Source organism: Chelonoidis abingdonii, chromosome 6 (assembly GCF_003597395.2).
Source record: "Chelonoidis abingdonii isolate Lonesome George chromosome 6, CheloAbing_2.0, whole genome shotgun sequence".
Classification (NCBI taxonomy): Eukaryota; Metazoa; Chordata; order Testudines; family Testudinidae; genus Chelonoidis; species Chelonoidis abingdonii.
Genome location: NC_133774.1, coordinates 125,254,139 through 125,462,864, shown reverse-complemented (window position 1 = coordinate 125,462,864; position 208,726 = coordinate 125,254,139). Strand labels below are relative to the sequence as shown.

Genomic DNA, 208,726 nt, shown 5'->3' with positions numbered 1-208,726 from the left:
CTCCCAGGGACGGCTTTGGGAGACCAGAGGTGATCCACGGCACTGGAATCCTGGCTGGTGGCAGCGCTATTCAAGATCTATCATGGTCAAGGTCAATTAAGCTTGGAGGTTTCTGCGTGCATTCTCACTTTTTTGAACTCTTAGGTTCAGATCTGGTAGGAAGAGCTATGACACCAAACAGTGGAAGCGATTTATACCTTCTTGATGCATGGAAAATGAGAAGAGCTGGATGGAGAATGGAGTTCAGAACTTATTCTAAAGGCACTGGATTTTTTGCAAGTAGCAATAATGTCAAAAAGAAGAGGGATTATGTATGCTATCCCACAAGCAATAGTCTTCTCAGAAGTCTGACTTTGGTCTGGAATAGTGTATGAAAGCAAAGTGTAGCAGGCTACATTCTCTTGTTTGGAAATTCATCCAAACAACTGAATGATGTTCAGAAGGAATAAAAAATGTGAAGGGAAACAAATGCTCTAATACATAAAATACCGAATAAAATATGAAACCCATCACCATCCTACATCTAATACAAACTTTTCATCGTAGATCTCAAACCAGTTCAGTATCATCTCCATTTTACAAATGGGGAAAAGCAGTGAAATGACTTGCTCAAGGTCACCCAACAGAATCAAGTGGCAGGCTAGGAATTAGGTTGCTGTCATTAATTGCCAGTTAACTCACACGATTATCAAAATAATTAATATGATTAAAAAAATTAATCACAACTTTAACAGTTTTAATAGCATTGTTACTTATAAATACCAATTGAAATGTATGTACAAATTTTGGATGTTTTTCATACACTTTTCAAATTTTCGATTTCAGTTACACACAGCCAGAATACAAAATCTCTCTTCTGGGGGACCCCAAGACTCAGATGCCCTGAGTCTCACAACAAAGGGAAACAATCCCCTCCCCTTGTCTCCTCGTACTTCCTCCCTGGATGACCCTGGAAGATCACCCTGTTTCAATTCCTCCCACCAATTCCCTGGTGAGCTGCAGACTCAATCTCCTTGAGCCCCAACTAGGAAAAAATCCAACAAGTTTTAAAAAGAAAGCTTTATATAAAAAGAAAGAAAAAGACATAAAAATGGTCTCTGTATCAAGTTGACAATATACAGGGTTATTGGCTTAAAAGGAAAAAAATGAATAAACAGCCTTATCCAAAAAGAAATACAATTTTAAACATTCCAGCAACTACACACATGTAAATACAAAAAAAAAACAATATAAGCCTATTGTCTTTCTACCTTTGTATTTACAACTTGGAAACAGAAGATTAGAAAGCCTGGAGCTAGAGTGATCCCCTCAGAGACTAGAGAGCAACAGAGAGGAGACAAAGAACATACACCCAAAAAACTTCCCTCCCTTAAGATTTGAAAAATCCAGTTTCCTGATTGGTCCTCTGGTCAGGTGTCAGTTCTCTGCTTGTAAGCTCTTTGCAGGTGAAAGAACATTAACTCTTAACTATCTGTTTATGACAATTTGTCTTTTTTAAAAAAACACATAACCATAAAAAGAGCAAAACTAAGGATGAGAGGGAAAAAATAAGATTTCCAACCATCCAGTCCAACGGAGAAACACATTAACAACAAAACTTCAGCCTATCCGCTTAGCACAAGTGTGAGCTTAGGCTTCTAAAGTACTCCTTGTAAAATGTACTCCTATTCAGATCACAATCCAGGCTTTAGTGTTTCACCTGGAACAAAGCTAGAAAAATATATTTCACTTGTTCATTTGCTAAGAATCCCTGTCTTTTTAAGAATGAACCCAGTTTTGACTCCAAATCATATGAATGGAATACAGAGGTGAAAGCTTGTTTAAATTCCTGTGTATCCCATTTGGTCCTGCAACACCAAGACCACCTACAGTCGACCTTATTTACCCTGTTCAACACCACAAGAATCAGGGGACACTAAAAATTTTAAAACAAAGAACAGATACCTAAACTGGGACTCAGAACACATGGGTTCATTTCCTCACTCTACCACTGGCCTGCTGAGTAACCTTGGACACCTCACATCCCCTCCTCCTGTACTCAGTTTCCCCATTTGTGAAATGTTAATAATAACATTGACCTCCTTTGTAAAGCGCATTGAGATCTGCAGATCAAAATAATATGTAAGAGCTAGATGGTATTATGATGATGATGATGATGATGATGATGATGATGATGATGAAAACAGTTAAAAATAAATGCATTCCAATATAATTTATAGCCAAACTGTGGAACTTGGTGCTGGCACAATATTGCTGAGGCAAACAGCTTAGTAAGTTTCAGAAATTATTAGGCATTTTCAGTGTCCATGTGTGGATAGCATGGACAATTACACTAGCTAGGATACAGTGATAAAAATGGTCAATCCTCAAACTGTGGTAATTACTAGTGTGCTAGAAAAATTTGCTCAGGCCAAAACTTTGGTCAGGTTAATTGTATGGGTGGCTGGAGGGCAGAAAAGAAAGGGAGGGAGGGGTTATTTGGAGATAGGGCATTGGAAAAATACAAAGCGGAACTATTTTAAATCTCCAGGCTTATGAAATATAACTGCCTGCTGCTGGTGTTAGGAAAACTTGTAACCGCAAAGGGCAAACTGTGAATAACTGGCTGGTGCTGTTTTCCTTTTATGGAAGGTGTATTCCAATTATGGCAAAATTGTTAACAAGGAAGTATGTGTTGCTAATTGTGGTTTTTCACTATATAAGCTGTAGTAAATCTGTATTTGAGGGGGGACTGCCAGTTCGCTGGTACCCACCCTTACATGCGCATAATAAAGGGGCCTCAAGCTGTTCTGATCCAAACACAACACGTGATCATTTTTTCCATGACACCAGCTAGAATCAGGAAGAAAAAACTTTGCCATTGTGTAACAAGGGCTTGATCTGCCTTTGTGGTAGTCAATGCCATGACTCCCATTTGCTACAGTGGTGCAGGATCAAGCCCTAAGTGCATTCTAGGAGATTTATGCCTTCCTCTGAACCACCTATCAGCCACTGTCAGACACAGAGGGTCAGATGCTCATGCCTTTATTCCCACTTTAAAGGTTCCTTTACACTGGCCAGAGAGGTGGTTCAGTGATATGTTCCAATGATCTGTTCCAGTGTCGATATTGCTATATCCCCACGTTGACAAAAATAGTCAAGTGCAACTCAGGACCTCACAAGAAAACATCAACTGGGAGAAAGAAAATTCTCCATACTTCTAGCTGTGCTTGATTTCAGCCATTGTAATACAACAGTCTGCCAGTAAACAGGTGCAGTTGACACATGGAAGTATTATCATTCTGATTCTTCATGGCTGACATTGTTTTTATCTGATGACACTCCAGTGCATATTTAAGAAATAAGAACATAGCATTGACTCCCTGATTCTGTCATCTGGGGCAAAAAAAAAAAAAAGATTTCTTTGCAACCTGGAGTGCACTACGTCATGTTTGCTCACACATGCTTTATTAAGATTATGCTTATGATGATCTAGGCTAGGACTAAACAACTAAGTCATCTACCTGAAAGAAAACTGGCAGTAGATATGTCTAAAGTAAGTTTCCTAATAGCCAACAAATTGCTTTAAATTCATCCAGTGTGCTGAAAATGTCAGATAAATGGCAGACACGGTCCACAATGCAGATAGGTTAACAAGTTCTGTGCTTTCTGCCTTCTCTTCATCTGTGACCCCATTAAACATTTCACCAGCCATTAAGGTCATACTGCGTGAGTAAAATATGCAGATAGATATTCTTAGAGAATTTTAAAATCTCATTTAATGATTGTACAAGCCATTCAAATGCTGTTGGCTCAGTTCCTTATAAAAAACGCAGGCATGATCACGTAATCAAGAATTGTAGGCTACAAGTCTTTCTAAAAGCTTTTCAAAACATCTGCTGAATAGGCTTGCTGGTTCACATTACAGCAACTATTCAGGTCGAGGTATAACCTGAAGGTGAAATTAGGGGTCAGAATGAGAAAAAATGTAAATGGTGGGATTATCTTGACCTCTGCTCACATCCAAAGCTCCATCCACTCTGGAGGAAGAAATGAGGTCAAACTCGGAGCACATTGTGCAGCTCTTCATAATACAATTGCCCCTCTTCTTTTCTGCATGCTTCAATCAACAGCTAACAATGCAGATATTTACGTTATCATTATGCTTCAGAATCACTCAGCTGAGCATGGTTTGGGCTGTCTGCAGATTCAGGCAGACATCACTGTATCCATTATTGTTGTTGTGTTACAGTAGTGCCTGGGGGCCCCAGTCATGGACCAAGACCCCTTTGTGCTAGGCACTGTACAAAAACAGAACAAAAAGTTGGCCCCTCCCCCAACAAGATTTCAATCTAAGTATCAGACAAAAGACAACGGAAAGATAGAGGAGTAAAAGGAAAAAATGAGACAATACTGGTCAACATGATAGGCAGTGGTCTCAGCATACCAGCTGCCTAACATTTTGAAGGTTATCTTCACAACCACAAGAATTAGAGACTTTTTTTTTTTATAAAAACAAAACCTTACATTTTTAGACTCAAGAAAGCTAGAAGGCATGGAAGCTTTCTTATGCATGCTGAGACAACCCAGTTTGCCCCCTACTTCAAATTAATTTGGAAAAATCACATACGATGAAGTCAACACAATGAAGATCAATAAACACAAGTGCAAAGTTCTACATTTAGGAAGGAAAAATCAAATGAAATGGGAAATAACTGGCTAGGTAGTAGTGCTATAGAAAAAGATTTGGGGATTGTAGAGTATCAACAAATTGAACCTAAGCTAACAATGCGGTTGTGCTGCTGTGAACAAAGACAAATGTCATTTTAAGATGTATTCACCGATGTGTCACAGGAGGTAAAGCACAGGAGGTAATTGAGCTTCTCTAACTGGCATCAGTGAGGCTTCCAGATGCACTGAAGTGTCCAGTTTGGGGCACTTTAAGAAAGATGTGGACAAATTGGAGATAGTCCAGAGAGAACCAGCAAAAATGCTAAGCAGTTTAGAAAACATTTTCTCTGAGGAAAAGTTGAAAGAATTGGGCCTGGTTAGTCTAGAGAAGAGAAGAATGAGGTGGGGCATGATAACAGTCTTACACTATGTTAAGTGATCCTTGGCTATTTTTATTATTATTAATTATTATAATAATACTATTGTGGTGTTTTCCATCCAAAGATCTGAAGGTATTTTAAAATTGTCAATTAATGAAACATCCCAACATCCCAGTCTGGGGCAACTGTATGGTGTTTGCTGCCCCAAGCACGGTAATCAGGCAGCTTTCAGCGGCCCGCCTGAGGGCAGTCCGCGGGTTATGCAGATTTGGCGGACCACCTGCAGGAGGTCCCTGGGCCACGCAGATTCGGCAGCACGCCTGCAGGCGGTCCGTGGGCCACACAGATTCGGCGGCACGCCTGCAGGCGGTCCGTGGGCCACGCAGATTCAGCGGCACGCCTGCGGGCAGTCTGCGGGTCACGCAGATTTTGTGGCCTGCCTGCGGGCAATCTGCGGGTCACGCAGATTCGGTGGCATGCCTGTGGGCAGTCTGCGGGTCACGCAGACTCGGCGGCATGCCTGCGGGAGGTCCGCTGGTGCCGCGCAAGTGTCCCTGCCACCGAATTGCCTCAGAAACTGCGGGACCGATGGACCTCTGGCCTGAAAGTGACCTGCAGGCCACCCCCCGCTGCTTGCCACCGCAGGGGCACACTTGCTGCACTGGTGCCTGGAGCCACCCCGGATCCCAGTAGCTCGGTAGGTAACTAATGTTAGACCCAATTTGCAGATCTACAAACTGCAGCACAAAGAAATGAAGGAACTTGCCTTTATTATTTCAACAGGTGTAAGTATTTACTGGATTGAAATCAGAAATAAGAAAGGAATAATTGTCCCAGGACAATTTTTTTTGCTCAGATATGAATGGTACATATACAGTAAAACCTCAGAGTGACCAACACCAGAGTTCCGCACTGAGCAGTCAACCACACGCCTCATTTGGAGCCGGATGTACGCAATCAGGCAGCAGAGATTTTAAAAAAGGAAATACTGTATAGCACAATTCTTATTAAACATAAACTACCAACAAAATAAAGGGAAAGTTTAAAAACAGATTTGACGAGGTAAAGAAACGGTTTCTGTACTTGTTTAATTTAAATTAAGATGGTAAAAAGCAGCATTTTTCTTCTTCACAGTAAAATTTTAAAGCTGCATTAAGACAATATTTAGTTTTAAATTTTTGAAACAACAACCATAACATTTTGTTCAGAATTACAAACATTTCACAGCTACAAACAAGTTCCATTCCTGAGCTGTTCGTAGTTCTGAGGGTCTTTTGTACTTTTTTTTTTGTTTTTAACCTCTGTCATAGCATTAGGAGAATATGTAGTGCTGGGTTTAGCCAGTGCCACTGGTTACTGCAGGTGTTTGTTTCACACCAGTTTTCCTTAAGCCAGTTGATTTTTACCATGTATATTCCTTAATAAAAAAAAATCAGTTGACATTATAAAATGTCAGTGCACATCCATGCATCACTGCTCACTTCTTCAGGCCAGCTCTGCTCTTCATGTATCAGCCATGTGAAAGTATTTATTTCCATTCCCAGAGTATCTTTAGAAATACAGCTTTGTTTGTCTCCTCTTGTTAACAATGTCATAATCCATGCAAAAGGCCAAATTGATTACTGAAGAAGCTCCATGAAGATCAGGGGAGTTACAACGAGGAGGAATGTGTCTCAACGGGCTACATTCTGCTCAGTGTTAAATCCTGAGTAAGTCTACTGAAGAAAACAGACTTACTCTTGATTTATGCCACTGTAAATGAGAAAAGAGAAAAGAGTATGTCCCAATTTGCCTCTACTACCATAGGAATAAGGGAAACCATATGGGATAAAGTAACTACTGACCCAAAATTTCACACAACACACAAGCCAATCCAAAACTAACAAAGCTCCGTTAAAAGGTTTTGATTCTTGTGTCTACTCTACACTGCCTGGTTTTGGCCAGAACCCAAAGGACAAGGGCTGAACTATTGCATGAAAGTCAGTTTTTAACTGGTATTTAAGAAGAAACAATCAGTTGCACACATACAAAACGGGAAATGACTGCTTAGGAAGGAGTACTGCGGAAGGGATCTGGGGGGTCATAGTAGACCACAAGCTAAGTATGATTCAATAGTGTAACACTGTTGCAAAAAACACAAACATCATTCTAGGATGTATTAGCAGGAGTATTGTAAGCAAGACACAAGAGGTAATTCTTCCGCTTTACTCCGTGCTGATTAGGCCTCAACTGGAGTATTGTGTCCGGTTCTGGGCGCCACATTTCAGGAAAGATGTGGACAAAACTGGAAAAAGTCAAGAGAAGAACAATAAAAAAGATTAAAGGTCTAGAAAACATAACCTAGGAGGGAAGATTGAAAAAACTGGGTTTGTCTAGTCTGGAAAAGAGAAGACTGAGAGGGCACATGATAACAGTTTTCAAGTACATAAAAGGTTGTTACAAGGAGAAGGGAGAAGAATTGTTGCCCTTAACCTGTGAGGGTAGGACAAGAAGCAATGGGCTTAAATTGCAGCAAGGGCGGTTTAGGTTGGACATTAGGAAAAATTTCCTAACTGTCGGGTGATTAAGCACTGGAATAAATTGCTGAGGGAGGTTGTGGAATCGCCATCATTGGAGATTTTTAAGAGCAAGTTAGACGAACACCTGTCAGGGATAGTCTAAATCAGTGTTCCCAGACTTGGGATGTTTGCTTGTGTAGGGAAAGCCCCTGGCGGGCCAGGCTGGTTTGTTTACCTGCTGCATCTGCAGGCCATCTGATCGCAGCTCTCACTGGCCGCAGTTCGCTGCCCAGGCCAATGGGAGCTGCTGGAAGCAGTGGCCAGTATGTCTCATAGACTTTAAGGTCAGAAAGGACCATTATGACATCTAGTCTGAACCTCTGCACAATGCAGGCCACAGAATCTCACCCACCCACTCCTGTAACACCCCCAACCTATGTCTGAGTTGTTGAAGTCCTCAAATTGTGTTTGAAGACCTCAAGCTGCAGAGAATCCTCAGCAAGTGAACCGTGCCCCATGCTGGAGGAAGGCAAAAACCTCCAGCCCTCTGCCAATCTGCCCTGGAGGGAAATTCCTTCCTGACCCCAAATTGGCGATCAGCTAAACCCTGGAGCATATGGGCAAGACTCACAGCCCACCAGGAAAGAATTCTCTGTATACCTCAGCCCACCCAATCTAACATCCCATCACAGACCACTGGGCATACTTACCTGCTAATAATCAAAGATCAGTTGCCAAATTAATTGCCAAAATTAGGCTATCCCATCATACCATCCCCTCCATAAACTTATCAAGCTTAGTCTTAAAGCCAGATATGCCCCCACTACTCCCCTTGGAAGGCTGTTCCAGAATTTCACTTCTCTAATGGTTAGAAATCTTCATCTAATTTCAAGTCTAAACTTGCTAGTGTATGTCCCTTGGCCCGCACTGTTTCCAGCAGCCCCCATTGGCCTGGAGCGGTGAACTGTGGCCACTGGGAGCCGCAGTCGGATAGACCTGCAGATGTGGCAGGTAAACAAACCGGCCCAGCCTGCCAGGGGCTTTCCCTACACAAGAGGCATCCCAAGTTTGGGAAACACTGGTCTAGATAATACTTATTCCTGCCATGAGTGCAGGGGACTGGTACCTTCCAGTTCTATGATTCTATGAAGTACTGTAATCTTTCATGATAGTCTGTTCTGTGATTCTCAGCCCAGCTTTGCAAACTCAAAAGCTTTCAATAGATCAGATAAGCAAAACTTTGAGGTTCTTCTATCACTAGCATTAGCTTTGCCATAGCTAATCTCTAATGCATACTAGCATTGATGCCTAGGAGTTAATGAATTTAATCCAACCATTTGGCCTCAATCATCTCCCATGGGCTTTCCTGAAAAGAATCCACTTTTTTCTCATAGTAGCTGTTACCTTCACTTATTTATGCTATAACTGTTCATGTTTTTGTCTCAACACACCAGCATCAGATTCTCTCCTTGGTGTTATCAGGGTGACCCCATTGACTTCTCCATTCACGTGACACCTTCACCCTACGCCATGCACATAATACAAATGGCACAACTCCTTCATTTGTCAGGAATGAAACAAAAGCTTTCAGCAAACTCCAAGACAAATGGACACAGTCAAGAGTAACGATAGTCTTGCGTGGTTAAGGCATTTTGGTATTGGGATTCAGTTTGTGGCCATGACAAACTCACAGTGTACATACATCTGATGAAGTGGGTATTCTCCCACAAAAGCTCATGCTCCAATACATCTGTTAGTCTATAAGGTGCCACAGGGCTCTTTGATACTTTCACAGTGTAAACTTAGGCAAATCACTTACTTTTTCCTGTGTCCCATTTCTCCATCTGTAAACAGGGATAATAAGAATAATGCTTCAGTGTTGTGTCAAGCAGATTTTATCATCAGAAATTGCTGATTCATCCTAACCAAAACTGCTCATGGGGACATACCAGGTTCAATGAAACTCTAAATCCGCAAAGATTTCTCAGGTCCAGAATGGAATTTCTGGTTAAAACCAGAGACAGAGAAAGGGAGACGTTCCTACCCCAGAACGGTCAATAGTGTGGCAGTAAGGATGTGGGATACCTAGGCTAAGCCCCTACACTGCCTGATTTGGAGCAGAGATTTGCACTCCAGTCTTTCACATCCCAGGCGAGTGCTCTAACCACTGTACTATTTGCCATTCTGGAGCTCTCACCTTCTGTTTTCCATCCAAGTTTTAAAAGGGTTCCATTTTGTTTCAGTGAAAAACAGGAAAAAACTTTCAAACTCTCAAAAATATTGACAGGCTGGGAAAAACGTTTCCCTCCCAGCTCTAGTTGGAAGACTAAATCCATTAACATCTGGGAGATGCTCACTCACTGGGCACAGATAAATACATGGGAAAGTACTTTATGCCTCAACTTAGGTTTTACAAAACCTAATGGACAGAACTTTACTCCATTAGGAGAGCAGAGCTACACCAAGTTTAAATTGGCCCAATATGAAAAGAAATATGTATGTTTTAAAAAAAAATTTAAGAGTTCATTTATCTCAATACTCCCCTCCAGTGTTGAAAACCCAAACACAATAGAGTTGAACTGTTACATACGAATTCATAAATCTGAGCCACAGAGAAAGTGAAACTGGCCAGTTTCATTTTACTATCCAAGCAGAATAACATACAAACACTAAACAAATGGCACCAATGCCAAAAAAAAGACGAGACATCCAACATACAATATCAAAATCAAAAGTGAGAGCTCATTAATAACTGAAGTTATTCACATTATTTGCTCTGACTAATATTCACCGTGCATTAATGATTGCTCATGAATCACTTTTTCTACTATTCAGCTGCCTCTTTTAGTAACCCAGGTAAAGAATTCTTTTAATATTGGATCTTTGTCATGACTGGTCATTTTAACAATATTGCTGACTGAAGCCTCCAAAATGGGCACCATCTGGATAGCAGAGAGCCTAGCACTCAATTCCGTTAAGCACGACGTCCTTGTCGAACTTCAACAATTACCAATTTCACAGAAGAATTTTCTCCTTCTCCACTCCTTTGTGCCTCTGGTCTATCTCTATACTCAGCAGGTTGTGAGGCCATGATGCTGACCAAGACTAGCATTTGTGCCTGGTTTTATCTTTTCACCTCAGAATCCCTTTCTCCTTCACTCTGTAGCTCAGCACACTGCGAGTGGACAAAAGTATCCGTAGACTGGACTCTTTCATCCACTTTTTCCTTTGTAAGGTGCCAGCTGCTTGATATAAGGGGACTGACCGGACACAAAGTCTCTCCTTGGAACTCAACCACTTGAGGGCCGTGATGAGGTTTGTTTGTTTCTCACCTTCCTCTGTTGCCGGAGAACCCATCCTCTTGTAGAGTTCCACACCAGATTTAGAGGCTCACTCTGCAGCTTTTCCAAGACTAGACTCTTGTTCCTCCTGGCTGCTGACAGAGTACATCTACACTGCAAATGACAGCCCAGAGCAGTGAGTCTCAGAGCCCAGGTTTACAGACTAAGGCTCACACTACAGTGCTAAAAAGAGCCGTGTAGACATGGGAGCTATGAAACTTCTGGAGGGCGGGTGGGCTTCACAGTCTGTAAGCGATGCAGGATCAGACAAATAAAATTTCGTGGGCCACATTCATTGGCACACTTCAGCTGCTTCATCCCACTCCAGTGGCACAAATGAACCATAAATCCACTATAATCCGCCACTTACGCTCGTTCTATGGCTGATTTGTGTTGCCTGCGTGATGCAAAGCTGCTGGAGCCTTTCAGTGTGCCTGGCCCACTTATTATGTGTGTGGAAATAACAGCATTCTGAATCTCTCAGTATTGAACCAATTATTCCTTTTTAGAAACAGAATTCATTAGACTAACTTACCATATCTCTTTGTGCCTAATAAAAATGTAAGTAGCTTTTATTTCCATTGCACAAGAGGCACACTTACCATAAAGTCACAGGTGAATAATATAGTCTTGTCCATGATAGCATGGAAATGGAAAATATTGCCTCTGAAGAGGATAATGACTGTGCAGATGCAGGGGAGGGTCACCTCTGGTACACAATGCTTCTGATTCCCTCACACTGCAGAAGCCTCTCCACTGTCAGCTGGACTGGGCTAAAAGGTGTAGGAAGGAGATGGGCTAGGAATAACACAACACCCTTCAACCTTGTGGGACTTTAGCAGATGAGTCAGTGCTAACTCTGGGAGTGGTAACCACCTGTTTTCCTTCCCAACATTGTGGAATGCCTCCTGCCAGAGAAGCCTGAGAAAGGAAGCAGCAGTCAAGAAAGCTGATAACAGGCTAGATGGGGCTGGTGGTGCAGGGAACCAAAGCCCTGCTAGTGCTGAGGAGGCTAGAAAGCATCAATCCCTGCCCCTCCCAAGGGAAGAATTCAAAGAAACTCCACAGGCACAAAGTCTGAGGAGCAGATTTCCCATCACCCTGCATCTTGCACATTTACATCAGAGCAAAATGAATGCAAAACACTTCTATCCTGATTTCATACCATTTGACACCTTCTTTACAGTCATGTTAACAGCCACACAAGGAGCAGGGCAACAGAGAACTGGCCCTGAGAGGTCACCATCCTCTATGTAGTAGGAGCCTGGCAGAAGTTTGGTGTAGGGGACAGTGCAATCCTTGGTGAACAAGTTTGCTACCAGTTACATGAGTACCACTCTTCCTCCTTCCCTCTTTCACTCCTTTTACCATCCATACTCCTACTCTGGTAGCAGGGGACCCTCTAGATAACCCTTTATATGCTCAAGACTCTTCAGGGCATGCATATTCTTGCACTAAGTTAAAGAAGTGTGGACTGGATGAATGGACTATAAAGTGGATAGAAATCTGGCTAGATTGTTGGGCTTCATGGGTAGTGATCAACAGCTCAATGTCTAGCTGACAGCCAGTAACAAGCGGAATGCCCCAGAGGTCAGTCCTGGAGCAAGTTTTGTTCAACATCTTCATTAATGGTCTGGATGATGAGATGGATTGCACCCTCAGCAAGTTCGCAGATAACACTAAGCTATGGGGAGAGGTAGATATGCTGGAGGGTAGGGATAGAATACAGAGAGACCTAGACAAATTAGAAGATTGGGCCAAAAGAAATCTGATGAGGTTCAACAAGAACAAGTGCAGAGTCCTGCACTTAGGATGGAAGAACCCCATGCACTTCTACAGGCTGGGAACTGACTGGCTAAGTAGCAGTTCTGCAGAAAAGGACCTGGGGATTACAGTGGACAAGGAGTTGGATATGAGTCAGCAGTGTGCCCTTGTTGCCAAGGTGGCTAACAGCACATTGCCAGCAGATCAAGGGAAATGATTATTTCCTTCTATTCAGCACTGGTGAGGCTACATCTGGAGTATTGTGTCCAGTTTTGGGCCCCCCACTACAGAAAGGATGTGGACAAATTGGAGAGAGTCCAGTGGAGGGCAATGAAAATTATCAGGAGGCTGGGGCACATGACTTATGAGAAGAGGCTAAGGGAACTGAGATTGTTTAGTCTGCAGAAGAGAAGAGTGAGGGGGGAATTTGATAACAGGGATTCTAAAGAGAATGGAGCTTGGCTGTTCTCAGTGGTAGCAGATGACAGAACAAGGAGCAATGGTCTCAAGCTGCAGTGGGGGTGTCTAGGTTGGAAACACTATTTCACTAGGAGGGTGGTGAAGCACTGGAATGGGTTACCTAGAGAGGTGGTGGAATCTCTATCCTTAGAGGTTTTTAAGGCCTGGTTTGACAAAGCCCTAGCTGGGATGATTTAGTTGATGTTGGTCCTGCTTTGAGCAGGGCGTTGGACTAGATGACCTCCTGAGGTCTCTTCCAACCCTAATCTTCCATGATTCTACGAAGACCTATCATTGGTCTGCTGAGCCAGCCTGTTCCTATGGGGGACTTGAGCTTGTTTTGAAAGGTGAAGTTCCCCTTTTAGGATGTTTATACTCCAAGAAATAATGCAGCATATTTACTTAAATCCCAGACAGATGCAAAACTAGGATGGTAATGTTTTGCTCTCACTTGGCACTGGAGAAATCGACTGCTGAGACATCTCTGTAATGCTATCATCTACTAGGATTTGGTGGCATTGCCATGCAGTGGCTGAGGGTTCAGTGATGCTTCCATTGAAGTCAATGGAATTATTCTAGATTCCAGGTGAATCTATCCTCTAGTCTGGTTTAACTGCTAGCGAAAGACTAGCGCTGGAAATAACTACCCCAGCCATGGCAACATGTAATACAACTTACAAGCTTTCAGCACTTCACTCGGGTCATTATTTTTCTTGCCTGGGAGCTGCTCGCAGGGTGTTCCCAGTGAGGGACTGCAAGCTATGGAATTTGCTCCACAGAGACCATGTTTGCTGGCCTTCAGGGTCCAGTGTAAGGCCAGTAGCTTTTCTCAGGTGACCCCAAGAGGGTTGGTGGGGGGACAGAGGATGGGTTACTTCAGGAAATCTCCTTCTATCTATTGTTATGGATAGATCCAAAATTTGTACAGGATGGCCCAATTTTTCCACAGTGACTAGTGATTTGGGGTGCCTCATTTTCAGGGTTCCCAACATGAACCACCTTAAGGGGACCTGGCTCTCAAGCAGTGCTCAGTACCTGCCCTCTGACCATCAGCCCCCTTCTAGGTATCTGAAGTTGGGTACCCACAAATGGAAGCACTAGTGAATCATTTGAAAAATTGAGTCTTAAGTTTTCTTTATTAAATTGTGTCCAATTCCCTTCATTCAGAAAGATGGGGCCCTATTTTATGAATCAAAAATAAATATGAAAGCAAACAAAGCAATAATGACCTCTGAGCCAGGCACTTCCTAGACTAACTTGAAATGACTGGCTGAAATTAAGGACTCTTACACTTCCAATCCATCATAAGCTCAGAAGAAAAACAACCTCTACTTCTATTTCAAAGCAAGGTAGATTACTGTGCACTGGGGAACCATTAGTGAGCATCAGCAGGGTCCATATGAACAGTTGTAGTATAGCACAGCGAATAGTTACACTCCAGCTTTCTGTGCTCTAAATATGTGTGTAGACAAGCCCATAATCATTGCCTATGAACATTATTTAAATAGGCTTTCAAACTAAAATACAAGGTTAAAAAATGAGAAACAAACGGGTGAGTCATGAGCATTTAAAGAAACAGATGTGGCTGTGTACATTCAAGGTAATCTTGAATATTCTTCATCAGTTTAATGAAAGGGGCTGGATTGTAAATGAGAGTGGTCACTGAGAAATCCAGTGCATTTCTATTCAGCTTAGGATAAATAGGAATTTTTGAAAAGGGTCTATTGTACACGCATCCCATAAATGAAATGAGTGTAGACTTGTCTCTTACAAAAGTATCCCCAGAGCATTTTATATCTGAGCATTTCCATTCTGGGCCCTGATGCTTCAATCCTGACCCAAGTGAACACAAAAAGAGTTTTGCTTGAGTCAGAACTTGAAGGGAGAGCCTATCAGGAAGGATGGAAAACTTTGATTTTTTAGTTGCATATATTCCCTCAAAAATTAACAATAAGAAAGGTAGGCTCCCAAGAAGCATATGTTTGCAATTTAAAAGCAGATAGGCCAAGATTAATTTTACATGACAAAATCCATTATTAACATACGTCAGTCTCTTCAGAGGAACCTATTGCTCATAATTGGCAGCAAAATTTTTTGTATTTTATTTTTATCTCCTCATTGAGGATTTAATAATAATAATTTTATTTTGAAGGGACCCCTCCATCAAGATGCTTGAGGTATGGTAGAATTAAAATACTGCAAGTGAAAAAATGCATACTATGTACAGCAGAACCTAAATGAGAAGGCCTTGGTGGGGAACACTTGAAAGCAGGCACTTGAAATTCAAGTAATCACTGCAAACCACCCTGAGCTACTCCCCTGATTATCATTCACTTTTAAAACGAATTCAGTTACCCTATAAGAACAAGCTGACTCAGCAGACCAAAGAGAAGCCTTCGTGCACCAAAGAGACTCAAGTATATAAAGGCTTACTTAGGAGGAGGTTTTTATTTACTGAAGTAAATTCTGTTCAAAATAATTTATGCTGTGATGTCTCCTAAAGACTTCTTGGTTTCCATACGAAGTTTCAGATAAACCAGCTAGCAACCTATACTGTTTTCCATGTTCTTTGTCAGAATGAAACACCATAAAACAAGACCCTCTTCTCTGCTGAAGGAGGTGAAATAAGAGTCTAAATCTCACTTATCTGAAACCCTCAGGAGAGCACAACCTTGTGGCCACATAAGGTAAGCGAGGTCTGCCTAATCAAAGTTCTGCTGCAATTAAAACACAGTGCTACCCTCACCTTCATTACTGGTATTAGTTAAAAAAGGAGATTAGAGCAATCCTAACATGATAACACAAGGGAAATAAAAATCAGTATCAACATGAGTCCAAGAGCAGACATTCAGAACAGCATCCTAGGAAAAGAAAAGTCTTACAAGTATAATTGTAACACAAGTGAGTAGATGGAGAATGAGTTCAACATTTTATGACCCCAGCATAGCACAGGCATACAGTCAACTAAGACATAATTATGAGAATCATGAAAGATGGGAAGCACAAACACTTCTCACATAGGTTGTGAATATAGACCTGAAACAGCTATAGATTCTAGAGTCACTGAATGGAACGTATGTATTTTCCAAAGTGCTCAGGGTTGGCCTCATTCTGCTCCCATTTAAGTCAATGGAAGTTTTGCTGTCACAGGGAGCAGTTAGGCCTCCCCCCCTAGGAAGGGCATAACAGGTTCACTATTGTTCATGTGAGTTAGTCAATGTGCATTCTGAACAAGCTATGGGGGATGGAGAAGTGTTTCTGGGTGCTCTGCTGAAAGGAAATTGTAACTATCAAGTCTCACAGTCATGCTAATACCAGGAATGATCAGTAAACCAATAACAGACAGACAGAGCAAAGAGACAAAATTCTGCTTTCTGTTACAATGGGGTTCACCATCCCATGAAATCAACAGCTATCTAACTTTACCTACATGTGAATCATTTTTGTCCCCCTGGGAATTTTCTTACTATGGGTCTAAAATGCTGCTAGGCCCAGTAGACTCCTCTAAGCTCTGGTCCTTCATGGATGATCAGAAAGATACTGTGTTTTGTTCCCGAGATCCAAGCACCACTCATTTGCACCCGGATCCCAGCACTATTACCAACCAGCCTGTGTGCAGGACTAGTGTTTGCCTCCCTTGTGCTAGGGGTGCTGATGGAAAGAGGGAGGATGTATGCCTGAGCTAGCTAGGAGGTACATCTGCTGTGGCCTTTTTCTAGCAGAACATCCTGGGCACTGACCCAATTAGTCTGCCCCCAACGTTCATGCAAAAATTACACCAGCTCATGCTCCCATTCACTGATTTACCAAGCTGTAATTTGTCATCTCCAAATCTGGCTCTGAGCCAATGAAAAATCCTGGATGCTTCAGGAAATCTCTGCTGTAAGAGACACAAATTATTGCTGCTGCTGAAGAATTTCTGCTCAGACCTGATTCAGTCAGAGCCACCTCTGTCTCACTTCAGCCTCACACCACTGACTAATTTGTACATGGTTGTGGACATTAGATGTCATCCCTACAAGCTTGACAGCCATTACGTAACAACCATACTATACTTGGGACTTACAGGATGAAATATTGAAGGGAGGTTCACCTGTACATGCAAAATTGCACACCTACGTTTGGGCAGGCTCTTACTGTGATTTTACTCAGAGTCCGTGCTGGTTTCCCATGCAATACCTTACCCATGCACCTGCAGTAACTGCACACTCATATGCTGTCACACAATTACATTTCTTGAAGAACTTTATAAACATTAATTTTCACCACTCCCCCGTGAGGTCGGTATTACCTCCACTTCACTAATGGGGACAATTAAGGCACTTGGAGGTAAAGTGTCTTTTCTGAGGTTACACAATGACAGAACTTGGATTAGAAACCCAGATTGCATAATTCTCAAGCCCATGTGCTCAGGCCACTGGGTCATTCCTCTCTCAGGCTCCAGTTCAACCAGGTACTGAAATACATGCATAACTTTAAGCATATGAGCAATTGTATTGAAGTCAGTGGAACTACCCATGTGTATGGTTTAAGGAGCTTGCAGAATCAGTGTTTCAGGGGATAGCCAGATAAATGGTTTCTCATGGGACTTTTGCTGTTCTTGCAGTGACGCCTAGAAGCCAGGGCCACATTGTTTTAGGCTCTATACAAATGTTTAAACAAAAAGCATACTCTATATAAATAACAGATAACATCCCATCACACAAATAAAGGCAAACTTATCTAACTTTCCAGTCTGGGAACATTGCTTAAGTCTCTCTAGTTCCAATATAAAGCAAGCCTAGCAGAGGCGGAAGTTGTCAAAGAAGCACTTCCCCAGTAATAGTAATCCTTTGACAGGCCCTTGATAAAAGCATCTTCTTCACGGATTACTAATAATATCTGCCACTTTCATTTGAGAAAGCCTTGATCTGTAGTTTGACAGCTGCAGCAATAAAAGTGACAGTACTGCTCACACCGTATAGATGTGGGGTTGAGTTTATCTTTTTGCACTCAGAAATGGGCCTGGGGTATGCAGTTCTGGATCCAGATCCAAAGTTTCTCATTTAGGCTATTTCGAACCAGCTCTATTTGAGGTTAGAAATGAGTCGAGCACTCAGACCATTTGCATCCATAGAGTTAGGGATAAAATCAAGACATCGTCTGTCAAACACAAGTCTCAGAAAGATGTTCTTGTCATAAGCAGATGTTAAGGGTTAATGTCTCTTTTACCTGTAAGGGGTTAACAAACAGTGAACCTGGAACACCTGACCAGAGGACCAATCAGGAGACAAGATACTTTAAAAATTTCGGTGGAGGGAAGCCTTTGTTTGTGTGTGTGTTTTCTTTGTGTGTTGTCTCTGGGTTCTGAGAGGGACCAGACATGTAAGCAGATTCCTCCAATCTTTCTGAAAAAATCTCTTCTGTTCTAATTTTAGTAAGTACCAGGAGAAAGGCGATTTTAGTCTTTTGATTGTTTTCTTTATTTGTAAATGTGTATTTGTCTGGAAGGTTTTTAATGTGTATTTGGCTGGAAAGATTTTTAAGTTGTATGTATGCTGAGGGGGAGGATTCTCTCTAGTGTCTATAAGCTGAAAGACCCTGTAATATTCCATCTCGATTTACAAAGATCATTTTTACTTTTTATTTCTTTTATTAAAAGCTTGTCTTTTTTAAAGACCTGAGTGATTTTTTCCCCTTGTTAAGGCTCAAAGGAACTGAGTCTGTACTCACCAGGGAATTTGTGGGAGAAGGGAGGGGGAGGGAAGAGTGAATTTCCCCTTTGTTTTAGATTCACGGAGCTTGAATCCGTATTGCCTCTGGGTGAGGGGAAAAGAGGAGGGGGGGAGATAACATTCCTCTCTGTTTTAAGATTCAAGGAGTTTGAATCACAGTGATCTCCTAGTGTACCCAGGGAGGGGAAGATCTAGGAGGAAGAAAGGGGAGGGAGGGGAATGGCTTATTTTCCTTTGTTGTGAGACTCAAGGGGTTTGGGTCCTGAGGGTCCCCAGGGAAGGTTTTGGGGGGACCAGAGTATACCAGGCACTCCAAGTCCTGGTTGGTGGCAGCACTACAAGATCTAAGCTGGTAATTAAGTTTAGGGGGATTCATGCTGGTACCCCATCTTTTGGGCTCTAAGGTTCAGAGTGGGGTTTTATACCGTGACAGTTCTACAGAAGGAAAATTAGAATCATTGTCCCACACTTTCAGAAGTATCACAGCTCTGCTCAGCTAAATTAACTCTGTTTTAAAGCAGATCTCAAATGGACGGCATGGGGGGATGGAGGGGAAAGATGATGATTCTGTGTTGCCTCATGATATGTGCCAACTTTTTCCTCATTCTTGTCCCCACTCCTTTTCTCTCAGCAATAAGTTATTACATAGAATCATAGAATGTCAGGGTTGATCAGCTTTTTCTGTCACCACCTCATCTTGAGCATTGCGATAAAATACTATGTGGAATATCACTGGTAGCTTAGCTACTTGGAGCAATCAACCACCATTGCTACAGCTGAAAGACTTCAGTAAAAAGACTTGCAGGTTACCTTGAAAAGACAAAAGTTGAAGGCTTGTAACATATAAAGTTGCATAAGTAAAACAATGCTTCTAATAGAACCATTAACAATCCTTCCATGAATGGAAGCTCCTCTTATAAAGTGGAGGAAATAAAACTGGAAAGTAGACAGTGTGAACTGGAAAATATTGCACCATTCTTGCATCAACACATCTTAGAAGCATGTGATGTTTGAGAATTTGAGGCCATTATGAAACAGCAGAATTGTGGGCCAAAGTATTCAAAACCTCTGAAGTTGGGTTCTTAAGCCCCTGTTTAGACTCCTAAATAAAAAAGAAATCATTTTTACAGATGTTCCATTAATTTCAGTGGAGGTTTTGAGTGCTCAGCAGATGTAAGAATCAATACTTTCATATAGGTGCCTGAAGATGGATTTAAGTACCTTCTCTTCAGTTATCCAGGATTAGTAATGTTGATTGCAATCTCTAAATTCGAACTTCATAGCCTTTATGACAAATCCCTGGCGATGTGGAATAACTGCTGTATGTTGATCGATGCAATTTTTAGTGATTTTATTGTCACTAAAACATTGTGCACATAAACCAAACTTCCTACAAGAGGTACCACGGGTCTGATCAGAGTGATAAATGTGCTTGCCGAAACTAACAATCTGCATACATCTCTCCCTCATGGTATGGGTATCCTTGCACTGATGCATTAAAGCATTTGTAAAAAATAGGAAGCTAGGAAAGAACCATGCTGGAGATGGCATCAGAACTGTTATGCAGAGACTCAATTCAGTTCCTTATGTCTGATCTGACATGGGCTGAAATTCACTATGTAAGGACTACCCTCAACCCCTTTCAAAAAGGAGCACCTCAGAGTATTCTAATGGGCCCTCTGGTGAATCCATGGAGTAGCATTCATGTGCTCCATGGGGAGCCAAAGACAGCTCTCTTCTGTTGGAGGAAAGCTTGCAATGATTTGGGGTCTATTAAACAAGGGAAGGGCAGCAGAGAGTTAGGTGGGGGAAAGGAAGAATGGGAAGATTTTTAAGGAAGATTCAGACACCGGGTGAAATGCTTAGGCAAGCATATAAGTGCTTTGGAATATTAAGGCTCATAAATAAATGATAAACCAGATCCTGTGCAATATTGAAAGTTGACAGGCTTGGGAATTATCTCATTTTTAAACATCACTTATTAATACAAAACAACTTTATTTCATATGGTATCCTTCATTAAAAAAAATACCCAGAAACATAGGTTAGGTCATATGCTGTAGTTGCAAAGCTAGGCTGCTGCTAAAGCTCAGGCATTTGCTTAACTTTACTCAGACAAGCCACTCCGTTGGATTCAATAGGACTACTCACATGCTTAAAGGTAAGCACGTGTTTTCAGGACAAAGACCTTAAATAATAAGTAGCAGTAGAAGGAAAGGGAAGTCAAAGATTGCAGGGAAAAGAGAAAACCTGTATTTCCAGCTGAATTGTAACTATGGATGGGGATTTGAAGAGGCAGCGGGATACAGGAAGGCTGTTCTAAATAGCAGAAGCTACGGGAGAGCTTCACACAAACAGTGAAAATATACACGCTGAAGAAGCCAGCACAAGAAGAGCAAGGAACGGAGTCAGTGGGGAAAGGGGGCTCATGTGCTTAACTGAAGCAAGTCGGTGAAGCGTTTGGAAAACTATGTAAATAGAGATGGGGAATGGCTGAGTCATTACACTACTTGAATTTATTTCCTTATGATAACTATCCTGACACCTTTTGTCAACTGTCTGTAATTGACCATCTTGATTATCACTACAAAAGTTTATTTCCTGCTGATAACAGGTCATCTTCATTAATTAGCCTCTTAGAGCTGGTATGGCATCTTCACTGTCTGTATATATGTATTCTTCTTATATGTTCCATTCTATGCATCCGATGAAGTGGGCTGTAGCCCACGAAAGCTTATGCTCAAATAAAATTGTTAGTCTCTAAGGTGCCACAAGTACTCCTGTTCTTTTTACGGATACAGACTAACACGGCTGCTATTCTGAAATGTAAAGACTAATATTTCAAAGATAAAAGTATTTGAGTGCCAAAGAAATTTGTTCTTATCCAACAAGATGCTCCTGAACTTGTTAGAATCTCAAATGGACCTAGATTGATATGTTCTCCGACCCTATAAACTTACTGAACTTTTCAAACTTTTCATTTTAACACTGACCTTACTTTCGTCATTGAAGTCCAAAGCCTACACATCTGGATCAAAGAAAAAATCATGTGAATCTAAAAGCAGATCTCAGCAGTATAGGATAAAATGATCATCTGCTGCTTCTGTCTGAAGCACGTGTAAATGTATGTGTCAGTGTGACTAATCATATTTTCTCACTGGTATCTTCCCATATGGAAAAGTGACACTGAATTTAATAAGGATAAATCCAAAAGGGTTAGAAATGTAACAACGTTCTATAAAAATTACTCTAAGAAGTTACAGAAATGTAACAGATTCTTCTTTAGGTTGTATGAGCATTAGGAATTGTCAGACCAATGATCCATCTAGTCCAGTTTCTCATCTCTGACAGTGGCCTGCATCAGCTGCTTCAAAGGAAGGAATAAGGAAGCAGTAAGCAGTTACGAAATAACCTGTCAGCAAGGAAAGTTTCCTTCTAACCCCCATAGTTAGAGATTGTCTTAGCCCTCCAGTAGAAAGACTTATAACCCTTCCACAACTCTTGGTATTCATAGAATCATAGAATATTAGGGTTGGAAGGGACCTCAGGAGGGACCTCAGGAGGTCACCTAGTCCAATCCCCTGCTCAAAGCAGGACTAATTCCCAATTAAATCATCCCAGCCAGGGCTTTGTTGAGCCTGACCTTAAAAACCTCTTGTTACCCTTGTTCCACAAACACGAGCCAGTCAGCAATTACTGGTTTGTGTAGATCAGCATTCAGAGATCTCAACATCAGTTGTATTTGCCAAGAATTTTTTTCTCGATTGCCTGCAAAACTCCCAGACAGTGGCATCTGTGCATGCCTATGATCCTGCATGTTCCGACAGTCTGGTTCAAACCCTGCCTCATTCCATCCACCTGGCAGCTCGGGGGATGAAGGGATTGTCCTAACATCCTGTGTGTGAAACTGCGTGGAGGGGAATGTGGGAGCTTTGCGGCATTGGTTGGGAGTGTGGATGGATGCTTCATGTCACATCTGTATGAAGCAGAGTTGGAGATTTCTGGTTTGTGGGAAATTCTGATATTTTGAAGTTTGATTTCATTCTGACTTGGAAACCTGTCTGTGATTAGACAAAAAAAAAATCTTTTAACCCAAGATCTTTTCATGAGACATTTCAGGTTCATCGCAGAGTTTCATCAGAAAATGCTTTAACTGGAAAATTTCTCATGAGCTCTAGTGAACTATAGTCTGGGAACGCTGTACTTTACAATGATCATTAGACTCTGCTCTGGTGGCTAGGAAAAACAATGAACTATCTCTTTCACAACCCGCCCATTACATGTTCCTTTTATTTAAGTAATGCCCCCTTTCCTCACCCCTTACACCACCCTAATTAACGGGCAGCAGGTTTAAAACAAATAAAAGGAAGTTCTTCTTCACATAGCGCACAGTCAACCTGTGGAACTCCTTGCCTGAGGAGGTTGTGAAGGCTAGGACTATAACAGGGTTTAAAAAGAGAACTGGATAAATTCATGGAGGTTAAGTCCATTAATGGCTATTAGCCAGGATGGGTAAGGAATGGCGTCCCTAGCCTCTGTTTGTCAGAGGGTGGAGATGGATGTCAGGAGAGAGATCACTTGATCATTACCTGTTAGGTTCACTCTCTCTGGGACATCTGGCATTGGTCACTGTCAGTAGACAGGATTTTTAACTCTACTGTTATAACTCAGGCTATTCATGATGGCCCCAGATAAAGTCATTGGAAGTTTTGCCATTGACTTCAGTCAGGCCAGAATTTCATCCACTATCCATGTAACTACCCAGTTCTTGTGTTAAGATCGTGTTCTCAGTGAAATATTTGCTGCCTTTCAATTCACTGAATGGTCCCTTGTTCATGTCTCATGAGAAGGTGAACAGAAATGTCCAATCTACTCCAAGAATATCGTTCATTATTTTGTATCATTTTACTGTGTCCACTCTTATGAAACCTATAGTAAGGATACAATTCGCTACTGAACTCTAACGGGATGGTTCGAACCCCTCCAGAAACGATCTCATTTTCTGTGTAAGTCTAGGAATTCCTGAGACTGACTGTGAGATAACATGAACACCCAGTTCACGTACAAGCAATGATTAATTATATCGCTACCCTTCACCACACTCAAAAAAATGGTATTTAAAGCACCACTAACTCATTCAGACTCCTGTTTGCTCACTAATTGTACACATTTTTCACCTGTATGTTTTATTATTCACAGTGGCTCTGTTTCTACATGAGTGTATTTGTCAACTTTTTGTTACAAATGGTATTTCATTTTCTATCATTACTCTACAGGATTCTTAGCTGTATTTTGCTTCCATGTCAATGGTGCCAACAGATCTCCCTGTCTACACATCTAATTATGTAACTCACAGCATGACACTCAGTTTAGTGCTTCTCAGATTTCAATTACATGGGGCAGATCCTCAGCTGCCATCGATTGTCACAGTACCTTTGAAGTCAGCAGAGCTATGACAACTGACAGCAATTGAGGATCTGCGCGACTGCTCCCCTGTGTTTACTGTCACTGTCTGGGCCTATTGAAAGCCCCCTGCTTCCACTGAGCTTAGAAACTGGGACTTATCCCTCATACAAAGGAGTGAGTTATGGCAGAGATGATGTGCAACTCTTGATAGTGGGGAGGGGCACAATTTAAAGGTTTGGGGGTGGGGGGCATGTGACCACCTAACATATTGCTTCTGGGCTGAACAGCAGCAGCACAGCCAGGAGTACCAGGGTAGCAGCGAGCGAGCAGCTCGGGGATCATCTCACAGCAGCCAGACTCCACAGGCAGGGGCCAGCTCCAGGAGGACCGCAGTCCTTCAGGGGAGAGGCAAGAGCATGTCAGGGCGCAGCTCGGTGCGGTACTAGCCACCCTGCCTGGGGAGCTCCTGGCCATGCAGAGATGGCTTAGTTAGGGGAGCTGAACAGGAAGGGCTCCCAGGCAGCCGAACAGGAAGGGCTCCCAGGCAGCCAACCAATGCCCCAGTTCCCACAGCGTGAAGAGCCAGGGGCTTGAGTGGCTCCCACCAGCTTCCACTCTGGCAGCTCCTGGCAGGAAGTGACAGTTCTAAGGGGTTCACCCCACAGCTTGAAAACCTCTGTGCTAAATGGAAGGTAGAAATCAGGGTGGGAATGTGACCCCCACACACACGTCACCTCTGACTTATGGGTGGATATTGAAAAGACCCAACTCCCAGTGAAAACCAACAGGATTTGAAAACCTAATGCCCAAGGCCCCTTTGATGATCCCAACTCATAGTATCAATATCTGTGCAAGCCGTGTTACATGTTTTTTTGGTTCCTGAATACACAGGGCCTGAGTGTGCAGCCCTGTCTCACACTGGTGAGCACCTAGGCTGGTCCACTCAAGAAAGCTGCTCCAGTGTAATTAAAGGTGTGATTTCACAGCTGTTTAGTTAACCTGATGCACACAGCCTCCTGCATGCTCATAATTCAGATTTATTTCAGTTTGGTAAGGCAGTTAGGTATTGGTTTACACAAAACCAAATAAGCCACTGTCGAAAAAGGTTGTTCCCACAGGGGGTTGCATTGAGTTAACTACATTAGTTTTAAAAACTGATTTACTGATTTCTACTGATTTAAGAGGTAAAACTTCCATCTGGACAAGGTCTAATTCATATGACTAGTCCCACTGACTCACATGAATAAGTGCTTGCCCAGATGAGTAGGGTTTCACAATCTAATACTGGGGAGGGGGGTATTAGAACTCAGTGATAATCTAGCAAAATAGATATGCAGAAATTTAGTTTCTTTTTCTGTTCTGCAATCAGTTTACATCAGAAAAAAATGTATTGGATGGCCTCAGAATTATGAGTCAGATAAATTCTGTAAATAACTCTTGGTCTGCAGATCGCTCAGAGGCAGTTTGTCGTGAGTACACAGCATCCAAAAGTCAAACATAGAGCCATGTTGAATAGCTTTCAGTGGACGCCTATGTCAGCTGGCATTGTTCCTGTTCCCATAGGGACATGTTGGGAAAGTCACTTTTCATTAATATACTCTATTTGCATACTCTTAGTAATATATATGCACCTTCCTCCCAGAAAAACCTGCGTTAGAATATTCACAAAAACAAATAGGGCTTAAAGAGAGCCCAAAAGATTTCAGTTTTTGCTTGAGTGAATAATTATGAGGAAAATACTGAATAATTCCCCTGGCTCTATGAACTAGACACTCTGTTTGGCCCCACCCCTTCAAATACACAGGAGTGGGGTCACTGCCCTAAGCACGAGTCACGTTTTAAAAAAATAAATAAATTAGTGGTACTCTTCCAAACTGCACCTCCAAAAGAAGCTCCAACCAGTCCAGATTGCAAAGATGTTCACAGTTTGATCCTGTGTGCTCTGCTAGACTCCACTGAATGTGACTTCTGCTAGATGGGCTTCAGATAGAATCCTTGACACCGTGGGTTTGGTTCCCCCTCAGTGGACGTCACATACTCTGCTGTGCTTATTGAATGTGTTTCTTCTTCGGGAGGTCGGGGGGAGGGGGAGGAGAAATAAGTAGCAATCCTGTCTTAACCACCATCCCCGTCCTAACTCTGAAGTAAGAGGTCACTGGCTTGCCAACTACAGAACCAGTTTCTCCTCCCTTGGTTTTCACACCTCAACTGCTAGAACAGGGCCTCATCCTCCCTGATTGAACTAACCTCGTTATCTCTAGCTTGCTTGCTAGCATATATATACCTGCCCCTGGAAATTTCCACTACATTCATCTGACGAAGTGGGTATTCACCCACGAAAGCTCATGATCCAAAACGTCTGTTAGTCTATAAGGTGCCACAGGATTCTCTGCTGCTTTTACAGATTCAGACTAACACGGCTACCCCTCTGATACTTCACAGTAGATTGAGATCAATGGAGCCAGATTATGGCAGTTAATGAGTTAGACTGATCTGATTTTCACTAATAGTTTCCCTGAAATTCTGTCCTCCTTGTCTGGTTTCAGCTCAGCCTTTTAATTGTGGAAAACAATACATTTCAAACAGTCTAGTCTAAAGGTTCATTACTGAGGGCCTGTCTAAGCTACAAAATTAAGTTGGCCTCATTTACATTGACATACAGTTACAGTACTTGTGCACATCTACAGTTTGCTCTTTGTGCTGATGTGCATGTCCTCCCCAGGAACGTTTGTGCCGATTGAATTGTCAGTGCAGGACATTGTGGGACAGCTTCTGAAGGCCATCAACAGGCAACGTAAGCAACGCAGGGTCTACACCGATGCTGTATTGGCGTAAATACATGGCAATGTAGCTGGGTCAAAATAACTTTTAGGGGCAGACCTGGCCATAGAGCAGTACCCAGAGATATACAAAGTATGCACAGACTATGCTCTAGATCTTGGAAGGACCCAAAGCATGTGACTAACTTAACTAAGGTGAGTGGGCCCACCGCAGGACTGACCCTTCCTCTGTATACATGTGCCCTAGAGTCCAAAGCAGTCTCCTAGTAAAGAATGCGACTAGGAATCTCTGGCGGTGTTGAATTGAGGTTCAGTCTCTGAGTACTTATACGGCCCCCTTACCATAGCATCTCCACTCCTAACACTCATTAGAGTATCTCTACTCACAGGGGTGTTGCAGGCAAGTGCTGCATCCCCATTTTACGGAGGGGGAACTGAGAGACACAGAGAGTGAAGTGACAAAGGGAATCTGTGGCAGAGCTGGGAACTGAAGCCAGGACTCCCACCTCCCAAGCTAGCATCATATCCACTCTTCCTCATCCCGCTTTGAGTATTCGCTTAACACAAGTAATTTAATGCTTGGGGATTCCTTAAAGAGGTTTCAGAGTAGCAGCCATGTTAGTCTGTATCCGCAAAAAGAACAGGAGTACTTGTGGCACCTTAGCGACTAACAAATTTATTTGAGCATAACAAATTTGCTTAAAGAGTTTGTTTTAGGCAGCTGGTCTTTAAAACAGGCTTCATGCCCCTGGAGTTGTTTTCCCTGAACAGATGCTTAAATTCTTCAATGTACTCCTGAACCAGCCTAAAAAGTGAAGTCCATTTATCACGCACCTGTCAAGTTCAAGCATTGTTTCCTATAGTCCACACTCTCACCAGTGCCTCCAGCACAGTGTTATTTAAACGTTTCCATAAATAAATGTCACATTCTGTTCATCCATTGCCTACATATATATATATATATATATATATATATATATACACACACACACATAATCTTGTGTTAGCACCATTCTCTGCCATACTTCCTCCCATGGGTCAGCGTTTTAGTCTGCTGCCCCGCAGGAACAGCAAGGTGTGTCCCAGCTTTTTCTTGGTTATGACTACAAGGAAACTTGCCAGACAACACTTTTTAAAAGGGTCTGACCCTGAACTCACACTCGTGGAAGTGTAAAAGCAGGATTGAGCCCAATTGTTTCACTAACTGTTGCATACACCCAATAATTAGACTTTGGGGGAGGGAAACACAAGGCTGGGATTTTCAGAGACTTAATGAATTTAGACATGCAACTGCAAAACTGGGAACCTAACTTCCTTAGCCCCATTTCATTTGCAATAGATGCAGCAAGGAGGCTCAGTCTAGGAAAGGTTTTTATTAAGCATGCCCAGAAGGCTGTGTTTGGTAGACATATGGCCTAGCTTGCACGCCTGAGCCCTCTGGTGTCACACCAAAGTAGGCCCCTCCTGAAACCTGATCCCCTTCCCTGTCATAGAATCATAGGAGATTAGGGCTGGAAAGGACCTCAGAAGGTCATCTACTCCAATGCCCTGCTCAAAGCAGGATCAATCCCCAGACAGATTTTTACCCCAGTTCCCTAAATGGCCCCCTCAAGGAAAGAACCCACAACCCTAGGTTTAGCAGGCCACTGCTCAAACCACTGAGCTAGCCCTCCTCCCCAAAACTGAAAGGGACCTTGAAAGGTCATCAAGTCCAGCCCCCTACCTTCACTAACAGGACCAAGTACTGATTTTGCCCCAGATCCCTAAGTGGCCCCTGGAGGGGGGGAACGCACAACCCTGGGTGTAGCAGGCCAATGCTCAAACCACTGAGCTATCCCTTCCCCTTTGAAAAGTGCCTCCCAGCCCTGCTATTCTTCTCACCAGTCCTGCAGTGTAAAATTAAACAAAAACCACCACCACAAGTTACACTGTTTGAAAATCATGAAGTTTTTTCCCCCCAGTGAGGTTAGGTTTTTTTCAAAAAGCACCCCACCCCTCTTTTTAGGGAGCAGATTGTATTTGGAGGCAAAACCAACAGAGAAGGGCTAAGCCTAAACCCCACTGAAAGTCAGTGGAACTTGAGTTCCTACCTGACTGGGGTGTTTTGAAAATTTTGCCCAGTATCTTTTAAAAAAGGAATGGATTTGACTTGGGCTACACACCCACACAGAGCCTCCCTTACACCCCTTCTTGGGCAACCTGGTCTTGGGTTCAGATGTTTAGGAATAAACTGATGCCCCCTCCCTGGAGCAGGTGAGCAGGGAGGGGCAGTACAAAGGGGGTCACTCACCAGCTGGTGCGCTCCCTCATTGCCAGGCACAGTGCAGCAGCCTCTGACTTTGGCCCCGCCCCAAATGACTGCCCTGAGCCTGCAGTGGTTTTCCCCTTCTCATGACTCAGCCTTCCAGCCAGATTGCTGATAATCCCAGCCCTTCCAAGAAACAGAGTCCAATAAAACAGAAGTCAAATGATCTTATCCATGGCCTTCAGTCCCACTCCTGGCTCAATAGTCCTTGTCCCCCTTGCAATGGGGGGGTTACATCCCCTTCCTCAGTGACTGGTAGGGGAACCCAGGCCCTCCTCCTTCACTGTGTTCCAGCTCAGAGACCCTCTTAAGCCACTAAGGTCTGCTTCCTCAAACTCACTAAGGTTTCCTTGAGCCACTTCCCACTTTCACCAGCCTCAAGGCACCTTTGGTGCAGCAACTCCTTCAGTATTTTCTCCCTGGAGGGTCTAGTCCTTGTACCACTTTCCACCAGTTTGTGGCTGATGCACAGTCCCCATCAGCTACCTGACAGCATGCAGTGCCTCACAAACTGGGCAGCCTGCAGTCATTTGGAAGGTCCTTCCCTCAAGTCCTTTCCCTGAAAGCTCTGCTCCTTGGGAGCACCTTCTCTCCTGGGGCACCAGAGGTCAGGTGGAGGAAAGTAGCCTTTTGTCAAACCCAGGCAGTAATGAGCCAATTAGCTGCCAACTAAGCAATTAATTACTTTGAGATGGGCTGAGATGGACTCATTCTCCTTAAAGCCTATCATGGGTACACTTCACCCTGAGTCCCCTTAAAGAAGCCAGCCACCAGGAAGGAGTGGGTGGAATCCTGCCATCTTCCTCACTCACCCACCCACTGAGCAGGGCATTTGAGTCAGCATGGCAGGTGGCTAGTATAGCCAGTACCCAGTGCCTACTCCCGTACTGCAAGGAGGAAGCAGCCATGGAATGATGACTCCAAAACGTGTCCTAGGCCAAGGGGTCTCGCTACACAATTTGTGGTGGCCTCAGAGCGCAGCCACCAACTCTTGCTGGTGGTGCACTTACACTTTTCCCTAAAATTATTTATTTTTCCTAAAGTTAATAAAGAAATATGCACCTATATTCATCAAATCATTGTAATTTATTTATGTAAGGTTCGGGGAGGGGGGCGTTGTTGTTGCCTTTTTTTTTTCAGACACAATAATTAAAATCATGCACAGCTATCTCTTCTTTACTGGACCTAACAGAATAGAAACACAAGATGCTTTGCACATTCTTGTCTTTATTATTACTGTTTCTTTTGGTTTTTTGGTAAAAGTGGGGGTGTCTGTATAACAATTCTGAAGTAAATTTAAAAATGCTTTTACATAATAGAAGTCCAGTAATAATTAAAAACATATCTGGGTGGCTTGGGTCTGGGGAGGGGAGGGGACAGGAAGGGGGGCATGGCTGCGGCTGGCCCCAAGGCTCCTCCAGGCAGGTGAGGGGGGCACTCAGGTCTCCTCTGGGCTGAGGGCTTGCAGCTCCAGGTGCAAGGGCTCTCGGGCAGTGATGGCTCCAGGCACCAGTGCTCCAAGCGTGTGTGTGGGGCGGCAAGCCACGGGGGGCGCCCTGCCAGTTCCTGCGAGGGCGGCAATCAGGCAGCCTTCAGCAGCACACCTGTGGGAGGTCTACCGGTCCACAGCTTCAGCGTACCTGCCACCAAATTCCCGCCGAATCTGCAGGACCAGTGTACCTTCCGCAGGCGCGCCACCGAAGGCAGCCTGCCTGCCGTGCTTGCGGCAGCAAAAAAGCTAGAGCCACCCCTGGTCTTAGGGCACCAGCTGCCAGGGGCAGAAACGCAGGCAGAAAGGGTGTAGTCAAGGGCTAGCCTCCGCAAAAGGGGGGGCTCCACCCACTGCCCATGAGCCCGCCACTCGCCTCCTCACCATCTGCCCACCGCTTGCCTCCAGTGTCCCTCCTCATTCCCCCACTTGCAGCCAGACCCTCCTGCCTGCCTCATCACCCTACTGCTGGCTTGCCGCTCGCCTCCTTACTCCTCCACCAGGGCCTCCCCCACCTCCTTGCTCTGCAGAGCTCTTCCTTGCCCTGTTACAGAGGGCTGCTCTGTTACAGAGGGCTGAGGGTTTTCTCCATGGATGCCGAGCTTCTCCTAAGACAATGACTCTCAGGTCGTCATCCCTATAGCTTCTCTTTTCCAGGCCTACTTTAGGATTCTGCTTCTCCCCAGCTACCCTCTCCCTTCAGGAACAGTACCAGGTATAATTTCCTTCCCACAAGTCCCTCTTTCATTCTTTTATGTCTTAAGTATCCTCTCCCACGTGCCCTGCAGGCTTTCCTTTACAGAAACTTCCCAGCTGGATTTAATCCTCTATTACCTGTCTTCCCACCAGGTGCCAAAGAATGGGCTACTTGGTCTCACCGGTTCCCCTTAACCCTGTCACTTCCAGTGTGGGGTATACACTCTACCACAGCACTCTAGAGCCAAATTCTGGAGAAATGCACTCCATGATTGTATGGGAAGGGTTTGTTTGGGTGGGTCGAGGAAAAGGTAGGAGCATGGCCTGCGAGTCTATGGACTGCATAGATCCATAGAGCACTGCCTATGTTAGAACAGACAGGAGCAGACCTGGTGTAGCATTGCCCCCATCTTCCTTTGAACCCACAGATTTTGCATTGTACAACTACTGCTCAGTTGGTGCCTTGTGGGGTTTCAGAATTTAGGAGAAGCTAAAAGAAGAACTGGAAAAAAGTCATTCTGCCTACTATTGCCACCTCGTAATCCCATAGGATTTTTTCTTCAGAGTGAGGGGACTAGAGAACATAGTCATGAATGGGAAGACAATGGCAACATGATGTCTCTCCACCTGCACAATGGGGCAAGCCTTCCACATTGATGCCCTAAAAGATGCTGATCTAGGGACAGGAACAACTGCCTGCCTCTGCATTTCTAGGAATCCTTCTCCTTCAAGGAAATGATGGTTAGAACAATCTGGGTAAGGAATCTCATTATCTTTCCTTAGTAAATATTCCTCTCCCATAGGCTTTTCCCACTCAAGAGGATAATCTGGCCCAGATCTTTAAAGGGATTTAGGCACCTAATCCCATTAATCAATCACTGGGAATTAGATGCCTTAATCCCTTTGAGGTTTCAGGCTTAAACCCATTATCAATGTTGAATACTTACTCCATTCATCATTCCTTAATACCCTTCAATTGCAGCAGCAGAACTGTACACATAGCTATTTAATGTGATCATTCGTTTGTTTGTTTTTTCTCCATTTGCAGTGTTCTGCAAGGTCTTAGTCTAACGCATGATTACGGATATGATGCCTTAAAAATGCAACAGCAAGAGTGGCGTTTTTCACAGTGCCAGTGTCATGTGTGTGCTCAGAGAATGAACTCCCTGGCTAGATTCCAATGTGTGGGGGAACACAGCCAGTCAGTAAGCTAAAAGTTGAAAAGGTCGAGTATTTGTCAAGACTGGTAACTTATTCTACTGTCAACCTTTGGAATGAGAATGTGGCATTGTAAGAAAACTAGCTCATTGTTGGCACACTTTTAAAGACAGAATTTCCCTTAGCTACCAGAACAAACTGTATCTTTTTCTACATGAGTATTTATAGCTGGGCAAATACAAAAAAAAAATATCCATGACCATTCAAATTGTTTAAACAAATTCGCTTAGCTTCCATGTCCATTTTAGGATCACTTTCCACAGATATTCTGCCCTTGATCCAGGAAAAGCATATGCTTAATTTTAAGCACAGCAGTAGTCCCATTGAAGTCTATGGGATTATTCGTGCACTTAAAATTAAGCACATGTTTAAGTGCTTTCTCAATCCGGACCATTACAAAGAACTTTGCTGGCAAGAATATTTGCAGAAAAAGCAAATTATAAACATATATTGCAGAATATTTGCAGACAGCAAATCTAGATTTCATCATTAGGAATATTCAGATTGGAATGATGGCTTGAAAAGTAGCACTCCTCCAGTCAGAGCACAGAAACATATTATCTGAACTATGTGTGCAATCAAAATAGCTCAAATCTCTCATATTGACTATTTGCATCCATGAATGAGCTCCTGACCAAGAATTATTTGCAGAAATTATTTTGTGAACTGTTTTGGATAAGGAACAAAAATGAAGATTGTGATTTGTTCATCAACAATTCACAAGCACAAAAAATATTGAATAAATTGTTTACTGTAATTTTTTCACCCAGTTCTTATATTATGCTACTTACTGTAACTCTTACAGTAATAATCTTCCTTAATTTTCCTGAAAACTTCCATTTTTTACTATAATGAAATCTGCACACAAGGAACAGACGGAGGTCCATTGCTTCCAAGAAGTTCTATTAAATGTGGAGCAAGTTGGGACACCTTGCATGATAATTTGCAGTTGACTCTTAAACCAGAAGTTTGCATAACTAGAGTAGTTTCTTATACAAGTTTCACTGCACCTGGGATCCCAACTAATAATGAACAAACTTCAAACAGCTTGGTTTATAAGCCTGGATGCCTGTGTAAATGTTTATAACAAGTCTTAGTCTGGAAACTGGACCGGAAAGCATACGAATGTTAGTTTTCTTATGAGATTTCTAGTATGTCCTAGTTTCAAGTGGGTGAGAAATAACACATAAAATCCTTCTCACAACAGAGCAAGATTTCTCCTTGCAGTCCCACCTGAAAACCAGAAATTGCTGGGGCACACACAAGGAATAAGAGAATTAGCCCAAGCTTTCCCAAACCTCAGGAAAGGATGTGGGTCAAGTTAATTGTCATTGTGAGCCAAGGTTTGAATTGGTTCTTATTTTATCATAGATGTGTTACCCACCTCTAATTTTTATGTGTGTGTGTTTCTGGAAAGGCCCACTTTTCTATACGCTGGATTGGTTCTTTTCCATGTTCAAAACATCTCTCCCAACCAAAGAAGCTGGGAACCTTCAAAGATGCACCTTGTGATCTAAAGGGATGCCTTCCTCAAAGGAAAAAAAATGGAGAAGGATCAAAAAGGCAAAGGATAAAGAGGATGGGAAAGAGGATAAGAGTGAGAAGTAAACGGAAATGATTTTTAAAAGTATGAGAAGAATGGAGGAGAAAGAAGAAATGGAGGAGTGAATTGAGTGCATTTGTAGGAATTCGATATCATACAACTAGGTGCTGGAACATTTTTTCCTTATATCTTTGCTAATTCAACATAGTCCTGACCTACAACACCCTCACCCCCAATGCTGGGGTACTCTTACTGCTTGTGAATTAGTAAGTAAGAGCTCAAATGATGATGTGCAATTGTGCATTAGGAATGCAGAAAACCACATTCACCCCTCCCCCCCCATTTCTTTCTTTCTCCCTTTGAATTTTATTTTCTCCGTACAAAACAGTTTTCTTCTACAAGTAATTCTAGCAAAGGGTGATGGCTTGGTGGTCAATGACTACACGTCCCACAAGTTGAAGACTTACGAAATTTGAAGCAGTAGCTGAATGGAAAGGACATTTAGAGCAATACTGGATTCCCAGAAGTGTGTAGTGCAGAGGTGCAAAATCTGGTATTGTACAAATTCAGTGTCTAGTCCTGCTGACTTTACTTACCCTCTGGGACCAGTGCCATTGACTTTAGTAAGACAAGGCTGCAGACCATACTATGGGCCAATGATAAAAGTTGGCATGTCTGGCAGCTAACTCATCCTGGAGAAGTTAGAAACAGTCTGAGAAGGGAAGGATCTGGAGCTCTATCGCTGCTATTTACCTCTCAGAAACATTAGCTCTATAGTCAACCCATGCAACCATGACCGAGAAACTCACAACTAGCACCCCAAAGACGAGGTGGCCTGAATATATGAAATTGCAACCGCAGAGGATGACGTGAGCCAATCCTGGTGCTTGTGTAGACGCTGCCTCTGGGGACTGTTGTAAGATCCATACAGGGAGCTGCTGTGCGTGTCAATAAAGGCTGTATCAAGCAGGCACACCGGAGCCTAGGACGGGGAACCCTGTCTGTCCACATGGCCCTATACAAAAGCGCCCGGGTTACAAAACGAGCGTGGGGCTAGAACAGTTTAGACAGGAGCTATAAATAGCCCTTGTCCGCAAATCGGACTCTTCACGCTAGTTTTGTGCCCCGTGTTCAGCCAGGGCGCTGGAGGGGAGCTACCCAGACGGGCTCTAGGCTCTGCCCGGGGGGCGCTGGGGCACAGGGACTGCGGGCGGAGCTCTCCGGATCCCAGTGCTGCAGGAGGGGACTTTCCCCGGCGCTGGGGCTTCCCGCTGGCGTTTGGACAGAGCCTTTCGGTGGGAGTTTAGCGCAGCCAAGCGACGGGCCGGAGCCATCCAGCAGCTCGGCAACTTTGTCGCCTCGGAGCAAGCCCCCCTAGCTCGGTGCGCCGGCGGGGGGAGGAAAGAAGGGAAGCGAGAGAAGCGAGGGCAGAAAAGCCGGAGGAAGAGCTCAGGCTGGGCGCCTCCCCGAGCGGAGATGTGGGGCTGAGCTCCCTGGGGAGCCCCCACTCGAGGGATCGCCTAGCCACCGCGGAGCTATGCTCAGGGCGCCTGGCGCGGCTGCTTTCGGTGTCTTTCCCTGCACTGGCTCTTTGCCGAGCGGACGGGGCTCCCTGGCCAGCCGCTTGCCCTGGAAGCCTCGGGGGAGGCGGGGGATGGGTGGGTATTTTGGGGTGGGGGTAAGTGATCAATGCTGCTCAGCGACGCGCTGGGGAAGGAGGGTCCCCCTGGCTGCCACCCGCTGGGGCTAATGGCTGGCGCTGGACCCCCAAGGAGCCTGGAGTGACGGGAGTTGCTGGCCACCACTCCCATGGCCGGGAAGCTGCTCCAGGCTTTGGCTGCTCGGCGGTGAGAGGCGCGCCAGGGATCGGGGGAGAAGGAGGCTGAGCTGGGAGGGGGAAGGGGGCCGGTCGCTTCTCCCGGCTCCCCGGCCGCTGGCTGTCAGTGATGTGGAGACTGGGTTTGTGGTGGCTCCTGAGCAGGGTCTGTTTGCTGCTGCTGCCGCCCTGCGCCCTGGTGCTAGCCCGGGTGCCCGGCTCCTCCTCCCACCCGCAGCCCTGCCAGATCCTCAAGCGGATCGGGCACACGGTGAGGATCGGGGCGGCTCACCTGCAGCCCTGGGCGGTCACCTCCCGGACCAACCGCGGCTGGAGCTGGGGGGCGCGCCATGCAGCCCAGCTTGGAGGCGGGCCGGAGCCCGCTCCGGGAGCGCAGGGGGAAGGGAGCCAAGGGGGACAAAGTGGGCACAAAACAGCCCAAACTCCCAGGTCGACCGGCTGGAAGGGCGCCGGGATTCAGAGGCAATGGATCGGGACCGGCCTCGGGAACAGGGCGCAGCTGGGCACCGGGAACCCGGCTGGCAACGAGAGCGGAGACCAGGAGCTGCTGCTGCTGCTGCCCAGGGACGCGCTGCTCTCGGGGGTGGAGAACCTGAACCGCGTGAGCGGACTGCTGCCTTACAATCTGTCCCTGGAGGTGGTGATGGCCATCGAGGCCGGGCTGGGGGACCTGCCTCTCTTGCCTTTCTCTTCTCCCAGCTCCTCCTGGAGCAGCGACCCGCTCTCCTTCCTGCAGAGCCTCTGCTACACCGTGGTGGTGCAGGGGATCTCCGCCGTCCTCGCCTTTCCGCAGAGCACGGGGGAGATGCTGGAGCTGGAGTTCATCTCCTCGGCTCTGCGCATCCCGGTGATCAGCATCGTGCTCCGGGAATTCCCGAGGGAGAGCCAGGTAAGGGCCCAGGGGCGGTGCGTTGGGGATGGGGCAAGGGGCAGTGAGGAGGGGGTCCACTTTGAATCGAGCAGGGGTATAGGGCAGCTCGCCCTGCCCCAGACAAACTATAACTATCTAGCGCCTCACTCCCGGGGTGTCCCGAAGAGCCGCGGGGCGTGGGCGGGTCCCAGGGGGGAGGTGCCCCAGTAGCGCGGATCAGGACAGGGGTCTGGAGTGAGCGGGCGCAATGGCTCCTCCATTCAGCACCACGGACAGCGACGCACCTAAACGCCTGTCTCAAGCTAGCGGGGAGGACGCTGGCCAAATTGCTGCTGCAACCTACTCTGTAAATATCCCGGTGCAGGGCAGCCCATGTGCACTCAGCGGCTTCACCAGACAGGGGAGGCCACTTTCTAAGATAACGGTTCCCAGCAGGGTGCTCGTCTGAGGCGCAGGGACTATACATAGTTGGCAATTTCAAAACATGCGTCAGTAGTGTCACACACTCACTGACTCTCACTCTCACACACACACCTGTGTATAGGTTATAGGCGAAACAGCAGCCACCCCTAGATTAAGGTTGCCTAACGTTTTTGTAGCACGCTAGACTTCCTTCAAGCAGGCAGGCACAGTGCTCTTTCTATTCAATTTGTTCCTGAAGAACATTTCCTACTGGTCTGTTCCATCACAAAAAAAAAAAGTTACCAATATAAAATATGCAGCAGAGGCTCTCAGATTTGTTAGGTATCTATCTCAGGCTGCCTGGCTTCGATATTTGGATTCCTAAAGTATTTTGGAGTGGGTTGGTAGCCATGAAATGTACTGACAAATGCAGAACACAAGTTCTAAAACACCTTATTTTCCACCTCAAGGCAGACCTTTGTATTGCTGTCGGATGCACATTTAACAGCCAAAGTGTAGGGAAGCAGACTTTAACTGAAAGGAAAGTGGACCGTGGTGTCCTTCAAGTAGATCTTATCCCATCAAGAGCCAATAGAGGAGAGTAAAGGGTTAAAAAGTCAACTATATCAGAGTGAAAAGGGAGAAGCTGCTCCAAAATTGAACTGGTTAATCACAAATATTGGCATTACAATGATAAAGGTAGAGATCAGGTATCCATGCCCAGAGCACTCTGTGATGCTGTGGAATTCACCCAACAGGAATTAGGCAACTCTGTGCTTTGAGAAATTTCATCATGTGCCTCTAGTTGCATATCTGAATGACTAAATACCTTTAAAAAATCTGACCTTTTGTCAAATTCTACATTCCTGGAGCTACTATCAAAACAACAGAACATGGTACCCTAATCATTGCATCAGAAGAAGTCATTTAGATTGAAAATTTAGAATTATCCCACACGACACACAATGCTATATAGAGTAAAACATGCCATTCTTGTCCAGCTTTCTATTATCTATTCAATATCTAATGACTAATGTATTCTGATAATAAATCTAAACATAATTATTACCAAGGAACACTGTTTACTTCATGAAGTTCTCCTTAAATAGTAATCATAATATTATCGGGAAACTGTAGCAATTTACAGATATAATTGGGCAAAACAGATCAGGATTTATTTCTTTTTAATATCAGTGCAAATCGCACTGAATTGTTGACAGACCATTAATTTGAAGGCAGAAGTTCTTGACCAAAGATACCAAGAAACTAAGTCTTGCTTAGCATTCTTCTATGCAATATTACATGGAATGTTTACATGCGCCGACAAAATAGTTTACCTTCCAATCCCAAGATTTCTGATTGCCATTCACCAACTTTTCCAGGGAGATGACTCATAAGCATATGGTCTAAAATGAAATCACTCTACAAAACTGAGTCAGTGGTATGGAGAGAGTATGGATATAGGTATTGTTGTTGGTAGTATGTGTGAGGAGGTTGAGTATTTTTGTAGCCATCTTCTCTGAATTTTCATACTGAAAAAGTTTGTTTAAGGGTGAACTACAAATGAAGCATCAGCTGTTCAGTTTTACCAAGATTTATTATTAAAAAGAAACCTCACAAAACCATGCAGTGCAGTAAAACAAACAGCTAAAGAGCTTCACAGTGAGTTCAGTGTGGAGATGACACTCTCAGAGATGGATATAGCAGGAGGGGACAAGAAGACGTTATGCCTTTCTGGTTATTCACGTATACATTGGTTCTGTGCTCCGACAGGTTTCTCTAGTATCTGATATCAAGGCAAGGAATATTTTGGAGCATCACTGGGCAGTGGGAACCAGCTGATTGTGGCTTTGGGGCATTAAATAGGAAAATAAAGATACATTTTTAGATTAAATGGTGAATCCCTGCTAAAATGGCAAATTTGGGCATACAGCAGATGCTGCTGCTGCTACAGCAAATGGAATTTTGACCTTTAATTTGCAATTCAGTTGTAAAATCAAGCTTACGATTAGAAAAGGCTTTGTAGTGTCAAAGCATTCTGAGTGCCAAATGGTATGACCTTATTGGGTAAGTGGTACCTTCAGAAGTGATATTGACCCACTAGTCCCAAGTAAGTCTGAGTGCTTGTGAGTAGGCAGGCATTTGGGGAAATGGGCATAGGGAGAAGGCAGTCTTCTGTCAAATATAATAATCAAGGAGATGTTTCCAAAACAGAAATCATTGTTGGCAAAGTAGTAATGCCGTTACAATATTTGATAGTTTTAAAACTACATCATCATCCTAAATTTGTCTGAATCCAAATACGTAAGTTTATAAAAGCTCTCCCAATACCATACAAAGCTTACACTATTTCATTTGCTTTAATGTTCATTTTCTTCCATCCCACACAGTTTAGTATTAAAATGTTATGAATCGTGCCTGTTGTAGACTGAGAGAGATATGAAGGAGCCTCTTTAAAGGGGGGCTTTTGATTAGCCTCCAGCTTCACGTGCAAAGAGGCATTCAGTTGATTTTTGCTTTCATCCAACTCCTGCTGAGTTATTCTGATTCAGGAATACTTCCTACATGTACACTACTAGGACTATGGGGCCTGATTATCATTTAAGCTAAGGTCTCTTTAAGCATCCAGAGTAGTGTTGAAGACTGAAGTAACCAAGAATCAGGCCCTGTCTGGACAGCAACCTGAGAATTTTTAATCCATCTGAATGTGAACTTTGAAGGCACAACAGGCATTTTGGTCATACAAATGTTGTTTTGTATCTTACCTGTGTTAGGTGGAAGTTCTTGGTTGTGCAATTGTCTACCATTAAAAGTAGGAATATGTGTATTTGCTCTCCTGTGTTTACTGCTTCAGAACCAAAGCCTCCTCATAAGCTCAGGGTTAGATCCCTATCATTTTCCTTCAACAGTACGTATGCGTTCACCAGAAACAGTATGATTCTTGTTTTTACAATGTGCACATTCTGCATAGGGATGTGTGCAGTACCAGCTATAGGACTGCTAGAATTTCCACAGTCCACTGTATTTACAATTACATTTCCGCTGTCTGTAACCTTTGAGTCCATAAAGGAAGGGACACCCAATGGAAAGGTGTCGTTGTTTGTATAGTGTTATTTTTCAGTAGGTGATTGAACAGCCCTTGTTTAGAGACTGGGAAACCAATACTGGCATCAGTTTGGGAAGTAATATTTGTTCCTTCTATAGTTTTAGCTCTTTCATTTCCTTGCTTAATGCATTGACTCCAAGTGTAATTTTATATATTATTACATACCTCATCTAACTGGAAATCCTCCTCCTCACAGTGTGAGCTACAGATTAGCAGATTCAAGAGCCTATTTAAATCATTTATTTGGCATTTCAGCCTTGTATGTGACATCAGGTGGTTTGATTCACTATATTCCCTGTGTCAATAGGCTTTGTACTAGTAGAAGAATTGCATGATGGATGGAAAATATGGCATTATTTCCTGTGTGTGGTCTATGACTTCAGTTCATCCAGACTGAAGAGAATCCTTTTTCGGAATCAACAAGCACTGTAGCTAAATTTCTAAATAAACATTTCAAAATGAAAAGTCAAAATGTTTCATTTCAAAAATGTCAAAACAAACTGACTTTTCTGAATTTTTTCCCTCTCATATTTTATTTCACGTAAATGATTCACTCAATTGGACCCAAATTCACAAACAGTTTCATTCAACCAAAAAAAAATCCATTCTTTTGTCAAACAAACTAGTCGTTGAAAAAAACTATGCCCATTTCTAAGTGTAAGGGACTTTTTTCATTGAATATATACAGATTAATTGTCCAGGAGGACCAACTCATGCTCATGTCTGCCTCTCTCTGTAGGTATATGTGGATAGCATATTACTAATTGCTGAATGGAAAAGATAGAATTATCAGTAATAATGCAAACATTCATTAAATATTTCTGTTTTGAATTTGGGGAATAAAAACAGATAATTTAGTCATATCATACGATGATGAGAACATGCTTTCCATTCCATTTGTATCGTGGAACAATGTTAAATGGCAGCTACTCAAGTCAGACATGTTAAACCAACAGGTCCAGATAATTTGCATCCAAGAGTTTTAAAAGAGCTGGCTGATGAGCTCGCTGGACTGTTAATTTTGATTTTCAATAAGTCTCGGAACTCTGGGAAGTTCCAGAAATCTAGAGGAAAGTTAATATTGTACCAATATTTTTAAAGGGTAAACAGGATGACTCGGGTAATTATAGGCCTGTCAATCTGACATCAATCCTGGGCAAAATAATTGGGGGAGGGGTGTCACCAGGAGACTGCCACTACACCCCACCTCTAAGCATGCACTGCTTTGCCCAGTACCAGTCAAGGTGGTTTATTCGTTTATAGCAAAGTTTAACAAGCAAATAGAATGCAGCCTTAAGTCAATACCTGACCCCCAGGCTTCAGGGCCACCCCTCCCAGGGATCTCTGGCTTTCCAGCTCCTGGCAGCTTTCTTGCCTCCTCCAGCTCTGCTCCTTTCTTGGAGTCACAGCACTTGGCCCGGGAACCCACCACAGTAGTTAGCCCTACTCCAGTGTGGCCTCTGCTGACCAAGGCTAAGCCGGTATCAGTCCTTCCTTCCAAGGCTCCACTTGCCTAGGTCTCTCCTCCCAGTTGCCTATGAGCAGCCCTTTATAGACCCAAGTATATCTGAGCCCTCTTTTAATTGGCTGGATTGGGCTCAGCTCATCCACAGAGACCAGCTCCCCTGTGACAGGTGAATATGGGACTTTATTAGTAAAGAATTAAAGGAGGATGATATAATTAATGTCCAACAACATGGGTCTATGGTAAATAGAGCCTGTCAATCTAACTTGAAATCCATTTTTTTTTTATGAGACTACAAGGTTAATTGACAAAGATAACAGTATTGATGTAATACCAGTAGATTTCTGTAAGGCATTTGACTTTACACTCAACATTGTGATTCAAGAACTAGAATGATGTAAAATTAACATGTTTTCTTGGACTAACTTCTGTTGGTGAGAGAGACAAGCTTTCAAGTTTACACAGAGCTTTCTGTGTAACCTCAAAAGTTTGCCTCTCACACCAATAGAAGTTGGTCCACTAAAAGATATTACCTCATCCACCTTGTCTCTCTAATATTCTGGGACCAACATGGCTACAAAAACATAAAATTAACATGGCACATATTAAGGGGATAAAAATTGATAAGTCTCAAAACGTAACTGTAAACAGAGAACAATCATCAAGCAAGTGTGTTTCTAGAGGGGTCCCACAGAGATTGGTTCTTGTCCTTATTCTATGTAACATTTTTATCAATGACCTGGAAAAATACCCACAAAATTATCACTGATAAAGTTTGTAGATGACACAAAAATTGAGGGAGTGGTAAATAATGAAGAGGACAGATTGCTGACACAGATTGATCTGGATCTCTTGGTAAACAAATATCAGAGGGGTAGCCGTGTTAGTCTGGATCTGTAAAAGCAGCAAAGAATCCTGTGGCACCTTATAGACTAACAGACGTTTTGGAGCATGAGCTTTTGTGGGTCGTGCATGCATCCAACGAAGTGAGTATTCACCCACGAAAGCTCCTGCTCCAAAACATCTGTTAGTCTATAAGGTGCCACAGGATTCTTTGCTGCTTTTGGTAAACAAACAATATGCTTTTTAACATGGCTACATGGGAACAAAGAACATTGGCCATGCTTACACAGTGAGGGACACTATTCTGAGGAACAGTGACTGAAAAAGATTTGGGGTTCATGGTGACAGTCAGCTGAACAAGAGCTCCCAGTGTGACACTTTAGCCAAAAATACTAATGTGATCCTTGTATGCATGAACAGGGGAATCTTGTTTTACCTCGTAATTTGGCACTGACTTGACTGCTGCTAGAATACCGTGTCCAGTTCCGGTGTATACAGTTCAAGAAGGATGATGATAAAACTTGAGTGCTTTCAAAGAAGAGCCACGAAGATGATTAACAGATTAGAAAATATGCCTTATAGTGACTTAGCTCCTTGGGTCTATCTATTTAGTTTAACAAAGAGAAGGTTAAGTGGTGAATGGATCACCATTTAAGTAGCTACATAGGGAACACATTTTTGATAATGAGTTCTTCAATCTAGCAGAGAGAGGTACAGCATGATCCAATGGCTGAAAGCTGAAACTAGACAAATTCAGACTGGAAATAAAACAAAATTGTAACAGTGAGGATAATTAACCATTGGAACAACTTACCAAGGTCATGGTGGATTCTCCATCACTAACAATTTTTAAATCAAGATTGGATGTTTTTTTCTAAAAGATCTGCTCTAGAATTATTTTGGTGAATTCCTATGGCCTGTATTATACAGAAGATCAAACTAAATGATCACATTGGCCTTGGAATCTATTAATCTAATTATATATGTGCACAGTATATTGGTAAATACACCCCTGTGCAAAATGTGAAAGTGCACGTTCCAAGAGATTGAAAGATGATGCTGAACTTTTTGATGTGTTCCCCTGTATTTGCTTCATTGACTCTCATTTGAAATGAATTACCAGCTTTGAAATGTTGAGGGGGATGGTAAGTGAAGAACAGTTCCAGCAGCCACCTGGAAGGTTTCCATTTGGCATTGCACTGGAAAGATTTGATCTGCAGCATGCTGGATAATTAACTTTTATCTAAAAGATTTCAGTCACCTGAATCTGAATGGCTGCAGTCAGCAGATGGGGGGGTTGGGGGAAACGGCACAGGTGCACCATCAGCCACTGCTAGCGAGTAGTAAACAGGGAAATTACTGTGAGCGGCTGATCATTATGATGTGGGATAAATCAAATGTCAGGACATTCAGAAGTGGGCATTACTTCCCCTTTCTCACCTATGTATTTTATAATCATTGCTGTTTCTTACCAGCTTTCATCTGTGATGACAGTTTCTGAAGCTGCTTGAAAAATATTTAAGATGCATTATATAGGGTATGAATATGCTGCGCAAGCATATTTCCCTAAAGGCCAACTCTTGACTCATTTAAGGAAGAGAGAGACATCATTGCCCATGGCTTTGTATCTTAATACGGACTCAAAAACAAGATAGATTTTCAAGAGTAAACAAGTGTTTTTATTTAAAAGTGGAATCTCATTTATAAGAAGATGATAACACTATAAGATGCAGCAATTAATAGCCAGAGGGTTCACCTATCTTTTGCATGCTGACTCTTTCAGTCATGCTGTTGAAAACAGTTGCATCCCCTCATTTTAATGGCGTATTTACTCAAACAGATCTTTCATCTGGTTTGCAAAAGTTGGTATTATTTTGGCTCAGTTCAAAGTTTGCTGATTTTCCAGTGGGGATTTTACATGAAAGCATAAACTATTTATCATTTCTTCTGAGCTTGTGAACTTTACTAATATTTATGAGTTGAAAAGCTCACCATAGGAAACCATTTGTTTATCAGGCTCTTTACTGTATGGAGTACATAAACTTAGTTACATAGGAAAGATAAATATAAACCTGGACGTGTTGCTGTCAGCTAAGTGTCATTCTCTTTAGAAATTATATTGCAGTTATCTTAGGTATAATTTATCTTTTCTTTTTCATTAATACTGGGAAGTTAATTTTTACTACAATATTGGAAGGGAAATAAAGTGAAACAAACCTTTTTGTTTCAATGTCCTCATTTTAAATGGCTTACAATGATGAGGATGACATTAAAACAAACATCTTACAAGTGAATTAATAGACACCATTAATTGTCTTAAGGGCAGTAGAAATAATTAATTAATATTAGACAAAACCACATGTATTTTTAATGCCAGAATCTTAAAACTGAGCGTGCCATTGCACAAAAGTATACCCAGCAATTTATTGTTATTCTCTGGAGTTTGGGGCACGGGGGTGAGAGAGAGGGGAGAGGAGAATTTACTCTGCTTGGAGATAGTTTTTAACCTATGCTCTATTTTCCTAGCCATTTGGCAGCTCACACATGAAATGCGTCATCCCTCAGTGACAATTAAGGATGCTATCTTGCCCTCAGTCCATGTGTGGAATTTCTGCTAATGTCAGTGGGACCCTGGTGCCATAAATGATGGTGAGACTATAGTCCCAAGATTTGTTTCTCTCTATTTTGTGAAACTAATTATGCAGTCTCCTGTGCAGATAAATGATCTGTTGTGGTTCTGGGTTATTTTCCAACCATATGGAGGAACAGATCATGTAGTCCTTGCTCATGCAAAACTCCGACTGACATAATGAAATTGCAGCTTTCTCGCACTTTCCTTCTTAAAAGATTCTAGTGCTAGTTGTCCTTGAGGGACACAGGATACTGAGCTAGGCAGGCCCGTGGTCTGGTATGGTATGTCAGTTCACATGTTTTATCTCAACAACGGATGCAAGGCCAAGGTCAAAATTGGCTGAGTAATCCATTCCACATAGCCACAGTTGGTTTTCAAATCCATTAGCAGAGAAAAGGTCAGTATTTAAATAAGATAATTTCAGCAGTCTCCTTAGTTCTTGAAACTTAAGCCATTTACATTTTTTCAAAGTGAAACTTAAAAATGAAAATACAGCATTTATGTTTGTTCCTCAAAGATTTACGGGAGAAAAAACTCCTCTTTTAAATAATCAATTCATTAAGTGCTCTGATGTAAACTGTAGCTATACACTAGTCCCACAAATAGCCTGTCACACTTTATAATGCTCTCTGGCATCCTCCAATTAAAGACCTTGCAGTGGCAGCAACCATAGAGAAGCCAAAGCTGTCATTTATTCAATCATCTCTGCTACCACTTTTTTATCAGTATGAATTATTTGCATGGTATTGGGTACTTACATGTTAAAGTAATTAGTGTTGTGATTTCATCCAATTATACCCATAAGATCTCTTTAGTGAATGTAATCCTTCACACAATATTTATTATATTCTCGCTATGCTGCATTTTATTCCATATTATCTTTCACCATGCAAATATTAAATCGTTCAGTTATGAACTGATAATGGGAAAGGATTCACTCCCTAAATACATATTTATATAGCATTAAAAAACAAGCCTGGGGATCATCAGGAGCCAAGAAGTTGTACAATCATGACCATTTGTAGCCATGTGATTTTATTTTGTTATTCTTCTCTTCCCTTCTGTTTGTTTGTTACACTCACTCATTCCATCTTGTCAAAGTTTAGACCAGGGGTTGGCAACCTTTCAGAAGTGCTGTGCCGAGTCTTCATTTATTCACTCTAATTTAAGGTTTTGCGCGCCAGTAATACATTAACTTTTTTAGAAGATTTCTTTCTATAAGTCTAAAATATATAACTAAATGATTGTTGTATGTAAAGTAAATAAGGTTTTTAAAATGTTTAACAAGCTTCATTTAAAAATTAAATTAAAATGCAGAGCTCCCCAGACCCGTGGCCAGGATCCGGGCTGTGTGAGTGCCACTGAAAATCAGCTTCTGTGCCACCTTCGGCACCCGTGCCATAGGTTGCCTACCCCTGGTTTAGACTGTAAAGTCTTCAGGGTAGGGATGGTCTTTATCTTTGTGTTTATACAGTGTCTGGTACAATGGATCGCAGTCCTCATAAAGGCCTCTAGGAACTACTGTAATACTTATATAATAATTATAATTATAATAATAATAAACAAGACCTGATTTTCAAAGTCCTCAGCACCCACAATTGAAGTCAGATTTTCAAAAAAGCACTTAGGCACTAAAATAAGCCAAATTTTAGTACCAGTGAGACAGAATGTCATGTCTTCCACCAACGTATCAACAATGCATACATAATAGATGTGTAGCTATTTGCAAGTGAGGTGTCATCTTTGAGTATTTAGAACTTGTGCAATATTCTTACCACAAGCGCAAACTGCAAATTGATATCCATGATGCAACCAATGCAAAGTGGGTGCTTATCATGAAATAGATATGTGGATTGTTCAAGAATTGGACAGAGTTGTCCAAATCATATTACTCTTGTGATCATTGCTTTGGTTGAAGGAAATCAATTACAAATGCACCCTTTGTTTAAGCCAATGCAAAAAAGTGCGGCAACAGGACTCCGGTCCGCGCTCCAGCTGCTACTGCAGCCACAGGGTGCGCAGTGTTGACTGTGCCCACATCTATTTCCATTCTGAGGGAATAGCGGCATAGTCAGGGATCTGCCACCCCTGTCCTATCTCCAGCTTGACTCATTCTCCACTCCATAGCAGCACTCTCCCACTGATTTACACCTGGTGTACATCAAGTTCATTTAAGCTAGAGTCCTCGCAGCACCAGGGGCAACCCTGGCATGAGCTTGCACCATTGTCTTCTCTAGCTGGTGACTAAATGCCCCAGTTTTGCTCACAGTTGGTGGCAGTAGATCAAACCATTCTGTTTATTAGTAGGAACAGTTTTAAGTGCATTAAGCAGAGCGTTTTATAGAATGCTTAAATTCTCCCACCAAGCTAGCTGGTAAAATACTATCTAGAATTTGTTGCTGCAAGGCAGTGCTGCATACTCATTCTTTTTTCAACATCCAGGATGAGGTGAGGGATTGGGGATGCTGCCAGATATAACTTCCTTTCCTGGAAGACTGGTGCAGAATGTCTTATTCAGTGGACAGAGGCATGAGTATGTGGAGGATCCAAACTGAAATTGGGAAAAGTGCCCAGGGAAATATATTTTTGTTTGTCTTCTGTCTTGCAGTTTCTCCAACTCCTGAAGCAGTAATTTATCCAATAGAGGCAAATGTAGCTTGGCTCATAGGTTCCTGTCAAATTCATGGATATTGTTGCTCTGTCGTCCCTTTCTTTCAGTTGTCAGGGAGCAGAAGGTGCTTCTACACTCCACTTACAGCCAGCCAGTGAGTTAAAAAACTGTAAGATACTTTTGTGCGTATAGGTTCTTAAGCTGGGTTCCCCGTGATCCATTGTGATCGGAGTCATTGTTATTATTTATCATTTGTGAGAACCTAAGCAGTCACAATTCTTAATGAAAATGTTTGAGAGCCCTGATGTTTTCACAGATTTTGTTACAGACCCACTAAAACAAATTCTGGGATGCATTTTTCATGATTTGTTATTCTCACCAAAAAAAAATAAAAAGTCATGAAGTCAGGGAGGAAAAAAAACCCTGATAGCATGTGACTTACATGACCAGTCACGCATGACACAGAGAACAATAAATACTGAGAAGGTAATAAAACCTGTTTGCAAACAATCCAGCAGCTGGCAATTATGTGTCAGAAATGCTTAGTGAATATTTATCAAAAATGAATACATTTGCATAAATCAGGAGAGTGTAAATCAGTGGGTGTAAATTAGCACTGCTCCACTGTCCTCAAGAATTGGGGCCCAGATTCTACACTGCTGTGCATCTCGTGGTCATTTACACCAGTGCAAAGTGGGAATAAATCGTTGCCTTCCATACTGGATCATCAAAAAGAACAGAAGTACTTGTGGCACCTTAGAGACTAACAAATTTATTTGAACATAAGCTTTCGTGGGCTGCAGCCCACTTCTTCGGATGCAGCCCATGAAAGCTTACGCTCAAATAAATTTGTTAGTCTCTGAGGTGCCACAAGTACTCCTGTTCTTTTTGTGGATACAGACTAACATGGCTGCTACTCTGAAACCTGTCATATTGGATCATGTTTCACACCCCGCTTGCATTTATATTAATGACTACACAAGATGCAGGGCTACCGTGATCTGTTTACCAAAAATAGGCTAAAATTGTCGCTACTACTATTATTTCGTCTACTAGAGTAGTGTTCAGAGACCCCAGTCAGGATCCTAGGTCAGTTGGGCAAGGTGCTGTAGAGTTAGAGACGGTGCCCCTGCTTGGAAGAGTTTGTAATCTGAGAAGAAAAGCAACATGCAAAGTGTCTCCCTCTCTCCTCCCAATCAAATTCTGTGTATACATTCGCTATTTTTATAATTTTCAAATTGATAATTACATAAATAATATTGACTTGCGCTCACTGTGCCTAAGCCTAGCCGTTAAGTATTGGCTGATTGCCTGTAGGTGGTGCTAAACTTGTAATGAATAGTTTTGGAAGCCAAGGGCCAGATCCTCAGTTGGTGTAAATCATCATTGATCCATTAAAGTCAATGCCAAGGAACTGGTCCAAAGAGATTCTAACTATATTGATGAGCATGATGTAAGTACCTATCTGTACTGGACTGAATGAGACTAGCTTAGATAGAAGGAAGGAAGGAAGTCAGTGGCCAAACTCATCCCTGGTGTACCTGCATTGATTCATTTGGCCCAGTGCTTTGAAAGTATTTTAATTCATTGTAGTCAGAGTTTAGCCGAATCAGACTTTGAAGCACCATTCGCTGAAAGGTTTTGTAACTAGACCAAATATCTCTTACAGCTTTCTTAACACAGCATAAATAGTAATGCAATGACATGTATTGCAGGCATAATAATTTTTAGCATTTATAGTGTTTCGCATGCACAAAGAGCTTTGCAATCATTAACTAATTATCACAGCATCCCTGTGAAGAAGGTACATATTGTTGTTTTACATATAGGTAAACCGAGGCACTGAGCCATTAAGGGACTTACCGAAGGTCACACATTGAGTCAAGGTCATCAGTGGAACTAGAACTGAAGAGTCCCTACTCCTCATTCCCACGCTCACTTCATTAAAGCATGCCACCTATCTTTAACATCGTACCCACAAAATTAAGATTAAATCCTTAAAGGCATTAACTACTGGCAAATAAAGACTTTCTCTTTTAACCTGCCATAGTAGTTCCTTTCCAGAGCACTCTAATGCAATGGTAAATGCAGATTTTTGCATGGAAGGACATGCAGCGCAAAGGCCCGTATTTCCAGATCAGCTTGGTTTTTCATCGTGAAGCCATCATTTATATGGTTACTGCTATGTGCTGGCTCAGGGGAAGATAGCCGTAAAATACTCTGAAAGGGCAAAAATAGTTAATGAGATTTTCATATTGTGCCCAACACCAAAGGTTTTTGCCAATGTGCACAACAGACAAAACTACTTTTACCCACAGGCAATTTTGTTTACCAGTATTGGCCTCCGAGACAGCTATATATTTGTTTGACTAAATATGAATGAGTCTCCTGCACTTTGTCCCTCTTCCCTCTCCTCACTTTACCTGGAAAGGGAAAGCTAAAAGACTCTTTAATCTGAGCAGGAGTCTATTTTTGAGGAGGAAAACCGTCACCTGGGAGTCCTCCCTTCCGACCTGTAGGAACGGCAGTAAGGGGGTGAATTTGAGGAGGGAGTAGGCCACAGCCATACCACAAAGCAGTCTTTGTGGGGAAGCCACTCTGTCCACCACTGGCAATTTTTCACTATAGAAATTTCAGTCTGGTTCTGTCATGTTGGGGAGACAGGTCCTGGTAGGAAAACGTTTGAGGCCGTTTCCACTTCCTCCAGGGGCAGCTGCAGGAATAGAGTGCTAACATCGTTGGGCCAGCGTCAGCATCCTCCTGCTGCTAGCACGAGCACCCTGCAAGTGGTCATGCCAGACAGCATCACCGATATAAGATGAGAGGATACCTGGCCCTATCCATGTGTGCTATTGCCTTCCCGGAGTGCATTAGGATGTGTTTACCTTTGGTCAAAAACAGGTGTCATGTAAAACATACCCTGGGCTAGATCCTCAGCAGGTGTCAATCAGCAAGGGTTGGGGCCCAGATTCTACATTGCCGTGCACCTCATGTGGTCATTTACACCAGTGCAAAGTGGGAATAAATCATTGCCATTCGTACTGGGTTGTGTTTCACACCTCACTCACACTCACGTTGCTTGATATTAATGACTACACAAGGTGCATGCGTGGCCCTTAAAGGAAGTAGAGATGCCCATTTACACCAGCTAGGACTTTTTGTAGGTGTGGATTGTTTGTCCTATAGCTTTCCTTTTTAAAGCATCCTTTAAGGTGGGGACAGAAATGGTCTGATCTCTGATTCACATTTTCCTCTTGCGTATTATAAACAGCATTAGAAGTAGCCATTTAGTTATGCATACCACAAGCCTTGGGCTAAACTTTGATTAATACCCCCAGATAATCCTGTTTAATCTCATTGCTGAATATTTTACAGTCAGGAAGACTGATTTCAGAAATCCCAGCATTCAAATGACTGAAAACGCTAGCATCTGCTGAAACAAATGTCAGTTGAAAGACTATTGCTGCTATGCTTTCCTATACAAACAGTTCCTTTACATTAGTCTGAAAATAATCCACAAAATACTCACTGTTTATTTCAGGTAATATTTTATGCAATGAGCCAGTGTGTCCAGTGGTTTGAACAGGAAACTGGGAATTAAGAGACCTGGGTTTGGTTTCTCATTCTGCCAGAGACTTGTTGTGTGATCTGGGACATGCTACTTGACCTTGCTTTGCCTCTGATTCTTCTAACTGCAAAATGAAGATAATATTTACCCCACTTTGTTAACTAAGGGTTGTGCACTCTTAGAATGAAAGGCATTATCTGAGGTGCTTATGTAACACCTCACACTCTGCAATGTGTTTATCCTGGGTGGTCAGGCAGTGCTATAATACCCATTTTACAGCCTGTGGCAGAGCAGGGATTCGGATCTAACACCCAAGTGTTAGGTTAATCCCTAAGCACTGGGCCATCCTTCCTCTCTCCTCTATACATGTACAGTCCTAGAACATCATCATTACAACACTGCTAATCACAGCCTCTTGGGTTTTGATATGTACTTATTGGAAACTGCTTTTGTAACATGCTCAGGGCTCCTGGCAGAGGCAAATCTCCCGTTGAGTACAGGGTCATGCCCGGGTTCCAGAATCCCAAAGCAAGTTTCGAACATTACTCAAAATGATCCAACTTACAAACATTCAAATGTGCTGATATTGTGTCCCCTCGTGTTTCTGGCAAAGTGAATTAATTTGGGCCTATACAAGAAAAACTTGTGAATGGTGATTAAAAATTAAAAGTGAATATGGTAATTCCTCACTTAACGTTGTAATTATGTTCCTGAAAAATGCAACTTTAAGCAAAATGATGTTAAGCGAATCCCATTTCCCCATAAGAATTAATGTAAATGGGGGGGGTTAGGTTCCAGGGAAATTTTTTTCACCAGACAAAAGACTATACATACACACATACAGGCACAGTATACATTTTAAACAAACAATTTAATACTGGTACACAGTAATGATGATTATGAAGCTTGTTTGAGGTGGAGGAGTCAGAGGGTGGGATATTTGATGAACTAGCAATTGGCTGAGCCCTCAAGGGTTAACTCTCACACTCTACAAGGCAGCACAAACAGGAGGGAGGGGATACAGCATCACAGATAGAGACAGAGACACACTCCGTGTGTGAGAGAGAGAGAGATGCACATTTCCACTTTAAGTACACTGACCTTACTCTGAAGTACACTGCCTTGTTAATTAGATCAGCTTGCTGGGACTACAGCTGCTGCCAGCAAACCCCCTCCATCCTGAGCCCTGTCATGTGTGCCCCTGCTCTATGGAAGATGGGGTAAGCAGGGTGCAGAAGCAGGGTGGAGGGGGACACCCTGACATTAGCCCCCCGCTTCCTCCTCTTCCCTCCGCATAGCAAGCAGGAGTCTCAGGGAGCAGCTCCAAAGCAAAGGGTAGGAGCAGCACATGGCAGTGGGGGGAGGGACAGCTGAACTGAGGGCAACTGATAGCCTGCTGGGCGGCTGCCGCACAGGGAAGTTAGAGGAGCAGGGAGCTGATGGGGGGCTGCTGATCCACTCTGGTTCCAAGCCCCCACAAGCTAGCTGCAATGGGCTGCTCTTCCTGCAAGTTGTGAAAAAAGTAGATGGCTGCCAAACAATGTTGGAAAGGAGCATTGCACAACTTTAAACGAGCATGTTCCCTAACTGATCAGTAACGTAACAATGAGACAACGTTAACCGGGACAACTTTAAGTGAGGAGTTACTGTTTAAGCTACCAGCCTGCACTGAAATATTTAAAGGCTTGATGATGTTGTTTATAGGTGTCATGGTATAAAACCCCACTCTGAACCTTAGAGTCCAAAAGATGGGGTACCAGCATGAATCACCCTAAGCTTAATTACCAGCTTAGATCTTGTAGTGCTGCCACCAACCAGGACTTTGGAGTGCCTGGTATACTCTGGTCCCCCCAAAACCTTCCCTGGGGACCCTCAGGACCCAAACCCCTTGAGTCTCACAACAAAGGGAAATAAACCATTCCCCTCCCTCCTTTCTTCCTCCTAGATCCTCCCCTCCCTGGGTACACTAGGAGATCACTGTGATTCAAACTCCTTGAATCTTAAAACAGAGAGAAATGTTATCTCCCCCACTCTTCTTTTCCCCTCACCCAGAGGCAATACAAATTCAAGCTCCGTGAATCTAAAACAAAGAGGAAATTCACCTTTCCCCCTCCTCCTCTCTCTCCCTTCTCCCACCAATTCCCTAGTGAGTACAGACTCAGTTCCTTTGAGTCTTAACAAGGGGAAAAAATCACTCAGGTCTTTAAAAAAGAAAAGCTTTTAATAAAAGAAATAAAAAGTAAAAATTATCTTTGTAAATCAGATGGAATATTACAAGGTCTTCGCTTATAGACACTAGAGAGGAATCCTCCCCCCAGCATACTACAAATAAAAATTCTTTCCAGCCAAATACACTTAAAAACCTTCCAGCCAAATACACAGTTGCAATTAAAGAAAAACAATCAAAAGACTAAACCGCCTTTCTACTTTTGTACTTACTAAATTTGAACAGAAGATTAGAGGCCTTAGGTACGTGTGGTCACTCTCAGAACCAGAGAGAACAAAAGCAAAACCAGAAACCACAAACAAAGGCTTCCCTCCACCGAGATTTTAAAATATCTTGTCTCCTGATTGGTCCTCTGGTCAGGTGTTCCAGGTTCACTGTTTGTTAACCCCTTACAGGTAAAAGAGACATTAACCCTTAACTATCTGTTTATAACAATAGGTTATAAGTCCCATGCCACATAGCTGATGAATACAGCATGTAGAACAAGGAGCAATGGTCTCAAATTGCAGTGGGGGAGGACTAGGTTGGATATTAGGAAACACTATTTCCCTAGAAGGGCGGTGAAGCACTGGAATGGGTTCCCTAGGGGGGTGGTGGAATCTCCATCTTTAGAGGTTTTTAAGGCCCAGCTTGACAAAGCCCTGGCTGGGATGATTTAGTTGGTGTTGGCCCTTCTGTGAGCAGGAAGTTGGACTAGATGACCTCCTGAGGTCTCTTCAAACCCTAATTCTTCTGTGTTTCTATGATCTATATAGCCAGATCGAGCTCTTTGAGGAATAAAGTGAGAGACTGAAGGCGATTATTTTCTATCTCGAAGTAATTAATTGTATTCAGAGGAACAGATCCTGCAACCTTTCCTCATATGAGCAATCTTCTACTCAAGAAAGGAACCTGGTTGAAGCTGATGGAATTTGTGATACAGCATGGCCAGAAGGCAGCAGGAGATTGTTAGCAGGGAGCCTTATTCCCTGCAAGGGGAGGAAGGTTTGCTATAGATTAACTAGAGCACCTGAAGCCAGTTAGAGCACCAGCAGTCAGTCATGTGATAAAACCCCCTGCTTCAGTCAGACAGTGTGGGAGTTGGAGCAGAGAACAGTTTTGAAGAGAGACCAAAAGGAAAGTTTGGAGGAGTGCTGCAGTGGGCTGAGAAATCCAAAAAACCGCAGGGAGGGGGCACCTGGCTTATGTAGAAGGAGGGCAAGAAGTCCCTTCACAAACTGAAGGGCAGGAGAGGGAAGCAGCCCATAGGAAGGAACCGCTAGTTCAAGTGGTTCACCACAAACCTCAGGGCCCCTGGCTTGGGACCTGGAGAAGAGGCTGGGCCCAGGTCCCTCCCTCTCCACTCCCCTCCTCAAGGACACTAGTGGGGTAATTAAAATACCAATTCAGAGGCAAGCAATGGTGCCCTAAACCTTCCCCAAAGAAGAGAAAGCACGAGACCCAGCATAACAGTACTGGCAATTTGCCACAGATTATTTATATCAACAACAAGTGCTCAGCTGAGTAAAAGTTGTAGGAGTGGGACTCTGAAGATGGAGTAAGAAATAGGATTTGGTTTTAATAAATCCTGTTACCAAAATAAGTTTGGGATTAACTGAAATAGAAGAATTTGAATACTGTAAAATAGAACATTAAAGAGACATGAAGGAATAGTGCATATGTGCATGGTGAGCTGTGCACTGGAAATTAGAAAAGAAGAGAGGCTGAACAGTTGATGTCATTCTAGTGGTTCTTTAAAGCAGGCACAGAGTACCATCTAATAGCCCATCAGAATGAAATGTCAGGCTTAGAGTCGCGCACATAGCTCACTGTCTGAATTGTTCGAATTTATTTAGTAATGTTCATGTCTCATTACTGCTCAATATTGTTGTGGGGGTTGCAGAACATGTATTTGTGAAAGAAAAAGGAAGGTTCATATTTGTCACGTCATTTCTGCCAAGATCTGTTTTGCTCTGGTTTTAAGGATGGAAGCTAACAACGTTCCAGTTCTTTGCTGAATGTCACAACAGTCCCTGAGGGTAACAGGCAAAGAAGGGGTGAAATTCTGCCCTTATAAGTGGGTGGCAGGGGCAGCCCTGGATCAGTCACTCTATTCCTTTGGGTAGATGTCACAGAGTCCCTGGGCAATGCTCTGGACCTGCTCCCCACAAAGACAGTCAGGACTTTGGGGAGCCTCCTCTCCCTTGGAGCAGACTGTCTTCAGGGCAAGAAGCTCACATGGCTTCACCTCCTGGGTGTCTCCTTGGAGCATTCAGCATGTGCCCCTCCGTGCACTTCCCACAGCGAGTCTACCCAGGCGGAGTCCTGGGAAAGCCAGAGGGTCCTGCACACACCCTCACTTCGCTTTGCAGTCAGACGTGACTCTTGGCCAGCCAGTAAAACAGAAGGTTTATTAGATGACAGGAACACAGTCTCAAGCAGGGCTTGCAGGTACAAAAAGGACCTCTCAGCCAGGTCCAGGGGGGCAAGGATCTTAGACCCTAGACTAGAATTCCCTACCTCTTCCCAGCCAGCCCCAAAACTGAAACAAACAAAAAAAACTCTCCAGCAGGCTTCCTCCCTTTGTCCAGATTCCCGGACAAAGGTGTCGACTCCCCACTCCCTTCCTGGCTCAGGTACCGTCCCTCACCTAAAGTCATCCCCTGCTCTCCCATCCCCCATGCAGACAGCCCCAGTAAAACTAAATGACAATCCCAGGTCAATCCACCCTGCTCTCTACTGTGTCACAGCAGATAATTCCTTTTTCCTCATTGCACAGCCCAGTTACTCAGTCCGGGCACAGGTAATGCCCCTGAGTTTTCAACATGGTGCTTATTTTGCCCTTGTGAAAGACTCAGAATGGGACACCCACTTTTTAGCTATACATGATGCAAAAGCAGTTTATGAAGGAGATGAAACAGGATTAACTACTGGAGTTTTCCTAACAACAGTCCTTGAGCCATTCATTTTTAAAAAACATGTCGCTTGGCTTTTAAAGATGATGTTTCAAGCATTTGGACTTTCCTCCCCCAGCCAACTGTAACTCTGATTTCTAATTTCCCAATCCTCTAGTTAAATCCTTAGTGTCTTAAATAAAAACTTCTAGCTGGGATTTTAATAGTTGTTCTGGATTTTATGTCAGCTATACAAACAGTGTTAACCTTTGTGGCAAATGGCTGATGCTACTGCAGTGGGTCCTGTACTATTTCTTGGTGTCGTGGGTCGGGGCGTCACTCTGTGTCACTGTTCTTGGGTGCCAAGGGCTCCACTCTAGTGTCCTGGGAAGGCGGGAGAGGAAGAAAGCAGGGAATGGGTCAGGGTCCGCTTCCTATCCTGAGTCCCAGTCTCTTCAGCTCCACGAGCTTCTTACCCTCTTCTCTTTTGGGTAGAGTTATCCTCAGCCCTCGATGCTAGGAGGAGTCTCCCTGCTCTGCTTGGGCAGGGTCCTCTGGTCTTCCAGTTCACAGCAATACCTCTCCAAACTCTAGTCATCTCTCCTTCTCCCCATCCCTGACTGGAGTAGGGATTTTTATTATGTCTCTGACAGGGCCTTATTTGGCTACGGGTGCTCCAATTGACCTGTAGTAACCTTTCCCTAGCCTACAGGGAACCAGGCCTTGATTAGCCTAGGGCTTATGTACCTCCTCTCGCCCACTCTTCAAAGAGCAGTGGGCGCAGTCCAGGATTCTCTGCTCAGTGTCCCCTTCTGGTTCCCAAGTTTTGATCCTTTGACCCCCACACCTGTTCCTGTTTTTTCCTTCATTGTCCCCCATAATCAGCTGAGTTCCCAGGCTCAGTGGGTCCTCCCTAAAGGCTGGAATTTCAATAGGACCACTCTCCCACTGCTCCCTGGCCCTGCTGTATCACACCTTATTGACATGATTTAAATGTGTATTCTCAAAAAGATGAACTACTACCTTCAGCTGCCCTGCACTCATTTGAGAGCTACCAGATCAGACTTTGCAATCTTAATATTTTTTTATTTAGTTTCTTTTTGTATGAGATATTTTTATACAATGAAATCCATCTGAAGGTAAAATTCAATCAGTACAGAATGCCCATATAATGCCGCTAGAACACTGGGCTTTGAAATGACGTAGTGTGGCCGGTCTAACACAAGCCATTTAGGGTAGGAATCATTTCTTCCATACAATGCACATCTAAGCCAGCACTGGAATGCAGCCACCACTGTGTTTCACTGTACACAGCAATATTGTGCATTGCTTTAAGACTAGAAGTGAAGTGTCATATCCATTTGATAACAAGTTGGATTTAGGTAGGCAGAATCCAAGTTGTAATTTGGCCAAGACATTGAGGTCAGAAGCACCTAAATTCTTGTAGGAACTGCTGTGGGATTTCAGATGAGCACAAGTAGTTAGGACCTTGTTTTTATATCTCAAGTGAAAGATGATACCTGTGGCAGGGTCTTCCTGTACTGTGACCCCAAACATCATTTTAAAACTTTGGGTCAGAACTGAATGAGCAACACAAGTGCCACCAGCCCCTGTAACACCTAAGTATCCCTGACTCCAATGACCTGGCTTGATTCTACTGAATTACAGCACAAGGCGGAACAGCTTCAAGGCAATGGTTAATACAGTGAGATAAAGCCATTTGGTAATGAAGCCAGATCTCAGGACAACAGCGCCCATTATAGGGTGGCATAGAAAGCTATCGAGTTCATTTTTCCACATATAACCAAAAATGGCTTGGGGTATGTCTACACTACCCACCAGATTGCGGGCAGCGATCGATCCAGCAGGGGTTGCGATAAATCGACCCCCGAGCGCTCTCCCATTGACTCCTGTTCTACACCTCCGCGAGAGGCGCAGGCAGATTCAACAGGGGAGCGGCAGCAGTCAACTCACCATGGTGAAGATACGGTGGTAAATCAATCTAAGTTCGTTGACTTCAGCTACATTAGTCATGCAGTTGAAGTTGCATAACTTAGATCTATTCCCCCTCCCGCAGTGTAGACCAGGCCTTAGAAATCAGCATAATTTCTGTTTCTTGTTTTCTGCTGTTTGTGTTTACCCAGAATACTTCTCTCCTAGGGTTAAACCGCTAACCCAAACTGCAGGGTTACCCAGGGCCAGCTGCACTTGTGAAACAGTAACACTCTGCAAGGAAATTCTCTCCCCTTTGCTTCCTCCCTACCCCATACACATTCAGGCAGAAGGCCCATGTGCACAGTGCAGTTCTGCTGTGCCAGAGGGTAGGGGTTGGACATCCCTTTTAATGAAATGGTTACAGCATTTCATGCTGAGAAACTCAGCGAGAGGGTATGTTGCCAAGTGGCTTACTATGGAGCATTTCTCCCCAGGAGCTTCCTGTGCTCTGGTAGAGAAATGTGGGGAAAGGGAGCAGGCAGCAGATCTGTAAGTAAGCAAACCTTGTGGTCATTCGTCATCATCCCAGCAAAAGAGATTTGGGGTAGAGGATCTGAGCAGCTGCAAAGACAGCAGTAGTGGCTGCTGAATAGCTTTTACTGACACTCCCCACCGCTGGGCAGTCGATTCTTTCCCCACCTCCTCCTGCAGGACTCAGCACAAAGGCTGCATCTTTGGCCCTTCTAAAGATCCGTGATAGTTTCTTTGCAACAACTTAAGTCGGTCCTGCCATTCCTGCACTCCCACCAGCTTCCATGGACATTCCACATGCTGGAAGGGCAGGATAGGACTTGCCCAGCAGTTTGTTAATAGATGTTGGAAATCATCTCGCCTTCATTCTTGCTGTCTCCTGCAGTCAGGCTCCGACAGCTCTCAGCCTGGCAGATGCAATTATTGCCTGTATCACAGGCTCCCCGAGTACCCCAGAAGCACTGCTGTGGTAGCAGCAGCACATTATGCACAGGAAGCAAAAGTCCTGCTGGCTTAGTGGTCAGGGGAAGGTCTTAGAGTAAGACCAAAATTGTTCCCTTCTGTCACACATCTGACCCCATAAAACCCTTGCTCCCCACAGGTGCTTGAACACCCTGGCTTGAAGTGGTTCCCATCCTATACAGGGTTTACAGTTTGGTTCAATGGCTGTCAGCACCTCCTACTATAAAAATTGTTCCAGCCCCCTTGCCATTACCCGAGTATCACATTTTGCTTCCTGGCGCTTGATTTACTTTCAAATAATTTGACAGTATTTTATATCCAGAATATGAAAATACAGCCAAATCAATGAGGCATTTCCTCCGAGCATAAGCATGTAACCCACACTAAATGTTCAACCTTAACGGCTGGCCCAGTGAAGATGGGCACTGCAAACAGCATTTCAACAGCCGCCAGTAAAACTGACCAGGTGAGGAGCACGCAACTCCCAGGAAGTTAGCGGTAGAGCTCTGAGTTAGCAGCAATCCATGTTTCCTTAAGAAAAGGATTACAGCATTGCAGGCCATGGCACGTATTCCCCCCACCCCAAATTTACAGCAAGGCAAAGCAGCAGTAACTTGGTTGATGTCAATGTAGTTGCACTGGTGTAAACCAGTATGTCATCAGACTTATTATCCCTATTACAGTAGTATCCAGAGTCCCAAAATGAGATCAAAGCCCCACAGAGTTAGCCACAGCACAAACTCCTGAGGTACAGGCCCAGCTCTGATGAACTATCTAAACAGATAAGACATGCAAAGAATGGGAGAAAGGAAGCATTATTACTCCCATTGCACATATGGGGGAGCAAGGCACAGAGCGATTAAGTGACTTGCCCAAGGTCACACAGGAAGTTTGTGGCTGAGCAAGGAATAGAACTTAGCTTTTTTTTAGTGCCAGTACAAAACTTTGGCCACAAATCAAGTGTGACTTTCTAGAATCAGGCTCCCTAAAGTTAACATAGTAACGCAGAGTGTTACATGCACTTTGGGATCATACTTGCGTTTGGTGCTGATATGGCATCTCTCATCTAAAGTGTTTTATAGACATTAATTGCCTCATAGCACTTCCATGAGGTGGATAACTATTCTTAGACCCATTTTGGAGATGAGAGAAAGTAAAGCACAGAGAGGTGATGTGACAGGCTCATGATTAGGGCCCTACCAAATTCACGGTCCAATTTGGTCAATTTCACAGTCATAGGATTTTAAGAATTGTAAATTTCACGATTTCAGCTATTTAAATCTGAAATTTCATGGTGATGTAATTGTAGAGATCCTGACACAAAAAGAAGTCGGAGGCTTCGCAATGTTATTGAACGGGGTTTGTGATACTGCTACCCTTACTGCTATCCTTACAGCTGCAGAGTGGCGGCCGCTGGCTGGGAGCCCTGCTCTGCAGGCAGAGCCGCTGCCAGTAGCAGTGCAGCAGTAAGAGTGGTACGGTATGGTATTTCCTCCCTTACTTCTGCGCTGCTGCCTGCAGAGCTGGGCCCCCAGTCAGTAGCTGCTGCTCTCTGGCCGCCCAGCTCTGAAGTAAGCATAGATGTGAGGAAGCAATACCGCGACCCCCCCCCCCAAAATAACCTTGTGACCCCCCCCTGCAATTTCCTTTTTGGTAGAACCCCCAATTTGGGAAAAGTTGATCTGTCCCATGAAATGTGTTTAGTATAATGTAAAAGCACACAAGACCAGATTTCATGTGGGAGACCAAATTTCACGATCCATGACACATTTTTCATGGCCATGAATTTGGTAGGGTCCTACTCACGATCAAATGCGGTATCACTGGTTCAGAACAGACTGGAAACTGACTGCAATAATTCTGACTCCCAGGTCCCTGTTTTAACCCCTCCACAATGTGTTCTCTCCAGATAAATAATTGATTGAAACAGAAATACAAACAGCCTAATTCTCCTCAGCCTTTCACTTGCTGTGCAAGATTGTAATATTCTAATATCGTAGTGCTTGGCACTCACTTTCCACACAAGAGTCACTATGTGCGTGGGAGATTTAAAATACACTTTAACAATAAATCTACTGTTGGTTAATTGTAATGGCATATATTGGGGAAGAATAGATATCATATCTCACGGTATCTTTATGAAATTTCCCTCTGTCATTGACCTTAAAAGTGTTTCCCGAACAAAGAACACCTTGAAGTTTTGGAAGTAACATTTATTTATCATAATCTATAAGTGGCAATGTGGATAAATAATGGATCTAACTTTCCCAAAATGGCTAATTGTTCATATTTTCGGCATGTTGTTTGACCTTGTGTGGAGCTTTACATATTCAGATTAGTTTGGTGCATTTGTGTGTAGTCTTTGGAACTGCTGAGCAGCCCTTAGGCGAGATAACAGTTTGGTGCAAGGAGAAATCATTTTTGAGACGCATTCAGACTAGCCCTAAATTAGTAGATATGAGGTGGTTGTGTTATCTTTTTTAAACAAGCAGTAGATACCCTGTGTACATGTGCTGCTCTGCCAATTGACAAAATCCTTTTGATGCAAGGATCACAGGAACTTTAGCTAATCTAAGTTACCGCCTCTCAGAAGCTTTAAAAATGCCTTTAACAAATATTTTAGCTATTATTTTTGAGCTCTTGATTGCTTAACACACTGGGCTAAATTATGCTCTTAGTCCCATAGGTATATATCACCAGTACAGACAGGGAGTGGCTGCTTTCCCCACTTCTTCGGTGGTGGGTACCACAGCACATAATCTTGCCTAAGCTACAGCCTGATCATGCAAAGAGCTTAACTTTAAGCATGTGAGTGGGCCCAGAGAGCCCTCTTCCAAGCAGTCTGCCCCAGAGAATTGAAAGAGAATAATATTTGCTATGCATCATTTACACCTAGTTAGCAAAAGAACATGACTATCTATACTTTTAATTACACTAAAGTAGCTTGAAGTTAAACATGACTTAAGTGCTCTGCTGGAGTAGGGCCTTAAGGCTATGTTAATAGGAGTCAGACAGGGCCCCAAAGTCAAAGGGAGTCTTTCCATGGCTATTCTGTAAATTGGATTGGGCCCTAAAGCGAGATTAGCTCAGACCCCAGCCCCACCTGCCCATCAGAGAGGAAAGTTTGTCCAAGTGCTTGACCACCTGCAGCACAGCTCCAGCAGAAGCCTTGCTGGAAGATGGAAGGTTGTACAAAGTGTAACAGTGAGGATCCTACCCAGCCTGCCATTCCAGGGCTCATGGGAGATGGTATGCTCCCTTCCTCTTTTGCACACCTGCCTCCAAATCCCTCCTTTCAGGGGAATGCTTGAAGGAAACTGGAGGCTGAACTTCGCAAAGATTCCAGATTCATAAAACTTTCCGCAGGAGGATTCAGTTTGGATGCAACCATTTTACACATATATTTGCTTTGACACCAAAATCTTACTGCTAGAGCTGGGCAGAGAAAGGTCATTCCATTTTGTGGAGGATTTTAATATTTAAAAAATTCTAATTCGGAGAGAAGGGGAATAGAGCCCTGACTCTGGGCCAGTTCACCTGGTGGGCTGCCCTTGGACCATCATCCTGGAAGCCCGGATAGCCCAGACTGCTGAGAAGCCACAAGGCTAGAAACCCAGGCTCCCCAGCAGCCCACCACGTGGCTCACTGTGTGGGTGAGCTGGCAGGAAACCAGGCAGGTTCCCAACAAAAACCCTGCCTGGGTTCCGTCTGAACTTTGCCAAAATCAAACCGTCTCTGTGAAATATTTTACTTCCAACAAACTGGTACCTTCCAGTGAACAAATGTTTCGCCAGAATTTGTCTGACCAGCTCTACTTCCTACATTAATTAAAGGGAAATTTCAAAACCCAACAGGTCCCGCTAATGAAAATAAAGACTCTTGGCTATGTAGCACTGTGTAATCATGTCATATGTGGGTCATTAACTTTCCGGCAACGTGGCTTCAACTTTGTAAATCCAACTACAGAATACAAAGCTTCTCAAGTTGTGAGTAAGGAAACACAGTTGTTTCCACAACAGCCATTTTGGAGTCACTCCTGAGGTGCGAGTCCCCGGGGTGCTTTGAACAGTGTGAGGTATATTTTTCCTCATGCATGGGATTCCCACTGATGTCAATTTATAAATATGTTCCCCTGAGCAAATGCATATTTGAGCACTGCTTCAGCCCCAGAGAATCACTGAAGAATAATAGTTGCTGTCCATCACTTACTTTTACACCTACTTAGCAAAAGAGTGTTAGCATATGTACTTTTAATTATACTAATGAAACTGTAATAATGTAACATAAAATGCCTCTGCAACAATGCGTAATCAGTGTTGCAGACTTTGTGGAACAGATAAAGGGCCGGATCCTCGGGTAACGCAAGTTAGCCTTGCTCCATGGAATTCATTGGAGCTGGAAAGATTTACATCAGGTGAGGATCTGGCCTTGAAGAAAACTGAAATGGAGACTCAGCAAATGTTACCAAGCCTGATTTTAATGAAATGCAAATAGGGTTTCATTTGTTAAATGAACCAGCAATTCTTATCTCAAGTAGCAGGGCAATGAATACAAGCCAATAAAACTGTACTTGTTGTGAGAAACTAAGTGATAAAAAGGGACTTCCCAAATATGTCCTCTGATCTAGGAAACTGAAAGACACCACAGATCACACAAAAGTTAATATTAATATTTCATCAGCCATTAAAGTCAGTGGAAAGACCCCCATGGACTCTAATGGCCTATGGACCAGGCCCCATTTAAAAAGAAATTTAAAATTCCAGGTCAGATCCTCAGTTAGCATACAATGAAATCATTGGATTTTTGCTGGTTTATACCTGCTGAGGATCTGACTTTCCATATTCAACAAAAACAAAGGCTAATGGAGTTTGATGAAAATCAAGTGTTAATAAAACTTTTTTTTAAATTGCTAATCATCAGGCTGTATGATAATGCAAGTACATTATTAAAAAAGAGAAAAAATAATTAGCATATTTATATGGTTTAATTCTTTTTGGTGCAATAAAATAAGTTGTGGTGTTAGTTATATGATCTTTAATTATGATTTCCAGCCAAACTGGGGCAGAGTAATTGAGTGGCCATCTGCATTTTAATATGTAGATCAGGCAGTTTAATTGGAACAATCACATTTTTTATAATTTCCAATTTGAGATAAATATGGAAGGGTTTTCCCTCAGAACTTTTATAATGATGGCTTGAACATAGTTCAATACACTCCAGTAATTTAATAATGCTGCTACTCACTGATACAATTTTATATTTGTGTGTCTGAAATATTATTTAATTTGGTAAAAGGCTTGGTCACGAAATTATCCAGACTCAATGGCAATCACTAAATAAGTAAGTCTTTCTCAACAGTTCTTCATTTCCAGGCAATAATTTGTTGATTAATCATTTCAAAGAGTGATGATTCTACAAAAGCACTGAATTTAAAAACGTGCTACATTAGCCAATATCCCAAATCCTGACCATGCCTCCTATATGGAACTAACCCTTCAGGACCCCTATGGCCCATCTGGGCCTCCAGTTGTGGAGGAAAAATTAAGTCTTGTGGGAAAACTTGGAAGCAGCCTTCAAACATCTGCAATGCAGTCACAAAGCCCCACCCCATTCCAGAAGACTCTGCTCCCCTTCTGGAGTAGCGACAATATGGAGGAGTGTCCTAGGGGAGGCAATGCCAGGAGGAGAGGCATGACTGACTTTTTGGATGAGTGACATCACCAAAACAGACCTGGCCATCAGTTATCTCAACTAGAAGAAAAGGTTCCCACCCTAGGACCATTGTGGATTGCTGGTAAGACAAAGTCCTATGTAACTGCCCGAACTCCATGGTATGGTATTCATGTGCAGATCTCAGAGTTAACCAAAAGAGGTGTAAAACCACATCGTGGCAGAGAGCTCTCCATTGCGGAATTTCATGTGCATCGTTTTGGTAAAATTCTGGAATAAGGGTTGCAAGAAGTACCCCTCAAAATTATTTTGGTTCCTTATTAAAGAGAGTAGTAAACAAATAACCAGTACTTACTGCTAAAGCCTCCCACTTAGGGTCAGCTCATTAAACATTGTCTGCAACTTCATGCACAGGCATGTTAGATTGCTATATCTATCCTAACGTGACTTCTGTCCCTGATTCAGCAAAGCACCTCAGCATGCTTTACTTTTAAATCCAGATGTCAATTCCATTGAAGTCAGTGCAATTTAAGCCTGCGATGAGGCTGCTAAGCAAGTGCTACAGTCCTCTACTGAATCGGGGCTGTTAAGAGGATCTGTCAGTGAAACAACACTTTCACAGTGAAATACTCAAATGCAAGTTCCAGTCCACATTTTGGAAATATAGATTTACCATTGTATGTGCCTGAGGTCGGACTCAAGTGCTTTCAAGTGAAGAGGAGATGAGAAACTTTACACTGCAAATAGTACAGTGAACTAAGGGTTGCTATCAGGACTGGGAACTTTTTTTTTAAAAAAAAGGGTTTTGATAGAAAACTCAGACAAGCTGATTTAGTTCCATATCAAAATAGCTTCTTTGATTTCTGATTCTCTCTTGCATATATCTGACACAAAAACCTGCTGCTGCATTTTAAAACCTCAGATTTGGAAGGGACTCCCTCTCCAACTTTCACTATTTAAAAACCATTTAATTATGACAAGAAATTCATACGTGAAAGTGGCTGCTGTCCATGTACTTTTTATACTGTTTTTTATAAAAATGTAATGGATGAAGGTTTCAGCACTGCTGAAGTCAGTGGAGAAAAACACACCTGACTTTATGTTAAAAAAAATGGTTTTCAAATTCAATCTGCGATCAGCTCTATCCCATTTCATTGGCAGGAACAGTGCCATCTAATCCCAGTGAAACTCAGTGGGACCAAACTAACACATCCAGCTGTCCCAGATGTTCATTAGGACTAGACCCTCAGAATGCAACCATACACCCGTAGGAGAAATTTAGGGTCCAATTTTGGGGCTTGAATGTACTCACTACCTAACAGGAAGTGCTCACTATTTTTTGGATTGGGCCCATTAACCATAATTTTTAACATTCATCAGCACTCATTTTTTCTGCATCGTCTGTGTGACCCTGCTGGCATTACAGTCAGTGGTAAATCCCTGACTGGTTTCAATGGAATTAGGTCACGTTCCATGGGACTGCTGAGTGTGAGACGAAGGGATTGTTTCCTTAATTTTTTATTTGTTGGTTTAATGCTATTTCTCTTTAATCCTTTACTGCGTTCAGTGTAGTGGAAGGGTGCCCAGTTGATACTCCTGAAAACTAAAGTCCCCTGTTTATTCAGAGATGGGCATTGGCAATGTACAACATGTACAACATGGGCAGATGTACAACATGGGCATTGGCAATCGAAGCTCCCCTCTGACCTGGAATGAGTTGTCTGTAGGGGTGAAAGGCAAGTTCAATCTCCAGGGCCTTTCAAAACTTCCTTAGGAGGCTTCCAACAAGGAGGCTACCTTGTGTGGATGTTCCATTTGTATTGCTGTGGCACCAAAATAGTCAAGATGTTGTAGTACAAACACACTGGAAGACGCAGACTCTGCCCCCTAAATCTTACATTATGCTGTTTTTTCTGAGGTGGACACCTGTCCACTAAGGACTGGACCGAGCCCATCAATCTCATTCCCCATAGGCTACCCAAAAGGCAACAGATGGTCATAATAAAGTGCTCAATCATTCTCCCTCTGAATTTAATGGCCAAAATCCCACTGATTTAGGAACATAGGACGAGAAGGCACCTCCTGGGTCATTGAATGCAGGTAATCCCATCATATAAACCCTTCAATGGGAGCAGGATCAAACTCCAAATTTGGTGGGTTTATATATATATTTAGCACTTAATTTCATTTTATATAAGCAACACTATTTTTCAGTCTGTCTATTATGCGGTAATAATTACAGCACTTGGGTTCAGCTTTGTGCTAGCAGTACAATGCATGCACTGTTGTGTTATTTATAAATGTAGAATTTTCATTTATTATTAAAAATAATATTGAAAAATTCACAATCTGCATATGGCTCGGATAACTATCCGTGCATTTCTAAAACGTATAGTCTGCAAAATCTAGCTGAAAAGCTCATGAGTACAGACTGTCTTGTGAAATTCCTAGCACCTCCGCTTCTGATCCTGGATAGAAATAATCCAAGAACAGCTGTTCTCATGGGATACTAGCCCTTCCATTTGCAAAGGCAGGCAGAAACTGAAGATGAAAAAACACTTATCCAGTCATTTCAGAGCCTCAGAAATGGTTTAGCTTGCATTCAGTTTGAGGACAGTACTTTACTGGAACCAGTTCACCTATCCCAAACTATTACACAGGATTTTTGTTTTCCAGGTTAATCAAAAGCCTATGATCAGTAGACAGTATCTCTGTGGTGTGGGATTCATTAATGTCACATGCTTGTTAATTTGGTAGTTTGTCCTTTACCAGAGTGTCAGTCACAAAATGTCTTACTGCTAGTACAAGATGAGTATTGATTGCGTGCCATGATCTATTTAATTAGTTTATTCATGTGTCTATGTACAAGAGGCCCTGAATACCAAAACCAAGAGATAACAGAGAGAGCTGAAAACCTTTTTAATTGTGGTATTCTTCTAACCTAACTCACGAGTTTGCATTAACTTCAGAGTAGCTTGACTGATTTATACCAGATCTTCAGCTGTGACTAGTGGAGATATACGAGTTTAGAGCAGCTGGGGATCTGACCTGCATCATGGGATAGAGATGGGGAGCAGTAACTTGGGGTCTTTCATTTATTCTTCAACATACAACATTTGGATTAAATTAAATGATGTGGCAGTGTTCCATAAACTCTCAGTAGTTCATTTTGTGTAATTTTGGATCAAAGATATACTCCAGATTCTACACTGATTTAGATCCAGTAGTTCCCCCAAGAAAGCTGTTCAAAACTGAATGGGAAGTCAGAATTTATTCCAGTGGACTTAATACACACACACACACTCTGTAGGCCAAATAATACTTGATAGAGGAAGAAACATAGTAAGTTTCTGGTCCACCTTTTCTAACCAATATCTTTCATGTCTTTAAATGCAGAATCCTCTTCACCTACAATTGAGTTTAGAAAATTCATTAAGCTCTGATGCGGATGTCACTTTCTCAATCCTGAAAATGAACAACTGGTACAATTTCAGCTTGATGTTATGCCAAGAGTGGAATATCACAGATTTTCTCTTCCTTACGCAACAGAGTTCCAAGTTCCACCTGGGCTCCATTATAAATATTACCACGAATCTCACTTCAACTAGTGACCTTCTGAACTACTTACAAGTTCATCTAGACAGCATTAAAGACACAGTATCAACCATGGTTATGTTTGGCTGTGACATGGAGAAGACAAGGAGGATTTTTGAAATAACCACCCAGTTTGGCGTGATGCTTCCTGAACTTCACTGGATTCTTGGGGATTCACAAAACGTGGAAGAACTGAGAACAGAGGGTTTACCTTTGGGTCTCATAGCTCATGGCAAAACGACACAGTCTGTTTTTGAGCATTACGTCCAGGATGCAATGGAGCTAGTAGCAAGAGCTGTGGCAACAGCTACATTGATCCAGCCGGAGCTAGCACTCATTCCAAGTACGACAAATTGCATGGACATAGAGGAAACTAATCTCACTTCAGGGCAATATTTATCAAAGTAAGTTTTTCCTTTTCATTTTTTCTCCTAAAGACTGTTTTGTGAGTATAAAATGAAATCTCCATTTTTTCCCCCCATCTTTGAACCATTTAGTTAACTCAACACTATTCACTGCTTTATCTTACTTTTATATTCAGCAGTTGGTATTTCATTGTGCTTAATCACTTGCTAGATTGCGATACCTTTGCTCAGGACGCGTAGCCGCGTGCCTCATGAGTAGTCCCATTGAAGTGGATGGGACCACAGTGGGAGTAAAGATATCAGAGTCTTATATATAAGCCAGTTTTCAGGCCAAATTGTAATAGGAATGCAAATTTACAATCATGTACGATGGAAAAAAAATCAGGGCCAACCTCATATTTTCAGGGGATCCAGGATGTCAGTGGGGGGCAAAAAAAATCAGGCCAAGAATATTCCCAAAGCCAGAATGGGTCTGAGGGTAGAAAACAAATCTTTCCTTTCAGTTCCGCTGCTGGGGGTGAGTGTGAGAGTGGGGAAAGGGGGTTAGACAGTCAGAAATGCATCTTGAATGCCACCCCTTTCTCTGGGGCAGGTTAGAGGAGGATTTGGCTGAGAGTTGATGAAACTGTGTAGAATTTCCAAAAATGCAGAGCCTTCACCCTCCTGCCAAGCAGTCTGTCATCTTGCTGGTTGTTAAGGTTAGCCTTGTTAAATGCTACACACTGTGCAATCACTGCAAAAATTCTACCGTGGAAATTCATTTCTAGTTGTTGGGTGGGTGAGTGGACAGTGGAAGGAAAAGAGGGGTCACCAAAAAAGGATGTGGTCTGTATCTGCCTGGGTAATATTTGCTGTAGATTTCTCTGCCCCTAGTACCCCATTATTGTGAAATAGAATCACATACATGTATGGATGGGTTTTTTTTCCCCCTCTCCCTTCTTGTGGTTGTTAATAGTTTTTTTTGAACCGCAATTCACCTGCCTTCCACACAACATACTTTTTTTTCAGGATTCAGGTGCGAATCCATTGTGGTTTTGGTGTGCATGTGTCATAGCTTCCTACTCAGATTTGAACCTTAGAGTTCAGAAACTAAGATGCTAGCATGAAACTTCCAAGCTTAATTACCAGTTTGGATCTGATAGCGCTGCCACCAGACAGGAATTACAATGCCTGCCTCACTCTGGTCTCCCCAAAACCTTCCCTGGGGGACCCCAAGACTCAGATGCCCTGAGTCTCACAATCATAATGGTGAAATAAACCCACTACCCTTCCTCCTAGTCTCTCTAGTCTCCTTCCCTTACTTGATATTTTCCCACTTCAATGTCACTTCCATTTGAAAAATCACAAACATCCCAGAAGCACACGCATATAAGTATAGTCTTGAAACTCCCCCTCACCCGAGAGGTGGCTATCCGCCATATGAATTTCATAGAACTAGTACAAGAGATCATTAACGAACAAGAAAGCTATTTTCCCCTGCTCTCGACGTCTGTTCCTTAGCCTTAGACCAGAAGATAAACTCAAACAGTGTGTTTTAAGAAAAAAAGAAAGGCTTATAGGTGAAAACCCAGCACTAGAATAGACAATTCACTAAAAGTGTGGGTCTACTGTAATCCACATGAATAGTCAGAATTGTTTGAAATTAATTGGTGAGGTTGACAAATATACCTTAGGTCAATTGCTTACAATAGAAACATGAAAAAAAATATAACAAAAATATAAAATAATAATATAAACATAAACAGGACGCTTAGTCCAAAAGAAATACAATTTAAAGTAACAATCACTATGCGGCAAACTACACACTATGTTTATAATATTACAAAAAAAAAAATAAACATATAAGGTCCTAATATAGTCTTTCTAATCCTTTGTTACTAACTTATCACTTGGAAACAGTAAAATGATAGAGAGAAGCCTGGAGATAGAGATCACTCTCATAGCTGAGAAAGCACAGACCAGAGACACAGACAAAAGACACACACCTCAAAAATTCCCTCCCTGAGCTTTGAAAAATCTGGTTTCCTGATTGGTCCTCTAGTCAGGTGTTTGGTTCCCTTTGTTAACCCTTTACAGGTAAAAGAAACATTAACCCTTAGCTATCTGTTTATGTCAGCATGTTCAGAGTTCCTTTTTGGAGGGTATCTATCCTCTCTTTTCACAATACTGATGAGATGAATCTCTCACCCAGTTAGGACAAAAATGTTTCCTTCATCAACCTCCTATCATTAATTTAAGGCTCACAAGATAATTATTTCAGCTAAGTAAAGTTAAGGGTATGTCTACACAGCAGTAAAAGCACGTGGACCAATCACCCAAACTAGTTAGAATCCAGCTAGCATGGGTAACAGAACAGTGTGGGCAGTCTTCACTGCTATTGTCTTCCCTATTCTGGTTACCCATACTAGATGGATTCAAACTAGTTTGAGTAGGTGACTCATGCACAGCTTTTGCTGTGTAGGCATACCTTAGTCATGAGAACAGATCTTGATTTGGGCTTCAGAACAGCCCTGTGGTGATCCATTGGGTTGTGAGATTAATTTCATTCCATTCATAAAGCACCCATGGAAATAGTTTCAAAATAACTCACTCAATCTTCTAACTCTTTGAGAAATACCACCACAGCAGGAGAACATTTCAAGATGCCAAATGACTGATTAATTTAACCGTTGAAGGAGACGTGCAGAGGATCAAGTTGATGACTGAATGAAGAAAGCAAGTCCTGTAACAAACACACAAGCCTTATGCTACATTACTGCACGTTTATTAATTTCCTTTCTTGTCACTCTTTGAAAATCTAGATAGTCTCATGACAAGAGTTGCAGTTATGCCCTTAACTGTTTGCGCGTCTTGGGAGTGCTAACCCAGTTTCACAGCACATGAAAGGGAGAGCAGATACATTCCAAACAGATATTTGATGACAGTCATTTGCGCATACAGCTGCTGTCATAAGAATGCATTCATCAATGGTGCGAGATATTCTTAGGTCATCGTGAGCTGCGTTGACAAACTGCTGTTTGCATGAAGCCTCAATAAAGTTAATGGGGTTCCACATGAGTGAAGCAGACTTCCTGTATGGATCACATTACAGGACCAGAGCATCTGCTTAGGGATTTCAACATACAGCAACTACTGGCAACTTTCTACTTTTCCTTGTCTGTCTCCATATATGACCTCAAACCTGCAATGAGCTCTATGAGGCTGGAACTCTACACCCATACAGATGCTCACTGCAGGATAAGGGTCTATATCTCTAATCATTAGGTATAGTTCTACAGAGCTCAGCAAAGCCAGGCCCATGAAGCCTGGGCTCTCCGATCATTATTTAACATAGTCAGTGGATAGTTGGACATTTAAATGCCCAATTGTAGCACCAAATGCAGAATTTGGGCCTCCAGGCTAGGCATCCACGTTTTAAAATGTGGCCTACAATATTTTCAGTTTTTAATGAAATCAGGATCTGTGCAGAACTTCCCCCTACACTTTGGGGCTAGGTTTTTGCAATTTCTTATTCTCATTAAATACCCCTTACGATGAGGGTGAATTCCTGCTGAGTGAATTTTTCTTCTTGTGAACACCCTTGTTACAGGAATAAGGCATTAGGATTTCGAAGTCTTATCTAGTCTGTGAATTAAAGCTTTAATTGTGCTTCCTGGGCAATTTCAACAGCCAGTGTTTTGACTTGCTCCCTGCGCTGGTTCTTTGCCCTTACTAAACTCTGCAAGAATGTAATGAATCTAAAAAAAAATAGGAGACTATTTTAATTAAATCGTTATCAAAATACTACAAATATAGTTCTTCTAGGGGAGGTTGTAAGAGCTGTAGCGCCTCTACTGAAGGAACATTAAAAATAGAATACAACAGGAAAGAGCAAGCATCACACTTTGAACTCCATTGTTAAATTTAGAATGACAATGGAATGACCACGTCTAGCTGTCCTGCAGTGGCTCTGGAGCACAAGTACCAGCTTCAGTGCAGACTGTTTAAGAAGCAGGGCACAAACTCCAAACTAGCTGTGAGTTCTATACTTTGATTTCACCAATCACATATAAACTCCTCAGGCACTATAACAGCTTTGACATGGAGTCATAGACAGACGCCCTGGGCAGTCTGATCTATCTTGATACCCAGGTAAGCCTGCCTTGGAGACAGATGGGCCCTTATGCCAAAAAAGCACAACATTTAGGTTACTTCCAGTCCCAAAAGACCAATCACTTACCCAGGTCAATTGCACTTTAGATCTCACACTGAAGATAACGTGTGTAGCCAACCCTTTAATAAGCTCTGTAAAGGTTTATTAATTAGGACAAGGTCTGTATGTCCCTTAGGCCTAACTCAGGCCAAGCACTAGGGATCTTTTGCTTATGCTTAGTGATACTTTCCCCTCAGAGTCCAATCAGCATAAAGATGCAGTTTCTTCTTGTTGGGGATTTTTATTCCCTTCTTGCCAGAGCTCAAATTGATGGTATGAGTTCACACACATCTCTTCTTCATGTGGCGGGGGCGGGAGAGGGAGAAGACAGCAATTAACAAAGTCTTTGTTCTTTGATGTTCCACAGTGGCCCATTGGATTTCAATGGGCCTTCTTGGTGAGCAGGACCTAACACCTTCTCTCGGAAGCCAGCATTTTACAGATATTAACGCCTCTTCCCTCTTTGGTAACTTTACACAGTTACAGAGGATTACAATGCAAACACTTCATATCACTGTATAACATGGGGTACAGATGCTTTAAGTGAAATTACACATGCAGCATCTTACAAGTATTTTATAAACTCTAAACACATCCTTTTAATCTCAACGTCTGTGTTAATACGACTAATACACAAGGGAGACAGACTACTTCAGGTATGTCTTGGTCAGTGTTCAGCTGAAGCCTAGGAGCCTGGGCCTGAGCTGGCAGTTGGTCTGCCAGCATTACAGACACTAACCAAACCTTCGTACAGTTCACACAGCCTAATCTTAGGGCCAGATCCTCAGCTAATGTAAATTGACATTTTAATGTTGATTTACCTCGTCTGATGATCTGACTCTTCCTGTCCACAAGCCTGGGTAAGCTGCCCACTTTCTGTACATGTCTGACACCAGCCTGTACCGAAATGTTATTGATAGGGACCCATTTAAATAGAACAGCTTTTTATAAACCAGGTGCAGCAAGGTGCTTGCAAGATGTTGAACACCCAACTCCTACGGACTTTGCACTGTACCTCACAGGCAGGGACGGCTCCAGGCCCCAGCACGCCAAGCGCGTGCTTGGGGCGACAAGCCGCGGTGGGCGCTCTTCAGTTTGCCGCCAGGGCGGCAGGCAGGCTGCCTTCGGCAATGTGCCTGCGGAGGGTCTGCTGGTCCTGTGGCTTCGGTAGACCTCTGGCAGGCGTACCTGAAGAGGGTCCGCTGGTCCCTCAGCTTTGGCCGAAGGCAGCCTGCCTGCCGTCCTTGGGGCTGCAAACTGCCTAGAGCCGCCCCTGCTCACAGGAGGCCATGCTAGATTGAACCCAATACCAGCTGAACTACTCTAGCTTCTCCTTAAGGTTTCTGACTAAGGCAGGTTTTCCATGTCCATGAAGGCCCTTGACTTTGAACTTCATTAATGCTGCATACAGCATATGCAGTGATGAATGGCCATAGAAGCCACAGTATGAGACCATAAATTGTTAAAATGTGATTTATGCCCGGCTCCCTTTGGATGTTTGGATCAGCATACCACCACCACCAAAAGTATCTAATATGGAAATCAGTGGCAGGAAAATGCATTAACTTGATACAGTTGTGAAATCAAACATTTAAATGTCATGAAATCTCTCAGATCATAGAGTAAGAGAGTTTAAAGCCAGAAAGAGCCAACTGACTTCATGAATATCACAGGCCACCAGCTGCACGCTAAATCCAGCAATCAGAATTAGGCCAAAGAATTACAGCCCTCCGGAGACTATGCTATTGTGCCACAGGAGGAGAACAGGAGGGACTATGATACACCAATGCCTTAGGCCCCTGCAGTAGCAGGGAACTGAAAATTTATAAAACAATTTAGCCACATGAGAGATGTTGGACTGATTCACTCCTGTCGGTGGAGAGGGAGGTGCTGTTTACACCACCAGTGACTCAGTCTAGATTCTGCCCGTGTGAACCAGAAAACCCAATGAGTGCATTTGGCCTGTTATACTTTTTATTCTTCATATTGAATATAAAGCTTAATGCACCATTGTTTTATGTCAGTTAAGCTATACCCTAAAATAAGCAGGGTATACACAATGCCTCAATCGTGTTGCAGTAGAAATTCTCAGCCAGATCCCTGAGTGATTTTGATTTGCACAAGCTGAGGATTTGGCCCTGTAACTTTTGATATTTTTTTGAATTTTGCTTCTTTGATTTCTCAAACTTAATATGGCACTAGAATAATGATTATTTTGCATTATATGGATATTAAATTTCTAATAAGGCTAAGCAGAGTAGGTGGTGAAGTACTCAGCTAGCAGTCTCTCAGCCAGAAAGACTCATAGCTGCCCAGCTAGTAAGAGACGGACCCTTCCTGAAGAATTTACAATCTAAATAGACAAAGGGTGGGAGAAAGGAAGTGTCCTTATCCCCATTTGACAGATGGTGGAAGTGAGGCACTAGGATTACATGATTTGCCCAAGGTCATACAGCCCGAAACAGAAAACAGCCAGATCTCCTGAGTCCTAATACAATGCTTTCAATACAAGCCCATTGTTCCTCTAAAGCAGTGTAAGGCTTCAGCCATATGGATATCTGTCTCTGTTTTCTTACATTTCTTCTCTCAACAGGTTTCTAGCCAACACGACCTTTAATGGTCTCAGTGGCCACATTAAAGTGAAAGGCTCTTCCATCATCAGCTCAGAAAACAACTTCTTCATTTGGAATCTGCAGCACGATCCTGTTGGGAACCCAATGTGGACTCGACTGGGGAGTTGGCAAGAAGGCAAGATCATCATTGATCATGGGATATGGCCAGAGCAGGCCCAGAGACACAAAAATCACATCCTGCACCCTCCCCGGCTGCACCTGAGAGTGGTAACACTGATAGAACACCCTTTTGTCTTTACAAGAAAGGTGGATGATGAAGGGTTGTGCCCAGCAGGACAACTGTGCTTGGATCCTTTGACCAACGATTCTGCCATGTTGGATAGCCTCTTTGAAACCCTTCATGGGGGCAATGACACCGTGCCCATAGAGTTAAAAAAGTGCTGCTATGGCTACTGCATCGATCTGCTGGAAAAGTTGGCCGAGGATATGAACTTTGATTTTGACTTGTACATTGTTGGCGATGGGAAGTACGGAGCTTGGAAAAATGGCCACTGGACAGGTCTTGTGGGTGACCTTCTGGCTGGGACAGCCCACATGGCAGTGACATCATTCAGCATCAATACAGCCCGTAGCCAAGTGATTGATTTCACCAGTCCTTTCTTTTCAACCAGCTTGGGCATCTTAGTGAGGACCAGAGATACAGCAGCTCCTATTGGAGCCTTTATGTGGCCACTCCACTGGACTATGTGGCTGGGAATATTTGTTGCCCTCCATATCACAGCAATATTTCTCACACTGTATGAGTGGAAAAGCCCCTTTGGGATGACCCCCAAGGGAAGAAACAGGAATAAAGTTTTCTCCTTCTCCTCTGCCCTGAATGTCTGTTACGCAATCTTGTTTGGCAGAACAGCTGCCATAAAACCACCAAAATGCTGGACTGGACGATTTTTAATGAATCTCTGGGCCATTTTTTGTTTGTTTTGTCTGTCGACATACACAGCGAACCTGGCTGCTGTCATGGTAGGAGAGAAAATCTATGAGGAGCTTTCTGGAATACATGACCCCAAGGTAAAGAATGGCAACTTTGCTTCTTTCCAGGTTACATTAAGTATTACATAATTTATGGAGTCTAAACAGTCACATTGCAGTCAATTATCTCCTGACTCAGATCCGGGAGAAAAACTGAACAGAGAAGTTTAAACTGCTAGATTCAAATCCAGATTGCAAACTGGTCAGCGTTTGGGGTTCTTTGGACCAGGGTTTTGATTTAGGCTATTATGAAGGTAGAAGCAGTCTGCAATATTCAGATCTGAATTTCTAACACCCTTAAATTTGGGGATGTTTGGATTGAACTGGGTTTTGGTTCGGCGCCATTTCCACTAAGCTAGCCATAAACTGAGCCACTTTGAATAGGGTCACACCACCTTAGATTGAACTGTCAGTTAGAGACATTCTGGGCAGGATTTTCAGAAGCACTCACTCAGCTTCAGCCTAACTCTGCTCCTATGGAAGTCAATGGGGAAACTCCCACTGACTTCCATGGGAGCAGAATGGGGCTAAGGCGGGCATTTTGGAAAATCCCACCCTCTGGGAACACACACTTTTCATAACAATTAAAGTTGTTTCCACCTGTATTCACCCTCCTTTTGTGTTCACTCCTTGTGAATATTCCAGCAAGTGAATTTCCTTATAACGGATACAGCAACCGTTATAGAACATAGTGAATTTCAGGTTAATAATTATGAGCATTTGCACTAGGAATCTGACAGAAATAATCATGTGACCTGTGCCCTACCCAAACCACCCATCACAACTCTCATTTGAGATACTGAACGTAAAAACAGCCGTGCTGGGTCAGACCAAAGATCCATCTAACCCTATATCCTGGCTTCCAACAGTGGCCAACGCCAGATACTTCAGAAGGAACGAAATAACAGGGCAATTATCAAATGAGCCATCCCCTGTCATCCAGTCTTACCATCTGGCAGACCTAGGCTTAGAGCAGGGGTCTCAAACATGCGGCCCATGGGTCACATGTGGCCCGCGAGGTTATTTTCTGTGGCCCACGAGGTCCTCGCAGCCCCTCCTCCCCCAGCATTTACCTAGAGCGACTCTGGCCCAGCATGCACTGCGAACAGGGCAGGCTCCCTGCTCTGCCCCCGTGCTGCTCCGGGAAGCAGAAAGAACATGAGGGAAGAGAGGCATAGGGGTGTGTGTTGATGTTGCTTCAGATTCCCCATTCCCGGACAATGGGAGATGCTGGAGGCGGTGCCTGAACCAACAGCAACACACCCCTGTGCCCCTGCTCTCCCACGTTCCATGTAGATCGAAGGTTGTGTCTCTGGTGTAGATCTAAATAATTAAGGCCCTGATCTGGCAAACACATAGGAGATTAATTTTACTGCCATGAGTAGTCCCAATGGGAGTTACTCGTGGCAGTAAAGTTAAGCATGTGTGTAAATGTTTGCAAGATTGAAGCCTAAATCCTGCAAATAGATTTTTAATAGAATGAGGCTTCTTCCCAATGCTTGCCTTTTTTCTGACATTGCAGTGGACTTCTCCTATGTTCCCCGCCCACTCACTTAGCTCAATCAGTACTATTTTCACCATCTTCCCATATCCACTAAAACCTTCTGCTGTTGCACCACAGGCACCAGGCCACCATCTGTAAAGGTGCTAGATCCGAATTTGAACTGTCCCAGAAGTTCAGATATGTTAGCTGCTTCAGCTTCAGACTTATTTCTGCATTAAGACCAATTTGTCTTAATTAACATGAAAAAATATAATACTGACCAAAACGTATCTGCTGGTTATTAAAGAATAGCTATCAATGACAATTGTGTGTGGATAATTTCTGGCTAATCATCCTAAATGGCTTAGTTTTTTTATCATTAGAAATATTTTTAGCAAAGAGTATGATAAGTTCTACTCTTGGTCTTGGAGAATCATTGTAATAAGCCACATTTATCTTGGTAGGTGTCTTAGTCAAAAGGTAAGTCATTAGCAGTATCTTGATATGTGCTGCTTTACTAATGAGTTCTCTTCAGCGAATTGATGATCTGCAGTTTTATTCACTGGGAAGCATAAATTCCAGGACTGCCTGAAATAAAGTATATTCTAAAATCAGTTTCTTAGAAATCTTAAATTGGGTCAGGTCTATTGTGAAGCTGTAAAACAAGCATTTTCTTGAATCCACAACAGCTTCAGCCTGAACTTCCCAAGATCCACATACATCTCCAGTGCAAACCAATATCCTGCAAGTTTCACAATTCATCTCCCCCAATGCCCCTTGGACCTGGCTATTCCAGCCCTGGACATCTCCTGCTAGACCAAAGCTAAGCTGCCCCGCCATGCAACATGTTCTTCCCCTCCATGTAGTTAGAGCAGCATGATTTCCTAAATGTGAAGAGCATCTTAGGATTTTCTATAGTGCCAGGTAAATTACAGATTCTAGGTACTGTCTCTGCCAAGATGCAAAACTTGGCACAGAATGCTGAAGGAAGAAAACAGTGAGGTGTTGCAAACAGAAGGCCCTATCCTGCACAGGCTGAATGCTGACTTGAGTTTAGGGCTTACTGCCCTAAATGGTCCAACTGAAATCAACAGAGTTATTCTGAGTAGTAAGCAGTATTCTCAATAGCGTTTTCAGGACGAAGCCTATAGGCATTGCCACTTTGACATTTGATACTCATTACAAGAATATCCTTATGGAAGAAGACTCCTTACTGTTATGTGAAAGCCAACAGGCCAGTTTCCTGGGTATCATTCCCTGCATTTACCTCAGAATAACTCTTCTTCCTGGTGTTACTCCGGTTAGATAGGCTCTGCTCTACAACTTCTCTCCCTCCAGAATGCTCTGTTCAATGCCATATCCTCCATCACACCACATGCTAACATGACTTCCTTAATGACAGCCCACCATTACTTCTTTGACTGGCCTCTGTCTCTTTCCTCCAGTCTCAATCTGTTAGACCCTTTCACCCATGAAGCTGTCAGGTCTGCACTTTATATCACGAAAACCATCTGAGCCTGCACTCCCTCAATTTTTCATTTATGGGCGTTAATCAGTGCTCCTCCTGGTCACTCTGGGGATTAACTCTCAAGGCTGATGCCCTCATCCACAGTTTTGCACACTGTCTCTCTCTCTGGGCCTCAGCCCCTCTCTCAGCCCCAAGAACCACAGCATCTTCTTCAGGACTTATCCCTCTAACTAGGTCACTCAGCGTTCCCCCTCTTGGAGTAGCAAAGTCCCTTCTGTCTAGCAGTCCTAGGCAGTTTTCCCCTCTCACTGCCCGGTGCCACTCCCTCAGTGACTGGTAAGGGAACGCAGGCCCAGTCTCTTCTCCAGATTCCTATCCAGGGACCCTCATTCAGCAGTTCTGGGCTCCTCTCTCTACCTTCGCTACTCCTTCCCTAGACTGCTTCCTACTCTCTGGTTCCCATTCTCTCTCTGGGTGTACTATCTCCAGGAACCCTCTTCCCAGGAAGTGACTACTGCCTGCCTGTAGCCTGCTATCTGACATTATAGGCCCTGCCTTTTCCTGCACAGGTGAGCCTCTCTCTAATTAGCTGCCTCCACCCTAAAGCTTCCCTAATCAGACTAATTTGCTGATTCGGCCCACCTGACCCAATTCCATTCTTGCAGAGTAACAGCATAGCTTCCTCAAATCGTCAAAGTACCTAGTAAAAACGCCACTTAGAGAACAAGCCTTTTCCTTTTTGTGGTTGAAATAATCATTTCAAACAGGTGATGAATGAGTTAATATTTATTTCTGGATTCACACACTCTTTCTTCTCCTCCTCAACTGACAGTGCCCCCCCGGAGAACTGTGCTTTTGAAATGTTGAAAGAAAACCAACCTTTTCAAGATGGTGGATGACAACTATCATTTCTGTGCTGGAAGCTGGCAGGTCTGTCACAGAAACTAAATCCCCTCTGAGCTAGACAGCAAATATTGAAAAATGAAAGAGACTGTCTGCTCTGAAAAGGACATTAAAAAACTAACATCCAAAGTCAATGGTGCCAAAGAACATAAATAAATAACATAACTGCCTTTCCATAAAGATCTGTGTTGTCATAGTGATGTTTAATGGATCGAGATGTGTGTCGTTTTATGCGTTGATTGGTAAGTTCTAGAGGGGATGTGTGGAGCAACCTTGTTAAGCTGTGCAGGAATTCCAGTAGTGCTGCACTTAGTGAAAATATCTATGAAGTTGCACAAGGAAAAGTGAACATTCGTACAACTGGTGTTGGGCGAAATTTTTTGGGTAAATTGTTTAATATTTATTAATTTATTTGTTGAAAAATGCAGTTTTAGGTCAACAAAAAATATTTGAAAATCTTGGTCAAATTCTGCAAATAGTTTCAGCCAGAAAAAAAAGAGGGAAAAAATGGAAAAAAAGAGGAAACATTTTTACATTGTCAGAATGAAGCCCTTTCAACTTTTCACATTGAAATAATATTTCATTTTGAAATTTGAGCTACATGTAATTAAAAAAAATAAAAAGGGGAGAAAATAACCACCTGAAAACAACACTAAATATTTAGTTTTAGGTCAAACTAAATGTTTTGTTCAACTCAAAGTGATTTTTTCCCCTGATTTTTTCAGTTCAGCCACTGAACCAAAATCAATCAATTACTCACTCAGCTCTAGAGTATGAAGTGAAGTGCAACAAATAATTAGAAGTCTGTCTTAATTATGACTTGAAATATCTTAACACCAGTGGGAGTAAAAGTAAGGGACTATATCGGCTTGTTAGTGAGACTGAGGTTAGTAAATAAGGCAGAGGGAACTAGTATTCATGTGCATAATTGTTTGCAGGATCAGGATCTTAGCCAGTGTCTTGACCTTGGACAGTCACTTAATCCAAAATTTTTGTGTCTGTTAATTCCACCAGCCTCCATTTTGGGGTTCCTCATTTGAAAAACATAAGGCCTTCTGCATCAGACAGATGACAACATATAGAAGAAGCACATTCGACACCTCCTTAAAACAGGTGGCATTAGGTGCTTTTGGTCACCAGCATTGTGCTGAAAGCTGATACAGGCCAATCTAATCACAGACTTAAAAACCATGCTAGGAACTGCAGAATAGCATCACCTAAGGATCTGACAAAGGAGTCAAACGTACTCTATTGCCATTGTTTAAATTGCTTTTCTTTCTGGCAACTTTTAAAATGAAATGAAAAATAGGTTGTTCGCATCTCAGTAGTATAGAGAAATAGCAAATATTACAAGCAGACAGTACTAGAGGAACACTCCTGGCTGGTGAGAAGTCCCAGCAACATTAGAGAAAGGCACAGTCATTTACAAGAATTATACTCAGCAAAAACAAATGTAGCCCATGATTCCTATCTTTGTTGTTCCTGTGTGTTCTTGCATCTGTGAATCCATAATCCTTTTCCGGTATAGACTGTTATCACTGTCTGCTGGGTGGGGGGGGAGGGGGATCATCTCTTTGAGGGCATTCAGACTGTTTGATTATAAGATAAGCTGCAAACCTTAATGCTATTTAAAGGATCTGCATAAAATCAATATGCAATTTGCATGAAATACTGACGAGATTTACAGAGATCATGTAATTTCCTCAGTGAGACCAGGAGACGGCTCTACACTTAACAGCAAAGCTGCTTGTTTACAGGTGTGAGGAAAATGTTTCATAGTTTACTTGGATCATACTAAATCTCCCACACTGCTCATCTGAATCCCAGAAGCTCGCGGGCACCAGTTAATATCTCTGGGGGTCTTTCTTTGTTAGAGGAGATGTGCTGACTATGTTAGTTATGCTGTGATTCAAAAATGAAAACACACATACAGTCTTCACCCTGGATAGTGTGTTGCTGCAGCAAAACTAGTGATATAGGGGCATAAGAATCTGAACAGAACAGAAGAAATCTAAATCAGAGGTTAACCACAGTACAGCTGGCCAGAGAAATTTAAATGAAACCATATTCTGTTGAAATATGCAATTCTGTCAAAACAAATGCTTTGTGAAACTGAGATGATTTTTCTGGAATTTGGTTTTGGAAAAGAACCAGGAAAACGTTACCCATGACATTGAAACATCTGATTTTGACATTTTTCAAAATAAAACAGTTTGATTTTTGTGTTTTGAAATTACCTCTTATTTTGAATATTTTTAATTGGATGTTCAAATATAATACAGGACAACAAAAAGTGGAAGTCAAATGGAATTTTCCTTGAGAGGACTTCAAAATTTGGAGGTTTTGCTCCAGTTCAGAATGAAGGATTTTGATTTTTGAAATTTCTTTATGAAACAGAGCTTCTGTCCTCTTCACAGCTCTAGTAATTAGGATGCATTGAGTTGCCTACGCTGAAAATCTAGGCTCCTATTTGCATCTCTGAATGGAAGCTGCTGCATGCTGGGCTCTATTTAAAAAGTCTGGCCCTGAATGTATACGAGAAAACAGGACAGTATATTTCACAAACTTTGTCTTTCGTTTTGTGGCTTTAACTGCACCCAATCCTCACTCTTATTGTTTCCCCATGTAATCATGCAGAATCACACTGTTTTTCTGTGGTTGTTTTTAAAGTGGGAGAAGAAGAGCTGCACTCCTAAGTAAGAAAATATGTTATAGTAAAATGATCTCTTACTGGGAAGTTTGAGTACTTCATAGGGGAGGTCTACATAGCCCATGGCATCAGCCCAGGTCAATAGGTGGGGCTTGCGCTACTGGGCTAAACGCAGTTGCCTAGACAACATTTTGAAGTTGTAGCTTGAGCTGGAACTTACACTCTGAAGCCCACGCCCTACCCAAGCTACACAGCTGTTTTTCACGGAGGGTAATGCAAGCCCCACAAGCCTGGCAACCCAGAATGGGTTGTTCACTGCCACAGCTGTGCAGATACATCCTCAGTGCCTTTGCAGTAACACTCCGCTCAGTCAAGAATTAAATATACCCACTCTCCAAAACTTGAGCTCTCTGCCATGGATGAAGGATGTTTTTACAAAGGGAAGACTAGATGAATAAAGAAACCAACGAGAACAACAGAAGAATGGAGGAGCAGAAGTTCCTGGAGTGAGAAGATGGAACAGGATCATACCTTGCCAAGTTAAGTTCCACGGAGCCAGCATGACAAGGCTGTTACAAGAAAAGTAATAAGCCTGTATACCTAGCAGTATTTCTGTTTCAAGCACAGCAGTCTCAAAATGTTTCCTTCCTTGTTTCATTTCCACTTAATGTGGGGGAAGTGTTTTCATGGACTCTAGCCTTTCCTTGGCTTCCACCCACCTATAGATTTCCACCAAGCTTTGTGACAGATATACCATCTTAAAAGACAGACAGACAAAACCAAACCATGTCTATAATTGGAAATTAGGTATCTTCTTCATCAAAGTCATGTACAATATAGCTTTGAGGGACTCAGCCAGGAGCATATCAGTGTCAAGGGGAGAAAAAAGCCGTATTGAAAACTGACTGTGCTCTTTTGAGGGCAAACTTCCTTGCAATTGCACTGCTTTTTAAATTTCTTTTTTCCTAAACGAAGGGAACACATCAGTGAGTGCGGGGCCAGGGTCAAGACCATTGAAGTTAAAGGAACTCTTAACACTGAGTTCAGAGAGCTCTGGATCAGACCCATCAACACCAGTGAAACTTAGGAACATATTATTTTCTCCCTTATGATACAAGAGTGCTGGCAAATTAGTCAGTCTTTGAAAAGCACTTAGCAGTTGAAAGCATAGTGCTAAATTTAGAAATGTGGAAGCCATGGACCTTTCATGTCCTGGCTATTGCTGAGCCAATAAAAGTCATCTGCTCTGCTGCTATGACAAGCATGTAATACATGCTTTGTTATGAGCAGGGGCACGAGAGACCCTGACCCAAAGCCCATGAAGGCAACCGAAAGTCTTCCATTGACGTCAGGAGGCTTTGGATCACTGATCACTGACTAAGAGGGCAGAGGTTTTCCATTTTCACAGCTACAAAAGGATTCCTAAAGGACACATTTTTCTCTGCAGGAATTTGTCAGAAGCCACAAGGTGATAATTCATTGCATGTGTGTTTCGTTAGTGTACAGTGCACAGCTGACTTCCAGTGATTTACTGAAGGACTTGAACTCAAAAGGACTTCAGTGTCTTGCAGCTTGCACATAATATTGGAAAGTAAAAGTACTAAGTGCCAAACTGAAGCCACCGAACATGGAATACATTTCACTAGGTCTCTCGTGCAGAAAAAATACAAAAGGAAACTGTGACTTAGAGCTGCTATTCCAGTGTGGGTGCTGGGGATGCTGGGAACGGTTAGACAGGCTTATGAAGTCACTAGAACCTCCTGGTGGAGATAAAGCCCCATAGTTCAAAATTTGCCCAATTTGGGTTTTGTAGAATTCTTGCATTCAGGTTCCTGATCCATGCACTGCAGTATGCTCCAAAGCCTACTCCCTCCCTCCCTGCTGCGGCCTTGCTACTGCCACAGCTGCTCCTGTCCCCAACCCCCCCCCTTCTCTTTTCCTTTCCCTCAGCTCTTCTTTTAGTGCCTTGTAACCCTTGTAATGCTGTTCTCTATTGCTCTAGTGCCTCATCTGCAACTTGGCTTTTATGGTCACCCACCACGCTGGCAGCTATTCCTCTGCCTTGCAAGTGCTTTGATGCAAAGCACACTGAAGTCATTGGAAAGCCTCCTATTGTCTTCATTGAGCTTTGGCTTAGACCATAGTGGCTGGTTAGTCATTGCTTTTTCCACAGCAGCAGTGGTCCATGTGTTTTCGTCCTTCCCCAGCATTTCCAGATCTGTAAATTACACCGTTTATTATTTGCTTTCGGCTGGATTGCAGCATATTTCATCTGTATATTACCTTAGGATAATGAACCCCTGATTGTAAGTATCAATTGCATTGTACATGGAACTCCGAACCTTTCAAGAAACAGAATGAAACACAAACAGGAGGTCTTGAATGCGTTCACTACTGCAGAGCCAATAGTGCATTGGACCCAATGCACAGCAGTGATCTGCACCCTCTTTGCATGGCTCTGTCTCCCTTAAACATCAGGGAACAACATCTCTGCCAGCCTAGCAGATATTAATAATAATAGGAGATATACCTATCGCCTAGAATTGGAAGGGACCTTGAAAAGTCATTGAGTCCAGCCCCCTGCCTTCACTGGCAGGACCAAGTACTGATTTTGCCCTAGATCCCTAAGTGGTCACCTCAAGGATTGAACTCACAACCCTGGTTTGAGCAGGCCAACGCACAAACCACTAAGCTATCCCTGAGGATTGCTGGGAACAAAGCAAAGAGCAGAGGCCTGATGTGGTTTGAGAAAATGGGAAATTTAATCAGTTAGGGTCAGATTTTCCAAAAGCACCCAGCACCCAGCTCCTCCCACTGAGAACAGTGAGAACTTCTTGAAAATCGGGGCCTTAAGTTTTTTCATGTGGGTGCCTACATTCTTCTTTGGTGCCTGCGTGTGGGATTTGGGAACCTAATTTAGATAGGCCTTGTTTGAAACTAGGCCTTAAGAAAGAGAGACTATTCAGTTCCTGGGCTGAGCCCTCCACTGTAGCAGCAGCAAATCATCAATAAGGCAAACCCTCCACGATAGACATTCAGTGTAACCAACTTTACGCCAAAAACGAACAGCAAATTCTTCCATTGCAGCACTAATTTCTCAAGCATGCCCTGTTCTGCGGTCAGCAATGGGAAAATCTCAGGTCACTGATGGCTAGAAGCGGGTGGCTGTATTTACAGCCAAGCGGTCATTGGTCTAGTAGCCATGTGAAGCACTAATTATTCCCTTCATTGACAATGCAGGGCACATGTGTCCCAGCATCAGGCTTTTGTAACATTTGACTGACCTCCATGGTATGTTATTCTCCTCTAAGGTCTAACCACTTACAGTTTTGATAAGGCACCTTACTATTATCACGATCTGTGGGACAGAAAGCCAGACACCCCAACTGAGAGCGAGGCCCCACTGTGCTGGGCATTGTACAAACCGCGTAAGAAACCATCACTTCCTGAAGAGAAATCAGCTCATATCATCCTCATTTCGCCGATGGGGAGACACGGTACAGGGTAGAGTAAGTGTGCCTCAGTCTCATGCCTTTTTAAGGCAGCTTGACCACGGTGCTTTGTGCTACTGAGGTGTTGTTCTTGGAGCCAGGAATACGATCCATTGGAAGTAAGAAAATATTTCCTCTTTATTCTTTTTTCCAAGTGCTTGCATTTAATAGCTTGCCTTTTCCAGCCCTGCAAAGCAGCAGAATAAGACCAAGCTCATCATGCTGATATTATGTTTCCATAGTCATGAGCTGCAACGTTAACATCAACTGCTCGCTGCTATTAGTGTCCCACTGCTGAATCGCATTCTGCTCTTCCCCCCCCCCCCCATGGTCAAGTCAGGAACTGATTCCTCAGCCTCCACTCTCCTAGCTGCATTGTCTCTGCAGTACTAGACATAGAGAGGAGTGTAAAATTAAAGGGGTAGTATTTGTAAGGTAAGGACAAACTCTGCCCTCCTTACATGTACGCTCCAGTCGGAGGTGTGGATCTACAGCACACTAGCTTGCCAAGCACTAACTAGCCATGCAGACAAGCCCTGGATATAACTGCACATTGAACTCAATGTTGCTATCCAGATTTACACCAGCCTGCGTAGATTCCAAAATAAGCGAAATGCACTAAGGTTAACACTCTATTGCTGAGACAGGATGCCTCCTCCATCTGCAACTCAGCTCCATCAGCACCTGTTTTGATAAGGGAGTGAAGATGATCCTTTAATTCAAACCCTGTACCGGACCCATGAGACACTTTCTGAGCCATTTCCACACCTACAGTGTGAGCTAAACAATATCCGCAATATTTGTCTCCACCATTTTCCCCAGCAGTAGTTCCCCCACAGAAGAGAGACAGCATTTGCTATTATACTAGCAGAAAACTACTACAGTGGTTCTCACAGGGGTCTGAGGCCCCCTGGGGGGCCACCCAAATAAACTACCAAGCAGGGCTGGCATTAGAGTAGCTGGGGCCCAGGGAAGCCCAGGGAAGCCTGAGCTCCACTATGCAGGGCTGAAGCCAACGTCCGAGCCCCGTCACATGGGACTGAAGCCAAAGCCCAAGCAACTTAGCTTTGCGGGACAATTGCCTGGCTTGCTTCCCCCTAATGCCGGCCCTCACTTTTAATCTACTGGAGATGCAGAAAAAACAGTTGTGGCACAGGTGAGCCATGAAGTTTTTACAGCAAGTTGGAGGGTGGGGGACAGGCCTCCGAAAGAAAAGTTGAGAACCCTGCTCTACTCTATGACAGGTAGCCCCTTGCTTGTATACCTCATTTTTGTCACTGTAAAGTGCATGGCACAGATAGATGTTCAAGCAATTTTTTTGGAAATAAAAGGATCATGAAATCATTTAGATAGTTTTAGCAGCAGATTAGAAACCAAATAGTGCTAAAAATATGGATCTGAAAAAGTAATAAGATGCATAACATCTTACCCAGACTCAGTGAGGCAGTTATTGTATCCCATTAATCAAATATTGTTAAAGTATTTGCTACACTTAAATAGCTATAGAGTAAGTTAATCTCATTGCTTTCTAATTAACTGTAATTTACATTTAAGGAATTGATTTATAACCTAGCTGAGCACTTGACAACATAAAACATTCCTCTGAGTTTAAAATGGCTGTGATCAAAGGACAAGATCCACCAGCCTGACTTATGGTTGGCCATGTCCTTTATGCACAATGCCTGCAGTAACCATGAGGAAGCAGGGAATCTCAAGTTCCAGAGAAGTGCTTTTATTAAACTATTACATCATGAACATCATGGATAAAACTGGATTTAGTTTCTCACTCCAAAGAGTCTCTAAATGTCAGACTCCATATCCCAACCTAACTTACTTCCTGTTAGATACCTGAAGGGTCCATCAGAGGGCACTAAGTTGTTGCCCCATGCAACCATGAACCCCTCTCACCACAGAGGTTTTACTAGAAAGTGTCCTCTCTCTGCCCCCAGACCTCACTGGATATCTTTGTTATATTTCTCGCCTCAAGTCTTATTTAGCATAATATGCGTAGAGTGCATACGATCATCGGAAAGCTGCAAATTCCTAATCAGAATGTGAACTTGGCCAATCTGCCAAGCTGAATGCACAAGCTTCCTCTTGTGCAATACCTGATGCACTGGCGCAAGTCAAGATTCCAACGTGTGCCTGCACGGCGTGTGTTATGAGAGCACAAGTCAGACACGTATGCTTCTACACATATGGCTGTTAAAATCTGGTCCTACCATGTCCTCAACCAGACTGATGGCATTTGATGCCAGAGACTCATAATGTAAGTCCACAATAACCTCTCATTTTAGGATTTATGTTAGAATGTGCTAGGCCATTTAATTCCCTGTCACATTTAGGCTACCTCTAGACTACGAGTTAGGGGTGCAATTCCCAGCTCGCTTAGACATACTCCTGCTAGCTCTCATCTGAGCTACCACACTAAAAATAGTGCACCGGCAGCAGCAGTAGCAGGGGCTAGCTGCCCTGAATACATACCCAGAGGGTTCAGGCAGGTTTGTACTCGGAGAGGCTAGCAGTGTGCCCTAGTTACACTTGTGTTAGTGTTGTTACGTCAGATTTGTGTTCTTACACATTTTTTCATACCTCTGGAGTGCTAGAGCTCATATCCATCCTTGGGGAAAGCCAGAGGGTGATAGCTTCATAAACACTTGAGAAGGATCGACATTCTGTCCAGGGCATATGGACTTACACACAGCAACCATTACAATGCACACTCCTGACCCGTATTTCACCAGCCTAGGTGTTCTTTTTAAGCTTCAGGCCAGACCCCAGCATTTTGCAGTGCAAAATCTATGTTTAGACATTGGGAATGTTAAATAGCAGTTTAAAATTTGCAAATAAAGTCTGTTAGGTGTCTTTATTTTCTTTGTATGTGATGGTGTTGGGACCTCAAAATCTGGCTCATTTTTAAAGAGCTGTGTGGCTCCCCAAGGGAATTACCTGACTGAACTCTACAGCCATTTCCGTTTGTTCATTCCTTTTTGCTGATTGACTAGTAAGCTTTGAGCTGCATGTCCCCTCTTTGTCTTTCAAGATACATGCTCCACTTCAGAGCTCCAGCAAGGGGAAATTGCTCAAGTGGAAACTGCCTACTCAAAATGTCCACCTTGGCTGGCTGCCATTAAAACAGTTCTCATTAGTATTCTCCATACTTAGTGAGTCCCCCACCCACAGCATCCCCGTGTGCCTGGTTACAATATCGCTGCAAGGAGCTGTTGGGGAGGACACAGCATAAAGAGAGACCATGCAATAACTGAACTGGTATTTCACTGAGGAGTGATACCTCTTCCTATGCTCAGGCCTTCAAAGGGAGGACTAGCAGCTTCTGAAATGAACAAACAGGGCTGTGTCATACTCATACGTGGAGCTACCCATCTGTATCATACCCATCTGTAGCTACCCATGTAGCTTATTTAGAGAATTGCTGCTCAGGGATTTCTGAAGTGCTGGTACATCAAAGGTTGTCTCTAGCTTAGTACAAAGCTTCATTCCCTTTGATTTCTTACAGCACTAGACAATAATGCATCTAACTGGATAGGAGTCTTATTAACCCTAACTACACTTTTGCCAGAAAGCTCTTGTCAGCAGCCTGGAGCTGAATCTGCAGCATTTTAGTTCATTTAGATGTAATCAGACTTGAATCATTGAAGGCAGGTCTGCAGTCAAAGCTTTCCTAGCCAAGTCTTCAAGATACTGTGACTGTATCGCACAGGGTAAATGTAGAGAGATACCAGTCTCCCCCATCCTAATTATTCACCTTTCAGTTTGGCTAGATTTCAAATTAAATATAAAATGGAATAAAGTGTATTTTTTTATTACACTAGCAGTACATACAACTTTAGGTTCCCTACAGCAATTTCCTTTAGATAAACCAGTTATCTTACACACTATTGCCAACACCAAGCATTCAAAATCAATCAAACAGGCCCAACAAATCATGAGATTTTTTTAAAAAAAAAACAAAACAAAACTACATTTTGGGTTATTTTTATTTGCCATGTTTTTTGAGTCTCTAATGGTCATGTCTTCTAGCCTGTCTCTGAAACCATCAATGCTAGAAACATTTTTTAAATGAAAGCTGAGATTCTTTCATCACATGACTCCAGTAGCTGGGGCTTTAAGAAACGTGCCAAATTTTGTGAGAGCCATAATAAAATCTCAAGAGTTTGTAAAAAATATAAAAATACTTTGAAAGTGCAGAGTTTTCTCGAGAGAAGACTAAAAGAAGATATTAAAGGTATACTGTCAACTTGGAAAAAAAAATCAGATTTTCATCCAACAGTTTTGTACCTACTTTTGAGACACAAAACCCTTAACATTCTTGTGCCTGAAGGAGATTAGAGAAAAACAATATTTGTCTCTATTTTTTCCAAGTTAATTTTGTGCATATGAGAGTCAGATTCTGCTGAAGTCAGCTACACTTAATGTCTCATACACAAATACAATGAAACCTCTCTTGTATGGAGCAGGAATTCATGGACACACTCTTCCCAAAGCCTCACATAAAGTTCTTTACTAGACATTGCAAGAGAGCTACTGTTCACTCTTAATTTAGAGTTAGCAGTATTCTCTTCCCTTAACCTCTGAAGAAGGCAGAGAGCGGGGGGCGAGGGGGCTGAGGGAGCTCTCCCTTCCCAGAGTCAAAGCAGTACCTGAAGAAACAGAGAAGACAGTTCCCAGCCCCCCTCCATAAACACAACTTCACTTGACTTCCCTGAAAGTTTTAGATACTCTGCAAATCAAACTCTCAGTCTGAGTTTCCCCACCCATAAAATGGGGCGACTGACTTACCTCTCACAGGTATTATGAAATTTAATTGTTGCCGAACACTTAGCAGATGAAAAGTGTTAGCTAGCAGCATTAGTCCAAGAAAAAAGGTATAGAAAAGCTTTATTCACACTGAGTGAAATTCACCCATGTACAGAGTCAGCACAAGTCCAATGCACCAGTGAGGTCCCAATGATCCTCAAAATAGGGCCTTGGGCTTGTTCTCTGCATGGAGCTGAATGTCACCCATTTTACTTTGAATTCACATATGAATTTAAAAAAAGACAGATACTGATGACAGCATGTATGTGAAAGCTATCCACACTGAGAGGTCAGGCAACAGACACCTTGAATTCATCCACAGAGCAGATACTGCAGGAGCTGCAGCAGTACAATCTTCCACCTAAAACCCACCAAATACCTCAATTCTTCCTTGAAGGATTGGAGAGTAGTCTGGTCTTCATGCCCATTCTTGACCCCTATACCATGCCAATCCGGTCACCAATCAGAGCTCCCCATAATGATTGGCTTACGTCATGTGGACACCTGCCTGCTTGGAAACAGACTGAGCCATCTAACTTATTTCATAAAGAGAGTCATCAGAGACTCGTGACTTGAGCTGGAGTTGAACTGGCAACACTATGCTCCCTAATGGATTACCAAACCACCATCCCAACCAATCCCTGTCATTCAGGCCTTCTGGCACTTTACCAAAACCATGAAGTGTTCAGAGACCCGACAGCAACAGAATACAGACCAACGCAGCTGGTCCTGGCCGCCGGGCATAGCTACACTGCATGCGGGGGTGACCTTCCGAGTCCGGGGAGATGGACTCATGCTAACCAGGTTTATGGTAGTGCTCTAAAAGTAGCTTTCACTGGAGCTTGGGCTCTGAACCTGGGGCCGATGTGCAGGGGGAGGGAGGCAGGGCTTGAGACCCCAAACTCCAGCCTGACCTACATCAAAGCAACATCTACCCCACTCTTTTTAGAGCGAGCATGAGGCCTATTAGCACAAGCCTGTGGGCCCATGCTGGAAGTCCCCCCAACCCCAGAAGCACCGTAGACCTGCCCTGTCGATGTCGAGATACTGATGAAAAGGCCAATGGCCTGATCCAGTCGGCTAGTTCAACGGGTAGTGATATATTTTTAGCCATGGGATCATCGATGAGGGGTGGAAAGGAACCTCTGGACTAATCGCCCATGCCATATTCTATTCTATACTGGTAATATCTGAGCCCCTGCAGCAAGATCATCCTTTCCCCTGGATCCCAGCTTGCTGTCATCTAACACTAGACACGTAAGTGACAGGCAGATGGACGTTTGATTTTCTGGCATGCTTTTCTCCACAGTGAGCAGGACTGTTTAGACTGACCTATTATTCCTTGCATAGTGTCGTTTGCAAAGCTCCTGCTGAGATTCCTGGGGAAGTGAGTAGAAAACTGTTCACTGAGTCTTAACATCATTTGATTTCCTTTGCGCTATCCTCTGGATCCTGTGCACTGCTCTAAGGTGATGAGCACTCAACTCCTTCTGACTCCCATTGAAGCTGGGGGACACTCAGCTCCCCATAAGAGTGCTCCGCAGCCTGCAGGACTGAGCCTTTACTGTATTCTGCAATAAGCTAAGTGTTTTCTCATTATTGCACTCCAGGTATTTAGCAATTGATGTGCACTGGAAACTGACCAAGGTCAACTTCCTGAACCTCCTAATAGTTCAAGAAGAAACCAAGGGCTGTAATACAGTGAAATTAATCCAGTTATGATCAGAGCACACACACAATTTAAAAATTACTGATTTTGTGTGTGAATTTAGTGCATCTGAAAGGTACAGGGCTGACAGCCCTGGAGACTGAAGTCTTGGTTATGCTCAGAACATATACAGCACTGCAACCTTCCCCACAGTGCCCTACCAGTTTGTTTCTATCCTACCTTAGTTTCCATAATCATTCATTCCATCTTTCTACTGAGTCATAAGAACATAAGAATGGCCATTCTGGGTCAGACCAAAATGATCCATCTAGCCGAGTACTCTGTCTTGTGACAGTGGTCAGTGACAGATGCTTTAGAGTGAAAGGACAGAACAAGGCAATTTTTGAGTGATCCAACCCCTGTTGTCCTGTCCCAGCTTCTGGCAGTCAGAGGTTCAGGGACACCCAGAGCATCGGGTTGCATCCTGGACCATCTTAGCTAATAGTCATTCATGGATCTATCCCCCATGAACTTATCTAATTCTTTTTAGAACCTGGTTATAGTTTTAGCCTTCACAACATCCCCTGGCAAGGAGTTCCACAGATTGCCTGTGCATTGTGTGAAGAAATACTTCCTTATGTTTCTTTTAAACTTGCTGCCTGTTAACTTCATTGGGTGACCCCTGGTTCTTGTGTTATGTGAAGGGGGTGGGGGGAAATGTCCTGTTTTAGTTTGTATGTCTTTTGTTAATTGCTCTTCAAATTCTTTTTTTGGCCTGCCTCATTATACTTTTACACTTGATTTGCCAGAGTTTGTTCACATTCCTTTCTATTTTTGTCAGTAGGATTTGCCTTTAACTGCCTCATTTACTATGCTTTTTAGCCATTGTGACATTTGTTAGGTCCTCTGACTATGTGTGTATGTGGGGGGGGGGGGTATTTGGGATAGACATTTAGTTTGACCCTCCATGATGATGTTTTTAAATAGTTTCCATGTGGCCTGCCAGCATATCACTCTTGTGACTGTTCCTTTAAATTTCCATTTAACTAGCTTCCTCATTTTTGTGTAGTGCCCCTTTTTGAAGTTAAACACTATGGTGGTGGGTTTCTTTGGCACTCGCCCCCTACAAGGAGGTTTAAATGTAATTGCATCATGGTAATGATTACCGAGCAATTCAGGTATATTCATGGATTTGGACCAGATCCTGTGCTCCACTTAGATCTAAATCAAGAATTGCCTCTTCCAGGACCAGCTGCTCCAAGAAGCAGTCATTAATGGTGTCTAGAACATTTTATCTCTGCATCCCATCCTGAGGTGACACGTACTCAGTCAATATGAGGATAGCTGAAATCCCTCATTATTATTGGGTCTTCCGGTTTTTGTCACCTCTCTAATCTCCCTGCACACATCACAATTACCATCATCATCCCGGTCAGGTAGTTGGTCGTCTATTCCTACTGCCATACTCGTTATTCATTAGTCATGGAATTTCTATCCATAGAGATTCTATGGTGCAGTTTGATTCACTTAAGATGTTAAGACTTCTTTCCAGTCTGAATTCGTCTAGTTTCAATTTCCAGGCATTAGATCATGTTACCCCTTTCTCTGTTAGATTGAAGAGCCCATTTGCAAGTATTTATTCCCCATGTAGGTACATACAGGCTTAAATTTTTAAACAGGGAGGGCAATTAGCCACTAGAACAAGTTACCAAGGTTCATAGTGGATGGTCCAGCACTGGCAATTTTTAAATGAAGATTGGAGGTTTTTCCAAAAGATCCACTCTAGGAATTATTCCGAGGAAGTTCTAGGGCCTGGTGTTATAGAGAAGGTCAGACTAGATGACCACAATGGTCCCTTCTGGTTTTGAAATCTAAGAATCTCTGTGAATGTTCCCCCTCCAAACACCACACTCCACAACTCCCACAGGGTTCACACAGCTCTGCTCTGTTTCCCTTTCCACTCTTGCAGGCATAGTAATCAAGTCACTCCTCAACCTTCTCTTTAAATGAAGCTCATGACCCTTTCCTCAAACCTAGGCTGAGCTTCACATAGAGAACAAAACTGAACCTCACCTGGATGTGCGGTGGTCTCTGGCTCAAGGGGAAATTTTTTCACACGCCTAGAGCAGATCCCAAGAGTATGTAACTAGTTAAGCTGACATTAACTGGTCCTGAACATGGTATGTGTCTCTGTAATGATCCCGTTAAAACACATCATAGGCGCCGACTCCATGGATGCTCCAGGGCTGGAGCACCCACAGGGAAAAACTGGTGGGTCCTCTGCACCCACTAGCAGCTCTCCACCCAGCCCCAGATCACCTCTGCCTCTGCTCCGCCTCTGCCTCCTCCCCTGAGTGCCCCGCTGCATCCTGCTTCTCCCCCATACCTCCCAGCACTTGCACTGCAAAACAGCTGTTTCGCGCGGCAAGCCAGGGAGGAGGTGGAACTCGCCGCACTTGGGGGAGGCGGCAGAGCCAGGGTGGGGATTTGGGGAGGGGTACAATAGGGGCAGGGAGGAGCGGAGTTAGGGCATAGACTTTGGGGCAGGGGTGGAGTCGGGGTGGGGGCATGAGCACCCACCAACACAAAAAAAAGTTGGCGCCTGTGAAACACATCTGTGCTCTGAAGACAGCTACACGGATTTTACAGAAGACTGGGCCTGGAATGGAGGTTACTCAACGTGAGTGAGACAAATTACTGTGCTAGTCTGTCTTTTCCTGTTTCTTAGCTCCACCACCCTTCGCAGGGATTCCGCTTTGGAACGGTCCGAGAAAGCAGCGCTGAAGACTATGTCAGGCAGAGCTTCCCAGAGATGCACGAGTACATGAGACGGTACAATGTTCCTGCAACTCCTGATGGAGTCGAGCACCTGAAGTGAGTCTCTGCATGCTAGCTTCATGTGGTAACAGGCTGATCAAAGAGTAATTAATTTCACAGTCCTTGGCTTCACTAAGGCCCTAGTCCAAAGCTCCTTGAAGCTAATGGACGTATTTCCAATTACTTAAATGTGTCTTATTTATTCTAAGTGTCCTCTGTACATGCTTTCTAGATTCATCCTGCTTTGTATATTTTTTAAAAGGGTAACAAACTTTGCTTGCCTGGATCATATCCGGTTTTCCATTTTCCAAGGCATCAGCAGCATTGTGCTGGCATGGCAGAGATGGCAAAGAAAGCACAAGCTCATTCTCCATCCCTAGAGTGTAGCAATGCCAATGTAACAATGACAGCATGGATAGCACAGAGAGGCACTCACAGTCCTCCGGCAAAGAAGCCATTTCCATTGCAAGTGTAGTGCCAAGATGACCCTTCTCCTGTTAACCGGTGACAAAATAAATCCCAGCAGGTGTCAGTGCTTGGAAGATATTCATTAGGCAGCGGGCACTATCCATGAGGCAGGTGCAAAGTACTGATAGAAACAAACCTTAGAAATCTCAGTGTCTCCCACACAATAGCAATAGAGATTCCTTAGAGAGATTTATAAACGAATTAGCCATTAATTTAAAGAAGAACATTAACGATACTAGATCATTCTTATAATTTTCCACCATTGGTCCTCCTGCTTCCAGAAAGGTGTGTGCTTTCAAATATGTTTCCCCCACAATGTTTTGCAATTGATTACGTACATTGCAAGATAGAAGACTGCAGTCATAGGCATCATTACCCACAGTTTAGATGCCATGGTCAGGGGCAGCTCCAGGCACCAGCACGCCAAGCACGTGCCTGGGGCGGCAAGCCATGGGGCGGCACTCTGCCAGTCACTGCGAGGGCAGCAGGCAGGCTGTCTTCGGCGCATGCCTGCGGAGGGTCTGCTGGTCTCATGGCTTCGGCGGACCTCCCGCAGGCTGCCGCCGAATTCACGGGACCAGGAACCTCCTGCAGGCAAGCCGCCGAAGGCAAAATACCTAGAGCCGCCCCTGCCCATGGTGATATGTATAACAAAATGCCTGTGATTATATTTTTTAATAATTTTTATGGCACCCTGGCTGGTTTTCATAATTAACTCCTAAGGCACTGCCACATCCCCAGCGGGTGTAATTCAGTAGAGTTCCGTGGAAGCCAGTGGATCTCTGCCAGTTCAGGATTTGGGCACTTGTTTTTTGCCTTAATTGGATGAGAATACACGGTACCATTTTCACACGTGCCTTCAGTACTTTCAAATTTGCTTTCCATAAAACATTCACACCAGCAAAACTCAGTCATCTGAATGTTCATGGAACACCAATACAAGAGACAAGCCAGCCTGGGTGAAGGACGCACATTTTAAAATAGCAGCATGTATCCATGGAAAACCTTTCGTAGGGTTTGCCCGACTCTAATTTCTAAGATAGTGTAGATCGATGTTAGAAGCAGCACAAGGAAACCGAGCCTGAGTGACAGCCTTAGAGAGTTTTGGTTTCCTCCCCAGTGGTCTTTGTGCTACTGTGGAAGAAACTCAATTTGATTCTCACTCTGTTGCACTTTCCTTCTTTCAGGTCAAAGATATGTCAAGTGAACAGAACTGGTCCATATATGAATATTCTGCTAGCCAGAGCAACCTCTCTGCACGTGAACCCTTCAGTCTTTGATATTTAACTCAATTCTGTGTTTATCCCAATAGCCCCTGATCCTCATCTTTATCGGGCTTATAAATTAGGCTTTGGCTTGGTTTCATGTTGGGTTTATATCAGAAGCTTCCTAAAAACTAGATCAAATATATTCCTGGTTTCCAGCCCTGAAACAACCGCTTCTGTATCAATATGAACACAACTGTACAGCTTCTCTTATTGATTCTGTTTTCTTACTTTGATCTTAAATACAGGCATGATCCAGAGAAACTAGATGCCTTCATCATGGATAAAGCACTCTTAGATTATGAAGTGTCAATAGATGCTGACTGCAAACTTTTGACAGTGGGGAAACCGTTTGCCATTGAAGGTATTTCAGACAGTATCCTTCTCCTTCTGATACATTCTGCCTGCCAACATGGAATGCAGACGTCAAAATTAAAGAATATTGGCCAGATTCTGACCCCATAGAAGTCAGCAAAACTTCCATCAACTTCAGTGAAGCCAAGATTTCCCCTTATTTGTCTTTCAGTGTTTTCATTTCAGCTTTCAAGTCACTTTCTATTACTTTAACATACGTTTTCTGTCTCACCGTTATTTATTATTGTGGTAGCACCTACGAGCCCCACTTAGGGAACCCCATTATGTTAAGCACAGTACACGCACAGAACACAAGTCTCTCTCAAAGAGCTTGCCATCCAAGTATTTAATCTCAGGCTAGCCCTATGTAGGCTAAATAGGAGAATATAGCCTGCTGAAAGGGTGCTTTGTGGTTAAGGGAGTGGCCCTTACACAACAAAATGCTTAGAGATGCTCTACAATAATTGCCCCAAACATTAAAGTAACTCTATGGTAAGTGGTTGGGTCTATTGCTATGGAATGGGGTGGTATTTCTTTATGCAGACAGCATTCCCACTGGGATTTATCTGTGCCTATGAGGCTAATCCTGCTTGCTTCTGTGTGGGAATGGAAAGCCTTGAAGGCATCAGAACCTATCCATGTTGTCTGCGCTCAGAACATAGGATGGTGGAGGACTGGTGCAAACAGGATATGGATGTCTTGCCCATAAAGCTGTGATCCCCAAGAATTATTTTTTTCATCGTTGCAAGGGAGAGGCGGATAGTTTGATGGTCAATGGCAAGGTAGGTCCACTGGCCATGTCCCCGTGCACTGAAGAGCTACTGCAGCCCTAAAGCTGTGATAAGTGCTTGGTGGTAGAATTTCTCCCACACCCACAGTGGATCACCCTGCACCAAACCTGTGTATGCAGTCTTCCCTCAGCAAATAGAAACTGACCCCGTACTCGGAAAAAGCAGTATCTAATGATACCTGTACCATGGTCAGACAGGGGAAACTCGTTTTCACAGTTCAGGATGAAATAACGCAGCTACTGAAAGACTTTTCACGCATAATACTGGCAAATTCAAAAACTCCGTTCTCCCTCTGTAGGTGCACACACCCCCTTCAGAATGGATTCCCATAATCCCCCTTTCAAACAGCCAGCTTGATTATTCAGCTGGGGCTTGATTTAAAATAACTAATCCACCCTCTCCATTTACCTGACCTCTTAAAATGCCAGTATATTAACAGTGACACACGGACAGCTTCACAATGCAGCCGGAAAGCAAAACTTATCAATGAGCTCTGCAAAACACATTAGCAGCTATTACACTTCGGGCTTTGTTTTTGTGACGGATGGTCCATGGAAATGATTTTTTCCCCCTCCTTCCAAGAACAATCAATCCAGTTGCACCATCACAAGGCTAGGCAACCTCTCCCAGAACCTAAACAGATTCAGGAATTTAACACGGGAAATGAAGCTAGTGGAAGCGGAGTGGTTTAATCATTCAATCTGGAGGCACCAAAAATACCAACCATCTAGCAAATCCCTTTTTCTGGAATTGAACAGTGACACTAAGTTGTAGCCAGTTCATAGCACACTAGGACATTAAAAAAGCAATCCATTTTTATTTCCCACCAGGGGTTATAATGGTCATAAAACTGTCTATGCATCAGCAGTTAGGTTTACACTTAATTCAGCGCACATGTGAGAATGACTCGCTTTATGGAGATGGATTCAAAGTTTTGTAATTTTTTAGCCATTGAAGTCAGAAACAGTAAAAATAATAAATAAGAAAATCAGGAACAACATCTTCTAGCACCAAACTACCACATATTTATGATGCATATTGAACTTGTTGTTTTGTGCTGTCTTTTATGGTTTTCCCCACACACAGAGTAGCCATATGCTTTCAGTCTGAACTACTTCTCTTTAAGATTGAGGAAAACAAAAGAACACAAGTAAATGCTCCACCTTGGAACAGTGTGTATGTCTCCTCTGTACAGCTAGTTATACAGGCTGCAGGAACTTGGAGAAAAACCACCAACAACAACCACCTCTTATAGGGTACCATTCATCAATAGATTTCAAAGCATTTTACAACTGGAGGTCAGTACCATTATGCCCATTTTAGAGATGGGAAAATTGAGGCACAGAGCAGGAAAGGGACTTGCCCAAGGTCACCTGTCAGGCCAATGGCATAGCCAGGAATAGAACTCAAGTTTTCTGAGTCCCAGTGCAGTGCTCTGTCCTCTGCACACCAAAGTTTTTAGAAACATAAGGTGCAATACACAGAGAAAGATGCCATCATTTGACAGCTATATACCCATCACAATGCTACCTTGCTTCATTGTGTAGCAAGCCACTGGGGCTGCAGACTTCCTGCTGGTGTTCAGTTTGCATCTCCGTCTCTGTCCACAAAATATTTTTGGTACAGTGTTTGTGAGACGAGGCTACACTTTAAAGAGTGTGCATCTAAGCTGCGAACCAAAAACCATAGAGTCGCATATGTCAAAAGAGTAGTTATACAGGCAATTGGTAATTTCCTGCTGGCAAATGACAAAGTGCGTGTGCAGTTACTTGTTTAATGTGCACAGTTTCTTGCTTCATGTTCACAAATTAGAGTATTTTAAAAATAAAAAAACATTTTTTTTTCTAAAATGTGGCATTCGGTAATTAGAATTATTGAGTCTGTTTCTCATTCGCACCAAGGATTTTTTACAGTACTCTGGAAGCGTAAAAGGACGCTTATTCAGGTGGATATAAAATACATGGGTGCCTGTTTAAAGTCTCTTTACACTGTCAGAGCAGCATAAAAGAATTTTAGGATATGTCTACACTGGAGCTCGGAGGTGTAATTCCCAGTTTGGGTTGATATACACAAGCATTAGTTTGAGCAGAGCTAGCATCTGTATATCTACCTGAGCTGGGAATCCCAGCTCCCAGCTGTGGGTGTAGACATTATTGTGAGGTACAGCAATACAATCTTATTGCAATAAAATCTCACAATATCTCAGGACATTTTTTAAATAATTCAGTAAATACTACATGATTCTCCATTGCAGAGTCCAAATACACATCTGCAGCTGTAATATGCATCTTCTAATCAAGAAATATAGGGCTAGATTCCAATTTACACTAAGGTCACCTTGTGCTGCTCTGGCAGTGTGAGGTGGCTTCAAAGTAGTTGAAGTCAGGGATGGCAATTTCCTGTGGAAAAACTAGCATAGGAAGGGGCAGTGTGAAATACTGGCTTAAATCAGGAAAAATAGTTGCATCCGTGTCCATCAAGCTCAGCAAGCACAGAACAAATCTTTTCAAACTTCAGATACATCCATTCAAAACTGAGCAATAGTCTGAGTCTAGCCACTCCATCAAAATTGGTCTTCTGCTACAGAATGCTTTATGACACAATGATCCAGTCTGCAACTCTCGCATGTGTCTGATTGCTTAATGCTTCAGATTGGTCCAGGCTGAGGTTGATGGTGGGGTGGAAGTTGTTGAAATCGTGGTGGAATTTTTCTAGAGTCTCCTTCCCATGGGTCCAGAAAAGGCTAAATGGACACAAATCAGATATCAGAAATGGCAATATACAAAAACCTGTAGGAGAGCACTTCAACCTCCCTGGCCACACTATAGCAGACCTTAAGGTGGCCATCCTGCAGCAAAAAAACTTCAGGACCAGACNNNNGCTTGCCAATTACAGAACCAGTTTCTCCTCCCTTGGTTTTCACACCTCTACTGCTAGAACAGGGCCTCATCCTCCCTGATTGAACTAACTTCGTTATCTCTAGCTTGCTTGATAGCATATATATACCTGCCCCTGGAAATTTCCACTACCTGCATCTGATGAAGTGGGTATTCACTCGCGAAAGCTCACGCTCCAAAACCTCTGTTAGTCTATAAGGTGCCACAGGATTCTCTGCTGCTTTTACAGATCCAGACTAACACGGCTACCCCTCTGATTCAAGACTACAGCTTTGCATTGCTGTTATTTTCATATAATTGAATGGTTTTTTGAATTTTGTTTCTGTGAGTGTGGAAACTGAAATTTGAGTCAAGACATGTATAACTTCCTTGAGAAAATACCAAACCAAAAACATATGCAGACGTTCCAAAGTTCAATATTATAATTCTATATATTAACGTTATGCCCACTCCAGTTTTATTTTTTATTTGTACAATTGATCAATGAATATATTGCCTTATGTAACCACAATTTGAATATAGAACTAAAACTAAGTGCAATGTGAGGTGCATTAACAAAACAGTTTTTAAAATAGAAAATGCCTTAAACTGGGACTAACTATTTTTTCCCAGGATGGTCAAAACAATGATTTTACCTGGTAAAAGACCACTTTTGGTAAATATCGTGCCAGCCTGGTTTGGAATTTATCCCCACTTGAAGGCCCTTTTACATTGCCAGAGTGATGTAAAGAGGCAGGGCCGGCTCCAGGGATTTTGCCACCCCAAACAGCAGAGGGAAAAAAAAAAGCCGCGATCGCAATCAGCAGTAGTTACACCGCGCCGCTTTCTTCTTTGGCGACACCTCAGCAGCTGGTCCTTCCCTCCGAGGGACCTGCCACCGAAGAGCCCAATGTGCCGCCCCTAGCGGTATAAATGAGACTGATGCCCATAGCAAATGCATAGAAGAGGCCGTGTTTCTGAAATGAAGGCATTCAGAAAACATTCACATGCATGTTGCAATATCACTGTGTTGAACTTCTTTGGCTTCTAATTGTACACATTTGTTTTTGCAGGCCTAGTCATTTGCATGAGTAATTTTGTGTGCACAAATGCTGTTTGCATGATCCTGTTTTGCATTGTGAAATCTCATTTCGGTTTGGGCCCCTTCACACTATAGATGAGCCAATACGCAGCTTTGGACCTGTTTTTTGGATCCTGGAGCAAAGCACCGCATCTAGGTGTGCCACACACATACCTGAAGAGGATGTGTTGATACCAACTACTCACAGACAACCAAAACCAACCAAACTAAAAAACCTTGTATTTGTATTTTCTCCTAGGATACGGCATTGGCCTTCCCCCAAATTCTCCACTGACTTCAAATATATCTGAGCTGATAAGCCAGTACAAGTCCCATGGCTTCATGGATGTGCTGCATGACAAGTGGTACAAGGTAGTACCATGTGGGAAAAGAAGTTTTGCTGTCACTGAGGTAAGCAATCCATTTAGTGGTCATAGAAATGACAGTGTCTGGGGGTTGTGCTGACAAAAGTCTCTGACTGGAAGAGATTACAGTCTGAGGCTACGTCTACACTACAGGATAAATTCGAATTAGCTTAAACCGATTTTATAAAACAGATAATATAAAGTCGATTGTGCGTGTCCACACTAGGCACATTAATTCGGTAGTGTGCGTCCATGGTCCGAGGCTAGCATCGATTTCTGGAGCAGACTGTGGATCAGCTGCTGTAAAATAATTGAAACCAATAATGGTCGATTCCATCCACACTAACAGCATATTCCGATATAGTAATATCGATTTTAAGCATTACTCTCCTCGTTTTGTAGAGACGAAATCAGATTTAAAGAGCCGCTTTAATCATATAAGAGCAGTGTAGTGTGGCCGGCAGTTAGCGAATGATTAACGCTGTTTAAATCGGTTTAAACAGCGTAGAGGGTTAGCACCAGCGCTAAGACTTGAACGTGGTAGCTCACATGGCGTATGCATCTGGTGGGTAAGGAACAGAACACCAGAGATAACAGTGAGTAAGCATTGCCTGTTTGTATTGTGTGAGCTTGCATCACGTAGCGTTCTGCTACATGTGTCTAAGCAGAATCACAATGTGTGTAATGTTGCAGCATGTGGTTAGACAGCAATTTGGCAGATTTTAGTATGGCCAGGTACACGTTTTAAGTGGAATCAGTTTGTGTAAGTTGTACAGTGGCTAGTTTTAGTTTCACATTTCAGGTCACCTCTCTGATGTAGCTGACAGAGGAATATCCGGATCCAGAAATGAGACGACTAGGGGATCTCAGCTATCATATAATATAACGTTGCCTAGCACGTTAACTCCAGAGGTGGTACTATGAATTATTTCCTGCTACAAGATCACTCACAAAGAATTTCACTAATCAACAGTCTTTATGGACTTGCAGGATTAGCGACTGATGGTAGCTTTGGACCATGGACGCAAACAATCGATTTTGTGATCCCACTGTGGACGTGCTAAACCGATTTTATTAGATCTGTTTTGTAATATCGGATTAAGCTAATTCGAAATAATCGTGCAGTGTAGATGTACCCTTAAGACAATTTTTAGAGCAGCTGAGATTATGGTCCATTTTAGAATAAAAAGATATCTAATATGAATGAGAAGAGAGGTAGTCTTCTTGGGAAAGTCTAAGGGTTAAAAGATTAAAAAGTGAATTAAAGAAATCAAAGTCTTGAGGAACCTAGAAAGAGCTTGTAGCTTAGAAATTATGATGTTACGTACGTTTTGTTCCAAAGTTCTGTACCCTGACACAAACTATCTATTCCTGTTCATATGAAGTACACAGTCATGGATCCACCGACCCTTCCTCAGCTGATTCAGCCCAACCCTACCCCAGCCCTCAGTGTTATATGGGTATCTGGAAGAGTGACCAGAAAATTCCACACAAGAGCCTGATTTTGTGGGATTTCCATTTCCCCAGTTCTGCCCAGGCCCAAAAGATTCAGATGAGCATCTAAATTCCTTGATCTAACTGAACCATTAAAGCTATTGGAGATTTATCCATCACTAATTGTTAATAGCATGTTCTAGAGACTGGCCCAAAGAAAAACTCAGAAACAAATACCCTCGAACTTTGGTGGCGTGTAGATCTGAATGCGTATCTACATTTTGCAGCTTGCATCAGTGTTTAGTATTTTCATTAATGTCAACACGAACCTAATTAACACTTATTTAGTTCCCTCAATAAAAACTTATACTTTTGTGTCTCTAATGTTCAGCCAAATTCCAGGAAAATAAATTTCAGGGGGGTGAGGGGAGAAGCTTAGTCCAGGCAATTTCTGATCCAGTTTATCTGGAAACTATATGAATATCCAAAGGGAAATGTTCTTGGGGAAAGGCCAGGTTTTTAATGCAGTATATCTACTCTTGACAGCCTGTTCGTTCTGTGACCTCCTGTTATTTTACATTTGAAAACAAGTCTCTTGAATTAAACCAGATCAAGATTGCCAATAGGCAATGGCAGTTAATTAGCACAAGTTGCTTAAAATTGAAAACCCTTGTCTGCCAGGGTCAAACTTGACTTTTGAGTGCTTCCCTATGAAATGTTAAATTGGCTTGTTAAGCTTTTACATTTTAAAGAGGGCAGTGAAGTCTCAAATACATTTGACAAGTCTCTTTTTGAAGAGTCCTTTGGAAGCTTTGCCATGGAAGCAGGGCAATGTTTGTTTTCAGCCCTAGTATAGAACTACATGGAGCATGGGACCATAGTAAGGGGGCTGCATTAAACTGAATTTTAGAGTTTCTGACCATGGGATTTAATCATACAAGACTGTAGTTCTGTGGTTGTTAGCAATGGGGGTTTCTTAACATATACCCAGAAGCCTGAGTATAGAACTCCTCACGGAGCAGGGAATCTCAGCTTCCAGTGAAATGCTCTTTTGCCTCTCCCCAAGTTACACTGACAACAAAATGGATGAACTGAATGACTTCAGTGTCTGATTCACACAACCCCTAACCTCTGTCTGCCTCCATCTCTCTCACCTACTTCAAACTGGAGACTGATACAGGAGGGCCAGGGAGCAGTGGTAGAGGGGAAATATATAAGCCCTAGGCTAATTAAGGCATGGTTCCCTGTAGACTAGGGAGGGTTGCTACAGGTTAATTGGAGCACCTGTAGTCAATTAGTGCCCTGTCAGGAACCTAATAAAACCCCCCTGCTTCAGGCAGTCAGAGGAGAAAATAAAATAAAACTGGAACTTGGAGGTGTGTTGTGAGATCTGAAAGACCAGAGAACCAAAGTAAGGGACACACTCTTCTCCCAGCGTCTAAGGACTGAGGATAACCCCTCCCAAGGGGGAAGAGGGTAAGAAACCCGCAGGGATTGCGAGGGGCTGGGACTCAGCGTGAGGAGCAAACCCAAACCCCTCCCCCACTTCCCTCCTCTACCACCTTCCCAGGCCACTAGTGGGGCCTTCGGTGCCCAAAAGCAGGGGCAAAGGGTGGTGTTTTAGGGTCCCCCTGCACCCCTCCCAAAAAAAGCGCAGAACCCACCATATGAACATTGGCCATTTTGTCACAAGACCTATAGGGTCCACTAGCTGGCAAGGTGCCATATGGATCACAGCTCTCATCTCTGCTGCAAAAAATACACTGGAACTGCTGAACATGGAATTTTCCCTCCTTCTTTCCACTTTCACCCACACAGATGCATTGACAAGCTGCCCCAGGGTGCTGTTCAGACTTTGCACTACATGGAGCATAGCCAGCTCTCTTCATGAAAGTGAATTGAATAGAATCAATGCCCACTGGCATTGTGATGGCAATGCAGCTCTCACAGACTGACTGACAGATGTCTAGTAGTCATTAAACCCCCTCGTTCATTTTGACACCTTCAGTGATGTAGGTGGGCGAGGGACTCACCATCATACTGAGAAGTAGGGTTCTAGTGGGCAAGAGACAGGGCTAGAGACATATCTGGTTGTCAGGAGCCTCTGGAGAAATTAATCCAGTCTAGGGCTATATTAACTTTGACTTTTGAAACAACAGTTGTACAGCCGCATAACCTATTCTTTAGTGTCAGGCAGAAGAGATCTCAGGAGTGGGACACGTTGCTCCATGTTTTCTCCTCTGCAAGTCAACCCATCACAGCATTTCATGCCCATCCAAAAACAACAAAAAAGCAGCCTCCTAAAGTTGTTAGTGATCCAGACAATTTTTGGATGAATATATTAGATGAGTACAGACAAAAGCAGAAACCACCTGAGACCCAAAGCTGTAAGATCTGCACCACACCATATCTAGAGCATTTTATTTGCATGTGTAGGGTCTAGAGCGAGAGTGGGGATATAAGGAACCTTACCTGTAGCATCAGTATCTCATTGAGCCAACTGAATTCCTGAATCAGACTTTTGGCTAGAGCTAGAATTCAGATCCAGATTTTAGGCATCCCCAACATTAGTCAGTTCTGCAATTATGGCTGGAATTTCTTTCTACTTTTGACAAGAGGCTCTTGTTTGGGGGTGGATTTCTCAGGTCTTGAAGATTGTCTCTAAAATCTCAGGACTTTTGGCTATGCCACCGTAAATCTGACAGTGAATAGATTAGAAGAGGGACAGATAGATAGGACCTGCCCAGGCAAGCTGCAGAGAAGATGCTCCTTGACTCTTGTTATTTTCTGGATTAAATTTAAAATCATTTATTTGATGTCTTCTTTTTTTTTTAAGGGCGGGAGGGTGTCAGTTAAGAGGGGTCATGTAGGTCTTTTCTCTTGTCTCCTGTAAACATGCATGGATCGACCAAGACATTAAGAACTACAGCACATAATTACCTCAATAGAGACATCTAGTGGCTCTAACATTAAAAAGGTTCCACAGACCTTTGTTAAAGAAACATTACATATGTGCTTTTTAGGTGCTACTTGTACTCAGTTAATGAGGGATGAATCAAAAGGAAAGCGAACAATTTATTGACTTGGAATGGATAAAATAGCAACCTGAGATCCACAGATATTGAGAGACTAAATATTGAAACCGTGTAATTCTTGTCATTTTTCTGATTATAACCAGTTTAAACACAAAACTCATAAGAGAAGTGCTCCTGCACATCCATCCACTGTAAACACAGCAGTAACATTGTGACTGATCCAAAGCCCACTGAAAGAAATGCTATTCAGGAGTTCGCAATCAAGCACTTTATGTAGTTTTAGCCCAGTCCTGTGTGATGCTAAGAGACCTGGGTCAGGATCATTGGGTCCTGTGGTAGCAGCTCAGATCATATCTGTTTGAGGCAGGTAGAAACGGTGGAATTATCAAAGCAGTCAAAGATTCCCAATGGCCTGCTAAGAATATGGATATGAGAAGAGATAAGGGAAGAGTGGGGAGAAAAGTCTGCAAAAATTCTCTCAAAAGAGCATTTCACAGTTTGACTGTGTTCGCAACCTGTGTGTTTCCCCTTTCTGCGAATCTTCAAACCTGTCACAATTCCAGGGGAAGCTGCACTTTAGACCCCTTTTAGTCGCTCTTGAGCGCACCCTCCAGGTGACACATCCCCTCTCTCACTTCCCCTCAGAGGTAGCTCCAGGCACCAGCGCAGCAAGCACATGACTGAGGCAGCAAGCCGCAGGGGGCACCCTGCCGGTCGCTGTGAGGGCGGCAGTCAGGCAGCATTCGGCGGCACACCTGCGGGAGGTCCACCGGTCCCGCGGTTTCATTGGCAATTCGGCAGTGAGTACACCGAAGGCGCGGGACCGGCAGATCACCCGCAGAAACACCACCGAATCCGCGTGACCAGCTGTGCTTGGGGTAGCAAAAAACAGCTTGCAGGGGACTCTCAGTGGCCTCCCACCCCCAGCTCCCAACAGCACTAACCCAACAGTTTGCCTCCTGGGGCCTGTGACTTAACCAACGAGCTGGTTAAAGGGACTCAGACATCACTTCTTCACAACCAAGCATTAGTCAGTCACCCAGAGTACATAGCAAGTGGAGAGAAGGGAGAAAACAGCAACAGGCCTATATGCCTGGCTCCTTCCTCCACTTTATTCTCTCCCTGCCAGTGATGGATAAGCTCCACTGAGGCCAGACCTTCCTACTTCTAGGCGTGGAGTGAGAGACCCCTGCAGTTTTCTCTGTCTCTGTGTCAGAGGCCACGTCTAGACTACGCGCCGTATCGGCGCGTTAAAATCGATTGCTCTGGGATCGGTATATCGCGTCTAATCTAGACGGGATATATCGATCCCTGAGTGCGCTTATATCGATTCCGGAACTCCACCAACCCCAACGGTGTTCCGGAATCAACATGGCGAGCCGCGGACATCGATCCCGCGCGGTGAAGACGGGTGAGTAAATCGATTTTAGATATTCGACTTCAGCTACGTTATTCACGTAGCTGAAATTGCGTATCTAAAATCGATTTTATCCCATAGTGTAGACCAGCCCAGAGACTCCTCTCCAGCCACTGCTGACCACTCAACCCACTTCTTCCCTAGTCCAGGATCTTTGTGGTTTTAGTATCCCCTTTGACCCTGTTTTGGGGCCTGGGAAGACTAGACCTTGCTAGCCATGCTGGAGCCAGGCTGGAGCATTCTCCAGTTAGATTGAAGCTCTCTGGGGCAGAGACTGTATCTTTGTTCTGTTTGTACAGCCCCCCGAACAATGGGATCTTGTTCCATGGTTGGGACTCCTAGGTACCACAGTAATACACAAAAAAATAAAAATCGCAACGTGACCATTGTTTCCTCCAGGACCTTACCTATTCTCCAGCTGTATTTTATCTTTGCCACAGTTGCATTTGCTGTTTGTTTTCCTCTCTACTAGCAGCCTTTAAGTAAACTCTTTGCAGTCAGACAGGATAATAGCGAACGGATAAATTGAGATGCATAAGATGTTCATTAAAAAAAAGGCAGATAACTGCCTCATTCTCCATAGGTGTAATACTTTTAACCTGAATGCTGGAATGATGTAAATATACATGTAAAATTCATGCTTTCTTAAATATTTTTCCCAGCACAATGCTTTATTAATAGAGCTGTGAAAGACCTTTGCAATTAAGGCTGAGACCCTGTGACATCTGCCTGCAGGGCCAGTTCTAGGTTTTTTGCCAGCCCAAGCAAAAAAAACCAAAAAAAAACAAAAAAAACCCCTCTGAGAGTGCAACTGCCGAAGCAAAAAAATCAAACAAACATAAAAAAAAAAAAAACCCACCCAGAATGCCACCCCTGGAATTGTGCCGGCCCAAGCACATGCTTGGTTTGCTGGTGTCTAGAGCCGGTCCTGTCTGCTTGGTTTGGGTTGCAATGACGAATTCAAAACTCAGACTACATTCCTGGAGAAATTCACCAAAAATGCCAAAACATTTGAGCAAATCTGGGCCAAGTCTCCAGCAGATGGAGGGTGATTTATGGTTTCACAAAGAAGAATCATAGAAGATTAGAGATGGAAGGGACCTCAAGTCCAATACCCTGCTCAAAGAAGGACCATCACCAACTAAATCATCCCAGCCAGGGCTTTGTCAAGCCTGACCTTAAAAACCTCTAAGTATGGAGATTCCACCACCTCCCTAGTAACCCCCATTCCAGCGCTTCACCACCCTCCTAGTGAAATAGTGTTTTCTAATATCCAACCTAGACCTCCCCCACTGCAACTTGAGATCGTTGCTGTTTGTTCTATCATCTGCCACCACGGAGAACAACTGAGCTCCATCCTCTCTGGAACCTCCTTTCAGGTAGCTGAAGGCTGCTATCAAATCCCTCCTCACTCTTCAGCCTCATCTCATAAGTCACATGCCCCAGCCTCCTAATCATTTTCGTTGCCCTCCATTGGACTCTGTCCAATTTCTCCACATCCTTTCTGTAGTGGAGGGCCCAAAACTGGACACAATACTCCAGATGTGGCCTCACCAGTGCCACATAGAGGGGAATAATCACTTCCCTTGATCTATTGGCAAAGCTCCTACTAATGCAGCCCAATATGTCGTTAGCCTTCTTGGCAACAAGGGCACACTGTTGACTCATATCCAGCTTCTCCTCCACTGTAATCCCCAGGTCCTTTTCTGCAGAACTACCACTTAGCCAGTTGGTGCCTAAGTGAAGGATTCTGCACTTGTCCTCATTGAACCTCATTAGCTTTCTTTTGGCCCAATCCTCCAATTTGTCTAGGTCACTCTGGACCCTATCCCTACCCTCCAGCGTATCTACCCCTCCCACCAGCTTAGTGTCATCTGCGAACTTCCTGAGGGTGCAATCCATCCCATCGTCCAGATCATAAATGAAGATGTTGAACAAAACCGGCCCCAGCACCGATCCACGGGGCACTCCGGTTAATACCGGCTGCCAACCAGCCATTGAGCCATTGATCACTACCCATTGAGCCTGACAATCTAGTCAGCTTTCTATCCACTTTATAGTCCATTCACCCAATTCATACTACTTTAACTTGCTGGCAAGAATACAGTGGAAGGCCATATTTAAAACTTTGCTAAAGTCAAGATATATCACATCCACTGCTTTCCCCTCATCCACACACAGCCAGTTATCTCATCATAGAAGGCAATCAGGTTGGTCAGCCATGACTTGCCCTTAATGAATCCATGTTGACTGTTCCTGGTCACCTTCCTCTCCTCCAAGTGCTTCAGAATGGATTCCTTGAGAACCTGCTTCAAGATTTTTCCAGGGACTGAGGTGAGGCTGACTGGTCTGTAGCTCCCCGGATTCTTCTTCTTCCTCTTTTTAAAGATGGGCACTATATTTTCCTTTTTCCAATTGTCTAGGACCTCGCCCGATTGCCATGAGTTTTCAAAGATAATGGCCAATGGCTCTGCAACCACATCAGCCAAATCCCTCAGCACCCTCGGATGCATTAGATCCGGATGCATGGACTTGTGCATGTCCAGCTTTTTAAATAGTCCTTAAACTGTTCTTTCACCACTGAGGGCTGCTCACCTCCTCCTCACACTGTGCTGCACAGTGCAGCAGTCTGGGAGCTGACTTATCTGTGAAGATTGAGTCAAAAAAAGCATTGAGTCACTAGGTTGCCTCCCCCATTCAGTAAGGGTCCCACACTTTCCCTGACAACCTTCTTGTTGCTAACACACTTGTAGAAACCCTTCTTGTTACCCTTCATATCCCTTGCTACTGCAACTCCAATTGTGCTTTGGCCTTCCTGATTACACCCCTGCATGCTCGAGCAATACTTTTATACTCCTCCCTAGTCATCTGTCCATGTTTCCACTTCTTGTAAGTTTCCTTTTTGAGTTTAAGTTCACCGAAGATTTCTCTGTTAAGCCAAGTTGGTCACCTGCCATATTTGCTATTCTTTCTACATATCAGGATGTGTTGATCCGGCACCCTCAATAAGGCTTCTTTAAAATACAGCCAGCTCTCCTGGACATCTTTCCCCCTCAGTTAGCCTCCCAGGGGATTCTGTTCATCAGCTCCCTCCAGGGGTTATGTTATCATGTTGGTCAATGCTGGTTAGCACCAGAAAATCATCCTTGGAAGACCTGCCTTGCAGAGGCTCCTATGAATGACTTAATTGACTCACATTGCCTGATACACTTACCAGTAAGTGTCCCTATCCGTAGGGTATTCTTCATTATCTCTAAATCGTGGGAAAAGCAAGGGAGCCTAGTATCTGAGTAGTCTCAGGTCCAAATTGGCATAGGCAGCAATTAAATTAAGTCTGAGCATCCCATTCTAGCCTTGAATGAATTTTTCTATACTGAAAAAAATCAAGTCTCTGGCGAGAGTAGAACAAAGACTAGGATGGAAGGATTCATAATGATCAGGGCTCAGCGGCATTTGTCGAGCTATATGACTGAGCCTGGAAAATATTTGCACATTATTCCTGGCTCTAACCATTGGAGCAAGACTCATTGCCCTTGTTTATGCTTTTGCCCCTCAAACATCTCACCATTGCAACCACCAGTACCATTCAGCGGTGGGGCCAACAATAGAAACCCTATTACAGACAAGGGGCTAGTTTATACTCCATTGAGAGGTCGGTTTGTTCTCTCTCTTTCCCTGGCATTCTTTTAGGATTAGGGTATTTGAGGGACTTAGCATTGGATAGCAAGTGTTTTCTCTACGTGAATCTCTTGTTAATTGCATGGCTTCCTTCCATTTGAATAATTTCTTGGGAGGTTCTCTCGTTTATTTAATTGGACGCTGGACTTGATTTTCCTTCTTAAATTTACCTCATCCTGGTTTATTGGACAAAGTTTGCACTGACCGTGTTTTTACATGGAGTAATTATTGCCTGTGCCATTGAAGAAGGGGCATGGATGTCTCAACAGCACAGTAATGGACTTTAGAGACTTTCTTCTCTAGGAAACCAGTTCAACTCAAGCTCAGGAGTGACTGAAGGGTATTTCTCTCTACAGTCTGTTTGGTGGCCCATGTACAGTAAGTTAGTTATCTCAGTCCTGCTATTCCTAGACAGGTGTCAATGTCACCAAACCATTCCTCTAGGTGGAAGGAAGGACAAAGACTGAGTTGTGAAACTTCTTGTCCCCTGGGATCTCAAGAGATGGTCACTTCAGGTTAGGGTTATGGGGAGATACATGGGCTCCCATGGTGAGCAGCTGTCTGAAAAACAGGCTGACACTGAGATTATATCTGCACTACAATACAAAGCCCATGGCACCAAGTCTCAGAGCCCAGGTCAGTTGACTCAGGCTTGCCGGGTTTGGGCTGTGGGGCTAAAAATTGCAGTGTATACAGGGGGCCTTGGCTGGAGCTCAGGCTCTGAGACCCACTCCACTCACCAGGTCTCAGAGCCTGGGCTCCAACCCAAGCCCACACATCTTCCTTGCAAAGTTTAGCCCTGCAGCCTGAGCCCCATGATCCCAAGTCAGCTGACTTGGGCCAGCCATGCCACGGGTCTTCCACTGCAGCGTAGACAAACCGTGGCAGGTTCTGTGAAGGAGTCAGAAAGAACCAGGCTTTTCCAGATCCAGGGTATGGTAAGCCTGAGAAAGGGCCAGAGATGTGTGTACTCTGATTTATTGCTTTTAAGATGAGTTTTCCCTGAAATGCTTTTGTTCTAAGTCAATAATATTTTGCTTGAAGGAGACAGCTGGATCACAACAGTTTGATTCAACCCAAACAATTTTTTTTTCAAAAATTGCCTGCCAACCTAAGGGGGGAAAAAATCAATTATTCACCCAGCTCTGCATATATGAGTATTAAGTATGCTGACTGGGAAAGTGAGGAAGAGCTCAAAAGAATACACTGGAAAATTGATGACAGATTTGGATTTGAAGCAGCTTGTTCAAACTGAACAAGGACTTTCCTTTCCTAAAAAGCAAGTGGTCTCATTTAGCTCATTACTTAGTGAATCAGGCAAAGATGCTACACCTCATTCATCAGCAGGTGATGCTAAGGAAGTGATATTGGATTTCAAAGTGAGGGCTGATGGAGTGTTCGTTATCGTTCCTTGCACCGTTATTGAGAAGGATTGGATTATGGATTTGGCTGGGAAGAAGAGAGATCGTTACCAAAGTCCATGGGTATTTTTCCAAACCAATGTTGAACTACTGAGAGCAAGACAGACATTTGTTTCTCTAAGGAAATACTTGGGCCAGGCTGGCTTCAATGGAGTTACTCGGATTTGTACCAGCTGAAGATCTGGCTCTTCAAGTCCGAGGTCTAGCTCCTCAAAGGCATTTAGGTGCCTAACTCCCATTGCAATGAATAGTAATTGGACGCCTCTGTACCTTGAGGATCTGGACCAGTGCCATGGCTACTGTTCTTTACCATGCCAAATTAAAGATGACCTACACAAATGGGGCTAAACGTATATTTTGTGACTTTGATGCAACATCCTTTCTGAGAGCACCCAGAGTAACCAGCACACATGAGGCCCCATGGAAGTGAAGGAAGGATGCATTAATGATTAAGGACAGAACTAAGCTTCAGGAGATCTGCCTTCTCTACTGCTATCTTCTTGCAGCCACAGTCATGTCATTTAACCTCTGTGTGCCTCAACTTACCCCCTTTGAAGTGGAGGATAACAATTCCGACCTCGTAGAGGTATGAAAGTTAAACCACTGATCCTTGTCAAACACGGTAAGGTCCTGGGGTGGAAGGTCCTATAGAAAGGATGTTACTTCTTATGGTTATTACAAAAAGACATCACTAGTGCTGCTGTTTAGCCCTCAACAGCAAATCATCATGGAATGCGATAAAGCTGCTATACAGTGTTGTAGCCCTGTTGGTCCCAGGATATTAGAGACACCAGGTGACCGGAAGAAGAACTCTGTGAAAACTCAGAAGCTGTGTCTCTCACCAACAAACATTGGTCCAGTAGAAGGTATCACCTCACCCACCTTGTCTCTGTAATAAATCTGCTGGGAAGCCTAGCAAAGAAGACTCATGAGGATCGTAAACAGTCAAGGTTGGTCCATTGAGAGCAGACTGAGATTAGCCATCAAATCTAATACAGCCAGGAGGAGGTAGGACGACACAAAACATGATTTCCTTTAGCAGAAAGGTAAGAGAACTTATTGATTTTCCAGGCAAAGCTTAAAGAATTATCTAAACTGCTGCTGATTCTCAGCTCTTCTCCCTACCTTAATATTTTTGTCTGCTCACAGGTGATTTGTGGCATTGAGTGCACAGAACCATTAAACACAAACCATCACCTTTTTGAAAGAAAAATGCACATGTGCGCACACAAAACACATAAAAAAGTTAGCATTTTGCAAGGAATTGCAGGGCAGGGATTAGTACGTCTCTCTCTCCAAGGATGTATAAATAGGTGGATACAGACTTTCTTAATTCTTGCATTTCTACACCTTTCTAACTACTGCTTTTCCCATTACTTAGCAGCAAACAGTTTGGAGACAGTAATGAACAACATCATAACTCCATGGCCTCCTTTTGGGCAGAGTTATCACTTGAGTGCCCACTGTGGTTGCTCAGAACTTCATGGTCACAGCAAGGATAGATTTCAGAACCTCTTGCTCCCAAAACACAGCTACTACCACTTGAACTTAGGTTGTAAACTCTTTGAGGCAGAGACTGTCTTTTTCTTTTGTGGATGTACAGTACCTAGCACATTAGGTCCTGGTCTAGATCTGTGGCTTCTAGGTGCTACTGCAATACAAATATGCTACAAATAAAAATATAGGAATTTCTGCTGGCAGCATACGACCTATGACACACCATTGTACATTTCAATCCTGCTCAGAAGTCAGCTGTGATACAGAAAAACCAATTTATTCAATTCTGTCTGTTCTGTCTGAAAACAGAGCTGAACATGTATGCATTATACACAGTAAGCCGTGAAGCTTGTCGTTCTGAAGTGCGGTGATGTAAAGCAAGACAGCAACATATAACAAGATGCACTGCATCTCTGTTCTCTTGATTTGTGTACTGTGCAGTATAAACAGCTAAGAAAATTAGCAATTTATAATAGTTCGCGCACCTGTTATTATGTTGAATCATTTCATACTCTCCGAGTCATGGTGTGGTAATTATTTCCTCCCCCTCCTACTTGTCCTGTTTAACTTATTCCTGAAATTTATCTCTAAAGTGTGGCCTTTGAAGGGTGGCTGCTTCATTTTGTTTATCTTCTTTTTTAACACCAGATGAAGTATTTTTCATGCTTGCTTTGGCATTTCATAGGCTAATAGAAATAGATGTCTTGTTTGAGGCAATTTAAAGAACCATAAACAACAAATAACAATATATCAGAGACACCATTGCTGAGATTTCTTTCGCCTGTACCCAGCTAAGCTGCGAATGAGTTCAGTAGGGCTGACAAAATGTTTGGCAATACTGAGTGTCTTGCCAATCACTTTCTATTGAAGACAATGGATCTACGCTGATTTATACCAGCTGTGAATCTGGCCCAGTCTATTTTTTCGGCACCTCAGTCTCAAGGGCGTTGAAATGGAACAAGATCAAGAATGAACATTCTGGACCCTTCAGTTGTCTGGTGGCGGTTGATATTAGGACTATGATTTATTCGCAGGTTTTGCTCTTTGTTGGCCAGGGTTTTATTATTCTGGCCCAGATTCTCAGGTGTGACATGGCTGCTTAGCAGCCTAAAGCAGCCACAAAGCCAGCGGATCAGGCCACTGAAGGATCTCTGTTGCCTACAGGCTGCTGCACCACTTCATATCTGGCCATGGACACCAACACCCACTTCGCATATGGCATTCCCTTCCCTTGAGGTGGAGTGGGGTTTTTTTTAGAAGGAATGCCCCCCCTTGTTTGACAGTCTCTTTGATGGCATCAAAGATGGGGAAAAGAGAAGAGGTTAATTGAGATGGTCTGGAGCTGTTGTTAAAGTCTGATCCCATTTCATCCCAGGTCGGGTTTGTGATTCAGCTGGAGCCAGTAGAGATGGCAAGGTCAGCTGGGTCCCTCTCTCTGGCCTGGTTAGGACATCTTTCAGGATCATGATGACAAAGGCCGGGGATCCCAGGAGAGGGTAGGGGCACCATCCATGATGGTGAAGCTTTTAGCTTATGACCTTTTAGCTACTCCCAAAGACGCTGCTAAGTTTTTCCATGAGCTTTCCTGTTTTGCAATTATTTTCTTTAGAAGAATCGTTTCTACTCCCTATTATAGCACCTGGAACCTCTGATTCATAAGTAGAGTCACATTGTTCCTAGAAATTCTGCCCAGTGGCACATTGAGCAAGTAGGTAGCTTTCAGCAGACAACTCCAAATATATTGGTCATCCCAATGCCGGATAGCACTGCAATGCAAAACACCCCAGTATAGACAGGGCCTAACACTCCAGGGTTATATAATATCCCCAAAAGAGTGTGAATTAAAGACGCACAGTCCTACCTCTCTGTTAGAAATCCAGAGTTAGCTAACCTGTATATTCTGTTCTTCTGTTTACAATCATAGGGAATCTGTTTTTAATGGATGGGCACTGATTTTTATTCTTGGCAATATTCCTCAACTGGTTTGGGGGCAATGATTAAAGAACAGACATAATATTCCCTATTACACAGAAGACTATAACATGAAGGAACGGGCCCCATGTGGTCCGGATAACCATGTATATACGTGACTAAGTAATACTGAGTATACGCAACATGCAAGGCCTAGCCCCTTTCCCCACTAAACACACACACACAGAGCTTGGTTTCGAAAACTTAGAACACGGCAAGCACCACTAGAGGGCTCACAAACTATTTAAAGTGATTCTACCCAGTTCCTGTAAACTACAGCGTGGAGGAGAAAATTGTTCCCCTTTTCCTCAATTGCAGTCAACTTTCATGATAATGAAATGAGGATGGATATGCAGCTTAGTTAATTAAGGAAGTTGAGGCTGCCATGAATAGGGCATCTACTTGCAGTTTCTCCTTAATTAGTTCCCTCTTTTGCATTTAGAAAATCATTACCACTGCCTTTAAAAACAAAAACTCACTAACGATCACTCTTGACTCTCTGCTGACTAAAGCCTTGGCCCTCGATCCTTGGATGATGTTCAGCCAAGCAGTGCTAGTAGTTCCAGATTATAGCATAGCTACCACTGGTATAGGTATCTCATATGTGCGACTCATCTAATTTTCCCAGGAAAAAATATTAGTGGCGCAGATTCACATTGACCCCACGGTCCCTCTTCACAACTCTGACAGTGCAAAGACTCTTAAGGCAGCCAGGTTGGTATAAAGGGGCCTTAGTGTGAATGAGAATCAGTCCGTTATGCACCTGTTATGATTTGGCTAATGCATGCTCACTGAGATGATATTTACGCATTTGAAAATGCAATGTGTACTATGTACATTAAAATACACTAAGGGAGCATTTTATTTTTATTTTGCACAGACTCTGCAAATGGGCATTAACCACTTCTCCGGACTCTTTGTGATGTTATGCGCTGGATTTGTCTTGTCCATTCTCACCACCATTGGAGAACATGTAGTACACAGACTGGTCCTACCACGAATCAAAAAGAAATCCAGGCTGAAATACTGGCTCCATACAAGCCAGGTACGTATTCGAGAAGCTCGCTGGTAAATCCATCAAATGTTTCCAGAGCTGTTCAGTACAAGCCTGATCCAAAGCCACTGAAGTCAATGGAAAGACTACCGTTGGCTTCAATGGGCATTGACTCTGGCCTAGATTATTATTGGTAGCTTTGCTGTTCTAACGGAACCTGTTGCAGTTGACGTTGGTGCAAATTTTATCAATGACTTCGGTCGGAGTAGGTCCAGTGTCTCTAGCACCCCTTCTGTTATTAAGTATCAAGGGGAACCAATTAAAGATTATCAGTGTTATTTCTCAGACCAGTCAATCACTCTTTAATGGCAACGGGAAGGAAGTAGACACTAGGATGGGAACATTTACTTGTGGCACTGCAGGTAAAGTTTTCAAAGTAGCCTCCAAGTGGGCTAGGTGGCTCGAAGGAGCGATGATGGTGCTGCACATTGGCAAGAGAAGTCCAGACTTCCGCATACGCTGCTCAATATACAGCTGCACTGAAAATGAGAGGCCTTATTTTCATTTACATTAAGGCCCCTTAGTAGTGTAAAGAGGCATTAGTGCATATAAGAATCTAGACCCACATGTTTGGACTAAAAACAGGATAGAAAACAATGTAGGAAACTATACAATAACACTACCAGTAGATATGGAAAAATGGTACAGTTTTATCTGGAGTTCGTGTTTAATTTGGTCCTGCCACTGTCAGGAAGTTACAGAAGAGGTCCAGAGAAGGTCACTGATGTTTGGTGTTAGAAGGATGCTAGGGACTACATATGAGAGTTTGAGATCAAGATTAATTTAACAGTGAAGAGAGAGAGCATCAGAGGGGACTTGAAGTATTTGCTATCACGAAGTACATAGTGTAAACTGAAACACTCCCCCTTCTTTTTGCTTCTCAATCGTTACTGTTTTATAACCCAAACACTATGCAGTTGGCTTTCTCTGCTAGCTGCATTGTGAAACTACCTTTCCCAAGGTGAGCAGGGTCAGTCTTGAGGTATTTTCCCCCTTCTTTCCCCCATGAATGTTTGGATCTTATGTTTCCAGATGCCAGAGGAAGATGGCATCTCTAGCCCTACTACATTCTAGAGGTGTTCTTAGGAGCCATCACGGAAATTCCTGGGCTGTATTTCTGTGTACAATTGAGCAAAGCAGGGCTTTGGAGCGGAGCCGATAGCTGGAGCATGGACCAGCAGGTTTTTGCCTGGAGCTGAAGCTGGAGCCGAAGCTGGAGCCGGAGCAAAGCAATTCAAAAATTTGATTGCTCCAAATCCCTGGAACGAAGGCAGCATTTCCTGGAACGTAGAGCTTGCCTCTCTCTATTCTATCAGGTCCTCAGCTTGTATATCACCATGGAGTACCATTGACCTTAACTGAGCTACATCATCTTACACCAGCTGAGGATCTTGCCTCGAGTGAACTGCTAGAAGTCCAGCGAGAGCCCGACTCCAGCAACAAGTTGAATTTTGGCAGTAGCACAGAACAAGTTAAAAAGGAGAATGGCTGTGGAACTTTGTATCTTATACAGCCCCAGTCAGGTGAAAGCAGTTCGAGGAAGACCTCATTTGGTTGTCTGAGGACTGAGACATTGTTGGACGGTCCAAATTAAGCAAAGGCAACCATTTATCTATAAATACTAGAATATGAAAAAAAAAGAGAGGGAGGGTGGTTGTTCGGTGCGTTTTTGTTTTCTTAAATATACACAACTAGTTTGTATAAAAAGCCTGAACCAAAACCTGTTGAGCTTTGGGACAGTTTGAATTTTAATACACTACAAACTAGCATGAATTCTAAGTAACCTCTTGTTTATCAATATATTGATTCCCAAGCTTTTTATGAATGTCTAAAATGTGGGTTCGCCTCCTTTGGCACTGTGCTTGTAATAAAGTGGGGGAGATATATTTATCTTTCTGCCTTGGGGTATCTTATCTAATGGATACACTACTTTCTGGTAGACAGTCTAAAAACAGTGTACATCAGGAAATCAACCATTCTTTTTCCAGAAATAGGAGACCTTTTGACAACGAATAGGAGTTGGGCATTGTGTTTATATCCTGGAATGTGCAAAATAAAAAGCTACATTCAGGTGTACTCCACCTGAAAGACAATTGTTTGCCTGCCCCCAGAGGGGGGAGGGGCTCTTTTTTCTTGTGTTTAATTACTGCCCTGTCTCACTTCTTCTAGAGATTGCATCGCGCGTTAAACAGTTCATTCACTGAAGACAAACACCAGCCCAAGACAAAACGAGTAGAAAAGAGGTAAGAAAAAAGGGCTTATTTTGGAACTAGATCTGTTGGAACTGGATATCTGACCATAAACTTAAACATCTCCCAGAGGTAAAGATAAATCAAGACAGAAAAATGGTACTTTGATTATTAGCTAATGATATTATTACAGGCTGAAGTTCTTTAGATGCTCAAAGAGAAGCGGAAAATGCATATTTATTAGTTTAATACAGATTCCTAGTATTTTTTATCCACACTGCAATCATGAATCCAAACCCCAGTACCAGCCCCCATGCTCATTGCCAGCTGTCAATCTAGGTATATCTTAAGTGTAACTTGCTCTAGTCACAGATATACACCAGTCCTAAAATGGTCAAATAGCATGCAGGACAATCCCTTCTCCCAGGAATCTCAGCTCAGCCCAGGTCACAAGTCACTCCACCTCAGGCATTGACTCTAATTAAAGATCAACTCAAAGAGCAAACTCTCCTCCTGTTTGTACAGCTGCATGTCTCCAGAAGCTGTGTCTACACAGAACACTGCATAACCAAAGACAACACGACAGCACATCTTCCTAAGACTGAACACTTGCTCACACACTAAGAAAAAGAATTGGAAAAATGATGATACATCTACATCACAAGTTAAGGTGTGATTGTAGCATGGGCAGGCATACATGCCCTAGCTTTAATTTAGCTAACAAGAGTAGTAAAGATTTAGCACACAGACTCTGCCATGGGCAGCAACCTAAAGTCCCCAGTGGGCTCATAATGATGGGACTACCCCCTGCTAACATGTCTTCACTACTGTTTTGTTTTGTTTTGTTTTGTTTTAACTCACCTAGCTCGATTAAAGCTAGCAAGGATATGGCTACCTGTTACATTCACACCTGCATGTGTGGTATAGACATATCCTTAATGCAACAGCACCACCTAGTGACACTGGTCGTAACAATACCATCTTTTTTATGTGGAACTGCTAGGAAATACTTCTAGACAACAGAGGAGTACAGATGCAGAGAGATGTCAAGATACTACCCTGGCCACTTACAGCGAAAATCTCCATTAGTAATGTCTGGGAAAGATTCTCTCTGTGGCCACAATCCAAGCACTTACTCACGGGTGTTGTTAAATTTTAGTGCCACGGAAGTGACACCAAGAAAAAATTCTTGGTTGATTGACAGATGAGGGAAGGTCAGCCTTAGGGTGACCAGGTGTCCTGATTTTATAGGGACAGTCCTGATTTTTGGGTCTTTTTCTTATATAGACGCTTGTTACACCCCACCCCTGTCCCAATTTTTCACATTTGCTGTCCGGTCACCCTAGTCAGCCTCCACAACACCCCACATCTGGCCTCCCCGCCGGCAGGCAGGCCACTAGTAACAAACTGACAATAATCCCAAAGAGAACACAAAACAAAAAGGTCCTTTGCTTTTCCTGGGCTACCCTTCCCTCTTGTACAGCAATGACCCTCCAGACTTTGTCCTTGGAGGCCCAGCTCCTGCCCTGAGCTTCAGGGCTTCTCCCTGGAGTCCTTCCCCCACTCTGGGACTCCATAGGTGGATCCATATTCCCAGTGTACCTACAGACTTTCTGCCTGGGGTTTGACTCTCTCCTGGGTCAACTACAGGAGCTGCCTCCTTGCCTGCTGTACTTTCCTTCGCAGCAGAACTCTCCTCAACTCCTTCTCAGGGGGGTCTGATAATTGACTCTGACCATCTGATCAGGATCATTTGCAGGGCTACATGATCCACCCCAGGCAAGGTTGCCTGACTCCCCCGGAAGAGCCAGCCAGTCTCTCTCTCTACTGGCCACACTCTTCCTCCGTCTTCTCCCCATAACAAGCCCAGTTTGACCCCACGGCAGCTTCATAAATTCAAAAGCACAACGTTCTGAGGCACAAGCTGTTTTCAGAAGCCAACTGGTGCAAAATAAACCTTGTGCTTCTCACACAGCCAAGGCCCTGACTCCCACACATAATGATTAAGGGTGTGTGTGTAGGGTGGGGAGAAACCTCACAAAAGTTGCTTTTTCACATAAAGGCACTTTTGCCATCTCTAATTAGAACCCTGCTAGCAACAAGCCTGTTCAAAAACACTTGTGCTTATCATGCTTTTAACTCCACTGTGGGTGGGACCTTGGTGAATTAAATTCAAGGCTCCCAGTAACCTGGAACGCAGCTATAATGAGTCAGAATATTGGAAGGGACAGTGCTGTGCTCCCCAATTAATTAGATGAGAACACCCTTATTCCTCCAGAAGGCTGTCATCTTTCAAATGGTCAGAAAGGGAAAAGTGATGGAATTAACTCATGTTGTGTTATTTCCCTCGAGACGGGTCCTCTGATATCTTCTTCAGGCATCACTTCAGAAAGGCTTTTTTAACACACTGCCTGCAGACCTGCACATTCACATTCATTCTCAGCACCTGCTTACCTCCAACTCTAAATGGGTGAGCCCATGACAGGCGACTGCCTCCATCCCCTCTTCACACTCCCCACCACCAGCAGCACCAGGCGAGCCCTGTGAAGGCCCTTTTTCTGTTGGGTTGTAAGAGGCAGGAAAGATCGAGGCAGTCACTCATGAGTGCTATTCCTAAACACACCCAGAATCCAAGACAAGGCTACCTGCTTCCTCTGGGGTGTTCCTGAGGAGGGAATGCACCAGAGCCTGCACTAACCAGCTGCCCATTGATTTCTGGGTGTAATCTGAAGTGATGGAGTCACGGTGTGGCTTAAAGCCTGAAATGGGTTGGGACCACTTCTTTTCCCATCCAGGACTGTGCCAGTGGAGGGAAAGCAAAGCTCCCAGCGAACAGTCCCTGACTGGATGGTGAATGCCATCAGTGAGATGTCCGCCACAGCAGGCCCATTTCTCATTTATTCCTCATAGCCGGAGATTGGTCACCTTCCTGTCACACCACATGCAGCTCACCCTGGGCAGAGGGAGGGATGTCTGATGGTGACAGGAGGGGGATTTGTGAAGGTTTTTGCACTCAGACTCTTTATCACACTGCAGTTGGTAAAATGTTTGTATGCACACCTAGAGCATTGGATTGAACATGTTTTAATGAACTAAAAGGAGGAAAGAAAATAAATTTAAGAAATGGTTTTAACTTTTCACTCAAGCTGATATTTCAGATCCATAGCCAGTTTTCCTTTCAAAAGCAGGTTAGACAGACAATCCCCGTCAGCCCTCCTCAGCTTTGATCCCATATGAGATCAATGTGACATATGCCACTTTTTCATGTTCCTGATTTTCACTGGCTCTGGTTTTATTGAGATTGAAGAGAAACCCAAATCACCAAATTGCAATCTGGCTCCAGATTTCTAATGTCTCAATGGCCAGGAGTGTTCAGATGCAGGGGTTTGGTTCAGTCCATTATCAGAATTAGGAGCCAGCTGCAAAAGTCAGATCCAGATCTGGATTTAGATAAAGAAACTCTTAGTGTTTGGGGATTTGAGGGACCTTGGGTTTCAGTTTGGGTCCTTCCCTAATAAGAATGATTCACCCTTCCACCTCTGCTGTTATAGCAAGTCATTTGGGTACTCAAGTAGATTTTATTTGCTAAATAAGTCAGTGTATTTCTCACAGAGGCATCTTTGGTAGCATGGAAACATTCAAGACTGAATCACTGAAGTTCTCCAGTAGCTGGACCACAGTAGTTTCCAGGCAGTTAGAGAGTCTGGCAGATTGGCTTCATCTGATCATTTGTACACCTGTATGAGCATCCAGGATGCAGTGTCACTGCAAATTTCTCTGCCAGTAGGAACCACATATTAGAAGTTCCTTATTTGTCTACTTAGCAGCTTAGAAATCAAGTTCACCGAAGAGGCATGGTACATGATTTAGTGATCTGAAAAGGGGCATAGGCACCAGGACTTCTTGAGATCTAGACATTGCTATGACATTCACTATGGCCTTGGGCAGATGAACCTCTTCATCATCTATAAAATGGTGTCTATAAATGGGACATGATATTTACCTACTTCACTGCAGCCTGGGGAGCATTAATCAGTCATTGTTTTTAAGCCCTTTAAAGATGCAAAGTGCTATATAAATGTGCACGTTCAGATTTTTCCTCTTCAGCCAAAATGATTTGTGCCAGCCAGAAGGTTAATCAAAAAAAGGTTAATCAGGTTAGCTGAGCTTTTTGGAGTCAGAGCCTTTCTGTAAAGCCATTTTTCAGGAAATAAATTGAAATCTCAGTTAGGTTGGAAATGTAGCTCAGGTGTTTAATGGTGGATATTGCACAGTCGGGGAACGTTGGGCAGGCCTCAGGAAAAATCCTTCTCTCCAACTGTTATGGTTTCATTTTAAAGAGCGATTCTTTGTGCAGGTCCAACCCAGGTAACAGCCAGCATGCGGTGTGGAACACGGCCAACCCAGGCAACTGTCACCGGAGGAAATACATATGCAGCAAGGAAGGGCAGAACGAAGTGACTCTCAGACAGCACCACGACATACCCCTACCCCAACTGAGGGGAGAGACTCCAGCACCCCTGACAACGAATGGGAAAGCAGATCCCCTGAATACTGCTGGGACCTCAGTGATCCAAGAGCTCGCTGAATTAGAGAAGCAGATTCAAGCGATCAAGCAGGAGCTGCAGCTAGCCATGAAGAGAAAAACTGAGCTGGAAGAGTATCAGAGGAGAAACAGGACTGCAAAGCCCTAGCCCACCACCCCTCAGGCCCCCTGTACACTTTGCAATACACTTTTGTAAAGCCAGAAAAGAAGCCTGGGAATAAAAAAAGAGCAATATGTTCTCCATAAAGCCTCCGTCCCACAGAGCGGACACTGCAACAGCAGCAGGAAACTTATTCCTGGTTCCTAGAAGGGTTCTGGTTCTTTCAAAAGAATGAATCTCTCATTCGTGCCGTGAACATCTAAGGGGCAGCCTTACACTAGAAGAGCTGCAAGCACCCAGACCGCACCAGTCCCGTTTTCTTCACATGGCACTAAAACAAAAAACTTTCCACTTTTTAGCCCTTTCTGTGCATTAATTAAAAACAAAAATCTAAAATGGTCAGCAGCTCGTGTCCCTTGTTGAGGAGAGAGAGAGAGAGAGAGAGAGTGTGCGTGTGTCTGCGGGTGCAGTAAGTGACAAAGGACCTGATGCCCATTTACAATAAGGCCCCTAAGGGGCTGCACCGTGAGTACCAGAGCAGCATCAAGGGACCTTAGCATAAAAGAGAATCAGACCTGTCATTATAAGGGAATTTATTATGAATGCACCTCTCTGAAATGATTTGCCTCTTGGATTTTGAAGATGGGGAGAAGTTTAAGCCATTCAACAGCTAAATAGATAGTGCCATCAAATAATCTTTATCTAAACAGGATTTCTATTAACTTTTAAATCATGGTTGACCACACACCCTTTGGGACAACAGCCTGTGTGATGTAGACCAGTGCGTCTCAAAGTTGGGTTGCCGCTTGTGCAGGGAAAGCCCCTGGCAGTCCGGACCGGTTTGCTTACCTGCCATTTCCACAGGTTTGGTGATTGTGGCTCCCACAATGGAGGCTGTGGGAAGAGTGGCCAGCACATCCCTCAGCCTACACTGCTTCCTGCAGCCCCCATTGGCCTGGAGCGGTGAACCGTGGCCAGTGGGAGCCGTGATCAGCCAGACCTGCAGATGTGGCAGGTAACTGGCCTGGACCAGACTGCCAGGGGCTTTCCCTGAACAAGCGGCGGCCCGACTTTGAGAAGCACTGATGTAGACAATTTTTTTAATGTCTTATTTAGTATAGGGCGTGGCAGCCCAAGAACTGATGGATTATTCCCAGTGCACAGCACATCCAGAAGTGGATGGATTCTAATCATCTCATACCTGGCTCACATTCAATCTTTTTGCAAAGTAAGCTGTAATTATAGACCTTAACCTAAGTATGCTTTTTCAAGCCTTTCTTTGAATGACAGATATTTTGGGAAGCAGTAGGGGTGGGTGGTCCTTGATTAAGATCCTGCTTTGGTGGGTTGAACTCAAGTTGATGTGCCTACAGTCAATTGAGCCAGTGGCTGATGTTATATTTAAGATTTATATTAGGCCTATTTTCTGCTGTTTAGTCAGCTGCTGTTAATTCAGAGTAAGAGGGCTTACATGCACTTTGCTCTTTGTGCACAGCTGTAGAGAATCAGGCCCACTGGCCCTGATCCTGCAGTGATCTCTATAGGGGAAGGCCCCCCTTCATCTGCCCAGGACTGTGACTTTCACAGGGCTCCACATGCAGGCAGAGTGCTTTAGACATGGAAGGAGGGATTCTAAAAAGCACTCAGTGGCTGCTCAGCTGTCGTCACTCAAGTCAATGGGGGTAAATCAGTCAGAGTTTGACCATTGACTTCAGTGTGAGCAGAGTTAGGCTAACCGAGTGCTTTTGAAAAATCCCACTATAGAAGACAAAATCCTGGTCCTGCAGAACTGACTTCTCAAATGGTGTGATTTCTGGAACTGCTTAGTAGCCCCAACTCCAACCGTAGGAAGTGGGGGACATAGGTTACCAGTGTCTTTGAATATCAGGCCTTACATAAATAAAAACAAATGAGAGATGAGGGGAAGGAGGCAAGCAAAGCAACTGAAGTGATTTATCACACATCACAGCACAATCATGCTCAGTGTCAAGGGGTCCTACCTTCACTCTTTCCTTATTTTGCAAAAAAGACAACTGGAAAAGAAAGGATAGAAGCCATCTTGGTAACATGAGGAGAAATTTTGTTCTACCTGGGCTAGTGACTAGGAATATTTTAATTGAGGGCGCACAGTGAAGCTGTCAGTGGGTGTAGGATCAAGGCCTAGTTTCAGTGGTGAAAGTAAACAATGTGGTTAATGTTTGTACATCCCTCAGCGTCAGTAGCAGTCAGTTTGTCTTTCTAATTCTTATACAGTAGTACGCTGCTGAAAATCTTTGGGTTTACAGGCTGGCGCTGGCTGAAAGATCCCATCAGGGCTGTTTAACTGAAAAATAGTTTTCTGTCAAAACAAAATCGGGAGGGGGTCTGTTTTCTGCTGTAAACTTCACATTTGCGCAAAATAACAACCACCCTCTATATGTACATTCTCACCCTGAAGTTTCAGCCAAAATCTGAAAAAACTTTTTTTTCAGAAATGCTCCTGGGACTTGTACCTTAGCTGCTTCAAGTGCCCATTCCCCTCTACAGGCAGGTCACCCTGATGGATTGTATCTCCCACGACGCTCTGTAGTGGCTCAGCAAGAGGTAACACTATGTTGCAGTGCACATACAGTCGGGCCAGGGACCCCATCCCTAGAGGTGAATGGTAACGTGAGGCCCTAAACAACTCCTCATAGGAGAGAGCATGGTGGCATTTCCAAAATAAAACTTTTGATTGTCAGTTTTTCCACACACACACAAAAACCTTGCACAGTGTTCTATAGAAAAGGCCCTCATTTTCCAACTAGTTCTATTAAAGAAACATTTAGACGTTTTAAAAAACATTGCTTTTCCCTATTAAAGGCAAACTGAAATGCTTTTGAAATAATTGCATCTTGAATGCTATTGAAATTGCTAAGAGCCAGCATGTGATCCTGACTAGAATTGCACACAGGTTCCAACTCCTGTGAGAGCTGTTCACATTGCAGGTGATAGCACAGGTAAGGAACAGCTTCTGTGAATCTACTCCTTACCCTGCCGCAGGGGTAGGTGGGGAGGGGGTTGAGCGTTGGCTTTTCCCACCCCTCCAAGATGCTAGCCCATGTGACTGAGTCAGCATACAGAAGGAAGTACTTGGCGCAGGTTACTTCCCCACCAGAGCAAGATGAGAACCAGGGACCAGACTGCAACTTGTACAGCCACAGGGTAAAATTTTCAAAAGCGCCTAAGTCACTTAGGTTCTGAAGTCCCATGTCTAAAAGAGACTTAGACTTTCATTGAGCAGGAGGTGCCTAAAAGAATTAGACTTCTAAGTCAATTCTGAATGTGGGACTTCAGAACCTAAGCCATGTGGGTGTTTTAGCCAATGTTGCCCAAAGTCTGGTTCCTGGACTGCTCAGTGCAACTGCACTTTACATAGGACTTATGGCAAAGCCACAGTTTACCCCAAAAATCAGTAAGACCCAGATCCTGCTACTGCTGAAGCCAACAGTAACACTCCAATTGAATGGAAGCAGTTAGGCCAATGCTGAGCACATTTGAAACTCCCACCCGTATGTCATAGTATTCCTTCCCAGATCTGAACCTTAGAGTTCAGAAAATGAGATACTAGCATGAATCCTCTAAGCTTAATTACCAGCTTAGATCTGATAGCACTGCCACCACCCAAAAATATAGTGTTTTGGGACACTCTGATCTCCCCAACCTTCCCCTGGGACCCAAGAACCCAAATCCCTTAGGTTCTTAAACAGGAGAAATAAACCATTCCCCTTCTTCCCCCTCCCAGACTTTCCCTCCCTGGGCTACCCTGAGAGACTACTGATCCAACTTTTTAAATCACTATACAGAGAAGCATGTCCCTTCCTTCCACAAAGAGGCAAACAGATTCAAGGAAACAGAGAGAGATTCCACCTCTCCCCACCAGTCCTGGGAGGTTAAACCAATCCCTGGGATAAACAAGGAAACAAGGAAAAAATCAGTCAGGTTCTCTTAAAAGAAATCTTTTAATAAAAGAAAGGAAAAAGTAAAGAATTATCTCTGTAACTCAAGATGTAAATATTACAGGGTCCTATAGCTTACAGACACTATTGGTACTGGGGGGAAAGTTTCTCTCTACAAATCAAAATATTCTCAAAACTACACATATAAAAGTTAACCAGCCAGATCCACATTTGCAAATAGAGAAAACCAATTAAAAAGACTAAAACGCCTTCTTACTTACTATTTGAACAAACTTAGAACCTGTAGTAATGTCTGGTCTCTCTCAGACCCCCCAAAGAGACACACACATGGACAAAGAAAACACAACAAAAGCTTCCCTCCACCCAGATTTGAAAGTATTTTGTCTCCTGATTGGTCCTCTGGTCAGGTGTTCGCAGTTCCTGCTTGTAACCCTTTACAGGTAAAGAGACATTAACCCTTAACAATCTGTTTATGACACCGAATTCATAAATTAGGCTGTGTCGCAGACATAGATATTAGCAATAAACCACCAGTATCCCTTTAAGAATGAGGTTGGAACAAGGGATCGTAAGTGGGAGAAGAAAGGTAGCAGCACTCTAAATGAAATTGCTTCTGTCCCCACTTGGATCATTGTCCTTGAGATGGAGGGGAGTGTTTTCCCCAATAGAGATTGAAGATTTCATCTGAGGTACATTTTCCCCAAAAAAATAATTCCAGGCAGTGACTGGTGCCTGCAGTGATGAAGCAGCTGCCTGAGACCAGACTAGGTTCAAAGCAGATCAGGACTCTATATGCGTAACATTCCAGGTTTGAAAATGTCAGCCATGCTGAATGCACAGCAAGAGGTGTCAGAATGACAATCCCGTTGCTAAACCTGTGTTTAGATTGCAGACAAGCACTTGGGAGAAAAGACATGAGATGCTGAACTATTTTAGTCTAACCCATCAGAGCAATAAGGGAGGGGAGTAGAAGTGACAGGGAATTCAAGCTTTGATTAAAGGGGCACAATTTCTGGGTTAACTGAACCTTTATTCCCCTCAATGCTCCTTGAGCACCCACTTTAGGTTTCAGGCTTCCAGCTGTCATCTCTCATAGGCAGAGAACCATGTCTCTTCCTCTGACTGGGTATAACAGCCATACAACCCTTTCTTGTACTTGATACTGCCTAAAAGGCCAGCACTGAGCTTTGTTTTCTCTCTGAAGTCTCTGAGCAGTGTATTGCCAGCAGTACAAGCACACAGTTCTTTCCTAGCAAGCACCTTTATTCTAAAGGTAAAAGCCTTACAGAAAATAGAGCATTTAAACACACAAAAGATACCAGAGTCGTCTTATGGATTTGTAGGTCAAAGTCTTCCAACCATTCTATAAGGTTGAGCTCCAATCCCTTGGGCAGAAGGTCCTGGCTATTGCTGGATCACAAGGAAACCCTGATTCAGTTAAACTCAGCCTTTTTACACACACAAAGCTTAGCTTTGCTGTTGGAAAAGCCAGTTTGAATTAGTATACACAAGCTCCCAGGACGTACTTCCCTGGAAGTGTTACAACCTAAGTGATTCACTTACACCCCACTCCACCCTCAAACTGTTTTTTGGTTGAAAGGCTGGCTAAACTTCCCCCGTGGTTAGATACAACCCTGTCTCATGGTGATATATAAACAGTCACATGCTGAATACTACATGGGTCCCCAAAGACATTCAGCAGCTCATATCTGCCAGAGCCCTTCTGTCTGTAAAGCTCTTGCACTGAGAGATTCAATCTGTTCCTCAATTGCCCAGTGATTATTAATGATTACAAGAGAAATGGAGAGATTGTTCCTCTGAGCATATCGCAGTACATAAATGCACACAACCAAAGGTTACCATCACAGCACAGACCAGTAGTCCAGTAATCTAGGACCTGCCTCTGCCAATGACTAGTATGGATTATTCAAAGGGTTAACTAAAAATTCCTATGCAGCTAATTGTGCATTATTATATTTTTCTTTAGGGAGTTGGGAGGGGATTCTTGTAATCCCGCCTGTTGATCACCATAGTGCCTGAAGATCAAGTTGTTAGCACTTAGAAATTCTCTGAGCTGTGTCACTACATACAGCTATTATATTCATAGATAGATTTTAATGGTTTCTTTTAAATCTTGGTAAGCTGTTGCTCGGGGTGCAGAAGCTCCACAAGTCACACAGATTGTGCAAAGCAGATTTTTTCAAAACACAAACTCATGTTTTCTAAGCTGTTGGCACGTGAACATACCTCCTTTCAGCTGTCATCAGGGTGTTTAAGAGCCAATATCTTGTCAGTTCGTTCCCACTCTGAACTTTAGGGTACAGATTTGGACCTGCATGAACCTTCTAAGCTGATTACTAGCTTAGACTGGTACACTGCCACCATCCAGATCCCAGTGTCTGAGCACTTTCTGTCCCCCAAAACTTTCCCTCCCTGGTTCCTTGAGGGACTTCACCAATTCCTGGTGACACAGACAAACCCTTGGATCTTAAACAAGGAGAAATTAACATCCCTCCTCCTTTCCCCACCAATCCTGGTGATCAGATCCAATCCCTTGGATCTTAAACAAGGAAAATCAATCAGGTTCTTTAAAGAAAGCTTTTTAATTAAAAGAAGAAGGTAAAATCATCTCTGTAAAATCAGAGGAAAATACTTACGGGTAATCAAATTTTCATATAGCCAGAGAACCCCCTCTAGCCTTAGGTTCAAAGTACAGCAAGAGAAGGTAATCCTCTCAGCAAAAAAAAAAACATTTACCAGTTGAGAAAACAAATTAAGACTAACACGCCTTGCGAACTATACTTACAAGTTTGAAACATGAGAGACTGATTCAGAAAGATTGGAGAGCCTGGATGGATGTCTGTCCCTCTTAGCGAACAACCCCACACAAACAAAACACAAAACAAAGACTTCCCTCCACCAAGATTTGAAAGTATCTTGTCCCCTTATTGGTCCTCTGGTCAGGTGTCAGCCAGGTTCACTGAGCTTCTTAACCCTTTACAGGTAAAAGAGACATTAACTCTTAACTATCTGTTTATGACAATCCTGCTCTCCCTGCACGGACAGAACTCCTGCTACTAGCAGTGGGCATGCCATGCAGGCCAGCAGAGAAAAACAGAAGAGAGGAGATCCAGTCTGTGGATCCGAGTGCAGGGCTGTTGGCTCTATTAAACAAAAAGAAAATCTCACTACCCGTGAATTGACTTCCTGCCCACTGGCTGGAGTCTCTAGGACTAAGATGTGCCCTTCTCCACAGTTTGCAGAGCAAGACAACTGCCGCACAGAATCATTACATTTTACACCAAAATAGCAGCCTAGGCTTAGGAGGAGAAAACCTGAGGTAGTTGCAAGAGAGGCAGAATGAGCTAGTGGTCAGGGCGCTTATACATGACTCAGGAGATCTGAGTTCAGGTCTTTGCTCAGCTAGAGATTTCCCATGTGACCTTGAGCAAGTCACTTTGCCTATCTGCAGCTGAGCTGCTCACCTGTGAAGCAAGACTGCCCTACTTCAAACAGGGGCCTGAGGATGAATGTATTAATGAGTGTGAGGTGCTTTGACACTATGGTAATGGGGGGCATATAATACCATAGAAACTGTCCTGGTCAATTTGTTCTCTCGCTAACAAGAAAAGATCCTAATGAAAGGCAGTAACTGGGGGAAAGAGGGAGCTTATTCAAAATATAGTTATTAAAGCTGCTCAGAAAATGCCAATTATTTCTCTCACTTTAAAAAAAAAATTCAAAACTTCTGACCAAAAATAGCTGTTTTTCAAACATTAAAACTATTGTGTTGTGACCACACCCACCCTACGCCCAAGGCAGGTATGTGTTTTACCTATTGACACAGTTGCCTTCGCTAAGAGGCAGTATAGTCTAGAGGATAGAGTACCGGACTAGGATTCAGGGGACCTGACGCACTCCTAGGTGACATAGGGAAAATGATTTTCCCTATCTGTGCCTCAGTTTCCCCATCTGTAAAATGGGGTTAATGATACTTACCTCATTTGTACAATGCTTGGAGATCTACTGATGAAAAGCCCTAAATAGGAGATGGTCTCTTTCTTGCTCACTGTAGTGTAGATTTCCAGTCTCCTTTAAACTGGGGGTGTCAGAAAAATGACTGCACCAAGACAACATAGATGTTCCCTTTGAGTCATATTTTCTTACTTTACTTCTATTAGCTCTGCAGAGCCACCTTTCATACAAATAGGGGGACGGAGTCTACTGAATCTCACGAACTATATCTAACTTCTGACTGCAAATACTTTCTCGCTCGTGCTGATACAAACACACAGCTCAGTGGTCAGATCCCAGATTGAGTTTGTAGTGCTGGGTATTAGAAAGATCATCAGTTGACTTGGAAGCAGAACAATTTTGATACAGAAGCCACAAAAGCAAGACTAAATACTCATACACTCCCCAGGACATTTTTCAGTCACTTCCATAGCTCCAACATAACTCTAGACACTTTTACTTGCATCAGAACTCACTACTTTACAGGCAGGCTTTTTCAAACCTCACTTTGAAAACGTTCATCTCCGAGTGAAAGAGTAAAAGTGTTTCCAAACCTTCAGAGTGAAACAAACCTAGATAGTTTCAAATACCCTGCTTTGTTCCAATCATCAGAGCCAGAAGCTACCAGTACATACATCAGTGATTCCTACACACTGATTTTTAAAACTCAAACTTTTTTTTAAAAATGACATGGCTCAAGAAATTGGGAACAAGTTAGGGAGCTTTACAGCTCTGTGTTCTCAGTTCAAACCCATCCTCCCCTGGTTGTGACAGTAAGTTTGTTGCTAAGAGATGTTCAATAAAATACACACAGATCATTGATTTCAGCCCAGGTGTCTACATCACAAACAACACTGTCATGACTGATACTTCTAAGCACCCTCTTCTGCAAGTCTCAGCAGAGAAGCCAGGCATCGCATAGGCAAAGGATGGTGGAGGGAAGGAAGGTTGGACTTCGAACGTAAGCTCCTTGGGGCAGGTACCATCTTTTTGTTCTGTGTTCGTGCAGCACCTAGCCCAGTGGGGTCACGACTGCGTCTCTTACACGCTATGGTAATACAAATAAACAACTTGTGGTTTGGAGCACAGCAGTTTTTCATCACTGCCACAGACTGTGAGAACTGAAGCAAGTCACCACCTCAGTTACCCCCTTTGACACTTTGCTTCCCTACTAATAAAGTTATGAGAGTTCATTCATTAACATTTATAAGTGCTTTGAGATGGAGGATGCTATAGAAATACCAAGGTATATTAAGAACCCTCACATCAAGATTGAAATACAATAGTGGAGTAAACGCTTACACTGCCACAGCTAATGATTTAACTAGTCTGTGAAAAAACAGAGAATGTCAGATTCTCCAGCTGTCATTCCAGCACCTTTCAAGCAGGCTAAAGCGCAAAATAATTGTTTATTAGCCTGTAGAAATAGATTCACCACTGGTGTGCCCCTGGTGTCTGAGCATGGTGTAGTAAGTTCCTTCTCTACTGCCCAGCTCTGCAGGGTTCTGCCTCTTCCTACGTGTCTGCCCTTTGGTCGGTCGCTGAAGTATCAGCACTCTCACGGTAACAGAAAATGCAACAAAGCATAGTCCCACAGTCTCAAGCAGAGTCTTTGGCATGACTCCTGACTCATTAGTCCTTCCAGCCCTGGTGTCTGGGGTCTTTGCTATGGGCTGGTAGGAGAACCCAGCTAGTCTCTTCTCTGGGTTTCAGACCAGGGACCCTGTATTAAGCAGGTAAGGTCTGGCTACTCAGACCCCCTGCTTCCATCCTGGGTAACTTCCTACAGTGGCCATCTGCAGGCTTCCCCACCAGCCCTGTCATGGGTTCACTGTGAATCTATAGTCCTCTCAGGCTGCCTGCAGGACCATGTGAAGGATTCCTCTCTGGAGTTCTCCAACAAATCCCAAACCAAAAATATAAACTTAAATCACTTCCACCCTCCTCAGGCTGGACCCCACAGCTAAATCCCCTCTTCTTGTGGCTTTTCCCCAATGTTTCTCTCCCCTCATTTCAATCAGCCCATTTACAAAAGCAGGAACTCACAGCCTCCTCTCTGCTGGGCCCCAGCCTAACTGAGCTTTTCTCAATCCTTGTAAAGCAACCTGAATCCTTTCCAGGTGGACCTGATAACTGACCCACTTAACTCCCCTCCGGGTGCCAGCAGGAGGGATAATTGAGCTCCTCAGGACCAGTGTGTGGTTTACATCCCCTCACTAACTATATTAAGAAGTGAAGTGAATTATGGAACACCCTATCACTCCAAAGACCTGAGGTTCAAATGCTAACTTTGGGGGTCAGTGGTAAAACAAGAATAAGATGATTACACCTTAGCAAAATTCCTGACACAGCAAAATTACTGCTCAAGTTGGCTCGATAGACTTTCCCTGCTGAAGGAAGCCCAGGCTCCAGGGTAACAGGATAGGAGTGAGGGGCACTGGCGCAGTAAAAGGTAACTAGAGGAGAAAGAACTGGTCTTTCTGCTGTGGAAGCCAAGAGCTTTTTTAAAAGAAGTGGTTTCAATGACTGGATTAGGGCTTTTTAAAGTTTCATCTTGCACCAAGAGCAAGAATTAAAATCCACTCACAGGCAAGAAAAACAGCAAAACAAATGGAACCACAGTTTTTATTGGAGTTTGTGTAGTACAAGAATAGTCCTTGTGGCAAAGCTGTACCAAAGTAACCACTACAAATCGTCTTCTGGAAAATAAGGACAATGCTAGTGAGGCCCCAGCCAGGTGGCAGAGGACAGAAAAGCGTCCATATTTCATCCAGACCAAATGGGGCTCATCAATGGAATGCTATTGTGGAGGATTCTCCTGTATGTCTCCCTCCTTCCTGATATGAAGGTGTATGCAGTAGGTCTTTGGGTTGGGAAGGCATCATGCTCTCAGTTGCCCCAGCTTCTTCTACGACTCGCCTTGCACATCCTGGCCCTGAATCAGAAAAGTACTTACCCACGTGCCTAACTTTAAGCATACGAGTCTTCCCACTGAAGTCAATTGTACATGTGCTTAAGCGGGGGCGGTTCTGTGTATCTTGCCGCCCCAAGCACAGCAGTCAGGCGGCTTTCGGCGGCACACCTGCGGGAGGTCCACTGGTAACATGGATTTGGTGGCATGCCTACGGGAGGTCCGCTGGTCCTGTGCCTTCGGCATACCCGTTGCCAAATTGCCGCCGAAACCATGGGACTGGCGGACCTCCCGCAGGCATGCCACCAAAGGCAGCCTGACTGCCACCCTCACGGTGACTGGCAGGCCGCCCCCGTGGCTTGCCACCTCAGGCATGTGCTTGCTGTGCTGGTGCCTGGAGTCACCCCTGTGCTTAAGTTCCCTCCTGCCTTACGGCCTTGAACTGGTAGGCGATTCCTGCTCAACAAGCCTACAAGAATAAAAGAGCTAGGTGTGCTGCCCAGCCTTCACAAGCACCCCTACAAAACCAATCACCAGCACACAAACACACAGAGAGGGACATTTCTAGGAAGGAGACACATTTCCCACCTTCCAAGGGGTTTGCTGTAAGCAGGGGAAAAGGTCTTAATAGAAAAAAAAATTTACCCTAACATCATCCATTTAATACCCAAGGCTATTTCAAGGCCTCAGGCTCATCTCTAATCTGCCATGGGCAATTCCCATCACACCTGGGGTTAGAGTTGAGTTAGGCTTTATTACTCCACAGCAGCAACTCCGACTCAGCAGTGTGGAGGGGGTGAGTGGGAATGACCACTGTGGGGTGGCGGTCCCATCAAGATTAAAGGGAAAGGCAGAAAGGAAGAGAAGATGAGCAGAGATCCAAAACCTTCCTCTCCCACTCCCTAACCCAGGGTCACTTGTTCTGGAAGAGAACGTGGGTTGGTGGAGAAGCAGTGACTGTCGTGCTGGTGACAGACAGACAAGCAGAGAAAGGGGCTGGGAGGTCGGCAGAAGAGGTGCCTCTGTCTCTCCGTGGCGAGACTCAGCCGATGTAGATCCGATGGAAGTCGTTGGCACCAAAGGCAGCATTACACTTGGGGCACTTGCGCTGCCGGGTGTCGTAGCGCGTCTTCACACACTCAAAGCAGAAGACGTGAAAACACTTGGTGAGCACAGCATCCTTCTTACGCATGTTGCAGCACGGACAGGTCAGACGCGCCTGCAGGAGAAAAATGCTGCTGTGAGAGTCTAAGCTACCACACGTGACAGACCTTTGCAGAGCTTTCAGGTGCCTCAAGTGGAAAATACACCACCATGGGAAGCAGACTTTACCTTCTGCCCTAGGAGACGGTGGTTCCTCCAGCTCAGAGCTGACCTTCACTGACAGAACGCAGCTAGGGAAGGCCAGTATTGAATGAATATGAAGACTAAACCCTTTGGCTAGGAAAGAGTAAACAGGGGAGAGTGACAGAGTTTCTCACCTTGTAATCCTTGATCTCCTCCATCAAGATCTCATCACAGTTGGGCACCATATCGGGTTTCTTTGTGGTCTCCAACTTCCTACGCAACCTGGAGATGTCCTCCTGCAGGAGGATAAGAGACCAACAAATAAATTATTGGAGCCATTTCTCCAGAGAGCTTGTGCTTTAAGGGTACAGAACTGAGGCCCTTAAAGTACATGGTAAAATACACCAATGCACTGCTTCCAACTCCCTCTGCCCAGTGCACTGTAGAACAGCCTTTCACAAGAAGAAAGCAGTTAGATTAGATCTGTACTGGAATGTTGTCAGATCTCAAACTGGGCCAAGCCACAGGGGCCGAGTGCAGAAGGTTGGGGAATTGAGAGAAAGGACACAGGCAGGGGCCAAAATGACTTATGGATGGAGCTGGAAACAAAATGAAGTTGAAAGTACCTGGAGAGGAGAGAGAAAGGGTGGGGAGTAGCATGATATGAACCCTTTTGAAGTTTCACTCTGGCAGGCAGAGGCAGACTGACCAGAGATGGAGAGTGAGGGCCTGTGCTATATGGCACATACCTGAGCCCGTTTGAAGTTGAACATATCCTTCTCTTTAGTCACACTGTTCTCCACAATCTCATCCTGAAAGTCATGTAGTTTTTTCTGAGCCAGCTCTAATTGTGCTTTGAGATCATCTGCAAGCTGGGCTGCATCCATTGCCTGTCGAAGGAGATGGCCATAGGATCACAAATACTGGAGATGGAAAAAACCTAGAAAAATCTTCTAGTCCCAATCCCTGCCCACCCAAGACTGTGCCCTACAGCACTTTCAGGGTTTTCCCTCCAGTCTAGTTTTAGAAGATCCAAGCAAAGGGATTTACAGGACTTCCCTTGAGGGCCTGCTCAACAAACTAAGATTTCATTGTCAACAAGCTCTTGACAGTCAGTCTAAACTTTCCCTTTCTTAGTTTAATTCTTTAGTGAGATACACAGAGTAGGACTAATGGCCCTCCTTGGTGTTTATACCCTTCCAATATGTGTAGCCCTATGTCCCCATGGTCCTGTAGCTCCTGGCTCTATTACCTTGTAGATATTTTGTGACTGTTCTGCTATTTAAACCAGACAGAGAACTACAATAATCATTATTTTCCCTTTATGAAGACCAGTCCCTCATTTTCTTTGCTCTAGTCTTCCAGCACCCCACTAGCTGTCCATGATTTTTTTTAATCTGTTAGTGGACCAGTAAATCATTTAGCTAAATTCCCTTCATACCATAGGATGCGACATCCAGAACAGCTGACTGTTGGTTACAAAGGGATACATTATCTTCCTTCCTTAACAGTTGTTCAGATTTCTTTCCAACATTTTTCTTGACAAGAGATTTAGAAATGGGGGTAGAATCAGTGATACTAGTCCATCTAATTCCACTCCTTATTAGCAGACATTTTTTTCATTGCCCTCTCTCATTCCTCTGAAGTCGTTATGCTTTTTTACTGTCTTTGTCTTTTCTCTGCAGGCCTTAACAGACCCTGATCATATTCATTTGGCTGCCTCCTCTTTTTCCATTTGCAGGATAGTTTTCCTTTTACCCTCAGCTCTCTTCTCAGTCTTTCATGAAACCACTTTGATTGCTCTCGTTCCTTGCAATCTTTATCAGTCTATTGTGCCTTAATTAGAACATTAGCTGGTATTCCTTTGCCTTCTGTCACAATGGTGTAATAACATGGAATACCAAAAGTCATCAGAGAAATCCAGTGCTAGCAGCTTTGCACACCTGCCACAGGATGAAGAAAACTCAACCTTGTGAGCCAAGGATTCATGCTCACCTTGCGTTTGTTCATCTCCAGCGCCTGGGTTCGGAGGCCTAGCTCCTTCTCTCCAGTGCCTATAGTGCTTTGTAGCAGGTGTTCCTTTTCCTCCAGCTTCCGCACAACCTGTAACTGAGCATCCACCTTCCAAATGGGAAGGGTGGCGGAAGGGACAGAAACATTTAGAACATGTGCTGCTGATATTTTGTTTTTGAATTTTCTCCGCCTTCCCATGTCACAACTCCCACAACTATATGCTGCAACCATCACATTTCCCTATCACTGTGTTTTCTCTCCTCCCACTCCTACAACCCAACTTCTCTCTCTCAGGTTGCAGACACATGGACAATCAACAGAGGTCGAACTATACATTCAACCAAGGGGACATGTTCCCAGCTCTGAGGTGAACCTTTCTAAACCCAGCAATCAAACACCCAATAACTAGTTGTTAAACGTTAAATTCCTCTCCTTTGGAAGAGCACTTAGTAGAATTATTCAAAAGCAATGGACATTTCCATGTAGGATCCAAGAAGAGGGCTGTGGGAGGGACAGCACCTAGAAGCACCTTTTCTCATGTGATTAAAAAAATCCCTCACCTTTTCCTTCTCCCAGCCCTATGTAGTGGTGAACCTCTCTCTTAGAAATTTCACATTTACACACAATCTCTCATTGCATAGCTCAAACAGTGGGGTTTGCTCCCTGGAGGGGCAGAGAAGAACGTTCGGGGGTGGGGAACAAAGGGGGCACCACCCAGCCCACCCCACCCCCAGCCACAGTCCCAGCTCTACACCAGGCCCTGTCCTCAGCCTCATCTCTGCACCCAACTCTGCTCCTGGCACTGCAACTCCACTACCGGCCTCACTCCCAACCCCAGAACCGACCCCCAGCAGTGGACCTCTTCCCCTCTTCCGCCTCAGGAGCCACGGCCAGTGGGGACAGGGACAAAGGAAGGGACAACTCTGAAAACTTTGGGGACCACTGGCATCTTTCAATGCACCATTGAAGAGGTTTAAATCAAGTCTAAGCAGCAGCTTGTCCTGATCCACTGAGGGAGTATCCCTACCCAGCCTGTTTTCCCATCACCCCTCTTCTGGTTACCTGTGTCTTCAGGGTCAGGACCTGGTCTGCCAGCTCCTCCTTCTCCTCCTTCAGTAGTTTATGGATCTGGTTTGACTTGATGCGTTCTGACATCAGCTTGAAGTTGGCATCATCCTTCTCCCGCAACTGCTGCATAAGGCGAATGTTCTGCTCTTGCATATCCTCAAAGGCCTGTCCAGTGACATCCATTTCTGAAAGCAGGGCCTCTTCTTCCTAGAACAGAGATGGAAACACACTGTAATTGGAATCTCTTTACCCCTCCACTATAGGGCACTGAAACACTAATAGCCCCTTATCTTTATTTTAAGAAACAGAATTTAGTGTTGCTGAAAGATGCAGATCAACATCCTGGAGAATGATAACCTCCCTTTACCCAAAACAACAGGTAACACCACTGAACCGAAGGATGCTCCACTAGGGGACAGACGGTAGTTCAGTCTCCATAGGCATTCAGTCCTTGATCTCTGTGCTAGGAAAGCCAACAAAGGTGAAAGTTGGCTCTAACTGTTACAAGGCCATCTCTCCACTAGGAACTAGACAGAGACAGTGACCTGTTTAAAATTAGTTGATGAACAGCCATCAGGTGGTAACATTTTTGGGCTGAATTTCAATTTAGGTCAATTAATCTAAAAGTCAATGGCTCTATAGCTCATTACTGCTTCCCTGAGCCATCCAGCTCCCTTAACAAATTCTGTCTTAAAATTCACAAAGGAAACAGGCAAGGTGGGATCAAAGATCTCCACTATTAACTGACAAGGAAAGGGACATGCCCCAAGTACTGGTGCTCTAGTCACCCTCGCACAATCCTGCCTTCGTAACACAGGATTTTCTCCATCAGCGAAAGTATCTGTTCCTTGTTCACTGGTACTTGTGTTATATAGACTACACCAATTGTTGCTATTTCTAAATCATATAAACTGTGAGCTTGTCTTAATTCTGAAGTGGATTAAGATAAACAGAATGAAGGTCACTTTAATTCTTAACAACAGTGGCCACACAGGAGTTTAATGCAGTCAACTAATCCACTATGCATTCACAACTTGTTAATTTGGATTAATTTTCCTGAGTGTCCCTGTTTAGCCAAGCTCTGTATAAATCAAGTGTATTTTTAAAATGAAACATCATCTTACCTCACCGCAGACTGACTCTCCCTTCTCCTCATGCACCTCATGCATTACTCGCCTCAGTAGTGTTACTCTAGCCCGATGTGTGTGTATAGAAATTAACTCTTTCCTCACTCTGTCCCAGTTACACCATGATGATATTGCCTTACATGGCCATGGACAGAGCTGGAATATCATCTGATGGAGGTGGTCGATGTGGGGTAGAAGTGCTCTCTCTTGATTAATTCCAGCCATTTCCTGATAAGGTTTGCCCCACAAGAAGACCTTACTAAGAGGGCATTTCCATAAGCTCCTCTCACCTGCTTGGCCATGGCTAGTTTCTTCTGCAGATACTCTATCTGCTCCTCCACTGCCCGGATCTTGCGTAGGGCATCCTCATCTGCCATTTTTTTACTTTCTTTTTTCTCTTTGTCCTCCAGGTCCTTCACCCTCTGCCTCAGCTCATCCAGCTACAGCAAGGAAAAAAAAAGGGTTGAGATGGGGGGGAAGAGGAAAGAGCTCTGAGGCTAGGCAGGGAACAGAACAGCAAGAAGGACTCTGCTAAGGAATCAACCTTCCCCACAGTTTCCCAACACCATGGAGAAACCTTTCTTAAAAAAAAAAAAAAAAAAAAAAAAAAAAAAAAAAAAAAAAAATTTTCTCATCTAGTCCACTCCCCAGCATGGTGTTAGGAGGCACCGTGCTATTGGAGGTGTTGCTGTAATGACTGGCCCACAAATTTACCCTAATTTTAAATGTGAAGAGCGAGAGCTGATTAGATGTCACAGTAACCTATAACAATCAGTGTTGATGGGAAAAGGTGCAGAAGGGAAATAGATTAAATGAATCCAAACAAAAAGGCCCACTGATATAATTCAAGGACTGTTTTAAAATCATGCCTGGTAAACAAGAAAAGTCTGGGACTGGAAAGCAATGGTCCAAAATTGATGTGTTGGAAATTAGGCCTAACTGAGGGCAAAATAATGAGGGGATGGGCTATTCTACCCATTACTCCCTTTGGGGTCCTCAAAAAGTCTTTGCGGGTAAAAATTAGCAAAGGTGGACAACTGCTAACTGAAAGGAGAAGGAAAAGGAGAAAGCTTCACCAGCAAAGCTGCCACCCCCAGTATCTCCCGGGAACCAAGGATCTATTGCAATACCACTGGGCCTTCATTGATCCAATCGCAAGAGATGTCCCGACCAGACCAGGCCAAGAAAGGGATGCAAATGACATTGCCACCTTCACTGGCTCTGGCTAAATCCCAAACACCACGTGGGATATAAGCCTGTCTCTCTCACACGTCCTTTTCCTTCCTAGCCCTCTTCTTTTTCCGGCTATCTGACAAGAGTCTGGTTTAGCCAGCCCAGAGTGCATATTTTGCAACACTGCTGTGAGCCTATGACCAGAGGGGCACCTAAAAGCAATGCCCTAAACAACCTGATACTGGAACAAATCTGCCAGATCCCTAAGCGGTTGATAAGACCTGATATACCTGTTTTGCTTGCAGCTGGAAAAACTCACTACCACAAACAGAAGCTGCATTTTCTATCATTGCTGTTCTCCCCACCACCTTGCACGTCTTGTCTTTCAGAGAATGGACTGAACTTTAACAGCAGCTCCAGCCCATCTCAACAGTTACTGCTATCTTTAATACCATCTAAAAACTGCCCAGTAGGGGGGGTTCCCTCTAAAAACACTCTCCAGCTAAGGGGAAAGGGAACAAGCTATGTTAAAATAAAAGCCTTGCATAATACTCTACATATCCAATGTGTTTCCTTTTTCCGTGTATCTTTAATAAGAGGTTAAAAAAGGGCTGTGTTTGCCATGGCCATCAAAATGCGTGATGTTGAACAGTGACAGGATCACGTTAACAGCTTTAACTCTTTGAGCCCATTTATTCCAGCTACAGGATGAGATATAAACTGAATTCTTGACCAACATCACCATTAAAGATTCCATGGCACTTTCTTGTTAGTAAGAGTAAATACGTTAACCCTACTCTCCTGGTTAATCCTGTACAAATAATTACATTCTGCCTATCTACATTCCTCTGCCACGTCATTGGGATATAGTGTCCTTCACTTTTCATCACAAATCTTTGTCTGAGTACTTAGTTTAGTTTTAAATACCTCAAGAGATGGGGCTTGTACTTTTCCCTTGGGAGATTATTACGACACAGGCAAACTGCACTATAATAAATGTCTCCCTAATCATTCAAGTTTAATTTTCATCCCAGTTCTACCCCTTCAGGGAGCCTTTTCCCCCTTGCTATTCAAACAACTCTATTCCTTTTACACGCACCAGAGAGCCAATAAGATACACATCATCATGTAGGATAGTAACATTACTTTGCCAAAAAGGTAGACGAGTGAATCAGCAGCCAGATGGACACCTCACAACCTCAATGATGAAGGACCATTCTAAGGCCAGTCCTCTGCCTGCACTCCCAGTCTGTCCAGGGGTGAAAGTAACTTAACGGACTTACCAGTACGCCGGAGTCCTGAGCGGGGGCGGGGCCTCAACAGGAAGAGGCGGGGCCTTTCAAGATTTAAAGGCCCTGGGGCTCTGGCTGTGGCTGCGAGTCCCAGGGCCTTTAAATCACCCCAGAGCTACCAGCTACAGAGGTGACTGGGAGCCCCCCACAGCGGCCGGAGCACCGGGCCCTTTAAAACCCTGCCTGAGCCCAGCTGCTGGAGCTCCAGCGGGGATTTAAAGAGCCTGGGGCTCCCTGCAGTGGAAGGAGCACCAGGCCATTTAAATCCCCACCCGAACCCGGCTGCCGGAGCACCAGCAGCGCTTTAAAGGGCCCAGGGCTCCTCACAGCGGCTGGAGCCCTGAGCCCTTTAAATCACCGCCGCAGAAGCCGGTCCAGTCCGGCACAGCATACTGGCTCTTGCTGGTACGCCGTATCAGCCTACTTTCACCTCTGAGTCTGTCCCAACCTTAAGCTGTCTGACAGAGAAAAAAGGGGAGGGACATTCTGGAGTCAGGAAGAGGAAACAACAGCCTACAACAAGCTTGAGAAGGGCATTTCAAGAACATCCATTAGATGTTGAGGGGAAGAGAAAAAGGACTGAGATTGAACATTGTTACCTCAGCTTTGGCCTTCTTTTCAGCTGCCATGAGCTGAACTTTGTCTCTCTGCTCCTTTGGGGCCGAGCGGTACATGTCTAACAGCAGTTTCATCTCCTTCTGGCTCTCCTGGGCCTTCCTGGCAATTGTGAAAGAAAAACACCAATTTGAATATTTGGGAGAAATGCTATGGTGTGATGCTGCCTGCCTGAAAGCAAGAACAACATTCTCTCAGCATCCTCCAGCATAGGCTTGTGTGTGACTACTGGGCTCGTCTTGCCCTGGGCACATGTACATACTGTACATGGAACAATGCAGAAACATACATCGGAAGATGAGCAGAGACATGCTAAAGTGGACTCAGACTAAGAAGGAAAGAGAGCAGCAGAGGAACTTACCTTGGTAGTAAACTCTAGACTTTCTCAGTCACTGATCTAAGACAAGGAGGAGTGTGGTCTTTGATTGGAAATCTGCACCTGACAAGCCCCACCCCTTACAGATATCTGCAACCAGTTAGGTTTGTTGATTGAGGAGGATCTAAATACCACCTCCACTATGTGTCCCTTGGGCACAATCATAACACCAGTGACCCAAGGAAAGAGTTACCTTTACCAGAATTAAGACACTAGCTTTAGGAGTTAATCAGGGGTTTCTAGCTATGCTCCCTGGACACCCCAGATTAGGGCACGATGCTGGAAAATAGGAACAAGAATTTCAACAGTACTTCTTACTTGAGATCAGCTTTCAGCTGCTTGATCACTTCAGCTTCTTTCTTCCTCCCATCCTCATGCTTCCCTTTCTCCTTGGTGGACTCTCTCTCCTTCTCAGACTCTTTCTGCTTCTGCTTCTCCCGCTCCCGTTCTTTTTCCTTCTCCTTTTCCCGCTCTCTCTCCTTCTCTTTCTCCTTCTCACGCTCCCTCTCCTTCTCCCGCCTCTCGCGCTCCCTCTCCTCTTCATCTCGCTTGGCCTTGGCATCACTGGCATCCTCGGGGGCAGTCTTGGGCACAGATGCCTGGGCAGAGGAATCATCAGGCTCCTGTTTGACCTCCAGTGGTTCCTCTTTGGTCTCTTCAATGCTGGACTGGGACTGCAGGAGGGCACTCCCACTGCGAGAGCGGGTCTGGGAGCGGGAGGAACAGGGGGCAGCAGTGGGGAAGAAACAAAGGGAAACCAATCAAGTGAATGGGAGAAGTTCTCAGCCAGAACACATTTCTCACTGCCAGCCCTGTAGGATTCCCTTGCATGTTTCCCTCACACATGCTATCGCCATGCTTTTACAGAGCACAGTTCAGCCATGGAGGAAGGTCTACTCTGTGGGAGGTGGAAATCCAAGAAGTGGCTTCTGCATAGAGCCCGGTAGAAAACTGTACAGTTTATCCCCTTGGGCCTGTAATGCTTTTCCCAAAGCCTGTGGCACCAGAGAGACATTTACACAGCCAAACTATGAGACAGACTGGTAGCCTATGCTTGCTGTAGCATGTTTTTCCTCCCTCTCCATCTTCCCCATTTTCTCCCAGCATCTCCAGCTCCGGTACCTTGCTCAGGTCAGACTGGGCCTCCCTCAGCTTGCGCTTGTACCTCAGCACCTCCCCCTTCAGCTGGTGGTTGTGATTCTGGAGACTGCTGATGAGGTGACGCATCTCCCGATTTATTGGACCTATAAAAACAAACAAACGAACAAAAAAAACCCACACACTAGTTACCACAGGCCACAATCAGCTCTGCCCTCCGGACCTCAGAGTATTTTTGTTGGTCTTTTGAAAAGTCTTTCCATTGTATCAGTATATTTCTGGTAATGATGTACCCAGAAGTGAATGAAATGTGCCAGGGACAGGCATAGTCACTGAGAAAGACTCATCTCCCTGCTCTGTGGCATGGTGGCTTGGACAACTGTAGTGGTCCTATTTGCCACCATATCTTCTTGCAAATCATCACTGTAGATCTCTCTCAGCACCACTACTTCACAGATTTCTTCTTCCCATTGAGAATCTGAGTACGAGAAGGCAGTGCTATCCCATCAGAAGTCTCTTATTTAAATGCTATTTAAAAATACCTTTTTGCCCCTCTCTGGTGAAAGTTAAATATGCCAGGGTATAAACCCAATTTCCTAGACAAAATCCCCTCTCTCAGAAAGAGAGCTTCTGACAGTGTAAGAGGGATATTCTCCTTACACAATCTCTTCACTGCCAATAACCAATCCATTCCCAAACATACTGGAAATCCTTGTAGGAACATTTGGCCACAGCCAGAAAGACAGAAGATAACTTGATACCTGTTTGTCTTATACGTCTAAGGAGCGTTTTTTCCTGAGACAGAACAGTGCAAAACAGTATTTAACAAGAGCAGAGAAAGCTCCAAAGAAGGCATTCTGCTGAAATCATAGAAATGTCGGGCTAGATGGGGCCTCAAGAGATCATTTAGTCCATCCCCCTGCCTGAAGCACCCCAACAGGTGTGTTAGTCCAGCTGTGACTCCGGGAGCCCCTAAATGCCAACTGATAAGAGTGCCCCCTCCAATGAAGTAACTCACATCAGGCCTGACACATTGTACATTATGACAACTGTGTGTTGGAGGAAAAGGTGTCATATAATGTATCATATGTAAACTGGGGACACACTGGTCCCAGAAATCACTGTGTATGTACAATTATGTACAAAGATTTATAGAAGTGCACTGAAAATATGTTTTTAAAATGTGTTTGGGAGGCATCGCATGAACCCAGCCTGCTCTAGACAAAGAAATGTGTCTTCGCTTGTCTGACGGGCTTGCTTATAGGCAGAGGACAATGAGTACCTTTGCATGCAAGGTAAAAAAAACTCATTAAGCTAAACAAGCAGAGCAGAAAACAGGTTAACAATCATACTGGAGGACAGAATCTGCACCCTAGAAAGCCTTCCTGGCTCCTGAGTCAGAGACAATGGACTGAGTAATATAAAGGAGAGCAAAAACATCTTTTAGTTATCCACCACTGAGGGGACATTGGGTACAGCACCCTTGTGGAAGTTGGATTCCCTAGCATGGAAGGTTAGGGATGCTGACAACTTGATGTAAGAAAGAAAATTGCTTAGACAAAGATTGTAACTTGCTAAAATTAAGTTTCAGTCACTAGAAAGCATGTTTTTTTTTGTTTTATTTGTAACCATATTTGTCTCTTTTATTCTTGCTTAGCATAATTTAAATCTCTGCTCTTTGTTAATAAACTTATTCTTGTTTTAGTACAAAACCATCTCAGGGCTGTGTATTAAAGTGAAGTGTGAGTTCTCAGCTAACCTAACATGTTGTGATGTGTGCTCTGTCTGTCTCTTTGGAGCAAACTTAATTGCTGTGAGGTTTCAGAGTAGCAGCCATGTGAGTCTGTATCCGCAAAAAGAACAGGAGTACTTATGGCACCTTAGAGACTAACAAATTTATTAGATCATAAGCTTTCGTGGGCTACAGCCCACTTCATCGGATGCATGCAGTGGAAAATACAGTAGGAAGATTATATATTTTACACACACACACACACACACACACACGGAAACAATGGGTGTTACCATACACACTATAAGGAGAGTGATCAGTTAACATGAGCTATTATCAGCAGGAGAGAAAAAGAACTGTTTGTAGTGCTAAGGGGAAAAGGGCTCATTTCCAGCAATTGACAAGGAGATGTAAGGAACTGGGGCAGAGGGGGAGGGGGAATAAGCATGGGGAAATAGTTTTACAAAACTACATGCATTCGATGAAGTGGGCTTTAGCCCACAAAAGTTTATGCTCTAATACATTTGTTAGTCTCTAAGGTGCCACAAATACTCCTGTTCTTAATTGCTGTGAGTGTCCCGTGAGAGGGACTGGATGCTACCGGGAGACATCTTGGGGGGAACTGGAGTTCACTGATTGGCAGAGACTTGAAGAGTTTGCTGGCAAGGCAGACAGGCCGGAGTGTCAGCGTACTGATACACAACTTAGCAAGAGCAAAGCTCACACTCTTTCTAAGGCAGAGTGGTAACACAGTGGCTCACAGTTCTGCATGAACTGAACATAATGTCACAACCACCTGTTCTTACAAGCCACCAAGGACAGGGATACCACAACCTCCTCAGGTAACCTGTTCCACGGCTTAACTATCCCTACAGCGAGAAAGTTTTTCCTAATATCTAACCTGAATCTCCCTTGCTGCGAACTAAGCCAATTGCTTCTTGTCCTACCCTCAGTGGACATGGAGAACACCTGATCATTTCCTCTTTATAACAACCTTTTATATATCTGAAGACTGTTACATCCCCCATCAGCCTTCTCTTCTCTAGATCAAACATTCCCAATGATTTCAACCTTTCCTCATATGCCATGTTTTCTAAACCTCTTACATTTGCTCTCCTCTGAGTTCTCTCCAGTTTGTTCACATCTTTCTTAAAGTACGGTGCCCAAAATTAGACACAGTACTACCGCTGAGACCTCATAGTGCCAAGTAGAACAATGATCCCTTGTATCCTACACCTGGCACTCCTGATAATATATCCCAGAATGACATTTGACTTTTTTGCAACAGCATCACACTCTTGACTCACGGTAAGTCTGATCCACTATAACTCCAGACCCTGGCTTTCCTTCCCCATTAAGTCGTGGACTAACACTTTCCTCCATCATTTTCTTCCTTCTAATGTATTTTTCGAACCTCCTCGTATTGTTTATGTCCCTTGCTGGTTATGACTCATTTTGTGCCTTAGCTTTCTGAAATGCAACCTCTGTTTACAAACAAAACGGGGAAAAATATGGTACCTGCTTGTTCATTGGCAGCAAGTGTCTGTTCAAACTCTATCCTCAGCATCTCATACTCCTTGCGGACCTGTGCCAGAGTGTCCTCCAGCTGGATCACCTCTGTGCGCAGCTTCTTGTGGAGGCTGACCTCATCCCGCTGGAGAGCAAGAGGAGACACGGGGAGAGAGAGATTAGTGCTAGGATCTAGGTGTCTCACATTTCCTCATCAACCTGCTTTTATAAAAGAGGAGCGGATTACTACCCTCCCAAAAAACAGAACAACAATTGAGACTGCAAAGACCACTGCAGAGGGCTTGGTCCACTCCAAGGCCAGTCAGAGGGCTAGGGCAGAGTGGGAGATCTCAAAGAGGAGAAGATGGAGGAATGAGGTGGTTACCTCAATGAGTTCCACCTGGCGCTGGTGTGTGCTGCGAGTACCGTGAAGCAGAGTGCGTGCCTCATCCAGATGTGCCTTCAGCTGGAGACTCTCATTATACAGGACCGAGAACTGGGACTGCATGCAGCGGTACTCAGGAGTCTCCTTCACAGCCTCTTCCACCGCCCTCCGCAACTCCACCTGGGCAAGACATACAGTCCCATGAAGAAAAGAAGAGAAGCAGAGAGGAAAGAAATGTTACCTCAGAATGGATGCCAAACACATGAAGATAACAGAACTCCATTCTCCTTCCACATCCTTCCCTTGACTAGAAAGAACTTCCACAGGGCAAGGTAATGGCTTTGTGAACTATCCGATTGCTGGAGTTTATCTGTATGAATTCAGTACTGATTAAAGTATCAGAGGGGTAGCTGTGTTAGTCTGTATCCACAAAAACAATGAGGAGTCTGGTGGCACCTTAAAGACTAACAGATTTATTTGGGAATATTTGCTTTTGTAGTGACCCAGCCACTCTCAATCCCTATAGAAGCCCAAATTGATGACATTAAGTTTGCAAATGAATTGTAGATGAGCAGTTTCTCTGAAGTCTGAAACCTATCTACAACGTATCCTGAAAGATGACCCTCCATTCTCACAGGCCTTGGGAGGCAAGCCAATCCTCGCTTACAGACAACTACACACCACACAAACATTAACCCAGGAACCAATCCCTGTCGCCTACTCTGTCCCCACATCTACTCTAGCGACACCATCATAGGACCCAACTACATCAACCACACCATCAGGGGCTCAGTCACCTGCACATCTACCAATGTGATATATGCCATCATATGCCAGCAATGCCCCTCTACCATGTACTTTGGCCAAACCAGTCTCCTGTAAAAGGATAAATGGACACAAATCAAACAACAGGAATGGTAACACATAAAAGCCAGTAGGAGAACATTTCAATCTCCCTGGACATTCAATAACAGATTTAAAAGTAGCCATCCTTCAACAACAAAAACTTCAAACAGAAACTGCAGAGCTACAATTCATTTGCAAACTTAATGTCATCAATGTGGGCTTGAATAGGGACTGGGAGTGGTTGGCTCACTACAAAAGCAATTTCCTCTCTCTTGGTACTGACACCTCCTCATTAATTATTGGGACTGGACAACCTCCACGCTAACTAAACTGGCCTTCAACATTGGTTCTCCACTTGTAAGGTAACTCCCTTCTCTTCATGTGCCTACCTGTCACCCAGGCTGTCAGTTGGGGGGATGATTTCTATAATGTGGACTACCAAGAGCTAGACTGAAATCAACAATTCATTTCACAGAGGCAGCAGCGCAAGCAATTTTGAAAAACTAAACAAACAAACAAACAAACAATGGGTCTTAAAAATGTAGTAGCATCAAGCTGGAACAGTTCTATGAGTCAATTTGTTCCACTCACTGGAGAAGCTCTAAAACCCCTTTTTCTCCTCTTTCACTTCCATTCACTGGACTCTCTTGCAGTCAGATAATTGGATTTGTTGAGCACTGAGCTCTGCATTAGTTCCCCCACAATCAGACTATGAGCTGGGGAAAAAAAGTTAACCCCTGTCCTTCCAGGCAGTTATTACTGTTGACAGATGGTCATTGAAGATGCAGTGAATTGATGAAACCAACACACAGAACAGGGAACAGACAGCTACGATTCCCTTTATTGACCACATGGTGTCACCATTATGCCAGGAATGCCAGCCACAGCAAAACCCCAGGTTCCCATTAGCATCCCGGACTATTGCATGTAAAACATCACCCAAGCACAGAGAATGTGCCTGAAACAGAGACAGAGACTGACCGGAAAAATCTAGCTTCACAGAAGGAACTAATGAGGTTTTACATAGATTCAACAGAGTGAAAGAGAGAGGAGCCAATCACATCCATCCACCTTCATGTTCCCCAGAGAATTTTGCTCCTACCTTCAGTTTATCATTCTGTGAGGTCACCTCTTCGAGATCCTGGCGCAACTTTTCCAGCTCACTTAGGCGGTTCCCAGCCAGCTCCTTGTTCTCCTCCAGCTCAGCGTTCATTTCCTCAAACTGAAGAAGAAACACAAGTTTTTTTTTTAAATGTCTGGAAAAAAACCCATTTTGCATCTATCTACAGTAGTTATATGATCCAAAATACCATAATATCAGTGCACCTCACAGTCTTTAATGTTTTTATCCTCATAACTCTTGTGACATATATAGGGCAGTGCTATTATCCTTGTTTTAGAGATTGGGAACTGATGCCCAGAGAAGCTAAGTGACTTGCCTGAGATCACAAAGGAAGTCTGTGGCATAGCAGGGGCTCAAATTCCGGTCTCCACAGCCCTAGGGTATGGCCCTAACCACTGAACCATCCTTCTTTTACCAATCTAAGCTTCCCCTCACCCCGCCAACCCCACGGCCCTAGATTTTACCTTGCGAGCATTGATGGTGATCGTACCCCCGTAGAGGCTGCTCCCAGCTCCGTATACTTTGTAACCTTTTGAATTCACCTGCAATGAGGATAAAGATTTTATAACAAAAGAGTGTAGTGCTTGAATCCTGCCCCACTTCCTAAACCATTCACACAAACAGAAGACAGTCACTCCATCCTTAGCTCATGTCTATTATGCCATTCCAATTAGCAGTGGTTTAGTATGGTAGAGAAAGGATCCATTAAGATCCCCCTCTCTTTCTCTCAGCAATATTCCCTATGAAGATGTTAACAGGTGTTGCTGAGCTCTGATCCGCTCTAGCCCTGGATCTCCTTGGCGATTACCCGTTCCAGCACATCGGCTAGGTGTCGGTTGAGCCGCTGCTCTCTCTTGCGGATCTTGTCAATATCCCACTGAAGGTCATCGATCATGGTCTCCAGCACGCACACCCGCGACTCTGCCATCTCTACTTTCTCCTGCAACTTGGAGAACTGCAGCCAAGGGACAAAGGGGAACATGGGTTAGGATAAGCTGCAGTGTGATTCACAGCCTTCCAGGATTGCCCTGCACTAACTTCAATCACTCAGTCTTGCCTGGCTCCATTTACTTTTAGTCTTCAGTAATTCTACAGTGCTCATTACCATGGCATCTGTATCTTGCTCAAGAGTCACTCTGAGAAATGGGCAGGATGGCACTGAGAAGCCGTTCAAAATTTCAGGCTAGCCAACCCCAGTGAAGGGCAGTGAAGGAAAAAATGGGAAGTGAAGAACTCAAGAAGCTTGCAGCTTTTGGTGAAGGTAGGTGGCAGCTGCCTAAATGCATTACACGTGGGGCACTGAGTTCTGCATTTAAATATCTGTAATTTTTGCTTACACACATCTTTTGAGTGTTCAGCTGACAGGTCAGAACTGGAATTTCAAGAGCTGAAATTTCCAAAGGAAAACCTGGCTAGTAGTTCATACTCCTTGCAGGTAGAATCATTTTGTAATGAAGGCTCTTACACCTCAAATAACTACCAGAACAGAAGAAGCAGGTCAGCTCCAACCTGCCAGCTGTTTTTAAGAGCATCTTAGTAGCACCTCCCCCTGCTTTCTTTACCCTCCACTAAGCCCTCAATCCCCTTTTCCTCTAGCAATAAAACCAGGTGTCCCTCTAACACTTGGATTTAGTTTATCAGTTTATTGCTCCAGTCAAGTTTGCCAGGTACTTTACCACATGATTCTGCTTCAGAATCACACAAGTACAGTGCATATTACAGTTCTCCAAAACTAATTACTCCTCGCTTAACCTTTGCTCAGAACTTGAATTCTTCAGACCTAATCATCCCTGGTGCTCTACAGTTCACTCTCTTCATGGCAATAACATGCTTCCTGGGTGACAGTAACCAGAATCGTTCAGTATTCCAGACAGGGATCAAATAAGCACAAACACACAGACAGATTCTGTTTTTCTTTCTTGTACCTCTTGAGACATGATTCGGTGCTTTTCCTGGAGTAGATCAGCCAGTTCCTGCAGCTGCCCATTTTCATGTGCAAGGTAGGAATTTAGTTCCTGGACCGCTTCCTCCACCAGTGATGCATCTGAAGGAAGTGTGTTGGGGGGGGGAGGGAGAGAATGAAAGGGGAGTCATGGACAAGTGTCTTCAATTCAGCAAGCAAAGGGGAAGGGGAAACAACATAATAAACCTATTTAGGATGGTGGAAAGAGAAAACGGGAGGGGAATCTGAATGGAGACAATTGCTCAACCCTTATCTATTATGCCATTTCAGTTAGCAGGCTCCCAAATACCACATGTACCGCAACACTTAGGCACATCTGGGCAGTGGGGAAAATTATGGACAAAGCAAGAATTCATTGTCTGTTGTGCAGAACTGAGTGAGGTTTTCCTAAACATACAAACTCAAAACTCAGGCCAGTTTCACAGACTTTTCAGGGAACAGAGCCTGGGAATTAAGAGAACCTGAGCTCATTTTTATTTTGAGGTGAAAGACAAGGAAATCTCAGCTGCTTTTGCAGAATTTTTCTTGATTTCATGTGACCCTTACGCAAAGAACCTCTTCAAGAAATCAGCCCGTTTGGAATTTGCAATCTTCCCTCAGCGCAATGTGGTTACCATACATCTCCGTGTCAAACAGTTACATACCCAAGGAATCAGATAGCTAACATCTTGTCCAGGTGAACTATTGCCTCAAAACATAAGGAATCCAAGAAGTGTCCTCCAGCAGCCCACACTGCTGGTGAATTGTGAATGGAAGGAGGATGGTACCAGTTTCCATCGTTCCCACTTTGGATATAATTTCCACACTGCTGCTCGACAGCACCTTTTGTGTAGTGGCAGATGATGTCAGGGTGATAAGGTTCCACTGGGACTTAAGTATTTCCAAGTGGATAAACAGGTGATTCAGCACTGGAGGTGCCCTCCACTTAGACCCCACATACAAGGCACAGTTTTCAGCATTCTAGTAGTTTAACTATCTGAAGAAGGACTTCAGCATGGAGGGACAGATTTTCAACAGAGCTCAGCAGCCAACAGATCCCACTGTTCTCAAAGAAGAGCTGATGGGTGCTGAGTGCTTTGGAAAACCTGGGCATTTCATTTTGATGCTTAAATCTGAGAGGGAAAATCTGACCCTTACCACTTAAATGGCAGGAACTGGTTCATCCCTGACTCAATGTGTTAAGAAAGTTGGAATTTGCAAGCATAGGCTCTCACAGTCAACTGGCTCTGTCATACCTCCACTATTTAGCTTGTGAGACAGCATGTCCATTTTCTCCTGAAGCTTGTCATACTTTGTCACAATTTGGGCGACAGCTCGGCGGGAGGACTCCACACGCTCCTGCAGCTGAGACTCCATCTCCTCACTGGTACTGCTGGCCAGGGTAGCCAGGAAGGAGAATGCTGGCTCCAGCCCTTCCCCTGGGAGACAGAGGTGAAGGAAATGGACAAGTATATATTTGTGTGTAGTGGGAGAAATAGTCACCAGTATCTGCAAATCATTCATTTTCCCAGAGGCACAGAACATCAACACTTCCCTCTGTGAAGTCCATCTTCCCAAACTGCCACAGATAACTACATGGCACAGGGCCTCACCTCGCTCCCTCTCATCCTTACGTTCCTGATTGCTGTCTGAGTCTGGTTCTGGTTCTGGCACCACCAGGGCTTTTCGTTCAGACAGAAGGTCTCCCAGACCTTGCTCCGGGTCATAGCGTTTAAGAATGATGCGGATATTTTCATCAAACTGAAAGAAGGGAAAATGAGAAGATACATACCTTGCATAGCATCACAGTGAATGAGACCAGGACAACAGAGAGAACAAGACAGCTTGACTGAGCGTGCTGCACACCTGACTCCAGTAGCGGTTCACAATCAGCAGAGAGGCATCATCGGTGGCCTGCCGCCGCTCCAGCTTCTCAATATGCTCACGCAGCTCATCCTCGATGGCCTGCCGCTGGTCCAACATCTCTGCCAGCTTTCGGTTCTTAGTCTGCAGTGTCCGGATGTCCAGCTCCTCCTGTGCAGAGGTGACAAACACATCAGTGCAGTTAATGCAGCACAGGCCTGTTCTACCCCTTTCTGTAAAAGGGCCTTTGAGCAAGATCTTTAGGCTTGGATGAGGATGAAAACAAAACAACATGGTAGAGGTGAGAAGGTTGGTTGTATTACTTGCAGGACATGACTGGGATCAATGAGTTGGGGGCCCATTAAGGAAGAGGCTGTGTGGGGTGCCGTAGATATACATACCGTTGAGGAAACGCCTCCTAACTTAATGGTCTCCACTGTAGTTCCTGAGTCTTCGACCCCTGCCTTTTTCTCTGGGGGCCCAGAGGGGCCAGGCTCTGCCGCTGCCCGCTTGTTGCCGATCCCAGACATTGTGGGTAAAGAGTGGAGATTCCCAGCTCTTCCTGAAACAAAAAGAAGTTTAATAAACATCTACCATCTAACCAGTACTGTTTTAAGGATTTCTAACATGCCTATCACTATGGTATCTGCATGCTTTACACACCACAGGAACACAAAACACAACAGCAGATTCTATACACCAGAAATAGACCGCATGAAGGATTTGGAAGGTAAGAATTTAAAGTTAACATTACAAGAAATTGGCTGGGCTAGTATTATGAATGTCAGAACAACGTATGATGAGATACTACAATAAACAGAGATTACTCCAACAAGTTCAGAACAAATCCTTCAACCCTTAACAGAAGACTCCTATTGTCTTCAATGGTCTTTGGGATCAGGCTTCTGGAGAAAATATCCTAGAACATTAGAAGTAAATTAGAGCTTTGCAAGTGGATACGGTCATCTAACTTTGATATGTACATGCAAAGAAATCTAAGAATACTTTTTAAAATGTTTTGAGATCTACTGCTCAAAAGTGATATACAAGAGCTACGTGTTATTTATTTTTTATTTTAACTGTAAGCTTTTTAGGATAGGGGCTGAGACCACTGTCAAGACCTGAATATTTCTTATAGTATAAGCTTTTTGGGCAAGGATTGCATCTTACATATTTGTGCAGTGCTCAGAATAATGGGACTCCCATCCTGAATGACCTACTACAATATAGATATTTAAATGTTAATTTCTCATATACAAATGTATTTTACTTGTTTCTCTCAATTTTTATTTTAATGGATCTTAAATAAAGACTTAAAAAATGCACCAATCATAAAAAATACCAACAAACAACAAGAACGGGGACAGAACTGCTCCATCTGATGGCTTACGAAAGAGGTCTCAGATGTGGCAGGGACTGGTATAGTGACGTTCCCCATCAGGATTCTCACGTTCTAATTTTGACTCAGGATTACAGGGTTTGGTAATACTCCTCCTTATACCTCATATGTCTACTGCACATTCGGACTCTATTACAACTGTGCAAGAAGGAAATGCTGCGGCTCAGGGCTGAGGTGCACGGGCAAAGCTCAGCAGCAGATCTTTTCATATCTGCCAACATCTGAAGGCTATAAATAGGAACACTGGAGAGAAAGTCTGAGGATATTCCTTTTAAATCCACTGAAACCTATTGCTTTTTACAAGCTTATTAATACTCCTTGACCTACATATTGAAAAAGGAAGGAGTGGAGACTTCCAGCTGCACACACACCATAACTTGGTTGAATAGCCTGTGTAATCACAGAGTTTCCCTACATCTTACTGTTTTAAAATGAAGTGCATGTGAATGGATTAGGGGCCATCTGAACCTGGTGCAGGGGTTCTCAAACTAGGTGTCAGGACCCCTCAGGGTGTCACAAGGTTATTACATGGGAAGGTCACAAGCTGTCAGCCTCCACCTCAAACCCCGCTTTGCCTCCAGCATTTATAATGGTGTAAAATATATTTCAAAGGGTTTTTACTTTACAGGGGGGTCCCATTCAGAGGCTTACTATGTGAGATGGGTCACCAGTACAAAAGTTGAGAACCACTGACCTAGTGCTAGTGAAAGGCAGTAGCTTGATGATCCTGAAGACTGAAACAAAAGCAGAATCATGTTTCCCCACACTGTCCCACCTCTAAGCCGGTGGGACTACATCCAGAGCCTAGAAAGCATAGGTCAGCCTCTGTGCCTGCTCAGTCCTTGGCCTCCCCACATTTTATTGCTTTTATAAAATGACACTCAGCTGCATTTTTAAGAGAACTGTTAGATGAGCCTTGGAGATTACATCAGGGAAGCGGCACCATAACAATCCTTATTGACCAAATTTCTCCCACCATAGACAGATCCAAGACAGCGGGAGTTGAGGGTGCTGGCCACTTGATATAAAAACAGGTAGAGATCCTACAAGTCCTACTGAACTGAAAGGAGATTCTAAGCGCAGGTTTTTAGTTTGTCCATCTTATGAAGAATTTTGTCATTTCCATAATATCTTTAAAGGGCCACTCTCCATTTTAATTTGGCCCCAAAATAATTTTTCAAATAATAATCTGCAAAACTCAAGGCCATCATTTCTATTACAGGTTTCCCCCAACACTGAAATTTAAAAAAACAACAAAAAAAAATCCATCCCAAACCAATAAACATTTTCTGGAAATGTTTTTAACCCAAACATTGCAGCACTGTACTAGTGCAGGAGAAGCTGCATGAAACAGACTAGTTAATTTTCAGGGCCAGATCCTCAGATGATGTAAATGGACACAGTCCAACTGACCTCTCTGATGCTGAGCCCATTCACAGCAGCTGAAGATGTGCCTCTACCTACAAACTGAACAAAAGGAAAAGGTAAATAAAATGCATAGCATAAACAAATATCATCTTGAAACTTCTTTCCATCTTATTCATTTACAGTGGTATTTCTAATACAGCTAAGGGATTAGGTTCCAAACCAGCAAAGTAATTTGGCATATGTGTTAAATCAGTGGTTCTCAACCAGGGCATGTGTACCCCTGGGGATACGCAGAGGTCTTCCGCGGGTATATCAGTTCATCTAGATATTTGCCTAATTTTACAACAGACTACATAAAAAGCATTAGCGATGTCGCTACAGACTAAAATTTCAGACGGAAAATGATTTGTTTATACTGCTCTATACACTGAATCGTAAGTATAATATTTATATTCCAGTAGATTTATTTTATAATTATATGGTAAAAATGAGAAAGTAAGAAGTTTCTCAGTGGTAGTGTGCTGTGATACTTTTGTATTTTTACGTCTGATTTTGTAAGCAAGCAGTTTTGAAGTGAGGTGAAATTTGGGGGTATACAAGACAAATCAGACTCCTGAAAGGGGTACACTAGTCTGGAAAGGTTGAGAGCCACTGCATTAAGTGCTTTGCTCAATCAGAGCATTATTTTGCAATATGTTCTTTTTTAAGTGACCCTTTCAAGTGTCTCAGGTTTTGAAGTCATCTTCATACAGATTCCTGTGGCACCTTATAGACTAACAGAAGTATTGGAGCATAAGCTTTTGTGGGTGAATACCCACTTCATCACAGGACTTTATGTCGCTTTTTACAGATCCTGACTAACACGGCTACCATTCTGATACTTCATACAGATTGTTATGGCAGGTCCACACGGCCCTTGAAATGTCCATATAAAGAGCCTTGAAATGTACAACCTCTGTAAGTTCAAGTCTCTCCCTCTCCCACTTCCTTCTCTCTAAAATTTGACTGAAGGAAGATTTTCAGTTCCTTGTGATTAACAATTTCCCCCTTTTTCAGCAGAACATGCTTTTGTTATTTGGGTGATCGTTTTTCCACAGAGAGCATTGTTAACAAGAAACAACAAGAAACCAGAACCAACAGGCTGGCAGGAAAAAGAACACTAAGAAAATATCTACGCGTGCCGTCTTACCCTCAGAAGTGATATCCCCACCACCACACAGAGACAAGGCACTGACACCCCACAAATCCCACTGACAAATGACCCTGCCCACTCAGACCAGAGACAGAGGTGATACTGACCCCCCAGCATACACAGACCAGGGGCTGACCCCTACACACCCCAAACAACTGATACTCACCCCTCTTCCCCATCCCAAGGTTGAGTCCCCCACCCCCTCTCTCTGACACTCCCCCCCACACACAACCCAGCACAGATGCCAAGTCCCCCTCCCCCCTGACATGCCCCCTCCCCGCAAGCAACCCCCACCCTAGGGCCAAGTTCGCCCCTCCCCCCCGACACTTCCCTCCCCGCGCTCGTCCATAGGCTGGGAAGCCAGACTGCCCTTAGTAAACATGGCTGCCCATCGCCCATGCTCGTCCATAGGCTGGGAAGCCAGACTGCCCTTAGTAAACATGGCTGCCCATCGCCCATGCTCGTCCATAGGCTGGGAAGCCAGACTGCCCTTAGTAAACATGGCTGCCCATCGCCCATGCTCGTCCATAGGCTGGGAAGCCAGACTGCCCTTAGTAAACATGGCTGCCCATCGCCCATGCTCGTCCATAGGCTGGGAAGCCAGACTGCCCTTAGTAAACATGGCTGCCCATCGCCCATGCTCGTCCATAGGCTGGGAAGCCAGACTGCCCTTAGTAAACATGGCTGCCCATCGCCCATGCTCGTCCATAGGCTGGGAAGCCAGACTGCCCTTAGTAAACATGGCTGCCCATCGCCCATGCTCGTCCATAGGCTGGGAAGCCAGACTGCCCTTAGTAAACATGGCTGCCCATCGCCCATGCTCGTCCATAGGCTGGGAAGCCAGACTGCCCTTAGTAAACATGGCTGCCCATCGCCCATGCTCGTCCATAGGCTGGGAAGCCAGACTGCCCTTAGTAAACATGGCTGCCCATCGCCCATGCTCGTCCACCGGCTGGGACGCCAGGCTGCCCTGAGTAAATATGGCTGCCAGCGCCCGTGCCCGTCCACAGGCTGGGAAGCCAGGCTGCCCTTAGTTGCCATGGCTTCCAGCTCTCACCCGTGTCTAGGTGTGTGAAGTCAGAGTGCCCTCCAGCCCCGCCTCTGGTCAGGAGGAAGTGGCTGGGCGGGGGGGAAGAGTAAAGCAGTGAATGGGGTAAAGGCGAGGCTCCGCAGCAGGAGGTGGGAAGAAGGGGTGAGGTTTGACCCCATGGCCCAGGTCCTCTCATGCATTTAGACGCCTCACTTCCGTTGAAAACAGTGGAAGCGAGGAGCCTGAATGGCTTGGAGGATCTTGGTCTGTGTTCCTCCTGCTCCATAGGCACTAGCTCTGCAGCGGTGTGGGAGCAAAACAGCCAAACCTAGGGGAATGGGGGGTAGAAGGGTTGTAACTACGGGGTTAATTGGATGGCAGCACGTTTCTTTTACCAGTTATGGAAGGAGAATTAAATTGCACTGTGCGATACACTTCAGCAGGTGGCCGACTTCCCTCTGAGTCAGTACTGAAGCCGTGGGCCAGCGTCATGCTAGCAGGTACTGCATGCCTAGAGATGCTGCCCTTCAGGTGGAAACTCAAACCTGCATGTTGATAATTTGTGATGCGAATGTGCAGGGGCCAGAGGACGGCAGTAGGAAACATAAGATCAGCCTACAATTGTTCTGTGACTGGGGCAAATTAGCTCACCTCTCTGTCTTAGTTTCCCACATCCACAGTGATGCGTTAACGGACATGACAGGAATGTTGTGAGGATTAATTAATGGTTGTGCAGGGAATGGAACATGAAAGTGCTAATATCACTGCAGGTTATTAGCTCAATTTTCTAAGTCACATCCTATATTCTATCAGATTTTTAAATCTAGTTCCTCTCTCTCTCAGGCGTATGCCTATTATTTCAGAGGAAGACAAACCTCAATCCACACAGCACACCTAGTCACTGGCACTTGAGTTTTGATTATCCTTATTTTACCATGCATGTTATTAATGGCCATAACATTATCCAGCCTTTGTTAAAATCCAGCTATAGCATTTCACTCTGATTTCCTGCAATGGCAAATTCTATCAGCTGATCACATGATATATAAAGAAATATTTTCTTTTTGTTTTAAACTGTTTTGCCACTAACTTCATTAAGAACCAAACTTTTTAAATTATTATTATGGGATCATATAAGAATAAGGGGGTGGATCAGTTTTTACTGTAACTTTCAAAATCATATATACTGTATTTCGGTGATGTCCTCTACTACTTCTTTCAAAGCTAACTAATCCTAGTTTTCGCAGTGCCTCATGTCAAAGACCCACTTAACCCATCTTCACTGACATTCTCTGGACCTTTTCAGTCTGAGTTGTATGCCTTTCTTAAAGAGAGACAAACCTAGCACTCCAGAAGAGAGTGTATCATTGTTCAGTATAATGTGATTATAATACAGTCTATATTGCATTCAGAAAACAGAGAAGCTTTTTTAACTGCTGTTATATAGTAGGCAGTTCTCATTAAAGACCACTTGGCTCTTTATGTTAGCCCACTTATGGGCTAGACAAATTCCAATTCATTAAATTACATCTGTCTCCCAAATCTCATTCTGGTAGTTACATTCTGCCATCCCATGAAGTACTGAGAATCCTCAGCTCCCACTGAAATAATCAAGTAAGTAGATAGCTTGTCTGTGCAGGAGACAGAACTTTCTTGGGAGTAGGTTTGAGGCTGTGGCATGAATATCCATAGGAGCGAAGAACCATCACAAACTTCACCACCTTCCACTCCAGGGGCAAGGTGTTCTTCTTCAACCTATTGTTGTGGAAAATTGACCACACGGTTGATTTTGGATCAGATAGCCTGAGGATCCTTTATTTTATATGAGCATATATGCAAGGAGAGTCAGCATGGCCCCATGGAAGGTGGCAAGCTGCTCATAACTTGTTATAATTTGTCCAGTAAAATTAGGTTCTGGAGTGGGGCTGGGGATGAGGGGTTTGGGGTGCGGGAAGGGAGTCAGGGCTCTGTGCTAGGGGTGCAGGCTCAGGGGTGGGGCCAGGAATGAGGGGTTCGGGGTGTGGGAGGGGGCTCTGGGCTGGGGCTTGGGGTGCAGGAGGAGGTCCAGCACTCTGCACTGGGGGTGCAGGCTCTGGGTGGGGCTGAGGATGAAGGGTTTGGGGTGCAGGAAGGGGCTCCAGGTTTGGGGGGGCTCACAGCTGGGGCAGAGGGTTGGGGTGCGGGCTTACCTCTGGCATCTCCTGGTCAGCAACGCAGTCGGGGTGCAGAGGCAGGCTTCTCACCTATCCTGGTACCACAGACCGCGCTGTGCCCCAAAAGCGGCCAGGCCCTAGCCTGCCTTAGCCAGGCAGCATTGCCAACACGATTTTTAAGTCCCCAGTTCTGGGTCATGACCCATGGTTTGAAAGCCACTGCTCTAAGGCCTCGTCTACACTACACTCACTCTCCCCTCAGCACATACACTGGTTCTCTCTCTCCCATACACCGCCCCACACACACACACAGAACACACACACCCCAGCGGTTTAATTACAACTGTACATTGACATAATTTACATCAATAAAATGCTATAGTGTAGGCAAGGCCTAATTCTTGTCTCTCTCACCAACAGAAGTTGGTCCAATAAGATTTTACCTCACCCACACAGTCTCTCTAATATCCTCCCACGGGACACAGCTACAACAACACTGCATAAATCAAGAAAGACATTTATTCTGGAGAATATAGTGGTAACATGGTGCATGACAGAAGAGCAACAGAGTTATGTCATAAAGGATCAGATGGAGGAAGGAGCTTTTAAACAGCCAGGGAATGATCAGTGTACTTGAAATCCTGTCCAGAGTCGGAAAAGGGCCAAGTAGGGGGTAATCTGACTGGATTGCCAGCCAGAACAGAGAATTGCAGCTGTCTCCAACAGTGAAGGGGTTAACATTTCATTAGTCCTACTGGAATGTTAATGGACCCTAGCAGAAATCCAGTGAGTCTAGCTGCAACAGGAGCTCACTCCTTGGCTTTGTTGACATTTGTCTTAGTTATTTTTCCTCTCATTCTTCCTCTCTCGTTTTTGGTCTCTGTCTCGTGTGGTCATGTTTGGTTTCAGGTGCCTTGTTTAATCCCACTCTCCTGGCCTGAGAGAGATAAGGAGGAGTGAAACTGCAGGCGAGAAGTGAGCAACAAGATAAAATGGATAGCAGAGGCAAGAAGCCTGGTGGGTGGAATATTGTGCTGCTAGGGAACATTGGAAAGGAAAGCGGAGACACCCAGGATTTCCATAAAGCCAGCGGCTCAGGTTTTCAGGATTACTAGCTCTTTCCTTCTCTACATGCTGGGCAAGAATCCAGATGGGAAAACGGATAATTCCTTCTTCCTGTATTTTCCAGCCCAGCTTCTGTGCTATTTTGCTGCTATGGTGAGTTTGCTTTTTGTTATTTTTATACAGGGGTGCCAGGAAGCTTAATGATCTCAAAGGACCGTTGATTTCTCAGATGAAAGGCACTGCCTAGACCGAAAACATTGTATTATGCTCCTGCCAGTTGTACAGCTCCTGTGGAGGAGATATTAGCGGAGGGTTGGGGGAAGGTGGGGGGCAGAAACTTAATGGTTGCAAAAAGCTGTTTTCCTTGAATTAAGATACATAGAGGGACCATCATTCTGGGAACGAACTGCAGTGCGTTCTGATCACTGGGCCAGGGGAAGAGGAGCTGTGGAAGCCCCTGCAGGGACAAGATGGATGTGTTGTGCTTGCTAGAAGGTAGGTGGCCAGGAATGGTGTAATAAAGAAGGGGAAATGGATAATGGTCAGGGCACGGAAGAAGAAGCCTTCTGGAGGAAAATTTAATGACGATCTAGTGTAAGGAACAAGTGACAGCTTCCCAAAACGATTCCTTAAATCAGTCTGAGTGAACGTAGCCCAAATTTCCCAGGACAACATCCCTGTAAGGAGCTTTCTGCCTGTTGGCATCTAAATAACACCTGTGGCGCCGTTGCCTTGGGAGAGACGGGGAAGGGGTGAGGGCAAGAATCAGCTCAGCTGACACTCCCTCCCCTTTGACCGTCATCACCAAGGTAACTGCCATTAAATTCAAGCAATCAGCGCTGTAAGGGTCACATCATGCTACCTGGCAGCGCTCCAGAAGAAGGAAGCACTGGGAAAAACAAGGGCTGAAGTATGAGATGTTTAAAAATTGTTGCATAGGAAGTTTGCAACCACAGTGATTGTATGGTAAGACATAGTGTATATTCTTAATAACAGTGTGTGTGGGGAGGGGATTGGGAGGAATATCTGTAACTGGAACTATTGGTGATGGCTCTCTCTAGTCACTGGGAAAATGGCTTCATGCACAACTTCTGAACTGCCATAAATGCACAGTGATTCAACACCTCAACTAGCATTTGCTGGGAGGACAGGGGAACAAGCTGGTCCACGTTACCATTTCTCAAAGCCTGCTGCTTTGTTGCCTCTCAAATGTGTAAAATATGTGTGTGCACAATGTATTTTCCAGCTGCTCTATTTTTCCCATTCACCCTCCCTTACTAGTTGTAGGGATGGGCCTAAATGGATCAGCGCTCTGCTCCAGAGCCAGTAGCATCATGTTTGCTGTCACTTCTTGCAGGGTGGCGGGGGTGGCACATTGTTTGTTTTATACTCAGGGAAAGGCTGCCCACAGAGCTCTGAATCCTTCTGAGTTGAGGATAAAGAAAATGACCTAATGCTGCTTAAGATTTTCAACTGTCTCATTCAAAATAGGTGACTAATGTTTGCCTCTGAACACTGGCTGGAATCTGGATCCTCGGGTTCATATCTGCTGCATTTGTGCTGTGCTGCTGATCTGTCCTGACTGGAAGCTTTCAGACTTATCAGCAACGGCCTTTGATCACAAGGAAGTGTGTGCCTGAGGCTCCCCGCAGAGGCCAAAGCCCCAGACCCCAGGGCTCCAGCAGCGGGGCTTGGGCAGCGATTTAAAGGGCCTGGGGCTCCCTGCTGCTGTAGCAGCGGCCAGAGCTCCAGGCCCTTTAAATCGACCCTAGGGCTCCCAGCAGCCTCTGCAGCTGGTAGCTCTGGGGGTGATTTAAAGGCCCCGGGGCTCCCAGCCACAGCCGGAGCCCCGGGGCCTTTATATCTTGATTTAGAGGCCTCACCTCTTCCGGTCAAGGCCACACCCCTGCTCAGGACTCCGGGGTACCAGTAAGTCCTTTAGCTTACTTTCACCCCTGGGTGCAGCATTTCCTGAGTGGTGCAGTGATGATCCCATTCTACTGTTTTGCCCCCCAGCCCAACCACTCAAGGCAGGGGAATGGGGAGTTGTACTGCCATGCATGTGGCTAATGCAGAAGTTTTGCTAGTAGTGAGTGTTAAATGCCCAGGGTGTAGGGAGGTAGGAACAGCTCCTCACCTTGTGTGATCCTGGACAAGTCACTACACCCTTCTGATTCCCCTCCTACCTTTTGTCTGTCAGGTTTTGTCTATTTAGGCAGGAAGCTCTTCAGGGCAGGGCTTGTCTTTTCCTATATTTACGTACAGTGCCTAATACAAGGGGGCTCCGATCTCAGTCAGGGCCTCTAGTTGCTATATCACACAAACGATAAAGATTACACCAGGGAGAGGAAACCACCTGTAGGTCTGAAATTCCTGTAGTGCAGAGCAAATGATAGGAGGGCATCTATATGTGATTTGAGAATAAAAGGTGCATCTGTATTTATATTAAAAGTAGAGATGAGCCCATATCAATTTCCATGTTTCAGACATGGGGAAGTTCCCAGGCCATTTCTAATGAAAAGTCCTTGTATTCTTTTTATTCAGGACTTGTCTACACTACAAAATTAAGTTGACTTAAGGTAGGTCGACCTACAGTCACCGCAGTAATTAAATCGGTTCTTCGTGTCCACACTATCCTCCTTCTGTTGGCAGTATGCACCCTCACCAGGTGTGTTTACACCAACTGAAGTGGGGCATTATGGGGCACTGAGAGCTGGAGCCCCAGCCCTTTGGGATGGAGAGTCAGAGCCCCACTGCCTCCAATGTGCTAATCAGCAGAGCTAAGCCAGTATGGAGGAGCTTTTTGGCCACCCGCAAAGCAGATTAACTTCACCCCTGAAGCAAAGGCAGCAACGGGGAAGGAACTATAACTGAGTCATAATTCGGTGGTTAGGCTGCTCCTGGGATGGCATAGTTTACTCAGGGCAAATTGTAAGGGTAACCTCTGGCTACCACACCCATTTTACTCTCACTTATTTAACAGCTTGACTCTGGTTTCACTTCCCTTTTTCAGTACTCTCATTAAGCCTGTTCAAATAGAGGTAAACAAGGTTTAATTCTTCTCTGTTGGTCTAAATGCACTTGTCTAGGCTAAGAAACAAAGCCAGCTTGGACAAAGCACGGCCCTTTCTGACTGTGGAAAATTAGTGTCCCACTGTTGCAGACCAAGCCAAACAAGTTCAACACCTGCCATAAACCAGTCTGGCCAATCGCTAACTCTAGCAGGGGTCAGTCATGCTTTAGGTTTGTCTACATCAGCCTGGTTGAAGTGGCTGGTGAGGGACAGAGAGCAGGGTAACAGTGATAGCAGTCATTCACAGGCCACATTTAACTGACCAGTCTCTAGCTAAGATAGAGTGCTGCTGCCTCAGATATATTTTACTTCTTGTATTTGTAAATAGAGTTTTGCAGAGAAGGCCTAATTTGTTATAACAGCTCAGTTGTCACTTAGGCATCTAAATTAAATGGCCAGATTCTTCACAAGTGCTCAGCACCCAACAGATCCCATTACTTTCAGTGGGAGCAATTGGGTGCTGAGCTCTTCAGAAAGTCTGGCCCAAAAATGATCTCTCCTGACTAATCTCAACTCTATTGGAATTTAGGGTGGAAGTTGCTATACTAGGTCAGACCAGTAGTCCGCATAGTCCAATATCTTGCATCTAGCAATGCTTGAGACCCAAGGCTCCAGCAGAACTTGAAACCCCTAGCTCAGGGGCGGGCAAACTTTTTGGCCTAGGGCCGCATCTGATTTCCAAAATTGTATGGAGGGCTGGTTAGGGGAGGCTGTGCCTCCTCAAACAGCCAGGTGTGGCCCGGTCCCGCCCCCTATTTGACCCCTCCTCTTCTCACCCCCGATGGCCTCCCCCCCAGGACTCCTGCCTCATCCAACACCCCCTGTTCCCTGTCCTCTGACAGCCCCTGGACCTCCCACCACCCCATCCAAACCCCCCTCCTACCTGACTACCCCCTGGGGACCCCTGCCCCATCCAACCACCCCTTCTCCCTGTCCCCTGACTGCCCTTGGAACTCGTGCCCCTGACTGCCCCCTGCCGCCTCGTCTAATCCCCCTCTCCTTCCTGACTGCCCTCCCCACCCTTGCTCCCATTGAACACCCATGTTCCCTGCCCTCTGACTGCCCCCACCCCTATCCACCTCCCTCCCCCTAACTCTCCCCCCAAACTCCCCTGCCCGCTTACTGCCCTGCCTGGAGCATCAGGACAGGCAGCCGTGCCGCCCAGCTGGACCCAGCCATGACACCACACAGCACAGAGCACTGGGTCAGGCCGTGGCTCTGCAGCTGCGCTGCCACCAAAAGCTCGCAGCCCACAGTTCAGAGCACTGTGTTGGCGGTGAGGCGAGCTGAGGCTTTGTGGGAGGGGGAACAGCAGGGGGCCAGCCTCGTGGGCCAGGAGCTCAGGGGCCAGGCAGGAGGGTCCCATGGGCTGGATGTGGCCTGTGGGTCATAGTTTGCTCACCCTTGAGCTAGCTGATGGTGTAAATTGGTACATGAAGTGGGAGAGAGAACAAAGGGAACTCTCTATTTTTCTTATGGGTTTAAGCTGGTCTGCCAGCAGGGATTTTGCAGGTGTAGCCACAACTGTTTACCTCTAAAAGTTCTGTATATTTCAATGGGTTTTAACTACCTGATTTCTGCCTAAATCACCCCACTAAAAATATCACCCCACAGCCAGAACTCATCTGTCTCTAGCAAAGTGGTTAGTAGTTAGGGCTACTAGGCACTGAGCCTGGAATTGAATCTAACGTAGGTGAACCTTGAAACTCCTATGATGCCCGGGGGCTTGGTGGAGATGAAGATTCTGCTCACATGGGTGTAACTGCAGGAGCAGGGCACAAGTCAGACTTTCCCATGAGACAACCTCACATTGCTGCACTCTGTAATCCTAACAGCTGATACTTCCATCACACCTTTTATCCTGAGGCTCTACATATTATGAGCTGGTGAAACCTTGTTTAAGTAGAGTTAAAACCTCACTAAGTTTGATAGGTGTGAACATAGCCTTCAATTAACATAACAGTAAGGAAAAGCACTTACCTAAGACAAAAGGAGTACAGTAAAACCTCAGAGTTACGAACACCAGAGTTACAAAGTGACCGGTCAACCGCACACCTCATTTGGACAGTAGCAATGACAAAAAACAAAACAAACAACCCACAAACAACGCAAAAAAACCCAAATACAATTACAGTACTGTGTTAAATGTCAACTATTAAATGAAAACGGGAGGGGAGTTTTAAAAAAAAGATATGACAAGGTAAGGAAACGTTCTGTGCTTATTTCATTTCAATTAAGGTGATTTTCTTCTGCATTGTAAAGTTTCAAAGCTGTATTAAGACAATGTTCAGTTGTAAACTTTTGAAAGAACCACCATAACGTTTTGTTCAGAGTTACAAACAACCTCCATTCCCAAGGTATGCGGAACTATGAGTTTTTTACTGTATGTGAACCTGCTCAGGAGCTTTTGCTGAATATTGTTTTGGGGCGGTTTGCATGTGGGCATGTGTATAGGCAGAACAGAAAATAAACGAGGAGAGACCGGCGGAAGGAGCAGCTGAAAGCACAGTGTCTGACCCTGGAAGAAGCATGAGGACAGGTTTTTGGGTCAGGAGCACAGGCGGAGAAGATTATTCTTAGTTCTGTTATCAGAAGAAGTTGTTTCTTACTATTTGATTCCTACCGTGTTCAGAGACACAGGACTCTGTATATTCTGTGTAAATAAGCAAAACTGCATCAGAGAAATACCAGTCTGTCACCAATTTCTACTTCTACCTGGAACTTGCCCAGGGCCCCAAACTTTGGCTAGCCGCTTGGGTCAAAAAGGAGTAACAATATGGTTCACAAAGAGAGCTCATCAGGAATGTGGTCACTTTCAGGAGGAACTCTAAAGCAGTGACTTTGGAGAACAGGGTTTGTTATGGTAGGAGGGGAATGGAAGAATAGCTTTTCCAATTAACACATTTTAGGGGGGCAGAGTGGGATTACCCAAGGTGCCATTTAATGGTAAAGAACTAGATTTTGGCCTTGTTTTACATGAGCACGTAGTTGGAAGTAAGGAATCCCTCTGTTGTGGTGACCATATGTGGGCTCCCCACGGAGCAGGTGTGGAGGTGGCAGAACCATGGCTGTCTACTCCTCCACACCAATACAGAGGAGAATGCGCTGCATCCTGAAGAGGGGTGTTACATATGTCTTCCTTCCTCCACCCCCCAGCACAAGTGCAGTCCTGCTAGGCAGGGTGTCTCTGAGCTACCACAGGGGCAGTGTGGACGCTTTACTCCCCCCTGACTTCAGGCTGTGCCTGAGTGGCACAAAGTAGTTCAGAGTAAATGGGGATACGATAATTATGGGAAGGAGATTTGATTTGTACGCAGTGCCACATGTCTGGAAGGATGTGGAGTCATGGGGCTGATAGTCCTTAAAAAAGCGAGCAAGGTCAAGTTATATTTTTCAGCTAAACATTCAGATAAGATATCGATCATAAGCTGAAACGGATACAGAGCTGTACAGGAGTGTGCTTAAAAGTAATATCAGTTGAAAGCATTTACACTGTTACAACAAAAACATACAGCCATTGCACGTGGGGGAGGGTTTAAAAAAATTACAAAATCCAGTCATGCCCTAGATAAATATTTTACTGAAAATGCATTTAAAGTCCATCACAAATATCTCTAAAATCTTAAGGGAAATTACACAGAGGACTTAAAAAGAGTATTTCAGTGAGAACACTGATAACACATCTGAAAAATGGAGGTAATGCCGAAATATGAAGCATTCTAATAAATAGAGAAGAGCCTGAAATAAGAGTCTACATCCAGGTTAATGCCTGAGAGTGGGACCAGAACCAATCTCTAAAAAGTGTGGACTCCAACAACCCTGAACTTTGGGATCTGTCCATTTAAGCGGTTCCACTCACCATTGTAGCCCCCCCTGGCTGAGGGGGTGGGGGTGTCCTTCATTTCTAGCACCTCAGTTGACCATTTCTTTGGCTCTGCAATGGCCTATTTCTGTCTTCCTGTTTCATGGCCCAGCCTTCCAGCCAGGTCATCTCTTTGCAGTTCTGTCTCCTTCCAGCTAAAGAATCCACAGCAACACCCAAATAGAGCTCCTGCTGTCCCTCTCAAGCTATATTGAAGTTCTCTGCTTTCAACCCCCACTCCTGGGCACTGCCGAGTTATTTCTTTGCTCCTTTTCCCCAGTCCTTCCCCTTCCTGGGGACTCTGGCAACTTCTACCAGGGACCTCCCTGCTTCTTTGAGACTCTCCTGCTCCCTGTGGATCTCTATACCCTGCCTTCACCAGACTCTTCCCAGAGAGCTGGCACTTCCATCGCTCCTCTGTCCTAGATGTCCGCTTTTTGACAAAGTTCTTTCTCTATGTAGTCCTCCATGACCCTTTCCCAGCTGGGGTCATTACTGGTGATTAAGCCACCAGATCAGGATCTGCTGGGGGGTAACTGCTAAGTCACAGGTAAGGCTGAGGCTGACTTTCCTTAAAGGGCCCGCTAACCATTGGCAGGCCATTCTAGAGATGATGGGGCCGATCTAGTTCTCTTGGCCCCTTTGACTTGAGTTCCCGCCCCCTATCTCTATATATCCAGGAAACCGCCCCTCTGCTCCCATCTGACTGTGGGACCACCAGTCCCACAAGTTGTGGTGCTTCTCCTCCTCTTTCACCTGTTTATGTCTCGGTGACCCTTCCACTCCTGCTATGTGAACAGGAAGTCAGTATATGGAGCTACAACACAACTTTCCAGGCCAGGAGAAAGATGGAATTGCAAGCATCTCTGCGGTGACTTGCAGGCACAGCGATCTGGGGATGGTACCCTGATGACTGGCTTTGTGTGTATAGCAAGCATCCAAGACAGCGAGACCCTATGCAAGGGTACAGGTCTCAGGGTACCTCTGATTCACCAATCTGTGTTTCATCCAAGCATTTGATGAGCTGGCAGCAGGTCCTGCATTCCTCTCTCTCCCAAATAGTTCAAAGATGCCTTTCCTGAAGGGTGGGTGAAGAACAGGTGGCATCCGCTTCCTGCTCTTCCCTGCCTCAAACAGACCACCCTGATAATGATCATCTTTGGGAGCGGGGACCTGCTCAGACAGGGATTACCTAGTGTGACGAAGTGGGACTGGTTTTAATGTTTCCTCTGAATACTGGGCTGGTGCCTCAGCTCTGGCCGACCCTCTGTCACCTAGCAACTAATGGCCCGGCTCTTCCCCCCTGTAAGGGGATGCTAAAGGTGTGGGAGACAGAGAGATCAGGTGACCCCCTGGCCTAGGAAAGAGACAAAGCCCAGAGAGGATGGGCTGGAGGTGGTTGGGTAGTTTTTGGAAGCTGGCTGGAAAATGGAGGGGAGCCCTGAGGAGGCTCGGGCCTCCCAGCGGGGCGGTGGCCTCCCTGGGGCCCCAGATGGACCTAACTAAAGGGCATCCTGTTGTCTGTACCGGCAAGACCTGTTTTGGACTGTGTTCCTGTCATCTAAATAAACCTCTGTTTTACTGGCTGCATGCGAGTCACATCTGACTGCAAAGTGGAGGTGCAGGACCCTCTGGCTTCCCCAGGATCCTGCCTGGGTGGACTCACTGTGGGAAGCACATGGAGGGGCACATGCTGAATGCTCCCAAGGAGAGACCCAGGAGGTGAAGACATGTGAGCTTCTTGCCTTGAAGATAGTCTGCTCCTAGGGAGAGGAAGCTCCCCAAAGTCCTGACTGGCTTTGCAGTCAGAGCATCGCCCGGGGACTCCATGACACCTAGCACTCAAGTATGTGTTCCTGAAAACTACAGAGTGAGAACAGCTTGCTACAGGCCCACAGCTCCTCTAGCGCTGGCTTCCAGTTTGTTCGGTGGAGGGAGCCTGATTTCCTTCTTCTACGCTGAGAATGTTAATGCCACCATTGATTGTGCTCCCCACCCACAGACGCGGGACCTGATCCTGCAGGGCCTTGCAGACACAAGCAACCCTGCTGATATCAATGGGCCCACACCCATGTATTTGTGCAAGTGAGGCTTTGCAGCATCCGGCCCTTCATGCAAGTGCTCCCTTCAGCACTGTGCCTGACAAACTGAGGAGCAGGGGCAGTACATTCACCAAATTAGCCCAAGATAGCTTCAGAAGTGGACCTCGAGTCCCTCGTGTCCTTGGGCCTTCGGGTCCTCATGCCCTGAGGACTCTGGGCCCATATGCAGAACAGCAGTACAACTCTCTGCTCTAATACCTTGCAAAGCTCATACATTCAACACAATAGGTTATACATAAAACTTTCAGTTTCTTCTCACTGTGTTTCTGTGGGGACTGAACTGTTCAGATTTTAATTTGTTTTCTTTATTTATGTTAATATATAACTGAAAGTAACGTCTGTGAATTATAAAATAGGCATGTTATGCTATAAACATTAGATTATTTGTTTCTTTACCATAGGATTGGACAAATTTATTTAATTAAATTCATTTCTTTAGTTCCTTTTGAGAGTTGAACGTGGTGAGGTTGACCCTGTGCAATCCTTGCTGAAAATCCTTAGAGCCTGATCTCTGGGTCTCCAGCTACTTTTCTATGGGAGTTGGGTTTTTTTAGGCACTGGAGAAGGGCAATGAAATGAACTATAGCACACCAAAGGTTACACTAACTTTGTGTAAACTAGGTGCATTGAGACAGCTGAGTGGGCTAGTGGCAGTCCAGAAGAGTGGGGCAGAGTAGATGGACAAATACTAATTTTTAGGAAGTTAGAGGGGGTTGGTTGGTTCAGCTTTGATTTCAGATGTTTAATGCAAGCTCTTAATTCTAAATCTGAGTTAACTGTTTAATCAGTAGATATATGTAGTTGCTTCTGAGTCTTTGTCTATAATAGCACTTTTGTTGGTAAAACTTTTTCCTCCTTAGTGACGTAGGTTTTGCCAACAAAAGTGCTGGTGTGCACAGCACTGTATTGGCGGGAGATGCTCCCCTACTGACATAGCTGCTGCCACTCATTGGGGTGGTTTAATTATGCCAATGGGAGAGCTCTCTCCTGCCAATGTAGAACAGCTCCACGGGACACCCTACAGTGGCTCAGCTGCAGCAGTACAACTGTGCCGCTATAAGGTCTGCAATGTAGACATAGCTTGAGAGGCTTGATCTGCCTCTTTAAAGTGGTCCAGAAAGAGGGACCAACCTGGGAGCAGGGGATCGGAATTACATTATTTAATAGAAGTAGAGAGAGAATCATGGTTATGTGCCTGAGCCTGGTTCAGACGTTCATTTACTGCCATTGGACTCCACAATGCATTGAACCTCACAGCATTCCAGAGAAGCAAAGAATAAAACAGGTATATGTACTTGTGAAGTCACGACCTACAGAAGAGAAGTACATGTTTCTATCTGGATCGGAAGTATGGTCTCCTGGTTACTGCGCCAGGTTGGGACTCTGGAGATTTGAGTTTAGATCTTGGCTCTGCCACACACTCACCCAGTGACCTTGACCAAGTCATGTAATTTCTCTGTGCCTCAGTTCCTCATCTAGACAGTAGGGTTAATAATGCATTCTTCCACTGAGACTGAGTTGTCTACTTAGATTGCAAGCTCTTTGAGGCAGACACAGATATATGTAGAGCACCCAATACAGTAGGGTCCCAATCTCAGTTGGGGCCTCTACGTGCTTCCATAATAATAATGTTACTAACAAGATCAGAATCCCCAGCAATCTCATGGGACTCTCTAGCCATGGCGTGTGATGTAGTAGCCTCAATGAGCTCAGCGACTCAGGATGGACCCTGGGCTCCTTCCTAAGGCACCCTATTATTTCTTATGCTGTCCCAGTATGGGACCCATTGAGCATGATGCCCAGGGACCTATTCCCACTGCTGTCCCAGTATGGGACCCATTGAGCATGATTCCCAGGGACCTTTTCCCACTGCTGCTTCAGTGGCATGGCATTAATTTCCCCATGAGCTCGTCACAGATTTTTGCTCTCACCAGATTGTTAGGCCTGGAAGTTCTTCCTTTGATACTGGTTGATTTGTGCATATTTTTAAATGTTTCCTTCTTTCTCTGTAGGTTGACTGCATTGGTTGGGCCTCACTTATGTTGCACCACTCATGGCTTGCGACTCCAAACAGAAGCAGAGGAGTGAATGAATTGAGGCCTGAGCACAGGGGGGCCACGCCCTGTATCCAGCAGCCATGCTCCTCCGAGGACTGCGGCTCCATAGGAAGTGGTGCCGTTTTTCCAGTCCCATTACTCAGTTCCTTACCTTAACTGTGGTAACGTTTGGCGTGTTGGCTCCCTTGATTTGCCACCGGCTGCTCCACTCCTATTTTTACGTACGCCGCTGGCATCTGAACCCCATGAGCGAGGAGTTCCTGAAGCAAAACCAGGAGGATGGCCAGACTGCCCTCCGTTACTTTGAGGGCCTGCGGACTCCTAACTCCTTGGAGATCTCAGGTGACAAGTCCCTCAGACCATGGCTGCTCATCACCATCGTCACCGTGCAGAGGCGGAATGAGTTCCACTACGTCCTGCAGGTAGCTTCCCGCTTCCACCGCCTCCTCCAGCAGTGTGGCCCTCGCTGCCAGAGCTACCAGATCTTTATCTGTAATGTGGAGCAGGACCTGGGCAACCACCAGGACGCCAGGCTGTTGGGTAACTTCTTTGCAATGGTCAGCCGCTACAAAAACTGGGAGGACCCCGATGCCGCAGTGAACCAGTTTGAAAAAGAGAAGCGGGACTATGCATTCTGCATGGAGCAGTCGCTGTTGGCCTACAATCCAGAGTACATCCTTCTCGTGGAAGACGATGCTGTTCCCGAAGAGGAGATATTTCCCGTCCTGCAGCACCTGCTGTTGGAACGGCTCTCAAAGCCACACCTCAGAGATGCCCTCTACCTGAAGTTGTACCATCCCGAGCGGCTTCAGCACTATATAAACCCAGAGCCCATGAGGATCCTGGAGTGGCTCGGCCTGGGCATGTTTCTGGGCCCCCTGCTGAGCTTTGTGTACTCCTGGGTGTCTAGCCGCCCAAGCCTTACCTGGCCCATCGTCCTGTTCTTTGCCTTGTACAGCATGGCACTAGCAGAACTGGTGGGTCGCCACTACCTGCTGGAGCTGCGCCGGCTGACCCCTGTGCTCTACAACGTGGTGCCAGTCACCGAGTGCTGCATGCCCGCCATGGTGTTCTCCGCGTCTTCCGCCCACCGTGCCTTAGGTTACCTTCAGGAGCTGCACTGCCGTCCGGGCTTTGCCAAGGACACTGCACTCTACTCTCTGTTGCGCATCAAGGATGAGAGGGCCTACGTGGTAGAGCCCAATTTGGTCAGGCACGTGGGGTTGTTTTCCAGCCTCAGGCCAAATAACGTCCCTAAACTACTGTGACCCACCAAGAACTGCCTTTATGGAAAAACTGGGAGCCAAGGGAGCCTTGTCCTTGGACAGATATATCAGGTGTGACTCCAGAGGTCATGCCAGTTACAACTGTGCTCAGAACTACCAGCGCCACCTAGTGGAGGGAAAGGAAATTTAAAAAGAAGTTTACTGAAACCTATAGCTACATTTATTTTATAATGAAGAAGTGAAAGGAGGGTGGCGGTTTTCAGGGAAGGGGAAGGTTTGCTGCTATCCTTAGTCATTTTTTGGGGGAAACCCCAATACACACACACACACATGCCATTTGCATGTGAATGTGCCTCCTACAGCACTGTCCAACAAACCAGTCTCTGGTATCACAGACCCAAGACAGTTTGGCTGTATCAGCTGATGTTTGAGGTCTCCTTTGTCTTTTTAGCTCCATGTGCCCCCCCACCCGCACTTCTCCTTCCTTACCTACAATGGCCCTATCTCAATTCCTTCCACATTAGTCAATGCTACTCTTGTGGTCACATATCTCTCAGTCTCAAGATACTGGAAATGCTAGCCAGGGTGAGTGCATCAGGGTGACCTAGGAGGAAATATGGAGCTGGAGAATAGCCCTTGTTTCCCCCAAACTTCTCTATATATTATCCCGATGATCTGTTCATCTCCTCAAATAAAAACATGAAGAGACCTTTACAAGAGGCATGATGCATATAACGAGCCCCTTACCCCACATTCTGCACATGGCTCTGGGAAAACATTTCATGCTGCTTCAGCACCTCCACGTCTTCTCCTTTGTGGGTAACACGCCTCTTTCCCCCAAAGCTCTCCTTTCATCTTGGAGCAGAGGATCTGAAACGCAAAGTCCATGTTGTTAGGACACAGATATTCAGGCCTGTCTGCCAAGGCGTATACTTTAAGAATTTAGGTGTATTCTTATCACTTAGCTAGTTATAGAGGTATAAAAGAAAGAATTTAGGTGTATTCTTATCACTTAGCTAGTTATAGAGGTATAAAAGAAAGAATCAAAAATCACTGTCTGGGCCTTCTCTTACTGTAACAGTCTGAGGACCTGATTAGTCACATTGAAATAAGGCAGTCTGAGGCTGTTAGGAAGGTGATCCGATCTATCACCTCCAGAGAAAGGAAAGAGCCTAGAAGATGTAAAAGGAAATTTAGTTCGATAGCATCCTATCTGGCAAGAACTCACTTATCAATAGACACAGCTGGAAAACCCTTATGTCTGTATAGCTGTAGTTGTGAAATCCTCACTTCTGTATTGTTTTGTATGTTTATTTGCATGGTCTTTGTCTGGTTCTGTGATTGTTTCTGTCTGTTGTGTAATTAATTTTGCTGGGTGTATAACGAGGTGGGATATAATTGGTTAAATAACCATGTTACAATATGTTAAAATTGGTTAGTTAAATTTCAGTAAAATGATTGGTTAAGGAATAGCTAAGCAGAATTCAAGTTTTACTATATAGTCTGCAGTCAATCAGGAAGTCGGGAGCAGGGGAAATGGGAACAGGGGATGGGAACAGAAACAGGGACACAGGCAAGGCTCTGTGGTGTCAGAGCTGGGAAGGGGGACACTAAGGAAGGAAACTGGAATCATGCTTGCTGGAAGTTCACCCCAATGAACATCGAATTGTTTGCGCCTTTGGACTTCGGGTATTGTTGCTCTCTGTTCATGCGAGAAGGACCAGGGAAGTGAGAGGGTGAAGGAATAAGCCCCCTAACACATGTTCTTCCCCATTGCTTCAGCCTAGGTTCCCTATGGAGCCAAGAACACTAAAACCAAACAACCTCCCGCTTGCTGTATGTGGCTTGGATTCGCTGGCCCATGCACATACTCACGCACAGCCTCACATCAGAACAACCTTTGAGATTGCACATACAGCTACCTCTCATTGGTGAGGAAGAGCAGATTCCCCATTTAGGCCCTGATCCTGTATCACCGGGAGCTCACTCGTTAACTTTATTGAGTGCAAGCCCTTAAAACTGGCCCTAGATGGGTTGCCACCTATCCTGATTTTCCATAGATTCCACCTGCAGCATAGAGAAGCTCCAGTTTGCTTTGCGCAGCCCAATGAATGATCCAGCATGATCACATTTTTATGGGAAAGGTGAAGGATCAATGCAGCAACATGGTGTCACAGCGCACTTATCTTGCCTCAACTTGCAGTTAGATATAGCTGACAGCTGCAGAAGACACAGTTCGCTGCTCCTACCATGAATAGCTGGGCATGGTCAGATGAGCAAGTTTCAGTAATGTGTCATATTGAAGGAGCCATTTCTAAATACACATGTTAAATAACTAATCTTCTGATCCAACTGGTGGGGAGTTTGGATAGTTTCCAAGAGTTGGCTGCTTTCTAGCTGAACTTTTCTGTGTGCATTGAAAACCAAAACCACATGAGAAATAATTGGGGGTTGTTACATATTCAAAACTGCCTTTGAAAGGTTTGTACTCCATGGCCCTGATCTACAGCCCATTGCAGTCAGAGTCTCTTTTTACTGATTTTTAGGGTGCTTTGGACGAGGCGCTATATGAGGAGACCCACACTCAGTTTTGAGTGGCATTTGGGTGAAACTCTGCAAATCACAAATTTTCCTGGCTTCAGAATGAACTAAGTGAAACAGTTTTGGGGGAAAAGAGTTCCACTTCCAGTTTTCTTCATTTTTGTTTGTCAGAGCCTGGAATTCATGGTAAAACTAGGAGTAGTAAGGGCAGATGTCTGTCTGTGTGTGAACCCATGTGGACTGAAACCAAAGAAAATATTTGCACAAGGCCCCTAAGAAGTAAGTTTCACACAGAAATGACGAGGAGTCCTTGTGGGCACCTTAGAGACTAACAAATTTATTTGGGCATAAGCTTTCGTGGGTTACAGTTCATTTTCAGGCCATGAGGGGCAACTGACTTGTAAAATGCTCAGCACAAAGGAGATAGGCAGTCAGTCACAGGGTGTCACTAGAGCACAGAACAATGCCAGCTCAAGCACCTGAACTTTGCCTCTTGCTAGATCAGCTGGGATTCTTTTAGAGGATCACTGTTGTTTGCACAAGGGCATGGACTGTAAGAGCTGATAAAACACTACATTTTATTTTCACCTGATGAAAATTCCAAAGGTTCCACACAGCAGTCACCAGCATCCATCAGGACAGATGCTGAAACCTGTTCCCAGACTGAGCGCAGCTGGTATCTGGCTTCCCCGTGTATCTTCTCGGTAGTGTTGTTCTTTGTCAGGTTGTAGAATTTGGGGGTCATTGTGAATTTATTCCACTAAGTGCCTGGGCACACAGAGGGAAAGGTGACTATCTATTTATGCTGCCTTGACTCTTGAATGTTTCAGATGTGGGGTATTTTTTTTCTTCTTTGTTTTTTAATCTTTGTACTGTATGGATCCAGAACAACACCCCATTTTTTGGTGCTTAGTTGTTCATGTTAGTGCAAAAGAAAAGCCCACAGCAAGGGGTTACAAATTGTTTGGCTTAAAAAAGAGAGAGAGAAAGAACTAAGTGATAATGCTCAGTTAATAAATATTCTGGTGTGGGAAATGATTTATCGTTTTGTCAGCATGTTACTTTTCTTCCTTACCACTATGGCTCGAGCCAATGCCTCCTGAAGTCAGTGGGAAATTTTCTAATGATTTCAGTGGATGCTGCATCAGACTCTTTATTTCTGAAAATTCTTCTGTCAACCTAGCACTGTCTACACTGGGGGTTAGGGTGGCTTAATTACATCCCTCGGAAATGTAGATTTAAGTATCCCTGAGCAACATAGCTGGGCTGACCTAACTTTTTAGCAGAGAACTGGCCTAAATCACTTTGGGCAGCCCACAAGGCACAGGCATTACAGGCCTTCCAGAAGCAGGGATGCAAAGGTTGCATGTTTGTCCCTGGGAAGGGATGCTAGCTCTATTTAAACACTCAAGCCCTCTGTCTTCATTCAAGCAAGGATTCTTATACCCAGCCAGCTTGCAGCTAGATAAAGGCAGGGAGCCCTCTTAAGATTACGCAGCCAAATGGCATTGCTAGGTGCAAGAGTGGTGCCACGGTTTTTGCCGCCCTAGGTGGCAGCGCTCCTCCTCTGAGCATTCGGCGGCGAGGGTCCTTCCGCTCTGCGTCTTCGGGGCACTTCAGTCGCCTAGTGGAAGTGCCAGCCCTAGCTAGGTGCAGGAATATACCTCTCCATTGGGACAGTGTCTCTGAAGCAATGCATTGCTCATTTGGTGCCTTCTCCAAAGCCTACAGCGGGAGTCTTTCGATTCACATCAGGCCCACACACAATATATATTTCACGTTGATTCTCTTTATTAATCATTTTTAAAAAATGTCCTAATGGTTTTTAAAATGGTTAGAAAGAGACCCAATGTACTTATTTGGCCTCCCTCCCCATAAAATGTGAGTGCCTCACTAATGGATTTTGTCCTCCCAGCACCCCTGGGAGAAAGAAATACTGATCCCATTCTACAGATGGGGAACTGAGGTGCAAGGCGATTAAGGGTCTGTCTGCATTCGGAGCTGGGGGTGTAATCTCCAGCTGGAGGAGACATACCCCCCCCAGCTCTGAACATGCTAAAAAGAGAGTGTAGCTGTAGCAGTGTGAGTGGCATGCTGCCCAGCCAAGATGCTAGATATGTATTTGGGGTGGCAAGCCCATCCTGCTGGTTATGCTGCCACAGCTACGCTGTTTTTAGCATGCTTGCTCAATCAGAGGTAGCGCAGGTATGTCTCCTTGAGGTGGAATTTACACCTCCAGCTCCAAGTGTAGACGTACCCCAAGTGACTTGGCCAAGGTCTCACATGGCCTGTGGCGGACAAGGAACAGAACCCTGAACCCCAGGCCAGTGTCTTGCCCCTCAGCCCAAAGACACTCCTTCTCCCCTACATCCTTCTGTGTGCAGGGCATGTCTGTATGTTGATGCTGTGTGAGTGTGTCAGAGACGTGTGTGTGAGGTTGTGCTCATGGGGAAGAGCTGTAGTTATGTATAAGGAGTGTATAATTGGGCATATATGAGGAAAGGGGAGCGTGTGATTGTGGGCATATCAGAGGGTGTGTGTTGTGATTGTCAGTGAAGGGATGAAAGGACTGGGGCGGGGGACAGTGCAGTGTATGATTGTGTGTGTGTATGAGCACGGGGGCCCTGTGATTGTGTGCAGGGAAGTATGTGTAGAAGGGGAAGTTTAGTGCATGTGTGTGCAGGTGGCTGTTGAAGAGAGCTGGGGTGGGGGGGAGTCTTTGCATACATGTGGAAGGGGCGTGTCTGCTAATGGGAAACTGCGTCTGTATTAGTGGGTATTGGCAACACTAGGGGCCATTTTGTGTCTGAGTCCAGGGCTGACTCCAAGAGCCTTCCCCCTTGCGCCTTCCATGAAGGGCACGGGGCAACTGCTGTCCCTCCTATTCCACTTTGGGTGTAAGTAATCCACAAGCAGGTGGGGTAGAGCCCAGGCTGATGGCTTCTCCCCTTCTGCACATGCTGGTGGAGCTGGCCAGAGGCAGAGAGGAGTGTACTGTGCAGGGATGGTGCAGCAAGCCTATTCCCTCTGCAGCTATGGGGAACTGGAATCCACAGTGCCTGCTGGTGCTTCTGCTGACATGAGGCAGAGCCACTCCACATCTCTACCTCCCTGACAGGTTTGCCAGGAGGCTGCACTAATTGCTGTGGAGCCAAGACTGTGGAAAATTTCTCATAACGCTGATTAAAGGCCAGTGTTTCTGAGATGAGGATTGTGGGGAAACAGACCACTTTACTAAACAACTTCCCTGATTAGATAGTGACAAACCAGCTGGACTTTGAGACGGTTGAGCAAGACGCACAGAAAACAGCCACATGGCAGCTCTCCCCAGCATGAGAGGAGAGATGAAAGGTAAACAGTCACGCATGAATACTAATCTACATCAGATCACACTTTAACCCCACCACGCACAGAGCACCCTCTCCGTTCTCTGTCAGTCCTGTGTTTCCACGTGTACACACATACACGCTCACACACACTTCTACCAATCAGTACATTTCAAGTTCCGTTTCATTCCCTTTATGGGCATAACCAAGCGTGCAAGTGTTGCCAAGGCTAGGGACAGGCTTTACGGTGCAGACTGGGTTTTAATCTAACCTTCTTGTACATTTCTGATGTGGTGGCAGATTATGAAATGGTGTGAGGCAACTTCAGACATCAAGTTCCTTTCCCCCAAGGTTAGGGCATAGATTTCCTTCCTTGCATCATCATCAATCTTTATTTAAATACTTATATTAGGGTAGGCTGTAAAGGCCTCAATCAGTATTTGAGGTTGGGAAGGAATTTCCCCCCAGGTCAGATTGAGAGAGATTTTGGAGGGTTTTCACTCCAGCATGGGGAACGTGTCACTTGCTGGTTTGAACTAGAGTAAATGGGGGATTCTCTGTAACTTGCAATCTTTAAATCAAGATTTGAGGATGTCAGTAACTCGGTTAGAGGTCTAGTACAGGAGTGGGTGAGGTTCTGTGGCCTGCAATCATGATGGTCCCTTCTGGAATTAAAGTGTATTTGCCAGAAGCTGGGAATGGGCAATGGGATGGATCCCTTGATGATTACCTGTTCTGTTCATCCCTCTGGAGTACTTGGCATTGGCCACTGTCAGAAGACAGGACACTGGGCTAGATGGACATTTGGTCTGACCCAGTAAGGCCGGTCTTAGGAGTATTAGGGACATGTTGGGCTAGGCCCTGTAGAAACATATATACACACACACAGACCCTGACCCAAAGATTTTAAAATAATCTAAATATTGGTTCTTCTTCAAATGGTTGCAGACATGTATTCCTCTCAGGTGTATGTGCCACACACACCAAAGCCGGAGAATTTTGCCTAGCAGTACCTGTGCACACCTGAGTAGAATAAACATCTCAAAGAACAAAAGTTATGGTGCAAGTAAGTAACCATCTTTTTATCATCAGATCCTCAGCTGGCTCTTACCCATCAAGGAGCACACTAGCTTTCTAGAGTTTGCTCCAGCCTCTATACTGTAAGCGCACATTTCCCATTAGAGCTGTTTGCGTCATGGCTCTGGATTTTAATGTGGCTGAGGCTTAGTATGACATCAGGTAGGAATGCTTGCACACTCCCAATCCTGACTGGAAGACCACTCTCTCTAGGACTGGAAGTAGGGTGGCCAGGTGTCTGGTTTTCGACCGGAATGCCCGGTCGAAAAGGGACCAGAGGCTCCGGTGAGCACCGCTTACTGGGCCAGTAAAAGTCCGGTCAGCACAGCAGGGCTAAGGCACGCCCCCTCTGCCTGCCGTGGCTTTGTTCAGCTTGGCTTTGTCTCTCCTCTCTCCCATGCATTGGGGCAGCCAGGAGGCTCTGTATGCTGCCCCCGCCCCAAGCACTGGTTCCGCAGCACCCATTGGCTGGGAACTGCGGCCAATGGAAAGAGACAAGGCAGCAAGCAGAGCCGCCTGGCTGCACCTCTGCATAGGAGCCGGAGAAGGGACGTGTTGCTGCTTCCAGGACTTGCTTCAGGTAAGCGTCGGCTGGACCCTTTACCCTGACACCCTCCCATGCCCCAGTCTTGATTCCCCTTCTGCTCTCCAAACCCCTCAGTCTCAGCCTGAAGCACCCTCCTGCACCCCAAAACCCTCATCCCCAGGCCCATCCCAGGGCCTTCACCCCCCTGCTGGAGACATCACACATCCCTCCACTCCAACTCCCTGTCCCAGCTTGTAGCCCCCTCCAGCACTCTGAACCCGTCAGCCCCAGCCCACAGCCCCCTCCAGCACCCCAAATCCCTCATCCCTGGCCCCACCTTGGAGCCTACACACCCAGCAAGAGCCTACACACCCTACACTCCCTCCTGCACCCCAACCCCCTCAGCCAGCCAGGAGAAAATGAGTGAGTGAGTGAGTGTGGGGATAGCAAGTGACAGAGGGAGGGGAGGATGCAGTGAGTGGGGGCAGGGCTTCAGAGGAGGGGCGAGGCAAGGGTGTTCAGTTTTGTGCAGGTAGAAAGTTGGCAACCCTAACTGGAAGGAGAATTGAGTCTCCATATTTATTCACTTTCAGAGTATTTTTAAAAAATGTTAATTCTTCCTCTTGGCTGTTCAGAAATGCTGCTAGGCCTGTAATTACTGTAGTGCTGGATTTCAGCCCAGAGGGAGCTGCATGGTGGGGGACATCAAATTCCTCAGAAAAACAAATCCATTTTAAAAAATGCACATTGGGCGATGGGATGTTACACTGTGTTTTCAGAAATACCAGCAAGACTTTTAGGAATTCTGCCTGGTGTCGTTTCCTTCTGCCCTACTTCTTTTAAGGGTGCCTGTCATATCACATCCCTATCATGCGGGGAATGATACACCCTGAAGCACCGCTGAGTTTTCAAAAGGATCAGGAGAGACAAATTTCCAAGCTGGGTTTTCTCCGGGGCATTCAAAGGTGCAAGACAAATTTGGAAGAAGCATGTTGGTACAATAACTACCCCTGTCCTGCTTACCCCCACCAGATCCCCTTAATAGGGCTTGTCATGATAAATATTGATTGTTACTATATAGGATCACAGCAGTTAGAGGTGAAGAACAGTTAATTAGATCACAGAGTATCTCTCTGGAAGGGATGGAGTCCCCACGTGAGAGATGTCTCAAATAATGAAACAGATACCACAAGGCAGTTAGGGTTTTCTGGCCATCGATATTTACCACAATGGATATACATCCATGGTATTCTGCAAACAGGCTTATCAGGAAGGAAGTAGAGAGTGAAAGGAAGAAATAATGGGCCACATCCTCAGCTAGGGCGAATCACTATAACTCTAATGACTTTCATGGAGCTATGTTTATTTACACCTGCTGAGGGTTTAGCCCTGTATTAGCGCTAATTGTTTGTGCATTTGCCATGGCCCAAGTCTCACGCCATAAGGGATGGATGGGCTTAGTGTGGGAGGGTGCTGGCCTTGTGAAGGTGCCCTCCTTTGATGAAAAGCCACAATTCCTTGAACAAGTGTCTGGCAGCTGCTGCTCACCTGAAGGTTATGACACATGTCATAAAAATAGAGAGAGAACGTCAGAGTCTGAGCAAACATTGCACTGTTCAGCTAAAACAAGCTCTAACGTCCAAGGCTACTGTGTGTGCCATTGCTAAGAGTATGACATTGACTTAACACAGTCCCTGTATTACGTGTCCAACCCACTGCGGTGGGCTACCTGGAATATGAAATCAGCTTTGTTCTGTTGTAATATGACAAACTGAAAATATCAGCAGTATGAGCATAGATGCCCTGGAACCTGCGTATAGAGAATTCATTTGTTTTTCACAGTGAATAGTATGCACCGCATAAGCCTAATTTGAGGGTTTAAGTGTTAAATAGGTCTTGTGCTCGCCTGTCCTCCTAGGGTGAATTTACCCCACAAACAAAATTCCAATTTGCACACTGCAATGCACTGAAGCAATTCGTGACTTTCATCCTACCGCACTATTACCAGCAGAGACTGACTCTATTACTAAGAGTACATACTGAGCTTCATCACTTTGCAAGGCCATATACAAAATACAAGGGAACACAGGCTCCCTGGCTCCCAGGGACTGAACCAGAGGGTTGGAACTCCATGGAGCTATGCTGATTTACACCAGCTGAGGATCTGGCCCTAAAATGCAAGCTCTAGCCAGGTCCACTGTAAGCATGTGCCAGTGTAGGGCTTGCAATAATTTGTACTATGGCTTGGAAGGGATGAGGAAGCTATTGAACTGATCTGTCAAAAGAATCTTTATGGAATTTGTCATTCTCACTCCAGAGAGAAATAAAACTAGAATTCTTCCATTCCCGTGGATGAGAGAGAATGAATCTGATTGGCTGAGGGACCATAAACCCGCCCAGCCAATCAGAGGTGCTGCATAGTGACACCGCCTCAAACAGCCTGAAGAGGAGGGAAAACACATATTGCTAAGAACTTTATAAACAGTTTGGGAGTTGGGAGATTGGACCTACTTGGCTGCAGCTACCTCAGCAGGAATTTATAGCAAAGAAGGAGACACTGTCTTCAAACAAACAGTGAGTGATAAGAAACTACTTATTCAGTTCTGATCTGAATGGGGGAAGGGAGGTGGAGAGAGAGAGAGATAATATGTATGTTTTCTGTAAATGCATGGCTTTGGCTTTTGCTTTGTCACGAACTGTGTGTAAAACTATGTCATTGCTAACCAAATCAGGAAAGAAACACATTCATTCTTAGTTTTTCTTTTTTCTGCAATGATCTCTCTCTCTCATCTGTCTTCTGTAAATGTAATAAGCCCCATTTGATGCAATTGCTAACTCTTTTGACTTAATTTTGTAACAAAGAACACCTGGAAGAAGTGAATGCGAACACATAATCCTCCTCCTTAATTCAGGAGACTGTATTAATAGCCTGTGTGTTTGTGTCTGTGTCATTTTCTGCTACTTTGTTTAAATGATGATTAGTGTAGGTGCATGTGGGAAAATCTGGGGTGCAGCTGCAGAACGCAATCCTCTTTTTATTCCTTGCATGCACATTATGCCGTCAGGGCTGATGCAGTGTTACAACCTGCTTTCGGTGTTTAATTTCCTCGGAAGTATTATAGCAGTAGTGCTGGTGAGACTGACTTTGACAAGGAGACATAAGATAGTCTTGAAAGGAGAAGACTACATGAAAAGAGATAACAGAAGCTGTTGGCAGAAATATTCCACTGTACTAGCAGTGGAGTTGGACCTCTTTGAATACAGAGGATGAGAACAGTCATCTTCAGTAAATTGCTTAGAACTACACAATATGAATAGGCTCATTGGCAGTTGCTGACCCCTCCATCATCCCCAAGCTAGCACCCTCAACCTCCTAATTCACACAAAACACCCACACTGTCCCCTGCTAGCATCCTATGCACTAGATCTCTCTAGCGGACCTGCCAGAACTCTCCACCTACTCCAGGGGCAAGTGCCAACTGCCAGCGCGACAGAACCCTTCCCCAATCCACCATTCCTACCACTACCCACCAGGGCATGGCACCACCCAGGACACCACCACCAAGAAGAAGAAACTGTCCTCAGCACCTGAAAATGAGTGCTCTATCCAAACCATCTCCCAGCTTCTGGAATACCCTATATATGACCCAGACACTCCCTAGTCCTCAGGGCACCTGTTTCCCTGTGCCCTTCACCGAAAAGGAGATGCAGAAGCATTGAGCATAGAGGGGAATGCAGTGCGGTGTCCACTCCCCTCTACAGCCATAAGCTCTGCTGGCCAGTGGAGAGGGGCTTTGGAGTCACATACCCTACACCAGGGGTCTCAAACTCAATTTGCCTTAGGGCCAGTGCCAGTCCTCAAATCCTCCCGGCAAGCCAATAATGTCACTGAAGATGGTGTTCAGAAAAGAAAACGTTTACATTGTATTTTTTTAATTTCAAATTTCTTAGAAATAATAAAACGGCCATAAAACTTGATACAATTCTTCACCTCCCAGAGAGTTTTTAGTGTTTGCCAGACACCTGGGAACTCTTCAGTTCTGTCACTTTGTTGATGTTTGACCTCCGTGACTGAGCAGTTGAAACCTTCAGGATTGCAGCAAGGTGTGCATCAGATAGTTATGTTTGGTATTGTGACTTGTTTATATTCACTGTGGAAAAATATGACACTGCCTCCATGGCTGACTCTGCCTGGCAACTAATAATAATGCCTCCGTGGCTGACTTAGCCTGGTGACTTGTAATTGTCTCTCTATCCCTTTCCCCCAGCCAATGGGAGCTGTGGGGGGCGGCACCTGCAGCAGACATTGCTGCATGCAGAGTCTTTCCTGCAGTGGGGAGGCTCTCAGGCTGCATCTGGCCCGTGGGGTGGGACTTTGAGACCCCTGCCCTACACCATCCCACCCAATTGGGAGGGGATGTGACCTCAGCTAGTCTGGTGAAAGTGCCACTTGATGCTAGCCCCCAAAGCAAAGGATAAAAGGGAGGGAAGGTGCCTCACTCCCTCTCCTCTCCCTGACAACACCCATAGATATTTAGCAGTCTGTTAGCAAAACTCTACCTTACAAGTTGCTCTAAGAAAAACCATGGTGCATGTATGCCCACTACCTGCACGCAGGTGCAGAAAACCAAACAGCCGGCAATCAGGTTTTTTAGGTAATTGGGAGGTCTGATCTTCCAGCCACTTGAGAGAACTTGGACAAAATCACCATCTTCAGCAAAAGTGCTCACTCGTTTTCCTAAGGCAGTGGCAGTCTGAATCCTTAATCCAGGTGTTTTTCCAGATCTGATACTTGGCAGAGGAGACCCACCCCCTAATCTACATGCTTTACATCTACAGTTTTGTCTTCATGCTATGGGACAATGCAGTGTATATACTGACCACCATCAGAGCCGCATGAGATGCTGATTTGCACTGTGATGGCTTTTCTCTCTCTCGCAGTTATTTTATTTTTGTAAACATGGCTGTTAATTTAATGTTCAGCATGTAGGCTTGTATGTGTAAAGTTCAGTGCTTTAACCATTTCTGGATAATGTTCCCATTCAGGGCATGGTAGGACAGTGCCCTGACTTTCTGTCTTATGAGCACCAAAATGAATGGAAGTACAAGACTGCAGTACAAGAGGATAAAGGGAGCCCCTACATGGCTTTACGTTCCTCATTTCCTGTAGTCATGAATGGTTAATTTCTGACTTGTTCCTCTACCAGCTGCCTCTCTGTCCCTCATGCACTCTTTAGTGTGCGTGTTACTTTCTCTCTTCCTTCCCATCTGTTTTGGGTCAAACAGCCTTTTTTATTCTAAACACATTTCCGAAAGGACAATTTGCCTTGTATTCCACACTAATGCTTCTTTGTTTCTTCTCTTAAAGCTTCTTACTTATTTTCTTTGCCATATTTTCAGGCAGTTCCCTTCCTCATTTCCCCTGGAATGAGAGGGTTTTCCCCACTTTTGTTTAGGAGGAATAATTTTTCTCAAGTCAATAGAATAATACAAGTAATAAGTATTTTAGAGCCGTTTGATTCTTCCAAGTTTAACATACGTATCAGTGTGTCACACGTCACCCTCTGTACAGGAGCCACAGAGAATGCGGATCTGTTGCAGGTCTCACTGGGGAAGCCTGGTTCCAAAACTCAAGCGACTCATGTGTTTAGCTCTGGCAGTCCCCAGTTAAATCCCTCTTGTTGGCCGAGATGCCAGCCATTGCACAAGCACTTATTAATTTTGTTTCCATTATGCAGAAGGTTAAATTTCTATCCTAGTGTCCCCAACAGACAGCTGAACCAGAAATCAGACAGAATTGTTGTACTCTTTGCCTGTTTGTTATGAGCCACATTTTAAAACCCCCACCCACATCCATTTGTACACATGCAGCTTTTACTCATTCAAATCACTTTCACACACTTTAAGCACTACCATTTGTGTGCACAATGGTAGAATTTACTCACACAGATCTACATGCACACAATTTGTGCATACAAATGGGGTTTTGTGTGTGTGTACACAAGTGCTGAGAAATTGTGCTCACAAGTAATTGTGTAGACAAAGCTGCACACACTCGGAGAGGGCCAAGTGTTCAACACATGCTCCCTGCACATTTGACATATTTTATATAAAAGGAGAGATAAAAGACAGTCATGAAAACACCTGTGCCAATTGCATCCTCTTTTTCTTGCTGTCCAGAACCCAGATGTTATAACACAACTGGTTTCTCCAGTTTAGGTAGGAGGCCGATGGGCAAATGATTCTAAACCTGACACTGATTGTTTGTAAGAAACAAAGTGCTGAGGGTAATTGCCAAGGGAAATGCATAAAGAAAGAACAGATGCTTCTAACCTGGTCCGAGGTGCAATATGCTGACAATACTGAAATCCTTCCCCATATTCCCTCTCTCATCCCCCACGTGCGCTTGCACTTTCGCCCAGACTGTTGTAATATTAACTGAATGCAATGTTTTTGCTGATGTCTGTGACAATATTTCCCACTGCACATACTGAGGAAAGGTCTAAATTCCCACACAGCAATATTGACTTTCATTGCCGTGTTTTCTGGTCCAGCTGCCTCTCTGCCAGGAACTGGCTTAGACAAACAACCCTGTTTGTTTAAAGCACCAGCAAAGCTTGCTGGAAAGCTCTGCAGAACATTCTATTTAGCCACTGCACTGCATCTGATTTTGTGCATTTTCTGTACATATATTCCTTTGTTGTTGCTGTTCCTCCCCCCTTTCAGTTTTGTGAACAATTACAATAAACAGGAAAATAACATTCATGGGCCAGATCTTCAACTGGTGTAAAGTAGCATAGCTCCACTGAAGGCACTCGAACTATAACTATGGCAGCTGAGGATCTGGCCCATAACTTGAAATGACTGGCCTTTTTCCACTAAGCAGATGAGGTACAACTGTCTGGCAGATAAAAATATTGGCAACATCAGTAGCAGAGCCAAGCACAGACCCCATGTCTCCTGCATTCCCGGGGCGGCTCTAGACATTTTGCCGCCCCAAGCATGGCAGGCAGGCTGCCTTTGGCGGCTTACCTGCGGAGGGTCAGCTGGTCCCGCGGCTCAAGCCGCAGGACCAGCGGACCCTCTGCAGGCATGCCGCATGCGGGAGGTCCGCCGAAACTGCGGGACCAGCAGACCCTCCGCAGGCATGCCGCCTGCAGGAGGTCCGCCGACACCGCGGGACCTGTGGACACTCTGCAGGCACGCTGCCTGCGGGACGTCCGCCGAAGCTGTGGGACCAGCAGACCCTCCGCAGGCATGCTGCCAAAGGCAGCCTGCCTGCCGCCCTTGCGGCGACTGGCAGAGCACTCCCAGTGGCTTAGCGCCCCAAGCTTGGCGTGCAGGGCCGGCTTTAGGAAGTGCAGGGCCCAATTCGAACAGTTTCGACGGGGCCCCAGCAGGGATGACTATAAAAAAAAAAATGTAAAAAAATCACATGGGACTTGTACTCCCCAGGCGGCGCTCCGGGTCTTCAGTGGCAGGTCCTTCACTTGCTCCAGATCTTCGGCGGCACTGAAGGACCCACCGCCGAAGTGCTGCCGAAGACCCAGAGCAAGCGAAGGACCCACTGCCGAAGACCCAGAATGCCGCTAGGTGAGTAAAAATTCAAAAGACGCCTCTAGCCAGAGAAGAGATTCTCACTTGTGTGCGGGGCCCGATTCGCGGGAATAGGTGGAATTGGCCTAAAGCCAGCCCTGTTGGCGTGCTGGTGCCTGGAGCCGCCCCTGTGCATTCCAGTCTAATTCCCTATCTATTGGACCATGCTCTCTCTTCAACAGGCCTTTATAATTTCTGTTGATACATTTATGGAAGCCTATTTTTCATAAGGCAGCCATAGTTGAGCAATGACCAGTGATGGGCCAGGTTCTGCCATCCCTGGTCACAATGAGCAATACTTTACTGCCTGAATAGCACTTCTGAAATCAGTCGCTCTGCTCTCAAGGAAGGTATTGCGAAGTGTAAGAGTAGCAGAAGCTGGCAATAGATAACTAAATCTATTCACCAAAATAAATGACCATTTCTAGGCTCCCTGGTGTGGTTTCGTTGTGCATCCATCCATTCTTTAGCATTTTGAAGGGGTATTTATGCAAAACTGGGAACTTTCATCTACTCTTGCAACTCATCTCCGTTTGATATCAGACTCCTTTGTTTACTGTTGCCATTTGCTGTGGACAAGCATGTGATGGCTCATTGGTTTATGGCAGCGGCAGCGTATGGCTTTAGAAGTTGAAACTCAAAAGTGAGGTTCTGATTGGCTGGTGGTGTGTGTGTTATGTTATCGCTCTCGAATTTTCCCAGCTAAAGGATCATTGCTAAGCAGGTATACAGAGCACATAGAAATCACCATGCCTTGCTCTAACTTCCAGCAAAACCACCATCCCATACTGCCATTCACAGCTGTCTCCCATACAATTGCTGTGCACTGCAGAGAGCTAACTGCTCACTTGTTACACCAGCTCATTGCCACTCTTAACAGGGAGATTCCACCTACCGTATCCACCTTGCCATGTGCACAGGGCGTAGATATACATCCCGACCCTTTTCCAAGAGCTCAGAACATGGTGGGGAACAAAATCTAAATAGATCTTTTCCTCTGGGAGGATTCTGCAGTATCCTGTGGTAAGGGTCTGGAACACAAAGGACCATCTTGTACAACCCTCACCTTAGGGAACACTTAAAGGGTGTGGGACTGCTCCTGTGAATTACGGCTTGTTAGCCTGAGTAAGGGTGCCCCAGACTGGCCCTAAGGCTTGCAGTAGTGCTTCTGAAGCGTTCTGAGCTATTACTCATCAGCACTAGCTCTTGTTTAGGCAGTATTTTAGGACACCCAAGTGCATGCTAAAAGCTGGTCTGCACAGAGTCCCATTGACGACAGTGGGATTCAAGGATCAGTGCCTAAGCATGTAAATTAGAGAATTAAATGGGAGGCGACATGTCTAATGGGTAGATGCAAGCAGCTCCATTCACCACAATAGCACCTGTCATCATGTCATGGCATTACAGGAGGCGACATGTCTAATGGGTAGATGCAAGCAGTTCCACTCACCACAATGGCATCCCCTGTCGTCATGTCATGGCATTGCAGGAGGCGACATGTCTAACGGGTAGATGCAAGCAGTTCCACTCACCACAATGGCATCCCCTGTCATCATGTCATGGCATTGCAGGAGGCGACATGTCTAACGGGTAGATGCAAGCAGTTCCACTCACCACAATGGCATCCCCTGTCATCATGTCATGGCATTGCAGGAGGCGACATGTCTAACGGATAGATGCAAGCAGCTCCACTCACCACAGTAGCACCCCCTGTCATCATGTCATGGCATTGCAGGAGTCTTCACTTCTTGCATCCCCTGTTGATCACTTCCTTGAACCTGCAATGGCCTGTTTGTGGCCATGACTTAGCCCTTCAAAGTCAAGTCTAGTTCGGACCCCTTCTAGGGTAACAAGAGATCCTTTCACCCCTCACAGGTTACTCCCCAACCCATCCTTTGGGCTCACACCTCAGCCCCATCCTGTGCTCACCAATCCTTGTGTTGAGGTTTCTAGACCCGCTCCTTGGGGCTGATGAGGGAGCACAGATGCACGTTCTGCTCTGGGTTCCAGCGCAGGGACACTGTTAAAATGAGTCTGCTCCTTCTAGTGGTGTATTCCTAATCTGCAGCATTGCCCTGCCAGCCTAGCTCTCTAACCCCACCCCCAAACGGCTCTAACTCTGGCCCCATGCTGTGGGAGGCAAGGCCCTGGGGTGTACTCAGCACCACTACACCATTCACAACTGCTGCTGTTTCTCTGGCTACTTCCTACCTCTGAGCCCCTAGTGTTGTTTCCCAGTAGGCTGTGGTTAACCCAGCCTCTTCTTTGGTTCCCAGGCTTCTCTCTAGGTCCTCCCCCCTCCTTGTTCCTACTCTGGAACATTCACCCGATCTTTTTCCAGGACACTCACCACAGAATATAACTCCATCTCTGAGGCTTCTTTACCTTCACCAGACCCTACCTAGAGAGAAGGAACTCCCTATCTCTTCCTTCTGAGTCAGTTCTATCTCTACATCCTCCTCCTTGACCTTTCACAGCAGGGGTCACTAATGGTAATTAAGCTACTAGATCAGGATCAGTTGGGGGACAAGTGCTAGGTCACAGGCAAGACAGAGTCTGACTCCTCATAAAGGCCCTGCCAGCCTATGATAGTAGTGAACTGGACCTAGAGTCAGGAAAGTGGGGTCTGTTACTGGCTTAGCCGCTGACCTGCTCTTCGACTGTGGGCAAGTCACTGCTTCTGCGTTACCCCCTCCAACAATGTGCCTGTCTTGTCTGTTTAGAATGTAAGCTGTATGGTCAGGGACTGTCTCTCGGTATGCATTTGTTTGTGGGGCACTTAATCGTTGGGGCTACAAGGATTGTAATACAAATAATTACAATAACAATCAGAACAGGGACTTTTCTTCTTCTTAAGACCTTTATAAAGGATGGATGACAGATAGATGAGGCCATAACATACATGAGGAAGGACCTGGATCTCAGAGGTATGATCACAGGGCTATACAGTGTAAGCATTACTGTAGAATACCACCATACTTCTCTATAAAGGCATCTAGGAAGTATTTTTTTCTGGGACAGATATACTTCTCATTGTCCACCCAAAGAACAAACCCAAGCTGTCAGGTATGTTCGCCTTCCTTATCGAAATCTTAATAAGATCATACACCAGCCTCAGCAAAAGACAGAATCTGACTCTCACTCAGGTGAAATTTTCAGCTTGTGAATCTCAGCCACAGCCTGATAAAACAGGAATGGATTAAGATCCATTTGCAGTCCAAGATCTTGTATAGAGTAGGATTAATTCATCTCACATTTGATTTGCTTTCCCATGAAACAGTTAACATCTCATGCAGTTCTGAGAGGACCCCCAGGCATACAAATTATAGACACACAGCAGGAAAGAAGGGGTGAGAAAGCATTGAGCCATACAAGCAAATACCTATAAGGCAGGTGAAGGAAGAGGAGGAAGGGTTTGTTAGCAGACAGTGTACCATGTGGGAGATAAGAGAGAACTCTTAGTTATTTAGGAGCAAAGTATCTAATCTGCTTTACAAAGAACTTTGCCAGTCAGCAATTAATGTGTTACTTTGTCCCAGATTTTAATGATTTAACTACAGGCTTGGCAGAATTCTTTTTTTTTTTCCTTCTTCAAATTTTGAGTGATAATATCAACATTTATTTTAAAAGATTATTTTATTTTACTGTATCAATTTACATTTTCAGTTGTGGGAAATTATGAAGGGGATGGGTCAGAATTATTTAATGACTGTAGATGTTGAGATTCAAAAAGTTAAAGCTTTATAGCTGTAACATGAATTGTCAATATCACGTCAAAATATGCAAAATAAGTATCCTTAAATCAAACTCTGAAGCTCTCAAGAAGCATTTTTCTTGCTTTGTCAATCTGTAAATTTTGATTATTATGGCTGGAAATATCTTTTTCTCAGTTTCTGTGTGTCCAGTGAAATTGACATTTACTGATTAATAAAAATCTAATCCTTCCAAGCCTATTTACTGAACTCCCTTTAGGCTCTGAGCATGTCCAGTTATATACATAAATCCACACTGTGCCAGCAATGCCCCTCTGCCATGTACATTGGCCAAACCGGACAGTCTCTAAGCAAAAGAATAAATGGACACAAATCTGACATTAGGAATCATAACATTCAAAACCAGTGGGAGAACACTTCAACCTCTCTAACCACTCAGTGACAGACTTGAAGGTGGCAATTTAGAAACAAAAAAACTTCAAAAACAGACTCCAAAGAGAGACTGCTGAACTCAAATTAATATGCAAATTAGATACAATTAACTTAGGTTTAAACAGAGACTGGGAATGGTTGGGTCATTACACTAATTGAATCTATTTCCCTATGTTAAGTTCTCCTCACACCTTCTATGGGTCATCTCAATCATCACTTCAAAGGGTTTTTTTTCTCCTGCTGACAATAGCTCATCTCAGTTGACTGGACTCTTCCAGTTGGTATGCATACTTCCACCTTTTCACGTTCTCTGTATGTATAAATATCTCCTGTCTGTGTGTTCCATTCTATGCATCCGAAGAAGTGAGCTGTAGCCCACGAAAGCTTATGCTGAAATAAATTTGTTAGTCTCTAAGGTGCCACAAGTACTCCTGTTCTTTTTGCGGATACAGACTAACCTGGCTGCTACTCTGAAACATGTAAGAATATAGAGAACCTCACTCCCATCAGAAGGAGATACATGTGATTGTTGTGTTTGTATCCAATCAATGTGATTTTACAAACACTATCCACAGCATAACTCAGCTTGGAACAATGGGTCTCTATGTGTCTCCTCCAGAATAGCCATCATGACCCACCAGTTTCCTGCGCTGACTCCGGAGCAGAAGAAGGCCCTGTCTGACATAGCTCAGCGGATTGTGGCTCCAGGGAAGGGGATCTTGGCTGCAGATGAGTCTGTGGGTGAGTTGAACAGTTATTGATATTTCTTAGTGTCCTTCAAGCCATTTTGCTTTTGAAATAATTTGAGATACCAGGCAGGAATAAATGAATCCCCAGCTTTCTTCAGGAGCGAGCGGTCCATCAGGGCAGGGTTGGGGTCCATAGACAGAACTATAAGGGCATGGGCTGAGGAAATTAGCCCAGGTCTGCACAGACACAGAAGGCCTAATTCTCAGTTACTCCATCCTTGCAATTATACAAGATAAGTGAAAGGACAATCATACCCAATATCGTGTTCTCTGACCTTTGGCCCCTCTTGCCAGGTACTATGGGGAACAGACTGCAGAGGATCAAGGTGGAGAACACAGAGGAAAATCGCCGCGCCTTCCGAGAGATCCTCTTCTCTTCGGATGCCTCCATCAATCAGAGCATTGGGGGCGTGATCTTTTTCCATGAGACCCTCTATCAGAAGGACAGCAGTGGAAAGCCATTCCCAGAGGTCATCAAAGACAAAGGCATTGTGGTGGGAATAAAGGTGAATATCTCCAAGGGCCTGCTGGCATAATAGCCCCAGAGCCCTTCCCAGTGTGAACTGTGCCCAGGCAGGGATCTCGCTGATAAGCAATGCTCTTTTGTCATTCTGGCACCATTCTCTGCATTACCCCTGCAGCCAATGCTCCACAGCTACAGCCACTGATCCTGACCTGTTTTATTCAGCAAATCCCCCACCCCCTTGAGCTCTTGCTTCACCCTTCCATCCCATTGTCCTCAAGACTCTTGAGTCCATCCTCTCCAGTGACTATCCCCAACTCCTAGAGTTCTTGTGTTGTTCCTGCCAACAATTCTGCTTCCCACTCCCAATGCTCTGTTCATTGTCATGCATTGTTCTCGCCTGTGTTTTCCCCATTCCCCAGCCCTTGTTTTCTGTCTCTTACTCTGCCCACCGAGGTCCTGCACCATTTGTTACAGTGACTCCTGCTGGCAAAGGCTGAGGAGTCTGTACTAGCTCTGGGTTACAGTGGCAGAAATTATACTGATCTGTTAATTGTTAACACATCTTCCTTTCCATGTACTTCTGTAGCTAGATAAAGGAACAGCCCCGCTGGCAGGAACAAATGGAGAAATCACCATTCAAGGTGAGACATTTCCTCTAAGCCATCAAGAATGGGGCTGCATTTCCTGACAAGGAGAGATTTAACTGACTGGAGTAGGGCTTGGCTGTGGTTCTCAAAGTGAAAGCCCTGTGGGGCAGGGAGAAGCAGGTGCACAACACAAGCAGCAGTGGCTGGAAGCATCGTGCTTGCAGAGGGCAGGAGCGACATAGTACCTCCAAAGGCATGGGGGGGGGGGGGGAATGTGCTCATTTGCACACCTTGCTCCACACTTAGACACTTAGGCATAATGCACTTCACCACCACCACAGCCCTCCAGATACCAGCCAGCATGCAGGGAGTGGCCTCCCCTTGCCCAGAAACATCCCTTTTGGCCTGATAAGCACTGCCAGCAGCACCAGTGGCTGCAAGGTAATAAGTAGGCAGAAGGGTAGTAAGCCACAAGAGCTCTTTGTCTTGCTTCAAGGCATAAAGTGATCACCAACTGGGATCAGAAAGGATTTATCCCCTCATCCCCTCCACCAAGTTAACATTATATGGTTGTTCATGTGTATTTTGGGGGGTGGAATTAGATGGGAGTAGTGGTCATTTCCCCCTGAGGTATCAGGTTTTACAGTCAGAATCAGGATATCAGATTTTCTATACTAATCCTCTGACCTTGTGCAGCAGTTCCTGTTTCTTAACATTATGGGTCCTACATTATTACTGTCCCAGAGGCTTTGCTAATCACTGATTATACCCAGGGTTTCCCTAGTTCCATCCTAGCTCTGTCAGTTTAGGGAACCCCATTCCCTGAGGCCCATACTGTGAGCAGCTACTGCATTGGCCATGCACAGAGTGGAGACATTTTGCATGCCCCTTGGGTAGTCTGCACAAGGACCACAGGATAGCAGTCTCCAGGAGAAGGCAGGAGCCACAGGCCACCCCCACCCCCACACTGGCCCTGTATCCCCACCTCCACAGGGTTGCGTAGAGGACACAAAGTTCAGCCCAACCACATAAATCTGGAGGCACTAAATAAGGCATCTTCTTTTCCCTTTAATACTGGCAGGGCTGGATGGACTCGCTGAGCGCTGCGCCCAGTATAAGAAGGATGGTGCTGATTTTGGCAAGTGGCGTGCTGTGCTGAAGATCACAGACACAACTCCCTCCACTCTAGCCATCCAGGAGAATGCCAACACGCTGGCACGCTATGCCAGCATCTGCCAGCAGGTATAAACTCTCAATGTGTGTGTGAAATAGTTCCCTCCCTTCCTGTGATGTGGGAATAAGTTGTGCCCTTTCCTACTCTCTTTTGAAATAATTCCCATGTGTTTGAGAGGAGGCCTCTTTGTCTGTCATGCTGAGAGAGTCTGTTGGTATCTTCTCTTTTCTGGTAGTTCTCTTTGCTTTACTGCCCCTTTCTCAGGCTATCTCTGCTAGGACAGTAGGGTGACCAGACAGCAAGTGTGAAAAATCGGGACTCAGGGCGGGGGTAACAGGAGCCCTATATAAGAAAAAAGACCCCAAAAGCGGGATGTCCCTATAAAATTGGGACATCTGGTCACCTTATAGGGCAGTCTCTTGTCCAGACCTCCAGTGACTTCTGTTTTTCCATTCTTAGCATGGGTTGGTGCCCATTGTAGAACCGGAGGTGCTACCCGATGGAGACCATGACCTCCAGCGCTGTCAGTATGTTACAGAGAAGGTAAGATTCTTACCTACCAGACAAGTCCCATTTTCATCAATCAGCATCATAATAATAATACTTAGCTCTTAAACAGAGTCAAAACACTTTCTTATCTCCATTTTACAGATGGATGGTGGGGTGGGGGAGGGAAGGAGGCACTGAAAGGTTAGGTGAGTTGCCCAAGGTCATACAGTAAGTAAGTGGCAGAGGTGGGAATTGTGCACTAGCCACGAGGCCATCCTGTTTCCCTGCTGAGAAGAGCTCACTCTTCTAAGAGAAGAGGTATCATCCAGGTTTCCAGTGCCATTCCATATTTTGTAACTTTCCCATTCCAGAGTAAGGTAGGTTTGAGGGGCTAAAGCCAAGAATTCCATGACTATGGAGAATGAATTCCTTTATCATCTCTGGGGACAAATACTTCTCCATAGCAGGTTTGGTGGGCTTCTTGGTAAAGTGATGGAAGGGGGGCTGAAGTCCAGCCTGGATAAAACGTGGACAGTGAATTCCACTTTCACCCCAGAAATAGGTTGTCCCCCTCCAGCAGTTTTGGAGGCCTGGGTCACTCTGGTGAATCAGTATGGGAGTGAAGCCCAGCACTGAGCGAACATGAATAAGCATTGAATGATCCTCCTGTTCTCATTGTTTCCCAGGTCCTGGCTGCTGTCTACAAAGCCCTGAATGATCATCATGTCTACTTGGAAGGAACACTACTCAAACCCAATATGGTGACTGCTGGGCATTCCTGCCCCAAGAAGTACACCCCTGAGGAGGTAGCCATGGCAACAGTCACTGCCCTCCATCGCACTGTTCCTGCTGCTGTTCCTGGTAACTCATTCATTACTATCCATTGCTTCTCCATGCATATTCAAGGATCATCCATCCAAGTGCCTCAAACGCTTATTGGGGTCACTTGTAGGACCTATCGTGATCTGAAACCATCAAGTCTCATGTACTGAGGTGCAGTAAGACCTTGGGGGGAGGGGTCAGACCACAATGTCTCCCCTGTTTAGTTTAAAATATATGTCTCCATTTGCTTCCATTTAATGACCTGTTCTGTTCCCAGGGGGCTGGGTTGTGTGGTTGTTGCACTGAAAGATTTTAAGAGAATTTGTTGCATCTCCAGTTATGGACCGAATAGCAGACACCAGTGGTAGATTTGACTGGGCATCATATGCAATCTCACTGAGGACTGATAGGATACAATATCTATGGATATACAGTTGATCTATTTCACTTCAGTCTCTCCTAAATGCCTTCTTTGGGAAAACCGTGATTTGTGATATGTGATTCTTTATGTTCCTGCTGCCTCCACTACAAGATTCTGCTTCATCTCAGGACATCAGAGTGAATCAGTGGTCTCTAAACTTATAACTTCTTTTTTTTTCCTCCCACAAAACACTTTGCAGCCCTCTCTGCAACTTCTGGAACACGATAGGTGATGTTTTGTGAGCAGGAACGTTTTGAAGGAGTTTTCGACATCTTTTTTTTTCCTCCCACAAAACACTTTGCAGCCCTCTCTGCAACTTCTGGAACACGATAGGTGATGTTTTGTGAGCAGGAACGTTTTGAAGGAGTTTTCGACATCTTTTTTTTTCCTCCCACAGGAATCTGCTTCCTGTCTGGAGGCCAAAGTGAAGAAGAAGCTTCTCTCAACCTCAGTGCCATCAACCAGTGCCCTTTGCCCAAACCCTGGAAGCTGACCTTCTCATATGGACGGGCTCTGCAGGCATCAGCACTTGCTGCATGGGTTGGCAAACCTGAGAACAAGAAGGCTACGCAGGAGGCATTTTGCAAACGGGCACAGGTACGGGACCTTCACTTCATCATCATGACTCAGCCGATGCCAGACCCTCCAGTTCTAAGTCCAGGTCTTTAAAAGAACATTCACCCTACTTCAGAGAAACACTGTACAACACATGGTGTGATATATGGGGACATGTTCCCCAAGTTTTAAAGATTCCTGTTGCTTTGCTCCATCCTTGTGTTTCATGTTCATCCAAGGATGACAGCCCCCCTCTGCCCCCCAACAGGTCTAACACAGGAACCTGCAGTGCAAGCTTCCCTTCAAAGCCCCAATAATAGTCCGCAAATCTACTCTGGAGACATCTGTAAGAATAAATGGGTGGTTTATTCTCCTTACCCAATCGATCTTCAGTCTCTTTGCTGAGACTGCTGACTAGGATGCTAATTAAAGGTAATTTCTGTGGCCATTTTTACAATATGGGTAAATTTGTTTGAGATGGTTAGCTCATTGTCTATAGGCCAACATACAGCTATCAGATAGCAATAACTTTTGATCACTAGCATTCTGCCTTAGAAGTATAACAGTCTTTATCTTATGTGCTTCCGAAATTCTCCAATCTCCCTTGTAAACTTTGTTTGGCAATTCACAGAAGCACTCCCTATTTCCTTGTGCTCTTTACTTCTCCATGTTTTTTATTTTACTCTCCTCTGGTAACTAACTGTTTCTCCCTCTATTTTGTTTTTTTCAGATTAATGGGTTAGCATCCAAAGGACAATATATTGTCTCTGGAAAGAGTGATGCAGCTGCGAAACAGTCCCTTTTCACTGCCAGCTACACGTACTAGGGTGTGGGAATACACCACCACCCTGTCCCTCTAGGGGGACCGAAAAAGGAAAAATCCTAATCCCATAAAGGAAACTGGAAATCATGTGGGTTCAAACTATGGGCTCCACTGCACTCTTTAATCGTAAAATGTAGGGAGAAAATCACTTCATCTTATCCAAGAAAATGGTACCTGTTTTACAGACTTAGCCCCTACTGCCATTGATAATTTACCAAATCGCTCTCTTCCCCCTGAGAGGGTTTTTACTTTGTTCCTGAGAAAGATGGGAATGTGGGCATCAATTTTCACCCCATGCCATCAATTTTCTCTGTTTACCAGCAAATAAAGCAACATGCCCCCTCCAAAACCACACTCTGCAGCTGGAGAGAGTACACTGGACTCCTGTATTACATATTCTAGATATTGTTTTCAATCTGTGGGCTGTGAATAAAGCATCCACAACTGTGAAATTATATGCAGCTGATAAATTTTAATTGTGTGTGAAGGTTTAATTCTTTCTCACAAGTGCACATATACACTATACACCTTGGGCTTACTTTCAATTGCTTGTTGCATTTTATGTGCACAAACTAAACCAGACAAAATAATTGCCTGTGAACTGCCCATGAGATCAAAATCAGATATATATATTTTTTTAAAAATGAAATTCTGCATTTCTGATAATGACTTAGGCCGTGATCCTGCAATGTGAGTTCAGAGGGCCTTCAGGTAAAACAGGTTTATTAACAAAAGAAGATAGGATTTTAAGTGAATTCAAGTATGAGAGAGAAACTTAGAAACGGTTATAAGCAAATACAAGTGAAAACACGCATCTACAAGTCTAAGACTTAATCTAGCAAGGCTTTGTTCAAGATCACCTCTCTCACGCACAGTCTTCCAGCAAAATGGCGACTGACCCTTTCCTTGGTAAGGATCTCTCCCCAGGGCCCAAGGTTATTGGTGCCTTTGTTTTCTTAGGTGAAAAAGAGAGATCACTTGGGGTTCTCTGCTCCTTTCTTTTATAGTCTAGTGAACCTATGAAGTGGATTCTTCTGAAGATTATCCCTCAAAGTAAAGATTATTCAAACAGTAAAGGAGGCAATATGGAGTAGGGTGGTGAAGGAGGCATCTTTCTTCCACCTGTGTTTGCAGAAATGTAAATTTGCTTCATCTTCTGTCAATTCCTCTCCCTGCTATCTTGAGGACCCACTTTACTATTGATATGTAAATTGAAGTAAAACACACATTCTTCTGTTTAGGATAGACCTGTTTAACAACCTTTGCCTAGGCAGGGCTGTGTGGTTTTGAATGTGTGTTAATACCATATACAGGGGGATTTCATAACTTTCCATATAATGCTGCTACACACATTTCACCAGGATGTTATTGACCAGCAAGTTATTAGTTTTCAAACGATACCTCACAAGCACATTTTGTACAAAGATTATTACAGTAGCGTGAGGGTGTGACTATGGGGTGCTTTTGGTCACAGTCACCCTATGTAACTCATGGTTGTGTGAAATATAACAGTACCTTTCTTCCCCCAAAATGTTACATTTCTCTGCAAAGTGTTCCCAAGAGTGAGAAACACCTCTGCCACTCAAAAGTGAATGCTGCAACTGTTTTAACTGCTGCTCCTCTGCTAGGCAGCCCAACCAAGAAGGAATGGAGGGCTTAAGTCAGCCCTGGGGTATGTGGTGATGTGTAATGCACTATCCTCATTGCCTGCTGGCTCTATTCTAGGTACCCCAAGTAGGGATTTGTAATCTAATGCATTGCTGAGTCAGTAGGTTGCCCAAAGGGATTTAATGATGTGAGTGAGCACATGCACCACATGTATACCCATGAACCAAAGCATGGCTGATACAACCATCTCAGGCTGGCAGCTATAACAGCACCTCAGTATTGTCACTGTAATCATTCAAAAATTACAAGTCAGACCTCAATAATGAGATAGGGCTAAAAATAATGAGATTTAAAAAATACATGTTGGGTTCTTTTTGAGTCTTTAGGGTGCACTGGGACACATGTTCCAGTTTTTCTCCACACTCATGAGGGCTAGAATCTTACTTTAAAAAACCAAACAAAACCGTGAAAGCTGAGATTCCTACGTAATCATATCTCTGGATCAAGAGCTGGGCTTAATGAAAAACTTTTTTTTTTTTAAATCACAAAACTCATAAATAAATCAGGAGACTTGGTAACACTATTGCCAGCCTCAGAGGTGCACTGGTAGCTCATGGAGATCACAGGTCTCTAGGGGTTGTTTGCCATATGGCTTTACTGGAGTACAATGCTCAGAAATCACTGGGGGTCTTAATGGGCTACAACCTGAACCCCTCACCAGGGATCTCTCCAAACCTTTTATGTTTCCTACATCCAGGACTGGCACCAGGGTTTCTGGCACCCTAGGCACCGGGCCATTTCGCCATCCCGCGCACGGGTCTCACGGCTTCGGTGGAGCTGCTGCAGGCATTCCCGCGGAGGGTCCGCTGGTCCTGACCGTCTGCAGAAATGCCTGTGGCAGGTCCACCGGAGCCTCAAGACCAGCAGACCTCCGCAGGCACGACTGCGGCAGCTCCACCAGAGCCGCCTGCCGCCCCCCTGGCAAAATGCTGCCCCCCCCCACCATAATGCTGGCTCCCTAGGCGACTGTCTAAGTCGCCTAAATGAAAGTGCCGGCCCTGCCTACATCTTCTGGGCCCAAGTGCCAAGCCTCCATCCATACTGCAGCAGTGACCATGCAAGGGTCCTTCCCTGTGATGGAAGCATGTGGACTGTGTGCCATGCGCCATTTTGCACCATAGTGAGAGGAGCAGCCCTCCCAGGTAAATGAGCCATGTCCCTCCCACATTCACCGGGCATTTCAGGTGTGTTCCCACCACCTGCAAAGGGCAGCAGCCAGCACATGGCCCAGTATGTGTGTGTGTAGGCAAGTATGTAGTGCGTGTACATATCCATACATTCACATATAACATGTATTAGTGTGCATATGTAACCCGCACACCTGGGTGAAGGACTGGTTTACCATGGCGCCACTGGCGCCAGGCCCACGCTCCAAAGGGGCCCAGGCCTCACCCCCTCTTCTCCACCCCCTACCCCCTCCTGCAAGGGCAGCAGGCAGAAGCTTGGTCCTGCGGGCTCCTGCTGCAGCAGGGCAGGCTCTGGAGGCAGCCAAGCTACTCCCCCACCTCCTCCCCGAGCGTGCCGTGTTCCCACCCCTTCCCTTCCCAGCACTTCCCCCGCTGCCAAACAGCTGTTTGCCGGCGCGAGGGAGGGGGAGGAGCAGGGCTGCAGTGCCCTCGCTGGTTAGGGGAGGAGGCAGAGGCGGGGTCTTGGGGAAAGGGGTGGAATTGGGGCATACCCCCTCCAGCCCCCTGCCATGAGCCACTCAGGGCAGAGGGCTGGGAGCACCTACACGACCCCAGCCCACACCCCCAGCCCTGACTCCTGCACCCCCCTCACACCTCCCAGCCTCCTGCCCTGACTCCTGAACCCTCCCCCACATCCCCCGCTCTGACTCCTGCACCACTACACACATACCCACCCCCATCCTGAGTGGCCAAATGGGAGTCCTGCACACACACATATTCCCACCTGCAACCCTCGCACCAAACAGGGGCTGTCCCAGGTAAGCACTCCACACCCCATCCTCCTGCCCCAACTCTGAGCCCCTTCCCGCACTCTAACTCCTGACCAGACTCTGCACCCCTGTCAGACATTCTCTGTGCAGACAGCATCACACTTGTCTAGGGCTGTGCAACAATCACATATCCTTATCCCACCACCTAGATACTTAAGAAATGCATAGGGGAAACTGAGGCACACACAGTATTCAGAGAAAACATTAAGAATATTCCCACTTTGTCACACTGGAGGAGGGGCAGCTCAGTGCAGAGAGAGATGAAGAGAATGGGCTAGAACCTGGGAGAAGGTAGGTACCCACTTTATGTGGGCAGGGGTGGGTGGGATCCTGTTTACCCCCTCCCCAGCCCTGCTGTGCTTGCTGTTTACCCCCAGCCCCTTCCTTGGTGCAGGGACCAACCCTAGCTCCCACCCCACTATGCTTTTGCCCCCAGCCCCTGCCTTGCTCCGGTCAGCAGGGACTAATCCTCCCACCAATGCCCCACTGAGCTCATCTTGCCCCTGGCCCCTGCCTCGCTCCAGCTGGGGACCAATCCTTCCCCTCCCCCCACCATGCACCACTGTCAGGGTGGATAAAAATCAATGATTTTTTTAAAAAAAATCAAAAAATCTGATTTTTTTTTGATAAAATGTTTTGAGGAAAAAACCTATCTAAACATAGTTTTAATTAACATACATTATGTCTCATCATGGAATAGGGTTTATAAAGTCTAATTCTATAGTATGAGACAATATATTCATATAATGTTTAAGAAAAGTTTTATAAATGAGTTCCAACAGTTCACGGATTGAGGACCTGATTTTATGGGATTCCACAGGCTTCTGTATAGATTATTTAGGTTAATCTTTCTATCTCAGTCTAGAAGGTACCATCAGAGATGCTTAGTTTTGCAGTTCTCAGATTCTGGATTTGTCTCTCCAGAGCTAACATGTTTGTTAAGAGCAAAAATGTTTTTAAATAAACAAACAAACACATAAATAAATAAAAGGGAGAAATAGACTTCAATGCTATTGTCTCTCTGCAAATTTGTATACACAGTCAATCCCTTACCTCTCTCTAAAAGTGAAAAGTTTCAAAAAGTTCAATGAATAGAAGATTGTTGGGGGTGGAATAGATCTGGACAAGGAGAAGAAGTCTGGAGATAAATGTGAGAAGCAAGGGAACATATGCTTTTTTGTTAAAATATTATGTTTGCCTTTGAAGAAAAAAATCCAGAATACTTAATGTTGTTGTTTTAGTTAAATAAAACAATTTAAACGTCTGTCTGGTGATGTTCTCCTCCTAATACAGCATGGCAAGAAAATCCTCCAAATATTAATGATTAACCTGGAGATAGTTGGAGATAGTTCACATCCTAATGACTTCATAAATATCTGCTTCAACTACCTTTGGTAAATGAAATAACCAAACACTCATTCATTTTCTGATATAGCTGTAAAACTCATCTGAAAAGTTTTCAAAATAAATCACTGTTTAAAAATGTATAGCGTGTACCTTCTAAAAATGAAACCTACATCTATCTCTGAGTTGTGAAGAATATGTATTACGGTTATAACAACCAACAAAAATGCACTTTTACGTAGAAAACCATGATTAAATCGAGTCCTCCTGACTAGAGATTTAAATCATCATTTAAATCAAAGCCACCCTGCCTGCTGTGCTCTTGCCCCGGCCCCTTCATTCCCCGTGGGGGCCTCAAATATGTTTGGTGCCAGGCCCACAAAAAATTAATCCGGCCCTGGATGTGGTGTTGTGTCTCATCTAGCGGCACCAAGACCACTTAGAGAGAGAGAGAAAATGAGTCTGCTCTACAGTCTTAGCTAACAGTCAGTTGGTTTTCAGCTCATGCACTGAGATCCCATGCTTGAGCCCACCTGCCAATGCTCGGAGTCCGTCAGCATTAAATATGTATACACTTATACGTCTACGTGTGCATGTGTGTATGACGTGCAATGGGAATACGAGGATATTTATACGTGTACAGATGTACATAGTTGCAACTTGCTGACTTCCCCTCTTTCCTGTGGGTGCTCAACCCCTCCCTCCCCCTGCCCCCACTTGCCCCTCCATGATTCCCTGCCTCTTCCCCGAAGTCCCCATCCCAACTTCTCCCCCTCCCTGCCAATATTCCAACCCCTTCCCCAAATCCCCAGTCCCGCCTCCTCCTGAGCGTGCCACGGTCCCGCTCCCGCCCAGGTTTGGTAGCGGGTGGGAAATGCTGGGAGGTAGGCGGAGGACTGCGGACGTGGCAAGCTGGGGGGACGGGCAGCCTATGCGGCTGCGTGTATAGGTATTTATACATATATGCACATACACCTGCGTGTGGTTTGCATGTCTCATGTACCCGTGTAGCTGTTTGTGCATACGTGTCTCTGGCACGGGGGTGTAGCTGTGTGTTCTGTACCCAGGCTGTGCCAGGCCCTGCTGGGCTGGGCTGGTGCCTTGCAGCCCCCACGGTGACACGGAGGCACGTGTGGCGGCCCCGGCCCCCTGGGCCACTAGCAGCAGCTCCCCATGGGCACGGAGGAGCCCACATCCCGGTTTCTATGGCAACAAACGCCCCGGCAGCCGCCATGTGGAGATTCTGCCCACGTCATCCGAGCCGCCTCCCGCTCAGCTCCACCCAGTGCACGAGCCGCCGAAGGCCGCAGCGTCTCGCCTCGACGCGAACTACAGCCCCCAGAGCGCTCCGCGGGTTCCGCGCCTCGCCCACGTGACTGAGCCCCCTGACTACACTTCCCATGAGGCAGCGCGTCCGCTCCCGGAAACAATCCTACCTCTCCCGTCGTGCGACGGGCAGACTTTCTGTGTCGTTTCCAAGATGGCTGCCACCTGCGAACTCGTGTGTGCCTGGAGGCGGCTGAGTCTGGGGGTCCCGCCGCGCAGGGCATTGTGGGGCGGCATGAGGTAACCCCGAGGGAGGCTCCGTGGCTGAACTGCTCTCGGCCCCTTCCCCTGCTGAGGCGCCCGGAGGTGGCTTGGGGCTGGGCTGCGGCCTGAGTGCTCCGCCTGCTTCCCGGGGGGCGAGCGTCCGCCGCGCCGCGCCAGCCTCGTTCCAGCCTCCAGCGCCGGCTTCCCCCTTCCCAGCCCCGCCCCCCCGCAGCCTGGGTGCG

At 44.6% G+C, this 208,726-nt stretch overlaps 5 protein-coding genes and 1 long non-coding RNA gene across 8 annotated transcripts in view; 4 read left to right on the top strand and 2 right to left on the bottom strand.

Annotated features, from left to right (window-relative positions):
* Positions 1 to 35,936: 35,936 nt before the first annotated feature.
* Positions 35,937 to 126,200, top strand: GRIN3A (glutamate ionotropic receptor NMDA type subunit 3A). Its single transcript, XM_032770216.1, has 9 exons — positions 35,937 to 36,969; positions 68,673 to 69,274; positions 76,021 to 77,068; positions 96,219 to 96,364; positions 98,289 to 98,404; positions 103,402 to 103,553; positions 118,841 to 119,005; positions 121,184 to 121,257; positions 125,561 to 126,200. The coding sequence occupies exons 1-9, from the start codon at positions 36,190 to 36,192 to the stop codon at positions 125,895 to 125,897; spliced, it is 3,420 nt and encodes a 1,139-aa protein (XP_032626107.1). The 5' UTR covers positions 35,937 to 36,189; the 3' UTR covers positions 125,898 to 126,200.
* A 10,212-nt stretch (positions 126,201 to 136,412) lies between these two features.
* RNF20 (ring finger protein 20) lies at positions 136,413 to 159,055 on the bottom strand. The gene is made up of 20 exons (XM_032770209.2): positions 158,974 to 159,055; positions 156,563 to 156,723; positions 156,165 to 156,332; positions 155,912 to 156,059; positions 155,555 to 155,737; positions 154,282 to 154,400; positions 153,165 to 153,311; positions 152,821 to 152,898; positions 152,336 to 152,455; positions 150,388 to 150,567; positions 150,012 to 150,147; positions 146,786 to 146,907; positions 145,982 to 146,370; positions 145,272 to 145,389; positions 142,498 to 142,647; positions 141,075 to 141,287; positions 139,995 to 140,120; positions 138,749 to 138,889; positions 138,194 to 138,295; positions 136,413 to 137,931 (listed from the first exon to the last, which is right to left on the bottom strand). Exons 2-20 carry the CDS (start codon positions 156,689 to 156,691, stop codon positions 137,755 to 137,757), a joined length of 2,946 nt encoding a protein of 981 aa, XP_032626100.1. The 5' UTR covers positions 156,692 to 156,723; positions 158,974 to 159,055; the 3' UTR covers positions 136,413 to 137,754.
* Positions 159,056 to 164,546: 5,491 nt separating this feature from the next.
* Positions 164,547 to 176,895, top strand: PGAP4 (post-GPI attachment to proteins GalNAc transferase 4). 3 transcript variants are annotated; one of them, XR_012656162.1, is made up of 2 exons: positions 164,547 to 165,177; positions 165,860 to 166,006. XR_012656162.1 is itself a non-coding variant. In XM_032770211.2 (2 exons), the coding sequence occupies exon 2, from the start codon at positions 175,543 to 175,545 to the stop codon at positions 176,728 to 176,730; it is 1,188 nt and encodes a 395-aa protein (XP_032626102.1). In that variant the 5' UTR covers positions 164,691 to 165,177; positions 175,418 to 175,542; the 3' UTR covers positions 176,731 to 176,895. The 3 variants fall into 3 exon arrangements, 2 of the variants coding, with proteins under 2 accessions (XP_032626102.1, XP_074923494.1); XM_032770211.2 differs by lacking the exon at positions 165,860 to 166,006 and adding an exon at positions 175,418 to 176,895 and having other exon boundaries at positions 164,691 to 165,177; XM_075067393.1 differs by lacking the exons at positions 164,547 to 165,177; positions 165,860 to 166,006 and adding exons at positions 166,698 to 166,947; positions 175,418 to 176,895.
* On the bottom strand, positions 170,794 to 175,418 carry LOC142047006 (uncharacterized). Its single transcript, XR_012656163.1, has 2 exons — positions 175,266 to 175,418; positions 170,794 to 175,212 (listed from the first exon to the last, which is right to left on the bottom strand). It is a non-coding gene; the product is annotated as an uncharacterized LOC142047006 (long non-coding RNA).
* A 19,587-nt stretch (positions 176,896 to 196,482) lies between the features above and the next one.
* ALDOB (aldolase, fructose-bisphosphate B) lies at positions 196,483 to 202,268 on the top strand. The gene is made up of 8 exons (XM_032770213.2): positions 196,483 to 196,640; positions 196,943 to 197,154; positions 197,701 to 197,755; positions 198,783 to 198,943; positions 199,335 to 199,418; positions 200,051 to 200,225; positions 201,005 to 201,204; positions 201,893 to 202,268. The coding sequence occupies exons 1-8, from the start codon at positions 196,529 to 196,531 to the stop codon at positions 201,986 to 201,988; spliced, it is 1,095 nt and encodes a 364-aa protein (XP_032626104.1). The 5' UTR covers positions 196,483 to 196,528; the 3' UTR covers positions 201,989 to 202,268.
* Positions 202,269 to 208,382: 6,114 nt separating this feature from the next.
* The window catches only part of MRPL50 (mitochondrial ribosomal protein L50), a 1,718-nt gene continuing 1,374 nt past the window's right edge, over positions 208,383 to 208,726 (top strand). Inside the window, exon 1 of the mRNA XM_032770214.2 lies at positions 208,383 to 208,520. Coding sequence (XP_032626105.1) covers positions 208,435 to 208,520 — 86 coding nt within the window. The 5' untranslated portion in view covers positions 208,383 to 208,434. The remainder of the gene's footprint in view (positions 208,521 to 208,726) is intronic.

Excerpts from the sequence above, each read along its gene's own strand:
- GRIN3A (XM_032770216.1), top strand. The coding sequence starts at position 36,190 with ATGTGGAGACTGGGTTTGTGGTGGCTCCTGAGCAGGGTCTGTTTGCTG. Across the intron at positions 103,554-118,840 it reads GAAGTTTTGCTGTCACTGAG|ACTCTGCAAATGGGCATTAA; the intron begins GTAAGCAATCCA and ends TATTTTGCACAG. Across the intron at positions 119,006-121,183 it reads ACTGGCTCCATACAAGCCAG|AGATTGCATCGCGCGTTAAA; the intron begins GTACGTATTCGA and ends CACTTCTTCTAG.
- RNF20 (XM_032770209.2), bottom strand. The coding sequence starts at position 156,691 with ATGTCTGGGATCGGCAACAAGCGGGCAGCGGCAGAGCCTGGCCCCTCT. Across the intron at positions 141,288-142,497 it reads AACTAGCCATGGCCAAGCAG|GAAGAAGAGGCCCTGCTTTC; the intron begins GTGAGAGGAGCT and ends TCTCTGTTCTAG. Across the intron at positions 138,296-138,748 it reads TCAACTTCAAACGGGCTCAG|GAGGACATCTCCAGGTTGCG; the intron begins GTATGTGCCATA and ends ATCCTCCTGCAG.
- PGAP4 (XM_032770211.2), top strand. The coding sequence starts at position 175,543 with ATGCTCCTCCGAGGACTGCGGCTCCATAGGAAGTGGTGCCGTTTTTCC.
- ALDOB (XM_032770213.2), top strand. The coding sequence starts at position 196,529 with ATGACCCACCAGTTTCCTGCGCTGACTCCGGAGCAGAAGAAGGCCCTG. Across the intron at positions 196,641-196,942 it reads GGCTGCAGATGAGTCTGTGG|GTACTATGGGGAACAGACTG; the intron begins GTGAGTTGAACA and ends CCCTCTTGCCAG. Across the intron at positions 198,944-199,334 it reads ATGCCAGCATCTGCCAGCAG|CATGGGTTGGTGCCCATTGT; the intron begins GTATAAACTCTC and ends TTCCATTCTTAG.